This window comes from Bemisia tabaci, chromosome 7 (genome assembly GCF_918797505.1).
Source record: "Bemisia tabaci chromosome 7, PGI_BMITA_v3".
Classification (NCBI taxonomy): Eukaryota; Metazoa; Arthropoda; class Insecta; order Hemiptera; family Aleyrodidae; genus Bemisia; species Bemisia tabaci.
In genome coordinates, this window is record NC_092799.1 from 38998927 (window position 1) to 39225224 (window position 226298).

A 226298-nucleotide genomic window follows, 5' to 3' on the forward strand; every position below is an offset into this window, starting at 1 on the left:
GTCATCAGGCCTCGTGGACCCGACCCATCATCTAAGGGTTACATAGTCTCTAGGCGCCCTTTTCATGATTTGTCGATCAATTCACGCGTTTGTCAATCGATACAAGAGTTTTTCAAACCATACTCGGATTTTTCGATCGAATCTGCGTCGATTGAATTGATGTCGATTGAATTGATGTCGATCGATTCCTGTTGATCGAATTGACGCCGATCGATTAATGTCGTTCAGATTGTGACTCGTTTTCAATTAAATATCAACCGAATTTGTATCGAGTTCACGCTGTCGATTAGTTCACAATTTTATTTCTAGATCGATTCACATCGAACGGACGACACCCACGGCTTTTAGCAGAGCCAGAGTCTTCTTCGTCGACGATCACTGGCGAGCCGTGAATGATCGATTTTCGATATTTCTACCTATTAACATAGGGTAAAGAATCGATTAAGGTGTTCGTTGCGAACACCTTGTTTATCGATCGCTATAGTGGGAATCAATGGAGATGAATCGATATATCGCAAAGCAAGCCACGCCACTGGTCGACGATAGATTCCCTTTATACTATAAGCTCAATTACAAAACCCGCCTCATGGAGTCACACGCTGAATAAAGATTACAGAAATTGAACGTTTTTTGTAATCTTTGATCGGCCCATTCTCAAATTCCTCTCTCCGTTCCTTCTCTCATTCCGTTTGTTCCTTGCCAGAACCCGTATTCCCTGTCTATTCCAGATTTTATCTTTGCAATCGTGAAGATGTAATCTTTATTCCGTTTGTGACACTTGGGTCTAACATACGGAACCATCAGAATCGATTCAAATTGTCTTGACTCTCAGTATAAAGGGACTCTAGTCGACGACTGCGTGCACTTGGCCTGGCGGGAGCTTTCATTCACGTGAGGGCCCTCGGCCGGCCGGTGAATGGGACCAAGGGCTGAAGGGGGCGGGGGAGGGCAGGGGACGAGCTCCCATTGGCCGCGCTCGGCGGGAAACAAAGCAAGACTGGAGGAGGCGGCGACTCGGCGTCCGATTGTATAAAAGCCCGGCTGCGGGGATGCCGTTGGCATTTTCACTTAGTCGTAACGCGACGCCGCGCACACACGCATCTTCCGCACGGGCACACGACCACTTCCGCAAGTGACAAAAGCACGTGAGTAACTTTTACTTTTCTCCGCTGTCACGAGCGGGAAGGGGACGAGGGGCAGGCGTGGGAGGGAGGGACGGGCAACGAATCGTTTAGTTCGGGAAACGACCCTACATCGACAATTTCCAAAACGGACCATTTCAGTAATGAGTAAAATACTTAGGCGCACTGAAAAAAAAGTAGCTTGGATCAAGCATGCTAATTCTTGAATTTGCCGCCAAGAATTGTTTTTATCTTGCTTTAAGCTGACTTTTTCTTGATACAAGAAAATTAATGTTTGGGTTGGGCAAAAAGTAGCTTATTTTAACCAGAAAAATTCTTGATTTAAGAAGAAAGACTTCTTGGTGGCAAATTTAAGATTTTTTTTTTTCAATGCGATATGGACGTATCTATATAGTTTACAAATAAATTAAATCAAAAGGAACTGCGTGCATTGGATTTGTGCGTTTCATACTTGGATTGCATTCAGCAAAAAGAAACCAGCGCAATTACAGTGTTATTAAAATGTTGCTTTTTCATAATTATCTTAAAAATCTCTTAAAATAGCAAATATTTTTTGTATCCCAACGAAAAATTCTTAGTTTTAAAGGAGAATAAGTTTGTAAAGTTTGATGCTGTACGTATATTTAGTATTTTTAAAAGAGAGAGAAGTTGCACGATTTTGAAAATCCTGTAATCACGCTGGTTCCTTCTTGCTAAATGCGTCCACTTCCTTCTCTTCTTCTTCTCCTAACTTTTGAGTAGGGTCGAGATCTTGTTTGTCTAGTCTCTGATTTAATATTACTGATTACCTCCTTTTGATGTGATTTATTTGTGCACACTTCCTCTCAGTATTAAACGTGCAAATTAGGCCAAGATTAGCGCAAAAGTTCTTAAATTTATTAGATCAATATCTTGTCAATGTTGAGAGAGCTCAAAAAGGATGACAGTGATCCATTTTGGCAGCATGAAAGGAACATATTCATTGAGTAGGTATTATGTTAGTTTTTTTTTCGTTTAGTCACTGTTTGTATCAAAAGTATTGCCGTAATATTGATTTTATTTTTTTCCCACACTTTGCGGTACTCTTTTAATATTTTTTTTTTAAATTTCTGTCCATTCAAAATTTGAATACAAATATTTATTGAATATTGTGATCCAAATACTGATTTCAATATTTCCTTGAATGGATAAAACAAATCTTTATCAAGAAACTAATGCTTAAAAATGTTCTTTTAACATGCATTAAAATACCTACAAATTATTAGAAACTACGGATCACAATCAATTTTGTTAGATATTTCTTACTTTTCCCTTCAGAGTTGGCTCATTTTTGAACTGAACGGTTCAAATGAGGTGGTATGTTTTCAACCTTACGAATCTACACGCTACGTCGCAAAAAATGTTTGCCGCGCTTTATTTCTCAAAAGAACCACCAATCGAAAATGGATTTCTCGGGAATTCTTTGCATAAAGAAATAATATAATGTAATGAAAAATTTGATACAATGAATACTTCGCGGTCGTCAGTGAGTCTTTACCTCCTCAATTATATGACATTAGAAAGCTGCTAATTCATACTATGGAAGCATGACCACATGACTCTATATCCATACGCAATGATGTCTGAACATGTACTTCAGTTTTTTGATTTCTCAAATAAACAACTAATCTAGGATGAAATTTTCTGAAAATTTATGTGACGTATAAAAACCAATGAAAAATTTAACAGTAGGAAATTTGCCATTATTCGCCGTTGAATTCAAACAGAAAAAAGAAGGGAGAAAAATTGGGGAAACCCCGTGGGATTTCTTATTTGAAATTCATGTTTTTAGCATCAAAAATTTATCCCGAAACCGTTTATGTACGGTTGTCATTTCCAACATAAGGGCTAGAGAATCTACACGGTAAAAATTCCTAACTTTGGTAAACCAAGCTGTGTCGAACAGTGTTATTGTTGAATTAAGAGACCGAAATTAAAGTTCCTGTGCTAGGTTCACTCAGCAGCTTCCATTTGTGAATAAAATTCATTAATTTTTTAGAACCCTGTTGATACTTTATTTTTGTAGAGGTCATCAATACAATACATTACAATACAATACACATACTTGTACCAAACGTCTTGGAAAAAACACCCAAGAACTAACCCTATGAATCGCTAATTCCACTACTCCCAGAGTTCCTCACTGTATCGGAGAATAGTAACGAAGGCTTTCAACTGAAAATAGATTCTGTATGTAGGGTTCTTGGGTTGAAAGGGTCTGTAATTGGAATGGTCCGAGGGTCGGGACGGAGAAACGGGGCCGCTGGGTGCGCGAAAGGTAATCCAGGCTAATCAACTTATCTCAAATAATCGATCAATAATTTAATTGTCGGGCCATATCGAGCGGACTGTCAATATGTTTTCCGGCTTTGTGACGGAGGCCACGGATGCAGAAAGAAGATCCAAAGAGTCACGTCGCGTCGGCGTCTTTGATAAAGATGATTCAGTAGATGACGTTTTATACTCAATCGTTCGGCCAAGAAATTAGTCTAATGGGTTATTTTTCTTCATGAACGCCTTCTCTTTCGTCCCCTTCTCCGTATTTTTGTTTGATTTTCTTGCTCCTTTTTTTCAAAATGTTTGCGTACAAAAGCTGGTTGGAAATTATTGCACCGTATTTTGGGTAGAAATATTATTTTTATTGTTCTGCGTGTGAAAACTTCTTTGAAAACTTTATTTTTTTTACGGCGGCACCAGAGTCCATCACATTGTGAATTTTAATTTTGAACTTCTTCCTTCAACCATTTTGAATCGTCAAATGTTTTTAAAAGGAATGTCTGTCTGAGGAATGATTTTCAGGGCGATTTTCATTTTTTTTTTGAGGTTTTGTCGGTTTTTATGATTTCATGGAAAGGCCGTGGGCAAGATCTTTAGATCAAAAAAGATACACTAATTAAAGTTTTGCTAACTTTTGACGCTTCGAAAAAGAGTCGAGGAGAACTTTCGGAAAAAGGTCTTAATTTTTACGGGCTCTGACGCCGGAGAAAAGCGTTTTCAGAGCGGTTTTCACTGAACAAAAATGAATCCCAAAAAACAGCGCATTAAAACGGACCAACTGTACGAAAAACGGTCACACTGTTTATGTCGGGGGCAGTCAGATATCACCGGCAATTGCAAGCGGTATGCATGTCAACTATTCATATTGCAATAATGCGCATCGACAGAGTATAGGTTACATCGGTAAAGAACTTTAGAAGCACGTCCCCCGCCTGAAGTGCCTTCAAATTCGGTGATACTCTACGCCGTGTCGGTGAGTTAGTTTAGTTGCCTATCCGAACGAAACCTAAGTGATGTCACTATTTTCACCACGCGCACTCGCGATTGTGCTGTCTGGCACCAGGTACCATGCATTCAAGAAACAATGAACCTTTTTCTGGATTCTATGCATAATAAGAGTACTTTATATTTCTTGTTTCTTTCTTCTGAATATTTAAATTTTGTATTCGACACATACACATAGCAATATTACGATGATTGTTAATTTCAGGCGACATTTCATTTTTTTTTCACCAGGAGGTATATGAGAATTTGCACGCGGCATACATAAAGTTATTTAAAATTACCGATGAATAGTCTGAGTGTCTTCACTCTTCAATCCTTAAGACGGACTTTCACACCTCGAATTCTGTGGGAACGTGACTCACATCTCATAAATCCGAGAGGGAATTACGGCTAAATTGATTCATTAGTGCGACCAATTTTTTAGATAAAACTGAAAATTCAGTTTTACATTCTTGTTTCAACATTTTAAAGTGAGATCTTCCGTGCGTTTATCAACATGTTGCAATCAGAAATTTGACTTCGATCAAATGAATATTAAGATTTACCAAATTTTAAGAACATAAATTGATGCGATGATTGCAAATGCTAGTATGTAGTTCGATAGCTTCGCTTTTAAACATACATTCTCTCGGTCTAAACTTACACGCTCATGTGCGATTTCGACGGATCAAAAGTTCAGGAGACGGTGTAAACTGACAGCGAGTTTTCAGATCCACTTGCATCCCATTTCTATTATTCACCTCTGTTGCCTTTCCAATTTCCGTTATCCGCTTCGAGCTCCTTCCCAGTAAACGTGTCTGGCGAATTTGCCGGATTCGTGTGAAAATGCTCGAGCTGATCCTCCAGATTGTAGTGCTTTGTTCGAAGTCTCACATAAAAACTGCACTTTGCGATATGAAATTACACAGGAGGAGAAAAAAATAACACACAAGTTCAGTTTATAAGGACCGTGAAACACAAAGTAACCCAATCCTTCGGTTTATTCTGGAGTTTCCCAGTCACTCCATTGTTTTCAGCGCTACATTCACCGCAATCTGTGCCAAAATCAACACAAAATTAGGGTTGCTCTGTGTTTCACCTCCAATTTTAACGAAAGTAACAAGCGAACGCAAATCCTTTACCCAGTGCTGCTGGGACCGAGCAGCTTCTCCATTTTGTAAAAAAATAGCGGAAGATACAAAATAGCTCCCCCTTGTTACGAATATTTTTGGAAAAAACGCGCTTAAAAATCCCTGGCTAAACCAGAATTATAGCGATTTATTAATGACAGTTAAAAAGTATAGCTTTGAAAAAAATAAATAAATAAAAAATTCGGCATGAATTCTAATTCATCGTTCAGGGCATGAAATTGCTGAAACTTAATGCAATTTTTTAACTTCCTCTGACATACAAAACAAACTAGATCTTTTCAGAATTATAATCGAGAATACTAGAGTCCATTCAGTGGCTGTTTGTGCCCAAAGCCCCAATTGAGGGCTGAAATCCGAAAATACAACGGAAACCGGAAGCACTTGACAAAAACCAAAAACACGTCCCATTAAAATGTACTGTACAGTTAGGGGCTTTTAGACATCCTGCAGATAGACTTGTTTTACGTAATATAATGCCCACTTGGAGCACCATTGGAAGGAGCAGATCTTTCCACACGAGAAATTCAGGACAAATCCTCTGTCTACTCTAGACAGAGTCATGTTTTTTTACCGTTTCGTCGTCTGTTCATAACTCTTGTGTATCAAACACATTCCTTAAACTCAACATACCCCTCACACAGATAGGTTTTTTCTCAAATATTCCAAATACAGATACACTGGGGAAAAAATTCCGTTGGATCTAAAGTCCAGACTCCTAAAAAATTTGACAAGAAAATATACTCTTGATTCAACCGGATTTTTGCTTGAATCGAGATCGAAGCTTCTTAATTTAAGTGGCATTCCTTTTGATTCAAGCAAAAATCCAATTGAATCAAGAGTAGTATTTTTTTTTCAAATTTTTCAAAAGTCTGACTCTGATCCAAGAGACTTTTTTCCAGTGTATACTCATTTTGCACAAATGCGTTTCATTTGTCTGTCCCATAAACTTCATGATGTATTTATCGGTCGCTGTTTGTATGGGTGGCGTTGTGGGGTGAGTGGATTCGAGGAACTTGGAGTTGAAAACCCGGCACCGCACCAAGGAAGCGCCACGCTTGTTAATCAAGCGTTGGGAATTTGCAAGCACGCTTAACGCTTGATGACGGTTAGAATATATTCACTTCATTATTTTATTAGGGCGAATTAGACGTCGAGCGGAGCTTCCTGTTTTCAGGAGGTTTCCTTGGCTCCATCATGCCCCATTGCTCCGTCTTCAGAGCTCCACCACACAACGCGCACCCACTTCAGTTCTCGTCTGAGGAGTATTTATTCCAACTTTAATTTAAATGAAAGATCCGTGTATGCCCCCCCCCCCCAAAAAAAAAAAAAAAAAAACTACAAAAGGACGCATTCACGCTGAAAAAATAGTTCTGTTCACAGGGCTCCTGCACTTATTTTGTGACAGTCACAGAAACTTCCGGTATGAGGACAGAGTATCACAGAGAAAAATCAATGGTGCTGACGGCGGAACCTTTTATTCACAGGGCTCCTGCAGTTTTTGTTACTTTTACAGAATTTTTCTGTTGTGAGAACAGAACTTTGGTCGTGGGAACAGGGTACTCTGTTCTCATAACGGAAGCTTCTGTGACTGTTCCAAAAGAAGTGCAGGAGCCCTGTAAACAGAACTGTTTTTTTCAGTGAACTCTGTTCCCACGACCGAAGTTCTGTTCTCGCGACAGAAAACTTCTGTAAGTGTAACAAAGAAACTGCAGGACCCCTGTGAACAGAGGGTTTTGTCGTCAGCACCATCTATTTTTCTCTGTGTAATCCCGTTTCCCTGGAGGCTAATTTTAATAATCATGTGAATGTAGGGACATTTTCATTTCGACAGCGAATATTCCACTTATCGTCCTGCGGAAATTCCAGACTCAGGCATGGGCTAGGAGACCGAATTAGCGTTTGTATCGGTGCCTACACGACGGAGCGCACCGTCTGCCGCGAATTCGTCTGATATAGGTCAACCGGGCAGTATCAACCAGGTGCGTGATACGACAGGTTGTCAAACCGAATTAGATACGTGATATTTACAATTTAAATCAATTATAAAAATTACCGCACTTTTTATCCGACCCGCAACGACGGAGCTGGTTTGGAGCGGGAGGCACTTTTCGATTTCGGCGGATCGATTTCGAGTGCGAAAATGTTCCAAGCGGTTGATTCGCGAAAGAGAAATGGCACGAGTCAGCTTTGCCAAACATCGTCTTGAATTATTCGGATTCGGTCGATGCGTATATCATGTCGCATCGTTGTCTTTATCAAGGCCCGGTTCTGGCATCTCCGAGCAGAGTCCGCGTCAAATAAGTTTATGAAATTTTAGAGCGGACATCATACACATCTAAAAGTGTGATTTTGTACTGCAAAATTAACTTTGTACAAATAATAATTATAATTAAAAAAATTAGTGTGCGACTTAAGATCAATTGAATTGCATTATGCAAAAAGGAACCAGAGGCATTGAAATGATGGAAAGATGGTGCAACTTCATCCTTTGCAATAAGATTACTGAAATCATGAAAATTTCGAAAATTGAATTTTGTCTTAAATTTACAGTTTTTAGCAAGTAAAATAGAAACTGTTAAATCAGGTTTTTCCTCCAAGACAAAATAAGTTGCACAATCTTAGCAACATTGCAATGCTCCTGGTTCCTTTATCAAAATGCAATCCAATTTCATTTGAAAGTAATAATCCTGATACCATGGATAAATTCAACATTAAAAATCATCATAATAGTTACCAGTTTTGATGAATACTGAGGCCTATGGCCGACACTAAAATTTTACCAAAACTTTATGGGAAGACCCATACTTTTTTCCGTGTTCTCCAAAGAAAAAGCGTTATATTGACCTATACTGTCATGCTAAGGAAGAACGCCGAATGAACTTTCGGTAGTTGCCAAATTTCCTCCGATAAAAAATATACTTGTGGAAAGTTGTGTATATTATTCCAAAATGTTCAAATCTTGTAGATTAAATTGCGAACAAAATTGTCTGCAAACTTGAGAAAAAATATCCAGAATTTTCCTAATAAATTCGCTTTTTATTGAAGAAAATATGACAACGTCTGAAGGCTTATAATGCGTTTTTCCCTAACGCGGCAGTATAGAGCACGTTCCTGCAGTCAGACTATTTAGCCGTGGGACACCCTGTATACCTCATTGCATTCACTGGCGATTTTACCTGATGAGACCGTCTGTGTAAGTTCGCGGCGTTCACCAGTATGCTACATGGAGCTATTACGTCGTGTAAACCATAAGAGGAAAAGCGGCAACGTAAGAAAATATTAAACTGTTACGTCTTATTACGTTAGAGGACGACTACCTTACGAGTTTTACTTCTCGGACTTCTCTCATCAAAGGGTATTCGAATTCCTCCGAATTAAAATGACTTGGCTTCCTATTCTTTTTCAAGTTATGACATTTAAATACCAGGAGGGAAAAATGAGTGTAACAGTCGATCCTGCGGTCACGTGATAGAAGAAACTTTTCATTTCATGAAAGGTTTAGATGTCGGTTGTTTAAGTTCCTCTGTGAAGTTACCAAAAGAACATCCTTGTGACTCTCCAAATCATTAAATTGTATACACAGTTAATTCTGATTAAATCTATAGATTTCATAGCCTCAGTCTGAAATATGCAAGTTGGTTAAAGAGGGATTAAGGGTCGACTTTGTTTAAGATTACTCGGAAAAAGAGGTAGCGGTTGTTGGACGATATGAGCATTTCCAATTAATTGTGGCAGTACCCCAATAAATTAGGATACTGACCCAAATTTTGTGGTTATTCTTCAACTTGAGTTGTGGTAGTATCACAATAAATATGAAATGCCCATAAAATCCAGCAAATTGGGGTATAGTATCACAATTTTAGGGAAAAGCCCCTGACACTTTTTTCTTTGTTATTCCTTCATGATTGATCAGATAACCGTCTCGGTTTTTTGGAATGAAATTTGTAATGGTTGAAATGGGAGCTAAATCCAGATGAGGACTGAGGATCCGTAGAAGACTGAACAACCCATCTCACTCCCACTAAGGGTGTTTTACGAGACCGAAATCATGCATCTACCCACGGTTCTTATCGAATATCCCTGGTAAAAATTGGCGATAAGAGCTGCGTTTCAAAATACCATAGGAATTCTTATAGCCGGCTAGAGAAGGCTACAGAAAATCAGATAGCTGGCTGTAGAATGCGGAGAAAATCATACGGCCGGGCTATACGAAGCGATAAAAAATTATGCAGCCGGGCTATAGTTCCTATCGCCTGGCTTTACACTTTATCGCCTGGCTGTTGCTTTTTCGCCATCGATTATAAAAGGCTATAAGAGAAATTCGTGTGCTTTGGAAATCATTAAGTTTGATACGGAACCACCTTCATATTTACAAAACACACATTATATTTTCCTTTGATACATGTTTTTTTTCATCAATTAAAATGAGAGTAATCCATACAGGATGTGCAAACATTTCAAAATCATGAGTTGAATAACGCTGACGCCGCACTATGGTCCACAGACTGGATTTAACGGAACTTTATTCGAAAATGCACTGTACCGTTATAAAAGGTGTTGATTCTTATGTTTTTTGGGTCGCTGATTTCATTTTACATCTTAGTTTAACAAAATAGTAACATCCTGACCGAGAAACTTAACTTCAAATGTGATTTCTGGCGCTTTTAAGACTGAAGATTTTTTCCACCCTATTTTGACATGTATAAAAATAATAACAAAAGTGTCTCTCGGTCGTGATCAGATAATTTTCATGTATTTTTAGGCGGTAAATCCGAATATGACCTCCGTCTTGGTCCATCGCCCTTAAATTCTCCGGAAAAGCCGATTTTACCCAGAAAAATGGACATTTTTGGTGTTTTTGCGACCGTTGACCTGTGCAACATGTGGGTAAAATTTGTTCCAGGTACTAAATAGTACTATTTCGATGTATTTTGATCTACTGAGTCCGAAAATGACCTTTGTTTTTTCTTATCACCTCTCACTTTTCCGAAAAAGCGACTTTTTCCCGGGAAAATGAGCAAATTTGACGTATTTTTGTTATAATTGCAATTCATGTTGATAAATTATACTGGACCCGTGGTAAAGCGATTCTGTCATGTATATTAAGCTGCTAAATCCAAATAGGACATAGGTTTTGGTTTATCACCCTCCAGTTCTCCGATAATGCCGATTTTTCCGCGCCTTTTGAGTAAAACCTTTCCCGGACTCTTGTGTTAAAAATACGGTTTAAAATTGATTTCTATGTTTGATATATCGATTCTTATGTATTTTGACTTGCTAAAACCCGAATATGACATTAGATTTTTCCTATCACCCCTCATTATCCCGGAAAATTCAATTTTCCTCGGAGAACGAGCTTTTTCGGTATTTTTGCGCCAATTTTCCTATTCTATGGAGTTGTAGCGATTTTCCAAGTTCCTCTTTAGGTCTTCTCTGACGTCTTAAGAAACTTTCACCCGGAGTTCAATCTCAATTTGCCTCTTACAACCCCCCGTTTTCCTCAGAGTACGGAAAATCGTCGCAAAAATACCAAAAAAGCTCGTTCTCCGAGGAAAATTGAATTTTCCGGGATAATGAGGGGTGATAGGAAAAATCTAATGTCATATTCGGGTTTAGCAAGTCAAAATACATAAGAATCGATATATCAAACATAGAAATCAATTTTAAACCGTATTTTTAACACAAGAGTCCGGGAAAGGTTTTACTCAAAAGGCGCGGAAAAATCGGCATTATCGGAGAACTGGAGGGTGATAAACCAAAACCTATGTCCTATTTGGATTTAGCAGCTTAATATACATGACAGAATCGCTTTACCACGGGTCCAGTATAATTTATCAACATGAATTGCAATTATGACAAAAATACGTCAAATTTGCTCATTTTCCCGGGAAAAAGTCGCTTTTTCGGAAAAGTGAGAGGTGATAAGAAAAAACAAAGGTCATTTACGGACTCAGTAGATCATAATATGTCGGAATACTTTTATTTTGTACCTCGAAAAAATTTAACAGTCGCAAAAACGCCAAAAATGCATGGAATATTCCACATTTTGATGTACGGAGGTGCACTCCGAAAAAAATTGATTTCGACCGTTAGGGGCAAAAAGGTGCAATTTAAATTGGCATCATTTTAAACTTAAGGATATGTTGAACAAGATTTTTCAATCCGCAAAGCATTAACTAGAATTAAAAAAAAGTTAGAGCTTCCTAAAAATTACGAATTTCACTGATTTCTAGCATTTTTTGGCGTATGTTTGGAGCGTTCAAAAGCATACAAATTTCGGTTCAAAATAAATGAAACGGGGTGGAAAGGAAGTCCCTTGCCATCAGGTGGATCCATGTTGCCCAAAAATTTACATAGATGAGGCGTAACTCGGTAAAATAAACACCCTGTAACCCACCACCAAATGCGGCTCACAATCAGCTAATGAAGACCTGTCACGCGCTCTGTTGTTAGGGTCCGTCACAATCTTATAAATCATTATTAGTCGATGAAAACTTAGGTGACGATCCATGAGAGTATGTATTATAAAACTGTAGTGCCAAACTTTAATTTTTTCCACCCTCAAAATTTGACTAAAGTTCCGTTAAATAGGGTCTGTGGACCATAGTGCGCCGCCAGATTAAAAATTAGAGCCTAACACAAAGTGTGGCGCACAAGGTGACGCACTGGCACGTACAAACCTAACAGGGATACTTCACGCATTGCGCAACGCGTGAAGTATCCCTGTTAGGTTTGTAGGCGCCAATGCGTTTTTCGCGCTGGCTGCCCGCCTGCCACGGCGCTTGAAGCAACTATTTCACACCAGAGGTTTTGCACAGTATCATACGAAACTGAAGGCGCTCTAATATATTAGTAAAGGCAGGCATCCATCAAAAGTAAGGAGCTTTCCTCGCGAAATAAATCAAGATACTACGGCCCAAAAAGAGAGCAGTAGTCCAAAAACTTAAGTCCTAGCATCCGTAATTAGTAATGTTTAGCATACACTTTGTCGCCTGACTGTTGCTTAATCGCCATCGGCTATAAAAGGTTATAAGAAATTGTGTAGCCGGCTATAGAAGCTATTGGAAATCTTACAGCCGTCTGTAGGTCTATGGTATTTTGGAACACAGATTCTACTGCCAATTTTTACCAGGGATGCGTGGTCAAATACTTGACACAGGACGGTTTTTCGAGGTTCCAAATGACGATTTTTTTTTTTTTTTTTTTTTTTTTTTTTTTTTTTTGAATGATTATTTCCCAGTGTTAAAACCAGAGACTAGAATTTCGGGATTTTTAAGCTGAAATCATCAGGAAACGGCGGCAGTGACGATGCATGGAGCTGAAAAAAGTATCCATAAGAGGTTTATGCTAATTCATGCTTGACCTTGAAGAACAATCTATTTTACACCTACAGAGAGTTCCACAGGTATAATCAAAACAGCGCATCTAACCACGGTTTTTATTCAAGATGCGCGATGTTCTATTAAGCACAAGGTTGGGAAGGCGGAGAGGTTGAGTTTTATGTATAATCATTCCCTAATGTTTGATCTAAAGACTTAAAAATCGGGGTTTCAAGTTGTGATCGACACCAAATGAAGCTCGTGGCGATGCAGGGAACTGAGAAAAAAGGATCCGTGAATGGCTTATGCTAATTCGTCCACCTTACCTTGAAGAACAATCCATTTCACGCCTACGGAGAGTTCCACAGGTGATCAAAACAGAGCATCTCCCCACGATTTTTATCGGTGATGCGAGGTTCTCAATTTGACAAAAGACTGGGGGGCGGGGGGTTGACTCTGACGAAGATACGAGGCTGCAAATCCGGATTGGAACCGATCAAAGGGTGAGCAGGTGACGAGAGGGTAGAGCGAGGGGGTGGGGTTGGGGTTGGGGGACGGCCAACGGAGGGCGATTCGTGTCAAAGTGGGGTTAAATAGCCAAAGAGAGTTGCATAAGCAGCTGGACATTGAGTGGTTGATCGCGGTTGACCGGGATTGGATTTTCTCCGCCGCACCGTCGACAGGAGCCATTCGTTACGGGACTGTCACGCTGCCGTCATAAGAAAAAACGACCTATGGAAGTCGAACATTGCCCAATTTCTCTAGTACAATTGGTTCGGGACGTGCGAAAACCGCTGATGTCCGTTTTTTCAGTCTCGAGTTTTTTTGAGTTCTCAATACTTTCCGGAGATGGTTGCAACCACGAAAATGCGTTAAGGTGATTCGACGGACGCCATTGTTTGTGTCAGAGCAACGTGCGATATACCGCATCGATTCGCTGCATCATGTCAGCTACTTGTCATTTTTTTCGAATTTTGAGATCGCACTTCTGTTTTCATGAGAATGAAGAATTCATGTACCAAATTTGACAAAGAAATTCAACTTAATAAAGGCAGGGGTTTTTCAAAGGAAAACTATCGCATTCGAGTGCAGTTTCGATAACAGTATCATGCGAATGCGATATATTTCCTATAAAAATACCCTGCCTTTATTACGTTGAATTTCTTTGTCAAATTTGGTACATGAATTCTTTGGTCTCATGGCAACAGAAGTACGATCTCAAAATTCGAAAAAAACGACAAGCATCTGAAATTTAGGAAAGAATCCATGCGATCTATCGCACGTTGCTCGACACAAAAAATGGCGTACATCGAATCACCTTAAAACTCGGATTTCCTTAATCCCAAAACCTAGTCCTTTTATCAATTTTACGGTTTTGACAACTCTTTAAAAGTATTTTGGACTCCAAAAAAAACTTAAGATTGGAAAAATGGACATTAGCTGTTTTCTCACGTCTCGGTTCAATTGGTGTTCAAGCTCAATTTTTTATCAGTCGAGGAAACATGTTATTCTCAAATATCACGAGAGCTTGAGAGCTTTTATAATCCTAATAATACTACTGGATGCTAGCCCTAGCGATGAAATACGAATTTCATGGACAATTTTTGGATTGTTTAAATTGGATTGTAGAAATTAGAATTCCAAAGGACGTTATTTGCAATAGAAAATTCAGACAAAATGCAAAGATTTCAAAGAGAGACCAATTGATGAAATCATTTAATAAACGATCATCATTTTGCGCTAAGGCTTTCTTTTAAATTCATAAAACTACATCGTCAAATGATAGCATAAGATTTTGAACCTAAATCTAACAAGGATCAATTGGATGTTTGCCCATGCGTTTAACAAAAACACCTGGTTTGCTCGATAATTGGTCCTTGACGTATCTAATTTTAACATTTTATTGGAGGAAATTTGGCCGCATTCGGACGCTCATACGACGTTCTCCCTTAACTTGGCAGCATATTGGTGGTGAATGCCACGGATATATGTCCGCGATTTGGGGTTCCATGCGGAGTGGGTTGATCAAAAGCGCCACGAAGGGGTTTAGTATGACGTCATGTGTCCATGTCGGTGACGCTCTCGGCGATTAACGGGTTACTCGGCTTAGAGAGAGGTGAAGGTCCATTCTCGTTTGACCTAACCTAACAAAATTCATCTCGATGGCTACATATATTTTTTCATATCTGCGTTAACGAAGAGATCCATGCCACGGTCTCTCAATTTTTTTTTTTTTTTTTTTTTTTTTTTTTTTTTTTTTTTAAATATTTATTCAGTACGTCTTTACATTACATATGTCGCAGGCAATCAGCAATTCAATCAAATTGCAATTACAATGGCATCGATAGAGTAAAGGTTTCTTTAGCGAAGAAAGGCACGACCTCAGCTTGGAACACCTTCAAATCCAGCGATACTCTCCGCACTACCTGAGGGTTAGGTTAGTTGCTTAACCAACCCTTAAAAAGAGCAGTGGTGAGGCATGAATGATCGATTATCAATATTTCCCCACTTTAAGCTATGTCAAAGAATCGATTATGAAAGTGTTCGTTGTAAACACCTTGTTTATCGATCCTTTTCCATAGGTTTAAATGGCGGATCGATCGATAAATCGCAAAGTACGCCACAAGAGAGGCTGCCGAAGAGGATGCTTGACTGGGTGCCTCCCATGAGGAGATAAAGGTGGCTACAGGAGCTTTTAATAAAATGAGGGAGTGCTAACCCCCTGAAGGGCTGCGGGAGAACAGGACACTGTGGCGGTTAGGTATCGCAGAGCACCATAGAGCACTGTGAAAGCGGCTCTCGTGTGAGTCTCCGTAACAACAAAATGAAATTCTCTCTACCTTTGAAGCGGCCACAAAATTCGATTTACAGCATTGGTCCAATCACTCCTGTCCATATCCAAAATTTTCGACCTTCATTAAGAGACGGGTCGAAAATTTCGGAGTCACAGGTGGACGGATACAAGCATTGGCTGAAAGTAATCAAGCAACAGAATTAAGTCTTTGAATGTTCCTCCCGGATTGCAATCTTGTTAAGAGGGTCCGGAAAGCGACCGAAATCCTTTCGCGGAAATTCACTCCAAGACATTGCTCTTCTGCAGGACATGCTCGTTCACTTTGAGCAGAGAGAAGTGCGCATTTGAGGCATTCGGTCCAAACGTATCTTTAAGATACCCGCACATCAACAAGTGACTTGCAAGGAACTTACGACCGAGGCCAGCGCGCGGCGACCGCAATAACACCACCCCAAAATGAGGGGTGATCGTGGCGATAGATGACCGACGCGAGGGCTCGATATTTTGGACGACCCCCCCCCCCCCCAGCATAAGACCCCGCACTTCCGATGCTAATCACCATCGAGAGACCTCGCTTCCGGTTTCTTCCGCGACCAACGTCGCCAATTTTCGTAAATTTATCCAAAGCACTTGCAAGAAAAAGTCGAGGAATCTTCGCAAAAGGCAACATTGCTTCCGGCTCCTTAGATTCGACCCCCTCCCGAAATTCTCCGATTCTCTTTGCCACTAAATTACCATGAGCTTTCGCATCGACCTTCATTCGAAGCTAAAGTCTGAATTGTGTGGTTTGTAAAATATTAATTAATTTTACGCAATGTACATGCTCATTGCTCAGAGAGGCAAAATTTTTGCTTTAAAATTTCACGGAATCATTCAAAAATTGAGTCATGCGGGTATGGAATAACCGATGGCAGAATTTCAAATTTCAGAGAAATGCGGGATTAAAATTTAAAAAAAAAATAAATATCATGAACCTAACCTCAGATTCCATGACGAATTCTCGATTATTTGTTGAGAATCGCATACTTAGTCGCTGATACTTCTTTAATGAAACTTCAATGAAAACTTTAATGAAACTTTCTGAGTAAAAGGAAACATGGAATATCTCCCACCCCGCACCGCTGCCTACAGAAAAATATCCGAATGGTCATTCTGCGATTGACCTCTGCTTGCGCGGCGAATAATTAGCGTGTTACTCTTTGCAATTCTCAGAGAAATCATAAGTGGAATTTACCGGTGGGATTCCAGGGCAATTCCAAATCAAAGAGGTTTCGTGGAAAGATCCTTTCAAGTTCTAGGATGTAACTCACTTTTTGTTCACCATGGGGACGGCGTATCAGGGTATCGGAATGCGATTTGGTTGTGCGATTCCACCCACTCTCCCCACCCACTATGCCTACCCAGTATGGAATTCTTTCACAGGCTTGGATGAATTCATGGATGTCAGTGACGTTATGATTAAAAGCCAACATTGCCAATGTTACGGGACTAATTGAAAATCATCAACTTAGGTTTGAGTTTCTAAATTTTCATTTTTTCGTCACAGTTCGTCCTTGGGATTTATCAGACCGATTTCCAAGATTTTTGCATCAATCGACAGGAAACGAGCCCTGTGTAAGCCAGCTCTAGCGAAATTAACCAACAGAGACTCTCGAAAGGAGTCTTAGAAGGCGCCAAGTGCCCTCGGGGGCTGGGCCACGTAGCGGCCAAGGGTCGTAGCCCCCTGGTAGAATTATAAAATCTCAAGAATGAGTGTAATCCTGTCTTTTTATAATTTTAGTACATTTTGTTTGTTCAAAAATTACTTCAAGGAGGTCTGTTTAAACTTTTTTTCCACTTACAGCGAAAAGACATCGGTGTTATCTTATTATGATCTGATCTTTTTCAACCAGCCCCCATAATTTATTTATCGGGCTTTTACGGAGAACAAATTTTAATATTAATTTGTTGGTTTATTTTCTGTTTCATGTTAACACAACTTATTTTAATTGCTAAAAAAATAGATGAAAAGTTGAATATTGATACAATCAACGTATGACGCGCCATCGAATGTCCTGCGGAAACCCAGATGAAGAGCCGATTTTTCCCCCGAAAATGTCTCGATGTGCCTTAAAGGTCCAGTTACACGATCAAATTGAGCCATCAAATTGGGCCTCTTATTGGTCGCATCCTCACCTCAGGTCTTTTTTCATCAATCAGAGCTTCAGTTTGATGGCTCAATTTGATCGTTGTACTGAACCTTCACGCTGAGGGCAAATCCCGATGCAGTCGAGCGTTTCGAGATTACATATCGACGGTGAAACTACCGAACCACGTATCTCGTTTGCGGTGTTTAAAAATCTACGCTCACATTTTATTTTTTTGAAGTAGACCAAATCAATATCATTCCTTGAAATTTTCACCGCACAAAGAGGAAAAATCACAGAAATTTTAAAGACTGGACGTTAAGTAGTATTTCATTTAAAAAATAAAGTATGACAGGAAGTCTGCGACGTCGCAAACCGAGATACGTGGTTTGGTAGTTTCACCGTCGATATACGCCTTTACGTCCAAAAAGCGACGATAACATTGCATTTCGCAACAACTTTTTTCGGCTCCTCGGTAAAAGCACCTATCTGTGTAGGGAAAGAAGTGACACTTGCGTTGTTTCTGAGACGAACCAAAATTAGCCTCGTATCGAGTGAGGCATCACATCGGAAGGCATCGAAAATACGAGCCCATTAAGGCATAGCGCCGAATAACCCTGGCATTTTCGGACGAGGTTCTCGATGAAGCAGGGGGGTCAGGAGTGGGAAAGCGAATGGATCCCTCGGGGACCATCTCAATGAGCGGGGAAATTCATCTATTTAATTAAAACACAATGTAGACATATTTAAGACCGTGAAACGCGTTGTGAGGGTGGGCGGGTTGGGGTGTGTGTGGGGGAGTGGGAAGGGGGAGGGGGGGAGGCGCTGCCGCTGATCCTGGATTCTCCTCGGACGGCCGGTGCCGTCGCCGCAGCGCCGGCTGACGATAAATTTTGTTGCCGACCGTGTGTGCACGGCGCGTCTTGCTGCACTTAAACCAAATTAAAAGTGTGATCGCTGATTCCACACATCCGCCGCTCGCTCTGTGGATGCTAGCAGGCGGATTCGGGGACAAGTCGAAGGCTAGTGGTCAAGTAAAGTAACCCGTAACACTCAGGAGAACGTGTAGTGAAATCCGGTACCAAAGTTGGGTTCATACAGAGACAAGAGACCCTCCACTCGTAACTCGGCTATTGTGGAGGCGTTTACTTTCGGGACTTCATCAATTAACTGTTGACTTACCTACATGGTTGATGTTTAACAACGTGTTAGCATTTTCGTTTTGCAAGCAATAAGCCAAAACAAGTCGAAGTTTGGGGATAATTGTTTGACTCCTGACGTCAACCGAAGCTCATCATTCACCATGTTGGTAGGTCAACAGCCGAAAAAAGAGTGATGACTGTTGCTCCCTTATAATTGTCCATAAGGAAGCGTTGAATCCCCGAAAGTAAAAGCTTCCACCTGTTGCTAAGAGGCCAGTAAAGGGTCTCTTGTCTCTGAGTTCAAATCGGACAGGCAACTAAACTAGCTCATTGACAAAGCGTAGAGTATCACAAAAGTTCAAGGCGCTCTAAGCCGAGATCATGATTTTTAGAGCCACGGCCCGTCAAACCTATATTACGCCAATGATCATTTTGCGCTTTATCTAGAAATTACTTGAACTGCTTGGAAATTGCTGCCAGCAATTTCTAATTTCCTGCGACGTATCAATGACCCGCAACGAACAGCGGGCCAATCAGAAAGCTTAAAGAAGTTGGCAATGACAAGTTGGCCTCTTTGTAATTTAACAGCACAGCCACATCTCTCTTTACACGATCAAATTGAGGTCTTCGAAATGGGTAACCGGTGAACTTTCCTCCAATCGCTGGCCAATGAAAAGGCCTGAAAAATGCATCTTTTACCGATTTTGAAGACCGCATTTATTCATCCGTAATCGTCCACGGGTGTGTGGTGACCTTAAAATTAGTCTAAAAGGATCCAGAGTTTGGATACCGATGCCAATGCTTGAATGAATGTGGTGGTGAAATTTCATAGTGGAGGAATTTCGCAGCGGAGAGATGTCAGCGCGGTGAAAAGTCGCTACACCGCTTCTTTTATAAATTCCTCCCGCAAATTCCCTTGGTTGGAATTAGTCTGCTCAAAGTCTTGAAAAAGCCATCTTTTTTTCTGAACTTGGGCAAATATTATGTAGAATGACTCATGAAGAAAGGGTGCGTCTCATCAAAAATATCGAACCGTCAAGGTAAGGTGGGGTATCAGAGAAAGCTTTAGCTAATCACAGTGTAGCGACTTCTCACCGCGATGATTGGTCCACTATTCGTTTAGGGTCATCGATATGTCTCAGGATATTAGATTTTGCCGGCTAGCAGATATTAGATTTTGCAAGCAGTTCAAGTGGTGTCTAGATAAAGCGCAAAATGAGCATTGGCACAATGAAGGTTTGACGGGCCGTAGCTTTTAAAATTATGATCTCGGCTTGGAGCGCCTTCAACTTTTGTGATACTTTACGCTTTGTCAAGGAGTTAGTTTAGTTGCTTGTCCGATTTGAACCCAACTATGGTCACGGATTTCACTGCACACTTTCCGATGTGTGCTTATTGCTGCCAAGTTTCTACGGAGACAAAATGATTTATTCCAATTAAAGACAAAATAATCAGTACTCTAACCAATTCATTATGCTCTTCACCTTTCACGCGGTGAATCCTCCAATTCCAATGGGATATGAGAATTGGAACAATGACATGCAAAATTTAAGCAGGTGAACTTGTTAGGTTTAGTCAGTTCAGTCACGTGTTATCGTAAGTTTTTGAAAGTAATAGGTTTGGAAAATGTGGGCAAACAGCTGCTCAAAAGAAGGCGATATCATTGCCCCCGTATTTTATTGCATAGAGTCTTAACAGTTGTATTATTCAGAACTTTACCGGGAAAATAGTCTTTAGATGTGCAAGCTAATCTTCCCTAAGCTTGATTGGTATCTTATCTAAAATATAATTTTTTAGCTTTGCTCATAAGCATTATTTGAAGTAGTATTTGGATTTAAAATGCGCCAAGTTCAAAAGATATAAGATGTTTACTGAGAAAAGCAAATCGTTGAGAATTTACGGAAGCATTCATTCGTCAGTTTAAATCAAGAACAGCACAAAATGCGGTTTACAAATATGCATCAACAACTCAGAGAATTTATTCTTTGAATTAGCTCGGTTCTTCAAAATTATTATTTGGATTTAAACTTAACGGACGGGGCAAAGCGCCCTTTTGATTATGTAATTTTATTTTACTTTTTCACTCTATAAAATGTGGCGACTAAGTCCCATTCCTCCATGCTAAGGAAGAAAGTCGAATGAGCTTTCTGACGTTGTCAAATTTCCTTTGACAAATTCGAAGCAGAGCTCAGAGCACTAAGAGGGATATAAAAAACAAAAAAAAAAAAAAACAAAAAATAAAAAAACAAGGGAAAAAACAAATACAGGATATAATACAAAAAGGAGGATGTAATAATTGCACGCATTAAAATAGCGTGCGGTTGCTTTAGATCAAAATGTTGAGTGACGCTAAATGGGCCGCGCTAGTAGAAAGAAACCAAGCCAGATCAGCTATTGCCAAATGTAATTGGGCAATTTAATATTTTACATGAAATCGGTTGTGAGAATTTTTGTGCAAATTTCAGCGAATTGTCTACATAGCACGAAGCAAATTCCTGAAAATTTTCGATGGAATCCGCACCAAAACTTCTCATGTAAAGCATTAAATTGCCCACTTTCATTTGGCGCTAGCTGATGTGACTTGGTTCCTTTTCTGATGAATGCGGGCCAAATATTTGGACGGAGTTAAACAGAAAGGAACCAAGCCACATTGGGATCGAACCGAAAAAAAGAGGTTTAAAGTTTGGCTGTTGCATAAGACTCAATGTAAAAGATAAACTTCAAGTTCAATTTCTGCAAAATTTGCTCCAACAAAAACTTTGAATTTTTGGCGATAGATAGTAGAGCAGTGGTTGAGTTCAAAAACACTCATAACTCAATTTTTTCTAAGATGTGAGTTGGTTCCTTTCTGCTTAACTCAGTCCATTCGTCGAGAGTAATAATTTTGTGATTGAATTTTCTTTTTCTTTTCATAGGATATTATTGGCTTAAGATCGGCAATGCCGAGGCGATCGGCAAACCGTTCCATGCAAAATAATTTAAAAAACTTTTGAAGTCTTGGAACCTTGAATTGAAAGGATTCCTTCGGTATTCGTTAATTAATTTTTCATTACCGCTCATGAACCGACCCTTATAATAGCTAAAAAATATCACTCTGAGCCCTTTGTGCGTGCGATGAGCCAGCATGGCTCTGGGCCGGCTTGCTCTCACGCGGTGCAAACGGAAAAACTTTTTAACCGAACTTTATTCGCTTGTTTAATTTTTTTGTCGTTCCCCCTCCCCACCTCGTTTCCGTCCTATCCACACCGTCAGTCACGCTCAGAAAAAAAAGTTCGAAAATTTCTCCCTTATATGAGCAACTTCCACCCTGTTGATTATCGGTCACACTTGTGACGAATTAGAACTTGTCATGTTTCAACTCTCTGTCAAAATCGACGAAAGTCCGACCGCGTTGTGAAGTGGCTACAAAGCGTGAAACAAATGTGCATTCGCTTTTGTAGTTTCATCGCATTTTGTACTCTATAAAATGGAGGCTAAGTCGACTAAGTTCCATTCTCCCGTGCTAATGGGGAAACGCCGTATAAGCTTTCAGACATTGTCAAATTTCCTTGGACGATTAATCACGAGTTTTCGGGAATATTTGTGGATATTTTCCCTCGATTTTTCAGAGAATTTTGTTCGTAATTTAATCTAAAGTGTTCGAAAACTTCAAGAAAAAATAAAAATGGCTTCCCTCTAAATTGAACATATTCTGAGAGGAACTTTGGTAACATTCTAATACTCATAAAGCATATTTCATTGCTCGGCAACGTGAGGATGATGCGTTTAATGTGACTGTGGTATGTACAGTTCGGAATGCACATAAATGCATGGATAGTATTTTCAGCGTGAAAAATTAGTTAATAACTGAGTAAAACCAGTTACATAATTGTTTAACAAAGTTAGATTCCTTTCACATGAATGTGGCTATTGAACATTTTTAATATTTTTAACAAATTTTACTCTGATCCGGAATAAATGTAATAACACAGAAGTAGTTAATTTTCAATATGGTATTCAGTCCCTACTGTCTCTTCCGCTGATAAGATCCGTGCCACTAGGTGCATAAAAAATTTAGAATGTCATATGTCAAATAATTTAAAATTATTTCACGTGCAATCAAAAACCTCTCGAAAAAAAAAGGGTTTTCGGAAGAGTTCTATGCGGAGGGACTCAAACCAAGTCCGCATGAAGGAGAAGAAAAGATTAATTAAAAGAATAGTTTATTATTTGTAATATTATATTTCCTGTACATTATTAGTTTAGAATTTTTTACACATGTTTGCAGTGGCAATCTCGCAAGTTTACAGCACTGACTTCCTCCCATAATTGGACGTATTTCTATCAAACGGAACTATGTGCATTATGACGTGAGCCCTGTTCAGCATATATTCTTATGGGTCTTACGGCTCATGGCTCAAAGCACATAGTTCCGTTTGATAGAAATACGTTCAATTATACACCTGAAACAATCGATGGTTGGCTTGGCAGATCACCTATTCCATCGATTTTTTATGGTGGATTTAAATGGAAGAAGTGCATTGTTGCCAACCTGCGAGAATCACCATTGTTTCAAGGCGTCCTAAAATACATCGGCAATAGGTTGTTATTATTCGTGATTGATCAGTAATCAATAAGCGAGAACCTCTCGGGGCACGACGTCAATGAGGACGTCATCTTTATGGACGATGCCGAAACTCCGGGGATGGAAATCGTAAGCATCCATTTGCTTCGTGTGAGAGCGTGGTCTCACCTCGTACTTGTGCACCAGAGAACCAATCAGAGTCGACGCTAGCAGGAGACCAACATTGCTACCTGTTTGATATTGAACAAGAATTATATAACAAATCCATTTGAGAAAGACCCAACCCTGTATAGATCTCTCGCCTTGACTCCAACTAAATATTCCAATGCAAACTGCCTGAGCTGAACACTCTCTTCCCTCCTCAGTTTTGTACTGGTACTCATGGGAGTAAACAAAAAATATTTTTGACTGTAATTATAATTTTTGTAATTTCTTGGCTTTGATTTCCCCGCGAAGTGGTGTGAACGTAGCACCACTTCCCCATTTTATTACACAAAGTGTCTTGGCCACTTTTTAGTGTTTTTTTTCTCACAAATAAATTTTATTAAGATTTAATTGGGTGGAAATGATCGAATTGGACTTATCTTTACCGAGAGACTTGAAAATGACTTCCATTCGTACTTTGGTAAAATTCTAAGTATATGCCTGCTAAAAACGACCATTTCAGCAAGTGAAAAATGACACCATGTTTAGTAACGATACTTGGAAATTGGCAATTCTGTTTTTCATCCATTTAAATGTACGTAAAACAATTGATTTCTGGCAAGGCAGCTGCCCCCTCCCCCCTAATATCGATTTTTTTTTATACTTTAATTGAGCAAAAACATAGTATTGCCAACTTTCAAGAATTGCCCCTTGCCATGGTGACGCCAATGTGGTATCAACATTATATAAAAATGGTACCCTTCATGGTACCAATATGGTGATAAATTGGTCAAATTTTCTATGACCAATCTGTTATCATTATGGAACAAATTTTGAGACAAGTTGGTAGCATGTTGAATTTTTGATATCATGTTGCAGCAACATGATACCATGTTTCACTCACCAAAATGATACCGAAATGGCTCCAACACCATCATGGTTCAAAACGGAACGTGTTAATTACAACGTGATCTCAAAATGGTACTAACATGATCGTTTTTGCATCAAATACTGCTGGTCAGATGGCCCTCTTTGATCTTACCTGGACATTTTCGGGGTCCTTTTCCGAAGCCAAGAAAAGCATCAACCGATTTACTATCTCTATTTTCCGGGTTGAAGCGGTCCGGATCGAACTTGTCCGGATTCTCAAAGTATTCCGGATCGCGGTGGATGGAGTAAGAGTCGACAATAATAAGCTCGCCTTTCTTAAAATGGTAGTCGGTGCCGGCCGGCGTAAAGTCTTCCGTGCACTCTCTCGTTAGTGCTGATGTATTCGGGTACAAACGTGCCGTTTCTAGAATTGCACGAATATGAAATTAGTAAAAATAGAGAAAGGGAATATCCTGATCGTGAGTTTGATAAAATATGCAAGAAAATTCCCTTGGGAACGTGGCACAAAATAGTACACAATTATGGCATCGTTCTCTTTTAGGAATTATAAAAAGGGGTAGACGTTTTCACAGGTTTTCCCAAAAAGGTGCCAATTTAAACCCACCCCATAATTTTGAGAAATTGATTTTTCTTCTTTACGGCGCAGAACAGCATGAATTCATACAACGTTTTAGCATTATTTTTTTCATAAAATCGAAGAGGAAAGACGAACATTTCCACAGCCTTCTTTATTTCTGATGCCATCCCCTCCTAATCTTACAGCACACACTTTTATTTTCGCGGTAAAATTATAATACAATTTTCTTCGGATAATTCAAAGGGGGGGGGGGAGGATTGAAAATGAGCCCCAGTGAAAAAGCCAAGAAATATGCGTAAGCCTGTTGCAAAGAGATCGTCTTAAAGTTGTTGCACTCACCGCGTAGACATTGGTCGAGGAAGTGCAGATCCCGAGCAACCTCGTAAGTGACTTCTGTAGCGTTGTGTTTTTCCATGACCTCCTCCACCTCTTGTCTTATTCGCTTCTGATATTCCGGGTGGAGAGATAACAAGTGGATGGTAAAACTCACCAAACTGTCAACTGACGCCATGCCAGTACACAAACCACCCAGCAGAAAGGATAATCCAAGACCCATCATTTCATTTGTGATGTCCATCTCTAAAAATTTCAAAGGTTAGTTTTTGAAATTATAATCTCTCGAAATCTCTCGCAACCACTATCCTATCGATTTATCACGATTCACTCCTTGGAGAATCACGACGTAAATGATTCTCGATTTTAATGATTCTTTCTATTGACGATTCTCTTTATTTATCCTCAATTTTTGAGCTATGCAATTTTGACAATTTGTACGTTCCCATACCTGAATCCAGTTTCTCGTCTTGGTCTTGTTCTTTGAGCCTGATGAGTAGGTCGATAAGGTCATTTTTTATGCCACGGGTCTGACTTCTCTGCTTTATCTGCTTCTGGAGCAAACTCTTCAAAGTTTCAATGTGATTTTGAGTGATGAACTGAAACGACTCCAAAGCTGGTATTCCTTGGAGGTGCATCTGGGCAAATGCGCGCAGCAGTTTGTTCCATCCTGGCTCGACAAAATTCTTCACGAATTTAAATAGTTCTCCTTCCTTTTCATATGAGTTGTCGTCCGAATCGAGAAAGCTGTTGGAAATGCTGTCCAAGACAAATTTCATTGCCACCTGTCGAAAAACCAGAGCATGGCGTCTAGTACATTTTTCTCGAGGAAAACCATTATTTTATTATATAAGCTCTCTGACCTCCCAATTTTTCATTTTTTGTCACGTTTCGTTCTAGCGTTCTACCTAGCCGATATTCATGATTTTTGTGGCTATATTGACGGGTGATAGACCCTTGATATGTCCACTTTATTCATATTTTAAAAATACAATTTTTTTTACATTACATATTAAAGTCGTGAATTTTCTCGTTGAACAATGTAAATAATAATGTTCATTTTTTATTGTAGTTCGATCTAAAAACCTATCGGGCCGATTTTCATGATTTTTGCAACTATCGATAGGAGATGGTCCTTAGATGAGCCTGCTGTATTAAGATAAACTCACAGTGATCGGCGAAGCGGACTTCAGACGGTACAAAGCGCCCCCTGGGGGTATTGGGTTAAGGGGCGGCGAAGGATCGTACCCCTCCCCTTGTTATTATTACGCTCTACAAAGCTGATACATCTGTTTTTGCGAGACAAACTAGTTATCTTCGAAGTAAAAGAAATATCTGAATGCGAAAATGCAAACCTTTTTGATGTCGATAGGCCTCCCTTGGAGGCGCGCTGTCTCAACGTGGGTCGACATGTGGGCGATCTGGTTCCTGATCTTGGCGAATTCCTCACCACCAAACCTCGCCGTCGCAAACATGGGCGAAAGCGCGCTCCGCTGGGCTTTCCAGACGCTTTTGAAAGGCGATTGGCCCAACATGAGCTCTAAAATCTTATTGTTGTGGGGCGCCGCAAACCCAGTTTTGAATGCTTTGTCGAAGTTTTTCGCGAATATCTGGAAATAAATGAATCTATCATTCATCGTGTTTTGCGTGAAATTCTGCTGAGAAATTACGACAAGGTTTGGTGCTTAGTATCCTAGTGAACTTGCACCAACTTAATGTCAGTTTCACTCGACTTGTACATGCTTTTTTTGTGTCCAAGTGTAATTACTCTTTGGAGCTGAAGCTTTGAAGCTTATTTCTCTACCCTTTGTCACCAAGGTCCTTTTTATTTTGGATGATTTATTGCATCTCATTCTAAAACTACCGACTCACATCTTAACTTCTTCTGTCTAAATGCGTCTGATAGGAGTACTTGCGCAAGGAACGTATAGGCCATGTTAAGAACTCAGCGTGACCTTCAAAATTACATACATGTCCGTCCATATTCCCCCTATCCAGGACTCTATGTCACACTAACCTGCTTAATAAGTGCCGGTTTCCGAAGCAGAACGACAGGCATGGTGGCAACGAAGAAAGCGACGAGGTCTTTGTCTTTATTCTCCCGGTAGATGCGATCGAGGGGGACGACAGTTGCGGAGTTGCTCCCGACGCCCCAGAAGTACTTGTGCCCGATGAGGAAGCTCGGGCTCAGGAAAGGGATGTTCGACTTGCGCCACTGGGCCACGCGCCGCGAGTAGACCAGGTAGTTGATCACCAAGCACAGGGATCCCACCAGAAGGGGTGCGTACAGCAGGGGCGGCAGCGAAAAAAGGGTCTCTAAGTAATCCATCCTGTGATTTTTCGACTACTGCAATACCATCAACATATGCTCATTACGATATGATGATACAATTCGGAATTACAGACCACGACCCCCCCCCCCCCTTTATAAAGTATACTCATTATATTACTCATATTCTTTATACACAACTCTTAATTTTTAAACCGAAATAATTGTTTTTAATGAAAAGACAAAATTAAATTATTAAATTTAATCAATTCAGCTTTCTTTAAACTTTTTTCTTTTAATTCAATTTAAATGTAGAGACAAATACAATTAATTTAATAATATGTATTCTTTGCTGATTTACATGCTCAGCATTGAAATATTAGTAAACAGAGAAAAGTATGTTTGACTAACTATTCTTTATGACGTAATAATTTTAAAAAAAACATGCGATACATCCGTTAAAACCATAAAAAATATCAAAAAAAAAACTTCCACTTGACGACATGCCACCCCTTTTTACATACTCGCGGCAAAAGCATGTATCTCTTTCAAGTGCTTGACACAACGTATGCAAAGTTTTGAATATGTATTTATCACATGACGCAACCATCAAAATGTTAAAAATTACCCCTAGAAATAGGAAGAAGTTCAATAGTTTCATTACTTACCTGGAAATAGTTCAAATTTCCTAACAAACGTTGAAAATGAACTAAAAATTAGGAGGCTGAGTCTTGCAGACGTTCAGCCCAGGCAATGTAAGGAACTGTATAGAACCCTCTTATCTTCAGCGGAAAAGAAGCACGTGCCGTATGTATGCACTTTACAAAATTTAATTACCCACCATTCGTTGTTTTTCAATTTTCATTGTAACGTTGCAGATCCATTGTTCGCATCTTCCCATTGTGCTCGTTCAATGTTCGAAAGATTTCATCCGGACGATGGGTTGGGAGCAACATTGAAACTTTTAAAACATCTGGTAGTTTTGTGGTCGGAGCCTGATTAGTATTAATTGCAAGGAAAAGTGCGAAACGGGGGAGGGGGGGGTGTTTAGAGAATGGAAATACGATTGTACTTCAAAACAGGGCCAAAAGATAGAGCGTGAAAAGTTACGTAATTTTATTTTTTCGGAGACAACAGTAGTGAAAACTCCTCTCAAAAGTGATGAAGAGCGGAAGGGTTTCAAATACATTTTTCTGGGAAAATTCTGCTACTAATGTAAAACACATAGACGTTTTTTTATTTTCTACTAGGAGACTACGCCCCATGGCTGACAGGGATAAAACGGCATTTATTAAGATTACCCGGGATGAAATGGGTTAAACAACTGGGATGAAAAGAGAAAAATCGTGATGAAGTTTCATAAACTGGGATACGAATATCTCATCAAAACGATTTGGACTAGCATTTCCAATGCGGGACACATCCTGGTACATCATGAGACCCACCGAGAGCCGACCGACCGACCGCTCAGTGGGCCTCTCAAGAAGCGCTACGGGGAAAAAAGTGAATTTTTGGAAGTATCTGTAATTTTTAAACGCAACAACCCTTAATTAGAATACCCAAAATTGTATTTTGCACGGTTTGGACATAAAGTCCGATTCATTAACACCCAAATCTGGCTTTGGAACCATATTTTGGCGCGCGAAAATCGGTCGGCGCGCGTTGAGCGGAAACTTCAATCGCTCATAACTCCGGAACCGTTCGGTTCCCCAGCTTGCATGACCGCTCGTTGGATGCGGAAAAAGACAAACAAATTAAAAAACTGGTATTGGTTCAAATAAAAAATTGAGATCTTTGTGTATCTTTCGTTTAAAAGAAATTTTCCCGACTCAAACAGTGAAAAAAATCACATATGTTGTTTTGAAAATGTGATTTTCGGATTTTGACCATTAGAATCTTAAAGTATGCAATTTTAGACGATTTTTAGTCCAAACCGGACCTTAATATCATTATTCGTTCGAGAGATATCGAGGATCACAGGTTTTGACTTCCACCCCCCCCTAGCGCCCCCCCAAAATTTTTTGGGGGTCTGAAAATTTGGGAAAAGAAGGGCTCAAGTATGAGTAATTGATAGACGAAGTTCGAAAGAATTCTAGAGGAGGGGGGCAAAAAAAGCCGTTTTTGCATCAAGCTCTTTAATGTCGTAAATTTGGATGGTTTTTTCCTGTAACAGATGAATAATAAAAACGGAAATTTTGAAACACCGCAATGGGGATACTTGGTTTCGCACTTCAGCCGGTGCGATACGAACATCCATCAAGTTTAAATGGTTGCATCAAGTCCCTGTCTCCGCCGACCAACGCGTCTGTCGATCGAGTAAACTTCAGTTAGTGCGTAGGAACTCAAAACGCCTTCAATTCTTCAGTGCGATACAGACACCCAACAAGATTAAATAGATGCATCAAGTCCCTGTCACCGCACACCAACGCGTCCGTCGATCGAATTAACTTCAGTTAGTGCGTAGGAAGTCAAAACACCTTCAATCTTTTGAACGCAATACGGACATCCGTCGAGGTTGTATAGTTGTATCAAGGCGCCGTAGCAAACGCGTCCCATTTTTTATCGTCATAAGTTGAGAGAGGAAAGTCATGATGCCTTCAATTTTATACATACATATTTTTGGGCAAAATGAGAGACGACGTTTCTCTATTTGCGACGTAGCAGACTTCCTTAGAAATTTTATCTCTCTTTCGAGAAGCTGGTCAACATAAAACTTAAATTCTCCATGATTTTTCGTATTCGATAGCAGAAGATTTGTTTCAAAATTTAAAGTCGCAAATTTGGATTGTTTCTCATGGAAGAGATGAAATAAGAACGGAAATTTTGAAACACCGCAATGGAGATACGTGGTTTCGCACTTCAGTCGGTACGATACAGACACCCAACAAGATTAAATAGTTGCATCAAGTCCCTGTCACCGCACACCAACGCGTCCGTCGATCGAATTAACTTCAGTTAGTGCGTAGGAAGTCAAAACACCTTCAATCTTTTGAACGCAATACGGACATCCGTCGAGGTTGTATAGTTGTATCAAGGCGCCGTAGCAAACGCGTCCCGGTGAATCGTGTTTCTCGCTCTAAAATCAGTTCACTCGGGCCCAATGCGTAAAAGTGATGGACTCAAATGTACGATGCAACTTTTTCAAACCCCGAGTAGCTCTTATTGAAACGCCATCTGCTTTAATTGCGCTAATATTGCGTAAAGAGTGAGGATTCAGAAAGAAAGAAAGAAGAGCTAAGATTAATTAAAAAATATTTTATAATTTAAAATAATATATTTCCTGTAAATAATAAGTTTAACTAAAACTGTTTGAAGTGGCAGTCTCGCAAGTCAAAGTGCTGAATTCTACCTATAATTAAACATCCAATATAAAACAATCGATGATTGGCTCGGCAGATCACCTATTCCATTGATTTTTTATGGTGGATTTAAATGGAAGAAGTGCATTGTTGCCAACCTGCGAGAATCACCATTGTTTCAAGGCGTCCTAAAATACATCGGCGATAGGTTGTTATTATTCGTGATCGATCAGTAGTCAATAAGCGAGAATCTCTCGGGGCACGACGTCAACAAGGACGTCATCTTTATGAACGATGCCGAAACTCCGGGGATGGAAATCGTGAGCATCCATTTGCTTCGTGTGAGAGCGTGGTCTCACCTCGTGCTTGTGCACTAGAGAACCAATCAGAGTCGACGCTAGTAGGAGACCAACATTGCTACCTGTTTCATATTGAACAATAATTATAACAAATTCATTTTATTAGGATGTAATTGGGTGGAAATAAGGGAATAGGACGTATCTTTATCGAGAGACTTGAAAATGACTTCCATTCGTACTTTGCTGAAATTCTAAGCCGTACCTGCTAAAAACGACCATTTTGGGAAGTGAAAAATGGCACCATGTTTATAGTTACGATATTTGGAAATTAACAATTCTGCGTTTCATCCATTTAAATGTATATCGACGGTGAAACTACCAAACCACATATCTCGGTTTGCGACGTCGCAGACTTCCTGTCATACTTTATTTTTTAAATGAAAAACTATTTAACGTCCAGTCTTGAAAATTTCTGTGATTTTTCCTCTTCGCGCGGAGAAAATTCTGTGAAAATTTCAAAAAATGATATTGATTTGGTCTACTTCCAAAAAATAAAATGTGAGCGTAGATTTTTAAACACCGCAAACGAGATACGTGGTTTGGTAGTTTCACCGTCGATATGTAAAACAATTGATTTCTGGCAAGGCAGCTGCCCCCTCCCCCCTAATATCGATGTTTTTTTATACATTAATTGAGGAAAAACATAGTATTGCCAACTTCCAAGAATTGCCCCTGTCCATGGTGACGCCAGTGTGGTATCAACATTATATCAAAATGGTACCCTTCATGGTACCAATATGGTGATAAATTGGTCAAATTTTCTATGACCAATCTGTTATCAATATGGAACAAATTTTGAGACAAGTTGGTAGAATGTTGAATTTTTGATACCATGTTGCAGCAACATGATACCATGTTTCACTCACCAAAATGATACCGACATGGCTCCAACACCATCATGGCTCAAAATGGAACGTTAATTACAACGTGATCTCAAAATGGTACTAACATGATCGTTTTTGCATCAAATACGGCTGCTCCGATGGCCCTCTTTGATCTTACCTGGACATTTTCGGGGTCCTTTTCCGAAGCCAAGAAAAGCATCAACCGATTTACTATCTCTATTTTCCGGGTTGAAGCGGTCCGGATCGAACTTGTCCGGATTCTCAAAGTATTCCGGATCGCGGTGGATGGAGTAAGAGTCGACAATAATAAGCTCGCCTTTCTTAAAATGATAGTCGGTGCCGGCCGGCGTAAAGTCTTCCGTGCACTCTCTCGTTAGTGCTGATGTATTCGGGTACAAACGTGCCGTTTCTAGAATTGCACGAATATGAAATTAGTAAAAATAGAGAGAAAGGGAACATACTGATCGTGAGTTTGATAAAATATGCAAGAAAATTCCCGTGGAGTTTTGACGGACTAGATTTTTCTTTAAACATAATTTAAGTATCAAATCCCCAGGGTAAAAATAATTTTTGCGACGTGGCACAAAATAGTACACAATATTATGGCATCGTTCTTATTTAGGAATTATAAAAAGGAGTAGACGTTTTCACAGGTTTTCCCAAAAAGGTGCCAATTTAACCCCGCCCCATAGTTTTGAGAAATTGATTTTTCTTCTTTACGGCGCAGAACAGCATAAAATCACACAACGTCTTAGCATTATTTGTTTCATGAGGTCAAAGAGGAAAGACTAACATTCCCACATCCTTCTTTATTTTGGATGCTCCCGCCTCCTAATCTTACAGCAGAAAATTTTATTTTCGCGGCAAAATTATGGTAGAATTTTCTTCGGAGAATTCAAAGGGGGGGGGGATTGAAAACGAGCCCCAGTGAAAAAGCCGAGAAACGTGCGCAGGCCTGTTACAAAGAGATTGTCTGAAAGTTGTAGCAATGTAGCACTCACCGCGTAGACATTGCTGGAGGAAGTGAAGATCCCGAGCAACCTCGTAAGTGATTTCCGTGGTATTGTGTTCTTTCATGACCTCCTCCACTTCTTGTCTTATTCGCTCCTGATGTTCCGGGTGGAGGGATAACAAGTGCACGGTAAAACTTATCAAAATGTCAACTGTCCCCAAGCCTTTTAAACCACCCAGGAGGAAGGATAATCCAAGGCCCATCGTCTTATTTGTCATGTCCATCTCTAAAAATTTTAAGGCCTTGTTTTCTTAAAATATTATCTTAAAGAAAACACGGAGAAAAATGTTTGGGTGTCCCTTTCTCAGCCTCTCCTCAAATTTTTACAAGCTCCATAATTAGTCCTTACATCAGCTCAAAATTTCAAATTTACTAACATTTGAACGGGGTTTTACACACCAGAAAAGCGGCCAAATTGGTGGGATTTTTGCCTGCAAAATCTCATGCAAACCACATTGGACGAATCAGGTATGTCCGAAATCCACGCCTGACAGCACAATGCACGTAATTCTTTTTGTAAATTTCTTAATTTGTTGCGTCCTCCAACATTTTTTTAGATACTAGCAAAAAAGGGTTTGATCAGAGGAGATTTAAGAAAACTATACCTAAATGGGGGAAAAATACATACATTTTGTGAAATTCTCGAACATTCACGATTTTACATGTTCAAGTAAGGAAATTACCTTACAAGTATCATGGGTAATCGTAATAGCCAACGACGAGAGGAAACTGGCCCAAAGGCAGTGCATTTGAACATGCGTGATGGACTCCGTAAATTATGCGTTCAAAAATGGATTTTAGAATACCTGAAGCTCAGTGTAGTTAATGTTCGATTTGACCTCAAGTTAGGTTAAAACATACGTAAGTTAGAATAAAATTTTTTTGTGAAGGAAACCCATTTTCAATACTTCGAATTTTTTTAAAACATCAATCATACAGTTAATGACCTCAATGCCGCAATGATTTGTTATTGCACAGGGAGACCTAAATTGCCCGAAATATCTTGCAACCATGATCGTATCAATTTATCACGATTTACTCCCCGGAGCATCAAGACGCAGATGATTATCGATTTTAACGCTTCTTCTCTTTTGATGATTCTCTTTGTTTATCCTTAATGTTCGAGCTATGCAAATGTGACAATTTGAACGTCCCCATACCTGAATCCAGTTTTCCATTTTGGTCTTGTTCTTTGAGTCTGATGAGGAGGTCGATAAGGTCATTTCTTTGGTCACCAGTCTGACTTCTCTGCTTCATCTGCCTCTGAAGCAAAGTCTTCATATATTCAATGTGCTTTTGAGTGATGAACTGCAACGAATCCAAAGTTGGCATCCCTTGGAGGTGCATCTGAGCAAATACGCTCAGCAGTTTGTCCCACCCTGGCTCGATAAAATTCTTAACGAATTTACGAAATTCTCCCTCCTTTTCGTATGAGTTGTCGTTCAAATCGAGAAAGCTGTTGGAGATGCTGTCCAGGAAAAAGTTCATTGCCATCTGACAAATAACGAAAGCAGGGTCTTATGTACAGTTTTCTCGGGGAAAATCATAACTAGGTATACACATAAGCTCTCTGATCTCCTAATTGGGCGCTTCTGGGTACCAGATGCGCCCTTTCCAACCGTTCGACTCCCCCGATGTAACATGTACTATACTACATGCCCTTTTGCCTTATGGGTAATGACGCCATTCTGGTACACCCGGGAAAATTGGATTTTTTTCTGCATCTGGTATTCGTAAAAGTTTTCGTGAAATGTTTTGCTTTTAAGCATAACAATCTCGCACGGACGTATTACCTGGTTAAAGTATTTTAGGGCCTCCTTATGCTTTAAATACTTATATCCGAGGCGGTACTTTCAGATCGATTTGAAAATATTACGAACAGTCACGTGATCTCTTCATTTTAGTGACGTATTACTGTGCTACTTTGGGATCGGTTCATTTTCTTGGCGCAGCATCGACACGTCAGCTGTTTGCGGCATTGAGCGGAAGGTTTAAGGTTATGTCATGGACCAATGAGAATGAATAAGGACCCCCAACTCCAGTTAGCGGAGACATTAGCGCCCCTCCCCCCGCGACCCGCGCTTCCCCTCCCCACTGCTGAACTCCTCTTCACGCGGCCCCGCTCCCCTGCGACCTGCGCGCCCTACCTCGCGGCGTCGCGACGCCGCTGTCCGCTAGATCGCGTTGACGCACCAGCTTTAGAGGTTCCGCCGCTCTTTCCCGTCGTCTGATTTACAGTGCATCCTTTATGTTTCTATTCACCACCAACAGAAATTCATCACAAAGTGCTTGTGGAAAGTTTCAGAGCCTCGCGGTCGATCTGAAGTTTTGAAGGGATTTGCGGTTAAGGAATCTCACTTTAAATTCCATCTTCGTCAGTCTTCGGGTACATAATTTGGTAGTAATACAGGGTGATTCAGACCACCCGTACCAGGCCTTTTTCTCGGTTGGCATAGGTCGTACGAAGTCGGAGACCGCGGGGTTGAATAGGGAATTGACCCCAAGGAATCCGAATTTCGTGGTCCCGAAACCCCCCCACGCCCCCTTGGGGGGTAAAGGGGGGTCACGATGCTAAAAGTCACGGTTCCCGACCGAATAGCGGATAGATCGCATCAGAATTGAAAAGCACGGAAAATTTCACGTGGAATTGACCCCTAAAAATCCAAAATCGGACCATCCAAGGCCCAAAAATGACCCCCTAAAGATTAGAAAGCCAATTTTAAAAATCGGGGCTCCTTTCCGAATCGCAAATTGATTGCATCCAAATTGAGGAGCAGAACACATTTACATCTTAAAAAATTGTGACTTATTTTTGTGCGTTTGATGTTGCGATGTTTTGTGTGTTTTGTGTGTTTATGCAGGTTGCATACTCCAGCCCCTGAGGAATACGAAATATTTCACAGCCCTGTGAAATTCCATGAAACATTTCACTGAAATTTCCAATCCTTCATTTCTTTCTTAAGTTCCATGCCACCCTGCCCTTGATAAGTCTGCTCAATTCAAATATTGATTTTTTTTTTACATTCCGTGTTAAAGTTGTGGATCCTACCATTGAAAGATGTGAATAATAACATTCATTTTTTATAAAAATTCGTTCAAGAAATCTACTGAGCCGGTTTTCATGATTTTTGCGGCTATTGATAAGAGATTGCCACAGCCGGGAGATAGCAGCCCGCTCTAGTAAAGCCATCTCGAAACGGGCTTTAGAGAGCGCCGAGCTCCTTCTGATGTTGGACCACGTAGCGGCCAGGAGGCATTCCCCTCACTTTTTACTATGCTGTGCAAAGCTGATACATATGTTTTTGCGAGACGAGCTAGCTATGTTCGAAAAGGGGAGAAATGTGTAAATGCGATAGTGCAAACCTTTTTGATGTCGATAGGCTTCCCATGGAGGCGCGCTTTCTCAACGTGGGTCGACATGTGGGCGATCTGGTTCCTGATCTTGGCGAATTCCTCACCGTCAAACCTCGCCGTCGCAAACATGGGCGAAAGCGCGCTCCGCTGGGCTTTCCAGACGCTTTTGAAAGGAGATTGGCCCAACATGAGCTCTACAACCTTATTGTTGTGGGGCGCCGCAAACCCAGTTTTGAACGCTTCGTCGAAGTTTTTCGCAAATATCTGTGAAAAAAAAAATGAATCTATGTTTCATCATGTTTTGCATGAAATTCTGAAAAGAGATGACAACAAGGTTTGGTCCAGCATAACGAGCTTCACTCAATATGTGCATGCTCTTTTCTTGTCGAAATGCGTACTCTTTTAAGCCAAAGCTTGAAGCATTCATTTTCTACCCTTTGTCACTAAGGTCCTTCTTCTTGTGAATGGTTTTTATGTTTCTTTCTAAAACTATACTGATTCACATCTAGACTTCCTCTGTCTAAACGTGTCAGGAGTTACCTGGAGTACCTGCAGATGAAGAGTATAAAGTTTCAGAATTACAAACATGTCCATACTCTTCCTATCGAACGTAAACTAACCTGCTTGATAAGTGCCGGTTTCCGAAGCAGAACGACTGGCATGGTTGCGATGAAGAAAGCGACGAGGTCTTTGTCTTTATTCTCCCGGTAGATGCGATCGAGGGGGACGACAGTTGCGGAGTTGCTCCCGACGCCCCAGAAGTACTTGTGTCCGATGAGGAAGCTCGGGCTCAGGAAAGGGATGTTCGACTTGCGCCACTGGGCCACGCGCCGCGAGTAGACCAGGTAGTTGAACACCAAGCACAGGGATCCCACCAGAAGGGGTGTGTACAGCAGGGGCGGCAGCGAAAACAGGATCTCCAAGAAATCCATTCTGTGAGTTTTTGATGACTGGAACACCATGAAAACGCTAAAATTCGGAATTTCAGAACCCCCCCCCCCCCCTTGTAAAGTACTGATAACGCAAGTCTGAAGTTCCCCAAAAAATGTTAACTAACTTTCGTTCCATGAAATTATTAATTCTTAAACTGAAATATTTTTTTTGAGAAAAGAAAAAATTAAATTTTTAACTTTAAAAATTCAGCTTTCTATAAACTTTTTGTAACTCAATTTAAATGAAGCGACAAGTAAAACTAATCTTATAAAACCGTACTTCCTGCTCCATTGTAACGGGTAACTATGGACAATATCCAAAAAAACATGCACTTGACGACATGTCAGCCCCCTCTTTCAAATGCTTGACGGAATGTATGAAACGTTCTCTCCGTGCAGTCGTCGGATGACGAAACCATCAACATTTTAGAAATTAACTCTAAAAGTGGGAGAAAGTTTAACATTCTCATTACTTACCTCGGTATAAGGTTAATTTAGCCAAATTTGGAGAATAAACTAAAACTTAGGCGGCTCCTCTTGTGAAAATCCGGTCCAGCTTCCGTGTGGAACTCTATGTAAGCTCCTCATCCTTAGCGGAACTGGAGCACGTGTCGAAATATATGCGCTTCACAAATATCTTAGCTACTGTCTGTCCATTGTTTTTCGATTTTTATTTCATAAATCCAGATCCATTGTTCGTATCTTTCTATTGTGCTCGTTTAAAGTTTGAAAGATTTGATTTTCCGGACAATGGTTTGAAGTAACATTGAATACCATTAAAACGCTCATTTAGCATGTGATGCTGAAATTCGGAATTTTAGACCCTCTCCACACTCCTTATCAAGTATCCATAATGCAGGTCTGAAGTTTCCATTAAATTATCAACTTTACAAAATATTAGCTTCCTATAAACTTTTTTTGTTTTAATTGAATTTAATTGAAGAAACAAATACAATTAATTTAATAAGATATGTATTCATTGCTGATTTGCATATTCGGCGTTGAAATATTAGTAAATAGAGAAAAATTTGGTGGTTTAACTATTCTTTTTGACTAAAAAATTGAAAAAAAAAACATGCGATACATTCGTTAAAATTATCAACAATTCCCCAAAAAAACTTTCTCTTGACGACATGCCCCCCCAGCCCCCTTTTACATACTCGCGGCAAAACCCTGTGTCTCTTTCAAGTGCTTGACACAACGTATGAAAGGTTTTGTACATATATTTATCACACAACATAACCATCAACATCATGGTAAAAATTCACAAATAGGGGGAAGTTCAAAACTTGTATTACGTACCTCGGTATCAGTTTTACTTTCCTAACAAAATTTAAGAATGAACTAAATATTAGGTTAGAGGCTGAATCTTGCAAATGTTTAACCCAGCTTCCGTGTGGAACTTTATATAAGCCTCTTACTTTAGGCGGAAAAGACGTACGTGTCAGAATGTATGCATTTCACAAAATATAATTACTCACCGTTCATTGTTTTTCAATTTTCATTGTAACATTTAAGATCCATTTTTCGCATCTTCCTATTGTGCTCCAAATGTTTGAAAGATTTCGTCTTCCGGACAATGGTTTGGAAGCAACATTGAAACTTTCAAAATATATGGAAGCCTCGGCCTCGAGGTCAGAGCCTAGCTGATTGATAGCAAGCGAACATGCGGAGAGGGGGGGGGGTTAGAGAATGGAAGTACGCCTGGAACCTCTAAACAAGGCCTAACGTGAGAGTGGCAAAAGTTACGTAATTTATTTTTTCCATAACAGCAGAAGTGACAACTCCTCTCAAAAATGGTGAAGATAACAGCGGAAGGGTTTCAAATAAATTTTTCTGCAAATTCTGCAAAAATTCTGCTACCAATGTAAAACCCACAGACGTTATTTTCAACTAGGAGGCAACGCCTCATGCTTGATTGGGGTAAAACGGGATTTATCAAGATTCCCCGGAATAAAATAGATCGAAAAATCGGGATGAAAAGACAAAAATCGCGATAAAGTTTCATGAACTGGGATGCATTCATCGCATTAAATCAGGGTGAACTGGCATAAGTAAATCCAAACACATCCCGGTACATCATCAGGTAGAAATGCATGGAATATTTAAGTTTAGGACGTGGTAAATCGGTATGGAGAAGGATATAACGGAATAAATATGGATAGAACGCGGCCTGCTAAACTTGTTGAATGCCACACTTAAGAGAGGTTAATTCTTTCTTTCTTTAAAAAAAAAACAATAAAGTTGCATTTGACAGGTGTTTTTTGCACAAAGGCATGATAGAAGAAAAAACTTGAAATTTTTGGAGATGGGTTATTTCATAACTAAACTACTCTTTTAATCCTATTAATTGAATCTCGAATAACACGATAATGCAAATTCCGTGTGTTTAAATCGGTTCTCATGCTTGGGAAAATATTCCTTGAGGTTGAGCTCGCGATGGTAACGTAATTCGGAACCAGAGCAAAGGAGAGTTCACCTCCGAACAGATATCCTTTCTATACCGGGTGAACGCTGCAGGAGCCTTCTAATGAAAGATACAACAATATCAACCTCCGAGTGGCTTATATTACATATCAATCGAATTGAAGGTGACTCGTGATTCTCGCTGTAAAATCAGTTCATTCGGTCCCAATTCGTGAAAGTGATAGACTCAAATGCTCGATGCAATTTTTTCGAACCCCGAATGACTGTTACTGTAACGCCATCTGCTCAAATTGCGCTAATATCGCGTAAAGAGTGGGGATCCAGAAAGAAAGAAAGAAGAGAAAGGATCAATTAAAAGAATATTTTATTATTTATAATAATATACTTCTTGTCAATTAACAGTTTGGCTACTTTACGCAATGGCAATCTCGAAAGTTTACAAACCTGGCTTCCACCCTTAATAGTACACCTGCAACAATCGACGATTGGCTTGCTTATGATGGGTATAAAAGGAAGAAGTGCATTGTTGCCAGCTTGTTCTTATTCTTGATCAATAATCAGTGAGTGAGAACTTCTCGGGGCATGAGGTCAACGAGGACGTCATCGTTATGGACGATGGCGAAACTCCGGGGATGGAAATCGAAAGCATCCATTTGCTTCGTGTGAGAGCGTGGTCTCACCTCGTACTTTTGCACCAGAGAACCAATCAGAGTCGACGCAATCAAAAGACCAACGTTGTTACCTATTTGACATTAAACGAGAATTCAAAAATCGATTTTTTTTTAAAAAAAAAATATAACAAGAATTATTAATTATGTAAAGAATTGTTATGTAAGAATTGTTAATTATGAATTATGTAATTGTCCTAAAACCGATCGTGGTGGAAAGGAATCTGCATTACTATGTTTACGCTAACATTTATCAACATGGCATCAATATGATTTCAACATACTACCGAATTGGTCAAATTGCTGAACAGTGACAAACATGGTATCAACACAATTCCAAAATGGTACCGACTCAACATGATTGTTTTAAGCAGGGATGTATTTTTACATTTGAGTACTGCCGGTCAGATGGCCCTCAAGGATCTTACCTGGACATTTTCGGGGTCCTTTGCCGAAGCCAAGAAAAGCATCGATTGATTTGCTGTCCCTGTTTTTCGGGCTGAACCGGTCCGGGTCGAACACATCCGGGTTCTCGAAGTATTCTGGATCCCGATGGATTGAGTAAGGGTCGACAATAAAAAGCTCGCCTATCTTAAAATTGTAGTCGGTGCCAGCTGGCGAGAAGTCCTCGGTACAAACCCTCGTTAATGCTGAGGTAACCGGGTACAATCGTGCCGTTTCTGAAATCGCACATATTTGAAATTATTCAAAAAAAAGAAAGAAGAGAAAAAATAATTCAACGATGAGTTTGAATGAACTTATTATGTAAATACCTCCGAACTATTGACGATACACTGTACGAAATATTTATGTTCACGTAATACTTTCGGTTAATACAGGAAGTGAAAGAAAATCCAACCCAAACTTCGTGTTGATTTTGGCACACCGTGTTGTTTTTGTGAAGGTTGAATTTAGCGCAAAACACAACGCAGTTACCAGGAAACAGTAAGAACCGAGTGTAATTGTTATTTTTGTCTCGGAGTGACGCTCATTAAATTTTTGAACTCACCGTGTAGACACTGGTTGAGAAAGTGAAGATCGCGAACAACCTCGTATGTGAATTCTGTAGTTGCGTGATTTTTCATGACATCCTCCACCTCTCGTCTTATTCGCTCCTGATATATTGGGTTGAGGGACAAAAGGTGCATGGTAAAACTCACCATGTTGTCGACTGCTTTATTGCCCTTGATACCTCCCAGCAACAAAGAGAATCCGAGACTGGTCATTTCATTTGTGACGTCCATCTCTATAAATGTTCAATACTCTTTTTGAAAATGTACATGGTAAAAATGAACACTGAAAAACAATTGTGGTCGTCCATTTTCACAGTCTTCGCAGATTTTGCCATTCTCCGTTACTAGCTCTTGCATTAGCGCAAAATTTCAGCCAAATTTTAAACTTCAAACGGGTTGGTTGCACACAAGAAAAATAGTGAAGTAAGAGGCCTTTTTTCCCATGTGAAATTGCACGTTGATCACATTGAGCACACCAGGAATATCCGAAATCCACTCCATTGAAGTACAATTTGTCTGATTCGTTTCGTGTATTTTGAAATTTATCACATCCGCAGGCATTTTCTTTTGTCAACAGTGAAATAATGATCGATCAAAAAGAGGTGTGAGAAAATCAAACCCGAATATGATAATTATTTCGAAAATTGTGTTTAACTTTAGAATCGCACTGGTATAACGTGCTTCGATATGAAAAATTCTATTACAAGTCTCTCTGTGCAGTTTCAACAGCCAATAAATTGAAAATACTGGCCCTGGAGGAAATAAATTTGATAATGCGTAATGAACAGGGCCGGATTTACCTACTTGCCGCCCCTGGGCTGTATTTTGCCGCCCCCATCTCATTCGTTTTGAAACGTCAATCAAAACCGTCAAGTGAACGTGCCGGAGGGAGAGGGATGCATAAGATGCGTTTACTCGTGTTGGGTAAATTTTTCGCGGAAACCCTGTCAACACTACAAGCAACGATTCACGGAACTTGGCGCGAAAGTTAAGTTCCGTAAACCTTTCTCTGTGTGGACAGTGCCTTCCATTAATAAGAAATGAACGAAAAAATTATGAAAGAACAATCATAAATGTGGTTTAATAATTTTAACCTCCACCGCCGCGCCGTACTGATCGCACTTTGTTTGGTGCAATGTGTGAAGTATTCCTACACTCTTGTAGGCGCTATGCCTTTCACGCCGACCGCTGCTGAACGCACTGTGTTTGACGTAATGCGTGAAGTATTCATGCAGTCTTATAGGCGCTATGTGTTACACGGCGACCGCTGCTGAACGCACTGTGTTTGACGCAATGTGTGAAGTATTCATGCAGTCTTATAGGCGCTAATATGTGTTACATGCCGACCGCCGCGCCGAGGGCCTCTGCTTTTCATCTCAAGTCCTCGTCATCATTGCTCTCTGCGCCAGACCGCTCCAGGCCAAATTGCGTGTTTGGTTTTTCTCTCAACTAGACTAATGAAAGGGCAGTCAACCTTCTGACACAAAAATGTCACTAACAAATTTCAGATTCCAATGTTAGACCAAAACGGCCAAGAATGTTCATAAATGAGCGTTCTGGCCAAATCGTGTGTTTGGTTTCTCTCATAACTCGACTAATTGAAGGTGCTGTCTTTTATATCGCAGCAAAACGACAAAATTAGAACTTACGATACTCACAGGAAATGCAAGGTTTTGTCGCCTTTGCCCGTTTGCAATTTTATTTTTATACCTACATTTAAGAAAAAATTGCAAAATTTGCCGCCATGGGCCACGGCCCATGTGGCCACCCCCTTAATCCGGCCCTGGTAATGAACCGCGCAAAATTAGGCGTTAAAGAATAAATTTTAGATATTTCTGACGCGCGTAACATAATCTTCGTTCGATTTTACTCAACACATAAGATTTTGCGTGAAGAATTTTGGGGTACTTTGCGTGATATTAAAGTATTACTTTAATTTTTTTCGAATATTCACCCAATACATGTTCTCAGTGCCTCAAAAATGTTTAATTGCTAACATCAGTAGCTTGAAACCTCTGTAACCTTGGAAAATCCAGACCTCGATTATTTTACGCCATCCTTAAGCTATGAAAATTCAACATTAATTGGACGTTCTCATACCTGAATCCAATTTTCTATCTTGCTGTTGTTCTTTGAGCCTGATGAGGAGATTGATGAGGTCATTTTTATTGTCATTGTTCTTACTTCTCTGCTTCATCTGCCTCTGAAGCAAACTCCTCATGAATTCAATGTGCCTTTGAGTGATGAGTTTCAACGAATCCAGTTTTGGTATTCTTTGTAAGTGCATCTGGGCAAAAATGCCAAGTAGTTGGCTCCATCCTGGCTTAACGAAACTCTTAAGAAACTTAAGAAATTCACCTTCCTTTTCGTACGAGTTGACGTCCAAATCGAGAAAGCTTTTGCAAATTATGTCTTGCAAAAATTTCACTGCCACCTAGAAAGGAACGAAAGCAGGAAGTTGTGTACTATTCTCTCAGGAAAAATCATTACTATGAGTATGCTCCATGAGGCTGATGTATCTGTTTCTGCCTGATAAGCTTCAAGATCTGTTCTAAGCAATGGTTCCGTTTAAATGTGATTATGCAATATGCAAACCTCTTTAGTGTTGATAGGCTTCCCTTGGAGGCGCGTTTCTTCAACGTGGGCCGACATGTGGGCGATGTGGTGCCTGATCATGGCGAATCCCTCACCGCTAAACCTCGACGTCGCAAACAAGGGCGAAAGCGCGTTTCGGTGGGCTTTCCAGACGCTTTTGTTCGAGGATTGGCTCAACGTATGTGGTTCGATCTCATCTTTGCGGGATACTGCAAACCCAGTGTTGAACGCTTCGTCGAAATTTTTTGCGAATATCTGCAAAAATCAAAATATTTTCTCAACTTTTAGGAGCAAGCTCTGATAGAGGTGAGAGGCCACTATTGATTTATTACGTCATCCTCCAGTTCGGAATTTTAGAAATTCGTCCCTTCCTTCGTCCGGCAGATCGCCGCCAAAAATCCATTCCAATTCATCCAATCCAGTTTTGGATTGGGTACCACCTGGGAAGAGGCGACGGGGACGTCCCGTAAAGGATTGGCGGCAGGGCGTTGACGAAGAGATGTTGCGGTGTCAGTTGCCCGATAACCTCTGGGAAGACAGGCATATCGACGGTGAAAGTCGGCAATCACATAACTCGGTTTGCGACGTCGCAGACTTCCTGTCATACTTTATTTTTTAAATGGAAAACTACTCAACGGCAATTCTTTAAAACTGTCATGATTTTTCTTCTCAATGCGAAGAAAATTCTGCAAAAACTTCAAGAAATAATATCAATTTGTTCTCCTTTAAAAAAATGACGTAGAGGCGGAGATTTTCAGACACCGCAAACGAGTTATGTGATTGCCGACTTTCACCGTCGATATGTGGCGTTTGGGTGTCGTAGAACGCCAGAGTGCGTTGTAAAGCGACTTTATATATATCCCTTCCTTCGTCATACAAGCTCATACATTATTCCTATCTCCTCACAAAGTAATAGCACTTTTCTAAATGCTTCCCCCATTCACGTGAAAATAGGTCATTTTTGATGATGATTTTTTTCTTTCGAAATTACCAGAAACAGCTTAAGGGCATGCTAAGTGATTAGCAGCGAGCGATTTAGCTTGGTTCCTGGCTTCAAAACTCTAAACTCCGTCAACCATGAAGGTTGGCAGCTCTCCCAGCTAGATTTCCGTAAGTTGAGTTTAAGTATCAAAATTTGAATCACGGTCAGAGAGAACTCTTTAGTAACCCAAAAATGGTGGAGATCATTCTTATGCCGAGAGAGGCGACGCGACGTAGAGGGTGTTATGAGATACACACCAAATTCCATGCCGAAATTCTTTATAGTTTTCGAATATTCTCTTCCCACTTTTTCTAACTAAAGTTATTTTTTACGTGGACGATCCCATAGGGCTTTCTCAAAAACTCGTGATACAGATAGACCTCTTCTATTGAAATGCCAAATGCGTCCAACTAACCTGCTTGATAAGTGCCGGCTTTCGAAGCAGAACGACAGGCATGGTGGCGATGAAGAAAGCAACGAGGTCTTTGTCTTTATTCTCCCGGTAGATGCGATCGAGGGGGACGACAGTTGCGGAGTTGCTCCCGACGCCCCAGAAGTACTTGTGCCCGATGAGGAAGCTCGGGCTCAGGAAAGGGATGTTCGACTTGCGCCACTGGGCCACGCGCCGCGAGTAGACCAAGTAGTTCAACACCAAGCACAGGGATCCCACCAGAAGGGGTGCGTACAGCAAGGGCGGCAGCGAAAACAGGGCCTCTAAGAAATCCATCCTGTGATATTTCGACGACTGCAATACCATTAAAACGCTCATTTACCATATGATGCAAAAATTCGGAATTTCAGACTAATCCCTCCCCCTTGTAAAGTACTGATAACGAAAGTCTGAAGTTCCCTGAAAAATTTTAACTGCCTTTCGTTCCATAAAAATCTTAATTCTTAAACTGAAATGTTTTTTTTTTTTTAAAAAAAAGAAAAAATTAAATTTTTAACTTTAAAAAATATCAGCTTTCTATAAACTTTTAGTAACTCGATTTAAATGGAGCGGCAAGCAAAATTAATCGTATAAAACCGTACTTCCTGCTCCTTTGTAAAGGGTAACTATGGACAATATCCAAAAAAACATGCACTTGACGACATGTCAGTCCCCTCTTTCAAGTGCTTGACGGAACATATGAAACATTCTCTCCGTGTGGTCATCGAATGACGAAACCATCAACATTTTAGAAATTAACTCTGAAAGTAGGAGAAAGTTCAACATTCTCATTACTTACCTTGGTATAAGGTTAATTCAGCCAAATTTGGAGGATAAACTAAAAATTAGGTGGCTTCTCTTGTGAAAATCCGGCTCAGTTTCCGTGTGGAACTCTATGTAAGCTCCTCATCCTCAGCGGAACTCGAGCACTCGTTGAAATATATGCGCTTCACAAATTTTTTAGCAACTGTCTGTCCATTGTTTTTTGATTTTTATTTCATAAATCCAGATCCATTGTTCGTATCTTTCTATTGTGCTCGTTCAAAGTTTGAGTGATTGAATTTTCCAGACAATGGTTTAAAGTAACATTGAAAATGTTCAAACATAAAATGGCCTTGTGGTTAGAGCCTGGTTAGAATAATTGCAAGCGAAAGTATTGGCGGAGGGGGAATATTAAGAATATGGAAGTATGCGTGAACTTCTAAACAGAGCTAAACAAGAGTGCGGCATAAGTTACGTTATTTTATGTATTTTCATTAAGGGCGGAGGCGGAAACTCCTCTCAAAAGCATAGGCGGAACCAGAAATTTGGCAACACCGGATTTCCTCCGTTTAAACCTATGTTAAATAATCGATTCTTGGCGGAGCACCTGGCTCCTCCGGGAATCGATACAATTCCATAGGTTTAAATGGAGAAAAAACGATGTTGACAATTTACGGGATCCGCCAATGCTCAAAAGTAGTTTAATTAGATGACCAATGAAGGTTTAGCATTAAATTTTGCTGCAAACTTGGCGATAGTGGCACAACTCCTTTTCCCTCGCTCACACCATCTTTCACTTTGATCCGCTATTTTGGGGGTCCTAAAGGTCTCCATGAGCCTTAGTGGCCACATTCTCCTTATTGAAGTACTCTATCTAACCCCACTACTGCTTTCATAGGTAATATATTCGTCGTTCAATGCGCAAAAAATGTGAAAAACCAGTATTAAGTAAAAATATTTGTTTATTTATGTATAATAATACATATTTTTGATTAATTATAATTTTAGCTGTATTTTTAGGCTGAGGCAATCTCACAAGTAGGTAATAATGAGTTCCATGCATATAAGTGCACGTGAAACAATCAAAATTCAGCGGTCTTGCATAATGAATCGATTATTTATGATACACTTGAATGGCAGATATGCATTGACAACAACTTGCAATAATTTCCATTGGTTTAATAAGTCACAAAATGCAGTGACGATACGCTGCACCTATTCCTGATCAGTACTCAGTAAGCGAGAATCTCTCGAGGTATGACGTTAACGAGGACATCGTCTTTATGGACGATGGCGAAACTCCGAGGATGGAAATCGTCAGCATCCATTTGCTTCGTGTGAGAGTATGGTCTCACTTCGTACTTGTGCAACAGGGAGCCAATCAAAGTCGACGCTACCAGGAGAGCGACGTTGCTGCCTGTTGATATTAAAAAAATAATTCACAAATCAATTATCCAATAATATACTTGATTGAATGGAAAGAAGGAAACGGGACATACCTTCACCGAGAGACTTGAAAAACCATCGAAATAAAATAGTTTGGGTTTCCTACCAAATGAAAAACTTTAGAAAAAGAGAGAAAAATCCTTTGACGTTCATAAGAAGACCATAGATGCGGTTTTCCATGCACACTTTGAATGAAATTGAACCAATAGATTTTTAACTATGCTGCCGTGCTAAGGAAGAACGTCATATAAGCCTTCAGACGTTGTCAAGTTTCCTCCGCTAAAAATCGAATTTGCAGGAAAGCTTGCGAATTTTATTTTCTTAAATTTTCGGACAATTTCGTACGCAATTTAATCTAAAATATTAAAAAAGTGCAAGGAAAAATATGCCTGAATGTTGTCAAAAATATATGTTTTATCAAGGAAAATTGGGCAACTCTCGAATGTTCATACGGCGTTCTTCCTTGACACGGCAGTATGGCTGTACACAAATTTGGGGGACGCCGGACGGACGGACACACGTTTTTAAAATGTGATTATTTTGACTTCATGGACCTTAAAACGCCTAGAAATGATGAAATTTCCATTTTTTTTTCTTGGACGATGACAATACTTCCTCTACCCGCAAGGATATGCAGAAAGTAAAAACCGGGTATGCACCATTGGATGTTGCTAAGATTTATTAAGCTGTAATGCCGCATTAAGTATTGTCAGCCGAATGGACCTCGATGATCTTACCTGGACATTTTCGGGGTCCTTTACCGAAGCTTAGAAAAGCATCGACTGATTTACTATCTCTGTTTTTCGGGCTGAAGCGGTCCGGGTCGAACACATCCGGGTTCTCGAAGTATTCCGGATCTCGGTGGATGGAGTAAGGGTCGACAATAATAAGCTCGCCTTCCTTGAAAATGTAGTCGGTGCCGGCCGGCGTAAAGTCCTCCGTACACACTCGCGTTATTACTGAGGTATTTGGGTACAGGCGTGAAGTTTCTGAAATCGCACACATTTGAAATTAGTAAAAAAAGGAGAAAAATAGACGAATTATGAGTTTGCACGAAATCATGATGTAAATACCCCTGAACTTTTGAGGGAAACTGTGTGTTCTCTTAACTTTTTACTTGACTTGTTACTTTTCTTAACTTTTTAAAAAGAGTTCAATATTTGATTTATTTCCAGAGTGAAAATCACATACGCGTAAACCGACTTTTTTGTGTTGCTGTAGATTAATACAGGAGGTGAAACACACCAATCCAAACTTACGTTGACTTCAGTGCACTAAACATTAAATTTAGCGCAAAATGCAATGGAGATACCAAGCAACCGCAGGCACCGAACTTAACTGCTATTCTTTGTCTCAGCGTAGGCTTGGTACGAGGAAACGGTCATTAAGTTTTGGACTCACCGTGTAAACACTGGTTGAGGAAGTGAAGATCGCGAACAACCTCGTAGGTGAATTCTGTAGCGTTATGTTTTTCCATGGCCTCCTTCACCTCTTGTCTTATGCGCTCCTGATATTCCGGGTAGAGGGACAAAAGGTGGATGGTAAAACTCACCATATTGTCAACCGTTGCAACACTTTTACCTCCCAGCAGCAAGGACAAACCGAGGCTGATCATTTCATTCGTTACGTCCATCTCTATAAATTTTAAATAGCCGCTCTTGGAATTCATATGTTTGAAGAGGATACTAAGAAAAAGTTTGGCGCCCATTTTCTCAGTCTCCTAAAATGTTAACAAATTCCGTTGCTATCTCTTATGTTAGGACAAAACTATAGATTTTTACACTTTAAAAAGGTTTGTTACAAATTAGAAAAACATCCATTTTTACTTAGACTCTGCCGAGTGAACTCGCGCGAAAATCACATTGAACACAACAGGAATGTCATGAATTTACTTCTTAAAGCACAATGTATGCTAATCACAGAATCCTGTTTTGATGCTTAGTTCTTGTAGATTAGCTACAAAGAATAAGATCCATCCGAACAGCAGCTCTCTATGTTCAACATTAACCAAGATATGACGGTTTGAAAGATTCAGTTTATGACGTCATCCACCGCGGTAGTAACGCTCTTGGTTCCTTCCTCCTTACTTCCATCCGAGTCTCACGTTGAGTAAGCAGTGCAAATGTGGGCCTCCCTGACTGACGAAAGCAAGGTGGAAGAAACCAAAGGTGTTACTACCGCGGTGAATGATGTCATAAACCGGGATTTTCAAAGCTCGATATCTCGGTTATTATTGAACGTAGAGAGTTGTTATTTGAACAGATCTTCATATTTTCAACTAATCTGCAAGAATGAAGCATTAAAACACGATTCTGTGAGCAGCGCAACTAAACCACTCGCTAGATGGATTTTGTGAATATGTGAATTTATCCCGTCAGCGGACATTTTACATAATCAGAAGCAAAGCACGGTTTGCGTAGAAAGAAATGTATATGAAAATCAACCCTAAATCAGTTAAAACATCTCACAAATCTTGTGAACTTTCGAATTTTTACGATTTCAAATGTGTAGACAGTGAAGATGTTCTCGCAAGTACTTCTATGCAACGACTAGAGATACCTACTTTTGGACGCAATAAATTAATTGAAAAGGCGTGATGGACTACGCTGATTGAGTATGCGTTTAAATGCAGGTTTCACATCCTTCTGATGTACTCTGCTAATAGCGTTTGTTCGATTTTACTTACCGCACGAGGAGGTATACGCACTCGTAAGGTGAAGTAGACTCTTTTTAAAGTATTCCTATTAATTTTTGAACATTTATCATATCATATAATTATGTCCTCAGAGCCTCAAACATATTTTATTGCGAATATCAGAGGCTTGAAATGTCTGTAACCTTGGAACATCAAGACCTCGTCAATTTTTCATTTTACGTCATCCTGGAGCCAAAAGAGTTCGACAATAACTGGACGTTCCCATACCTGAATCCAGTTTTCCATCTTGGTCTTGTTCTTTGAGTCTGATGAGGAGGTCGATAAGGTCGTTTCTTTGGTCACCGGTCTGACTTCTCTGCTTTATCTGCTTCTGGAGCAAGCTCTTCATAGTTTCAATGTGCTTTTGAGTGATGAACTTCAACGACTCCAAAGTTGGTATTCTTTGGAGGTGCATCTGGGCAAATACGCCAAGCAGTTTGCCCCACCCTGGTTCAACCAAACTTTTAAGGAATTTACGAAACTCTCCTTCCTTTACATACGAGTTGTCATCCAAAGCAAGGAAGCTGTTGGAAATGATGTCCTGGAAAAACATCCCTGCCACCTGAAATGTAACGAGAGAAGGGTCTTGAGAATAGTTCTTCCAGGAAAAAGTATTACTATACTCTACAAAAAGCTGATACATACATTTTTCGAGATGAGCCACTCAAGTTCGAATTAAGGAAACTATTGAGGTGGGATAATGCAAACCTCTTTGATGTTGATGGGCTTTCCTTGAAGGCGTGCTTCCTCAACATGGGTCCACATAAGAGAGATCTGATTCCTGATCTTGGCGAATCTCTTACCGCTAAACCTTGTTGTCACGAACATGGGCGAAAGTGCATTTCGGTGGGTTTTCCAGACTTTTTTGTCAGGAGATTGGCTCAACATGTGGGGTGTGATTACATCGTTGTGGGATACCGCAAACCCCGTTTTGAACGCTTCGTCGAAGTTTCTCGCGAATATCTGAAAAATAATAATAATAATTTAAAAAAATTATCTCAATTTCTCGGAGAAAACTGTCATTAAGATGAGTAGCTGCTATTGGAATAGTAGACGGAGAAAAAAACTTCGTGCGTGGGACCCGAAGTTTAGGTTATATGAATCTATGAAGTTTTCGGATTGAGCATCCGAAAAACTTCGGTTCTCACATTCCCAAAAACATCTGAAGTACTTCAGATGTAAGAACTGAAGTTTCAGATGTGTGATCCGAACCTCGACAGCTAGATCTAAAGTGTTCAGATGCTCAATCTGAAAACTCCAGAGATCCATATGACCTCGGGTCCCACGCACGAGTTTTTTTCCTCCGTGTGTGTAATTTTTAAATTTAGATTTCAAAAACTAGGTTTATGCACATAGGGACCAAAGTCTAATACGCGCATCACTAATTTTTGCAACGACGGGTAGTACTAATTGTAGTAAGAAGTAATTCTGGATGACTTGAGTGCATGGGTTGGCTACTTTTTTGGGCCCTGGAGAGCTCCGTGACTTTCAAAATTACAGATTCGCCCATGCTCTCCCTATCCAGGTACTCCATTTCAAACTAACCTGCTTGATAAGTGCCGGTTTTCGAAGTAGAACCACAGGCAATGTTGCGATGAAGAAAGCGACGAGGTCTTTGTCTTTATTCTCCTGGTAGATGCGATCGAGGGGGACGACAGTTGCGGAGTTGCTCCCGACGCCCCAGAAGTACTTGTGCCCGATGAGGAAGCTCGGGCTCAGGAAAGGGATGTTCGACTTGCGCCACTGGGCCACGCGCCGCGAGTAGACCAGGTAGTTGAACACCAAGCACAGGGATCCCACCAGAAGGGGTGCGTACAGCAGGGCCGGCAAAAAGGACAGTACTCTAAGAAGTCCATCCTTTGATACTGCTACAGGGCTGGAAACTCGGATGGAAACTTTAGAGGAGCTGTATAGAATGAAAAAGGAAAGGGCAAAAGTGGGTAATCAAATGATGGGGAACGACGCTGGCGCTCTCAACTGGACTTGTCAAGCCATGAATATAATTACCGGAAAAAAATCCATTTATTAATTTGACGAGTCCTTTATTTTTAGTGATTTTTAGATTTTTAATATTTATATAGTTTATTGTGCTCGATACTGGATGGCCTGACAAACAGGGCTTTGCCCTAGTGGTTCGTGGAAGAAGAGAATTAGAAGAAGAAAGCAATTGAAATTTCTTAAATTTCCTTCATTTCGGTGGATATGCAATTTGAACTCCTGGGAGTTCAAATAGTTGCTGTAGGTCGAAACGAGCGTTCAGCCTTGCCACGCTAGCGCTGAACTAGCTGGAAAAACTTCCTGTGTCGCGCTCGAAAGATACGCAATTTGCGATTCTTTTGTGCAAATGCATTTTGCCAATTATACGAAAATGTAATTTTTGTGGTGTAATTAAAGCTTTAAAAAAGGGTTTGCAGGGTTTAAATTGTGTCTGTTTATTAGATGCTCTCCAGATACGCAATCCTGCATTGACTAAAAATGGACACTTTAGCTCCTGGTTCCTTTTTGCTTAAAGTCATCAATTTATCACACGACGCAACCAACATTTTAGAAAACGATTATGAAAATAGTAAAACGTTCAAAATCCTCATTACTTACCTCAATATTAGGTGAACTTAGCCAACAAAACTGAAGAATGAAAATAAAATCACGAGGCATAAATAAACACGCTCAGCCTAGTTTCCGCCGCATGCAACTTTTTATATGCCCCTTAGCTTCAGCAAAAAAGGAGCACTGGGATGCAGAAAGTTCTGGATGAGAAAAATCTGTGCTCTAACAATTTCAATAAGCTGTTTTGTAGTTTTCTATTCTTTAAATTTTAACAATACAGATCCATCGTTCACATTTGTCTGTTGCACTCTTCCAACTCTTGAAAGATTGAATCTTCCGGACAATGGTTCGGAAAAGTCATTGTTTGTAAATCAATTAGAGGCTTGCAGCCAAGGCCTTGGACGCAAACAAATCAACAAGCGGAAGGCGGGAAAAGAGACAAAATTAAAAAACAGGAGGGGCTCCTGGCATTCTAAGTAGAGCGAAACGATGATACGGAATGAGTTATGTAATTTTGCTTTTTTAATGAGAACAGAAGCGACAACTCTCCTGGAAGCATTTATTTTAAAAATTTTACATTTTCTTTCCATGAATGTGGTGAATAAATACATTAATATTTTCAGCATATTTTACTCTGATCTGGACACCAATGTTACTCGTAATAAATACAGAAGTCGTTCATTTTCAACTCTCAACTCTGCTGGTTTTATGTTATAGAGTAGGGCAAGATATATCGACAGTGTAAGTCGGCAATCACATATCTCGTTTCCGGTGTCTGAAAATCTCTGCCTCCATGTTATTTTTTAAAGCAGAACAAATTGACATCATCCCTCAAAGTAATCGCAGAATATTCTTCGCACAGAGAAGACAAATCACGGCATTTTTAAAGAATTGCCGTTAAGTAGTTTTCCATTTAAAAAATAAAATATAACAGGAAGTCTGCGAAGTTGCAAACCGAGTTATGTGATTGCCGACTTACAGTCGGATATATTATAGTGGGTAGCCCCCACTTCCCACTAACTCAATCACAGATAATATCAACATGACTAACAATAAGTGCACGAAAAATGTAAAATTCAAGCAGTAAGTTTAATAACAATAGTTTATCATGTATAATTATATATTTATTGTAAATTAATATTTTAGGGACATTTTTAGGCGAAGATAATCTCGCAAGTTTGTAATACCATATAAGTCCCATCCGTGCAAGTGCACTGAGACATTCGATGTTTCACGTGGCAGACCTTCCTTTTAACCTATTTTATCGAAAGCTTATGTTGCACTTGGAAGGATGAACTGCATTGTTACCAACTTCCAAAAATTGCCATTAGTTCAAGGCGTTCGGCAATAAGGTGCACTAATCACTATAGATCACTATAGATCACTATAGATAAGTAAGATCTTACTAAAGTTTTGGACTAAATAAAATAGAATTTGGTGAACCCAACCTAAAATTTAAATTTCACCAGAATAAAGAGTTAACAAAACAGAAAATACAAAGGCTTGAATAAAACAAACAAAAAACTCAAAAAGAAACAAAATTAGCTGAATCAAAAATACATAAAACCCACAATTTCCTAAAAGAACTATTAATAAATGACCTGAAATTATATCAGACATTAATCGAATTCTTAGCGACCAAGGCCGAATTAACCCTGTAGCCTCGTAGTGCACCCTATTGCACTGATTAGTAATCAGTAATCAGTGATCAGTGATCGGTGATCAGTGAGCGAGAACCTCTCGGGGCAAGACGTTTACGAGGACGTCATCTTTATGAACGATGGCGAAACTCCGGGGATGGAAATCGAAAGCATCCATTTGCTGCGTGTGAGAGTGTGGTCTCACCTCGTACTTGTGCACCAAAGAACCAATCAGAGTCGACGCAATCAGGAGACCAACGTTGTTACCTATTTGACATTAAACAAGAATTTACAAATCATACGCTGTAATTTAAAATCCCCCAGGCTCCCATAGGAACCTAGGCCAATTTTCAATGATTCCCATAGGGTTGTTTCGACAGGGGCTCATTTATGGACTGCTTGTTGGGAAATTATCTCTAAACTTTATCTTTATTTTCAACTTGAGAATTATTAATTTTAGACCCTTTGGATTCCCGTTTAATGAGAGAAGCAATTGCATAAACTTATAGACGATGATTGCGCTTACTAGTCTTTGCATTCCCACTCTTTTTGAAGACTCTTCCACAAAGACATCATAAACAAGACGAGACAACCAAGTTAGGCAAGAGGAGCCCGATTTTGGCATGGTAAACGAGGCTTGCTTGCAGAAACCATATGGGTGCTTCTTTCAGCGACTCTACCGTCGGCCTGCAAATCGAAATTACGCGCAGTTGACCCATTTTTAGTGGAATTTACGAATGCTCAATTTTAAACTACCCAAAAAGTGGCTCTTATTTTGGTTTTTGACTATTCAAATTAAAATAAGCAATCTCAATTGTGCAATGGATCCTGTCACGAGTGTCATTCTTAAGGGTATCTGAGTCTAGGCCATATTGAAAATATTTCCTTTTGATTTAAAAATACCTCCGCTCTATAATTCTCTCTCGCCCTTTGCTGAAAGTCCAAGTTTCTTCCTCCTTAAACGGATCCTGATGGTAAGTAAACCATGGTACCGACATGGTATTATTATGGTATCAATATGGTTTCAATATGTTACCTTTTACAAATTACAAAAACGGCTCTCAATGATCTTACCTGGACACTTTCGGGGTCCTTTGCCGAAGCCAAGAAAAGCATCGATAGATTTGGTGTCCCTGTTTTTCGGGCTGAAACGGTCCGGGTCGAACACATTCGGGTTCTCGAAGTATTCCGGATCTCGGTGGATAGAATACGTGTCGACGATAATACGCTCGCCTTTCTTGAAAGTGTAGTTGGTACCGGCCGGCGTGAAGTCGTCCGTGCAGACCCTAGTTAATGCTGAGGTATTCGGGAACAATCGTGTCGTTTCTGGAATCGCACAAATTTGAAATTATTCCATAAAAGAAAGAAGAGAAAAAATAATCAATGATGAATTTGAATGACATCATTAAGAAATTATCCGAACTTTGATCGGAACACTCAGAAAAATATCTGTATTCATGCAATACTTGCGGTTAATGCAGGAAGTGAAACACTGACCAACCCATATTTTGTGTTGACTTTAGTACACTTCGCGTTTAATATACCGCAAAATGCAATGGAGGTATCAGGCAACCGCAGGTACCAAACTTATTCGTAAGTGATATTGTTTGTCTCAGCGTCTAGGCTTGGTACAAGGAAAATATTATTAAGTTTTGAACTCACCATGTAAACACTGGTTGAGGAAGTGAAGATCGCGAACAACCTCGTAAGTAAATTCTGTAGTGTTGTGCTTTTTCATGACATCCTCCACTTCTTGTCTTATTCGCTCCTGGTAGTTCGGGTTGAGGGACAAAAGGTGCATGGTAAAACTCACCATGTTGTCGACTGTGTTAGTGCCCGCGCAACCTCCCAAGAGCAAGGACAACCCAAGACTTATCATTTCAACTGTGACTCCGGACTCTATAAATATTAAATACTTGTTTTTGAAATGGATATGGTCAAAGAAAATACCGAGAAAGAATTTTGGTGGTCCATTCATACGGTATCTCTTAAAGTCTCAATATGCTCCATTACTAGCTCCAACATTAAGGCAACATTTCAGCCATTTAAAAGTTAGATGGAATTTCTTCACACTAGAAGAACAGTCAATTAAATGGGATTTTTCATGTAAAATTGCACAAAAATCGCATCTAACACAATAAGAATGTATGGAATCGACGCCTTTAAGGACCATTTGTCTAATGCGTAGTACGAATTTTTGAATATTATACGCGGGCTTTTTTTTCAGCGGCAAAATAAGTTCTGACCAAAAAGAGATTTAAGACAACCAAACCTGAAAAAATACAACCTGAATGCGTACCTGATCCATGCATACCTGAATGCATACAAATAATTTGTGAGCCTTTAGAATCTTAAATTTTTTTTCTTCTTTCTATGTGACAAATTTTCTTACACTTCAACAAGGCCGGATTTACCTACTTGCCGCTGCCGCCCATGAGCCGCCTGTATTTCGCCGCCCCTTTTTCATTTGTTTTGAAACATCAATAAAACCATCAAGTGAACGTGCCGGAGGGGAGGGATGCATAAAACGCGTTTACTCGTGTTGGACACACTTTTTGGGAAAGCCCTGTCAACAATTCTAGCAAAAGTTCACGGAACTTTGCGCGAAAGTTAAGTTCCGTAAACCTATCTCTGTGTGGACAAGGCCCTCCATTTATAATAAAGGAACGAAAAAATAATGAAAAAACAAACAAATATGTGGTTTAATGATTTCAACTTCCGCCGCCTTGCCGCGCAGACTGCACTGTGTTTGGCGCGAAGAATTCCTACAGTCATGTCGGCGCTATGCGTTTCACGCCGACCGCTGCTGAACGCACTGTCTTTGACGCAGTGCGTGAAGTATTCATGCAGTCTTGTAGGCGCTATGCGTTTCACACTGACCGCACTGTGCTTTGCGCAATGCGTGAGGTATTCAAGCATTCTTGTAGGAGCTAGGCGTTTCACGCTGACCGCAGTGACCGCACTGTGGTTGATGCTATGCGTGAGGTATTCATGCAGTCTTGTAGGAGGTAATATGTGTTACATGCCGACTGCCGCGCCGAGCAGGGCTTCTCCATTTGATCTTGAGTCCTCGTCATCATTTCTCTCTAAGCCGTTCCAGGCCAAATTGCGTGTTTGGTTACTCTATTATAACTCGACCAATTAAAGGTGCTGTCCTGTATAACTGATAGACGACAAAATTAGAAATTACTATTCTCGCAGAAGATGAGAGATTTTGTCGCCTTTTCTCGTTTGTAATGTTTGTTCTAAATCCGATTTTTATTATACCTACATTTAAAAAAATTGCTAAATTTGCCGCCCCCTAGATTTGCCACCGTAGGCCGCGGCCCATGTGGCCACCCCCTAAATCCGGCCCTGGACCTCAATGCTTCGAAGATTTTTCATTCCGCACTTCAGTATCTTGAACTTTTTGTAACCTCGGAAAATCCAGACCTCGATGATTCCTTAATTTACGTCATCATTCAGCTAAGAGAGTTCGACAAAAGTTAAATGTTCCGATACCTGAATCCAGTTTCGCATCTCCGTCTTGTTCTTTGAGCCTGATGAGAAGGTCAATAAGGTCATTTTTATTGTCGCCAGTCTGATTTCTGAGCTTCATCTGCTTTTGAAGCAAACTCTTCATGGATTCAATATGCTTTTGAGTGATGAGCTTCAAAGACTCTAAAGTCGGTGTTCCCTGGAAGTGCATCTGAGTGAATACGCTCAGTAGCTTGTCCCATCCTGGGTCGACAAAACTCTTCAGGAACTTTCGAAGTTCACCTTCCTTTTCATACGAGTTGTAGTCCAAATCGAGGAAGCTGTTGGAAACGCTGCCCAGGACAAAGTTCATTGCAATCTGAAAAATTGCAAGAGCACGGCGTTAAGGTACCGTTCTCTCGGGAAAAAAGTGTAACTACAAGAAAAATCACTCTCTTATCTTAAATTTTTTATTTTTATCAAAGTCCGTCACTGTTCTACTGGGCCAATTTTCATGATTTGTGTGGCCTTATGGACGGGTGATAGTTTCTGGATGAGTCCACTCAATTCTGCTGTTGGATATACGATCCAGGTTTTTTTTTTGGCGCGTATACGTAGTATACCGCCTTTGCGATCGTTTCGAACCCTGCTCGATACAATAACCGAGTCCCTTAGTTCCTTACCGAAAAGTGACTACCGCGAACTTCTGAGATTTTCCAAAGCGTGTAAAAAGTTTATTTATCCGTCAATAATTATGATTTAAAGTTGTTTCTCATTCTGGGGCTCGCTAGTTTATGTGCAGCGAATACCAAGAGTCTACGTTAATTGGTTTTTTTAAAAAAAGCCTAAGAGTACGACGCGCTGATTTAAAATATGCATATATAAGCGGAAGCAAGCGAACTGATTCGAGGATGGCTGACCAGTTCGGCACTCGTTGAATGAGAATTTCACTCACTCCGTTTTGTTCAAAACGTTGCTTTGACATATCTCCACACCACTGTTATCCTTTTCAAAAGTTGGTACTCCTTGCTCTGATAGCCGGGGCCAGCAGGATAGTGGTAAGTGCAATCAGTGATGAGCCTCGAGACTCATTAGACCATTTGCTAAACGTGGCTCATACAGGAGTCCACTCAGCCCTCTCTTCCCCACGCTCCTGATCACTGCGTCGGCGTCACGAAGAACAATGGGCCTTGGGCCGCCTTGGGCCGCCTTGGGTCCCAACGCTAGGGTGGTCCAAACTGGACAACTTCGGAAAATGAACCGCGACTCACCCTAAATTTGTTCCTTACCATCCAAATATGATACCTGCCAAATATTTTCGTTCTCCAATAATATTAACACGTGCCGACCTGAGGCTGAAAATCTCCCAAAAAATTACATTGATTTAAATGGGGCGAAAATGGGCCGATCCGCGGTATTTCGTTTTTCGGCTGTAAAATGCGCCAAAATGCAAATAACTTGCTCTTAACTTACGAAGATACCTAGAGGCCTATTGTGAATGAAAAAATCACACATTCGACCCATTGGGAGGGGGGGAGGGGGTCACAGCGGAGCCGATTCATAGGCGCTGGGGCGCCGCGTAAAGCATCATGCGCTAGTGTATTACGCGCCGGGTAACTTCGGGAAATGGACCGAGTCGCTTCCTAAATTAGTTCCATTTGATCCAAAAACGACGCCGGCCACGTCTTATTTTACTCTCTGATAATCGTCTAGTTCATCGACGAAAGATTTTTCACGTTCTGAAAAGACATCTCGGCACTTATTCGCATTTCCTGCAAGTATCTCCATTGTTCATAAAGATCCTCCACTTTTTTAACACAACGAGAATTGTAATGCACTGGAATTCTCGCTTTGTTCCAGAAAATGATAACTTCCTGGACCGCCAGGTGTGCACTGTCGCGTAAACTTAACTGGACTTCTTGTAAATTGAAGAACAATACGTGTACAACTTGTTTCTTTGACGGGAGTTTACTCCCTTCAATTACGGGGGAGTAATTGCCGAGTGGATACACGTTTCGTTCTTTTCGCAAAGTTGGCTTTGAAAGAGCCATAGTTTCACAAACATATCATGAAAGCATCGATGATCAATCGGCGGACAGACTCTGACTGCCAAATGCACTCCGCTCCCAGAAAACATGAGATTTTCTGCAAAACTCAGTAGTTTTACCAGCAAACCATTGTTGCAATGTGCTTATCAGCTGGTCACTTGATTTGCTTTTCAAACTCTAGAAATAACGTCATTTAATTTGCAGTACGGCAATGCGTATCAGGGCAGCCCGAAAATGCGAGCGCGTTCCTCTCTTATCAGTTTGGCGCATGGCGAGCCTCGCGCAGGGCCGCGGGAACTAGGAATCGGCTCAGCTGTGACCCCCCCCCCCCTCCCAATGGGTCGAATGTGTGATTTTTTCATTCACAATAGGCCTCTAGGTATCTTCGTAAGTTAAGAGCAAGTTATTTGCATTTTGGCGCATTTTACAGCCGAAAAACGAAATACCGCGGATCGGCCCATTTTCGCCCCATTTAAATCAATGTAATTTTATGGGAGATTTTCAGCCTCAAGTCGGCACGTGTTAATATTATCGGAGAACGAAAATATTTGGCAGGTATCATATTTGGATGGTAAGGAACAAATTTAGGGTGAGTCGCGATTCATTGGGCCAAAAAAAAATTTCCCCCTGTTAACTTGGACCACCCTATCCCAACGCGGCCGATACCCGTACCCCAATTACTCACGCTTCATTAACCATTTCACCGTCACGTTAGGATTCATCCAATTTTCAAAAAAAAATTGTTTCGCGTGTATTTAGCAATTTTTTCCTTACTCTCCGTTAAAACACAAATAAAAAGAGACCTCATTCATAAAAATCGGCCGAATAGAAGAGAAGTTACAGTAATCGAAATCCGAAGAAATCAACAAAACCTCGACTTCTCGATACGAAAAATAAAATGAAGGGGAAAAAAAGAAAGTATAAATTACAATTAAATATAATTGACCTCAGAATTTGACAAGCAATTCATTTATATACCTAACGCTGAAAAAACTGGGAGAAATTACAAAAAATTCGCCTCTTGCAAGGGGCTTCTTTGTAAGAATTTTGACCTGAAGACAACGGTCGAATAACAGCAGTACTCCATACAATACACGGTGTGCCTGAACGAGTTAAACATTTTTATACGTCCAAATCGAAAAATCTTTATATTTTTAACTACAATGTCTCTTGAATCGTTTAAGCCAAAAAAAAAAAAAAAATTCCGTCGAGATTCTGGAACGTAAAGGCGCTTTAAAAGTATTCTGGGGCTATAATAGCTAAATCACCGGTAGTAAATTCCGTTATATTATTAAAAAGAAATTGACTCCATAGTTTAATTCCTTAGTTTCTTGAATACGATTATTTTAAGCACTTAAACATTTGGACCGAGTTTAACAGAAAGGAACCAAGCCACATCAGCTATTGCCAAATTTAAACGGGCAATTTAATTTTTTACATGAAAACGGTTGTGCGGATTTTCGTGCAAATTTCAGTGGATTTTCTCCACAGTGCAAGGCAAATTCCTTACAATTTTCAAAGGAATCCATACAAATGTTCTCTCGTAAAAAATTAAATAGCCCTCATAAATTTGGCAATAGCTGATGTGGCTTGGTTCCTTTCTGTTTAACGCGGTCCATTTATACCACCAAATTTAGCCATGGGGTGATTTCCTGAGAGCCGATAATATCACGAATTTCTCATAGAACCCTTCAACAGTGGCTTGCTTTTTTGGCAGCCGATTCGGCCATCGAACCGGAGTTTAAATGGAAGCTGATAATAACCCAAAGCTCTGAGAAAAATTTTGAGATGAGTATAAGAACGGTTTGTTGTAAGTAACGAGGAGAGGCGGGCAAAGCGGCTAAAATCCGATCTAATTTTTACAGTTTTTCTGTTGAATTAATGTTGCCGCGGGCTTCTGACTGTGTCCACACATAGTTTCTGTTCAGCATATCGATACATAAGTATTTACACACGTAGAATCTAATTTTCACGTCGGGGAGTCGACATATTTTGATTTTTTCGATTTTATACGGAAAATTGATGGTTTTTCGGGATTGAAATTATTATTGTTTCATGAAAAATAAATGCACCCAAAATGACTATAGCATATTGATTCTTACACATTTGCACTCACAAAATTGGTTGGTAAATTCAACGAGTGGGTGCATCGACCTGGTATATCAAGTTTCTGCAATTTTTTACGGCAAATCAGTAGATTTTCGGGATGTAGATTGCTTACTTTCAATTCATGAATGAATAAAGCAACGACATGGTTGAACTTCTTTGCATGGAAAGACGTTTAAAATAACAAAATCAAGACGTATTTAATGCAATTGCATTTATATCGAGTCAATTTCTTTTCAATAATATAACGGGATTTTTACTACCGGTGATTTGGGTATTTTAGCCCCAAAATACCTTTAAATCGACTTTATCTTCTAGGAGTTCGACAGAATTTTTCCTTTCTTCGCTTAAATTATTCCGTAGCACTTTTCTTCAAGAATCTGATAAGATTTTGCTTGAGGCAGATCAAAAAACTTAAATTCGATCGAATAGCTTTCTACTTTCACAATACACGGTCTCGTCAAGGTGCGTCTTTGACCTCGCAGTGTTGGATCGTGAATTCTCTTTTTATGCTGTTTGCCTATTTTGAAATCTCTGTAAATGAAAACTAAAGGGGTTGATATGTGCGAGTTAATGACGCGCCTTATCAACACATTGTGTTGGAGTTCACTGCTTGTTTTTTTTTACATTACGTGCTAAAGTCTGAAAAAAAAGTATTACTATGCTCTACGAAACTAAAGCAACTGTCTTTGCGAAATAAGGCAGTTAGGTTTGATGGAAGGGAATTATTTTAATGTGATTATACCAACCTCCTTGGTGTTGATAGGCTTTCCTTGGAGGCGCGCTTCCTCAACATGGGCCCACATGTGGGAGATGTGGTGCTTGATCATGGCGAATCTCTCACCGCTAAACCTCGACGTCGAAAACATGGGCGAAAGCGCGCTTCGGTGGGCTTTCCAGACGCTTTTGTTCGAAGATTGGCTCAACATATGCGGTTCAATCTCATCGTTATGGGATACCGCAATTCCAGTTTTGAATGCCTCGTCGAAATTTTTAGCGAATATCTGCAAAAAGGAAAAGATCTCTCGATTCCTCGGAAAGAAATTCGGTGTATATCTCAGCTCTGATGATCCAAAAATAATCACTGAAATTTTAAAGCTCTTAAAACAAATAAATTCAAAAATTTAAGATAAATTCCTGGCCTTTGGCATAATCAGCCAAGTTGCTGATCGTCGTAATAAAATAATTAACTAACTTACTCCGGAGTCTATACACCGCCCAAAGGACCCGTTCCGGGCCATCGATATGAATGGATAGTTAGATCCACACCTTTCCTGGTATTTCTCACCATCATGAAGGGCTTGTTCCACCTCTCATTCATATCACTTGGCCTCTTTATCGGACTCTAGAGCGAGATTTCCATGAATTTTCTCTCCGAGATGTTTTACAAGTTTCGTAAACTCTCTTGCTACTCCTTGTCACTAAGATACCTTTTCACGGGGACAGTTTCATGTCTCCTAAAAAACTCTTAAAGCATATAGAATTCTTCTGTTGAAATGCGTGTAACTATAACCTGCTTGATAAGTGCCGGTTTCCGAAGCAGAACGACAGGCATGGTGGCGATGAAGAAAGCGACGAGGTCTTTGTCTTTATTCTCCTGGTAGATGCGATCGAGGGGGACGACAGTTGCGGAGTTGCTCCCGACGCCCCAGAAGTACTTGTGCCCGATGAGGAAGCTCGGGCTCAGGAAAGGGATGTTCGACTTACGCCACTGGGCCACGCGCCGCGAGTAGACCAGGTAGTTGAACACCAAGCACAGGGATCCCACAAGAAGGGGCGCGTACAGCAGGGGCGGCAGCGAAATCAGGGTCTCTAAGAAATCCATCCTGTGATTTGTTTACTACTGCAACACCATGAAAATACTATCTTACTACATCATGCTAAAATTGGATCTCCTTTCACAGTTTGGAAAACAGCTTTTGGCTATCGATAGAATATAGTCCCTAGACGAGCCCACTCTATTTAGATTAACCCACGAGGGGTCCGCGAAGCGCCCTTGGGGGTTCAGCCGGCTAGCGGCCGGAAGGTGTACCCCCAAGCTGCCGAGGATAATTTTGGACCGGTTTGGAACTTGGGTCCGGTCCCTGAATCGGACTCTGTCCGTATACTGTCCGTATAAAATATACTGTATATATATATACCTTTTTTTAAATGATAATATTACTTCATTTTAAAAACATTATATTTTAAAACCTGGCAAATATTTGTAAAACCTTTTCCAAGCGATGGCATCGATATTGATCTCAATGAACCGTATTAGTGTTGAAAGGAACTATACAAAAATGAAAAAGAGAGAGAAAAAACCAAGGAGGACGCAATCTTTGGTTTTAACCCACTTTCACATCGATCTTTTACAATCAAGCACGTCCAATTTTGAGCGTTTGGTTGCGAATACACCACGCTGCAGCACAGTAAAAGCACAAAATATAAAAGAAAATTTAAAAAGCATTGGAAATCAAAAAATTAGACACGGAACCACCTTAATGTTTTCAAAACACACGTTATATTTTCCTTTCATACAATTTTTTTTTCATCAATCTAAATGAGAATAATCCGAGCAGAGAGTGGAAAAATTTCAAAATCATGAGTGGAAAAACGCTGACTCCGCGAGATTAAATACTAGAACCTAACACAGTGCGAGATGCGCCCTGGCGCCTACAAACCTAACGGGATACTTCACGCGTTGCGCAATGCGTGAAGTATCCCTGTTAGGTTTGTAGGCGCCTATGCCCATGTCACGCTGGTCGCCCGCCGCGCCGCGGAGTGCTACGGCGTTTCAAGCAACTATTTCGCGACATAGATGTTGCACAGTATCATACGAGATTGAAGGCGCTCCAACTTATCAAGAATGACAAGCTTCCTTTAAGGTTATAGAGCTTTCCTTGCAAAATAAATCAAGATACTACGTTATAAAAAGAAGGCGGTAATCTAAAAAACTTACTTAGTCCTAGCATCCGTATGTAATAACGTTTAGCATAATTTTTGAATTTCATTAGAGACAAATGTGACTCGATTTAGGCAGAAACATTCTTGACTATGCAGTCAAGAAGATTTTATTTTGAATCAAGAATAAAATAGCTGAATGAAAGCGGGGTTCTGCTTGATCTAAGTGACTTTTCTTTCTATTTAAGCATCCTTTTTTCTCTAAGGCATTTCTTCCAGGCATTATTTTCTTCATTAATTTATAAGGAAATCTTCTCGGGGGTAAATTTGAGCATATTTCTGCTTGAATCGAGTCTTGTTTCCCCTCTAATTAAGTTCAAAAATCGTGCTAAACGTTACTGGATCCAGATACTAGGACTTAGCAAGTTTTTCGACTACAGCTCTCTTTTTTTCGTCGTCACTGGATTTGATTTGCGAGGGAACTTTGTGCTTTTGAAAGATGCCATCGATCATGATACGTTAGGGTGCCTTCAATCTTGTATGATACTTTGCAACACCTTCATGGCGAAATAGTAGTTTGAAGCGCCGCGGCACGCCGGCGCCGTCGCGAAGTTATAGTACACAGGAAAAATCTATGAGCCTTTAGCTGAGGAAAATCAAAAGGTTCATCCGGTTCAGGTATAAGAAGATGGGATTTTCTTGAAAGATAAGTAAGTCCTACTGCACCAAAGAGGTGTATAGAGTTTTAATGAATTTTCCTTCATGGAATTGACGCCAAAATTCTCAATTATATACTTGTTTCCGTTTGGCCAACCATACAAACAAGAAACGAGCAAACCCTCATTCTTCCAAGGCATTATACATTTCATCCAAAAACGTATTGAGCAAATGTTGTTTGTATTTACATGTTGATCAATTAACTTTGGGTCTCAATAATTGGTACGTGGACCAAAACTCCCCTGCCGAAAAAACGCGTGGACTTAAACTACTGGGAAAAACAAGTGCCCGGAAAAAAATCGTTGATGAAATGTCCTATAACCCTAAATCAAAATCTCTTTTTGATTTAAATATTGCCAGTTTTTGCCGATTTATCATTCCTAAAACACTTACACTTTACACTACTTATCCACGTGCCACTCCAGGAACAGTCCATACAAAAATCATAGCTAAAACGTAATATTCTTACCCTCCTTGAAGATTCTGAAGAGATCAATGATGCGAGGCTTGGAGGACAAGGCGTATGAGTGCGATTTTCGCTATTTCAAGAGATACGTGATCCAAGTTTCAAAATTACATGGAGCCTTATGGCGGAAAGGAAGTTTGAATTCCCTTTTGAAGTTTTTTAGTTGTAAATTTATCAAAGAATATACTTTCCAACTAAATTTGGTTGAGTTCATGAGTATCTCAACTTTTTCAAAAACTGCACTTGCGCCTTGGCCTCCAAACCCCTTAGATGTACATTCAGTTTTCAAGTAACTTTCCCTCAACGGAGCCGTGTACTTTTATCACACGGCGCAACTAATGACACTTGAAAAATTGATTCTGAAAATAGTGAAAGGTTCACAATTTTCATTACTTACCTCAGTATATGGTGAACTTAGCCAACAAAATTGAAGAATGAACCAAAAATTAAGAGATTATATCTGTAGACGTTCAGCACAGCTTCTTATGCGTGGAACTTTTTGTATGCCCCTTATCTTCAAATAAAATTTCCTATTATTCATTTTCCTATTCTTTAAATGTTAACAATACAGATCCATTGTTCACATTTTCCTGGTGCGCACTTCCATTTCTTGAAAGATTGAATCTTCCGGACAATGGTTCGGAAGCGACATTATTTTTAAAACAAATAGATTCTTTAGACCAAGGTCGTGGACACAAACAAATCAACAAGCGTAAGCAGGGAATGGATGGAAACAAAATTCGAAAAAAAGGGGCCTTCTGCACTTTGAAATAAGGCGAAACGATGGCATGGCATAAGTCATGTAATTTTATTCTTTCAATAACAGTTGGAGTGACAACTCCCTCCGGAAAATTATTCTGAAAATTTTTAAATTTCTTTCACATACATAGAGCGAATAAATATTTTAATATTTTGAGCAAACTTTATTCTGATCCAGGTACTGATGTTAAAGCACACAAAAGTTGTTCATTTTCAACTAGGAGACTACGCCCCCTTACCGCTTCGCGGTCCAAACTCCCCCCCCCCCCCTCACCGATACAGTCAGGTGAGCTGATTGTGAGAGCGAGTGCGTTACGCGCAACTCTGCTGATTTTATGTCATAGAGTAGGAAAAGATGTATAGTGGATAGCCCTCGCCCTCACTACCGTGATCATAGATAATACCAACGCAACGAATAATAAGTGCACGAAAAATGTAAAACTCAAGCAGTAAGTTTAATAATATCAGCTTATCATTTATAATAACATATTTATTGTAAATTAATATTTTAGGTACATTTTTAGGCGGAGGCAATCTCACAAGTTTGTAATGCTGTCAGTTCTATTATCCATACAAATACACCTGAGGCATTCAATGTTTCACATGGCATGCCTTCTCATAAATATTTAATCGATAATTTACGATGCACTTGAATGGATGAACTGCATCGTTACCAACTTCCGAAAATTGCCATTGATTCATGCCGTTCGGCAATAGGGTGCACCAATCAGTGCTCAATGGGCGAGAACCTCTCGGGGCATGAGGTCCACGAGGACGTCATCTTTATGGACGATGGCGAAACTCCGGGGATGGAAGTCGTAAGCATCCATTTGCTTCGTGTGAGAGTGTGGTCTCACCTCGTACTTTTGCACCAGAGAGCCAATCAGAGTCGACGCTATCAGAAGACCAACGTTGTTACCTATTTAAAATTAAACGAGAATTCACAAATCATACTCCATGATGTAAAATCAGATCCCAGGCTCCCATGGGAACCTAGGCTAATGCCCAATGGTTTCCATGGGATCGTCTCAACAGGGGTTCCTCTATGAACTGCTTAATTATTTGGAAAATTTCTCTCGAGTTTATCCTTATTTTCAACGCGATGGTTATCACTTTTAGGCGTTTCGGATTTTCGTTAAATAAGAGAAGCAGTTGCATAAAATAAGGAAGAACTGATAGCGCTTACTAGGTTTTGCATTGCCAGCCTTATTTAGGACTTAACAAAGACAACGAACCCGATAGTAGCACGGGAAACGAGGTGTGATTACAGAAAATACACGGTCGCTTTATTTAGGAATTTTTGCAAATCCAAATAATGCGATGTGGACGCTTTTCTTCTCTAAATAATCACAACTTAATTTATGACTACCCAGAAACTGGCTTTGATTTTTTTACTGGACTTTTGAATTTAAAATAAGCTATCTCCATTATGCAATGAGCCCAGGCCCGGTCAAGCGTCTTATTCTAATGGATTTTTGAGTCCAGATCGAAATGGAAGTAGTTCGTTTTGATTTGTAAAACACGTCTAATCAATAATTCCCTTCCGTCCATTCCTGAAGCCTTTTCAATCTAAACCCAATCATTTTGGTAAGTGAACCATGTGCCATGATTACTTCAACATGGTTTTACAATGGTGGTAATTTCGTTTCAATATATTACCAAATCGCACAAATTGCCCACCAGGAACCAACGTGGCACCAACTTGTAACAGTGTTGAGATCAAGTTCGTGCCATATTGCTACCATGTTGATAACATTTCGTCGTGAACATGGTGCATTTGGTGCAATATTTCACTCTCCAACAAGATGCCAACATGGCCTCAACACGATATCAACATGGTTCCAACATGGATCGTTTTAAGCAGGGATACATTGCTGCATTGAACACCGCCGGCCGGTCAGATGGCCCTCAATGATCTTACCTGGACATTTTCGAGGTCCTTTGCCGAAGCCAAGAAAAGCATCGATTGATTTGCTGTCCCTGTTTTTCGGGCTGAAACGGTCTGGGTTAAATACATCCGGGTTCTCGAAGTATTCTGGATCCCGATGGATGGAGTAAGGGTCGACAACAATACGCTCGCCTTTCTTGAAATTATAGTCTGTGCCAGCTGGCGTGAAGTCCTCCGTACAGACCCTCGATAACGCTGAGGTATTAGGGTATAGGCGTGCCGTTTCTGGAATCGTGAACATTTGAAATTAGGAGAAGGAAGAATAAACTAATCATGCGTTTAAATGACCTTACATAAAAGTTGCTCCTACATTGCACTCTGACGTTCTGCGACATCCAACGCCTCGTGTCAAGCTTCCCAGAGGTTATCGGGCAATTGACATCGCAACATCTCTCACCTGTAGCCATCGATTCATGGGACGTTCCCGACTCCCGTCAACTTCTCCCAGGTGGCACCCAATCTAAATCTTAAGTTTGAATGAAGTATAAAAGAAATGCCTCCATAGTTTTGACCGAAAAAACGTTTCGATAAACATAAAATGAGATATGCTTCTACGTAGCACACCGTAACAAAGACAATGCGATAAAAATATGATATTTCACAATCATTTAGTAATCGCCAGGAATTGGCAAGCGGCATGCCTACTGCCTCATTAAATTTCATCAATTCGCATCAGCATGATAAAAGTTTAATGGGGAAAGGACTTCAAAACCTAATTTCGGCTTGCGCCTTCGATTTTCAATGATACTCACCTACTTCGCCGCGCAGTTAGTTTTAGGTACCGATCCGCAAACCGAGCCCAACTGGGGTCGCTGATTTTACTAAGCGCACTTATTTGTGTGCTGGCAGCATGATATTGAGAAGAAGAAAAAGTATACATATTTCAATTCCAAGCCTCATAATAAGTGCCTCCAATTTCGTCTCTTAATTTTTAAATTTTTCCATTCAGCACTCATAGATTGTAAATTCTCGGTGTTTGCTAATCGCGGGCGACTTATACAAAAAACAGAACGGGGGCAACAAAGCTATAACACGATTAAAGAATCCAAAATGTTTGAGGTGGGAGGTCAGCCATCTTTTGTTGAATAAGAAAATGAAATTAAAAATTCCTATGGAAAGGAAACCTAGTAGCTTCTTTCAAACAAATCGCTTTATATCAGCACCACAGTATCTTTCACAATAGATGTAATATGAAGATATTTTTATTTCTCTTGTTTGAAAGGTGCTTCAAGGTACTAGTTTTTTGTAGAGACTAGAATTTATTTTTATCGTTTTTCCCTTTTTTTCCACGCAATTGAGGATGGCTGGATGCCCAGACAAAACGATACGGCTTAATTAATTCCGTTTTAGCTTAGTTACCTTACAACCTTACTTATTTGTTTTTGTATATTTAATAATCATCCCGAGTGATTGATTTACTCTGGAATAAAAACTGACACCAGTGGCGTGGCGTAAATGATCGATTATCGATATTTCCCCATTTGAGGCTATGGTGAAGAATCGATTATTAAGGTGTTCGCTGCAAACACCCTGTTCATCGATCCTTTTCCTTAGGTTTAAATGATAGATCAATCGATATATCGCAAAGCACGCCACGCCACTGACTGATACGTATGCGAAAAGTTGGAACGAAAGGACGGTCATAAGGTTTTTGGACTCACCGCGTAGACACTGGTTGAGGAACTGAAGATCGCGAACAACCTCGTAAGTAAATTCTGTAGTGTTGTGCTTTTTCATGACCTCCTCCACCTCTTGTCTTATTCGCTCCTGATACTCCGGGTAGAGGGACAAAAGGTGCATGGTAAAACTCATCATGTTGTCGACTACAGCAGCGCCCAGATTACCTCCCAGCAGCAAGGACAATCCGAGACTGATCATTTCATTTGTGACGTCCATCTCTATAAATATTAACTACTTGTAATTAAAATGTATACATATGCTCAGAGAAAACACCGAGAAATAATTTCGGTCGTCCATTTACTTAGTGTCCTAAAAAGCTATTGAGCTTTGTTACATATCTCTTACATTCGGGCAAAAGCTCAGACTTTTTTTTATATTAATTGGACCATGTTATGCAGAAAGGAACCAAGCCACATCAGCTATGGATAAAGTTGATTGGAAAATTGGTTTACTTGTAAACGGTTAGGCAGATTTTTGTGCAAATTTCAATGAATTTTCTGCATATAATACGATGCAAAATCCTTAAAATTTTCAAAGGAATCTGCACAAATGTTCTCTTGTAGAAAACTAAATTCCCTGGTTTTTGGCAATACCTGATGTGCCTTGGTTTCTTTTTGCTACATGCGGTCCAACTGCGTTTGTTGCACACTAGAAACACAACCAAATAAGTGGATTTTTCCATGTATGGCAGTACCGCACGTGAGGCACATTGTACGATTGAAGAATGTCTGGAATTCATCTCTAAAATCACAATTTGCCAACTGCGTTTTCTGAATTTAAACTATGTGAATGAAATTTACATGTTCCAGATGCACTTAACGTAATTTTTTATTCGATTTTCCTTGCAGAACTAAGTTATGTTAAAAATTTCATGTGCAGTAAAGACCCGTTCCTAAAATTCTTCCTATTTTTTTCAAATATCAATCATACAACGAATAACTTTCATGTCTCCAATATTTGTAATTGCGGACCTCTATAACTCGAAACTTCTATAACTCGAAACCTCCGTAACCTTGAAACATCGGGACTTTAAGGACTCTGCAACTTTCGTCATCAACCTACAAAAGTTCGTTAATACACGGATTTCTCCATACCTGAGTCCGATTTCCTATCTTGGTCTTGTTCTTTGAGTCTGATGAGGAGATCGATGAGGTCATTTTCATTGCCACCGGTCTGCTTTCTCTGCTCCATCTGCTTCTGAAGCAAACTCCTCATTGATTCAATGTGCTTTGTAGTGACGATCTGCAACGATTCAAAATTTGAGACTCCTCGAAGGTACAGCAGAGCAAATACTTTCAGTAGGTGGCCCCACCCTGGCTCAGCAAAACTTTCATAGAGCTTATGAAGTTCACCCTTCTTTTCATACGAGTTGTCGTTCAAAGCAAGAAAGGTGTTGGAAATGATGTCCTGTACAAAGTTCATTGCCACCTGGAAAATAATGAAAGCAGAGCGCTGAGTACGAGTATAGTTCTCTCGGAAAAAATTATTATTATGCTCTCCAAATAGTGTTCGAGACTCACAGGTGCCAACTCGCCAAATGCGCCTAAAATAACGGCAACGGCGCCTAAAAAATGAAGGCTCTGCGCCAACGTGGCCCCTAAAAGTTGCCTCCTATAAATCTGGATTTTCACAGGAAGTCACATAAAGAAAGAAAAACAAATCTATTTGAATTGAAGAAACTCAGAATTTTTAGCGCTACAAGTGAAAGGTTGCTTTTTCTATTCTGCACGATTTCATTCTTAGTGCTTTTGTCTTTCCCAAGTTACAGCTACTTACTAGTTCTGTTACGAAAACATCTTGCGTCTACCTTTTCACTAAATGCGCCGTAATGTATAGGCAAAAAGTTGATTTTGCCCCTAAAAAATCTTCAATGGCGCCTAAAAATCGGGCTTGATGCGCCACATGGCTCCTAAAACTCAAAGGTGAGTTTCGAACACTGTACTACAAAGCTATAATACATCCGTATTTAAGAGGTAAGCTTAAGTTCCAAGTAAGAGAACCGTTAAAACTATGATTATATGCGAACCTCTCTGGTGTTGATAGGGTTTCCATGAAGGCGCGTCTCCTCAACATGCGCCGACATGTGGGCAATGTGGCTCCTGATCTTGGCGAATCCCTCACCGCTTAGCCTCGTCGTTGCGAACATGGGTGAGAGCGCGTTTCGATGTGCCTTCCAAAGACTTTTGTTTGGAGATTGGCTCAGCACGTGCGGTGTCCTTTCATCGTCTACCGCACACCCAGTTTCGAACGCTTCATCGAAGTTTTTCGCAAATACCTGGAAAATAAAAATAAAAAACCTCTCAATTTCTCGGAGTGAGTTATGACAGAGGTCAGAGTTGGCATTAGAAAATTACGTAGTTTTCAGATTTTGATTTCAAAAACTAAGCGTATGAATGCGAAAAAAAAAGATCATTACGTGCTTCAAAAATTTTCAAAACAGCCAGTTGTATTCATTGCAGTAATAAGTAATGCTTGATAATTTAAATTCGTAGAGGCCCTGATGAGCTCCGTGACTTCCAAAATTACAGATACGCCCATGCTACACTGAAAAAAAACTCCGGCCGCGGGAGCCGCAATGGACCACTAGACAAGGTACGAATTTCAGCACTCTGATATATGATCCGTAACCAAAATTTCACGTAGAGCACGATGCGCACAATGAAAATTATCGAAATCAACTCCTCACAACGATATTTAATGATTCTTGATGCGTGAATTCAAACCACCCGCTCATGAAAACTCAATGCTCTACGTGATTCACATCGCGCGCTAAACGTTATCATGACAGTCTCTGCGCGATGTAAAAATCTGGCAACCTCAATCTTGACGCTTTGGCTCAGCTATAGCAAATTGAATATAGTTCGAACAACACATGGTGGGAAATGAATATTGCTCGATTAAGAAACTTGCTGAGACCGTTGTCGTGCGCGATTTGACTCACGTAGAGCTTTGAGTTTCTTGTGAGCGGGCAGTTCAAATTCCTCGTAACCAATGTGAAATGAACAGGTTAATATCTTCGTTAGGAGTTGGTTTCAGTAATTTTCGTTGCGCGAATCGTGTTCTACGTGAAATTTTGGTTAAGAAACATGTACCGGAATGCTTAAATTCGTACCTTGTCTACTGATCCATTACGGGCTATATAGACATACCGTCCGTTCCGGGCTTAAAGGCCGAAAATTCCGGCTGCTGGAGGCGTAGCTTCGATTGCTCCGGGTTCAAAGGCCGAAGCTACGGCTCCAGCAGCCGGAATTTGCGGCCCGGAACGGACGGTATGTCTATATAGCCCGTTATTGCGGCTCCCACGGCCGGAGTTTTTTTTTTTTTTTTTTTTTTTTTTTTTTTTTTTTTTTCAGTGTAGGTACTTTATCTAAACTAACCTGCTTGATCAGTGCCGGTTTTCGAAGCAGAACGACAGGCATGAAGGCGGCGAAGAATGCCACGAGGTCTTTATCTTTATTCTCCCGGTAGATGCGATCGAGGGGGACGACAGTTGCGGAGTTGCTCCCGACGCCCCAGAAGTACTTGTGCCCGATGAGGAAGCTCGGGCTCAGGAAAGGGATGTTCGACTTGCGCCACAGGGCCACGCGCCGCGAGTAGACCAGGTAGTTGAACACCAAGCACAGGGACCCCACCAGAAGGGGTGCGTAAAGCAGGGCCGGCAGCGAAAACAGGGTCTCCAAAAGATGCATCTTGTAATTTTCAACAACTGCAACACCATGTTGCGTTCATCAACTACATCTAACTAAAATGGATTAGTTGCATGAGATATTCTGGCGAATCGCACGCTGAAAATGGGGAGCTGAATGTGGGAGTCATCGGTTCTTTGTTGAGTGTCGAGTGGTCAACCGATGAGGATCTGGGCTCAACAGTATTCAGTCCATAAGAACTATTTGAATAAACGCGATACAAATGTAAAAAAAAATGCATATTTTTGAAATTAAATCTGTTGAGCAACGATCGATGACTCCCATATTCAGTTCTGGCTTCCGAATCCAGCGTGTGATTCCGACTTCGCTGAATCGTGTTTTGATGGTTTTAACTTTTACATAAGTAAGAGTCATAGGATCTACCTCAACACCAAATTTCTACGCTCAATATTTGCAATGATGTCGTCAATTGAAAATCACGGCATATGACATTCCAAACCGCGGAAAAATTAATTGAATAAAACAAGAGAAAAGGAACCATGGTAAGCTCAACCAATTTGATCCTGGAAGCAGGGAAAAAGTTCATTCTCATTACTTACCTCCGTACGTTAAATTAGCCAACGATATTGAGGAATGAACTAAAAATTAAGAGGATAGTTTTTGCGGACATTCAGCCCAGCTTCCGCGTGGAACTTAATATAATCCCCTTATCGTCAGCGAAAAATTTGCACGGGGTACCTAACTATATGCGCTCCACAAATGGCAATTAGCTATTATTCATTGTTATCATATTTACGTTTCAACTATCCGGATCCATTGTTCACGTTACCTGTTTTGCTCTTCCAATTCTTGAACGATTGAATCCTCCGACAATGGTTCGGGAGTGACATTGAAATTTGTAAAATGAATAGAGGCTTGTATTGTCTTACTAAGGAAAAGCACCGTATAAACCTTCAGGCGATGATAAATTTCTTTTGATAAAACACGAATTTCCTGGTAAACTTATGAATATTTTTCTTCCAATTTTTGCAGATAGTGTTGTTTGCAATTTCATCTAAAGTTTTTAAAAATTACAAGGAAAAATATGCATAACTTTGCTCAAAAATTAACATTTCATACGGCATTCTTCTTTAGCACGGCAGTGTAGTCAATGTCATGGTTACAAGCAAATCGCAAAGCAGAGGGGCGGAAGGAGGTGCAAAATTAAAAAAGATTGGGCACGTGCATCTCTAAACAGGGTCAAAAGAGTGCGGCTTAAGTTATGTAATTTTATTTTTCAAAAACGACGGAAGTGACAACTGCTCTCAAAATATGTTGCGGATGGTAGCTAAGGGGTTAAAATGTGACAAAGTTTCTGCAAAATTAGCATTGGTGACATAGTGACCTACAAATGTTGACACTTTTTTTGTACCCACGATCTTTTTCTTGAGGAGAATTTTCCGCTTAAAAATATGACAGTCAATGAAAAGGCATGCATCGCTAACTTCTACGCCACATCGCAACACCAGCCAGATACGTCTATCCCACGCATTGGCGAAGCACATTAGAGTGGGAAAACTCCCTCATCAAATCCGGGTCCGATTCAAATTTCCAGACAGTTTCACCCAATTTCCAGCCTCTAGTCTCTAAACAAACGCCCGCAAAAAAGCTGAGCACGTGGTCGTTCGCGGTTTTTTTGCTCCCGGCCTTTTTGATTTTCTTTATCAAAATGGGTGCGGTTTTGCAGTGGTATTTGTGTTAAGTTACTCCAACTTTAAAAGTTCAATAGGGATTGCTCCGCTTTGACTCGTGAACCCTTTAAAGTCAAATAATTAATGCAATTAAGTGTTTGATAACCTTAAAAAAAATGTACTAACATTAAACTTTTTACAAAATCTCCAGTGCGTTTCCTTAGTTACCGCCAATCCTTCTTGCGTTTGATTGTTGTCCGCGAATAATGAAACGCGAAAGAAAGCAGAAACAAGCGGAACAGAGTACCTCCTCATCAGAGGAAACTCTGTCCAAACGAAAATGTGAAACGGGACCTACAACTCAGCTGACATCGTCTGAAAATCAACCTCCGCGTATCGCGCCTTCCACTACTGCCTTTCCTTTACTACCTCAAAAGCAGCACCACCAACACCTAACCTCACAACTCCATGTCCCTACTCCTGTTGATGCACCTATGTCGTATGCTGAAGCTTCGAGTGGCTCCCCTTCCTCCTCCTCCTCCTCCTCCACTACCCAACCAAAATCCTCAGGTACCTTCTCTGAAAACCCTCTCAACCCTTCTACCCAAAACCAACCGTCCAGTCTCCAATCGTCTAAACAACTCGCAATTATAATTCCCGCTCATAATGAACTCACTTTGGTTGATTATCTCGATGAGATATCAAAAATTATTCCACCAGCTGACATTTTATATGCCGCAAAAATTTCAAATAATCGCATGTGTTTCTACCTCTCATCTTTAGCTCTAGTAGATAAGATCGTCGAAACTAAAGAAATAAATACGAAAGTTGGATCCCTGTTAATTAGAAGACTTGTTAACCCGGCTTTTCGTCTGGTTCTTTCAAATGTATTGCCCAAAATTTCAGACACGTATCTTATATCGGGTTTGTCAGAATATGTCAATATTGTTTCTCCAGTACAGACTTTGTCCGCGGGATTAAAGAACCCAAAATATGCTCACATAAAATCCCTTCGACGGGAAGTCTATGTGGTAAAAAAACCAGATTCTCCTACTTTGCCTAAATCTTTCCTCATCCCTCATGAGGGGGAAGATGTTCGAATTTTCCTTTCCATAGAAGATTATAGATGTTTCAATTGCATGACTACTCAACACAAAACCAACGATTGCGTCCAAAACTCGGGTGATATGAAAAATGCGAAGAGTAGTAAAATTGCTGATAGACTAATTAAAGCTAAAACCCCTCCGAAGCCTGATTTAATGTTGGGTAATCAACCTAAGGCACCAAACCCTGTCCCTCCCCCGAATGACTCAGAGGTTATGGACTTTGCTGAATCGACCCCTCCCTTGCCTGCAGCCCAGAACTGTCAATCAGAGTCCCCCTTGACAGGTACAGCTGTGAGTTCCTCCTTAAATGTTCAGGACTTACATGATAAGAATACCCTATCAATTGAGGATTCTCCAAAGTGTATCGAACCTGCTGAAACAAGTGTTGCGGCAGCCTCCCCCCTTGATGATCACCTGCCTTCGAAAAAAGAGAAGAAAAAAGCTTTAAAATTGAAAAAAGAGTCAAATGAGATTTTAGAGGCTGTTAAAATATCCCTTGAAGAACAAGTTTTTCCTTTCACTGAAACTGAAGTCGTAACAATGTTATCGGAAACTAAAAATTCTAAGAAACCCATTGAAATAATCCAAACGCATACAAGTAATACAAGTGAGTTAGCCGACCTCTTAAAGCAAGTAAGTTCTAGGCTGTCCTCCAAAAATGTGAAAGCGAGAATAGATCGACTGGTGCGAACTTTAGATACTGAACTTAACTCATCTGATGATAGTGACAACTCTTTATCATCCTCCATTTCTTCAAAAATTTAGATGCATATATGGACTGCCCAATAATTCAATGGAACATTGATGGGTATTATTCCCATCATGAAGAATTAAAACAAATAATTTGTAAATTTCAACCCCTTGCAATTGCTTTACAAGAAACAAAGTTTAAAGCAAAAAATAACCCCTCTTTGAAACATTATTCTATCTTTAGAAAGGACTTCACTGAAGGCCTTGCAGCTAGTGGTGGTGTAGCACTTTTAGCAAAGACCAGTTACTCTCCGCGAACTGTCACACTCAATACTAATCTTCAATCAGTTGCTATTCTCTTAACAGTTGATGATCTAAATTTAACCATCTGTAGTTTGTATTTACCCCCTGACCAAAAAATTTCTGAACATGATTTGAAAAATATTGTTTCTCAGTTACCCCAACCTTTTATATTGTGTGGGGACTTCAATGCCCATAATCCATTGTGGGGTGGAACAAAAGTAAATTGTCGAGGACGTATTTTCTTTCTTTCTTTTTTTTAATTCAAAGAAATGTATCTTTGTCAATACGATAAAAATACACGAAAAAAAAAAACAATAATCTGAACCGTAGAACTCATCATCTTTCAAAAATGTTTAAAATGCCTAAATGTTTAATGTTAAATGTTTTAAATAAAAAAATATCTTGACCTTCGAAAAACTGCCTTCAAATCAAATATATTTTATTCTAATTTAAAAGAATGATTTTTAACCAATTTTTCCAGTAATCATTCGAAGGTTCGTGCGGCGTCTTTTCTTACCTCAACAGAGTCACAAGAAAGAGAAAACGTTGCCTTGCTACGGAAAACAGCCGTAAGTGCGTGTTTCATCGTGAGTCACAGTTAGAACATATCTTCATACACTTCGAGGCTCACAAGGGAATTCACTTACGGTTGTTTCCCGTTGCAGGGGAAAATATAGGGCTCGTGGACCGAGGAAACTTTCGAGAACAGGTTGCGTAGTTGCAGAGCGCATCCCTCTAGAGCTCCCGTAAAAGCGGGGCTTTTCGGATGGGATACGGCATCTGCGTTAGAGATGGGAAACCCTGCAACGTTCCAGACTCAAGTTGATAGATTTTTTTAGTGTTTTGTCGTGTTTTTCCGTCCGCTTGGTCGCTGACTTAATCGTGGCTGGTAGAATCGAGTAAATACGAATCCTGGAAAATATCAGCTCTGTGGTGCTTGTATTCCTTTCATCGAATTCAGCTTTCTGAGTAATCGTCATATAGAATCGAATGGACAGCATTTAGCGAAAGAAAATCGTGTGTTTCAAAGAAAAAGAGCCGTCCCTAAAAAAAAAATTCCTGTGAATCCGAACTAGTTAGGAGTATATTGAACCAGGTTTCGTTCGGTGCACACAACCGAATTATTCCGTCTGCTCAAACAAACCGTGTTCGGTCCGCTGACACGAACTAGAAGATTTTGTTATGGTTCAGTTCAGCGGACCGAACAGTTTGGTCGAGCGGACCAAATAATTCGGTTGTGTATGTAACGAACGAAACCTGATTCCATATGCTGCTAACTAATTCGGATTTACCGACCTTTTTTTTTTCTGTAATAGTCATACAAGTAGCAAAGTATCGATATTTTTTTGACGTGATAACAATCAAAATCAAATCTCAAGAGAAGAGAAGAAGAGGAATTTTAGACCGGTGAAAAATATGAAAAGTCGTAAAATAAGTTGAGAACACCAAAATTACCTCTTGATAGTGTATCAAAATGAGCTTGCTCAAGCGATACGATATGAGCGAGCTCATTTTGATACACTCGTGGGGGTTAAAGACACCCCCCCCCCCCAAAAAAAAAACCAAAATTACCATTTTATATTTACCCCAGTTATGAATTAAGCAGATGTTTAGGCTTAATGCTGTAAACGGCGAGCCCACTGCTCCATATTTTGACACTATGTCACGACCTTGGAGCTTGTGAAGAACTTAAGCGCCCCTTTGGAACTTCCCCCGCTAACAATAAGTCAATGAGACGAGTAAAGGGGACAAGCGAAGGGTGGAGGGGGGATGGGACTCGCGACTAATGACCTGAGAGCGTTGAAACTCTAAATCCATCGGTTTAACTAAGTTGTCTATGCATTGATGCCAAACTAATATTTTAAAGCTGAAAATAAACACCCCTTGATGCTTTTTTATACTTCCGTGCTGAGGAAAAACGCCGTACGAACATTCAAGAGTTGCCAAATTTCCTCCGATAAAATGTGTATTTTTAAGAAGATTTGTGAATATTTTTCCTTGAAATCTTCAGGAACCTTAGGTGAAATCGCGAACAAAATAATCCGAGATAATGGTTTGTAAGTCCGGCGAAATATTAGTTTGAAGCGCCGCGGCACGCCGGCGCCGTCGCGAAGTTATAGTACACAGGAAAAATCTATGAGCCTTTAGCTGAGGAAAATCAAAAGGTTCATCCGGTTCAGGTATAAGAAGATGGGATTTTCTTGAAAGATAAGTAAGTCCTACTGCACCAAAGAGGTGTATAGAGTTTTAATGAATTTTCCTTCATGGAATTGACGCCAAAATTCTCAATTATATACTTGTTTCCGTTTGGCCAACCATACAAACAAGAAACGAGCAAACCCTCATTCTTCCAAGGCATTATACATTTCATCCAAAAACGTATTGAGCAAATGTTGTTTGTATTTACATGTTGATCAATTAACTTTGGGTCTCAATAATTGGTACGTGGACCAAAACTCCCCTGCCGAAAAAACGCGTGGACTTAAACTACTGGGAAAAACAAGTGCCCGGAAAAAAATCGTTGATGAAATGTCCTATAACCCTAAATCAAAATCTCTTTTTGATTTAAATATTGCCAGTTTTTGCCGATTTATCATTCCTAAAACACTTACACTTTACACTACTTATCCACGTGCCACTCCAGGAACAGTCCATACAAAAATCATAGCTAAAACGTAATATTCTTACCCTCCTTGAAGATTCTGAAGAGATCAATGATGCGAGGCTTGGAGGACAAGGCGTATGAGTGCGATTTTCGCTATTTCAAGAGATACGTGATCCAAGTTTCAAAATTACATGGAGCCTTATGGCGGAAAGGAAGTTTGAATTCCCTTTTGAAGTTTTTTAGTTGTAAATTTGTCAAAGAATATACTTTCCAACTAAATTTGGTTGAGTTCATGAGTATCTCAACTTTTTCAAAAACTGCACTTGCGCCTTGGCCTCCAAACCCCTTAGATGTACATTCAGTTTTCAAGTAACTTTCCCTCAACGGAGCCGTGTACTTTTATCACACGGCGCAACTAATGACACTTGAAAAATTGATTCTGAAAATAGTGAAAGGTTCACAATTTTCATTACTTACCTCAGTATATGGTGAACTTAGCCAACAAAATTGAAGAATGAACCAAAAATTAAGAGATTATATCTGTAGACGTTCAGCACAGCTTCTTATGCGTGGAACTTTTTGTATGCCCCTTATCTTCAGATAAAATTTCCCATTATTCATTTTCCTATTCTTTAAATGTTAACAATACAGATCCATTGTTCACATTTTCCTGGTGCGCACTTCCATTTCTTGAAAGATTGAATCTTCCGGACAATGGTTCGGAAGCGACATTATTTTTAAAACAAATAGATTCTTTAGACCAAGGTCGTGGACACAAACAAATCAACAAGCGTAAGCAGGGAATGGATGGAAACCAACTTCGAAAAAAAGGGGCCTTCTGCACTTTGAAATAAGGCGAAACGATGGCATGGCATAAGTCATGTAATTTTATTCTTTCAATAACAGTTGGAGTGACAACTCCCTCCGGAAAATTATTCTGAAAATTTTTAAATTTCTTTCACATACATAGAGCGAATAAATATTTTAATATTTTGAGCAAACTTTATTCTGATCCAGGTACTGATGTTAAAGCACACAAAAGTTGTTCATTTTCAACTAGGAGACTACGCCCCCTTACCGCTTCGCGGTCCAAACTCCCCCCCCCCCCCCCTCACCGATACAGTCAGGTGAGCTGATTGTGAGAGCGAGTGCGTTACGCGCAACTCTGCTGATTTTATGTCATAGAGTAGGAAAAGATGTATAGTGGATAGCCCTCGCCCTCACTACCGTGATCATAGATAATACCAACGCAACGAATAATAAGTGCACGAAAAATGTAAAACTCAAGCAGTAAGTTTAATAATATCAGCTTATCATTTATAATAACATAGTTATTGTAAATTAATATTTTAGATACATTTTTAGGCGGAGGCAATCTCACAAGTTTGTAATGCTGTCAGTTCTATTATCCATGCAAATACACCTGAGGCATTCAATGTTTCACATGGCATGCCTTCTCATAAATATTTAATCGATAGTTTATGATGCATTTGAACGGATGAACTGCATTGTTACCAACTTCCGAAAATTGCCATTGATTCATGCCGTTCGGCAATAGGGTGCACCAATCAGTGCTCAATGGGCGAGAACCTCTCGGGGCATGAGGTCCACGAGGACGTCATCTTTATGGACGATGGCGAAACTCCGGGGATGGAAGTCGTAAGCATCCATTTGCTTCGTGTGAGAGTGTGGTCTCACCTCGTACTTTTGCACCAGAGAGCCAATCAGAGTCGACGCTATCAGAAGACCAACGTTGTTACCTATTTAAAATTAAACGAGAATTCACAAATCATACTCCATGATGTAAAATCAGATCCCAGGCTCCCATGGGAACCTAGGCTAATGCCCAATGGTTTCCATGGGATCGTCTCAACAGGGGTTCCTCTATGAACTGCTTAATTATTTGGAAAATTTCTCTCGAGTTTATCCTTATTTTCAACGCGATGGTTATCACTTTTAGGCGTTTCGGATTTTCGTTAAATAAGAGAAGCAGTTGCATAAAATAAGGAAGAACTGATAGCGCTTACTAGGTTTTGCATTGCCAGCCTTATTTAGGACTTAACAAAGACTACGAACTCGATGGTAGCACGGGAAACGAGGTGTGATTACAAGAAATACACGGTCGCATCATTTAGGAATTTTTGCAAATCCAAATAATGCGAAGTGAACACTTTTCTACTTTAAATAATCACAACTTAATGTAGAAATACTCAGACATTTAATTGGCTTTCATTTTTTACTGAACTTTTTAATTTAAAATAAGCTATCTCCATTATGCAATGAGCCCAGGCCCGGTCAAGCGTCTTATTCTAATGGATCTCAGAGTCCAGGTCGAAATGAAAGTATTCCGTTTTGATTGTAAAACACGTCTAATCAATAATTCCCTTCCATCCTTTTCTGAAGTATTTTCAATCTAAAACCGATCATTTTGGTAAGTGAACCATGTACCATGATTACGTCAACATGGTTTTACAATGGTGGTAATTTCGTTTCAATATATTACCAAATCGCACAAATTGCCCACCAGGAACCAACGTGGCACCAACTTGTAACAGTGTTGAGATCAAGTTCGTGCCATATTGCTACCATGTTGATAACATTTCGTCGTGAACATGGTGCATTTGGTGCAATATTTCACTCTCCAACAAGATGCCAACATGGCCTCAACACGATATCAACATGGTTCCAACATGGATCGTTTTAAGCAGGGATACATTGCTGCATTGAACACCGCCGGCCGGTCAGATGGCCCTCAATGATCTTACCTGGACATTTTCGAGGTCCTTTGCCGAAGCCAAGAAAAGCATCGATTGATTTGCTGTCCCTGTTTTTCGGGCTGAAACGGTCTGGGTTAAATACATCCGGGTTCTCGAAGTATTCTGGATCCCGATGGATGGAGTAAGGGTCGACAACAATACGCTCGCCTTTCTTGAAATTATAGTCTGTGCCAGCTGGCGTGAAGTCCTCCGTACAGACCCTCGATAACGCTGAGGTATTAGGGTATAGGCGTGCCGTTTCTGGAATCGTGAACATTTGAAATTAGGAGAAGGAAGAATAAACTAATCATGCGTTTAAATGACCTTACATAAAAGTTGCTCCTACATTGCACTCTGACGTTCTGCGACATCCAATCGCCTCGTGTCAAGCTTCCCAGAGGTTATCGGGCAATTGACATCGCAACATCTCTCACCTGTAGCCATCGATTCATGGGACGTTCCCGACTCCCCGTCAACTTCTCCCAGGTGGCACCCAATCTAAATCTTAAGTTTGAATGAAGTATAAAAGAAATGCCTCCATAGTTTTGACCGAAAAAAACGTTTCGATAAACATAAAATGAGATATGCTTCTACGTAGCACACCGTAACAAAGACAATGCGATAAAAATATGATATTTCACAATCATTTAGTAATCGCCAGGAATTGGCAAGCGGCATGCCTACTGCCTCATTAAATTTCATCAATTCGCATCAGCATGATAAAAGTTTAATGGGGAAAGGACTTCAAAACCTAATTTCGGCTTGCGCCTTCGATTTTCAATGATACTCACCACTTCGCCGCGCAGTTAGTTTTAGGTACCGATCCGCAAACCGAGCCCAACTGGGGTCGCTGATTTTACTAGGCGCACTTATTTGTGTGCTGGCAGCATGATATTGAGAAGAAGAAAAAGTATACATATTTCAATTCCAAGCCTCATAATAAGTGCCTCCAATTTCGTCTCTTAATTTTTAAATTTTTCCATTCAGCACTCATAGATTGTAAATTCTCGGTGTTTGCTAATCGCGGGCGACTTATACAAAAAACAGAACGGGGGCAACAAAGCTATAACACGATTAAAGAATCCAAAATGTTTGAGGTGGGAGGTCAGCCATCTTTTGTTGAATAAGAAAATGAAATTAAAAATTCCTATGGAAAGGAAACCTAGTAGCTTCTTTCAAACAAATCGCTTTATATCAGCACCACAGTATCTTTCACAATAGATGTAATATGAAGATATTTTTATTTCTCTTGTTTGAAAGGTGCTTCAAGGTACTAGTTTTTTGTAGAGACTAGAATTTATTTTTATCGTTTTTCCCTTTTTTTCCACGCAATTGAGGATGGCTGGATGCCCAGACAAAACGATACGGCTTAATTAATTCCGTTTTAGCTTAGTTACCTTACAACCTTACTTATTTGTTTTTGTATATTTAATAATCATCCCGAGTGATTGATTTACTCTGGAATAAAAACTGACACCAGTGGCGTGGCGTAAATGATCGATTATCGATATTTCCCCATTTGAGGCTATGGTGAAGAATCGATTATTAAGGTGTTCGCTGCAAACACCCTGTTCATCGATCCTTTTCCTTAGGTTTAAATGATAGATCAATCGATATATCGCAAAGCACGCCACGCCACTGACTGATACGTATGCGAAAAGTTGGAACGAAAGGACGGTCATAAGGTTTTTGGACTCACCGCGTAGACACTGGTTGAGGAACTGAAGATCGCGAACAACCTCGTAAGTAAATTCTGTAGTGTTGTGCTTTTTCATGACCTCCTCCACCTCTTGTCTTATTCGCTCCTGATACTCCGGGTAGAGGGACAAAAGGTGCATGGTAAAACTCATCATGTTGTCGACTACAGCAGCGCCCAGATTACCTCCCAGCAGCAAGGACAATCCGAGACTGATCATTTCATTTGTGACGTCCATCTCTATAAATATTAACTACTTGTAATTAAAATGTATACATATGCTCAGAGAAAACACCGAGAAATAATTTCGGTCGTCCATTTACTTAGTGTCCTAAAAAGCTATTGAGCTTTGTTACATATCTCTTACATTCGGGCAAAAGCTCAGACTTTTTTTTATATTAATTGGACCATGTTATGCTGAAAGGAACCAAGCCACATCAGCTATGGATAAAGTTGATTGGAAAATTGGTTTACTTGTAAACGGTTAGGCAGATTTTTGTGCAAATTTCAATGAATTTTCTGCATATAATACGATGCAAAATCCTTAAAATTTTCAAAGGAATCTGCACAAATGTTCTCTTGTAGAAAACTAAATTCCCTGGTTTTTGGCAATACCTGATGTGCCTTGGTTTCTTTTTGCTACATGCGGTCCAACTGCGTTTGTTGCACACTAGAAACACAACCAAATAAGTGGATTTTTCCATGTATGGCAGTACCGCACGTGAGGCACATTGTATGATTGAAGAATGTCTGGAATTCATCTCTAAAATCACAATTTGCCAACTGCGTTTTCTGAATTTAAACTATGTAAATGAAATTTACATGTTCCAGATGCTCTAACGTAATTTGTATTAGATTTTCCTTGCAGAACTAAGTTATGTTAAAAATTCTATTTGCAGTAAAGACCCATTTAAAATTCTTCCTATTTTTTTCAAATATCAATCATACAATGAATAACTTTCATGTCTCCAATATTTGTAATTGCAGACCTCTGTAACTCGAAACCTCTATGACTCGAAACCTCCATAACCTTGAAACATCGGGACCCTAAGGACTCTGCAACTTTCGCAATCAACTTACAAAAGTTCCTGAATACACGGATGTCTCCATACCTGAGTCCGATTTCCTATCTTGGTCTTGTTCTTTGAGCCTGATGAGGAGATCGATGAGGTCATTTTCATTGCCACCGCTCTGATTCCTCTGCTCCATCTGCTTCTGAAGCAAACTCCTCATTGATTCAATGTGCTTTGTAGTGACGATCTGCAAAGGTTCCAATTTCGAGATTCCTCGAAGGTACAGCTGAGCAAATACTTTCAGTAGGTTGTTCCACCCTGGCTCCGTAAAACTTTCAAGGAACTTACGAAGTTCACCCTTCTTTTCATACGAGTTGTCGTTCAAAGCAAGAAAGGTGTTGGAAATGATGTCCTGTACAAAGTTCATTGCCACCTGGAAAATAATGAAAGCAGAGCGCTGAGTATAGTTCCCTCGGAAAAAAGTATTACTATGCTCTACAAAGCTAATACATCCGTATTTAAAGGTAAGTTTAAGGTGATTCGATGGACGCCTTATTTTGTGTCAGAACCGCATGCGATATATCGCATCAATTGGTTCCATTTTTTCAGCTACTCGTCATTTTTCTCCAATTTTGAGATCGCAATTTTGTTGTCAGAAGACTAAGGCACTCACTTACCAATTTTAACAAAGAAATTCAACGTAATAAAGGCGTGGTATTTTTAGAGAGAAAACATCGCATTCGAGTGCAATTTCGATTTCAGTATCGAATGCGATGTTTTCTCTTTAAAAAAACTACGCCTTTATTACGTTGAATTTCTTTGTTAAAATTGGTAAGTGAGTGCTTCAGTCTCCTGACAACAGAATTGCGATCTCAAAGTTGGAAAAAAATGACCAGTAGCTGAAAAAATGGAACCAATTGATGCGATATATCGCATGCGGTTCTGACACAAAATATGGTGTCCATCAGATCACCTTAAGTCCCAAGTAAGAGAACCGCTAAACTATGATTATGCGAACCTCTTTGGTGCTGATAGGCTTTCCTTGAAGGCGCTTCTCCTCAACATGGGCCGACATGTGGGCAATGTGGCTCCTGATCTTGGCGAATCCCTCACCGCTAAGCCTCGTCGTTGCGAACATGGGCGATAGCGCGTTTCTATGAGCCTTCCAAAGACTTTTGTTTGGAGATTGGCTCAGCAAGTGCGGTGTACTTTCATCGTCTACCGCACACCCGGTTTCGAACGCTTCGTTGAAGTTTTTCGCGAATACCTGGAAAATGAAAATAAAAAACCTCTCAATTGGAGATGACAAGCACTGGAAAAAAAACACATTGGATCTAGAGTCCACACTCTTAAAAACATCGACAAGAAAAAGTACTCTTGATTCAATCAGAATCTAGCTAAAATCAAGAACCAAGCCTCTTCATGTAAGCGGATTTCGTTTTGATTCAAGCAAAAATCCGATTGAATCAAGAGTTTAAGATTCTAAAAAATTTAAAAAACTTTTAAGACAATTTTTGAACCACTCACTTGCATAAAATCTTCTTTTCACGGAAGCGGACGCGTTTCGGAGGTTACCTGCCCTCCATCATCGGCGCGACTGGTCAATTCCAATCAGCTGATTTCGGTCCCGGATTATTTCCCGTCCCTCCATCGTTGTCACATCTCGAGTGTATTGTTGTAAACAGTCTGTTATTTACTCCCGTTAGATCCGTATTAAAAATGTTGTTCTTATTTTGGTACATGTAAATACTTTCCCATATGTCTAGTTTATTTTTCTCAGTGACTTTTCTTAGCAGTTTCGGTTCAAACGATATTTCGTGTCCTTCTTCCCAGTAGTGTAGAGCTACTGCTGATTTCTCTGTTTGTCTATTTCTAACACATCTTTTATGTTCTTGGGCTCTTACTTTCAGTGAACGGCTGGTCTGTCCTATGTAGAATTTATTGCATTCTGTACAGTTAATTTGGTAAATACCTTTCTCCTCGTTGTCAGGTCTTCTGTTTTCAATCTTCCTGCTAAATTGTTGGGCAACATTGAACCTATTGGTGAAGCTTAGTTTTATGTTGAACTTCTCAAAAATCCTACGAAAAGCTGGGGCATATTTCGGATGGTATGAGAATTTCTTAAACCTCATCTCGGCTTTCTCTATATTTAGCTTTGATGTTTCCTTATTTAGGGTTCTCTGCTTCACTTTTTCATTCAATTTCTTGATTTCTCCTTTGTTAAAACTATTCTTTTCTGCTATCTCTAAAATTTTCTCTATTTCTATTTTGTAATCAGTTTCGTTCAAAGGAATGCTGTTTGTTCTGTGTAGCATGAAGTTGAAAGCTGCGAGTTTGTGTGGTCTGTGGTTGAACGCTCTGTTGTTGATATATGTTTCCGTGCTCGTAGGTTTCCGATATATTCCGAATTTGAGATTATCTTTGTCCCTATGTACGATTAGGTCTAAAAAGGGAAGTTTTTGTTCTTCTTCTACTTCAAGTGTGAATTGAATTTTCTCGTGGTATGAGTTAAGAATTGTAAGGGCTTCGTTAATATGGTGTTTTTTTAGTATCTCTAAGACATCATCTACGAACCGAGACCAATGTTGGAAAATTTTCGGGTATTCTTTAATAGCTCTGCATTCAAATTCACTCATGACCAGCTCAGCTGTCAACGAGGAGATCGGGTTGCCCATCATTAGGCCGTCTAATTGTTCGTAAAGTTCATTGTTGAAGTAAAATGCGTTTTGAGTTAGACATAAATTTACTAGTCCCGCATATTCTTTAATTTTCATCGAGCTTATTCCATTTTTGTGTAGCCAATTTCTTAAGGTGTCTAGTGCCAAGTTTACTGGTATGCTAGGGTATAAAGATTTTACGTCAAAGGAAACAATCCTGTCATCTATTTCCAGTTTTATATTCTTAAGTTTTTCTACTAACTCAATCGAATTCCTTACACTCTTCGATTCAAAAATTTCAAACAACTTGAATCTCTTGATTAACCATTTTGCCAATTTGTATGTGGTGGCTTCTCTACAGTTTACAATTGGTCTCATCTCTTTTCCCGGTTTATGGATTTTCGGGTAAGCATATAAATAAGGTAGCTCAGCTGTTGTGTTGGTTAACCATTTCTTCTCAGTTTCAGGGATTACACTTACTCTGTCCAGGTTATACTTGAGTTCCTTCTTATAAGCGCTCAGCGGATTCTTCTTTACTTTCTTAAAATTACCATTTTCTAGTAGTAAGTTGCAGCGTTGTATGTAATCAGTCTTCTCCATTATCACGGTGTTGTTCCCCTTATCTGATTTGGTGATATACAAGCCTTTCTTCTTCAGGTTACTAATCACTCGCCTCCTGTCGTTATGAACTTTTTTCTCTTTTTCTGACTGTTTGCCTATGCTCTCTAGGATGGGTATACATTTCTGGTGTATTAAGAACTTTTCATTTTCATTAAGACCTCTAGTTGCGTTGTCAATGTCAGCTATATATTCAGTTATTTCTGTGGGGTAGCTGTAACAACTTTTTAGTCCTTGTCCTAAAATTTCTAATTCTTTCCCTGTTAATTTTTGACGTGAAAGGTTAATGACGTTGTCTGGAATCAAGAGTGTTTTTTCTTGTCAATGTTTTCAAAAGTCTGGACTCTAGATTCAATGTGTTTTTTTTCCAATGAGCCGGCATTGGAAAATTACGTTGTTTTCAGATTTTGATTTCAAAAACTAAGCGTATGAATGCGAAAAAAAAAACGAGCATTACGTGCTTCAATAATTTTTAAAACAGCCACTTGTGTTAATTGCAGTAATAAGTAATTTTTGATATTTTAAATTCGTAGGGGCCCTGATGAGCTCCGTGACTTCCAAAATTTCAGATACGCCCATGCCAGGTACTCTACGTAAACTAACCTGCTTAATAAGTGCCGGTTTTCGAAGCAGAACGACCGGCATGGTGGTGACGAAGAAAGCGACGAGGTCTTTGTCTTTATTCTCCTGGTAGATGCGATCGAGGGGGACGACAGTTGCGGAGTTCCTCCCGACGCCCCAGAAGTACTTGTGCCCGATGAGGAAGCTCGGGGTCAGGAAAGGGATGTTCGACTTGCGCCACTGGGCCACGCGCCGCGAGTAGACCAGGTAGTTGAACACCAAGCACAGGGATCCCACAAGAAGGGGCGCGTACAGCAGGGGCGGCAGTGAAAACAGAGTCTCCAAAAGATGCATCTTGTAATTTTCAACAACTGCAACACCATGGTGCGTTCATTAACTACATCTAACTAAAATGGATCAGTTGCATGAGGTATTCTGGCGAATCGCACGCTGAAAATGGGGAGCTGAATGTGGGAGTCATCGGTTCTTTGTTGAGTGTCGAGTGGTCAACCGATGAGGATCTGGGCTCAACAGTATTCAGTCCATAAGAACTATTTGAATAAACGCGATACAAATGTAAAAAAAATTCATATTTTTGAAATTAAATCTGTTGAGCAACGATCGATGACTCCCATATTCAGTTCTGGCTTCCGAATCCAGCGTGTGATTCCGACTTCGCTGAATCGTGTTTTGATGGTTTTAACTTTTATATCTTAATATCTAATTTGAAAAATAGAATGAAATTGTGAATCAACCACTGTACTAATTGCGAGGGGCGTTGGTTCATTTGAAAGGTGTTGTTCTCAATGCTTCGGGAAAACTATAAATTATTTTCTGGGGTTCGTCCCCGATTTTTAAATCCCTAAAAACTCATAAATTGGATGAGGGGAAGTGGGGGTTTTTTGTTTTTTGTTTTTCGGAAAAGTTTTGTTGCTACGCATCTTACTTTACTGTTTGCTGTCTTTTTATCAGCTGTTTTCATTCAACAATCATCATTAAGTGAGGTTACTTCCAACACTCAACTGCCATCAACTTACATTTTTCTTTTCCCGCGTTTTTTTTTTTTTTTTTTTTTTTTTTTTTACGGTTTTTCATGATTGGTTCCATCTTTTTCCTAGAGTACCTGTATAGCGAGAGTATGGACAGATGTGAAACTCCGAAAATCCATCAGGCCTTCACCGATGCTTCTGCGAATAAAGTTAGGGCCCAGAAATGCAGCCAACCTATGAATTTCAATTATCCAGAACGATTTACTAATACTATTGTTCCGAACCGTCGTTTATTAAGCACGTGTTTGACTCAGTTTTTGCATAAATTTACTCAATTTCGCGGAAGAACGCTCATTTCTGTACATTCTTTGCCATCATGGTTAGAATTGGAATCTGCAGACTGGCAGTGAAATTTTGTGCGTTAGAAGTTGGTTAGAAGGGTGGCTGCACTTTTGGGCCCTAAGCCCTCCATGAAGCGATCTGTCCATACTCTCGCTATACAGGTACTCTACTTTTTCCTATTGCCAATTTTTCCTCATTAAGGCAATAACCTCCAAGTTTTTTTTCTCATTTCCGATCAGAACTTTTCACGCTGTTTCTTTTCAATGTGTATAAATATGTTTATTATTAATTTCCATTTTCATTTCATCCTTTTTCTTCTGATTTATTTTTTTTAATTTAAAAATTGAACTTTTCAGTTATGATTTTGTTAAAATAATAATAATTTTTACTAATTTTAATTTTAAATTTAACAGTTGTTATGAGTGAAATTTTCAATGACCGAGGCGGTCGTCCTCCAAAACGTGGTCGCGTTTTCCAGAATTCATCGCATGTTCGTTTAGTGAAGCAAGAACTTAACTCTGTTATTAGTATAGAAAATCAAAGTTTCATTTCTTCATTTCGGAAGTATAAAATTGATGATCAGAACTTTGATGAAAATTTTTTTACCAAATTTTCAGTCGGTTCAATGAATATAATTTGTCATCATTGTGATGCTCGCCATTTTCAGGGTGAAATGTCCAATGGTCATTTTAATAACTGCTGCCAAAATGGCTTAATTTCTTTACCGATTTGAAATCATTATTTTTATATTCTCCAAATTTCATAAAGCATATCAGAAATTATAATAGTGCTGTTGCTTTTGCCTCTTTCTCTGCAAATCGAATTGATATTCCGGGTGATGGACCTTACTGCTTTAAAGTTCAAGGATCCATGTATAGGTAAGTAAGTTTATTTAATATTTATTTTATTTTTTATTTTATTTTTTTCATCTTCTTTAAAATTAGTTTGAAAACAAATGGACTACATTTTGCAATTTGGACCTATAAATTCCGGCCCGGTTTAAAAACAACGTATGTACCATTAGTTCCCCTATGCACATAAGTGTTTTTTCAGATGAGCCAGAATTTATAGGTCCAAATTGCAAAATGCAGTCCAAATGTAAAACCTAAAAAATAATTTTGTATGAAGATTAAAACAAAATTTTAGTTTAAATTTTACTAAATAAAATTACAATTTTTGAAAACATTTGCTATATTTATTCTCTCAAAGAAATAATTAGACCCGATTCAAAGACAAAACAGAAAATTAAATGAAAATAAATAAAAAAAAAAAAAAAAACATGTGAAAGTGAAAAGTGTACAGGAAAAATAAGGGGCTGCGAAGCAGCCCCATAGGCCCCTAGTAAGTCTTTTATATAAGAATCATAGGATCTACCTCAGCACCAAATTTCTACGTTCAATATTTGTAATGATGTCGCCAATTGAAAATCACGGCATATGACATTACAAACCGCGGAAAAATTATTTGAATAGAACAAGAGAAAAGGAACCATGGTAAGCTCAACCAATTTGATCCTGGAAGTAGGGAAAAAGTTCAACATTCTCATTACTTACCTCCGTACGTTAACTTAGCCAACGATATTGTAGAATGAACTAAAAATTAAGAGGATAGTTTTTGCGGACATTCAGCCCAGCTTCCGCGTGGAACTTAATATAATCTCTTATCTTCAGCGAAAAAGTAGCACGGAAAATGAATTGTATGCGCTCGACAAATGGCAATTAGCTATTATTCATTGTTATCCTATTTACGTTTCAACTATCTGTATCCATTTTTCACGTTACCTGTTTTGCTCTTCCGATTCTTGAACGATTGAATCTTCCAACAATGGTTCGGGAGTGACATTGAAATCTGTAAAATGAATAGAGGCTTGTACTGCCTTGGTACGGAAAAACGCCATATGAACCTTCAAACATTTCCATATTTCTTTTGATAAAACATGAATTTCCTGGTAAACTTATGAATATTTTTCTTCCATCTTTTGCAGATAGTGTTGTTTGCAATTTTATCTAAAGTTCTTAAAAATTACAAAGAAAATTATGCATAACTTTGCTCAAAAATTAACATTTCATTGAAGGAAATTTGGCAACTCTCGGTTGTTCATACGGCATTCTTCTTTATCATGGCAGTGTAGTCAAGGTCATGGTTACTAACAAATCGCAAAGTAGAGGGGCGGGGAGAGGTGCAAAATTAAAGAAGAAAGGGCTAAACAGGGTCTAAAGAGTGGGGCTTAAGTTATGTAATTTTATTTTTTCAAAAACGACGGAAGTGACAACTCCTCTCAAAATATGTTGCAGGTGGTAGCTAAGGGGTTAAAATGTAACAAAGTTTCTGCAAAATTAGCATTGGTGACATCGTGACCTACAAATGTTGACACTTTGTCTGTACCCACGATCTTTCTCTTGAGGAGAATTTTCCGCTTAAAAATATGACAGTCAATGAAAAGGCATGCATCACTAACTTCTACGCCACATCGCAACACCAGCCAGATACGTCTATCCCACGCATTGGCGAGGCACATTAGAGTGGGAAAACTCCCTCATCAAATCCGGGTCCGATTCAAATTTCCAGACAGTTTCACCCAATTTCCAGCCTCTAGTCTCTAAACAAACGCCCGCAAAAAAGCTGAGCACGTGGTCGTTCGCGGTTACCAAAGAATAGCTCAAAATCTCGGATATCAAAAACAGCCAAGTCAAGGGGGCGGAAAAAGATCGGAACTTATTAAGATGTGAGTTCTTCCGTGCAAAAGAAAAACTCCACATCAACATGTAAACGTTGCCAAGTTTCTTTCGATAAGACATCCGAAAACATTATAAAATCCCAACGATAAATTTCTCGAGGCGAATACATTTTTTATTTATTGGGAGGAGGATTGTTTGGAGTGAGAGATTTTTTTAAATGCATATGAGTTTTTTTCTTCTTTTTTTCTTTCTTTCTTTCTTTCTTTCTTTTTTTTTAATTCAAAGAAATGTATCTTTGTCAATACGATAAAAATACACGAAAAAAAAAAACAATAATCTGAACCGTAGAACTCATCATCTTTCAAAAATGTTTAAAATGCCTAAATGTTTAATGTTAAATGTTTTAAATAAAAAAATATCTTGACCTTCGAAAAACTGCCTTCAAATCAAATATATTTTATTCTAATTTAAAAGAATGATTTTTAACCAATTTTTCCAGTAATCATTCGAAGGTTCGTGCGGCGTCTTTTCTTACCTCAACAGAGTCACAAGAAAGAGAAAACGTTGCCTTGCTACGGAAAACAGCCGTAAGTGCGTGTTTCATCGTGAGTCACAGTTAGAACATATCTTCATACACTTCGAGGCTCACAAGGGAATTCACTTACGGTTGTTTCCCGTTGCAGGGGAAAATATAGGGCTCGTGGACCGAGGAAACTTTCGAGAACAGGTTGCGTAGTTGCAGAGCGCATCCCTCTAGAGCTCCCGTAAAAGCGGGGCTTTTCGGATGGGATACGGCATCTGCGTTAGAGATGGGAAACCCTGCAACGTTCCAGACTCAAGTTGATAGATTTTTTTAGTGTTTTGTCGTGTTTTTCCGTCCGCTTGGTCGCTGACTTAATCGTGGCTGGTAGAATCGAGTAAATACGAATCCTGGAAAATATCAGCTCTGTGGTGCTTGTATTCCTTTCATCGAATTCAGCTTTCTGAGTAATCGTCATATAGAATCGAATGGACAGCATTTAGCGAAAGAAAATCGTGTGTTTCAAAGAAAAAGAGCCGTCCCTAAAAAAAAAATTCCTGTGAATCCGAACTAGTTAGGAGTATATTGAACCAGGTTTCGTTCGGTGCACACAACCGAATTATTCCGTCTGCTCAAACAAACCGTGTTCGGTCCGCTGACACGAACTAGAAGATTTTGTTATGGTTCAGTTCAGCGGACCGAACAGTTTGGTCGAGCGGACCAAATAATTCGGTTGTGTGTAACGAACGAAACCTGATTCCATATGCTGCTAACTAATTCGGATTTACCGACCTTTTTTTTTCTGTAATAGTCATACAAGTAGCAAAGTATCGATATTTTTTTGACGTGATAACAATCAAAATCAAATCTCAAGAGAAGAGAAGAAGAGGAATTTTAGACCGGTGAAAAATATGAAAAGTCGTAAAATAAGTTGAGAACACCAAAATTACCTGTTGATAGTGTATCAAAATGAGCTTGCTCAAGCGATACGATATGAGCGAGCTCATTTTGATACACTCGTGGGGGTTAAAGACACCCCCCCCCCCCAAAAAAAAAACCAAAATTACCATTTTATATTTACCCCAGTTATGAATTAAGCAGATGTTTAGGCTTAATGCTGTAAACGGCGAGCCCACTGCTCCATATTTTGACACTATGTCACGACCTTGGAGCTTGTGAAGAACTTAAGCGCCCCTTTGGAACTTCCCCCGCTAACAATAAGTCAATGAGACGAGTAAAGGGGACAAGCGAAGGGTGGAGGGGGGATGGAACTCGCGACTAATGACCTGAGAGCGTTGAAACTCTAAATCCATCGGTTTAACTAAGTTGTCTATGCATTGATGCCAAACTAATATTTTAAAGCTGAAAATAAACACCCCTTGATGCTTTTTTATACTTCCGTGCTGAGGAAAAATGCCGTATGAACATTCGAGAGTTGCCGAATTTTCTCCGATAAAATGTGTATTTTTAAGAAGATTTGTGAATATTTTTCCTTGAAATCTTCAGGAACTTTAGGTGAAATCGCGAACAAAATAATCTGAAAAACTGGAAGAAAAATAATCGTAAGCTTTCTCGAAAATGTGTATTTAATCAGAGGAAATTGGCGACGCCTGAAGGTTCATACGGCGTTTTTCTTTAGCACAGCAGTATAGGTACCTATCTAGTTCAGCGCAAAACGTTCTGATTAGCAGCATAGCATAGCATAGCATATAGCATAATAACATAAATTAAAATATTAACATAATTTTATACCATAGAGTAAGACTGTAGTCTTAAAATTATCTTCTTTGAACAACTCACAACTGCAATCCAACTTTTATGCATCAAAGAGTGAGGTTGAACGTCCCTTCCATCATACGACTCCGTATAATTTTGAACCTGTAAATACTTCGTTCCTGAATGATTTTTTGTTTGTTTATCTTTTCTCCTCAATCGAGTATTTTTTATATAATGGAAGAAAATTGCCGTCGGCTGTACATACTACTGCACGAAGCTCTCTACTAAATTGACGTCCGTAAACGACTCCGTAATGGCCGGAAGTATACGTGAACCGAGACTGCGTAATTAATTACTTTCCTCCCCCGGACCTGGGTACCCGATGTCTGCGTGGTCGAGGCCCGGGTTTCCGCGAAATTAAATTCTTCATCCGAACAGATTTAACGAAGCTGTTTGCAGAGGATTAAAAATCTTCCCGCGACAACATCTCGTCGTGGTGTGTGGAGGTGCGTACCGACAGGGTAGCCGGCTGAAAGCTGGGATTCGGTCTCAAAATATTGAAATGGGAGCACACTGACCGCCGAAACGCAACCCTGCTCTTCGACCAGTGGCCCCCATTCCAACTTCATTTGGACGTATTTCTACGAAACAGACCTATGTGCAAGTGGGAAATATGGGGTGTGCTCGTTAGTTCTCTTTGCGTAAGAGTGAATGAGAATAATAAAGCGCCAGTGACGTCAGCGGCAACGAACGAGACGCGCAACGACGGGGAGATCGTTGGAGGGAGTCTTTAACTCATGAGCCCTGTCCAGAACGCTCTCTTGCCATGCCTGCGGCTCATGAATCCCGCATTCAGTTGGCACATAGGTCTGTTTGATAGAATGTAAAATCCCGCTTTTCCAATTCTTCAAAAGGAATCACGTCCACTTTTACATTGCTTCTTATGCAGCTTCGACGAGCACACCCCATATTTCTCACCTCCACATAGGTCTGTTTGGTAGAAATACGTCCATTTGACTCCAGCCTCCTCCTAATTTGGCTCCTGACTCCTACGCTTCAACCCTTCTTTTTCGACTAGATTTGTTGTGAATGCATTGAAGAAACCTTTAAAGCATTGGAAGACCGCAAAGGAGATGACTCTGGATGATGCCCAAGAGATGACGAGGGAGGATGAATAAGTTCGGTTTTTTTTCTAATTTTTAACGACTGCCCGTTAGATTAAACTCACATTTTTGACAACTTTTCCAATTCTTATCAATTGTTCATTAATTATAATTAATGTTTATCAATTTAAATCAATTTACATCAATTTCATTCGTTTCATACGTGCCTGATACGGTAATAGCTGGCCGATCAGAGATTATACTCTTGTTAAATGAAGAGGAAGCAATAAAAAAGATATGCATTAGATTGGACTTCAATGTAAAAATTTGATTATAATTATCTCAGACTAGATAAAAAAAAGGATTTAGCTGAGTTCACCTACTTCACCAATTGAATGAAGTTTAAGTCAAATAAATGACATTGTATGATAAATGACAGTATTACACACTGTATTGCGTCAATGCCGCGATGCATTAGTCCTCAGTATTTTCCCCCAAAAATCGCATTTTTCACCCTTTTTTATCGCAGCTCAGTCTTTAGCCTCAGCTTCAGTGGCGTAGCGTGAATTGCGATGTATCGATTGTTATGCCATTTAAACCTATGGTAAAGAATCGATTATTAAGGTGTTCGCTGCGAACACCCAGTTTATCGATCCTTTTCATAGGTTTAAATGGCATAACAATCGATACATCACAAAGCACGCCACGCCACTGCTCAGCTTAATACTCCGAGCTTGACTTTTGACGATTATTTTATTTTACGCGTAAGATATGGCTAACTACCCTCTTGAGCTCATAGAATTTGCTGTATTATTTGATATCAACTTCGACGGGATAATTTGATTAATCAAAACGCCGACTTCAAGTGAACTTCACTTTATAGCTTCCTCATAATTCCGAGAAAAAAGAAGGGTAGCGGCAAGTCGCCCTGACACACACCAACGAGTTTTCACATCAAACAGAAAAGTTTTCTGTGCTCTGCATTCTATCATAATTCTAGCGCGTGGCCACCTAATCTGATAAACAATTTCCATTCTACTTCTTATGCGCTCGAAAAAACTTTCTAATAGATGTTAGTTTCCTCCGGGAAAACTCGAATGAACCATTACTGTCTCCATCTCTCCGATCCATGATTTTACTCCACTCTTTTGAGTTTCTATTCGCGTGATCTTTATCAATCTTTGTTCCCTCTCTCTTATTTCTTTTTAGCTTTGAACGCTCTGCGAGGAGCCACTACAGATTGAGCGCCTGCAGCTTCTTTTAAATGAACAATTTCAACAAACTTTTTATTTATCTACTTATTTCCATCTTTAAAAAATGGACTTTAATATTAGATTAAATTCGGAAAAAATCGTCAAAATTATCATAAAATTCACTAACTAGGAATCTGACTAATTGAATAAAACTCCACTCAAAATTTTCATTTTTCGGTATTACAAGGAAAACTGATCGCCAATAACGTATGCTTTACGAATATTCGAGAGAAAAAAAAAATGTTAATTTTCCATATTTTAAACTAAACTCGGGTTTAACATCGAGAACTCAAAGCGGAAAGATGGAACATGCGTTGAAACACATGCAACACAAAAACATTATGTTACATTCTTCTACCTTGAGTTCTCGATTTTGAATCGGAGTCAAATCGAAAACATGAAAAATTGATTTTATTTTTTTTCGCATATCCGTAAAGCTTCTCCAAAATAGTTGAAAAATGTAAGTACGACATTTTTGCGTGTGTCGGCAGCAATAACCAATAAGAGCGTTTATTTCCTTCCGCCCATCCAGCTGTATGAAAGCCGAAACTGGTCATAGGACATTTCTTCAACGATTTTTTGTCCCCGCACCTGTTTTTTCCCGTAATTTACGTCCGCGCGTTTTTTCGGCACGGGAGTTTTGGTCCACGTGCTAGTTGAGACCCAAAGTTAATTGGTCCACATGTAAATACAAACGACAATTGCTCACGACGTTTTTGGATGAAAATGTATAATGTCTTGGAAGTATGAGGGTTTTGTCTGTTTGGTCCAACGGAGAATAATATATAGTTGAGAGTTCTGGTAAAAATGGGGGAGCGTCAGTTCCATGAGACAAAATTCACAAAAACTCTCTACACCTCTTTGGTGTAACAGGACTTAATTATCTTTCAAGAAATTCCCACCTTGTTATACCTGAACCCGATAAACCTCTATATTTGCCTCAGCTAAAGGCTCTTAGATTTTTCCTGTGTACGATATATGTATCTTGATTTATTTTGCGAGGAAAGATCTGTACTTTTAAAGGATGCCTGTCATTCTTAATACGTTCAATTTCGTATAATACTGTGCAACACCTCTGTTGTGAAATAGTTGCTTTAGGCGCCGCCGCACGGCGGGCGGACGGTCAGCGCGGAACGGGCATTGGCGCCTACAAACCTAAGTGGATACTTCAAGCATTGTGCAATGCGTGAAGTATCCAGTTAGGTTTGTAGGCGCCAGTGACCCTCTCGCGCTGGCAGCCCGCCGCTCCGCTCTCATAGGCTTTAATATTTATACTCGCATAGTCAGCGTTTTTTAAACTCAGGATTTTGAAATGTTTGCACACTCTGCATTGATTATTCTCATTTAAATTGATGGGAAAAAAGTATGTGTCAATTTAGCAAAGGAGAATAATAATGTAATGTGTGCTTTTTAAATATTGGTGGTTCCGTGTCAAATTTAATGATTTCCAAAGCACTTTAAATTTTCCTTTTACATATTGTGCTGCAGCGAGGTGTACGCGCAACCAAACGCTCAAAATTTGACGAATTTCACTCTAATAGATCGATGTACAAATGGGTTAAAACTAAAAAAAAGATTGCGTGCTTCTTGGTTTTTTTCCTTCTTTTATTCATTTTTGCAGTTTCTGTCGGCACAACTGCGGCTTATTGAGATTAATGTCGCTTGGAAAAGGTTTTACAAATATTTTTCACGTTTAAAAAATATACATGTTTTCAAAATGAAGTAAGAATTTCGTAAAGAAATATTTAAAAAAATAAAAAAAAGTACCGATCCGCATATAAGGTATATTCTACATCGAATATTTAAGGATAGAAATAAAACCAAATATTCACCGATGACAATTTAAAAAGATGATTCAAAAGGAGAAAGTAGTAACATTTCATTTAGAAAATGAGCACCCATAACAATACCTCCTCCTCTCTCAATTTCTCATTTTCATATTGTCAATATAATTTTACATACCGACTAAAATATAACGCTTGAATCAAGTCACCGTTGCTTATTTTACGTGTGGGCGTAAACTACCGGACAAAAAATCGTTGACAAAATGTCCTGAAACCCAGATCAAGACACTTCGAACGAGGAGGGGGATGCGCGCCCCATACGCCTCCTCGAGTGCGAACGCGCATTGGCGCCTTCAAACCTAAGTGGATACTTCAAGCATTGTGCAATACGTGAAGTATCCACTTAGGTTTGTAGGGGCCATGGTGAGCCTCTCGCGCTGGCAGCGCGCCGCTCCGCTCTGTTAGGCTTTCATATTTATACTCGCACAGTCAGCGTTTTTTAACTCATGATTTTGAAATATTTGCACACTCTGCATTGATTATTCTGATTTAAATTGATGGGGAAAAATATGTATCAATTTATCAAAGGAGAATAATAGTATAATGTGTGTTTTTTTAAATATTGGTGGTTCCATGTCAAATTTAATGATTTCCAAAGCACTTCAATTTTTCCTTTTACATTTTGTGCTTATTTGACTCTAAAAGATCGATGTCCAAATGGGTTAAAACTAAAGATTACGTGCTTCTTGGTTTTTCCCCTCTTTTGTTCATTTTTGCAGTTTCTGTCGGCACAACTGCGGCTCATTGAGATTAATGTCGTTTGGAAAAGGTTTTAGAAATATTTGTCACGTTTTAAAAATATGTTTTCAAAATGAAGTAATAATTCCGTAAAGAAAAAATTAAAAAAAGAAAAAAAAGTACCTATACATATATAAGGTATATTGCACATCGAATATTTAAGGATAGAAATAAAACCATATATTCACCAATGACAATTTAAAAAGATGATTAAAAAGGAGAAAGTAATAACATTTCATTTAAAAAATGAGTTACCACAACAACCTTCCGTCTCTCTCAATTTTCTCATTTCATTATTGTCAATATAATTTTACATACGGACTAAAATATAACGCTTGGACCAAGTCACTGTTGCTTATTTTACGTGTGGGCGTAAACTACTGGACAAAAAAGGTGCGCGGACAAAAAATCATTGACAAAATGTCCTGAAACCCCGAAGCTTCGTGGACCAATCAGGAAGTGACACGGCCTTTCCGCATACTTAAACGAGATGTACAAATAACCACCCTCGCCCTGTAGGTACTCCGGTTTATGCATGGTTAAATTCAAATCGTGAGTGCTCCTATCTACTTTAATAGTATTAATACCAAGACCTCCGTGCAAAACCGCAATCAACTCGGCTGGAAATAAACTTAGCGGAGGTTGGAGAGACGAAGAGTCAGCGAAGGGGACTTGAAGCAATCGATAGAGTAACCGTAACAGCAATACAACAGTTAGTCGGTTAGTTTTGCAATCAACAAGTTGATAAACACCAGCATCTGCCTTCGTCCCACTGGAACCGAGTCATGTTGCCGTATCGCTACAGAATACAGAATTCACGGATATACTAGGCGTTAAAGTAAGGCGCTCACATTTTACGGTTGACTTTATATCCCACTAGAAATACCCCAAAGGGTCATGGCAAATGAAAAATTTAGTAAAATTTGTAAAACGAAAAAAACTCAGGTTATAAGAACCGAACTGGATCATATCGCCGTCCCTATGATCAATGGCGCGGCGTACTTTGCGATATATCGAATGATCTGCCATTTAAACCTATGGAAAAGGATCGATAAACAGGCTGTTCGCAGCGAACACCTTAATAATCGATTCTTTACCATGGGTTTAAATTACATATCAATCGATTCATCGCAATTCACGCCACGCCACTGCCTTTGATGTAAGGGCGCTTCTTGATTTTCGCATGAACCCCAGAATGCAGGGATTCATAGTCAATACTTTGAGACTAAACGAAATAATTCTACTCTCTTCGAAACTCTCCATTAGAACATAAAAGTTTACTGGTCCATCCCAGCCTGTCCCCTTCAACGCACTAATCATCCCTATTGTCGTAATCATAACATTTTTCTCATGCCATAAGTTTAAAAATTTAGTTTTTACTTGACGTTGAGTCTGGGTTCCAGTCTGAATCGCATGTAAGGCAAGTGAAAATATAAGCGAGAAACTCGGAGCCCCTTCATTTTTGTGTATATGCAATTTCAGCTACCCAGGAGTTGAAATAGTTGCATTACTTGTTCTCATCTTTCAGAAATGTTTACCTTAATCGTCCTTTGACTAGACATTTGTCCACCTTGCGTGTCTCCGTACCGCATACGACAGTATCGTATTTTAATGGTAGAACTTGGAGGGAAAGTGAGATCTGCCTTACGAAAGTATTTGGGCTTTCCGCTTGCTTTATGGTTCTTCTCCTAGTTCCTTGTTATCCTTCTCGTAAAACCACCTCTAGTTTTTTCTTAAGTTCGTTGCCTGCGCAGTCTCACCAGGTGTGTGAGCGGCAACGCTTATCTCCTTGACTGCTCCGTCACAGCGTTTCGCGATAATTGTTTCAACCGCAAGCATAGGGGGGGTCGGCACTACATGGATGCCTCGAGCGCGGGTAGGCAGTGCCTTCGGGGGTGGTTGTTGAATGTCGAGGTTGCTGCACAAGTTGTCTGGCGATAATCTTATCACCGGGAACCACTATTTGATGTGTGCTAATTTAAAAACGACGCATGTGCCGCAGGGATCCCTCTGCACTTACGCGGTGCTCGGCGGGAACCGCTCAATTACTGTCGGGTGTCGGGCCGTCTATCGTGATTGATCACCGCGGCTCCGTGTCCAAATTTATCTGGTGGGAGTTCGCACTTGTTTGCACTCGGCCCACCATCGCACGCCGCGTCGCACAGTGGATCGAGTCAATGGGGGAGGTAGTTCGGTGGGTACGATCAAAATCGACGATTTTTTTATTGGAAATTGCCACTTCGGGAAGTCATACTAGATGAAAAAATAAAAGTTTTTGTCCGTAGAACCACTTCCAAATCCGTGCAGGATCCAAGATGGCGGCCATTAAAGATGGCGGCCAAGCGCTTTTTTGGAGTGTCATATCTCTGTTGTTAATTGTCCGATTTTGATTTTCCTTTTTTTTAGAGTGAGAGCTAAAAGGGTCCAAGATATGAGTAAATTATAACAGATGCGACTTGGCCACCAATTTGTCCAAGATTTTACAAAACATTTTTTCCTTGAAAATTCTTAAAATTTCAAAGCAAAATGACTTTTAACTGAGCAGGAAAATTGATATTTTCTCCTCAGTAAAAGAGATGGGTCTTAATCTCGCGTTTAATTTGATACCATAACCATTTTTGTGCTACAAGTAGTTATCCCGCGAGAGCCATTTAAGGTCGGACAAAATTTGGAAACTTTAGAAGCTTGTAACTCCGTTCATACAAAACTTTGAGGTTCTAAAAGTGGTTCCATTGGTTCTCTCGTGAAATTTGTTTCTTCAAGCACTTCTTGGAATTTAAAATGTGACGAAATAAACATCAAAATGTGTAGTTTCAGTCAAAAATTTCATGTCGGACCTCCCTGATTGACTCGATCCACTGTGCGGCGCGTCGCGTCATCGCGTCAGGCCTCGTCTCTCATAGATCATATTTACAGTGACGTCACGACTAGTTCCCGCCAATAGAAATCCCACCCGGTTATATGCGTGATCGTCGAGCAAAGGAAAGAGCTTGTTGCAAAGGGTATCCCGGGTTAAGCATGTCAAAATGCCCTTGTGAACGGATTTTTATTTTAACCATTTTAAGTCATCAAGGGTGTCCTAAAACTTAGGTTTTGGGGAATTTTAGCCCCCCAACCCCCTCCGCCCCCCCTCAGACCCCAAAAAACCGCTTTTTGGGGCTATTTTTGACTATGCTAACGTCTTTTCCTTATAACTTTCGTAATTTTCGATGGAATTGAACCAAAATTTGTCAGAATCTACATCAATTAGCTTAGTTTTTGTAGGAAAAAATTCATTATCATCGGATAATATTTTAGCGTCTAAAAAAATTCGTAAAATTTTGAAAAAAAATCATTTTTTCCCTTTTTTCGCGCTAGGCGACGTATGGAAACGAGGACACAAACAAAAATTGTCTCTTTTCTTAAGTTATACATCCAATAAGATACAGAAAAAATTTCGTGCTGATCGGAGTGGTGCGCCATACTTAAAAACGCAATTTTCTAACCTCAAAACGGCCAAAATGCCACCATAGCCTCCTTTGATGACTAGGCGTGGAGAAATATGTAGAGAGAAACATCCGGTTTTATCGTCTCACCTCTTAAGTGATCCACTTAAGTACCTTGAGCCAAAATTTCGAGTTGATCAGAGTGGTGCGCAACACCCAAGCACGCAATTTTCTAACCTCAAAACGGTCAAATTGCCCATTTCGGCACCCATTATCACTCCGTGTCAAAAAAAAGAAGAGGGACATCCGGTTTTATCATCTCACCTCTTACGTAATCCACTTAAGTACGTTTAGCCAAAATTTCGAGTTGATCAGAGTGGTGCGCAACACCCAAGCACGCAATTTTCTAACGTCAAAACGGCCAAATTGCCCATTTCGGCTAATTTCGGCACCCATTATCACTCCGTGTCAAAAAATAAGAAGAGGGACATCCGATATTATTGTCCTACCTCATAAATTAGACACTTAAGTACATTTAGTCGAAATTTCGTGTCGATCAGAGTGGTGCGCAACACCCAAGCACGCAATTTTTTAACCTCAAAACGGCCAAATTGCCATTTCGGCTAATTTCGGCACCCATTATCACTCCGTGTCAAAAAATAAGAAGAGGGACATCCGATATTATTGTCCTACCTCTTAAGTAATCCACTTAAGTACGTTTAGCCAAAATTTCGTGTCGATCAGAGTGGTGCGCAACACCCAAGCACGCAATTTTCTAACGTCAAAACGGCCAAATTGCCGATTTCGGCTGATTTCGGCACCCATTATCACTCCGTGTCAAAAAATAAGAAGAGGGACATCCGATATTATTGTCCTACCTCATAAATTAGACACTTAAGTACATTTAGTCGAAATTTCGTGTCGATCAGAGTGGTGCGCAACACCCAAGCACGCAATTTTTTAACCTCAAAACGGCCAAATTGCCATTTCGGCTAATTTCGTAACCCATTATCACTCCGTGTCAAAAAATAAGAAGAGGGACATCCGATATTATTGTCCTACCTCATAAATTAGACACTTAAGTACATTTAGTCGAAATTTCGTGACGATCAGAGTACGAACACCCAGGACGTCGTTTCCTTGTTAATTTAGTTACTAGAATTTGCCAGTACTCAGTGCACTACTACGTATTATTGAAGTTTAGAGGAGGGAACGCTTCTACGTGGGGGATGAGCGAGCCTCCCTGCTATCATAAAATTCCTGGGAGTTCAGAGGTATCGCTGAGTGATCGGGTCTGCTACGCGGTAGGGTGCCAAAATGAACTTTGAAATGTGCATCATGCACTTTTCAAGCGGGCTCATCGCTGACATACAGTGATAATGAATGCCAAAATGGGAATTTCGAGAGGTTTCAGGTTAGAAAACGGCGCATTCCGGTGTCACGCACCACTCTGATTGACACGAAATTTCGACTAAATGTACTTAAGTGTCTAATTTATGAGGTCGGACAATAATATCGGATGTCCCTCTTCTTATTTTTTGACACGGAGTGATAATGGGTTACGAAATTAGCCGAAATGGCAATTTGGCCGTTTTGAGGTTAAAAAATTGCGTGCTTGGGTGTTGCGCACCACTCTCATCGACACGAAATTTCGACTAAATGTACTTAAGTGTCTAATTTATGAGGTCGGACATTAATATCGGATGTCCTTCTTCTTATTTTTTGACACGGAGTGATAATGGGTGCCGAAATCAGCCGAAATCGGCCATTTGGCGTTTTGACGTTAGAAAGTTGCGTGCTTGGGTGTTGCGCACCACTCTGATCGAAACGAAATTTTGGCTAAACGTACCTAAGTGGATTACTTAAGAGGTAGGACAATAATATTGGATGTCCCTCTTCTTATTTTTTGACACGGAGTGATAATGGGTGCCGAAATTAGCCGAAATGGCAATTTGGCCGTTTTGAAGTTAAAAAATTGCGTGCTTGGGTGTTGCGCACCACTCTGATCGACACGAAATTTCGACTAAATGTACTTAAGTGTCTAATTTATGAGGTAGGACAATAATATCGGATGTCCCTCTTCTTATTTTTTGACACGGAGTGATAATGGGTGCCGAAATTAGCCGAAATGGCAATTTGGCCGTTTTGACGTTAGAATATTGCGTGCTTGGGTGTTCCGCACCACTCTGATCAACTCGAAATTTTGGCTAAACGTACTAAAGTGGATTATGTAAGAGGTGAGATGATAAAACCGGATGTCCCTCTTCTTTTTTTTGACACGGAGTGATAATGGGTGCCGAAATGGGCAATTTGACCGTTTTGAGGTTAGAAAATTGCGTGCTTGGGTGTTGCGCACCACTCTGATCAACTCGAAATTTTGGCTCAAGGTACTTAAGTGGATCACTTAAGAGGTGAGACGATAAAACCGGATGTTTCTCTCTACATATTTCTCCACGCCTAGTCATCAAAGGAGGCTATGGTGGCATTTTGGCCGTTTTGAGGTTAGAAAATTGCGTTTTTAAGTATGGCGCACCACTCCGATCAGCACGAAATTTTTTCTGTATCTTATTGGATGTATAACTTAAGAAAAGAGACAATTTTTGTTTGTGTCCTCGTTTCCATACGTCGCCTAGCGCGAAAAAAGGGAAAAAATGATTTTTTTTCAAAATTTTACGAATTTTTTTAGACGCTAAAATATTATCCGATGATAATGAATTTTTTCCTACAAAAACTAAGCTAATTGATGTAGATTCTGACAAATTTTGGTTCAATTCCATCGAAAATTACGAAAGTTATAAGGAAAAGACGTTAGCATAGTCAAAAATAGCCCCAAAAAGCGGTTTTTTGGGGTCTGAGGGGGGGCGGAGGGGGTTGGGGGGCTAAAATTCCCCAAAACCTAAGTTTTAGGACACCCTTGATGACTTAAAATGGTTAAAATAAAAATCCGTTCACAAGGGCATTTTGACATGCTTAACCCGGGATACCCTTTCAGCAAGAGGAAAAAGAAGCTTTATTTCTTGTGGAAAATGGCTCAAAAATTACAATGATCGCATCGGAAAATTCGCAAATGTTTTTCGCACGAAGGAACGTAACTCTATTCCAATGTTGCAAAATTGACTCGAGCGATTCAATTTTTTACAAGATTGCACCTGTGCAATTTCTCCAAAATTTTTCTGAGTTTTGAGTGAGATCTGCAGATGAATCAGTGAATTTTTTCACTGTTAGGATTGCCCAAGATTCCCCTGGTAAAAATGGAATTGGCAAGGGGAAATTTACCAACATTGAAAAGTAATTACGTTCTTTTGTGAGGGGGCGACAAATTTTGATGCAATTTTCCGCCCTTTTTTGGCACAAAAATAAACATAACCACTCTTGGATTCTGATTTTTGGACGCAACTTGACAAACATTACGTTTTTAAAAATCCCTTCTCCCATAAGCTCAGGTTCTTTTCCTGTTGACTTTACAGCAGAGGCTGGTTCGAGCACCTTCTCATTTTATTTTTATTAATTATTTCCTTACTGCCAGTTCAAAGCGAGCGGGTGGAGAAGGGGCATCGGGACTTGGATTCCACAACATACGACAGGTGTCAAACTTCTGAGCTCGAGCCCAAACTTCAAAAAACTTTAGCCACTGCCCCAATTTTCTTCCTCTGAAACCTTAAGAATGCCCTTCATCCCTTATTTGAACCTCCTTGTGCCAAGAGGGATCATCCATTTTCTCTTGAGTCGTGATTTACGCTCACTTTCATTTTAATGGCGTCGTAACTCCAATTAATTAAATCTACCTTCATGTCAACGCGAAAAATCATTATATGCAGTACAGAATGGATATTGTCTTTATTCAGTTTTCTAGATGAAACGCGAGAATCACTCGTAGTTTGCTGATATTCATGAAATGAATTCGAGCATCCGTTTTTAGGTAGATTTCGAAGAAATATCTACCTATTGCAGACGGTACGACATCGTAATTTTCGGGAATTTTCGCTCAAAGAGCATCGATCCTGAAGCCCTGAGTTGAAAAATGTAGGTCATAAAAAAAGTACGATATATATATATACATATTTATATATATATAACTGGGATCTAACGAACCTTTGCGACCGTTTTTTTCCGGAACTATCCATACGATCAAAACGAAACTAAGCATGGTTCTTCACTGCTATGAGGTCTAGATCAAGTTTCCTTTTTCGTGAAAATCGATCCACCCCTTATCCGGAAAATCTCAAGTCCAAAAGGGGATGATTTTTCAAACTCGTCCGATCTTAGTCGGTGATACGTCAAAAAACTCGTCTCGTCGTGGCCTTTCAAAACAACCTATATTCATCTACCCTCTAAAACCACCCCTTATCCGGAAAATCTCAAGTCCACAGGGGGATGATTTTTCAAACTCGTCCGATCTTAGTCGGTGATACGTCAAAAAACTCGTCTCGTCATGGCCTTTAAAACAACCTATATTCACCTACCCTCTAAAACCACCCCTTATCCGGAAAATCTCAAGTCCACAGGGGGATGATTTTTCAAACTCGTCCGATCTTAGTCGGTGATACGTCAAAAAACTCGTCTCGTCGCGGCCTTCAAAACAACCTATCTTCACCTACCCTCTAAAACCACCCCTTATCCGGAAAATCTCAAGTCCAAAGGGGGATGATTTTTCAAACTCGTCCGATCTTAGTCGGTGATACGTCAAAAAACTCGTCTCGTCGTGGCCTTCAAAACAACCTATATTCACCTACCCTCTAAAACCACCCCTTATCCGGAAAATCTCAAGTCCAAAGGGGGATGATTTTTCAAACTCGTCCGATCTTAGTCGGTGATACGTCAAAAAACTCGTCTCATCGTGGCCTTCAAAACAACCTATCTTCACCTACCCTCTAAGACCACCCCTTATCCGAAAAATCTCAAGTTCGAGGGGGACGATTTTCCGACCTGTCAGGCTCATTAGGCGCAATTGTTTTCACAGAAACGATTAGTCGAAATCTACCTCTCGTTTCCACTGTGGCTGGAAAGCGTTTTTTTTTTAATGTGATCAGATTTGACGGAGAGCTATTAATAAAACCAATTCCTCCTCGACCAAAAACAAAGGACTTAAGGTTTATGGCTTTTTGCACATGACAAAAGGAATTATGCTCCCTCTAGATTTTTTAACGGCTCTCTCAATGTTTGCATACCTCCGTATTTGCGTGGGAGAAATGCATTATCATTGAAGCTCAGAACAAATACACTTTTCCATTATTTTTTGCATTATAGCGTATCGATTTGTTTCTTTCGCCGAGTTAGATTTATTAAAGAAAACCACTCTCTCTATTGATGAGTCATGAATTTGTTCAAAAAATCATTCAGGAGATTAGACACATTTTCGGTGGTATTGCACTTCCTCGACTTAGAGTAAGTAAAGAAGGGAATTCGTCTCAAACTTTCCGGAGGAAATTCATGAAAACGTCAGAACGATATCTACTAACGAAAGTATTGTAATTTGTATCATTTTAATTTATTCTGATATAATTCTGATGCGGACTAATTTTAATATAATTAGAGAAATCCTCGTTCACACGAAGTGAACACGTCAGGGAACTCTTTTTTGTTGAGAAAACTGCACCTATGGTCATATGAACTAAGCTCTGCAGTTGATAGTATCAAGTTATATCCTAATGTTTCAAATGTCAATTTGGATCCACCCATTTTTAGAGTTCTATAGACTTGACATATCTGATTTTACATTCGATTGCAATTGAATCATCATTAGTCCATTTCAAGGTCTCGCCTATTTACACTTTTGAAACTGAATGGCTACTAAAAATTTTTTCGTAACGATTCCCAGTGCTGCAGGTTGACCTAGATTGGAGAAATAACACGGATTTTTTTCCATCACGTGTCACCACTAACAACATTCGTGGATGCACTAAATTGCATACTATGAGTGTTTACGCTCTGAAGGTATCTGCCATTTCATACACTGCATGATTACAATTATACGGAGTAAATTTTGTGAAACGAGAACAAAACCTCTTGCTACGCTTTGTTTTTCAAGTAAGAAAGTTTTCAACGGCACTTCCTGAAAATACAAAAAATGAGCTGAAATACTGTCCTTATTTTACTAGGAACTGCTACTTTCCTCACTTACTAAAGGCAGTCACTCCGCCTAAAATAAACCTAAGGCCTCTTTATACGTTTTTCTTACTTCGAGCAAACGTATTCATATGTGTTCGCGACCAAGGAAATAGGTACATTTTAAAATCGGTCCTGCCGAGCATTCTTATATTTGAAAGGTGAGACACTTTATTTTACGTGTACGGGCAGTATATTTTTCATTGTGCGCGCATCAATAACTTGTCAGCGCCTCTATCAATGCCCTTTTTTGGAGCTGGAAGGACAAGTAAGTAATCACGATGATTGATAGTTAGAAAGAATAAAGTGGGGTGGTTAGTCAATCAGTTTTCGAAAAAATAATGAGAGTGCATTATCACAAGTCGTGTACTATGCGTTGAAAATATGAAGGAAAAGGATAGGGTGAAGGAGGAGGAAGTAGGATTTTCGAATCATCGAGTTGTTATTTTTTTTTTCTTTTTTTTTTCTTTTTTTTTTAAACAAGTTGCCGTGGACCATTTTAGGAGGGCACATGTGAACACCTCAGCATGAGAATAACTTCTCACCCAAAGATGAATTTTCGGCCACGGACTTTGGCCAAAATTTACTAGGAATATTTACATCAGCCTCACTGCAAGGAAGTAATACCGGCCCTTTTCCAATCATGCATCAAGTTTCTGCACTATGCTCATTCATTTCTGTATCCATTATTTTGATCTTTCATACGTCTAGAGCTCTTCATCTGCCTTATGAGAGAGCAGAGGAGCACGTAGTCTCATCTGCAAGTAAAATATGCAAAATGATCACTAAACTATCTGGAAAAGGTCTCATTTACGTAATCAGTACAAGGTTAGACTTTCCGGTTCAAAACCTAATTCAAAATTTACATGAGGGTATGATTGAAACTGTGATCATCACTCATCATTCTAGGTTGAAACATTCAATGCACGGAAGCGCAATTAAAAATATTATCATGTTTCCAAACGATTTGGACGAAATTCTAAGTTTTATTTTGGACTCATCGACGACATTCGATGAAATCGTAGACTTAACACCACGTAAGTTGAAAAAATTGAACCATTACTGTATCCAAAACGAATTGTTTGATTTTGGTTTCACAGCAGTCAACAAAACATGCGATTTCAGCTTGCACATCAATCGGACTGGGTTGGAAGGTACAATTCTCATAGCCGATCCTGTTGTAGAACATACCAAAGGCCTTTTTGCAAACAGTGTTTGGAACTCCATAAACTATATCACGTTCGTCTTGCCCACCATAAGAAAAGAAATAAATACCGTTGTCTCCGTTAATCTCCGTTTGGAGTTCCTCTTTAAATTTTTCTGGCGTTTTTTCAAAGGGCTCAAGACGGTTGTTTGCTTCGAGAATATATGCTTCAAGTATGACCCGTTCATGGATCTCATTTCACAAATAGACATCATCAATGAAAATTATTTCACTTTCGTTCCGGATTTAAGAGGAAAAGTTCTCCATGTCGGGTACGTTTTAAAGGAGGACGTATTCATGACTGGTATGGACATGAACCCTGCATCACACACGGTTATAGAGAACGCCGCCATGGACGTTGGAAAAAAATTACAATGTGAGATCATATTGTACGGCCGTTTTAAAGGAATGTTTAGAAACCACGAATCGATAGATTATTTTAAGAATGCACAATCAAACGATTTCGATATGCTCGTCTTCGATGGCAGCATATCTCCGCACGAAGACTTCTCCATGTTCGATTTCTCCGCCGCCATTCATTCCTTCTCTTACTGTTTCGCCACCCCGCGTAGCAGTTTCGTGCCGCAGTCATTTTTACCATTCATTTGCTTTTCACCGCAACCTGGGTAGTTATCATCCTGACAATCTTGTCACTATACGTAGCTTTCTATGCTTTCCATCGCTCGCAATTGATGCTGTTTGACGGACTTTACTCGGAAATAGAGCAACGTGCTTTCGCTAATACCCCTGTGTCGTTTTATGTTTATTCGTTCTTGGTGGTTGGGAGTCCATCGAGGCTACTATTGGGACGGGTAATCACCGGGAAGATGCTGTTTTTAATAGTTTCTCTTTTTGTCTTGGTCATCATCACTGTATATCAAAGTGAAATGACGAACTTGCTCGCAAAAGCAGTTCGGTACCCAGAGATAGATACATTAGAGGATCTGAAGGATTCAGATCTTATGATACAAACACCAGACCTTGAAGCTACTTTGGAACTTCTCCAGGACTATCCCTTCTACGATGCTATCAAGACCAAATTAAGCGAAGGGCCGTACTATTATCGACGCGTCTTGAATAATTACATTATAGAACAGATGGGAATTACGTCAAACTTCTTCGAGTTCATGGCTCAAAATATTTCTCAGGCAAAGTACCCATCAATAAGGAGATTTAATGATTTGAGATATAATTTTCAATCGATCGTAGCATCAAACGCCGTCGAGCTGGCGGTTTCTGATTTGTACTACAAGATCCGGGGTAATATCAAGATGGGAGATCCATTGCTGCCAGATAACTTCGCAGAATTTCACGTGATGAAAGAATGCATGCTCACTTACCCTTTGGCCTTCCAAGTTCAAAAGAATTCTTACGTGTCGGATTTTTTCATTGAAGAGATAAGAACATACGTTGAAAAAGGCCTAGTTCTGAAATTCTTGGATGATACGTGCTTTTACCCGGAGATGAAATGTGCATATTCTATGAATCATGTTACTGAGGACGGCCACCCTCCAGCATTCGCGTTCACTATCGAAAATGTGCAGCCAGCATTTGTTAGTCTCATTACAGGTTGGATTTTAAGCGGTGTCGTGTTTGCCGTAGAGCTCATGGTTGATATTTTGAACGAAATCGGCAATCCAAGGTTTGCCAGGTGGGCTGAAAAACTTGTTCGTCCGTCAAGTCTTTGGGTTTGATCATGTTTCTGTCACGGCAAAGGTGAAGAGAGGTCGAATTGATTTAAATATTATATCTCTGATTTGTTCCAGTTTTGGATGAAGAGAATTTGACTCTATTCACACAAATTGTCTTGGCGGGAAAATTGCGTGTGATTATAGCTTTTGGAGCATGTTCATCAACTCTTCGCATGCGATGAAAGCCTATTGTTTCAAAAATAACTTTAAAAGTCCTTTCCTTTTTTATTCTTTTTTTCAGTCCTGCGTTTTTTTCTTACAGCCTTGCTCTTTCGTTTTTTCTTCTTTTTTTTATTGCGTTATATTTCGTCATGATTTAATACAAGAAATGAGTTCACTGCGAAGATTAAGACTCATTCGGACTCAACCCTTTTTTTATTTCCTATAATTTTTAGGATATTTGAGGTTTTCTTTTGGATAATGTACACGTAGTGCTTATACCACTACAATTGCAGTAGTTTAAAACACATACAGAATGACTGCACTTTTTGTTAATATACTTACTTTTCATTTTTAATTTTTCACAAAGTAAAATTATGTAATGCAATCGGTAAAAATTAATTGAACTTATGCACCCAATGATGCACGTAATTTAAGTCCACAGTTCCATTGAACTGCTATCTGTAGTGTACTAATACACAGCCTCTCATGTAAATATTTAATCAATGGCAATAAATAAAATAAAAAGTAATCCGTACTTCATGACTTAGATAAGCATAAGCATGCATGGGATAAAATCAATTTATAAGATAAGTATCTTGTTCTTATCTTAACATGGAACCTCTCTGTAATCGAGTAATCATTTAAAATTAGTAGTGATAAGTTGTGCCAATAAGTTTCAAATATAAGGCCTCTCTCAATGAAGTCTCGTTTGAAAGATGACAGTGCGTTTTCACGCATCTCTGTGCTTATTGTTAGCGGACTTCTCTGTCTAGAGGTAGGACCAAATAAGAGTACATGACTGTGTAGTCTAAAAATTGTCATCTTCATAGGGAAAATGCGGTTGTGGCACCTTCTGTTCTATCAGAGATACAAAAGTTAAAGTAAGCAAAATTGCAGAAACTTTTTCATAAATTCAAAAATTCTATAATGGACTCAGTATGCCATGATACGCCATGATACGCAAACAATAAATTCTTCATTTCGGATTTTTGGGAGAAAAAATCGTAATTCGAATTTCGAAGTTCAAAAATTTTTAAAATTCTAGAATGGACTCAGTGTAAAATGGAACGCGCACGACAGTAAATTCTTCATTTTGAATTTTGGGGGGAAAAACAATGAAGCTTTCGAAGTTTCTTTCATCGAATTCTCGGTGACTATTCCGGGTTGCGGCCCCTGAAGGAGCGTTGAAATTTCATGGAAAATGGAGTGTTTCTTTTCCGCGAAATTTTATTCTACATCTTCTCTCAGTCTCTTCACTTGCTGCATTTATGAGCAGCCTCGGAGCGATGCAAAAGTCTTCGCAAATTTATCTCCTAAAAAAAAAAAATAAATAAAAAAGAAAAAATAAAAAAAATAAATAGGTACTTTTTGCTTAACTTACGAACGTTGAATGCAAATTAACTTTATTGAAAAAAGAAAATAACGTCATTAATTTGGGTGAACATGTGGCTGATTATATGAAGGAGGTATATTCCAGTATTTATGTTTAACATATTAACTCACGAGAGAATTTTCGCACATTTATCATCCAGTATTAAGTATTTTTTGATGATTAGTCTAAAACATTCAATACAACCATTAAAAATTAACTTCCATCGCCGGGTATCGAACTCCCGATCACCTATTGCCCGCACCTTATCAAAAAAATGGGGAGCCTCAGTCAACTAGGCTATCGCGGATCTGCGGCACCTATAGAAAAAATAGCATTTAAAAGACTCGGACGATGGGCGGGACTTATCACAAGAGTTGTCCTTGAGCGATTCGCGTCTTCGTAGCGCCTGAGATATGAAAGAAATGAGCTAAGCGCCTTTCTCTGTGAGACATTGTTTGCCTATGCTATCATGTGTCTCAAGGTTCATCTCAGAATGCATTTGCTATCGCGGCAGTAAGCTGAGGCGATATTTGTTTATCCATGAATTAAATCAATCAATCGAGCTCTGATTTTGACTTCTTTGTCCGTAAGGAGTCCTCCAGAACAATTTTCCACCTTGTACGATGGTTATTATTTCTTTACTTCTATTTTTCAAATTTGAGGTGGGATAATGGCGGCTTCTCAAGAGCAACGAGGTAGGCGATCTTTTGCACCAACGAACAGAAAACTGATGGCGAAAAATAACCAATCAGAACCTCCCAAAAAAAAGAATTTGCCTAAAAACGGAACTTCGTGGTTCTGCGCAGATTTACCAGTCAGACACGACATTTCAAGGTGGAAAAAAACTCGCTGAAAGCGAATTTTAGCAATCAACACAACTTGACGTAGAGACATGATTGGCTAAAAAATACAACGGTTTTTGATACATCGGAAAATCAACCAAAAATCGGAGACTGGGCGAAACGCTCAAGGTCGCAGAGGTATAGGGAATCCCATAGCGAAAGCAACGGAACGATTCTAATATCATGGGGAACTCCGTTCCCATGACAATAATAAATAAACATTTCAACATATGCGTTAATTTCTTGGAGGAAGTGTAACGGCTCGGACTGGGGTCCTGTGACGCTGTGACCTTCAAAAAAAATAAAAAAATGAAAAAAACAAATTAGGATTTCTTTTAGAGGAAGAGTAACGGCTGGGACTGGGGTCCTGTGACGCGGCACGTGAAGTTCTCCCGAAGCCAACGCCGCCGGCCACCGTATTGGCGGCTGATAAGCGTTGATAATAGACTAACCTCTCAATGGGGAGCCTAAGCCTCCGGGTTGACCCCGTTCACAATCACCTCCTCTCGAGAGTACGAATCCCAGCTCGAGAATGTAAATTTACTTTTCAAATTGAACGCGTAGCAGGTAAATCGCTGCGCAAGAGGGTGAGGGTGGATCTGAGCAGTTGCCAACTCGTGCACTAATATTCTCGTTTTTGTGAATCCTCAGCTTTAGAGCGACGGAGAATTTGTGGGTGACTAAAATTTTGTAAATTTCATGTTTAAGAAGAAACCGCTAACAATTAGTGAATTGAACATGAGCATATCCTTGCTTTCTAAAATGAGCAATTATTCGAGGAGGTATAGTTAGTTAGTTAGTTAGTTAGTTAGTTAGTTAGTTAGTTAGTTAATTAGTTAGTTAGTTAGTTAGTTAGATAGTTAGTTAGTTAGTTAGTTAGTTAGTTAGTTAGTTAATTTATTCAGCATCTTAGGCTATTAATAACTTTACAAAGAATATGAAAAATGGATGCATATACAAAAATTCAGATGTTTAAATTAAGGGAGGCAAAAAGTTTCAGTATTTTGGTTGTGACATTGGGTTCATCGCAGGTTTGCGGGTTTGTATTCCTTTTACCAGATTACCTAATCTGAAAAAGTACGTGCAATTAAATGGAAAATATTGCAAATGACCCACATGGCGGCAGCTTTTCTCACTTTTAAATCTAGTTTTCGACAATTTCTCACATCGGAAATAAATCATGAAAAATACCGCGAGTGCAGCGCGTTAAGCATTATTAGATGCAGCGATAAAATTTTAATGTGCAAATTCTCCGTTAATTTTACGTAAGATTGACGTATTTCACATATTAGCATATTGGTGGGCTCCTTTTAAAAAATCGAAGTTTGAAACTGTGCATCAAACATTTAGATTAGTTCGTGCCGAAAATAATCTTCCAAATTTATAGAGTTAATCACGATTACTGTAAGCTATGAGTGCAAATTTACTTAATGTACCCTTCTTACTCGTCAAAAATATCATTTTAGGTCAGGGACGTTCATGCATGGGATGCGGGTGGAAATTGCTCCCCAACATACTTTAAAATTTGATCTGTTGGGGTAAAATGGTAAATTTTGATCATTATCGGGCATTTTATGTTTGAAAAATAAACTCATACCACCGGAGAAATCCGGCAAATTTTGTCTCCCCCTCCTTTAGATTTGCTCAAATTACGACCTTACTTGCTGCTCGCTGCGCAAATGCAAGGGTTTATTCTGCCTCATATGGCACGCATGCCCTCAGGGCCGGCTGACTGGGTGTAAAAATTGACCAATGTCAAATGGGTAGGTTTTTCTTATTTCCGACTTTTCTGGCAGCTGTGTTCGTCGGCGCATCAATCTCAAGACGAATTGTTCAGAACCTTGCTCTCCGGTGGTAAATAAATCCCTTTGTCAAAGCGTTTCCCACCGATCAGATCAGATACTTCAAGTTTGAAACGCGGTTTTGCTGGCTCTTAACTTGAAACTTAAGTGGATTCCAGACAATATCTAGATCCATTGTGCTCCGTGTCATAGCACTTTAGATATATTCAACCAGAAACACCAACAATCTCTATTTTCTTTCTCTTCAAAAGAACAGAAGTTGTAATGGTGCCTTCTTGTCTCTCTCTCAAAATTTGCAATTTGACGACTCATACCCCCACGCACAGAAATAAATACTTATTTTAATTAAATTAAATATAATTATGAAATATAATAGTTAAATATAAATTTAATATAATTTTATTGTTCCCTTTAAGGACCCTTAGTATCTATGCAAAACTGTTTTGTCAAGAGAACTAGAACCTTGTCACCATCAAAAGACTCCATGTCACTGAAACAAGACTCATCGTCTCATAACAAGACACTTCAGGGTAGCTAACAAGAAAGCCCCGTGGATTTAATACAATGGCTAAAGTGCGAAACCACGTATCTCCATGGAGGTGTTTCAAAATCCCTGCTCCTATTCCATTTTTTCGAGGAGAAACAAGTCAACTATATAGCTTCAAAATTCTACAAAATATTCTACTGATAGAAAAGAAAAATTAAGAAATTTGTCAAGAAATTAAAACGACTGTTTTTTCCAAGGGAATAATATAGTACGACAGGAAGTCTTCAACGTCGCAAAAGTAGATACGTGGTTTCGAACTTTGACAATTGATATGAGAAGAGTCATTGCATCGGCAACATTGTAGCAAAGGCAATCGTCGCAAGGTGCAAATCTATCAGCACTAAATGTTTTAAATGTTTTCTGCCTTCGTAGATATAGTAGGAAATAATCCAAAGCTTTTGATGATTAATCGAATCTCCTCCTGATTATTCTTTACTTCTCGAAAAATTTCGACTTAAAAATTAAAGTCATAACGATTTTGAATTGGTCTAAATCTGGTGTGCGGAACATGAGGTTCGCTGTGAAGAAATGAATCATTCAATGTGTCTAATGTGTCAAAATTTTGCACATGACTCAAAAGTCAGTTAGCCTAAACAGTGAATACGAGGGAATGAGGCGAAGGCGTAGGTATGCTGAAAGGAACTATGTGTCAGCGAATTAAATAATAAGGAACTGTGTGAAAGGATTTGCACGTTCCGTAGTTTCCTTGGATTCATTTATTTGTACAAAGTTCCTGCAGCATAAATGCACGTTAAAGCACAATTAGCGGAACGAACGTATCCGCAGGAAATGGTTTTGGAATTTAATGAAGCCTTAAGTGGTTTTTGCTGCTTGTGCATGGCGTACTTCCTGCGTCGTCTAATTCCGTATGCGCCTCAATCTGTCACCCCTTTGACGTAAGGGAGTCTCTCATTTTTAACGTGAGACCTGTTTTTTATATAAATCCGTGAATTCTTGGGCTCATACAGAATGCCAGGGCGCCAAGGCAGGGCCGGATTTAGCTTTTTGCCGCCCCTGGGTAAGCTACATTTTTCCGCCCCTGGGTCTACAATATTTCGCCACTATTGTCAACAGTATCCCCTCCTCCCCCTCCCCCTCTCCGCACTCCCAACTTCCCACGCCATCTCATCTTGCCCCCCCCCCCCTCGTGCGCCGCCTGGGCGCGTGCGCGTAGCTGCTTCAAAATGCGCCGCGAATATATAAAATGGAATGGATGGATGAGACAAAAATAAAATGTGGAGACAAAGTTGAAGCTAGTGTAGCTCAATGAATTATTAGTTGCAATGTATTTTCGGAAGATCAGGTTAAAAAGTTTTTCTCCGGGTTTTCAGTTTAGCAAAGCTGTCAACCAGAGCATCAACGTCTAAATTGATTATCAAGTCTGCCTCGATGTTTAAAATTGCCATGTTGTTTAGTATCACTCCAACGAACGATCATCCTAGCGCTCAAGGCCGGACCTAAGGGGCGGCAGCTTTGCCGCTCCCGTCAAGCGTCAACTCCCTTCCTTCATACATTTTGCCACTCATCTTTTCACTTCGCTCCGTCTCTGTCTCCATTTTTTCCTTTTTTCTCGCTTTAACTTTCAATTAATCCAGTGCCAAAATTTGCCGCCCCTCAAAATTCGCCGCTATGGGCAAGTGCCCCAGTGCCCTATAGGTAAATCCGGCCCTGCGCCAAGCAACGAATTTAACAAACGCTAACAGCCCCTAACTATATTCTACCGAGCTACGAAGGAGCGCCGTGTGAGCCCTTGGATTTGCCAAATTACCTTAGGTAAAAAACACATTTTCATAAAGATTTATAATTACATTTATTCCTTTTTTCCTGGGAATTTTGATCGCGATTTAATCTACAGAATCTGGGAGTTCCAAGGAGAAAGATTCAGATCTTTCCTCAAAAATAAATATTTTATCGTAGGAATTTTGGCTACGCTTAAATAATACGTTTCCTCTGGACACAGCGGAATTGCACAAATCGACACTGGGATTACAAAACTGCGCACCTTATTTACGGTGTTTCAAAATCCGTGCTCATATTGTATTTCATCAAACGAGAACCAACCAACAATGTTTCTTAAAATTTTTTAGAACATATTTCACGAAGAGGAGGAAAACTAGTAAAGTTTTCAAAATATGCTGCCATTTTTTTTTTTTTTCAATTTAAGAAAAACTAAGTCCAGGAGTCCACAGCATCGCAATCCGAGATACACGCGTGTAGTTGCATCGTCGATCGACGGCCAAAGTACGAAGCCACGTATCTCATTTGCGGTATCCAGAATCTTCACTCCTATTATATTTTTTCAGATCGGAGGAAGCCAACTTTACAATTTGAAATTTTTATGGACTATTCTACCCATTGAGAAAAATATTAAAGAAGTTTTAGATGAATGGAGATGTTGCATGTGTGAGGAATTTGCGATTTAACCGTTGATTCCTATGTAAAAGTTCACGAGAAAAACTATGATGCCACTGGTTTTCTCTGAAATCAACTCCAAAGCTAAAAAAAAAGCTCTCCAGTTGAAGCCAAAATGGAGGGGATATTCCACGCTCTCCTGAGAGTCCACGTCTACATCAAGGCAAACTCTCCATGCAAAGATAGGGAGCAAATACATTGACAGGGCTGCCACTTTATTTGGGGACTCCAAGACTGAAAACACGGCAACCCTGCTAATGTATTTGCTCCCTATCTTTGCATGGAGAGTTTGTCTTGATATAGAGGTGGACTCTCAGGGTAGCGTGGGATATCCTCTCCGTTTTTGCCTCAACTTAAGAGCTTTTTTTTTAGCTTGGGAGATGCTTTCAGAGAAAGCCAGTGGCACCATCGTTTTTCTCGCAAACTTTAACATACGAATCATCAGGCAAATCGCAAATTCCTCACACATGCAACATCTCCATTTCGTTGACTAGTGCTTCCAGGAAACCATGAAGTTTGAAAGGAACACTGGAAAAAAAAGAATCTTAAATTTGCCGCCAAGAAGTATTTCTTCTTAAATCAAGAATTTTGCTGGTTAATATAAGCTACTTTTTTTCTTAACCCAAGCATTATTTTTCTTGAATCAAGAAAAAGTCAGCTTAAAGCAAGATAAAGAAAATTCTTGGCGGCGAATTCAAGAATTATCTTAGCTTAGTTAATTATCGTAGCTTGATGCAAGCTACTTTTTTTTCAGTGAAGTCTGCAACGTCGCAAACAAAGATACGCGGTTTCACACTTTTCCCATCGATGTGTCTTTCCCAAGACTCTGAATATAGTTACGCCGCGTCTGCTTCCGCTGGGTTCCATCCAATTAAACCACATCCGTCGGCGAAAATTTCTCCAAATGATTCCGAAGATAAATCTACCGGGAGGCCGGGAGGCGCGGATCGGGGTTGATTGGGGAAAGGATAAACGGAGCCACTTGTTTACGGATACCGCAAGTCGATTACCGTTAGACGCCTCTTGCGTAAAATACGAGAGGCGACGTTTCCCCGCGCCAATGACACGCGTCATAGCACCTCGCGCGCCTTCGTCTCAACGCGGGGCCGGGGAGCAAATCACCTTTGACGGCTCGCTCATTTCTCCCCGCTCATCAAAGGCTCCAAGAGCAAAGCCGCCAAATCTCCCAAAGAAAGGAAATCTAAAAATGAGTTGGACGTATTTTTATCAAAAAGACCTATGTGCAAGTGAGAAATATGGGGTGTGCTCGTTAGTTCTCTGGCCGTAAGAGTGAATGAGAATAATGAAGCGCCAGTGACGTCAGCGGCGAAGAAACCAACGCCGTTGCGGCTCGTTGGCTGCTTTAACTCATGAGCCCTGTTCACAACGCTCCCTTGCCATGCCCGCAGCCCATGAGTCTCGCATTCAGTTGGCACATAGGTCTGTTTGATAGAATGTAATATCCCGCTTTTCCAATTCTTCAAAAGGAATCACGCCCACTTTTACATTGCCTCTTATGCAGCTTCGACGAGCACACCCCATATTTCTCACCTCCACATAGGTCTGTTTAGTAGAAATACGTCCAGTTATTAGACTGATACAAGAGGTTACGTCCCTTGGGCACTACGTGGCCAAACCAAAGACAGGAAGACGGAGTGCTCGTATCTAAAAGCAAGGGGAAAAAGTGAAGCCTGGTTTAGCGCTGGGTGCTTGTGTGAGTGTGTTAATGAGCGCGGGAATCCTTGGCGGCAAACGTAAATTTAATTTGCACTTGTCCTCTTGATTTTTCCACATTTCTTCTTCTAAACGTGTTTTGAATGCCTAAAACGAATATAATAAAATACTTTGAACTGTGAATTTTTATAATACACCTATTTTGGCTCGGTAAAAAGCAAGTATCTCAGATAAAGTTAGTTTTTCTTTTGCTCATGGTGGTCCTGCCGGTTTAAACAGGCCGTCACAGTCCTAGATGACCGTTACTCCCAACTGAAATTAATCGATCGATGACGGACCAAAAATAACCGAAAGTTAAAAAAATATATGTGGGCAAGTGAATTTGGGCAAAAATCAACCTATTCAGTTTCCGCCTTACATTTGAATTTCAAACTTGTCCCGATTTCGCCGCCAATCCTCTAGCCAATAGTACAGATGGTTGAAAATTAGCTTCATTTTTAGCTTGTAGCGCTCCGTCTTTATGTCTTTGGGCCAAACCCACTATGGAATAGAGCAAGAAAAAGGATGCGCGTTGCTGACGGCGCGGAGATACAACTATTCGTGCTTGATGGATGTCCGTGTTGCGTCTGTAAACTTGAAGGCGCCATGGCGTGAAGCGTGAACGCGGAATGCTCCGCTCAATGCTGGCGACGAATTGTAACTCAGATTCGGGAGAAAAGTTTAAAAAGGAAGCCGGACTATATATCTATTCGATCTATGGCTGTGTTGCTGGCATAGTCCTTGACGCAGCTCTAAAAAAGACGGAGAGAAGCAACACAAGACGGAAATAGAGCAAAGAAAAGGATGTGCGTTGCTGACGGCGCAGATATACGACTATTCGTGCTTGATGGATGTCCGTGTTGCGTCTGCACACTTGAAGGCGCGATGGCGAGAAGCGTGAACGTGGAATGCTTCGCTCAATGCTGGCGACGAATTATCGCTCAGATTCCGGAGAGAAGTTAAAAATCTAGACTCGAATACGTCTGCAGTATCTTCGGCTGTAACGACACTCGATGTTTTCCTCTCTCTTTTTAATTCGACCCCTAATTCTTCTTTCAGGATGTGTTTGTAGACCGTATAATCAAAGTTCTCAAAAACCGGCCCCATACATGCCTTTAAGCACGTGTTTTTTGCAAGTCTCGGGCTACATAATTCTGAATGTGTGTGTTGAAATGCGACTGCGTGTAAAGCGTTTCGTCACTGGCATGCTCCGTCTCGAAATACCTACGTTAAATTATATTTCGCTTCCTCTGAAACGAGAGATTGAAACTACTTACTCTGTGCCGAGACAGCAATATCGCTTTGATCGATACAAGGAGGATTTTCAAACTGCTTCAGATCCTCGGTGGTAGCAAATCCACTGTATGAGATATTAGTGGGATTACACTTTATATCGACTCAGGACTCAGCGATTTAGACAGTTGCCGCTTCGATCACAAATAGCAGTGTAGAGATTTTTCCATAAAAATGGACTTACACTAAAGGGACGGGGGACGGAATCATCTTGCATTTCCGAAAAATTTAGTTTTGAAAACATAGAAGTCATTCAAACCCCTTTTCAGCTTCAGAGTCTCTTAGGTTTCTCATAGATCCGTCCCAACGAATCTGCCTGCAAAAATTTCAGAGCAAAAACATTCTATCTTTACATAAAACCAACGTCTTCGCAACTTAAAGCTCACTTTTCAATTGGACTGCATTTTGCAATTTGGAACTATAAATTCTGGCTCATCTGAAAACAAAACGCTTATTTGCACGGGAAACTAATGGCACATACGTTGTTTTTAAAACGGGCCAGAATTTATAGTTCTTAATTGCAAAATGGAGTCCAATTTGTGGTAGAGTATGGGTACTCACTCGAGCAGTAGTTGACTCAATATAAAGAGTTTGTACTTTGCGGTGGAACACCAATTCGATTTTCGTGAGAAATAAAACTGGCGACACCGTCTCTTGGTCCGAGCTCCAAACGCTCGATTGCGTTCATAAAAAAGAGCTAAGTAATCGTGCCTCAAAATAAAAGCAAGGCGAATCAGGTTGGCGCTACCCTCCTGTAAAAGAAATTATCAGATTTGTCACAGCGTGAGAGTTGAGTAAAGTTGTGGCCAATTGATAGTAAACTATATATTTTGGCCACATTTTGCAATTTGGATCTACGCGAAAGAAACAATTTAATGCTGAGCCCTAACTTTTTAGATCCATAAGGAGCCAGCTAAGACAGTAGTGCTGAGATCTACAGTCTATAGGGCTTGACCTTAAAGTTGTAGGGCTCAGCACTACTGCCTTATTAGCTGGCTCCATTTGATCTTAACAGTTTGGGCTCAGCAGTAAGTTGCTTTTGCCGTGTGCACTTTTTGGCTCCATTTTAGGAACATACACGTTTAAATACACGTAATTATGAAAGATCAGGCCGAGCGGATAATACATTATAACCCTTTATTGTATCGCATTGCATGAAAGCAACAAATGGTTTTCAGCTTTATTTCCATGTTGGAGTATTAAATTGAATCAAAGATGATTGAAGAAATGATTTTTGGGGAGCATTAAAAGTCTGATCTCCTGACTTGTAAAAAACTACAAAAATCGATTCCAACTGACTTTATTGTCGAAAAACTACTGTACAATGTCGATTTCTTCTCCAAAATCAACGATTAGCTCATGCAACAAGGGTTTAAAGATATAAGTACCCGTGGTTTTTAAAAAGCGATGACCGAAGTGCGAAACCGCGTATGTCTGCTTGCGACGTTGCACACTCCCTCTTATACTTAACATTTTCTTTGAAAAACTAGTCAATGAAATTTCTTGAAAAGTTTCTTAATTTTTTTGCTCGGTCAGCAGAATATTCTGTGTAAATTTTGAGCCATTAGGTTGGCTTGGTTCTCTTCGAAAAAAAAGGGCGGAAATTATGACACACCGCAACGGAGATCCGTGGTTTCGCACATTGGCCATCGATATGTTAGTCATGTTGCCTTGCAAATAACTGTCAACTTGTTGGTTTGAATTTTGTGTCGTCATATCCAGAACGCACTATTTAGCTGACGTATGAATTGGGGTTGTTCGATGCGGAAAGAGTGATCGAGTAGTTGGACGTAATTATGTTAAAAAGAACTTTGGCCGCAAGGTTTGCGTGCAACATAGTTCTTTTCAGCATTAATATGTCATATTGATCAACCCCAATCGGGATTTTACGTGGTATGTTATAATTGGAATACATTTTGTAATTGGATCGACTCATGCGAAAATGTCGGTTGTCCAATACATGGTTTCATAATTGCGGTGGTTTTTGTTGCCCAAAGACAATGATGGATAAGATTGATCTCTTTGGTAAACGTTTAATTATACTCAGGGGATTTTGTATAACATTTTTCCCTATTTCTAACATCCTAAACCAAAAACACACTAAATTCACTGAAACACTGAAACACTGTATTGGACATCTGAAACATTATATTGAGCATCGGACGTTTTCGCATACGCCGATTCAATACGCCAGCTCAATTTAGAAACATCGTACGTCCAATTAGTTTTCCTTTGGGCATAAGCGTTTTTACGGATGAGCCAGAAATTTAAGTCCCTGATTACAAAATGCAGTCTATTTGGATTGCATTTTGCAAAAAGGAACCAAGAGCATTGCAATGTTGCTGAAATTGTGCATCTTCTTTTGTCTTGGAAGAAAAACCTGATTATCCATTAACAGTTCCTATTTTATTCGCTAACAACTATAAATTTAAGACAAAAATTATTATGTAAATTTCATGTTTTTTCACGGTATTCAGTAATTTTATTGCAAAGGATGAAGTTGCACAATCTTAGCACCATTGCAATGCTTCTAGTTCCTTTTTGCAAAATGCAATCCATTTGTGATTATCATCGTCAAACTCATCAGCACATCGCATTGTAAAACCCCGCGTGTGCCGTGAGGTAGTTCGCAAAACCGTGCTTCCGGGGTCGTCTTTTAAACTGGGTGCCGAAACGGTGGAGCCTTATCTGGATGTGACATGTCGCGTGTTTGTTTGGCGCCATTTCATACTGCAAGTGTCAGAGTTATGGATTGCTCTGTCCGCGCCGCAGCTAGTTGCAAACAAACCGGCTTCCGAGCTATTTAGCAATCTGTCCTGTAGCTCTGTCACGCATTGTCGAGGAAATTCACAATCGCCATCTTTAGCAGGGGTCGTTCATGAAGTTCGGCTTTGTGAAACCCCCTCTCACCCCCCGGTACACAGGGTTGCATCCCCCTGGAAAATTATGTCATATTTTGCCAGATCCCTTTGTTCAAGTAAATTGAAATTTTTAGTCGATATTTTTACCGTTTAAGAGTCGTTTCTTACCGATTTTTGCGTGAAATCGCGCTATTTTAAACCCACCCTCCCTATAGATCCAGTGCCGATTTTGCAAGGTGGCAAAACTATTTTTCCTCCATTTAAATCCATTAAAGGATTTTAGGCAAGGCAAAGAATGGATAGTTTCACATACTTTAAAATGGAGGGAAAACTTTGTTGCCAACTTTGTCGCTACCTAACAACAAGGAACCCCACTGTTCAGAGCTGGACGTAAGCTGTATGGATGATTTTTTAGTGAAAACAAGGTGACTAACTTCAATGCTGGGGAATTAAAGCATACTCGCTTCCGAACAGAAGTATGTATGCAGTTTGAGTCGACGACAACGGCGCCTGGATGCAACTATTCGTGTCTAGTGGATGTCCGTATTGCATACCTAAACAATTGAAGGCGTTTTGCCTTCGCTTCCCTACAAGTTTCCTACAAGGCCCACTCATTGTTATGAAAGTTGATTCAGTGAAGAATAAGAGGGACCTGTTAAACTGCAATCTTATCCCCTGCAGGGGGTACGCCGCCTGACCGCTTCTCGGGCCAACCCCTCACAAAGCGCGGAAGTTGTGTGGTTACGTGCTTTTGGAGATTCTAAGGGCTGCATAGACGGCTAATTGGTCGAGGGCATCACGTGAGACGAGATCTTGCACTTGTGAGTTTAAAACTCACAAAGCGCGGAAGTTGTGTGGTTACGTGCTTATGGAGATTCTTAAGGCTGCATACATGGCTTTTCGATCAAACGCATCATGCGAATCGGAATCATTCATTTCTAAGTTTAAAACTCACGAAGCGCGGAATTCTTGCGGTTACGTGCTTTTGCAGATTCTAAGGGCTGCATAGACGGCTAATCCGTCGAACTTATCATGTGAGACGAAATCTTTCAAGTGTGAGTTTAAATCTCACAAAGCGCGGAAGGTGTGCGATTACGTGCATTTAGAGAATCTAATGGCGATATACACGGCTATTCGGTCGAACACATCATACGAGACGAGATTTTTCAGTTGTGAGTTTAAAACTCACAAAGCCCAGAAGTTGTGCGGTTACCTGCTTTTGGAGATTCGAAAGGCTACATACAAGGTTAATCCGTCGAATTTATCTTGGGAGACGAGATCCTTCAGTTCTAAATTTAAAACTCACAAAGCACATAAGTTGAGTGGTAACGTGCTTCTGGAGAGACCCACGGCTGCATACGCGGTTGTTCGGTCGAACGCATCATGCGAATCGAGATATTTCATTTCTAAATTTAAAACTCACAAAGCACAGAAGTTGTGTGTTAAGGTGCTTCTTGAGAGACCCACGGCTGCATACGCGGTTATTCGGTCGAACGCATCATGCGAATTGAGATCTTTCATTTCGCTTCACGCCTCCGGTGTTATACGCTACGCGTTATTCTCATGATTTTACATTACACATTGAGACTTAGGGATGATTCCGGCACTATCCGGGCAGATATGCAGCCGTGAGTTTGGTTTAGTTGGTGGGCTCGACCTCGGTCCCCGATCTCCCTAGCCAGCTCCTGATCAGAGCAATTTTCTAAATTAGAGCCTAAACCAACATATGATAGTTTACACGGGAAAAAAATTGCTGATTCAACAATTTAATTACTAAAAATAGCGAGTGCAATGTTTCAACGCAGATTTTACAACAAAGAAATGCTACTTTAACCACATTGTAAACTAATTTAACCACGGGGGTGGTTAAAGTAGCATTTTTTTGTTGTAAAATCTGCGTTGAAACATTGCACTCACCGTTATTAGCAATTAAATTGTTGAATCAGCAATTTTTTTTTCGGTGTAACCATCTAGACGAACATCTGGCCGAAACCCACCCCATGCTGGGGTGATACAGTGCGAAACGGATGGGAGTCGAAACCCCCGACTTTGTCTCAAACACAGCCGGTGGACAAGATGCTTAAATTTTCATAGCTTCGATAAGATTCGGCGCTTTTTCTCCCGGAAGAACTACAAAAAAAAAAAAAAAAAAAAAAAAAAAAAAAAAAAAAAAACCATTGAGATTTGTAAAAAAAATGAGCCCACCGTCTCGCAACCTATTCTGCAGGCTGATTATTGAAATTGATAGACAAAGCTATAGACAAAGAAGATTAAAATAGAATTGAGCTATTCTTTTTGTGGAAGCCCGGGTGGTTTCAGTTCATATAGGAGGCGAGTCTATAATAAACTAACTAATTGGAACCCTCAAGGGACTTGAGTTGGTCAATAATTTCCCCCTTAGTCTACGACAGCCACCCATTCCAACCAATAGGACCACTCCATTTTCCCTTTGCCTTCTTTGTCTATCGCTGTGTCTATTTGCGTCAATAATCAGCCCACAGTTTCGATTTCCAATAAAAACCCTCTCGAAGCCCCGCGGATAATCCGAACTGTGCGGATAATCACGGATGCTACTGATTTATTTTTATTTATTTGTTTTATACTATTTTTAACGCGGACACTTGAAAAATATATGTGATTCGGATAAAAATATCAGGTCCATAATGTACCAGTTATTCGAAGGTACTGAACCTATGTGGAGACGACGTCTTAAATACAATCTACGGATTTCATCTCACCGCGCGGAGGGGCTTAATGCTGTAAAAATGTCGCAAATATCGGCTCAAAGTGAGTTATTGAAATCCATTCTTCCACCGCTTAAATTGTCTCTTCCTCCCCCTTACCCGGAAGAGTATATGAACGCAGGAATCCTGGAATCCGTGGAAGCCGCAAAGCCTCGTTGTCAAATCTCGCGGAAAATCTGATTTTTAGCTCCAGCCGCGATGGAAACTGAATGTCTCGGCGTACGACAACCCGGGTGGTAGTGAGTGCGTTTCTAATCCAGCCGGATCGCTTTAAATCACGTAGCTCCATTTTCCGTGAGCCAGTTTTTTATTTTTCCCCGTTCCCCGAGCTGAAATTTTCCGTGTAGGTAATAATGCAATCGATTAACCTGCATGAGTGTTGGCTGTGGCACTTATTGAAGTGCAAGCCTCCGCATGCTAGCGTATCTGAGCCTGGATTTTCTCGAGGAACCTTCCATCCAGATTCAAGATTTCTGTCTTGCTTACGAGAGAACGTTGAAAAAACATCCACACTTGGGAAGTAACAAATATCAAACTGGGATATTCCCACGGCCAGAAATGGACTACCCACGGAAAAACGACGTGGGCGCTTTTCTCATAAAATTTTGGTAATACCCCATTTGTTGGATGATACGGACATTTATAATTAATTTTGGTGGTGGCGCAACTCAATGTGGGTGTAGTACCGCAAAATTTGGGTTAGAAACCTAATTTATTGAGGGTGCTAACACAATTTACTGGGGGCACTACCACACTTAATTGGAGGAGTCCTATCTGGGATTTTACCCCTACATCTTCTTTTCCGTGTCCGCTCGTCCCACGGAAAAAAAACGAGTTTGCGTCATAGATACAGGACGGCTAAGTCAGTTGTACTACATTCCACAGTATCGAACTAATATTTCTAACTCAATTTAGAAACAACGTATGTACATTGAAGCACCTTATTTACTTTACGGATGAGTTAAAAATAGGAGTTCTCTATTGCAAAATGTGGTCCAACTGGGGTTATCTAACTTTTTCGTAATCCATTTCTTGCGGTGTAAACCTCAGATGCATACCAGCTTAAGTTGCGGCCCTAATCTGGTAGATGTGGGAAGAGTTCGATAACGCCACTTGGTAGACATTTTGCAATAAGGAACTAACTACTGTCTCGGGCTCGTTTAAAAAGCAACGTATGTGCCATTAGCTTCCTTATGTAGGTACGTGCTTAAACAGGTGAATCAGAAAATGTGGCTCTTCATTGCGAAATAAAGTCAAAATGACATACACGTCTTGTGGCTCTGTTGCAAACCACTTTATCCGTGCTGTTCGTTCAAAATCACGCGTGTTTCAAATGGCAATGCAACAATTATTTGCCAATCTGGTGTTCCTGAACTATGGTCAGTTCTTTGATGTTTTATTGGTTGTATGAAACTTCACTTCCACGCCAGGGGAGGGAAGAAATAGGTCAATGGGTGAACTTAAAAACCGCGTATTTCGATTGAGGCGTTTCAGAATTTTCGCTTTTCCTTAAAAGGAGACAAGACTGCTGAATAAATTGAAATTTTTACAGAATTGATTCATGTTCATTTTCCCCCCAAAATTGTGTGTAAATCACAGCTACCTTGCAATGATACCAAAATGCGTTAAATCCTCCGTTCACTTATTCCTCCTTCTCTCCACCGTTCTCTTTTCTACCTTACGTTCATCTCTCCTCCCATGTCTCTGTCCTCTCTCTCTCTTTCCGCACGCTCCGTTTTTCCCTCGAAGCCCACAGGCAATTTTTATGAGCGTTTGGTATAAATAAATTTACCGGAAAATTTACACGCAAGAAATAGGTGTAAACCTAAGGAAATTACTGTGCACTATACCGTCGAGCCGCCCCAGATACAGCACAGAAAACGCCCGAGGAAACGCATACGTGAACCCACCCCCTCCCCTCATCCCCTTCACGCACACCCCCCGCCGGGCTTGGCTCCCCTCGAAATCCCCTTGAAGGAGTAAGAGTTAGCACCGTACATTGTATAATGCTTCCGTGGTATTGAAAAACGCCCCATAAACCTCCAGACGTTGCCGAATTTTTCCTGATAAAATATGAATTTACTACGATACTTGCATACATTTTTATTTGAAATTGTCAAATCATTGCGAGGCCATCAAATGAACCCACATTACCAAAGTCTACAAAAACTCAGAAAATATGTTTCACGAACATTTTGGTAAAAAAGAAAAAAAAGAGTGTGGAGCTGTTAAATCAAACAGAGTTACGGCATTTTGAATTTTGCAGTTTAAATACATGCAATTTTTCGAAAAATAAAACAATGCAATAATCTAATCCGCCCAATCCGCATGAGTGTACAGAATTGCCAGAAAAATGCAACTTTTCACCTTATTTGATTTAAGAATGAGCTTATAACTTTTTCTTTAGATTTATAATTAAAGTGAGTTTTCCGTCTAAATATGGAAATACGATTTTTCAACTCAAATATTCAACAAAAATCACCCTACTGATAATTTGACCTCTCTAGACTAAGGTCCATTCTTCCATGGACGGTCTTAATTTTATTACTTTAATCTACTACATCCATGAATTTCGAGAAAAAATATTTACCAGTTGCCTCAAAATTAGATCTATATCTAAGGAATTTTGGCAACATTGTGCCTATGCGACACTCCTTCATAGCACGGCAGAATGATTAACTAATGGATTCGTAGCCGCGGAAATAAAATAATTTGTTTCCCGATGCTCACAACTTAATTACGCAATGTCTTTCAAATGCCCGTTAAAAGCGTTTTGTGAAGGGGTTGCATATCCCTCAAATGAAAAGGCTCACACATGATGAGCACGTTTGAGAGGGCGTAAAATACAACGCGCTGAGAGATAACTTCTCATGCCACCCGAGCGTGGTTCGTACGCTGCTGGTTAGGGCTCATCTCAACTTACCGTACACTTCCTTTGGGCAGAGAAATGGGATTTTCAGAGAGGAATACTGTGCACATTTACTTGAAGCAAAAATGTTGAGTTCTAATGTTCTATTCCAATCTCAAGACTGTATGTAAAATACGGCAGTAACCAAAATTACCCTAACTGGCGTAACTATAACACATCGATGGCTGGAGTGCAAAACCACGTATTTCCGTTTGCGACGTTGCAGACTTCCTGTTATAATTTATTTTTTCTTAACAAAATTAGTCTACGTAAACTCATGAAAACCACTTGATTTTTATTCTCTGTCTGCAGAATCTTCTGTGTAAATTTTAAGCGGAAAAGTTGGCTTGATTCTTTTTGCAAAAATTAAAAAGGAGCAGAAATTATGAAACATCACGATGGAGATAGGTTGTTTCGCACTTTGACCATAGACAAAGTGACAAATTATTTTTTCTCTCATGAATGTGTTCATATATGTTAATTATTGAAAATGAAGGAATTCTCGTCTCATCACAAAGTGAATAAAAAAACTGGCCATTTTTTAGTCGTCGCGTTTTTATTTTTAAAATATTTCTGATTACTTAATTTGGGGTATAGTTGCAGCGAATCATTTTTAAACGAAAGCAGATGGGCGTACGTCAAAACTACGAATACAGTACATGGGATTTTGACAATTTTTACACAAAATTGACTTTTCACCATTGATAAATAATTTTGAATGTACTTATTTTTTACTGTTATTTCACGTGCACTTATTGAATTGTTCTAAATTTATTTTTCCCTCTCGGTTTTTCTGCTGTTTCATACTTTTGGGCGCAATTTCTAGAATGCGGACACTTCTCTCTTGAAATTATCTGAAATCTGGACTTTGCGCACCAGTTAGGCACCAATGAGCGGACTCATAAATTACGACTTAGGAAGCAACAGCTCTAATAATTTTCCGGGTTGTCTGAAGGAGTCAACTAGAGCGGAGGTTACCCCGAGCCCTCGCCCACCGTAAAAATTGCATTCTTCCCTCCCCCGCCGCCCCGCCGGGAAGAGCTAATTTTTAAATAAAAATACATCCCTCATTGTCTACGAGATAAATTGCTGTTTACCGGGGGCGCCGAGGGAGAAGAGGGGAGGGGCGGGACCAGAGGGGGTTCGAGTGGTGACAGATGAACCTCGTTGGGCCACCAGCTGGACTCGGCACTCAGCATTCATCAACTTCTGCCTTGTTTTACAAGTCAACTTTGTCCAGCCCTCTCCTTCGGCCCCTATGTTCATTACTCGACCATGCATTTACGAGTGCGTCTCGCTCAGCTTCCTCCAAATCCTGGTTTGTCAATTTTGGTTTTTCAACCGGTGAAGTTATATTTCGCGTAGTTCTTGAGCAAACTTCAGTATTGATCGCGCAGTTTGTAGCAGCTTTGAACATTTGATTAGCAAATATACCAAAACTTGCATGCAAGATTTTTAAATTTTTTCTTTTTTTCGAGAAGGAGTCCCAGTTCAATTTTCGTAATCTGTAGCATTTCTGCCCGGAAAATAATACACCTTGAAACAGTTCGCGAACTATCATGTTGATTGTAGACGCAGCTAGTACCTGTAAAGTGGACTTTTGTTCCTTCCTTTTTCTAGTAATGTTTGTTAATCTGCAAACAGGTGTGAAATACCACCTTCGTTAATCGTCAGATATAGTTGAACGTATTTCTGTCAAACGGAACTATGTGCATTAAGACATGAGCCCTGAGGCCCATAAAACTATACGCATAGCAGGGCTCACGTCATATTGCACTTAGTTCCGTTTGACAGAAATGCGTCCAATTCTAACTACGAATAGGTGAAAATTATGAAAGGATTTACATGTAACATAATTTTAAGATATTCGGTTTATTTTCAATTTTTGTGATGTAAAACTTTGAATGATTAATACTCCTTTCTTCAAACTGAAAGTTTATTTTCTAGACGCTACTTTTGGCCAGAATTCCTTCCTTTAAGCACCGAGGCCTGATTTTAACCCCCAATAAAATTACAACGCTGGTCCACATATTCGAATTGTACTAAAAATTGGAAATCATAAAGTATTCTACAGTAAAACTTGAGCTTGAATAAATATGTTGAAACAAAGGAGAGGTTTATTTTCGTCTGTAATTCAAACGTGACCAATACAGTCACGCTATATTCAATCGAATTTTAGCGTGCTTTAACATTAAAGGACGATCTAGACACTGTGACGCTGTGGTCTTGAGAAAGAATATCTGCATTCCTTCTCCTTGTAGGTCTTATGTAGTTATACTTGAATATAAATAATACAACAAAGCAAACGCAATAAATTGGGGAACCAATGCAGTGGCTGGAGAGCAAACAAAATGACTGGGACTTCTTGGGGGACAGTTGGGGGTCTACGACCAGGAAACAAGAAAAAAACAATAATTTAATAAACATCACAAACCTCCAGACTCTCATTTGTGATTATAAAAATGTTATGATCAATATATTTTTCTGATGAGGTCTGAGGGTTTTTTAATTATTATTAATTTTGCTGTATTTTTGTTGCCCGGTCGAAGAGGAGTTGAGAACACCCCGAAACATCCCAGGCTTTTTGTTTGTTTTCTAGCCGATGTTTTCCTTTTGATTGAGTTTAATTCGTTAAATTCTTCGGGCTATTGTGTATTTTTCTTATCTTTAATACATACTTCGAAACGAAGAAGAGGCCCACTTTCGTCTACAATTGAAAGTTGGTCCATAGCCGCGTTAGGCTCAATCGAATTTCAGTCAATGACAGCAATGTAGGAGACTTTAAACTCCATTGCCTCAATCCCACGCAGGAATATCCACATTCTTCATAGGTCTTAGTTCAGCCGGGAAATTTTGTTCCGTTAACGTAACATGGAATCCGGCGAAGTAGGTACATACATTTCAAAAAATACGGGCGAAGAAAGTCGAGAAGCTAATTTCACGCACCCGAGCATGAAATGAAGAAATGAGGGCGTTAATTCTGGCTCCAACGACGCCGGTTTTACGACAAAAAAGAAGAAAAAAATCCATCCTCAAAGCATGGACGTAAAACATTTGCCTTGAGTCGTTGCAGTACGCAATATCAAGATTTCATGACGCGAATCTTGCTACAATGCTACACCCTGATCGAGCCTAGAGGGCCACAATCATAGTCGTTCCTTAAGGTGATATTTCGGTGTTTGATATTTTAGGTTTCTATGTGATCTAGGGACGAAAGTTGCCACTACGTTGCGCGGCGCATGTGTTTATGAGAAGCAATAATTATTGTTACGTATAAGTTAATGCAAAAAACTGATCCATAGCGTGTGGCAGCATTAATACTGAGTCCAATGGCCAGCTTAGTGGCGGCTCTCGTCCCTGCATCACATAGAATCACCTTCAACGCATGATTTCCATAGGAAGCCCCAGTTGGTTTAAGTTGAAGTCAAGATAGGTTTGAGGATGCCCCCAAGATAGCATTATAAAAAGGACAATTTTTGCGAAGTAAAATTCAGTGGTAAAACTTTGGAATTGAGCCCTTTTAAAAATTTGCATGATTTACCTTTGCATTAAATATAAAAAAAAATGCAGAAAAAATTATTCTACGATTTTGACAAACTTCAAGGTAAAATTTACAAAACTTGCAGTTCATTTTCTCCTGCATTTTGTATTTTTGTAGTTGTAAAAGTACTTGTAATTTCTGTAAATATCTAGGACTCATTTTCCAAGTTATTCTGCTGAATTTTACTCACTACTTTTACCACTCCAAAAAATACAAAATACTGAACAAATGAATTACAAATCATGTGAATTTTAAGGTTTGCACCCACCCTAAGGAGCGCTTTGGCAACAGAGGAAGGGACCGGTCCACGTAAATTGACGGAGGCTGAGTTGATGGGTAAATCAAAAGGAACTGCAGGAGGGAAAAGATCCGGACGAGTTGGCGGAAAACCGCCAAGTTGAAGTAATTGAGTGAAGATTAATCCGCAATTGCAAGGCGTTAATCCGCAGAGGCAACTCCCGACCAGGGATGCCGCCTCTAGGAGTTCTCTCAAACTTTTTTTTCCATCATCGAGAGGTCATAAAATAAACGTTTTGATTTCTGAATCGGCAACTCTTCCCAATGAGCCCGCTTTCAGGTGCGGTCCTGGTTGCCAAATCAAAACAAAATTTATCAGAGGCAAAATAGTAGTCAAGACCTTGTATTCATTAGATGCCTATTAGCTTATGAATGTAAACTCTGCAACGCTATATCTTGAATCTGATATCAATCGTCAATTCCCACCCCTTAATAATCGGAACTGGTAAATGTTGAGCCTCGCTGCATAATTTCCTCTGCACTTTGGAATTTAGTGCATAATGAATTAATGAATGAAAAAAACTAGCATCCATCCTAATTGTTCGTTCAAGAAAATGGAAAATCTAGGCGTGACTGGCATGTGTACGGATTCTAAAAATGGAAATTTTGCAGCGCTGTATCGTCGAAACCAGCTTAGAACTTGAGCTGCAACTTTCAATACAAGCTTGTTTCATCTTAAGGTTTCATTTAAGCTCAATAAGAATGAAATCCCTAGATTGCCAAGAGAGGCTACTAGGGAGGAGTCTCTTTGAACAGATTTTTCATTCAAGTTTCGATTACAGTGTTTGGGGGTTGCGTTACCGCGAATATCCATGCCCAACCTACGAAAAATTGTCATCTAGGTATCGAGCTTTTAAATTGAATTTTGAGAAGGGAAGAGCTGTTTAAATAAAGATTTTGAGTACATCCCTTACCTTAAAATTATCAATACGACTTTTTTTGACAAAAAATTGACAATATATATATATGTCACAATTTTTCTTTTAATCGCATATCAAGTTCAAATGGTGGCAAGGGTGTTCTTGTATGTGTTTGTGTAAACCAGCGCCACTGGTTTTCTCTGAAATCAACTCTCAAGCTAAAAAAAGCTCTCAAAGTTCGGTCGTAATTGAGATGATATCTAACGCCACGTTTAGAGTCCAAGTGTATATGTAGTCAATTCATGCACAAATAGGGAGGAAATACATTAGCAGGGTTTCTATGTTTTCAGTTTTGGAGTCCCCAAACAAAGTGGCAACTCTATTAATGTACTTTCCCGCTATCTTTGCACGGAGAGTTTGACTAGATATAGAGGTGAGCTCTCAACTTTGCGTGGGATATCCCCTCCGCTACGACCAAACTTTGAGAGCTTTTTTTAAGCTTGGGAGTTGATTTCAGAGAAAACCAGTAGCATCATCGTGTATCTGTCAAAAATTACATAAAAAAAAGCACTTAAAACGCAAATCCCTGACATAGGCATGAACTCCATTCAAAGGTTTCCAGGAACACCGGTAGAAAGGAGGAATCTCATGACGGATCTTATGAGAGTTCACTACGTGACAACGCATCCATAAGCATCCCTTGGGTTTGAACTTTCGGAGGGGATGCAAACGTAGGAGAGCGATCAAATCTGAAAGGCGAGAGAAAGGAAGGAGCGGATCCGAGATTTGTGACAATGGTCGATAATTCTTTGATGTTTACATGCTTGCCTTTGAATCGAGTCATAAACTTCTCGTCGGTGAGGATTTATGGGGCATAATAGAATCTTCGCCTCCATTTCGCCAACTTTTTACAACTTTTCCCGTCGCCCGCTTGCACCCTCGCTCTCAGTGCATACACATTACGCCACGCGCGCCCCTTTGCCAAATGTTTGCAAAACCTCGCGTAACAATTTTCAAAAAGCATTGCCACATCCTAAAATTTGACTCATCTTTAATGCGTAATTTTTCTCACGTTGATAATGGTTTCATCTTGAGCGGAAAATTTGAATTCACTTTTTTTACAGTAAAATTTGGACGTTTATTTGTAACTCTCGAGTTAATTTTGGAAGTTTTGATATGTTCCACTTGCTGTGCGTAATTTTTCATGAGGAAACATATGTTACAGTGCTCAATTTGATACCTCGTCTAGTAGCTCATCTTGCCGAGCTAAGTAAAAATGCCGTATGAGCATTTGAATGTCACCAATAAAATATTTATTTTCGAGACAAGACTTGAAATCTTCTCTTGAAATTCTTAGATCCTTTAGATTTCATTGCACATCAAAATTTCTGAGAAATTGAAAGGAAAACATCCGCAAGTTATCTTAAAAATGTGTAATATTATTGACGGAATTTATGGCAAAGTTCAAGGGTTCATTCGACGTTTTTCATTAACCCGGTAGCATTTTTCGGCTCGGCTGGAATCTTCTTCTTCTTCTTCTTTTTCTTCTTTTTTCGTTGTTTGGAATTTTTCCTCACGTGAGGCGGCCTCTAAAAATGTGTTGACTAAACCCAATTCTCTAGGTTCGAATTATGTCCCTCTGCCCGCATCACAAGAGAGGAAGATCACGGAAAAAAGATTCAGGGGTCCCCCTAAAATTGAGGCACTAATTCAACTAGTTGGATGATATGGAAATTGCCAATCAAGTTTGGTAGTCCTGCAACATTTGAGTTAGTAACCATTTATTGGGCCACTACCACACTGGGAAAAAACATATTGGATCTAGAGTCCAGACTCTTAAATACATCCACAAGAAAAAATACTCTTGATTCAATCAGATTTAAGCTTAAATCAAGAACCAAGCCTCTTGATTTGAGCGGATTTCCTTTTGACTTAAGCTGAAATCTGATTGAATCAAGAGTCCTTTTTCTTGTCAATGTTTTCAAGAGTCTGGACTCTAGATCCAATGGTTTCCCCCCCCCCCCCCCCCCAGTGTACGAGCAATTTGAAATTTCCAAACTGGGACTTAATCCCTTCCTCTTTTTTCTGCGATTACGTAGACAAATCCCTCGGCTCGAATCTGGCAACGAAGGAGCGCATTAAATGGCCCTTTATGAGGGACGAGCCAGTGGCCGGAATAAAATTCCCATCGGAATGGCTCGCTGTGTCGGAAGTTGTCGGTGGAGCATCGGGCGAATTTTCGGGGGGCGAGCGGCGAGCACTTCAAAGGACGGCAAACAAAGGTTCCCGATCTCGCGGAAAACTTGGCGGATTTGATTGCTACGAGTCGCCCTCACCCATTTCCCGCGACCAGGAAATGGGCCAGAACCGCGAGGCGTCGGGCGTCCCTCACGCTCTCCGCTGTTTGCTCTTCGCTTTATCGTCGCCCCTCTCACTGGAGGGCGTATCTCAATTTTCACGTGACGCCTGTGCTCCGTATATCGCTATGCTTTCCAGGGCTCATGTGAAAATAGGGACACGCCCTCTCGTCAGAAGAGCGACGTTATCTCCGAGGAAGTGTTGAGTGAAATTATCCCCGTCCCATCCAGTCTTTTCGCGCTCAATTTCATGATGTTCCCATGTCCGCGGCTCCATCAGGCAGAAGTTTCGCAACGAGGGTTCCGACGATTGCATAGCGTTTAGCAATTTAGTTATGTCTACCTTAGACCTTTTTTTGAAAGAGCCCATTTGTTCAGAAGATAAATTTGGTCATATTGTCAAATTGAACAGACTGTCTCCTCTGGAGGAGTCATGGGGGCGGCACATACGAGATTTAGATATAGGTCTGCAAGTACATCCTGAAAAATAATCAGACATCAAATTGAAGGAAACTAGGAAAAAAAATCGAGTGCCAGCACAGCCAAAGATAGGAGGAACGTACTTGGGCTTCGTTTTATGTATAACAGTTCTCCCGAACCTGAGCTACACCTCCTTAGCAGTATAGAACGGAGCATTGCGCGTTCACGCCTCGCGCTAACGCGCCTTCAATTATGCAGATGCAACACGGACATCCATCAAGCACGAATAGTTAGTTCCCATGATTTACTTACTTGCTGTGTTGGTTCGGTTCGGCTAATTTATAGTGGTGCCTCAGGGGCTGCGTGAGCAACATAACGGAGGATAAGAGGGTATTGTTTTTACCCGCTTCTGCCGATTCTGAGGGACATTTCATCGGCAGCATAAAGTGGAGCATTGCGAGTTCACGCCTCGCCCATTAATTTAAATTAGCAAATTTAATTATAATTTTGAAAATTATTAGTTTTAATTTAACTTAAAATTTTAATGAAAAATAAATAGAATAAGATAAGATAATAAAAATAAAAATCTTAATAATCCAAATTTGATAAAATTGATAGTATATCATTTTACTCACCTACTTGCCTTCAATTTTGAAGATGCAACACGGACATCCATCAAGCACGAATAGTTAGTTGTATCTCTGCGCCGTCATGAACGCGTGACCGTTCCGTTGCTATATTTCCATTCTGTGTTAGTTCCGTTTGTCTTATTTGTAGTGGTGCCTCAAAGGCTACGTAAACAACACAGCTGGAGAGGAGTGAGACGTAATCTGGTCTCGTTTTTTTAACTTTTCTCCCGAATCCAAGCGAGTCAGCATCTGACCAAAAGTTAGGTCAACGCAGCGCCATTTTCAACCACCTGTGGTCCCTCTCTATATCCTCAGTGCAGAGTTTTCGATATAATTTGTCCCCGTGTGCAACTGACCTATTAAGAATGAACCGAATTTATAGAAACGCTCACGTATTGCTACGCAATCCACGCAACGCGGAAGTGGCGATCGGGACAACTTCCGCACTCTGACGAGTTAATTAGCAAACTTGCGGAACCGAACTTTATGAAACCTCATATCCGGAACGTAATTCGCACGGAGGTTACGCGTTTCTTGGTCAACGCGGTCTCGAGTTTAAGTCGCCACCACTCTCGGACGATAATCCTTTTTGAAGTGCTTGAGCCGGCATTGTCAGGGAGGATAACCTCACGGCAGCGGTGCGGCTCCCGTAATCACATTTGCGGCTCTTGAGGTGATAATTAGTCCAATAAAGCGTCGGCTCCGCGCGATGTGACTCTCATTCTGAGTCGGGCGTCTTCTGAATCCTAATCTAAAGCTCCCCCTAATGTTCCCTCTTTGATTCGTACGGTCGCAGTGACTCCTTACGAGCCTAATAGCCTTAATGCCTATCATCTACCGAGCAGCGTTAGACATTTTGAAGTGAAGTCGAAGTGCATTTCACTCTATAGTTAATGGGCCAACATTCCCGTGTTAAGTAAGAACGTCGTATGAGCCTTCAAACGTCGCCAAATTTCCTTCAATAAAATACGAATAGTATGGGAAATTTGTGGGAAATTTTTCTTCCAATTTTTCAGAGAATTTTATTCGTAATTGGATCTAAATTATGCGAAAATTTCATAAGAAAATACTCACAAATCTCCTCGTAAGTATGAACATTTAATTGAAGGAACTTTGGCAACTCTTGAATGTTCATACGGCATTTTTCCTTAGCACGGCAGAACAGCCAAGGTGCGAATTTAAGCATTCCAATGCATGTTTCCGTATCAAAAAGAGCGTGGTATATCTCCACTCTGAAAACTCTGATACGCTCCAATTAGAGAAGCGCTCAGCTATTTTCTATGAAGGCGCATTTTTAGGTCCCCTGAGGAAGATGCACACCGTTGAGATGAAAAAACTCGCTCACCAAAATTTCAAACATCAATTTTAAGAAAACTATCTACACCACCGCTAAAAAATTTAATTGTATAAAAATGATCATCGTCATCCGTGCTTTGACATCAGAAACATTGAATAAAGGTATCACAGATTAATCTACTCCAAATATAGAAGGATTGGAAGGCCCTTCTTCGCCATTTTATCGTCGAGCTGGTGCGCCATTTGAACGCATTATCACTAGTATACTAGAATTTTAGAGGCAGATTGAAATCAGCGCTCCCTATCGGCTGAGCGATTTAAATATGTATTCGCCTCCTATCGTTAAATCTATCGAAGTTTGCACGGTGTCCGACTTAAACTCACGTAATATTAGAAACGAGGGAAAATCTTACGTTCGAAACAAAATTTCAAAAGAAAAAACTGTCCTGTAGACCCATATACGCGCTCATGGTTAAGTTTAAACAAGTCTGAATTTGACGGTTATACATTCGACCTGACAACCTCTTTCAAAACAAATTCAGGTCTCCATGATAGCCACTTCAGCTGTTAAAGGTCAGCCTCATGAATTATCCGGGAGTGTCTCTTGAAGAAATCTATTTATTCCCTAATTCGGTGATTTCCAGCATTGGGACGAATGCTTCATCCCTTTCCGTCTACCGCGACCAATCTTAATCTTCCGGTTCGCTAACTTATGGTTTCAGCCAGAGAGGCATCGGGAAGAGGGCGTTCGGCTGAAAGTTTTCTTGGTGGGTCCGTAAATTTGATTTTTACTTGGGCAACTCTCGCTGTCATCCAAGGGCGCGAAAAGGTCGAACCGTTGCATCCGCTTAAGTGGTTTCCGGGTCGGTTTGCTGTTCGGCTGCTTATTTTTTCAGCGCCGAAGTTTTGATTCAATCGGAGCTTTCTGATCTGAGGGTCAAAAGCTTTGGCATGGTGAGAGGCTAGTTGTCAGATCTTACTTGTTACCGAAGCTGCTGCGTCAACCAAATTTTCGAAATTGAATTTTCTGAAAAATTCTCGTGTACTTAAAATTAGCTGAACGAGTCCGTAAAAAAACCCAGCAGAATTCACTCCATTTGCAAAAGAGCTGTTGAAAAGCTTTACGTGCGCAATAATAAATGTTATTCTCGGCAAGACAAAAGTATTTCCAGAAAATCCCGCGCGGAAGCTTTACTTGCCATTTTCTGTGTAAAATGGTAGGGTATTCTTTTGCAGTCTTTATTTTTTGTCGACTGGCAAGAATTGAGGTGGATTCATTGGAGGGGTGCATGGTCCCCTAAATTCCACTTGGTGCCGGTTTTCTTTTAAATGTTTTATCTTAGAGGAATAGATTTTGCTTGATGACATCCATTCCGAACAGAATTTTAAATCCACTGCATGACATGTTCGCTACAGAACTGATCGAAATAATTTTTTGTTGTTGACGTTTCAAATTGAATAATTTGTTTGCATAAACAGCTCAAAATTGCCTCTGAGGCATATTTAAATTTTTACAATTTTCCGGTAGAAGATCCCCTTAACTCCTCTTTCTTAGTCTGGAAGAGTTTTAAAGGATCCCCTTATAGATGTGCCTTAAACCATTACAAACATACTTGGATTCTTGTATGCCTTTAAGTATGTGTTCTGTGTTAGTATTTGCCTCTGTACTATGTGATCTTTATCAGTTTTATCGCAGATTGCGTGAAAAATTATATCATAGAGGAGTCTCTTTGTAGCTGTCTCGGTTTTAAAGGGTTGATCTAACCATATTGAAAAACATATATAAAATAAAAGAGCACAAGAGGAAGATGAGAATAAGAAGGTGTCACCTCAGCACTAGGTATCACAATGTCGGACAAAATTCCAGCTGTCGACCGACACTTTTAAAGAGGAAGCACAGAAACAAATAAAAGACAGCAAATCCCTTAAGGCATGCGCCCCCCAAAAAGGACATTCACATTCTTGGAAAACTCAAAACCTATATCTGCTTGGAAAAAACAATCCCATCCTCACGGCAGGGTTCCAAAGAATCCCCCTCCTCTAGCCGTGAGCGATGACATCATTCACGATAATATTCAATTAAAAAACTTAGCTTATCTGTGACCACCAATAGTTGACAAGCGAATGGGCTAAAAACTTATGTCTTTCAATTCTTGGCACGGGAAAGACTTGTATGGTTAATTTTCTCTGTCGAGGATTTAAATATTATAAGAGTGGAAACCATTGCCAGGCGTCACATAGCAGCTAGAGCCTCAGAAGCAGACTCTAGGTTTCTTTTTTTACGAGACTCAGGGGTCGAGACATTTTAATCTACGAGATGGCTCGCAGCACGGTTTGTAAATTGCTCGGAAAACAAAACAAGTTCACCGAAGATTCTAATAGAGACAATTCCTGCTTTTTCACAGTCATGCGACTACCTTGGATCAAAGTGCAGCCACTTATTGCACCATCTACGAATCAACGAGATTTTCACACGTGCACAGCGCATTTCCCCATTGTAGGAGTTTTTTTAGGTGACTGATATTGATTTACAGCGCTGAAAAAAATCGAGAGATGATTGATCTTCAGATGATTTCTACATTCTTTTAAAAAGTCTTAAAATTTAAAATAACTTGACGGTGGCATGTTGATGTAACAATAACAAAATACCGGAAAATAGCGTGCATTGACCTCGCAAGTACGGCCCTAGTGAATGCTACTTGTATTTTGCTTCCTCAAATTTATGGGGCAGAGCTTTTAAACTGTTTTTGAACTATTTATAATCATTTAAGCGCTCACTTAATTCATGAGTACGAAGTACATTCTGTTTTAATGCGTGGTATATAAACGGATTTTTAATGTCTGAAAGCTAAAATCGTCCGACTATCAAATCCCCAAATCATTTAGAATCACCTTAAGGCCTTGTCCACACGAGCGCGGTTCGCGGAACTTATTTCGAGGAACTTGTTCCCGGAACAAGTTTTAGCTGAGCTGAAAACTTATTCTTCCTAAACCCGGAACTCTCCCCGTACTCCAAGCTTCTACATATGTTTCTTTGGATGTGAATTTGTTTGTTTTTGTTTTTTACGTCCTTTACATGTCTTGACATTTATTTTTGTTACTTTGGCGGCCGTAACAATCTATTATTTTTCAATTATCGTATATAGTTTTATTGAAGTTCTGGTTTCAGTTTGGGCGAACTCGTGTGGACAGCATCCCTCCTTTCAAGGAACAAGTTCCGGGAACTGAGCAGTTCGTCGAATAAGTTCCTCGAACCACGCTCGTATGGACAGGGCGTAATTTAGCCGATCTTTTTCTAAAGTATCCAGTGCTAAGCCACCAGCCAGGCACCAATAGTGCGATCACGATTACGTGAACTGAATAGAACATCCAACTTACGGTTCATACAGCCGAATGTTTTTCTCAGTGTGTAGATACGGACCAGGAAGCACAGATCTCTGCGAGCGTGTAGAGCGTTCACAAGTGCTCCTGATCAGTGGACTAATTCACTGCGCTCCCTCAATCAAGTCAGGAATAAAACCCAGCCGAATATCCACATCGATCCACAAAGCTGGATAACCTGCTTAGTGAACTGTTAATGAACCTCAGCTTGTCACTCCTCTAACCTAAAGGCGTATCTCAATTCCACATGAGCCCCGGAGAATATGGCGTTAAATGGACTGCAAGGTTCATTGCGAAGTGTAGTTACGCCCTTATGTTTGGAGGGCGCCGAGCTGGACGGCAGCGCGCCGGTGCTTCGGAGACCTGCTTCATTTTCCACCTGGCGGAACTCGCGTCCATACGCATTGCCGCACCCCGGGATATTCCCGCCGATCCCCCCGATGAGCGGATGCTAGAAAAACTGATTTTATGGCGCAGTGTTGCAACGCTGCCGCCGCGAAAAGCCAGCACGAAGGACGGTCGCAGCCGGCCAGACGCTGCGACAACAACCTAACGACAACAGCGGTGCGAATTGTGACCGGGCACGCCGTTGTCGACTGGTGTTGAATACCTGTTGCGTTTTAAAAATGGGATGATTTTCTCGCAAATTGAAGAGGAATAGTGAAAATTTGACATGGTTTTTGGAGTGGTTCGCTAAGATTGTGAGGGGCGTTTCTTACTGTAAAAGAGCCTATGTGTCTTTCCTTGATGGACTTATTATCGAGAAATTTCACGTAAATTTTGGTCTTATTTTAATGACAAGGATTGCTTTCTCAGCCTTTTAGATTCGCCTTTCATGCGAGAAACAGTTTCACAATCTCAAAAACTTTTAATTGCGTTTGTCAAAATGTTGTCTATTTTCATACTTCTCTCAGGATAACAGCAAACGTCTAGCTTCAAATTTTTTGGAATACTTTTTAAAAATCAAGGAAAAATTATGTTCAATTTCAAAATTTTGAATGAATAAAATAAAGTATTGATAAATTATGACTTGAAGTCTTAGGCGTTACAATTAGATAGACGTGGTTTCCAAATTCAATTATCAATTGCCACTGGCCAGTTGATCACGAGTGTTCTCAATTGTGCCACTTGTGGTCTCAGAAAAATAAAATCGCGCAACAAGGCGAAGAGTGCCGTAAATGCGTTACCGCTCAGTGCGCCTTCCGGGTTTGGATTAGTAAACTATTTCGACGCTGCTGAGACTATTTTGCCTATTCGACGAATTGAAGGAGAATAAGGCTGTAGCGTAAAATGTAATGATTCTCCCTGCACGTTCGCACGTTGCGTTGTCCGACACTGCTGAGCGTGGCATTGAGGGGCGCTACACAGTACGCAAAATTCGACGAGTAAAATATGAGCAATCGTATATTCTAAATTCTCAATTTTCATTCGTCGATGTTGAAACGTAACGTAATGATTTTCACTCCTTAAGAATGTTTACAAATCAGGAATCATCCGGAAGGTAACACTGTGAGCATAAGCGAGCGGAGTACAGGTAAACGGGCGTGGGTTTAGTCTCCCCTCTCACAATTCCACTTTTCCTCTCTCTTTTTTCAAACCTTTGTGGTAGATGTATCGAGTTCTGCTTAATATTTCCAATTGAGGAAGTATTTCTTCTTAAATCAAGAATTTTTCTGGTTTTTAATATAAGCTACTTTTTTGCTCAACCCAAGCCTTATTTGTCTTGTATCAAGAAAAAGTCAGCTTAAAGCAAGATAAAAAAAAATTCTTGGCGGCAAATTCAAGAATCATCATGCTTGATCCAAACTACTTTTTTTTCCCAGTGTGTTGAAAAGTCTCTCAGATTTTCTTCTGACTAATGTGCCCCTCTGCCCCATTCCTCCCTCCACCCTCACACGAAATATTCTTAGATCTGTCAATATATAAAAGAGTAAAAAAAAGAACAGTGTGTTACACTACCGTGCAGTTTTTCAAAGAGAGTAGCACAATTACAATTAAAACAAATAAAAAGAAAATTACACCTCTTCAGCTCATTAGGAATGAATTAAGAATTTTAGACAAAAACAAGATAATTCAGGCTAAATATGAATTGGCGATACAAGCGATGATGACTTTAAGCGCACATTTATCCTCTTTCATTGCATGTGTGTGAAAGTTAAGCTTTATTCACATTTTCGCTTGGTAGAAACCTACCCGTCTACTGTCGAGAATGTTATTCCTCGTCAGTGTGGCCTCTCTAAGAAAACCCACCCCCTCCCTCCCCTCACTGAGCCCACTGGAGAGATTCCTCGCGTAAAATAAAACGCGAGAGCTGCTTTAACGGCCACACCATGCTGCTTGAAAACACTGTTGCAGCCAGATTAGGCGGCGAGTAACACAGTGCTGCCTGATTGTCGTGTACTATGGTGCAACTACGAAATCATGTGCAATGTGAATATCTCGATTGGTGACATTAGGGATCTCTAAAAATTGTGTCACGCACTAGAAAAAAGAGGAGGATCTGGTGCAACGTGATGGATGTCTGACTTGGGATGGGATGGACGGAGTCGAGAGAAGGACTGTGACAATACGTGACGTGAAACAAAAATCATTTTTGAGCGCCATTTTTTTTTAAAAATTTCTAAAAATAGCGACTAGAAAAGACCATTTTGTACACAGAAAAGAGAGGGGTATCCACCAAATCATTTTAAGAGAGGAACTCAGATTGAGTAACGTATGCGTGACAAGGTGGATGGGGGTTCGAAATTCCTAACTTTAGCATGACATAATTTACTAGAGACTAGTGCAGGCCCTCCACAAATTTTCTCACAATGGCTGAAACTCTTACTTTCGGGGCTCCACATTTTCTTCATTTTCCACTACTTCATTAACTAATTTTCCACGAATTCTCAATAAATAGCAACCACAATCAGTCTTATGAATTCATCGCGACTTTTCTTACATTTTTTGTTACACACATTCGGAAGGGGGTATGGGTCAACCAATTCAACATTACTTGGATCTCAGAGGGAGTTCAGCACCATGAAGGGAATGGGGTTAAGGGGATGTTACCAAACGACAAGTTAAGCGTTTTGTAATGTGAAGATGATCTCCATTGAACTCTTGCAACTATTGAGCCTGAAAGGTAGGTTCTTCGAGACGAAATTAATTCTTAAGTTACGAGGTGCTTAAGGAACGAGGGAGTCTTACATTTATCTTCAGCGAACGAAGTGGGTTAATTTTGCATCCAAATTGGGCAGCGCCGGAGTAGGGGTTCTGCCCGCAAGAGAGCGCCAAGAAGCAAAGCTGTAAAAGTGGTCGGTACCGGCAAAAAGGAAACTGCGAGGTATTTCTGTTATCTGTACATTGTGCCATAAAGGAGTGATGAGGCAGTAGGAGGGGGGCTTGAAGCTCCGTTGAAGTCAGCTTCGCCCGTATTCTGCACCGCCGGCGTTGCGGGATTTGTAACCTAACCTTGCACTTTGGGGGTCTTGAAATATTACATGGCACGTTTACGGACGATTATGGGGGTCTAGGTGTATTATTTTGCAATACGCGGGCGAAAGAGGAGGGTTGAACTCTATTGCTGCGTAGTGATGCGACTTTGAGAAATTTCATTCCTTTAGAACGAGGTTTTTTTAGGGGGCACGGGCATTTTTCATAAAATTTTGGAATTATCTCATGGAGTAGGAGAGGAGGGTCCAAGACCAATCTACACAGGTCAGTCATTCCCGAAGACGAGTTTTGGAACTCTACTGCGCAGTGACGTAGTATTGGGTGCCTGCAATGTATTTCTTATGGGAGCACTCACTGTGACGTATCATTGAGTGCCACCGAGTCATGGCCGGGCGGGGAAGTAGATTTTAACAAATGCGCAATGACTGACCTGTGTAGATTGGTCTTGGGAGGGTCCAAGAAACTTCCCAGCCTGATGCCAGTGGCATTATCTGCATATTTAGAAGGAAAACACTGCTTCCTCGTGGTAATTTCGAATTGATTATTATGTTTCTATTATTTTTACTTTTCAGCAGCTTTCTTCGTTCAATATTCACAGAGATATCGCGCTGAGAAAAATTCTGCTTGTGACGTCATCCGCACCGCGGAAATGACACTCTTGGTTTCTTTTACCTTAATTTCATCAATCAGCGAGACCACATTTTCACTGGTTGCTCAACGCGAAACTCGGATGATAACAAGGTGAAAGAAAGCAAGGGTGTCACTACAGCGGTGGATGACGTCATAAACCAAATTTTTCAGAGCGCGATATCTCTATTAATATTGAACGTAGGAAGTTGCTGTTTGGACGCATCTTACTCTTTTTTTCAGCGAATCTACAAGAATCAAGCATTAAAACACGATTCTATGCAAAGCGTAACTAGCCCATTGTCATTTACCACCGTGTCCCATCCGCTCCCCCTTTCCTCTTCCTGATCCGCCACTGCGAACAAAGTGGTTAGAGGAGTCGGGCTGGCAACCCGCTAACCTGCCCTCGCCGTTGAAGTGCAAAGAAACCTGGGTTATCTCACTCTGCAAACAACGTCAATGAGTTGATAAGTGCTTGATTAACGTTGCTCACACCGCTTAATAATATATATCCCGCACCCACTCGGTTTTAATCCTCCTGCCCTTTGTTGTGTAAAAGTGTCGCTAAATAGCCTCCCGTTCTTTCATTAGACTCACTCCTACTAGACTCAGCGCCTAACACGCCTCATATGCGCAATAGACTCATTAAGAAAAATTGGATCCATTGCAAACAAATAGAAATATTACCTTGACAGTTTAAAGATAAACTTTGTTGAAAAAAAAAGTATTGCCGCAAGACGATACTGATCTTGCTGTTAAGAAGTTGGTTCCGAATGGGTCGGCTGCGCTGGTCTCAGAATCGTATTTTGATGCTTGATTCTTGTGGATAAGCTAGTAATAATAAGATCTGACGAAACACCTACTTTCTGCGTTCAAAATAAATCGAGATATCGCGCTTTGAAAAATTCGGTTTATGACGTCATCCACCGCGGTAATGGCATCCTCGGTTTCCTCCACCATGTGGATGACGTCATAAACCGAATTATCAAAGCACGATATTTCGGCCAATATTGATCGTAAAAAGTTGATGTTTGAATTGATCAAATTATTTTTAGCTAATCTACAAGAATCAAGCATCAAAATATGATTCCGTGACTAGCGCAACTGACCCATTGACTTTCACTGTTGTAGCTTTACGAATATTATGATATTCATCCGCATAATTTACAAACTTCAATGTTTCCGGCGACAATAGAGTGCTGAGATACTGGACGGTGAGATACAACTATATCAACTCCTGAGTGGCTAAGATTGCATAACCTACTGAATTGAAGTATAATTGAGATTTTTCTCTTGTTTGTACGTTAATGTTGCTCTGTATCACCAAACCACGTGATACAAATATTTTGAATTCGTGGTGGCTCGAACGTAACCATGATAATGTAGAAAAATGTATGGTTTTCTCCTAAAATTCCACTCCGTTAGACCAAATTGTGACCGTCGTCACTGCTGTTGCACCACTTTATGTTTGGAGTGGCGTAGCTTAAAATTTGGACTTAAGCGTTGAAAGGGGTAGAAATTTGGACCTGAAAATTGTTGGATTAGTACGCATTTGCAAATTGGTCATCACTAAATTCAAAGAAGTGTCGAGGAGACCCTTAGCCCCAGACGTGTTGAATTGTATGAAAGATGTTCAGATGTTCTTTTAATTTAAACATTCATGAAATTTAATAGAATTAAGAAGAAATTCTGGATTTCCATAAAATGGAATTTTCTGGTATCGCGAGACACCGTCTATCACTGGTCTGCATTCCATTCCACGTTCTTTTTTCTGGAAAACTTCCATTTGAAATTTCTCAGGAACGCCTTATCGAGGTCTCAGCGGCGGCCTTTTGTGTGCTTCACCTTCGACTTCATCATAAAAAAAATATTCCTTTCTTTACGTAAATAATTGGAATTTGGCCTTGAAGGTAAACGTAACGGTTTCCAACACGAGGGGGTATTAAAAATGTATCTACGCCCGCGCGTAAAGGGTCTTTTAAACTTTTCTTCAGACGTTCACGAACCTTGACCGTTTGAGCAGGCGGTGGTGGGTAAGGCTTTTCAAGTAAATTTTATATTCTGGTGGGTTATGTGATGGCTTTTGCTGGTTTCCAAAACGAGCTAATACAGTAGACGCGTTCTTTAAATCGTACTGAAAACTCACATGTTTGCGCGAACATTCAATATTCAACGAGGAAGCGTTAAACTGGCAACCTTGGTAGTTTGTAGTAGATTGTTATATCGCGGAAGACTGTTCATTCCCTCCTTACTTGCGGGCATGTCTCTCTTCGATGGATAACCCTCGCAGCACGAACGGCCCAGGGAACTTTCATACACATTGAAAAGTGAACTAAGAGCCTGTGGTAGCTACGTGGCCGCCAACCACTGAAAAAACCACACGTAAAAAATCGTAGAACAACCATATTCAATCATTTTAAGAGATGAATAGATTCAAACCCCGATGGATGCAGCGGTGCACCCGAAAAAAGCGTATATTTATCTCTGATTGCAACGTTATCCACAACTTTTGTGTTTTATTCTTGATAAATGTTTTAAAATAGCTACACACAGTTTTCCTAAAAAATTTCCGCGAATTTACCTAAATGGTGTCAAATGAATTAAAGTATCGAAAATTTCGACGCAATATGTTAGTTCGTTCTATTTTCTTTTGATGTAACTAAAAAAAATCAAATATCATCCGAGTTTCTGAATCGTTCTTCAATGAGGATACATATTTTCCCTTATATTTCGGTAAAGACTGCAGCAGAAAGTTAAGAATGATGACACGTAGTCCTACAGCACTCCTGCACTCTTGTAGGCGCCAATATGCGTTTCACGCCGTAACTGACCGACTGATTTGCGTTTGGCGCAATGCGAGAAGTATTCATGCAGTCTTGTAGGCGCTAACGTCGACCGCGCTCTTTGGCGCAATGATGTGGAGTATTCCTGAAGTCTTGCAGGCGCTAATAAACGCTTAGCGCCGGCCGCACTGCGTTTGGCGCGATTATTCGAATTCGCGTTAGAATGATCGCCGCAACGAATAATAGAGCTTGAAGGGCCTATGTTGTGTTTTGACGCAGTAAGAGCATTCCAACGTTGCCTCGTTTCTCCCGATAAAATATCTTTTCCGAGGAAAGTTTCGAAATATTTTCATACCCGCGACCATTATTCAATCTTTTCACTTCATCTCTCATCAGAAGGTAAGACATCGATTACTTGTCAATTAATTAACCTGAACTAGCGTTAACATAAAAATCCGTTCATTTTCCAACTATTTCCTGTTTTGCCGAACTTCTACCTTAAATTAACTTCATTTTATAGTCGCGCATTCCTGTAGCAGATGTTAAGGTTTCATTTCTCGCAATCCTTGTGCCTTTTTCGCGAAATCCTCATATATTTTCTTATACATTTCGCGCAAATCCTGGATTACCACCACCAACGTCTAAATGAAGTAACTTATTTCATTTTATATTTTGCAACATCATAGAACAGTAAAATAAACATGCATGTAAAATAGCTACTGATTTCAAATTCACCTATCACAACAAGGTTACCCAGAGAAAGGAATTTTAAGATGTTAAAAGACAGCCTTCTCCTTCTATACCAAAATGTTCTCACCAATTTTATGAAATTTACCCATTAAAATAAACAAAACATTTTTATGCCACGTCTCATAATTACCTTTCAGTTAATTGTTGAAAATATATTAACATTAGGCCGCCTGCCACATCCCAGCTCCTAACATGTAAATTTTTTTAAAAATTAGAGAGACTTTTAAGTTTTTGTCGTTTCATGCATTTTGAATGGTATTGTTTTTAAATGACCCAACTATTCAGCCTCTACGTCCACACTGGGAGGTATCTTTTCACATTGAAGGCGCTTCTTACACATTGTCATTTTTTATTAAAGAATTAAATTGCATCATGTTGAAGTGAAGTGAAGTCATGTGATATGCTCCAATGCCTCAGGCAGAAATAATCTAAATAAGAACCTGCTAGAAAACATTAAAACCCATTTCTTAGGAGATATTAAATTAAGAAGTTAAGGTGATCGCTTCCAAAAATAATTATTTGAACTGGCCCAAATTAATGATTCACACCTTCCGTGCAGATATGCACTTGGACGTGCTGTGCATCTACCGTGTGCGTTCGATATGTAATCTTGATTCGTCATTGTTGCTACATTGTACATCAAAATTTGCATCACTTATATTAAATTTAGGAACAAATGCTGATTCTTAGCTCAATCCGACAGTCATGTTAGACCTTCGCCTTAAACCGATAAAGTGATCCCCGAGGGGACAACTCTCGATACTACGCCAGAAACTTATTCGAATCGATCAAGGATTCCCCAAAAATGATACATGAAATCTTATTCTGCGGAACAGAAGCTGAAAGAATCCAAGTATTATGCTTTAAATCCACTTTGGCCACAGAATCTTTCATCCTGCAGGAACAAAAGACAGAGCGACGTTAAATATTAATAAAACATGAAATATTAATAAGCCAGCCGCACGCTCTGATTTTGAATGGGAGCGACTTCGCGGTGAAAAGAAATGAGACGGGAATCTCCGAATATTGCTCTGCTCAGGAGAAACAACGTATGAAAATGCAAACGTTGTCATATTTTCACTGATTAAACCAACTTTTTTTATGGTTCATGCGTTTTTTTTATCAGAATTTCGAACAAAATTTATTCAAGTTCAGCGAACATTGTAAAACAATGTCTAAAAGGTAGTAGCTCTGAATGTATTGGTATTAGGAGTGTAGCCGAGTGCTAGAAATAAAAAACTAAATAAAATGTAAGTTTTTTACGTTTAATATTAGCATTGTTAATGTAACATTTTATTAACAAACTTTGTTAAGAAAGTTTGTTAATAAAATGTAAGTTTTTTTTAAAGAAAATTTTACACTATTTTTAGCAATCGGCTACACTCTTAATACCAAGAATTTATTCATTTTCTTAACTCTTTTTCTGAAATTTTAAATGAAAGTACCCATGACTTTATGCCATAAAAACTTAATGTTTTATCAGACAAAGTTTGGCAACATCCGAAGGCTCATACACCGTTTTTCCATAACATTTGGGAAGATTCAGAGCCCACGGCCCACCGAGGGACCGAGGGAAAGGCTCCTCATTCTTATTCACGCTCGTCTCATGGCGCACAATGGATCGAATCAATCAGAGAGGTCGGGCGTGGCATTTTTGGCAAAAACTGCACATTTCTATGTTAATTTCATTGTATTTTGAATTTTAAGAGGTGCTTTTGAAAGAAAATCGCACGAGGAAGCCAATAGAACCACTTTTAAAAACATCAAAGTCTTGTATGAACGGAGTTATAATCTTATAAAGTTTCCAAATCTTGTCCGACTTCTCCAATTGACTAGATCCACTGTGTGGCGTGGGATCCTAACCGATTCTTACTTCCGATTTTTGGTATTTTTCCGGGACCGGTTACGTCCAATTTCTAACGAATTACATTTCCGGGGATTCAATACGGAGGCAGATTATACGAATCCCACACCTCTCGAATGGGACTTTCATTTGCAGAGGCAACTTATCATAGCGACTCCGCTTCGAAAATCGGATTAAGCAAGAGTTAAGTTCGGAGGTCAATGATATTTTTCGCCTAATGATGATTGATGAGCAACTTGTTGAGGATAAAATACGCATGATTATCAGAAAGAGGCGGACAGGGATTCCCTTTTCCGGGTATGACTTGTTGAAAAAAAGTGATTGGTTCAAGAATGATGATCAGTGGTCACTTTGCGATGTATCGATTTATCTGCCATTTAACCTATGGAAAAGGATCGATAAACAAGGTGTTTGCAAAGAACACCTTGTTATCGATTCTTTACTGTAGCTTCAAATGGCGGAAACATTGATAATCAATCATTCATGCTTCGCCTATGGTGATGATTCTCGAATTTGACGTTAAGCGTTTTCTTTTTTATCTTGATTCAAGCTGAATTCCTCTGGGGAAATACAAATAAATACTTGAGATAAACAAGGAAGTAGCTTTAATTTACCATTCTTCATATAAGAGATAATATTCCTTGACGGCAAATGTTGGACTTTTTTTTCAGGGTTATCATCGAGTTTTTTTTTTTTCTTTCTTTTCAAATCCGTAAATTTTTCGTTAAAACTAATAAAATTATCATAAAACCCTCAAAAAACAAGTCCAATTTTGCATACTCCCTCTCCACATGCGTTGATATTGTTTAAATTGGAGGAAATTCAAGTATACTGAGTGCTATTTCTACTATTCAAAACTGCAAGAATGAGAAACTACGGAACAAGCTCATTATTAATTACATTCAGTCTGAGAAGCGAAATCGCTTTATTTGCTGTTCACCTTTAAAGCTGTTTACAAATAAATCATGCAACGACTAAATGCACAGTACATATAAAATGTCACAGTTCACTTTCCAACGGTTTTGCTAAGTTTTCTGGACAAAATGAATAAATCGTGACGATATCTCCATTGCTTTTGGGGAAAGTGCACTCGAGGCTGAAAAACCATTGACTTTCGGGAAACGCTTAATAGATAAATGAATAAAAGGCATCATAAAACTCCTGCAGTGGCATTTTCTGATTAAATATTTACCAAAAACAGGATTGCCGGTTTTTGGCTAATTCATTAAAGCCCCTATCTGCATAGGGGAACTAACGGCATATACGTTGCTTTCAAACTGAGCCAGAAATAGTAGTTCCATATCGCAAAATGCAGTCTAAATAACGTCAGTCTTTCTCACGGTACGCGGTGGTGCTCTGAAGGAGCTCTAAAGACTTATATTTAACTCAATTGAAAATAACCACAATAACAATCCTTACCCATCATAATGCACGGGAAAATACGACCCGTCTCTCTGGCCATAGCTCTTTTTATAATGCGCGGAAAGGTCACCTGTAATTATTACCTAACGAATTGTTTCTTTTCTTAGCGAATCCATCGATAATAAACCGGGGATTGTAAATATTAATGACGAAATGTGCTCTTGGCTGTCGAACTGAAAACCCACGTTAGAAAATGATCTGCATTATTCTTACCTTACACTACATCAAGGTATCCTTGTAATCACAATTAGTCGCTCGTAAAAATTAGTATAGGTTCTTATAAAAGTGCTTATTGACGTCCAAAACGTAGATTTGATGAGTGCTCAATGTTTATAAAGCCACGAAAGCTATTTCCGGTGTTTTTGATGTGTCCTCGTGCAAAGTATTCACTCGGACACAAAAAGTGGCACTGTTTGGTGAGAAATTTAGATTTTATTATGGGTTTCTTTTTGCAATGATATCGCTAAGATTGTCAGCATTCTAACAAGACAAGAAAGGAAACTAAAGTGTGGTCTGAACCGTGATTATCAATTTGGTAGAATAGTGCTGGGTCCACACTCTTTCATAGGGAAATCAGTCATAATTTCAAAAAAATTTAAATTAGAATAAAAAATAAAAATCCTAATAAGTATCACTGTGCGTGGTTACAAGCCATTTCGTCAACGATTTTTTGTCTGCGCACCTGTTTTTTTTCCAGTAATTTACGTCCAAGCGTTTTTTCGGCACGGAGGTTTTGGTCCACGTGCCACTTTAGATCCACAGTTAATTGGTCCACATGTAAATACAAACGACAATTGCTCACGAAGTTTTTGGATGAAAATGTAAAATGTCTTGGAAGAATGAAGGTTTGCTTGCTTTTTTTGTTTTTTTGTTTTGGTTGTTTGATCCAACGGAGAATAATTCATAATTGAGATTTTTGGTAAAAATGAGGGAGCGTCAATTCCATGAGACAAAATTCACTAAGACTCTCTACACCTCTTTGGTGTAACAGGACTTAATTGTCTTTCAAGAGATTCCCACCTTGTTATACCTGAACCGGATAAAACTCTATATTTGCCTCCGCTGAAGGCTCTTAGATTTTTCCTGTGTACGATAAGTATTTTGATTTATTTTGCGAGGAAAGATCTGTACTTTTAAAGGATGCCTGTCATGCTTAATACGTTCAATTTCGTAAAATACTGTGCAACACCTCTGTTGTGAAATGGTTGCTCCAAGCGCCGCCGCACGACGGGCGGGCGCCCGGGCGGTCAGCGCAAAACGCGCATTGGCGCCTACAAACCTAAGTGGATACTTCAAGCATTGTGCAATGCGTGAAGTATCCATTTAGGTTTGTAGGCGCCAGTTGTATGGCGTTCTTCATCAGCACATCAGCGATGCGATCCAGGTTTGATCCTGGCGATATGCATCTTATTCAAAACGCAATTACAAATTTTCACCCCCATAGATTTGGTCAGTGTAACTCAAAACTTTAATCAAAGTAACCCAATCAAAAAATATTAACCCCAAGCTTAGGTCAGTTTGTGTTCTACTTCCCATAATATATTAACACAAAATGTTGGTAACTTACTCTTACTATGCATGCATCTGAAGGAATCACCAAATCAAAGCCGTGCCCACTGGCCCATTTAACAGGGAGAGACACCCATTCAGCTCCATGCATTGTGTGCTTTGAGCAGAGTGCATAGCCCCAATTACTCCTAATGACAGTTCCCCGCACGTTCGAATTCGGACGCCGGCTATTAGAGGGCGCTTCAAACAGCCATTAACGCGCCGTCATCTTAGTGACACGGCAGCCAACTTGCCAGCAGGATAATCTGACTGCTAACGAGGAACTGCAGAGTTCCGACGGTCCATCGCTCCCCAGTTATAATTTTGAGTGGTAAGTTTGTTTGTCCTGAGACCGGAGATGCTTAATCCGCGTCTAACGTCCTCCCAAACTAGCTATCTCTACGATTTTGATGAGCAGTTTATGATAAGGCACTCCGACGGGTTAGTAAAATCAACATCCGTGTAGCTGCTGATATTTATGAATTTAGTGCGAGGCTCCCGGGGTAAGAGGTTGTTAACCAAGTTGTCAGAAACCCTAGTAAAAAAATGGGACGTCATAAGCAAAATTTGTGGGTTTACATTGAGTGTTTAAGAGAGAGATGAGACACAATAACCCGAATGCACACAACTATAAAAACACATCAAAATACAAAAAAAAATTGGGTTTACAAGGCTAAGGAGAAATAAAACAGAGTCTGCACTGATCCCTACCTCGGTCAGTTGCATGCTCATTTTCTTGTTTTAATTTTTACATTTTTTAGCTTTTGTTCCAGTTGAGAATGGGTATGTAATTCGCCCGAAACGTCCTGGTTTGTTTTACTTCTCCTTAGTCTTGTAAATCCATTTTTTTCGTATTTTAATGTGTTTTGTCATTGAGTGTTTAGAAGTCCTTTGCAACTCCATTGCGTGATGATTTTCAGTGAAAACTTTTGTCTCGCGGGAACTGGCGCTCCAACTAGTTTTTGGAAGTTTCGAAATTTTTTTAGGGCCCAAAATTACTCCTGATTTTCAGCGACAGCTTTGAAATCAAATTTATTGTAAAGAGGACACTTTTCTTCGGGATAAAAATTGGGACATTAAAATTCATAAAAATTCTCACGAGCAACAAGAGAAAGCGCAAGTTTTTTCGCGACTTAAAAAAATTTCGTGCCAAATCGTGGATCGCGGTCGGAAGTCTTTCTCGAATGGACCACTAGACAAGGTACGAATTTAAGCAATCTGATATCTTTTTCCTAACCAGAATTTTACGTAGGACACGATTCGCACAACAAAAATTACTGAAACCAACTCCTAACTACGATATTAACGTGTTTATGTCACATTGGTCACGAGGAATTTGAACTACCCGCTCACAAGAAACTGAAAGCTCTACGTGAATCAAATCGCGCACTACAACGGTTTCAGCAAGCCTCTCAATCGAGCAATGTTCATTTCCCACCATGTGTTGTTTAAACTATTAGCAATTTGCTAAAGCTGAGCCAAAGCGTCAAGATTGAGGTTGCCAGATTTATATATCGCAGAGACTGTCAACGTGAATCACGCAGACCATTGAGTTTTCATGAGCGGGTGATTTGAATTCCCTTATCAAGATTCATTAATTATCTTCGTAACGAGTTAATTTCGGTAATTTTTGCTGTGCGCATCGTGTTTTATGTGAAATTTTAGTTACAAAACATGTATCAGAATGCTGAAATTCGTACCTAGTCTAGTGGTCCATTATCGCAACCGCGAATTCTTCCCGCAAAATCGTGAACCGCAATCGTTCCCGATATTTCCGCGCGTAATTGCGCCTGCAAAAATTTTGAGAGGGGAGGGGGTTGCGGTTTTCCGAGCGGGACCCATACGATCCAACATTTCTTGCATACCGGTAAGGGTATGGGTAACGTGCCGAATCATAAGTGGAAATGTTTCGTTGAAATTCAACAAGTAAATATAAGCGCTTCTCTAAATCCTCTCTCCTCTCTCGCCCTACCCCCTCTCCTCCCCTCTCTCTCGGTTTTCTCTGCCTCTTCCTCTCCCTTTCAGAGGAGCGATGGAGGATAGAGCGAAAGTCATGCCTCTTCCATACGTTACCTTCACTGAAGTTCCTGTTTCATACTGAGAGAAAACGCAGTATTCGCATTCGAGTGTGGCCAAGTTTCCCCCTAAAAATGTGTATTTTAAAGACAAATTTTCCAGATTTTCTGTTAAAATATTCAAATACACGATATTTTATTACACAGACGAAATTCGTCGAAAAATTCGAAGAAAAAATGTATACGGTTACTAAGAAATTTGTATTTTAAGAGAAGAAATTCGGCAACATATAGGTGCTCTTACGGCGTTCTTCCTCGGCACGGAAGGACACCAACGCAACGCTGAACTTTAAAGATCCATTAACTCGCTCAAGACAAGTTCAGGATTGAGTTGGTCCTAATTATGGGGTACAAGTTTTAGGATGCTGTGACGTGAAAAGGGGGGGGGGGGAGGATTTGACTAAGGAAAGCAACTAATCAAGTGACCGACATAGTGGGTGTCCCAAGCGCGGTTTGTCTTTTCTCGTCGACTATGTCGCAAATTGGGGGTCGAATTTCCCCTTATTTAAGATTTTTACATTAGATCGACCCCAGCAGGATTCATTGGTGGCTAATAGTCGTAAGTCACAGAGGATAAAACTATCAAGCTGAGAACCATATTCTAGGGTCAACTGGACTACATTTGGACTACGTCTTGCAATTTGGAACTATAAATTCTAGCTCGATTTAAAAACAACGTATGTGCCATTAGTTTCCCTATGCACATAAGTGTTTTTCCAGAAGCGCCAGAATTTATAGCTCCAAATTGCAAAATGCAGTCAATTTTGCAATCATGAGCTATGAGTTTCAGCCCATCTGTAAAAATACTCATATTCATAGTGAAATGTATGGTACATACGTCGTTTCTAATCTGAGCCAGATATTATAGTTCCAAATTGCAAAATGCAATTCATATATAAATCAAATTACGGTGTGCGCCCCTTCTCATACTTAGCCCAAGTGCTACGAATCAGGTGCACAATGACCGCAAAGAAGTTCTGTAAAGTGTTTTTTTATGCTTACAACCAGGAGTCATAATTCTTTCGAAAATACTTATCGTATAATATTTTCCTCTCCCGATGGGAACGCCTATAAATCAGGCTCGAGTGCATTTAAACGATAGGTCTCACCCAATGGCGAGCCTTGACTTTTCCTTATTGGTAAACAAGAGTTTTATCAGACCATTTTCACGCCGATAGCTCAATCCCTGATTTATTGAAATTTCGCTTCCATTACTGGTGTTCACGTTTCTCGAAAGTGATTCCCTCATAAAATGATGGTACATAAAGCGGAGGAAATTCTTATCAATATAAAAAAATCGATAAAAAAATCATGTCAGTTTCATCTCGACCTTTGACTAACAGTCAAGCGTCACTTACCGTTAATTTCGAATATTCCGACTGCCAAATTGAAAGTAATAATCCTCATCGTCTATCGCAAAGAATGCTGAAAATACGAATTTAAATTCAAAATCTGGCAGCACTGGTTGAAAAATGAGGTGCCGAGGGCACTGCTGCACTCCCCTACAAGGCGAGAACCACGCCACTCGTATGGAACGACATATACTGATACGTGGTTTTTGCATGGCACAGCATTGCGGCGGATGGAGAGTCACAAGGGATCAGCTAGGTCGATAGATAGTTTCCTAGAATTCGCATTGTTTGCAGAATTTCAAAGGGTAAATTGTGAAATGTTGCAACGGCGATGGGCTTGAGATCAGGGAGCCGGGCCGCGGCGCGCGACCTTTTGGAAATAGACCATAAAACCGAAGCGTATTGGAGGTATTTGCTTTTCCTTTCAGACTGTGAAAAGCGACACTCGTAAAAGCGAACTTGCGTTCGCGCCAATCCGTAGAGACGCATTAAGTAGTGAAAAATGGGTATTTATCGGGCTCGCAAGCTTATTGCATACTTCTTTGCAAATCATCCGCCATGCTTTACGAGTGTTCGTATTTTGCCACGGCAGGGTGCTATGAAACGAAATGAACGTATGGGAGGTCGGGAATTCCCGTGAAATGTCTTGAAAAATTTCAGGAGGCTGTGAAATTTTTGAAAAATGAGCACTGAAAAAACCTGGCCGTGGAAGCCGTACGTATGGGCTGTATAGATGTACCGTCCGTGTTCCGGGCTCGGAAACCGAAAGTTCCGGGTGCCATACCCAGAAGTTTCCGTCTCTGAGCCCCAAACGGACGGTATGTCTATGTAGCCCGTAAATTTTTTTTCAGTGAGGCGCTGGGTGCAGAAATGGCATTTCTCAGTAGCGGTATTTTAGAATCTCCAGCGCTAATTCTTATTTAAGGGAGGAAACTATGAGGTGAATTTCTGAAATTTTACGTCCGCGCTGTAAAATCATAAATGATTTTCAGTAAAAGTTACAACAAATTACATAAATTTGCTTTATTTACAATGGATAAAACGTCAACGGAGATTTTGAGGCAATGAAACCAAGAAATGCCCTATCTGTGCCCAGCGCCTCAAATGGACGCATTTCTGTCAAACGGAACTATGTGCATTATGACGTGAGCCCTGTTATGCATGTATTCTTATGGGTCTCAGGGCTCATGTCTTAATGCACGTAGTTCCGTTTGATAGAAATACATCCAAATACAAAACATTCTTTTCCGAGGCACTGGGGCAGGGTGTGTAACTAGCACTCAAAATTTACTCAAGTTGCGTATCAGGTACTTCAAAAATTTAAAAAATTTGGGAGGAGATCCCCGGATCTCCCTTCCTTGGACGTTTGGATCTTGCTAGGGCTCGTGTTGGAGAAAGAGCATCATACACCACGTATTTTTTCTCCCAAGGTCTCCGGTTGTCCTAACCAGAAATCAGTATCAAAACCAAGAATCGGTATCCAAACCAAATATGTCAGTGTGCCATGGAGATCACTGAAAAAGAAGTATGTTGACATCTACTATAAGTCTACTTGATTTTTTACACAAAAATACTACTTAGTGAAAATAACCAGAATTATGGTAGTATTCGCCAGAACTTTGATGATGTTTACCACAATATGGTAAAGGCTACCACAGAGTAAATGGTAAATGCTGGTGTTAATTATTACCATACTTGTATCACTGTGTCAGAGTATGGTAAAATCTACAATATCTTTTTTCTAGTGGACTAACCGAAAACTTCGGTATGCCACAGGAACCTTATCCGATCCTTGCGACCGAAGTTTCCTTCCCCTTGTGCTTCATTTTTCTGTTTTGCTATACGACGTATACGACCATCCGCACCAATTCGAGGAGCAGCGAAGATTTATGAGAGGGAGTTAAGTGGAAAGGCGCGGAGCTTTAACGGCAGCTCTGTTTGCATGAATACTCTCGGCTGCACTAGGATGACGCGTCGCCGACGCCCACAACTCAACACCGGTGCCGAAACAACGTAAATCTATTCGCACATGAGCCCTGAGAAGCATTGAGACACGCGGATAACAGGGCTCACCTCGAATCCCAGCTATGCACTTATTTCAGGAAAACTGTCTTTTGGGCTTTCCTCCGCACGCTAATGCAAAACAGTTTGTATACATAGCGTTATCGTTGCATTTACGTTGTTACTGCTCTACATGACGGACCACACCGCGGTTAGAGCGAGTAATTAGGTGGCACCGATTAAGGTTGAAGTTCCCGCTTCCGCCCGCGTAAAAGATTTCATCTTCACTTGATCAAAGCGTCTTCAATTCGCCAACTTCGGCTTAGGTTGGAACGATGTGAACTACGTGTAATAGGCCTTTGCTCCGCACGATGGACTACCCAATTAAGCGATGCAAAAGAGCTTGATTTGAAGAAATATGGGGTCAATTTTGCCAGACTATATGATAAAATATGGATCTTTACACGGATTAAATGAATGAAAGTGCCGCTTTTTTCGGCACTATCTGGCAACTATGCACAGGGGGATTCAAGGTTCAACCGCCAAACTGCACTGTTACATGGGTCAAAATAAGACTTTTTTCCTCTACGAAATTTTTCCGTGCAGTACTTTTTTAGGGGACTGCCCCCTTAGTCTGAAGGGGGAAAATCTCCCCTCACTTAGTTAAGCCCTTCCTTCCGAAACAAATTCCTGACCATGCGCCTGCAAGTGATCCAGTAAAATTGAGTTTTCGTGAGAAACTGATGACCAACTTTTGATATAATAGGTTTGGTTGTGAGCTAAAAGTATACTCGTAAGAACCCTTTTACTAATTTGATTTAGTTTTAATTTTTTAATTTGGAAGTTATAAAATAGCGGATCTTGTATTTTTTTTTTATGGTCATCCTCCTTCACACAAAAACAATCTAACCCGCACTTACGAGTAACTATCAAGCAAGATTTTCCGACTTTCGTCCGTTGGTTCCTTATTAAAATCGTGTCAACGTAACTGAAACTCTATGCAGTCTGAGGTTTCCAGAGGACGAACTTAAAATAAAAAATCAACAACAATTTCAGGGAAAAGTTTATGAGTGACTGCCTACGAATGGTTTTTTTCCTCACAACTGATCGTAAGTTGCCCTTTGCAGGAAATAAAAGTTTCGATGCGTTGTGAGTGGGAGTAGTTTATCGGGAATGGAATGTCACATCAGAATGATTTGTTATCATCGCGATTTCGTATATCAAAGGGACGCATTTCTGCCAAATGGAACTATGTGCACAATAACGTGAGCTCTGATATGCATATATTCTGATGGGTCTCAGGGCTTATAACTAAATGCACATACTTCCGTTTGGAAGAAATACGTCCAAAAGGGATACGCCCCCGGCACACGGCACAAAACAGTTCGATCGCCCTACTCCTACTCGATTTGTTCTGTATTTTCAGAATAAATAACTGAGTAAAAATTAAAATAATCATAACAGGGTGAAACGTCACCAAAGATTCAAACTAAGAGGCAATTCAATATTTCTAACGTTGACCCAAATTTTATTCCTTGGGCAAAGTATAGAAGTAATTTGACCTACAGAAATTAGTAAATTTGACCTGATTTCATCCTGTTTAAAAATCTCTCTCTCCCTCTCTCTCTCCCCCCTCTCTCTCTCTCTCCCTCTCTCCCCCCCTCTCTCATATAGGCAGCCCCAAAAACTGCTTACATCAGAAATAAGTGATAAGCACTCTACTAAATGTTCGTTATAAACAATTTATAAATCACCATCGGTTATTAAAGAATGTGTAACTGCGCACGCGCTAGAGTGTAATGTAAGCGGCAATCTAATCGTGATCTTCCGCAATCAAGTCGAAGCAATACAGTTGAAGGCGCTCCGAGCAACTATTTCACCACGGAAGTATTGCACAGTATCAGACGAAAATGAAGGCGCACTAACGTTTGTAAATTGGCTGATATCGTTTAGCACTGTGTAGAGACTTACAAATGGACCACTAGACAGGGTACGAATCTAAGCAATCTGATACATGTTTCTTAACCAGAATTTCTCGTAGAATACGATTCGCACAACAAAAATTACTGAAACCATCTCCTAACGAAGATATTAACGTTTTTATTTCACATTGGTTACGAGGAATTTGAACTGCCCGCTCACAAGAAACTCAAAGCTCCAAGTGAGTCAAATCGCGCACTACAACGGTTTCAGCAAGCCTCTCAATCGAGCAATGTGCCTTTACCACCATGTATTGTTCAAACTATAAGCAATTTGCTATAGCTGAGCCAAAGCGTCAAGATTGAAGTTGCCAGATTCTATATCGCAGAGACTGTCATGATAATGTTGAGCACGAGCGATGTGAATCACGTAGAGCATTGAGTTTTCATGAGCGGGTGATTTGAATTCACTTATCAAGAATCATTAAATATCTTCGGAAGGAGTTGATTTCGGTAATTTTCGTTAGGCGCATCGTGTTTTACGTGAAATTTTATTTGAGAAACATGTATCAGAATGCTGAAATTCGTACCTTGTCTAGTGGTCCACTTCCACTTCAAAATCGCTGAAAATACACGATTTTTATATCGATGCGATCATAATATTCATAACCGTTAGTGACTTGAGATAGGCAAAAAGCTAAGATTTTCCTTCAATTTCGCGTGATACCACATACCTACATCGGAGTTCGAATAGTTGCTCGATTGATTTCCGCTTGTGGAAAGGAGAGGAATTACGCAAGTTTCATCTTAAAATTGCGATAAATACAACGAAAATCTTCGTTGTGTGCTGCGTGAAATTTTGGCTGAGTAACATGTATCAGCATTCTGAAATTCGTACCATGTCTAGTGGTCCATTAGAAGCGGAGATTTTGGGACACCACAACCAAGATACACATTTTTGCAGTTTCACGGTCGATGTGGAGCAGAACCATTGTTGCGTTGGCTGGATATCGACGGATCGGAACTACTGTCGTCTATCGGCTCTCGCTACCCCAAAACACGATTTTCATCCACTTAGGCGTGTGTCGCTTGCAGCCGACCGGATGCACGAACCGCCGCATCAAAGGCGGGAATGTTCGGATCGGCGGCATGCAATAGCGCGTGAATTTATGACTTTGACCACAGCTAACAGGATTATGAATCCGCCACGGCCTAAACAGAGCGTCGCATTAATCGACCCGTTTGAATTGTGTCTGTTGCAGATGTTCCATCACCCGAGCGCCACCGGTTTGTGTTTGCTTCGCTGAACCAGTTTTAATGCCACTCATATGAGGTTCGCGCCCGAATCCTGAACCCGCCCGAAACGCTCCTGAACTTGAATACCAGTCCATTTAACTCGTCTTCATGTAAGTCACCCGCCTCGATTTTACGCTTGAATGAACTGCGGTTAAACTTGGTGTGCTTGATTGGGATAGAGTGTATGATAACGCAACCTGGATCGAATTGCTGGTGAAGGTTGGACTGTTTTGACACATGCATTCGAAAGAAGATGAGACAAAGTTTGATCAGCAACGCATGACTAGAGTATCTGGGATGGAATGGACATTAATTTTATGGAGGCTGCAAACTAGATCGAAATGTGGGTTAAGGTAGGACTGTTTTGTCACAGTACTCAAAAGAAGATGAGACAAAGTTTGATCAGCAACGCATGACTAGAGTACCTGGGATGGAATGGACATGCAATTTTATGGAGGCTGCAAACTAGATCGAAATGTGGGTTAAAGTAGGACTGTTCTGACAAAGCACTTAAAAGAAGATGACACATGTTCCTTTTGTGCTAATATCTTTTCAAGGGTTGATCCGATGGAAAAATTCATAAGAACCTTTTTGAAGGGGTAAAATTTCACATCAGAAAACTGCCTAGTTCATAAATTACATTGTCTGATAACTGAGGGAATAAAAGCTAAACACGACTAAATATCGAAAATCGTTACCCCACTAAAATTCAAACTTGTCTGTTACGGCGACAAAACTATTCCAGTTATCGTGAAACCAACCATGTGACTCCATCGGATAACTGTACAAATGTTCTAAAACATAAATTCCACATTCTCCTCATATTATTATCTCGCTTCATGTGCGCTTTTGTGACCAGATCGTTTACTTAACCAGTCTACATGTTCAGCGCGCAATAGAAACTAGATTAAACAAATGAGCTCTTTCGCAACTGTGCGATAAACTAGTGCAAAAGTAAATCTCAAAATTCAGCCGCATGAGGTGCTCCTCCTGAAAAGTTTTTCACCCTCCGGGCAGACCGACCCGACCCGCGTGCTGCCGGGCTAAGAAAAAACGCTGTATGAACCATCAGGCGTTGCCAAATTTCCTTAGATAAAACACGAATTTCCTGGTAAACATATGAACATTTTCCCTCCTATTTTTCAGATAATTTTGTTTGCAATGTCACTTTAAGTCCCTGAAAATTTCAAGAAAAATATTCATTCCTTTCTTCAAAAATAAACATTTTATTGAAGGAAATTTGGCAACTCTCGAATGTCCATACGGCGTTCTTCCTTAGCATGGCAGCGTGATGGTGTTTCTCTAGAGTCGGTCTAAGCAGGTTTCCTCCATTTAAATGTATGTCAGTGAATGTCCAACATCAATGAATATCAAAATAGGCTGCTTCGTCTAAAATCAATTGTTTACGATGAAGCTTTTAGTAACAAAAACGGTGTCACCAACTTCCGACAGTCCCATTAAAGTCCTCGCAATAATGTTTTTATTTTGATTCACTCCAATTTCCTCAGTCTTTTTTTCTTACGGGTCAAGCGAGTGCCTTACATCATAGCATAACACCAATGCATTTTTTTCTCTAACCTTGTACTCCTTTTTGAGGTAATTTATTTATCAAAGCTTACTGCCTCCACGATTTGACAAATTCGTAAAGATCAACTAGTATTTACAACATTTCTGTATATTTTTTTATATCAAATTAGCATTTGTTACAAATATTCGGCGCAGCGTGAAAATCGCATATTGTAAATCCTTGCTTTTTCCTTTAGAATTTATTTCCTAAAAATGTTTAACTATCTTAACTATCCACTATAATTATTCTTAGAGACTGTTATGAGCCACTAAACACCAACTTAATTCACGCGAAAAGAATGTATGCGTCACTTATGTGTCTAATTGTAAGAGAGAAATTGCGTGAGAAACGAAAAATTTGCGTCCAAGTGCTGATTTAACCGACTCGACATTGTTTTTGGTATTTTTGTATGAACGGAAAGTTTGAATGTTCTAGTTTATGTAACCCACAACCACTGATATCTTACTTAATGTGACCGTGAACTATTTAACACATTTCACATGAAATTTTAATAAAATCAATATATCTTGAAGTGTTATAGTCCTTACTCTAACGAGTGATCCATTTAGTTAGGATGATCGATTTACTGGATACGACTATTCGTCCTCAGCGGTTGCCATTGTTGCATACGTATGAATTGAAGGCGCTCTGACTTTTCACATAAGCTTGCGGGTTCTCGCTGAAAGAATGAACCAATACAGTTGATGCACAGATGTGCTGAAGAGAGGGGTAGCGCTTTTTGGGCAGAGATAAGAGGAGATGGTGGAGTGTGGGAGGGGAACCAAATGCGTCAATAGTACGTTGGCAGACGTTTTAAGACCCATTTCGGACTTGTGGTGCATCGGAAAAGGGCTTAACGTGTCGCGGTGACACGACGCGCGGTCATTAAATGAATTTTGAAACTGAACGGCGCACAATGGATTGAGTCAATAGGTGAGGTCGAACAAAATTTTGAAACATTAAAAGCTCATAACTTCGTTTTTACAAAATTTCGAGGTCTTAAAAATGATTCCATTGGTTTTCTTATAAAATTTTCTGTAAAAATCACTCCTCAAAATTTAAAATTTGCACTGGAAAAAAACACATTGGATCTAGAGTCCAGACTCTTGAAAAGATTGACAAGAAAAAATACTCTTGATTCAATCGGATTTTTGCTTGAATCAAAACGAAATCCGCTTAAATTAAGAGGCTTGGTTCTTGACTTAAGCTAGATTCTGATTGAATCAAGAGTACTTTTTCTTGTCGATGTTTTTAAGAGTCTGGATTCTAGATCCAATGTGTTTTTTTCCAGTGTGACAAAATAAACATGGAAATTTGCAGTTTTAGTCACAAATTTCATGTCCGACCTCTCTGCTTGCCTCGATCCTCTGTGCGGTGTAGTAAACTCTGAAAGAGCGGAGCCGAGTTTTTATACGTTTAGATCCAAGTTAATGGAATCTGGCATACGCAAACATTTCCACCTAATCATAACGGAATCTCAAGGAAAAGACTCGGAATTCTCGCTTTTGGGCTGGTCTATATTTTGAATTAAGGAATCACTATGTCTGGCTCATCCATAAAGGTACAGATCTGCATTCTGCAAGCAGAACAATTGGTTATAGGCCATTTCGTCAACGATTTTTTGTCCACGCACCTGTTTTTTCCAGTAGTTTACGTTCACGCGTTTTTTCGGAAGGGGAGTTTTGGTCCACTTACCACTTGAGACCCAAAGTTAATTGGTCTACATGTAAATCCAAACGACAATTGCTTACGACGTTTTTGGATGATAATGTCTTGGAAGAATGAGGGTTTGCTCGTTTTTTTTTTTTGTTTTTTGTTTTATCTAGACTTATTTTGCAAGGAAAGCTCCGTACTCTTAAAGCATGCCTGTCATTCTTATTGTTGGTATGTTGGAGTGCCTTCAGTTTCGTGGAATACTGTACAACACCTCTACTGTGAAATATTGAGGCGCCGTGGCATGTGGCACGCTGCGGCGCGGCCAGCCAGCCAGCACGGAACGCGCATTGGCGCCTACAAACCTAAGAGATACCTCAAGCATTGCGCAATGCGTGAAGTATCTGCTTAGGTTTGTAGGCGCCAGTGCGCGTTTCGTGCTGGCAGCACGTCGCATCACTCCGCCCGCTTTATGCTAGGGCCTATTATTTAAACTCGCGGAGTCAGCGCTTTGCAACTCAGGATTTGTATATGTTTGCACACTCTGCATGGATTACTTTAATTTAAATTGATAAAAAAAATAAATTAAAAATAAAGTATCTTCCCCAACTTTTCCCGCGGACAGTCACGATCAAAGTCGACTTGGCAGCTTAGAAATCTCGATTTGTAAGACTAATCTGATCTATTTGCCTCCGTCTTCATCCATGCAAGTGACCACCATGCCCTGTTGCCAAAGACCGAAAAAACCTACCTATTGACTATTGGAACCTATTTATCATGAGAATTTTTGCTCAAAATTTGACAACTCTCACGACCACTACAATCGCCCGCTAATCGTGTTAATCGAGCTAAGCCGTTTTCGCACGCCGAGTAAATAGTCGCCTGTAAACAGCACCCTCCCCTCCTCACCCCTCCCATGTTTACAGAAGTATCGCGGGCAGTTCATCACAGCAAATATGGGCTTACGAATCGTAAATAGGCCGGGTGTTCCCATCCCGGTTCCCTGCTCTGCGGGACTGAATTCATCCCGGGGCGAGTGCGGTTTCAGTGGATTTTTCTGACCCGCGGTGAAGCTTCAGGCGCTGCACCCGCGTCGGGCAAGATTGCCAGGTTAGGCGATAAAATGTTGATATTTTATTTGGATTGGGATGGGGAAAAGTGTTGATGTTTCAGCACTATCTGACAACATTGTTTGGTGCTCCTCCAACCTCAATCGAGAGGTCGTTTCCATAGAACGCGTGGGTTTAGCCCACAGCGAGGCGTCATTTACACATTTAGTGAATGAAGGGTACATGGGCGGAGCTCAATAGGCTTGGCCCCCACAATTTCAAACGGTCTTGCGGTCTTTTTCTTTTTCTTCTTTTTCACTCTTTTTTTCTAGCTCCCGTACGGTTCACTTGATGACGTCTCATTAGGGGCCATGTACAAAAATTGTCTTGCTGTATTCGTTTTTTTAACCCCCTTTCCCCCCGTCGAGCACATGATATGCAACGTTAAACACCCGTCTTAGAAACTATGTCAAGTTTGTGGGCATATGTATCGAATAGACTCTTACTGACAAAAAATTGGCGCTCAACACTATTTCAACATTATCTTTCGCCTTGACCTCCCTTCTTCCATCGTCAGGTATATAGCTGGTCCTTCCAGAACCTAACTAGGTACCTAATGTCCTTCACGGACGGCCCAATAGGACGACTGCATGTCAAATAAACTGTACTGAGGCGCAATTGTTAGGCTAAGAATGTGAATAATTACACATTCTTTGAAATTCTTTAAACTCCTCTAACTTGAGATGAACAGAAAATTTTTAGAGTACATGGGAACTTCTGTTGTCACATTTAGCATTATACTTGTTATAATCTATTGTTTTACAGACGAAGGAACACATTTTCATTCCATGGCTGCAAAATCTACTTACACAACGCTTTAATTCACACAAAAAGAACAGCGCAATATCCGTCCCAAATGCTGATTTCTTTATGATAACGATAAAAATAGGTTTATTTTTCCTTTATTTTTGACTTATCGCAGCAGTGGTAGACCTAATTGATTTAGCTTTCGCCTCAAGTCAAAATTCAAGATTACCAACCTCACCATGGTGCCGTTTGCCGTTAACTTTACTCTTACCATAGTAGCTCCATTCCCCGCTCTGGGCACCAAAATCTCCCAAGAAACACTGTTCCCACTTTAATCCGGAGCATAAAAGCTTAAAGGCTGCTGTGAAGTTCAAGGTGAATTTTCACGCCTTGCGTGCCGGAGGTAAACTTTAATTTCCTTTCGCTAACAGATTTTTTCGTTGTTGTGTTGGCAGTTGAAGGAAATGCACAACTTGACGGTGGCAACAGCTCTGGGACTGGTGAGCCTGCTCTGGTTACTGGCACTGGTTGCCGGCGAAACCGCGCGTCAGCTGAGCAGTTCTACCAGCCCACTAAATCAAAACCAGGTAAATTCAATTGTTTCCCTTCATCGTTTCAGCGTCTCCCAAGCGACTCCTCCCCACCCACGCTCATCCCGTGTGAGCAGTAACTCCATCCTGGTGTGAGCTTCGGAGTGTGTAAGGGCACATGCTGACCATGGATCACACCCGGGTGGGGTTAATGTTTTCTTCCGCGACACGGCTGGCGTTTCTCGCCCCTCTTCGCGCCACGCACCGTAACCATCTCTTCCAATTAAGTTGAGACCCTCCTCGTCCCTGCATGCCGCGGGATATTCAATTTTGTCGGCTTCCGAGTATTGGGTCATTGTCAAACGCTTCGTCCTCTTACTGAAAAGTAGCTCTGGCATCTTCGGCTTCAAGGGAAAAAGGCCAACGTAAATCTGATCCCGCCGATAGAAAAATGTTGGACTTATGGACCGCAAATCGTCACCTCCCGGCCAAAGTATCACAAGCGCCATGCAATGTCTAAAAATTTCCGTCATTTTATTAATAACAGACAAATTGTTCAACGAATCCATCCGAAAATGTCATTGTATTTTCTATGTGCTGTCAATATAATTCAGTGAAATTTTTGAAACTGATTCAACCAACAATTTCTCTATTAAAAAGTGAAACGACGGTGGAAATTTTTCGAAAAAACGTCGCATGGCGCTTGTGACACTTCGACCGGAAGGTGTCGAAGTCTTGTGTTCGATATCGGCCATAATTCTCGGTTATAGGCACCGTATACTCGGTTCGTGCAACCGAGATTTCAGACCAAACATAATAATTCATATAAAAAACTCGGTTGCATGAACCGAACTTTACAGTCAATATTGAACAACATGCTTACGGCTCATAGGACCGAACCGCTTTTCTCAGTGAGTCCTTTGAATTGAGGGTTGGGTCACGCTTCAGCAGAACATAGGTAAAGGTATAGGTATAGGTTAAAGTGTTAAACCACGTATCTCCATTGCGATGTTTCAAAATACCCGCCTCTATTTTATTTTGTCGAAGAGAAACAAGACAACTTTATAGCTTGAAATTCGTACAGGATATTCTGGTTACATAGTAGAAAAAAAATTAAGAAGATTTTTGAGAAATTCCCGTTGAGTCCTTTTCCAAAGAATAAATAAAATACTACGGGAAGTCTGCAACGTCGTAAACGGAGGTACGTGGTTTTTCACTTTGGCCATCGATATAGCATTTAAACTTCTGACCTAACGTTTTAGAGTTAGACGTTTCAACATATTTTGAAAAAAAATTAGACACGTCTTAATTATATGTTCACATGTTTGAAGTGTTTAGTGAAATACTGTTGCAATATTTTCTCGAGATTTTAAAGATACCCATTGTCAAATTATATGAAGAATTTTAAAAACCTCTGAAAAAGTTCAATCATTCAAGATTTTCTTCTAATATTTCAAACATTTGCGAAGAATTAATTTATTTTTTACTAAGTAGGCCGAACAAAATTTTTAAAAATATCAGGCAAATATGGTTAAAATTATCTTAAAATTTACGTTATTTAGAAAAAAATATATATTTAAAATGTACCTATTTAATTCGGGCTATCTCTATGTGTCAATCCCGTTTTACGTAAAATTTTGATAAGGACATGCTCACTGTGCTGCTAAATTCCGCACCCTGTTTTGCGTCCATTGAAGAATTTAAGACCATGAATTCAAAAAATAATTTTTTGCCAATTTTTTTAAAAACATTATAGCAAACATAAATTATCGCTGTTTGCTCGATCTGTGCCCCACACAACCTCTCTTTTTCATCGTCATATGCCTCTCCGAAAAATTGAAATGCGTGATACAATTATATCAACTCCTGAGTAGGTCAAATTGCATACCCGTCGAATTGAAGGAAAACTCAGTTTCCCTGCAAGTCTCTGCTCATAATTTTTGAGAACCTTTTGTTAGAGCGATGAAATCCTTCATTGGAGAAGCTGGATTGGATATTTCCGTGGTAAGAGCTCAACTTTTCAATTTAAAGTATTTTAAGCTCAAGTTTTTTCTTATTTTACTCTAACACCTGGCGAGTTGACGAAGAGGGGAACATCTACCGTCGAGCGTCTATCAGAACGAACGTCCAGGACTGGAAGAAGATTGATCAGTTGTTGAAGTTTATGAAAAAAGACCTCTTTTTATGAAAGCTTTGTATCTGAATGTTTTAATATTCGAACAGTTGGAATGTAAGATTGCGAAGCATCATCAGGTTGCCAAGACTACGGATCCTCTTCCTCATGAGGGTATCACAGTATCACACCTGTTTGCTACCGCCCCTTAGTCCTCTCATGAAAAATTAGCTCTGGCTTTAATTTTTCATTAGAGCAAGAATCCTCATTCTTTCGCCGCTGGGTCTCCATTATTAGAGAAATACTTATTCGATGTTTTTGACGTCTTAAAACTTTTATCTAGTTCGTGGAAAAAAGCAAACAAAAGAAAACAAATTACTTTTAAAACAAATGATCCATAGAAGCTCTTTCACGTCTAAAAAACGATCCCTACAGAAATGTCGTTAATTATTTATTTTTATTCTACTGAAACAAATATGAGGATTATACATTTAAAATAACATTCTGTGATAAATTTAAAATAGAACCATTGAAAAAAATTATTGGAATCTATAGTTAGGGCGTATCAAAGTAAGAGGAGTGAAACGCGATAACCTCAAGAGAAATAAATTTTTAACTTAGTTCTGGGAATCTCACGGTAAAAAATTGCATTGCTCTGCGCATCTTCTCGAATCCCTGCAATGTCTAACTGTTAAGTATTCTGGAATGGAATTATATGCTGGAGTCTAGGTAGCGCTCAAAAACACTGAGTGATGCGAATGCACAGCGAAATCTATACTCCTTTCGGAGTGGCTTTACACAATTACGGAGCGGATTCCATTCTTTTGCGGAGTGTCATACGCTTTAATGGTGTTTACGGCTAATTTCACTTAGCATTCATATGTCTCGGGGTTATTGAGGGCTGGCTACATAGACTCTGGCGCCGAATCCACTTATTAATCTTTAACAGTGCGCCTGATCATGTTCGATTCTCTAAATCAAATTATTTCCATTTTAGTTGCCGATAATGGGTCAGTACGATTCTGCGACCAACGCGGTCGCAGATCGGTATTTTGATGCTTTATGCTCGTAGATTAACCAAAAATAACAAGATGTGTCCAACAGCAACTTTCTACGTTCAATATTAACCGAGATACCGCTCTTTGAAGAGTCGGGTTTTTGACGTCATCCACCGTGGCAGTGACATCCTTGGTTTCCTCCACCTCGCCCTCATCAGTCGGTGTGACGCACATTTACACTGGTTATTCAACGTGAAACTCTGATGAAACCAAGATGGAAGAAACGAAGGGTATCTCTACAGCGGTGGATGACATATAAAACCCGACTTTTCAAAGGGCGATATCTCGGTTGATATTGAACGTAAAAAGTTGCTGCTTGGACACATCGTGTTATTTTTAGCTAATCTACAAGAATCAAGTATTAAAACACGATTCTGTGACCAGCGCAACTGACCCATTTCCGATCATGGCAATACTCCGAAAGGGTGTGTAACTACCGAGAAAAGGGTATTCCCTTGAATATCTTCACTGCCCAGTGTACGTGCATCCCGAGGCACGTAACCTTATCATCATGGACCGTCGAAAATATCAATCGAGTGCAGTCAACTGCGCTTTTCGCACTCGGGCTGTAAATCACCGCAACCGCTCCCCAATCCGCCACCAACACCCTGCCAAACTCAAATGCAAATCATGAGTATTTAAATAACTATTAAGACCGCGACCGAATTGAAAACATGCAAAACACGTGTCATTAACATGATTCGCTCGCTCCAGTGCCGCCAACGTAGCCTCGTTGGCGGGAAATTCGAAACCGACCCGAACGAGGGTGTGAATATTTACCGTAAGGTTGGCAGCGCGGCAAGCTCTTCACGTCTTGGCGACTCACAAGGCGGAAACTTTTGAATAATAATCAGATTAAACTCGTCCGAGAAGTGAGCAACGCGTCGTGCGGGGAGGGGTGGGATTAGGGTGGGGCGGAGGGGGGGGGGAGGGCGACGGATGCGAGTAAATAGGGATGAAAATGTTGACTCAATCTCTTCATTGTCAGGTGTTGGCTCCGCGGCAGTTGTTGACGCCGCCGTTCGAATGATTAGCTGCTCTTTGAGCGAATTTCCTCCCCGAATTCCCCGAGTTGGTTCCCCGCTTTATCCCGAACTCTGAGCCGATATTCGGTGCTAATGAGGTGGGGGTTTGCCGCTATATTTTTCGCGAAGGAAACACATTCCAAAATTCGAATGAGCTATGAAAAGATATATTTGGACGTATTTCTGCCGAACGGAACTATGTGCATCACGACATGAGCCCTGAGACCCATGAGAATATATGCATAACAGGGCTCACGTCATAATGCACATAGTTCCGTTTGGCATAAATGCGTCCATTTAACCAAAATCAGCCTGATTGCGTTTCAAAAAGCCGAATTTTCTTTCTTTTTTATTTTTTGCAATAACCAGTGGCGCGGCGTGAATGATCGATTATCGATATTTCTCCATTTGAAGCTGCGGTAAAACATCGATTTATAAGGTGTTCGCTGTGATCACCCTGTTTATCGATCCTTTCTTATAGGTTTTAATGATAGATCAATCGATATATCATAAAACACGCCAGGCGGCGCCACTGGAAGGAATGACGGGAGATACTCATATCTGCGAATTTTCTTTGTGGTATAAGAAAAATGACACAAAATTTCAAATATTGCTCGAGTCTCGGTCAAACAAATGAAACATGAGAGGAAATTAGGAAATGTTGATTATGGCTAGGCTGTTTTGGGAAATACCATCCGATTTTACTGTTAATAGGTTTTTATCGCATTTTATTCCCTTTTTGCAACCTCCATTGGTGTGAAAAAGAGCTAGGATAATATTTGAAATACTAGGGATTATTTTTATGTGGATTTTTAATTCATGGTTTTCCCACCACCTTGAAAGAATTTTCCTTTATGTAGTATTGGTATCGCTGCACGAAAGTTTTACTTGGTGGTTAAAACGAAATACTTCTTAACCTTATCCTCCAAAGTGTTTAATTATTCGATAAACTTAATATCATTTCATTGGTTTTCCGGATCGCCAGCAAATTTTCTAATGTATCAGCTTCAAAAATTTGCTCTAGTCTTAAAAATTAGATGCAACATGTTCCAATACACTGTTGTATAATTTTTGAATTGTCAAGAGCGGAGTTTTTTTTAACATTACTAGAGGGCTACGCCCCCTGGCCGCTCCGCGGCCCAACCCCCTCTTGGATTCTGTTAATTAATGATGAAAATATCACATAATTTTTTTTTATATACATCATTGTTTGTAGGGGTTGATATGTGCGATTTAAGGACGCGCCTTATAAACACATTGTGTTGGAGTTCACTGCTTGTTTGAAGTTATATTCATAATAAAAAATGTTTTGTTCATAGTGACAAAATTAATTGTTTTGAAGATAATAAGTAAATATTTCATTCCTCAATTTTATCAGTAGAAAATAAACAAAGTTATTGCAGAACTTCTTGATACACAATGTTCATTGCTGTGTTTTTATTTTTTTTTGTCATCAAAATTAATGATTTTTATTTTTAAACCTTCTTTAGTCCTACATCTAGACAATGCTACATACAGTTGCCCGTGAGCGAACATTGGTCTTTATTTATCTATAAAAATTCCCACTCTGTCAAACGATTGCCCTTGGCTTTCACTAATAGTCATAGCAAATGCTAATCTAACGGGGAATTGTTTCCTATTCAAAACAAAAGGTAGGTTTGTTTCTTCTTTTGTGTCAAGTGTAATTTTTGGTAGTGCAACTATTTTTCCTTTATTTTCTCCTGTTAAAACTGAGCAATGCAAAATGCATTTGTTTATTTTTAAGACAATTAATCTTGTCCCATTGCACAATCCATCCTCGATACAAATGTTGCGTAGTAACATAACCACTGCTCCTTCTTTTAACTTTAAATTTTGACTTGGCATTCCTGAAGGGTTCAATGAAACATGCGATTATCGATACATGCGATTAACAGTTTGATGTATTTGATTTGTTTGATTGTGTTTCATGATGTGTTTGTTGTGTTTGATTGTGTTTCATGATGTGTTTGTTGTGTTTGATGTGTTTGATTGTGTTTTTTCTGTGTTCCATGATGTGTTTGTTGTGTTTCATGATGTGTTTGCTGTGTTTCATGATGTGTTTGTTGTGTTTGATGTGTTTGATGTGTTTGATTGTGATTCATGATGTGTTGGGGTGTTTCATGATGTGTTTGCTGTGTTTCATGATGTGTTTGCTGTGTTTCATGATGTGTTTGTTGTGTTTGAAGTGTTTCATGATGTGTTTGATGTGTTTGCTGTGTTTCATGATGCATTTGATTTATGTTTTATCCCGGTTTCTTAACATAGTTACATCCAGTTTTATCCATGACTATTGTGCTGTATAGGTAAAATTACCGCATATTATCCTGGTCATTATGAAGAAATCCCGTAAATCACCTTTGATCCCAGTGAATACTCCTTTAAATCAAACGATATATCGAATATCGATACATAAAGATCGATATCCTTCCTGTTATCCCGGTTTCTTAATATAGTTACATCCCGTTTTATCCATGACTATCCTGTATAGGTAATATTCTTCCCTTTTATCCCGGTTATTATGAAGAAATCCCGTTTTATCCCAGTCAATACTGCTTTAGAACAAACGATGTATCGAAGATCGATACACAAAGATCGATATTCGTCCTGTTATCCCGGTTTATTAATATAAGTACATCCCGTTTCTCCAGGACTATCCTGTATAGGTAATATTCCTCCCTTTTATCCTGGTTAATTAGAAGAAATCCATCCTATTTTTATACGTGTCTACCTATCATTAACTCCTTTAACGATAACGATTAACGATATATCGAATATCGACATATAAAGATCGATATCCTTCCTGTTATCCCGGTTTCTTAATATAGTTACATCCCGCTTTATCCATGACTATCCTGTATAGGTAAAATCCCTCCCTTTTATCCCGGTTATTATGAAGAAATCCAGTTTTATCTCAGTCAATACTGCTTTAGAACAAACGATGTATCGAAGATCGATACACAAAGATCGATATCCTTCCTGTTATCACGGTTTATTAATATAGGTACATCGCGCTTTTCCAGGACTATCCTGTATAGGTAATATTTCTCCCTTTTATCCTGGTTAATTAGAAGAAATCCATCCTATTTTATACGTGTCTACCTATCATTAACTCCTTTAACGATAACGATTAACGATATATCGAATATCGACATATAAAGATCGATATCCTTCCTGTTATCCCGGTTTCTTAATATAGTTACATCCCGCTTTATCCATGACTATCCTGTATAGGTAAAATCCCTCCCTTTTATCCCGGTTATTATGAAGAAATCCAGTTTTATCTCAGTCAATACTGCTTTAGAACAAACGATGTATCGAAGATCGATACACAAAGATCGATATCCGTCCTGTTATCCCGGTTTCTTAATATAGTTACATCCCGTTTTATCCAGGACTATACTGTTTATTAGGTAATATTCCTGCATTCTATCCCGGTCACTTTGAAGAAATCCCGTAAATCCCTTTTATCCCAGTCAATACTCCTTTAAATCAAACGATATATCGAATATCGATTTATAAAGATCGATATCCTTCCTGTTATCCCGGTTTCTTAATATAGTTACATCCCGTTTTATCCATGACTATCCTGTATAGGTAAAATCCCTCCCTTTTATCCCGGTTATTATGAAGAAATCCGTTTTATCCCAGTCAATACTGCTTTAGAACAAACGATGTATCGAAGATCGATACACAAAGATCGATATTCGTCCTGTTATCCCGGTTTATTAATATAGGTACATCCCGTTCTTCCAGGACTATCCTGTATAGGTAATATTCCTCCCTTTTATCCTGGTTATATAGAAGAAATACATCCCATTTTTATACGTGTCTACCTATCATTAATTCCTTTAACGATAACGATTAACGATATATCGAATATCGATATATAAAGATCGATATCCTTCCTGTTATCCCGGTTTCTTAATGTAGTTACATCCCGCTTTATCCATGACGATCCTGTATAGGTAAAATCCCTCCCTTTTATCCCGGTTATTATGAAGAAATCCCGTTTTATCCCAGTCAATACTGCTTTAGAACAAACGATGTATCGAATATCGATATATAAAGATCGATATTCTTCCTGTTATCCCGGTTTATTAATATAGGTACATCCCGTTTTTCCAAGACTATCCTGTATAGGTAATATTCCTCCTTTTTATCCTGGTTAATTAGAAGAAATACATCCCATTTTTATACGTGTCTACCTATCATTAATTCCTTTACGGAAGAATACATTTAAATTTCCCGGGGATTTTCAATGAAGTTTTCTGATTGGTTAATGAAAGACCAATGAGCATGCGAAATGACACGGACGTACACACAAAAAAGGCCTTATATTTTTTTACTATAGTAAGAAAACCACAGGGATAAAGAAATGATTACTTCCAAGCGCCTCGTTTCATAATTTGGGGCAACCCTCATCTTTTCCCAATGATGGTTGATGTATTGATGAATGAACCTGTCCATCAAACATTTTACGGATCTAATTGGTCAAAGTTTGTTAGTAAAAGTGAATGGATGTTGCAAACGTCAGTCATTAATCATCACTAACTGAAGATCGATTACATCGTGGAGTCTCAAAAGTACGCTTCACACTTTCGAAGTGCGGGGTGCAAGGTCTCCAAAATAATTTATCTTCAGAACCCTACCAAAGACCCCGCCCCCCTCAGAGAGTGATATGAACCCATTCCGACGGTGACCCATTCGGTGGATCATTACGACGATAAGCGGGCTGATCAAGGGTGATGGACCGTCAACATCATGACCAAGTAATACGTAAGTGACGGACCAAATTGACTTTCCTCTTGTTTAGCCATGGAGAGTTAAAAGCTCAGTTAGGAAATCTGCCGTGCTAAGGGAAAACTCCGTATGAGCTTTCAGACGTTGCCAAACGTCCTCTGATAAAAACCGATTTTACTGGAAAAATTCTGAATGTTATTTCCCAAAACTCTCAGACAATTGTGTACGCAATTTGATCTAAAGTATCTGAAAATTTCAAGGGAAAATATACTGAAATTGCGTCAAAAATACATGTTTTATCAAGGGAAATTTGGCAACTCTCGAATGTTCATACGGCGTTCTTCCTTAGCACGGCAGAAATCCCCTCCGTTAATCGGGCAGCATTAGAACTTTTCTTAATTATTTTATACGCATTAAAAGTTCCCGGCGTGACTTAATTGTTTCACACTCTCACCTTTCATGGGCCCGGATTCAACCTTTTCGGAAGCATGAATTAGGCCCCGTAAATCTCAGTGCCGCGAGCTTGGATTCTCCGCTTTGCAGCGTATTTTCGGGAAAATTAGCTACTGCAGGTGAGACCCGGAGTGCATAAATCTCTCCTGACTCCCACTTAACGTATTATAGTGAAGGGAAGATAAAAGATGGGGTTCAAATGTCTTTCTTCAATCTCTCTATTAAAGCACAGTTTCACGAGAGCTGAAAAAGTGTGCTGAAAAAGTTTACCGCTTTCCGAAAAATTCGATGGAAATTATCAATACAGATGAACCAAAAATAATCAACTGTAAAAATGGAAAGGTAATTCGATAGATGTTACATTTTGTGTCAGAACCACATGCGATATATCACATAGATTGGTTCCAATTTTTCAGCTACTCGTCATTTTTCTCAAATTTTGAGACCGCAATTCTGTTGTCAGGGGACTAAAGAATTCACTTACCAATTTTGACAAACGAATGCAACGTGGTAAAGGCGTGGTTTTTTAAGAGGAAGAATATTGCATTCAATACTGATATCGAAACTGCACTCAAATGCGATATTTTTCCTCTAAAAAATTCACGCCTTTATTACGTTGAATTTGTTCGTCAAAATTGGTAAGTGAATTCTTCAGTCCCCTGACAACAGAATTGCGATCTCAAAATTCCAGAAAAATGACGAGTAGCTGAAAAAATGAAACCAATCGATACGATATATCGCATGTTAACAACATGCGATATATCGTACAAAAGACAACGTCAATCGAATTACCTCAAAGGTGACTGCGGGTAAGGCAGGGCTGAGAAAAGGAAACTGGAGATTCTTGAATTTTTTTCTACTTTTAGTTCCATTTAGGATGTGCCTTTGAGCTCACTCCAATGTGGACATATTTAGAAATATGACTTAGGCACGGACAGGCTAATACACAAATAAGATCATCCCTTTTAATTGCGGCTGAGAAAAATCTCGTCCATAAGGAACCTTGAGAAGTTTTCGTTCCGCAATTCAAGTTCACATTTAAATGACCTTAAAATGAATTGTTACAATTATTTATGTGTCGATATTTCATGGGGTATCTAGGCCTTACGCCCCTCCCTCCCTCCACCAAAGTCCTACGATGTCAATCTAGCCTCTGGAAAATCTGGATATTGAGTATATATCCATAAAATCTTGAGTTTCGTTAGAACTTGCATTAGGATCCAAATCAGGTTCTAATAGCAAACCATCTTCGAAGTCGAATTTTTGAAAGTTCCGAAGATTAATAATATTCATTCGGAGTCGTACACTTGTGGTGAAATTACCAAACCACGTGTTTGGGTTCACAAAGTTGCGGATTTCCTATCGCATTTTGATTTTTTGAAGGATTATTGATAACCGTTGCTGTACGACATTTCGTGTGATTTTTTTTATCCTCTTATGAATATCCCCCAAAAATTCATTGCCAAAATGTAACGTAGGACATATGTTTAAAGAAGTAAGAAAAAAGGATTTGCAATCTTGAAATACTGCGATCGAGATTCGGGATTTCGCAGTTTCACGGTCGATAGACCCATCAAAAGGCAGCTCAAGAGGTGGCTTCCAGACGATGAACTCAAAAGGCAGGAGTAATATGCCCTTAAGAATCGTTCGACTTTAAAACCGAACAAATCCATTTCCTTATGAGCCCTGAGCTCCATTAGAATGCCTTTACTTGACAGCTCATCAGATTTAAGACACGTTCGGTTTGAAAATCGACCGATTAATTTGTAAAGGCGTAGCACCGATTCAAAAGGCTCGAGTGCAATCATAATCGGTCGCTCATTAATTGAACATCCCGCACACGAAAACAATGCATAGAGTACATATTGCAGTTCCACAGTCGAACCATTTGTTTACGAAAGGGCTCAAGCCCCAGAAACTCGTGAGCCATGAAGCCATCACGGACTAAAGGATATCAAGTCTCAATAGTTTTTGGAACATAAGCTCTTTTCTAAATAAACTAACCAATTTCCCCCGTGGTAACGCTGACAATCCTTGATGTCCCGCTCCATTCCAACGAACATAGATGTAACTCTTTTCGATCTTTGTTATGAATGTACCTATTTGCAATCTGGGATAATTTTGAGAATGGGCTTAAGTCCTTCCGCCCAAGAAGAAATGACATTCCGTCCCGACAAGCGAAAACCGCTTAACAACGATGGAAACTCTTCACAAGTCCGTTGTTTTTGCTTTAACCCAGGAACGGGTGATGTGCCGGGAGTAACAAGTGTTCGCTAATAGAGAGGGGACTTGAGACAATAAGGGTGGATTGGCGCGGCGGGGGGAGAGGACCCTGTAGGGGCTGGGGGCAGGGAGGAGGGAGAGCATTGTTTCTTCGCCGGCGAGTAATTGAAAGGTCAACCCCTCGTGATGACAAGGGAAATATCCCGCTCTGATTTCATGCCTACAGAGCTTTTGGCGCGATGCGGTGAGCTTGGGAACTTCCCGGGGTGCCGAACTTTCCTAGAAGACCGCGAAAAGTAGGAAACTCTGTTGCGAAATAATTCGCTCTCTGAGAATTAAGGACGTTCTGGGAATTACGTAAGGCACTTTTTTCGAGTTGTAGAACCTCCTTACTTCCTCGCGAAGCACTTGTAAGGTAACCTGAAGCCTCCCCCCCCCCCCCCCCTGAAAAGGACAAGACATTAGATCAACTTCCATCTCCTTTATTTCAGGATAAAACTGCGAAACAATTGTAGATAATGAAAATATTTGCGATTTTATTTATTTATTTTTTCGGAAGAAAGGATCGATTTTAAATAAAATAATTGGAGGCCTTGGAGGCACTCCCCCCTCCTCCTCCTGAGGCAAGAGACAGCTTCTTTCTCATCTTTTCTCTTTCTTTTTTTCATTTCCTTTTTTCTTTTCTACTTTTTCGTCATCTACTTTTTTATTTTTCTACTTCTCCTTCTTCCTGTCGTTTTCGTTTTTATTTTTTTTCTTTTTCTACAGTAACTTACCTCATTTTGTCTCTCTTACTTTTCCTATGTCTATTTTTTCTGTTTCTTTCCTTTAATCTATTTTCCTTTCCCCAGCTACTTCTCCCTCTTGCTGCGCTCCTTCTCCTTCTTCTTTCTCTTTTACCTAGTTTTTTAAAGTTTTGATACGAGGGCCAAAATCTGTACCATTAGCTCCACCCGATTCTCTTCCCGCTCTTCAGATGTTGCTCCGATATTTGGACTGTATTTTGTAATTTGGAAATACAATTTCTGGCTCAGTTTGGAAATAACGTTCATACAAACAGTTTCCTTGTGCACACAAGTGTTTTTACAGATGAGCTAGAAATTGTAGTTCCGTAATGCATAATATAGTCCATTTTGCTTCAGCCTTATAGTGACACCATCAACCCGAAATGACAAATCAACTAAAAAATAAATAGGAAAAAAAGGGCCATGAAACGGAGATAAAAAGTAAATAAAAATAATCCAAGGTTTTCATCGCGGCTTGGCTACTAATCTCACGTAGGTCTACTCTGCCGTGCTAAGGAAGAACGCCGTATGAAAATTCGAGTGTTGCCAAATTTCCTTCGATAAAATGCGTATTTTTTAGGAAAGTTACGAATATTTTCCCGTCAAATTTTCAGGGGCTCTAGGTGAAACTTCAAACAAAATTATCTGAAAAATTGCAGGGAAAACATTAATGAGTCTACCAGAAAATTCGAGTTTCATCAAAGGAAATTTGGCAACGCCTGAAGGTTCGTACGGCGTTTTTCCTTAGTGCGGCAGTATTCGCCTTTTTTACGAGGAGGAACAGTCTCCGAAAACCAATCACAGACGTCTTTACAGCCGCCCAACGCTCTCCTTCATGGATCACCGTGATTTACCACCTCATCTCGGTACGCTGTCTTATTAACCGCCGACGGTCCGGTCGTAACCTCTCCCTCATGACTGAGATTCCAAGACGTAACACTAAAAGCGCGTAACCGACACCAGCTAGACACTAGCGTTGCGCGGTTCTGTCCCGACGTGGAAATGTTCACACGCTTAGTCGGGCCACGTGATGGCCCGCGCTCAAGGTTGGAGCTTTTGAAGTTGAGGAGACCCGAGTTTGGGGCACCGCACCGCGGATGCTGGGCCTGGCGCAGTTGCCATTCATCAGCGATTAAACTCGAGTTTCAGCATCAACTATGGGAGTAATTCCAGTTTCGTGCATGATTTGACGGTGTTGGTCGAGTAGAGCCGCATACCGCCCACGGCATCTCCCCCCCCCCCCCCCTTATTCCGGACTAGGTTTCGCGAAAACTTTCGTGGAGCGTTGCCATATCAGACCTCAAAAAGTTGGATTCGTGTATCCGATATGGTAGCGGAAACCGCAAATAGTGGGCTGCTCTCATGGATGCTCCGTTGCCTGTTCTTGAGAGTCGTGTGGAGAGGTTAATGCTTTCTAGTTTGATTGGGATTGAGTTTTAATCGGGAATTAATTTGATCGTAAATATGACCGTACTCGGCACCGCAAACATGTATATTTGCTTCCCTAAAAAACGAAAATGCTCGATTTCTATGGATAAGGACCATTTATTAACGGGCGAGAACGAACCGAAAAACCTTTCATACATTAGTAATAGTATGTTGAGATTCCGTGAGCGACAGTATGGGGGGGGGGGGGGATAGGGCATTCTTACTCCAAGAAAGTAAAAACAGCCACTACGTTTTCAAAATGCCAGATTAATGGTGAACTAAGGGACAAGGTACAAATTTAAGCGTTTTAATTTAGGTTCAAAATTACACGTAGATAACGACTTGTTCAAGTAAAAAAACTCATGTTAACTCCAAACCAGATGATAACGTTAAAAATTAATTACAATGCTTGAATTTGCACTTTGTTTGGTTATCCATCATTCCAATGTAATTTAATGAAATATATCTAGTAAAAACATAATCTCACTTCTAAGTGTCATTCTTCGAGGACGTCACAGGGAAAATTTCTAGAACATGTCATCGAACTCTCCCTGTGTCGAATCATGATCTAAAAAAGCCACAGGCTATAGAATCCGAAAACAAATCCTGTTTGAGCTCTTCATTTTCGCACACAGGGATTTCATAAAAGTCCTTTGGGAGAGGCTTCTAATTTCATAGGTGCTTGAGGCTCTAACGCTAGTGAGCTTGCTTTGGCGCGAGCAAGACACAAAAATAAAATATAAGTATACCTTCGATTCTATTAGAGGTATTTCGGGACGGACAGTATTCAGATGATTCCTTTCAATAAAAATATTTTCGGCACTTTCACTCGCTCCGATGGTTCTCAAGATGGGTTTCGGTTTCCCTCCCTGTTTTCTGGGCGTCTGAGCAGAGCGCTTCCTTTCCCTTTCTTGTAATCCCACAGTCTCCAGGGACCGTGGTCGTTTCACTCTCTGCAGTGCTGCCGTGCTACGGAAAAACGCCGTAAGAGCCCTCAGGTGTTGCCAAATTTCATTACATAATACACGAATTTCCTAGTGAACTTATGAATATTTTTCCTCACATTCTTCGTATAATTTTGTTTGCAATTTCTCCTCATGTTCCTGAAAATATCAAGGAAAAATATTGGTATTTTTCCGCAAAAATTAACATTTTATGGGTGGAAATTTGACAACACCCGAATGTTCATACGGCGTTTCTCCTCAGCACGGCAGAATTCGTGACCCAACCGCTTTCCCCGAAAGCTGAGTTTTCTCTGCCGACTGGTATCTCTGGAATTATCCTGTATACTGCCTTGCTAAGGTGTCGTTTGAGCATTCGGAGGTTTCCAGATTTTCCTTGATAAAACGTTTATTTTTGAAGACATTTATGAGTATCTTTACTTGAAATTTTCGGAGACTTTAGATGAAACTGCTGATGTAAGAGTGTATTTCCGACTATTCCAATGTGTTTCCACCGTGATTTCAGAGCCATTTGCTTTAAGAAATGACATTGAAAACATTTTTCTTAAAGCGTCGTTTCTTGTCGACACAATTTGGTTTTTTAACGTTAAATCCGTGCGAATTCAATTCAACATCAGTGTTTTCTTAGTTAAAAAAGCGTCGTTTTACAATCGCTAGGTTTGAAATAAAAAAGATAACAAAACAGCCTTTCTTAAACTCGATAAAACTAACTTCAAGTAAAATCCGCACGGATTTAACTCAAGAAAAAAACAAATTTTGTCAACAAAAAACGACGCTTTCAGTCAAAATAATACCTCAATAAATTTTTTAAAGTAAACCATTCTTTTTGCTCTTGCTGAAGTTTGTAACAGGCCCATTCTGTGACTAGCACAACTCGTCGTTCCCCGCACGACGGAACGTAACTCCCTTCCAAGATTGCAAAATTGACTAAAACAAATCAATTTTTTACAAGATAATACCTGTGCCATTTTTCCCAAAATTTCTCTGATTATTGCATGAGATCAGAGGTAAAATCTGGGAAATTTTCAGTTATAAATGCCCAAGATTCTCCCGGTGAAAATACAAATTACGAGGAGAAATTTGGCAGCATCGGAATCTAGTTACGTTCTTTTGTGAGGAGAACGACGAACTGATCCTTCTCCATTTACCTTGAGACTCCTGTAAATTTTACAATCGTCGTGATTTCTGTTTCCAGGTGCAGGCGGCGTCGGACCCCGACTCGGAGGGGTTTGAGGAGCGGGAGGAGGAGAAGCGGGGGTGGCGGGATCTGCAGGGGGGCGGTTGGGGGAAGCGAGCGTGGGAGAACTTGAAGAGCGGCGGTTGGGGTAAGCGCTCAGGCTCCGGGGGTTGCTCGGATTCGGAGCAGCAGTCCCAGTGGAAGCGGGGATGGTCCGACCTCCAGCAGGCCGGCTGGGGCAAACGGGGCTGGTCCGATCTCCAGGGCAGCGGATGGGGCAAACGCGGCTGGAGCAACCTCCACCCCGGCTGGGGCAAGCGCGGCTGGCAGAATCTCCACTCCTCCGGCTGGGGCAAACGGGCCTGGCAGAATCTTCAGGTGAGCCAAACTTCCAACTTCCTGCTTGTTTAACGTTTTGGCCCAGGGTGAAACCAGACGGATTTAAGGAGAACCATCCGGCACTGAAAAAAAAACACATTGGATCTAGAGTCCAGACTCTTAAAAACATCGACAAGAAAAAAAAACTCTTGATTCAATCGGATTTTTACTAGAATTAAGAAGCAAGCCTCTTAATTTGAGCGGATTTCCTCTTGATTTGAGCGAAAATCTGATTGAATCAGGAGTATTTTTTCTTGGCGATGTTTTCAAGAGTCTGGACTCTAGATTCAATGTGTTATTTTTTTCCAGTGGGAGAAAAAGAAATGGACCAGCGGCGAAGCGTTAATGATCAAGTATCGATATTCCCCCATTTGAAGCTATGATGAAGAATCGATATTAGGGTGTTCGTTGAGAACGCTCTGTCTATCGATTCTTCTCCACGGGTTTAAAAGGCAGATAAATCGATGTATCGCAAAGCACGCCGCGCTACTGTAATGGACCTGGCTCTACCTTCCGCCGGTTGTGGTGGAGTGTGGAAACATATGTCGCCTATATAGCAAGAATGTGCTACAGGAAAAAGTGCTTAGAACAAGCGCCGACTGTGCCTAAGAACGGTTTAAAATGGTAGAGCAAAATCGCCATCCCCCACATGTGCTGAGATGCAAATTCTGGTGCGAAGAATTCTCAGCGTATTCTTAATATACCATGTTTGGTGTTGCTGAATTTCCTCTCATTTGTAATACAGGAAAATGAAGCTGGGGTACTTTTACAGCGATAGTGGACAATAAGCCCCATGGAGACCTTTATAATCCAAAAAAATGGTGGCACTTGTTGTCAGTTAGTTATAAAGTCGCAGTTGTTGTATTGTATACATGTGAATGGATCAATAAACGGTGAGAGGACTTCCTTAGGCATCTAAGACTACCTTCCTTTAAAGGTATTTACATAAAACTACCGAAAGCGTACAGGTCTGGACTCAGCTTCATTGGGCTGAGTTGTGAAGGGAAACCTTAAAGCGGCATGAGCCGAAGTTAGAAACTAATTTTCGATACTTTAAACGAGTTACGTGTGAAATTTCGATAAGGAGGCAAGCCTTGTAAAAGTTCCAACCTGCCCAGCGGTCCATCCACTTTACAGCAGTTCGTGGCGATGCGTGGACTAAAAAAGTATTTGGGCAAAATGAGACGGAATACTGGGAGGTCTGGCAAAACACCCTTCGAATGAGGAGGGTGTAAGGGGCCTCTCTTGAAAAATGCACAAAATTTTCAAGTCACGCTGTGCAATATTTTGCTATTTCCGGTTCTCAATTCAGTCTTTTATTCTACTTCTTAGTGTTTCTTTTGAACAAATTAGTGTTCCCCTGAAAGGGCTATTTCAAGTTAAAATCTCAAAATTCCGTAAAAAAATCACCATTAAAGTACAAAAACATTTTCTTGGAAAAAGTTTTAAAGCAACAGCCCCAAGTGCCTCAGCCATGCGTCGCAACAACTTAAGAGTATGAAGGATATACACTCAAAATTTTAAGCAGAAAGTTGCTCAGTTTTCTTGCAAAAAATAAAACATGACAAGAAATTAGACAACGTGTGCCGTCCTTAGGATTATTTGCACCAGTTTAATTAGACGAGGAGTTCATCTTCATCTTGTTGGAAGTAGATAAACGGCAAAGCAAGGAGGCCCACTTCAGTATTAGGAACAAGCGCGAGTGAGAAACCAAGTTATCCTTCAATTGAGTGGGTAGGCAATTTCACCTACTCAGAGGTTAAAATAGTTGTATCAAGTATTTGATCTGTAAAGTTACAGTGAGACATCTTATGATGAAATGCGGGGCGGGGGCTGTAGGGACCTCGGTCGAGAATTACAGCAATAAGAAGTGTTTCTTGCGGTAATTTAAGGAAATTTCTTATGATTTTACTTTTCTTTTCATGCACTATACACTTTTCGTTCATTGATTTCGGTCTTTGGATTTTTCAAAAGAAAGTAGGAAACTCTTGAAATTTAATTTTTATTTTTTTATTATATCAAAGCTGGAGTTGCCTTTTATATGATAAACTAAGCAAACGAAATTTTGAAAAAAGACCTATGTGCAACGCTTCCGAACTGGTAACAAATGTTACATGGAGACGAATGGTAAGTAGGAAATGAACGAAAGACGCAAGGATCAGGGAAAACTGAAAAAACCATACAAGACTCTAAATACCGAGACAAATATTTGTGTTCTTGTGTTATTCTTGGTTAATGCAGAGAGCAAAACACATACTAAAGCAAATTTTGCGTTGATTTTTGCACGGGTTTTGTTGAGAACAAGAGAATGACGAAAGATGACGGCAAACCCCAAAATTATCTGAAAACTCTGTTACTTTGTGTTTCACTTCCCACATTAACCGAACTTCTATGATATATTTTTTCTCTCAGTGTATAGGCCTAAACACGCTTACATTGTTTCATCCCTCGGTAGATTTTTCCGCTCTGCTGAATGCTGAATAAATCAATCCCAAGCGGGTATTCGATATCCGCTTTAATATATGACCAACAAATAATGTGCTCGATTTCCATCGGATTGTCATCGCATAATCTGATTCCGTTTTTGCCATCAATCCACGGTTACACCCTCGTCAGAATTCAACCGGTGTTCATCATCGAGTAACGAGATCAAATCTCCTATCAATTCCTTTTTTGTTGGATTCAGGCAAACTCCAGCGCTCAGCAAGAATGGAGAATTTGCAAGGGTCTGAAATTTGATGAATTTCCTGTTTAAGTGGAATCCTCTGAGTGAACTGAACACGAAGATACCCTTGATTCATAAATTGAGCAATTATTAGAGGAGATATGACAAAATAACCGATTCTGCTAAAATACATGTGTTTAAATGGGAAATGCCGCCAGATGACGTCACAAGGCGGCACATTTTCTCACTTTTAAATCAATTTTTCTCCAATTTCCCATGTCAGAAAAAAATTATGAAAAATATTGCGAACTCAGCTCATTAGGCACTTTCAGATGAAGCAATAAAAAAATTGCGTGCAAATTCTCCATTCAAACAGCCGTCAGATGTGGCGAGCCCTGAAACGGTTGAATCATTCAAGTCAATCCAAGCTGAAACAAAAATACTACTTTCCTCAAAGGAAGTTTTAAAACAACGAGTATCTACCAAAGAAGATGCTTGATTGGGTTCCTCCTGGGAGGAGACGAAGGGGACGCCCGGTGAGAGGGTGGCGACAGGGGGTGTTAAATGAGATGAGGGAGTGTTAACTCCCTGATGACCTGTGGGAAGATCGAGTTTTGTGGTAATTAGGCGTCGAAAAGCGCCAGAAAGCGGTAAAAAAGTGACTCATGTATGTGCGAGTATCTACCTGGAAGTAGGAAGAGTACGGACATGTCGGTAATTTTGGGGTTAGAACATGGAGCTTTTAGGTCCCTGAAGGGCTATGGATTCGAATTATCCGGAGTAATTTATTATTAGAATAATTGTTATGGCCCGTCATTTGTAAATCACGTCTTTGACTTAGTTTTCGCATACGTTTACTCATTTTTGCGGAAGATCACTCATTTATAAACTTTCTTGATCATCTTGGTTTGATATTAAGTCTGAAGATTGGCAGTGGCATATTTTTTGTTTTATGGTTGACTGCTCTTTTGGGTTATAAAAACTCCATATTTCGACATGTCCGTCCGCTCCCTGTATGGGTTCTCTATCTAGTAGCGACAAGGTGGTAAAATATTGCTAGGTCCACTCTTTTTTGCAAAGCACTTTTAAAAGCAAGCTAAAACATTTCAGAAATTTCAATCAGTGACTGAAATTGAAGCCCTGATGAGTCTAAAATTTTAGACTCTAATTGACATTTTTGAAATTTTCAGTTTCAGGGCATTCCGTCAACGATTTTTTGTCCGCACACCTGTTTCGTTCAGTAGTTTACGTCCACGCGTGCAATACGCAACAGTGACTTGGTCCAAGTGTCATATTTTAGTCCGTATGTAAAATTATATTGACAATAATGAAATGAGAAAATTGAGAGAGACGGAAGAGTTGTTGTGGTAACTCATTTTTAAATGAAATGTTATTTCCTTCTTTTGATCAATCTTTTTAAATTGTCATGGGTGAATATTTGGTTTTATTTCCATCCTTAAAATTTTCGATGAAAAATAAACCTTATGAATACTTTTTTTTATAATGAAAATATTACTTTATTTTAAAAACATTTACATTTATAAAACAAATATTTGTAAAACCCTTTCCAAGCGACGGCATCGATATTAAAGTCAATGAGCAGTAGTTGTGTCGAGAGAAACCATGCACAAATGAATAGAATAGGGAAAAAACCGAGAAGTACGCAGTCTTCGGTTTCAGCCCATTTGTACATCGATCTTTCAGAGTCAAATACGTCCTATTTTGAGCGTTTGGTTGCGCTCACACCACGCTGCAGCACAGTAAAAGCACAAAATATACAAGAAAATATTAATGTGCTTTGAATATCATTAAATACGACAAGGAAACACCTTAATATTTACAAACACACACACTAAATTTTCCTTTCATATATATATATTTTTTTTTATCAATTTAAATTAAAGTAATCCATGCAGAAGGTGCAAACATATAAAATTCATGAGTTGAAAAACGCTGACTCCGCGAGTTTAAATATTAGGCCCTAGCGGAGTGATGCGACGTGCTGCCAGCACGAAACGCGCACTGGCGCCTACAAACCTAAGCAGATACTTCACGCATTGCGCAATGCTTAAGGTATCCCTTAGGTTTGTAGGCGCCAATGCGCGTTCCGTGCTGGCTGGCTGGCCGCGCCGCGCCGCAGCGTGCCACGTGCCACGGCGCTTCACTATTTCACAATAGTGGTGTTGTACAGTATTATACGAAATTGAAGGCACTCCAGCATACCAACTATAAGATTGACAGGCATCCTTTAGGAGTACGGAACTTTCCTTGCAAAATAAGTCGAGATAAGAGAGATAAAAGAACATTCTTGAGTATGCGTGGCGAAATAGTAGCTCGAAGCGCTGCGGCAAACCAGTGCCGAAGCGAAGTTATCATGCACAGGAAAAATATGAGATCCCTTAGGTGAGGCAAATCAATAGGTTTTCCAGTTCAGGTATAAAAATATGGGAAAATATTATTGAAAGCTAATTAAGTCCTGTTGCACCAAAGAGGTGTAGAGAGTTTTAGGGAATTTTCTCTCATGGAAATGACGCTCCCTCATTTTTACCAAAAATCTCAATTATATATTTTTCTCCATTGGAGCAAACAAACAAAAAAAACAAAAACAAGCAAACCCTCATTCTTCCAAGACATTATCATCCAAAAACGTCAAAATTGTCGTCTGTATTTACATGTGGGCCAATTAGCTTTGGGTCTCAAGTGGTAAGTGGACCAAAACTCCCCTTCCGGAAAAACGCGTGAACGTAAACTACGGGAAAAAACAGGTGCGCGGACAAAAAATCGTTGACGAAATGTCCTACAACCGAAATTTTCTGGCTTTGCTTTCCCTGCAAAATAGTGTGAACTCAGCGCTATTTTTCCACCTTTGTTACATACTGTGACGGTCACATTTTTGGGTTTTTTTTTCCTGTAGACCATACGTTTTTCTAACAACTATTTTTTTATTAATACGTCCATTTTCCTAAATGCCATCCATAACCACACCTCTCCCCTCTCGTGCTTGGTTCAGCGGACGCGTGAAATGCATTGGCGTAGCGTGCTTTGCGATATATCGATTGTTATGCCATTTAAACCTATGGAAAAGGATCGATAATCAGGGTATTCGCAACGAACACCTGAATAATCGATTCTTTACCATGGGTTTAAATGGCAGAACAATCGATACATCGCAAAGCGCACTACGCCGCTGGTGAAATGATACCATGCAGTGCTGCATTTAGTGGCTCCCGTCCCGTAATTCGCCATTAAGTCGCACAATTGGACGTATTTATGCTAAAAGGAACTATGTCTCACGCAAACCATAAGCACATAGTTTCTTTTAGCATAAATACGTCCAATTGCGATGTACTGAAACTGATAAACGACAGAAGGCATTAAGTTCCGGCTCCCCGCTAATGCATCCACACGGCATGAAATTTGCTATGGAGTTAAATGGATATAAAACATGAAATATTTTGTAGATGTATACACCTCGAATCATTCCGCTCGAAATTTGTATGCATTTAATGGTTGCTCTGTTGGTCCTAGCGCAGACGTGCTCTTATTTATTTTGCGTATGACTTATAATTAAATTTTACTCTCCGCCCAAGAATCGAGAAAAATACAATTCGTTGCAAAAATTGGACTTTATGTTGCAATAAGAAAATATCTCAAGCTCACATAAAAATTGCTATCTGTACATGCAAACTAATGACACATATTGACAGTGAAACTACCAAACCATATACCTCGGTTTGCAGCGTTGCAGACTTCCTGTCATATTCTATTTTTTAAAAGTAAAACTACAAGGCCGCGCTGATCCGCCCCACACTACAGGAGGGTGGAGTGAGATGTCCGAGATTGTCTCCACAGATTGTGACGTCAAACAACAGCATATTTTCTAAATCCAGAAACTCTTTTTTGCTGTTGATCTTTGCAACACGTTTTGTGGGATGAATCAACAGCTCATACGATGTTGTGCCACAAAATCCTTGGTGAAATTACGCGACTTCTGATTTCGATTAAGGTGTCTGAAAACTTCCGATTCTGCTAGGTTTTTGCCAGAAAATACTGCTCGACTTTCAGGGCTGATATTTTCAGGGAATATTGTTGAAAGAACGGACATTGAAATAAAATTTGAATTATGCGCGTTAACGGTGTTTAGGCCCTTTTTTCATTAAATAAAGTGACAGACGGTTTGCAACGTCACAGAACGGGATGCAGGATTTTGGCAATTGCTCAATGGATATGGTAAACAGGATACTTTGCATCGCTGCATCGCCAAAATTGGCTTTGATTTGAAGCTATAAATCCTTACAGAGGATTTCCTTATAGTAAAATTTTATTTTAATCACATATCAATCAAATTCCCGAATACCCTCAAAAAGAGGCGGTTTTTTAAGGTTTATAGATTTCAGCTTTGTCGGTGATAGACGCAAGCACCGCTTCAGCGGAGGTTTGTAGAATGGCTTCAAAAGCATTTGAAAAAAATGTTGAAAAATATTCTTCGAAATTCAATGAAGGGCGACTGGTTTTCGCTTTTTGATGTTGTTGGTGCGTGTTGCATACCCAGCCCCTTTGTATTTTGAGGTTTTTAGATTTCAGCTAAATTATGTCGGTGAAAGAAGTAAGCACCGCTTCATATCAGCGTAGATTGGAAGTTTGTAGAATGACTTCAAAAGCATTTGAAACAAAATTCCGGGGCCGCCCCCTCGATCAATCGGTGGTTGATATTCAAAACTCGACCCGCATGGATAAGTTTCAAAACAAAGTTCAGACACAGAAAAAACCGCAGGAAAGGGGGAAAGAAATCGTAAGCTTTCAGCGCACGTATCCGAGAGGATTAAAAATTCAAACTTCCTCCGCTGTGATATCAATTTCTGAGTAGCGTTCGCTGTTGAGGGATTAGTCACACTAACTGTGCCTCCTGGTCCACCCAACTATTCCATCGCCATGAAAAAACGTAAAAACGTAAAGAGTAAACAGAAAAAAAGAATTAAAGTTGAGCGATTTGGATGGAACGGCGAACATCACGGAACATATCGCGGCGCTATGAACGGACAGATTTCACTCGCAATAAAACCCCAAAGCATTGTTGCCGCTCTGCAGATACATCTCCGATGTTTTTATTTTCTCAGGACCGAATCTCTCCCCCATGTTTGTGTTTATAATATCAACAACTTCTATGTCCGGGTTTCATTTTTCTATTGCCAAGACGAATCAACTCAAGACAGGTACTTTTTATTTTCTTTAGAGTGGATTAAGGTGGAAAATTAAATCTCATAAAAGTTCTTTTTTGGTGTAAAGTTTTCGTAAAATATCATAGAATTTTCAGGGGCTGGGTACGCAATCTGTATCGAATAACCGGGAATTCGACTAGAATCCTTGAAGTTCAACTAATCATAATTTTACATTCTAAGTATTTTCCAATTGCTTTTTTAAGGTCATGCCTGACGCTTTGCAAGATGGGGCGACTTTTAGAGATTTAAGAAGAAAAAAATCTTAAAAACCATATATTTTAAGTGATTTAGTGGCTACTTTATTCGGTATATTCTCGAAATGTTAAATAATCTAATATGCAGTTTGGGTCGATTTCATCTTGAACAAGGTGTAGATTTGGTGTTGGGTCCACACCATTTCGCGGGGAAAACGAAGCCAAGAAATTAAAAAAAAAATGTTGATTAGAGTCAACTTATTGACTCTAATGAGTACCAGTTTATAGAGTTTTTTACTCAAATCGAAATTTGTTTGGAATTTCTTAGCTTTGTAGTACCCAACCCAGTGCTATTTGAATTAATAAGGACGAAAACACACCATCTCGGAAAAATGAAAATAACCAAGACACGCTCAAACCTGCACAGTAGGTGAAGAAGTTACTTCAAGAAAAAGCTTTTTGCTGCTGAAAGACAAGTACTTATGGACACTTTAAAGGTCCAAGTTGGGCCAGATGCGCTAACTTCAATGATCTTTATGTTAATGAACTGTTTTCGAGTTACCGAGTTGGTGTGTTTTCGTTCTCACTGATTCATTTCTCCACCTTGTTGAAAACAGTTCTGGCCGTTTGTTACAAACACTAAGGTGTTTTTTCTCGTTTCATCCTGAATTATTACCAAACTTAAGCGCCCTTTTTTCTTTCTTTCTTCCTCTTTTTTTTCGGGCAAACGGGGGAGGGGGGACGCCCCCGTAGATCCGCTTATGATAGTAGTAACGATGCAAATGTTGTGTATCATATCCATAAAAAATGAACTTTTTGAGTAGGTTTGGCATCTGGGTGACAGTGGCAATGTTTCAGCTTCGGGTGGCTTCAATTCAATCCCAGGTTTAATTAACAAAAACCAATTTACCGAAAGCCAAGGCAGGTTGCGTCGAAGTCGCGCGTCGCGTCGTCTCGTTACGAATGGGGTCCAGCCAGGGACAGGGGGCGGGGGGGGGGGGTCGGGTTTGCGTAAACCGCGGAAGGGATATCCCCTAAACTCCGAACCAAAACCACCAGGAAGGGGAGAGACGCGTAACTTTCGTGAACAGGTTTCCATCAGAATTATGAAAACACTATTTTTGGTGTCGCACCAATGAGTAACCGTGCACTCTAATGACTCGAGACGAGGGACGAAAGTGCAGCGAAAGGGTATGACACCTGGGGAGGGGCTGCGGTCCATGAACCTGCACACTGAAAAAAAATTCTCGGCGTTTTTACCACGGTCCGTTGGTACCTTTACCATCTCATTTTTTTTACCGATTATTGGTAATTTTACAAAGACAGACTGGTGAGCTTTCCTAAAAACAGGTATTTTTACTGTTTTTTTCAGGTAAGAATACCATTTTTATTGGTAATCAATTCCCGGTAACTTCGCCATTTTATCTCGGTAATTCTACCACAGTCGATGAAAAATATTGGCTTTTTTACCAAGGTCCGGTAAAATTACCAATTCCATAAATGGTAATTTTACCAAGAAACAGACTGGGATCAAATAGAACCCTAAATTTTTGGTAAATTTCCCCTTTTCTGAGTAAATACACCGATATTTTTTTTTTCGGTGTACTTCTGAAATTGGGCCCGTTGCGCCATTCATGGATGAGTTTCGATGATATATGGTCATGTAGATCGGTCCAGATACCAAGTTTCTCGTCAAATACACAGAAAGAAAGCTGAACACAAGGGTTTGGTTGATATGGGAAGTAAAACACAAGATAACCCAAGCCTCCGCACGGAAAAAAATGGATTGCTGATTTAACAGTTAAATTGTTAAAAGATGTGTCCGACATGTTTCAAATGTACACTTTACATAGTGAAAAGCTAATTAAACCACGGGGGTAGTTAAATAATCATTTTTATATTGTAAAATTAACATTGACACATGTCGGACACTTCTTTGACTACAAAATTGTTGAATCAGCAATTTCGTGTTTTTCCGTGCGGTTGATTCCGGGGGTTTCCAGCCTCCTTGTCTTCGACGCTGAATTTACCGTAAATTGTACCAAAATCATCATGAAATTTGGTTGGTTTGTGTTTCACTTCCTGTGTCAACCGAAGGTAACACAAGAACACAAATAATTTCCTCGTTGTATTCATAGAGATATCGCCCTTCAAAAAACATAAAGTGTGACGTCGCCATGAAAATGTTACCGGTGCAAATGTTTGGAAGATTTCATTCGCGATCAGAGCTAAATCATCCGAAACTTTTAAGAGAAACTATTCAAAACTCTCCTCAAAAATGAAAATTTTATCGGAAGATATTCTGCAACTCTCGGATGTTCATACGGTGTTTTTCCCTAGTGCGGTCGAATTGGCGTTGCAGATCTCTGCTGAGGTTTTATTTTTTATAAGAACAATAATCATTTGATCTCCTAAAAATTTACTACTAATTTTCTTTGCTCATTAGAATTAAATTTACGCATTCAAGAGAGAATGTAATGAAGATAGTTTGGCTGGTTTCCTATCAAGAAAATAGAGGACCCTGCGCTCTGGCCGCAGTTCAACCCTCCATAAAGCGCCTCCCGCCTCAGACGTGATGCGTTACGCGTTAATTTAACACTTATACATTACAGAGAGTGACATTATGATCGAGAATTTCGTTGCAAAGAAAAGCGTTGCAATAACGGTGCGCATTTTCCGACTTTAGTCATTAAAACTGTCATAATGCGCATATACCGTCTCTGACCCCTTAATTTTGCAAAATTCCCCAATTTTTAATCCTACTCTGCTGCAGGAGACGATACAAACGATGAATGAGTGCATCCGTGCCAGCTTTCTCAGAAAATTATCTTATGGCACCCTTGAAAGTCTAGAGAATCCGAGTTTTCCCAAGGGGACATGACAACCCTGCCACCCCGTGTTTTTGTTATTTTTGCGACGCGAACTCATTTCCACGTTCCCGTAAAATTAAAGTTGGATCGGTCTATGCTAAAAAACTAACAATCCCATTTTCTGATGAGATCTGAGCTGCATAGGAGAACCTATATTCTAGGGCTCGTCAGATTATAGGCATGCCCGGTTTCAGGATCGACCAATTCAGTTGCGAGGAGGGCGGGTGAAGATTAGACCTTCCTATAATTCGTCACGTATCACATGGACCTACCTCGGGCTATGATGACCTTGTCCGGAGGGATGGAGTAGGAGCGGTGGGGGTGGCAAAAAAGGGACAGAGAGGGTAAAAAACACATACTGTGCTGCGCGTTTTTATGAAATGTTTCCAAACCACTTGACAGGCAGCATCTATATTTTGGTATCGGTACAAATGGAATGAACATGCGAAGCACACAGAAAAAAATCTAGTGTGCGAGGTTATTTCCGATTCAGTGGGTTGATGAATTCATGACAGTGGCAATGTAAAGGGAAATGTATCGATGGCTAGAGGCAAACTATGCATACATGCGATTGCAACAGTGGACATCTGCCTAAATTTTTTAAAAGGAAATCATACAGGAGGTTTTTTTTTAAATTTTCTGTAAATTTTTGCACTTATTCAAAATTATTTACAAGGAATTTCACGGGAAATATCCTGGTTGGTCTTCTTTAAAAAGAAAAATAAATAAAACATGATTTAAGATTATAAAACGTTATGACCAATGTGCGCCATCGTTGTAATAATTTAATTGCATTTAAAAGATGAGCTGAACATTTAGTTTAACTTTTTCATTCGAAAAGCAACTCCCAAAATTGCATTCTTGAAAAAATAAAATCTTAACCTCCAAATGAAATAATCCTTTCAAAGTTCTCAATGCAATTATGACTGGTTTACGCAGCGCTATCCAATACAGAACCGGGGCCATTCTTGAAAGTTGGTGACACCATTTTTCCTCCATTCATATCCACTAAAAATATCGATTTTAGGTGAGGCAAGCTGCCTTACGAAGAACCGATTGTTTAATGTAGATTTAAAGGGGAAAAAAATAATGTTGTGTTGTCAAACTATTGGAAATCGTGAAGTTCTTCCTCGGCTTGACAACTTTGGAATGAGTCAGAAGCTCTTGAATTGCGAAAAAAATATGTAAATAAGTTGCACGGGAGAGAAGCGCGCAATAACCAGAGCGTTTCTCGAGTTTACTCCTCAATTCAGCAAACAAATCTGCCGTCCTATAATGAAAAATAAAATTCAGAGCTAGTTTCGAAATAAAACGAGAATGAAATTCGTTAGGACCCCAGAGGATTTACGTTGTGCAGCATCAATCTAGGATTTTTTTTTCTTTTACAAAATAGTAACTTTTGTTTTCTGTAAGGTGGAGGAAAAAACTGAAACAAAAAAGAAGGTTATAATTTAGCAATCTGTCGGACCGATTCTCATGCTTTACCGATCATTGACAGGTACTAATCTTCAGATAAGTCAAATGGACTACATTTTTCAATTCGGAGTTACAATTTCTGGCTCCGTTTAGAAACAATGTATGTACCATTAGTTTCCTTTCGTACATAAGTGTTTTTACGATGAGCTGGTAATTTTCGTTCCCAATTGCAAAATGAAGTCCAACTACATTTTCAAATTGTGACCCAGCTCATTTTATTGCCTCGAAGTGGCGAGGGTACATTCTCTACTCTCTATTCTCATACTATTGCATGGTTTATATTTTTTCCCCCGTATCCTCACTATCAAGATAAATGGCGGTCCTTGAAAAAGAAACTGTTCATTTGAGTCGAAAAATTGGAATTTGAGATTTTGACAAGGAATGTTTCGCAATATCCGAAATAGGAAGTCACGAGTTGTTTTGTCAGACATGTTTGACTCTAATTTGAGATGGCTATTTTTGCAAACTATGATTTCGACCCGCCCTTATTTAAAAATTTTGGAAGTTTTTTTTTTCCTAATTGTTTGCAAAAAATTCTTTCTTCGGAAATTTTGTGAGTTTTTTTTAAACTAAGGCTGTCATTCCGTGTAGGCGATTTCATATCAATATCAAGGGTAGAAACTTCAAAAACGCGTAACTCATCAGTGGTGTATGGCAATCTCCGCCCCCATTTCATTCCATAAAAAGAGAACAAATCAACGACACTGCGAGAAATGTCCACGTAGAGAAAAAAAAATCAGGAAAATTTCCAAGATATTATGTTGAGTATTTTTCTACCAAAAAATGAAGGATGATAGGAAATTTGCAACGCCGCATACCGATAAGAAAGTACGAAAAGCAAGGAAGAAAAAGTTCCCAAAGCTAAACCAATATCTCATCGTTTGTCAGTTAAAAAATAGTAACTCCATTTTCTTAAGACCCCCAGCAAGCAGAGACTTCAATGGATGGCAGAGCTCATTTTACAAGAAACACTTTTGTCGATACAAATCAAAAAAATTTCAAAAACCGATAATACTTAAATGACTTACTTTATTCTTTACGCACGATGACCATTTCGGGCGAGCCGCCCATCTTCATCTTCTATTCGTGTTCATAGTGCCGATAAAGTGTTAGAAAAATTGTGCAGTATGCTACAACATAGTTAAAAGAAACAACTACGCTGCTATGTCCACATGTCAGCGAAGCGATGATTCTGCCCCAGATCTGCAGGATAGTCAAACTGCGACGGGCAAAAGGAGCGATCAGGGAATTATTGTGCCGCATCATTAAGTCACCCGACGAAGAACGTTAATTAGAGCTTATGGGGGCCGAATTAATGGGTAAATGTTATCATAAATCGACCTTAAGTGTCGGGCTAGAACATTCGGGTGAAGGCGTGGCCGTCCAAATGGGGGCGATCACCCTCGCTACTGTGTCGACGCGAATCCTACCAACTTATGCATTTTCTTAGGAAAGGGCCTACTTTAATGTAATGTTAAATCCTGATATAACACTCATCATGGAGGGAGAGAAAAATTATGGTTACCAACATCGACTTCGGTTCATAAAGCAGACCAAAGTTTTCGGCTCGGATGATCCAAGATTTCGGTCATGTCAACCTGCAAACCTTGGGTCGCTTATTGTTTGCTTATATGTATATTATTCTTGGGTTTTCAATTTTGAAATTAACTAATTTTATCGTCAGATCAACTCCTTGTGAGTTACAGGCCATAATCCGCCAAAAAAGCCAAGTTCAGACCTATTTTGCCAATTTTGGAAACGTTCCGGTCCGAATTTATCGGTACAAAATTGAAATTCGTATTCAGCGTCAAAAATTACATATGAATCACTGTGAACATTGCGGATTTTTGCAGGCTCTTTTCCTTATTTGCCTGGACATGGCGATCGCAACGCCCGACTGCAACTATTCGTGTTTAACGGATGTCCATGTTGCATACTCAAAAATTGAAGGCGTTTTGGCTCCGTTTCCTTACAAGTCAGTTCTAAGTCCAGTTCGCGACTGCAGCCTAGGTGCATTTCTATAAAGCCCGATCCATATGAACTACATCTTGCAATTCAGATCTATAATTTCTGTCTAATCGATAAAAACACTTGTAAGGATAGGGAAACTAATGCTACTTACATTGTTTCTAAAGTGAGACAGAATTTGCAGTTACTAAGGGCAAAATTTAATCGAAATGATTCTATGAAATGCGGATCTGAATCGTTGCTGTATCTGAAATGGAGAATTTGCGTGCAAATTTTTTATTGCTTCATCTGAAAGCGCTTAAAAGGCTGGTTTCAAAGTATTTTTTATAATTTTTTTCTAATATGGCAAATAGTATAAAAATCGATTTAAAAGTGAGAAAATGCACCGCCTATTGACGTCATCTGGCGGCATTTCCCATTTAAACGCATGTATTTTAGCAGATTAGATCATTTTGTCACACCTTCTCCAAAAATTATTCAATTCATGAACCAAGAGTATGCTCGTGTTCAGCTGTCCACTCTGTAGTTTCCACTGAAACACGAGATTCATCAAATTTCAGACACCTGCAAATTCTCTATACTTCAGATTCTACGAAAATTTTAAGGTTCTACGAAGACGGAGTCATTCTAATTTGTGCTTTTTTGAAACAGGGCTCGTGGGGCAAACGAGATTCGCCGCTGGACTCACAGGCACAAGACGACGAGCGGTTAGACGAAGACAAACGATCTTGGAACAGCCTCCACTCGACGTGGGGCAAGAGGAGCACTTCCGATTGGCGGAGCTTCGGAGGTGAGTCGTAAACGGTACGCCCCCAACTTTCTCTCCTTCTCTCTTTTCGCATCACTAAAATATGTACATACCACATTGGATATGCTCTTTTATTCATTTTCAGGTATGAGGGGTCGTCCGTAAATTACCTCGAGCAAAATTTCGGGAGTTCATACCTCCTACGCCCTCAACATACAGCCATGAAATGGATTGCATTTGGCAAAAAGGAATCAAGAGCATTCCGATGTTGCTGAGATTGTGTATCTTATATTCATTCAATGAAATTACTGAAATCATGCCAAAAATTAAATTTACAAAGGTGATTTTCGCCTTTAAGTTATAGTTTACTGGGAGTAAAGATAAAATTAGTTTAGATAATCCGTGTATATTTGCGAGGTAAACAAAGTTGCACAATCTTAGCGACATTGCAATGCTCTTGGTTCCGCTTTGCAAAATTCAATCCAAATATCCTCCTCAAAAAATTACATTCGGCTTCGCTAAATTCTTCCATTCTATTAATTTTTGCCATAGTTATCGAAACTTATTTTAAAAATTGGCGCTTCTCTCCGATTTAAACGTCGAGTCATGCAATGTTGAGGATCCTCCCACCTTATCCCCCTTAAAGCTCGAAGTAACTTAAGGACGGTTCTCAGTGTACATAATGCATTTTCTGGTGATAATTTGGCTTTGAAAATTGAACAGAAGTACTTTTATTACAAAGCTAAAGAATTTTCGGTAATGCTCGGGGTATTGTTTCAATTCAATCTGGGAAGGGCTAAAAATGCTTGGGCAAGGGTTTCAACAAATTTACATATTCAACAAACAAAACAAAAAAAAACCATTCATATACTCATAGAGCGGATGAACCATTAAATAAGAAAAAAACACTTTCAAGAAAGTACGAGTGCATAACATACGTCATTTTCTTGTTCCTCCCCGTTCTAGTCATTAACATGTTTTGTATAACGTGTTTTCACAATACGGATGAAATTTTGTAATCCCGGGTCCTCATAATTTCCTGTCATCGTCAAAAGTATCGTTTCGACGAAAACTTTAGGCGGTCAAAATTTGCAGAACAAGAGCTTTAAAAATCTCATTTTTCGAATTTTGAAAATTTGAGTTTAAAATTTAAGTTTCCCGTCAAAGAATATCACGTGGTACCAACTTTCCACAAAAATCGATCGAACAGGAGCCGCATTTCGTACAATTTGTAAGTCTCTACACAGTGCTAAACGATACCAGCCAATTTACAAACGTTAGTGCGCCTTCATTTCCGTCTGATACTGTGCAATACTTCCGTGGTGAAATAGTTGCTCGGGAGCGCCTTCAACTGAATTGCTTCGAGCTTCGACTTGATTGCGGAAGATCACGGTTATAGATTGCCGCTGACATTACACTCTAGCGCGTGCGCAGTTACACATTCTTCAATAACCGACGGTGATTTAAAAATTATTTATACCTCAAGTCGCGACGTTGCAAGTTTTTCACTGCCTATTTTGTGAGAGTAAACGAATGAGAACACTTTAAAATACAATTTGATGCTTTGACAACGCATCCATCACAACAAAGGCAACCCTCCTGTCTATTTATCTCCATATCAATTCCTCCAAGGAGCAGATTTTGAACGGAAATATTGAGGCGTCGGATGGAGGGTAGGCTGTGCGGATCTCGCGAGGTTCATAAAACCATTCCTTGAAAAATCCTCAGCCTACAAGCAGTTTAATCCTCTTTTCAGGAAGTAGCATCATTGCGGCTCGTGATTGCAGCTTTATTTTCTGCTGCCGATGCCGTGGATTCCGCTACTTTCCGTTCGGAAACGCGAGCTCAAAATTTAAGGCCTCTCGTGACTTTGAGGGAAGTGAAATTCATCAGTTCTCCCTGTATTCGGTACCTTTATCCTCATCGAAGTGCGCGTCTTGTCTCCGTGTTAGTGTTTGTAAGGGCCTATTAGGACTCGATCTCAAAGAATCAACTAACAGAAGCGGATTCTTAAATAAACAGTGGCGTGGCGTGCTTTGCGATATATGGATTGCTTTTCCATTTACACGTATTTGAAAGGGTCGATAAACAGGGTGTTCGCAGCGAACGCCTTAATAATCGATTCTTTACCGTAACTTCAAATGGCGAGATATCGATAATCGATCATTCACGCCATGCCACTGTAAGTACACCGAGAAAATGTAATTGTAACATGACATAGCGGAGATATATCCTACAGCGTAGAGTTTGAATATATAAAATAGACAGTAATCACGTTAAACTTCATAAAATATTTTTTAGACCACCATTGGGAAAATTTGTGACAATGTAGGGCTAAATGTGCTGCAAAGTGGACCAAAAAACTGAGATACTACAACATAGACGGGTAAATTTTGCATAATTTGGCACAAAGAACACCAAAAATGTCCAAAAATTGATCCTTTGGCGGTAATCCAAAGTTCCTAGCGCTGTTGCCAGGTATTATTTACTTCGAACTCCCATACAATCATGAATAATGCAAATTATCGCTTGAAACTTTTGCCTAATGTTCACGTAAATATTAAAAAGTGTTTAACGTCAAAAACTGAAAATCTATCTTATTTACCCCAACCAAAGTATCAAAGGTTGCAATAAATCGCATTTATATGATAACATTATTGCTATTGTACCGTAAAATATCGTTTGTCCATTCACCGATTGAAGAGGCTCCTCTGATGTAAAATGGTTATAAAATTGAGAGAAGTCGCTATTTTTTTGCGATGCAAATTTTCTACCTTTCTCGCGAATGAAACTTCCTATATTGATCTTTAAAATCTGCATTTTTCGATAAAAATATGTAAAAAAAATCGAAATTTTATAGTACAAGGAACTTCCAATTTCGTTGCATTTAATTGAAAAATTAAAACCGTATATTATAACCAATAATTTCGTAATACTGTGTTATCAAGGAAACCAGCTTTTTCGCTCCACTGAAAAGTTTGAATTTCCACCTTCTGACACACCTTGTCACACTGCGTCACATATATACACAGTCTATAACGCAGTGCAGAGTCTCTGAAAAGAAATAAACTTTTCTCTGGCTACCCTTTCTTCGGTCATGTTTGACGCATCACTGGAGTGGAAGTTTTTTCGAGTGTTTATCAATATCTCCGGTGCTAATAACCTCGTGGGTGGGGATCCTTCACCGGGCCGAACAACTCACTCTTCTTACCGACATAAAACACTCTCTCCGAGTGCTCGTCATCAACGATGACGTCAGTCCCAATAAACCGATACGCTGCGCGTGACTCACTGTCAGTGTCTCCTCCACGGCGCATATTATCTTCCATCCCTATCTTCCTTGAGCCGGGGTTTCAGGATTGTGGGAGGATACCCATGCCGTTCCCGTATCAATCCACCCAAATAAGGTTAATACATGAACACGATTTTGCAGTCTGGTTTTACAACACTTCCGAATTGCTGAAAAAATTCGCCTCCGTTATATTGTGTCTAATGGAGGGGTGTGTATAATTCCGCACCACTGCCTGGCACTAATGTTTGTGGGACACGAGCCCCTTGAAAGTCTGTTCAGTGCCCCATAAATAAGATATTCCAGACGAGACACCGATCGATTTCTGTTTTGACTAATGTGTGCATTTCGGCACGTGTCTCGAATGGAGTGCGGATCAAAGCCGCAAACTGATGAGCAATATTATCGTTCGAATGGGCATCGAGGCACGCGATTGGAATGTCGCCGTGCAGTGGATCGAGTCGATAGGAGAGGTCGGACACAATTTGGAAACTTTAAAACGCTCATAACTCCATTTAAAAAAAAAAACTTTGAGGTTCTGAAAAGGGTTCCATTGGTTCCCTGGTGAAATTTTCCTCTAAAAGGACTCCTTGAAATTTAAAATGTGACGAAATAAACATCAAATGTGCATGCAGTTTTAGTCCAAAATTTTATGTCCGACCTCTCTAATTGATTCGATTCACTGTGCGCCGTTTCCTTTAGAGGAATTCGCCTAATTTGCTTTGCTTCAAGAGAGAGAAGTAGGAGAATTTTTCGGCACTTCGACACCTCTTCTCGGTTGAAGCTCACTCTTTTCATTTGTGGGCTAGGTTAGTTGTATACGTAACGCGCGTTGAAGTAGGATGCTTGTATAATTCTGTTTTTGGTTGCATCTTCATAACTCTGGATCAGCGGGTTGATTATTTAACTTGGTTTCATTTTGACATTTCGACATTTGTCATTTCGACATTTCGTCAACGATTTTTTGTCCCTGCACCTGTTTTGTCCAGTCGTTTACGTCAACGCGGAAAATAAGATTTTTGTTGAGAGAAACTACACAAAAATGAATAAAAATTGGGACAAAACCAAGAAGCTTGCAATTATTAGTTTTAACCCGTACGTACATCGATTTTTTAGAGGCAAATACGTTTAATTTTAAGCGTTTGGTTGCGCGTACACACGCTGCACCACAGTAAAAGCACAAAATATAAAAGAAATAATTAAAAAAGCTTTGGGGATCATTAAATTTGACACGGAACCACCTTAATATTTACAAAACACATTTTATATTTTCCTTTAATACATATTTTCTTTCATCAATTTAGATGACGAAATTCCATGCAGAGCGTGCAAAAATTTCAAAATCATGAGCTGAAAAACGCCGACTCCGTGATTTTAAATAGTAGAGCCTACACTGAGCGGAGCGGTGTGCTAGTGCTACAGCGGCGGCGCAAAACGCGCACTAACGCCTACAAACCTAAGGGGATACTTCACGCATTGTGCAACGCTTGGAGTATCCCCTTAGGTTTGTAGGCGCCAACGCGCGTTGGGAATTGGCCAGCCGCCCGCCGCACTGCAGCGTGCCTTCGACTTCTTTGTTGATAGCTTTGTCCATCAAATTCAATGATCACTGCTTCGACATACTCGACTTTTTGGTCTCGGAATGTTTCCAGAACCATCCTCTATGCTCTGGTATCAATAGCCTAGGTTGAAATTTAGTGTAGACCGAATTCTCTCGACCAGCAGACGGTAAAAATTGGAACGCTTTAAGAAGAAAGGAACCAAGCCACATTCAATTATTGCCAAATTTAACTGGGCAATTTAATTTTTTCATAAAAACGGTTGTGTGGATTTTTGTACAAACTCGGTGAATTTTCTGCATTGTACGAAGCGAATTTTTCAAAATTTTCAAAGGAATCTACACAAACGTTCTCTTGTTGAAAATTAAATTGCCCGATTAAGTTTAGCAATATTTGATGTGGCTCTTTCTGCGTGGCCTTCCGTTGTGTGTTCTTTTCTGCGAAGCGCGGTCAAATTTTCAGTAGGATTATTATTGCCCCTTTTTTCAAATCTATTACAAGCAATCTATTCTGTGGAAGGCAACCAGACTCGATTAATTTCGATTGTTTTATATACATTTAAATGGACAAAACCCAGTGTTGCCAATTTGCGAGAATCGGCAACCAGGCCCAGGGGCATTATTCTACCCGTGGGAGCTGGCTCGATGTCCCCGGCGTCTGAAGAGCGCTACACTGCGGGCTCTTGTTATTATTTTGTGATTAACCATTTGGATTAATTCGATCCCGTAGCCTCCTTAATAGCTCATCAAGGCATTTGGCTTGCCTCCTTGTCATTGGGTTAGATTTTGCTCTTGTCGGTGTAACCCATAGTGGTCGACAAAGGATGTTTTTCACGATCAAAATGCGAGATCTGGGAAAATTCAAGTGAAATCGGTGAGTAAAACCGAGAGTTTGATAAACTCATGACGATCTATGAGTACTAAAACCAAGACACTTTGATATCCCAAGAGCGTCCGATAACGTAGTTAAACCGTATGTTTTGAAGCGATTCTTCGTTTTTCGGTACCCGAGTTAGATAATAGACTGCAAAAAAGATAGAAAAACAACGATAGCAAAATTAGATACGATTTATGGATGCTTGATAAAAAAATTGCAAAATTCGTACCTCCACTTGCAATGTTGCAGATTACGCCTGATGTTTTATTTTTTCAAAGAAAGTCCTACACAATTTTTTCCCTAGAATTTTCACCAAATGTCTTCAAATTGTGCAGTGTGTGTTAAAATTCCGAAAAGTAATGTACATTAATTGTCTTTTAAAAAAATAACAGCAAGCATTATAGACAATCAAAATTATGCACGTGTTTTGATCACCATCGATTAGGTTTAAATCACCCATTTTGAAATGAGTTTCGCTTCGTTGGAGCAATTTCATTTATTTTTATGGGTGCAGCTGCAGAGCTGCATTTTTAGTGGCCAAATTCAAAGCTTGTTCTCTTGCGAGGAAAAATTTTAATGCTTCTCAAAAAACTACAGTTTTTTAAGCGGAAATTCAATGTGTCGTGACTCTGGTTCTATGCGACAACTGCGAACTTCCCTTAAGCCAAAGTTTTCATAAACCACCCCTAAGAAACGGTCAATACCTCAGCTCAATCATCATGAACTCCGCAAGTAGCACAGGTTGCCTTGAATTACAATTACATGGCTATGCATCACTATTGCATCGATGTGTTGTGTATGTTGCATATCTACTAATTGAAGGGGCGCCTCTAATTGAAATGTACGGTAGTGGAGTTAAAATAAATTGCAATTTCTCTCCTCACTACAAATTGCCTATATCTTCTATCTCATCGTTTGAAATAGGCATTGATTGACCGAATGATTTGAAAATATTGCAACGTGATTTTTACATTTTCGTTTTGTAATGCTGAAGGCCCTATTCCCGTCAGAGATCAGATTTTCTACTTCCACCGAAGGCAATTTTTACTCCATAGGCTTCGGACAAAAAGTTCAATGCTTCCGAAGGAAGGAAGTACCCCCTGCGTCGTGGCCTATTCCTGGAAAAGGCAGCTGTCGGTTTTCCTTGTACATGGAACAGTAATTAGAGCAGACTGGGAACCCGCGAAAATAAATAATTATAGGCGCTGGACCGGCGTATTTAACGGAAACACGAAGTACTGTTAAGTTGCCAAATTTGGCGGAATTCGCCGATTTCGGACGGGACCTCAGGCGGGCGGTGGATCAAGCCGACACAATTCCGGGGTCGGATCTCCGCGGTGCGACCAAGAGTGGGTCACGCTGAGCGAGAAATATCAAAATAATCGGAGCTATTAAAAGGAGTCCGTTTGCCTTTCCCGAGGGCGGGGGGGGAGGGGAGGGGCCTTACCCCTTTTCGAGAGTGCTCCTCGAATCAATCGGGTTAGGAGGCGGCTAATGGAAAATATGTGTTTCCGTGTGAAATCGCCGCTAACGTCTCAATTTTGACCTCTCATTTTCACAGTTGGGCGAGATGTTTTCCGGCCACTTTCGCTCAGCTGTGGCTCAATTTTCCTATCGGTTCCGATGTTGTCGGTGACATGAATTATTGAGCGGCCGGGATTCTCTGCCGCGAGGAACATAGCGACGGTGGAAAAAGCGCGTATCTGCTTTGCGGTGTTTCAAAATCTCTGCTCCCTTTTTATTTTATATATAGAACGTCGCTTCTCTGACGTAAGGACGTATCTTGATTTTCGCATGAACCCTGGAAAGCATGGATTTATATGCGAAATAGGGCTCACATGGAAATGAAGATACGCCCTTACGTCAGAGGGACGACGAGAAGACAAACCAACACCATTGCTTGAAATTTTTGCAGGCTATTCTTCACACATTGAGGGAAAATTAGTGAGGTTTTCAAGAAATCACAATGATTATTTTTTCCTTGAAAGATAAATTATGACAGGAAACTTCTGGCATCGGAAACTGAAAAATGCGTTTTCGCAAAGTCATTTTCGATATGTCGTAGTAGACTGCTTCATCCTTAAGTTATCAAACGAACTTATTACACTCGTAGAGAGCTACACCGAAAAAAATAAAGAGATTTTAAATGGACTTTGTTTGTGAACCAACCATTTTTTAAGCTTTAGGGGTTCTTTATAATAGATTCTAATAGAATCTGAATTTTCACGACTTCGATGGACAGAAAATTTACAGTTTTTAAGTAGCTCAGTCTTTATTTTGTGACTTATAGGTATACCAAACACCAATAAAATAAATTATCTCCGGGATTTTAATCTATATATCGATGGCCAAAGTGCGAAACCAACATAGTCCCGTTTAGGCCCACTGTAGACCTATTCCTGGTCATGCTTTAATGAGTAATATTTTATTTATTTTTGGCGCGTATACGTAGTAATATATACCGCCTTTGCGATCGTTTCGACCCCCCCCCTCGATACAATAACCGAGTCCCCTAGTTCCTTACCGAAAAGTGACTACCGCGAACTTCTGAGATTTTCCAAAGCGTGTAAAAAGTTTACTAATCCGTCAATAATAATGATTAAAATTTGTTTCTCACTCTGGGGCTCGCTAGTTTATGTGTAATGAATACCAAGAGTCTACGTTTCTTGGTTTTTTTTTAAAAAAACCTTAGAATGGGGCGCGCTGATTTAAATATGCATATATAAGCGGAAGCAAGCGAACTGATTCGAGGATGGCTGACCAGTTCGGCACTCCTTGAATGAGAATTTCACTCACTCCGTTTTGTTCACAACGTTGCTTTGACATATCTCCACAACACTGTTATCCTTTTCAAAAGTTGGTACTCCTTGCTCTGATAGCCGGGGCCACCAGGATAGTGGTAAGTGCAATCTGTGATGAGGCCTCGAGACTCATTAGACCATTTGCTAAACGTGGCTCATACAGGAGTCCACTAAGCCCTCTCGTCCCCACGCTCCTGATCACTGCGTCGGCGTCACGAAGAACAATGGGCCTTGGGTCCCAACGCGGGCCGATACCCGTACCCCAATTACTCACGCTTCATTAACCATTTTCACCGTCACGCTAGGATTCATCCAATTTTCAAAAAAAATTGTTTCGCATGTATTTAGCAATTTTTTTTCCTTACTCTCCGTTAAAACACAAATAAAAAGAGACCTCATTCATAAAAATCGGCCGAATAGAAGAGAAGTTACAGTATCGAAATCCGAAGAAATCAACAAAACCTCGACTCCTCGATACGATAAAATAAAATGAAGGGGAAAAAAAGAAAGTATAAATTACAATTAAATATAATTGACCTCAAAATTTGACAAACAATTCATTTATATACCTAACGCTGAAAAAACTGGGAGAAATTACAAAAAATTTGCCTCTTGCAAGGGGCTTCTTTGTAAGAATTTTGACCTGAAGACAACGGTCGAATAACAGCAGTACTCCATAATACACGGTGTGCCTGAACGAGTTAAACATTTTTCATACGTCCAAATCGAAAAATCTTTATATTTTTAACTACAATGTTTCTTGAATCGTTTAAGCAAAAAAAAAAAAAAATTCCGTCGAGATTCTGGAACGCAAAGGCGCTTTAAAAGTATTCTGGGGCTATAATAGCTAAATCACCGGTAGTAAATTCGTTATATTATTAAAAAGAAATTGACTCCATAGTTTAATTCCTTAGTTTCTTGAATACGATTATTTTAAGCACTTAAACATTTATACCACCAATTTTAGCCATGGGGTGATTTCCTGAGAGCCGATAATTATCACGAATTTCTCATAGAACCCCTCAACAGTGGCTTGCTTTTTTGGCAGCCGATTCGGCCATCGAACCGGAGTTTAAATGGAAGCTGATAATAACCCAAAGCTCTGAGAAAAATTTGAGATGAGTATAAGAACGGTTTGTTGTAAGTAGCGAGGAGAGGCGGGCAAAGCGGCTAAAATCCTATCTAATTTTTACAGTTTTTCTGTTGAATTAATGTTGCCGCGGGCTTCTGACTGTCCACACATAGTTCTGTTCAGCATATCGATACATAAGTATTTACATTTTACATACGTAGAATCTAATTTTCACGTCGGGGAGTTGACATATTTTGATTTTTTTTCGATTTTATACGGAAAATTGATGGTTTTTCGGGATTGAAATTATTTATTGTTTCATGAAAAATAAATGCACCCAAAAATGACTATAGCATATTGATTCTTACACATTTGCACTCACAAAATTGGTTGGTAAATTCAACGAGTGGGTGCATCGACCTGGTATATCAAGTTTCTGCAATTTTTACGGCAAATCAGTAGATTTTCGGGATGTAGATTGCTTACTTTCAATTCATGAATGAATAAAGCAACGACATGGTTGAACTTCTTTGCATGGAAAGACGTTTAAAATAACAAAATCAAGACGTATTTAATGCAATTGCATTTATATCGAGTCAATTTCTTTTCAATAATATAACGGGATTTTTACTACCGGTGATTTGGGTATTTTAGCCCCAAAATACCTTTAAATCGACTTTATCTTCTAGGAGTTCGACAGAATTTTTCCTTTCTTCGCTTAAATTATTCCGTAGCACTTTTTTCAAGAATCTGATAAGATTTTGCTTGAGGCAGATCAAAAAACTTAAATTCGATCGAATAGCTTTCTACTTTCACAATACACGGTCTCGTCAAGGTGCGTCTTTGACCTCGCAGTGTTGGATCGTGAATTCTCTTTTTATGCTGTTTGCCTATTTTGAAATCTCTGTAAATGAAAACTAAAGGGGTTGATATGTGCGAGTTAATGACGCGCCTTATCAACACATTGTGTTGGAGTTCACTGCTTGTTTTTTTTTTATTTATTTTTTTTTTTTTGAGAACTAGTCACCGTAATTTTATGAAAACTTCCTTCAATTTTCTTCGCTATTGAAGAATATTCTATAAAAATTTCATACTATGAAATTGGCTTATTTATTATTCGAAAAAATAAAATAGGAGCGGAAATTTCGAAACACCACGATGAAGATACGTGGTTTTTCACTTTGGCCGTCGAGATCGTGTTACATTGTTACACTCTTCTATCGTGAAAATACAAACTGGAAGCTCTGCTCCTTCCATATGTACATATTTGTGATCGAGTTTGATTTCTTCATCAGATGAACTTTTACATATATACCTTGGAAGCATGTTGGAAGCGCTAAATTTTGCATTTGTGAAGTTATCGCGCCTTTTAGGCTCCGAGACTTTCGGAAGCATGATGTAACATAGCATGCTTGCAAACTGCTAAACATTAAACATTAGTATATGATTATGCTGCATTGTAAATACCATTCACATGGAAAATAGGTCGCGTCCGATAGGTCATCATCTACGACGGTGACATGTCAAAGAGGGGAACTCAGGTCACCAAAAAGTACACGAATATAAGAAATGTTGGTAGCACTAGATTCCTGATTTTCAGTATATCTAGCAATTAGTCTAAGATTTCTGCTACTGTTAATCGTGCATCTATTTACGTTTACTAGCCGACTTACGATTGCAGAGACTCGGTGAGAATTGGCTGGACAACTCCTCTTCGGTCGTGACACTGAGCGCAACTAATTTTTGAACAACTTATCGAATGTTACAATACAATATCGATGACTAAAGTCGAAAAATGCTCATCTCTGCCCACTAAAAGTTGCGAGTCTCTGCTCATGTTTTATTTTTATTTTTAAATAAATCATACCAAAACTTCTTCTTGAAATGATCTGAGAAATGTTTTGTTTTACTCAAAAATATTTCCAGAGTGTTTCCAGGAGATATTTTGGTTCGTTTTATTTAAAAAAAAGAAGAAGAACATAATTGGAGATTTCTACGAAACCTACGCATATTTCGGTTTTAGCCATCAAAGGGAAACAGGAGGTAAGTAAACGATGCATGATTTAATACGCGTGTGATTTTTTGACAGGGTCCTGGGGTAAAAGAGATCCAGCCTGGCACAATTTGAAAGGAGTGTGGGGTAAAAGATCTTTAGCTGACGACGCACTAATCAAATTTACGCCCAACATAGGTAAGTTGAAAAATGGGGGCAGTCTCTGATATTTACGACCTCTTCTCCAAAGACACCAACTATTTTCGATGATAGACTTGAATTTATTAATCAAGTTTTGGATGGACGAGATAAAATTACTCCAACCATAATGAGTATATGACTATTATTAACTCCACAGATTACTAAGCATCGCCCAAAATAGACCACTAATCGATAAGCTATAAAAGTCAGCTGATACAATGGACCAGAAATAAAATCCATCTCAACGCAATAAACTAGAATAGCTCAAGAACAAAAGCCACCAACAAGGAAAACTATCGACCTAACGAAAAAAGGTAAATGAATTGAAAGATAAATCATATCACACCTCGTGACACTTTGTTAGTTGAGCAGTACATGTGGCATCAGTAGGGTTTGATGAAACGCCTTCAGAATGTTGGGTATTCATCCCCACGACCATAACGTCGAATAAGCTGCATGCAGTCCTCGCACCTGTTTCCAATGAGAATCTTGAAGGCGCTCATGAATTTGAATTCAATAGTAACTGAGGGGCATGGGGCACAAGGCGCATAAAAGCAGTTTTTGGAACAATTGAAATATTAGTGATTTCAAGTAAAACTAATCTTAATGCATGTTCTGTAAAAAATTCTCTCCCAAACCAATTTTTAAGCATCAAAAAGTCAGTTTGAACTTTCTTTCCGCCATTAGGATCCATGTAACTTCGAAACATCTAACACGTATTTCTCGAAATAGCGAAAACTGCACTTTTAAGCGCCTTGTCCTCCAAGCCCCCAATTCATCTTCTTTCGATATAGTGGCTAGTTTAAAACAACTGCATGTGCAATCAACCAATTTTTTTTTCAAGAAAAAAATATACTGTATAGAACTTACAGGTTGTCAATTGAATATTTTTCACGTTCCCCAGATTTTTATCTATGTTAGGTTTTCTGCTGAAGTTACGGGTTGAACATAGAATGATTCATTTGATCTCATTATGTATGGTAAATTTTGCCTTTGTCACAATTATTTGCATCGATATTCAACATCTAAATAAGTATTCATGTCACCGATAAAACACCTTATGTACAAACATCAACTCACTTTTCCTCTATCATTTCATTCATTATAATTAAATACTAGACTGTACATAATTACCATCGTTTCCATTTCCGCTTTGCACGAGTTTTTCATTGCGAACCACTGAATAATAATTTTTAAATAATTTTCGTTGATTCAGTTTACTATTTTGAAATCTCCGTGTTCTAACGTGTATCGACGGTGTAACTACCGGACCACGTATCTCATTTGCGGTGTTCAAAAATCTCTGCTCCTATTTTAATTTTGAAAGAGAGCAACTAAACGTCATTCCTACAGTTTTCACTGAATTTTTTCTTCGGACTGAGAAGAAAAGCACAGAAGTATTCAAGAATTGACATTAAGTAGTTTCCCACTTACAAAATAAAGTATGACAGGAAGTCTAACGTCGTAAACGATGATATGTGGTCTAGTAGTTTCACCATCGTTTCAGAAGGTGCTCAACAAGTAAGCTGATACCTTCCTCATGACATTCACATGAATACACCAATTTTGTTGATCTTGACTCCAAAATTTTCTCTTAGGATTCGCTGCGTTCAAAAATAAAAACCGCAGAAAAAGTGGATAAAACACGTAAGAGCCTGGCTTTCTTTTGCGACGGGAATCTTACATAAAGTACTGAGTTGTAATTTAAATACGAGAGCTGGCGTCACTTTTAAGCATTTCCCAGGTCCCAAATTCCGTGACCCTCGTGTCACGCTGGGTCACTTTTTCGATATATAATCGATTGTTTCCGATACACGGGGACCCGGTCATCCAATGTATACAAAGATGATATGAATTACTACGAATTAAATTTAAAAATTTAAGGTTTCCTAGTCGCCGACGTAAATAGCCTGGTTGCTGATCGTCGTAAATTAAAATAACTAACTATTCTAAATCGCCATTTTGGATCGAAAATGTATCGAAAGGGTGGCCTAATCTTTGCGCACACCGGGTTCGGAACTCGTCGACCAAAACATGACCTCAGCTCACTTCATTATATTACGACTATATGTACTCTATGGCATCTTACCCATCGGATGGCTAAACTCTGAAAATCGTAGGTATCTCAAAATGCGACGTTGGAGATTTCCTACCGCATTTTACTTTTTGAAAGAGGAGCAACTCTTTAATTTTCGTTGTCATTTTTTGAAATTTTCTTTGATGAGCTCGGAGCCGTGTAATTCACTCAATGGCGAGTTAGGGGGTGAAAATAATAGAATAATATAAGGCAAAATTGTGAGATTACAGCATGAAATGAAGCTGAAATTAATTATTTCTTAGCTGATTCACTTTTTGGTATATAATACGATATTCTTATATGTTTACACAACACTAACTTAAGTATAAATACGTGTTTCGTTTTGTTTCAGGTTACGACGATGTCGCCAATGAATACAGCCTGGAAGATTAAGCACATCCTGGAAGAGAAAAAACAAATAAATAATTTATTACTCTGAAAAATTAGTTCTCTCAAACGATTTCATCAATTTGATAGGGCATATTTTAAGTTTCTTTTCAAAATTCACCCCGTTCCTCTCGCAAAAACTCTTAAAAATGTTAAAAATCCTCACTAACGGGCAAAAAAGCTCCAGCAATCATAAGGGTGGCAGCTGGGGTAAAATGCACATTACCCATGTTAGAAGAATATGGTTCCTTGACTAATATTTCTTCATATTTGAATATCATTACAGATTGTCAGTTGTTCCCAAGATAATGTTACATCTATCTTATGTGAGTGTTCTCTCTGATGTTCAAAGAATTACATTCCTGAGGCAACGTTGACTTTCTTCGGAGAGAGAGGTAGTGAGTCTTATCATTTTAAATCCTTTGATGAATCATGATTGTTAAATGTGAGATAAAATTATTTTATGGCCTAAAATCTTTACCAGGAGTTGTCATTGTGGACAGGAGATCTTAAAAACATCCAATATCATTGGGGGTCTTTTTAACACCAAAATTATTTTATTATCGATACTTCTTCGACCCTTTTCTTTTGAACCACGTACAATACTACAGCCACTAAACGTTAAATGTGATGGAGTCATGAATCGGGCTCTTAAGGTGAAATGGAAATGAAATGAAATATAACAACTCTTAAGCTTAAACGGGTTGATTCTGCATTATTGTAGGGTCATAGTAGACTGCAGGTTCTACTCAATTTACTATTCATGGTTGCAATTTTACAGTCTTGGTATCAAAAAGTCAGGTCCCGGTTACAACAATACTTCGGTCCTGATTACAATAGCATGGTTCCCGCGACTGAACTAGTTGTTACCACAACAAAAGTGAGTAGGACGTTCGCTTTCTCGATAAGTCTAACTCCATGAAATAGGCGGACTTTTCTGCACTTCCAAAAAGGGTGTCACACTAATTTTACTGGTGAAGTCGTCTTATTGACGTCACTGTGATGTCGCACTGTTTTATGAACCACATAGTAAATGTTATTATGACCCACTATTATAATTGCCAAAACTAATTCCTACATTGCACATGTAAGTTGTAGTTCTGTCTGCTCCAACCTTACAATTGGACGTTTCTCTGCCAAACGGAACTATGTGCATTGAGCCTTGAGACCCACAAGAATAAATCTGTAACAGGGATCGCGTCATAATGCAGATAGTTCTCTTTGGCAGAAATACGTCCAATTAGAATCATGCAGGGAAGATAGACACAGTTGGTTCTTGATTCAGGGTGAATTTCAACCCACAGTCTATTAAAATATCGATTAGAAAGATCAAACAAAAAAATGAAGTGATAATATTGTATTGTCAATAGTAATTAATTAATTCACCTGATACACAATTTTATGTGAGAACCAGCCACTGTCATAGAAATATTCGTGTACTGTGCGTCCGTATTCTGCATTTACCGCCGAGAATCTTAATATCTAAATTGAAAAATAGAATGAAATTGTGAATTAACCACTGTACTGGTTGCGAGGGGCGTTGGTTCATTTGAAAGGTGTTGTTCTCAATGCTTCGGGAAAACTATAAATTATTTTCTGGGGTTTGTCCCCGATTTTTAAATCCCTAAAAACTCATAAATTGGATGAGGGGAAGTAGGGGTTTTTTGTTTTTCGGAAAAGTTTTGTTGCTACGCATCTTACTTTACTATTTGCTGTCTTTTTATCAGCTGTTTTCATTCAACAATCATCATTAAATGATGTTACCTCCAACACTCAACTGCCATCAACTTACATGTTTCTTTTCCCGCGTTTTTTTTACTCTTTGTCATATTATCTCAATAACCTCCAATTTTTTTTTCTCATTTCCAATCAGAACGTTTCACGCTGTTAGTTATATTTCCTTTTCAATGTGTATTAATATGTTTATAACTAATTTCCATTTTCTTTTCATCCTTTTTCTTCTGATTTTTTTTTTCTTTAAATTAGTATATGAACTTCGTCAGTTATGATTTTTTTAAAAGAATAATAATTTTTAAACGTCTAATTTTAAACTGGAAAAAGGAAAAAAACTTCTGAAACAGAAAATACGGAAAACGGAAAGAAGAAAGAACAGGAACAAGGAGAAGAAGAATAAAAAGCGGAAGAATTGGATGAAGATAAAGATAGAACAGAAAATAAAGAAGAAAAAAAGGGAGCAGACAATGAAGAAGAAAAAGAAGAAAAAAAAGAAAAGAAAAAAAGGAGGAACGAAAAAGAGAAGAGTTGAAGGAAAAATTGGAAAATAGCAGGGCAGAAATCGAAAAAGAAGAAGCAACAATTAAAAGGAAAACAAAGTAAGGTATTTAGAAGATAAAAAAACCGATACTTAAAACTTAGTTTGAAAACAAAGGTAAAAGCTTAGAAAGAAGTTTGCATGAAGGTTTAAAAATAATTTTAATTTAAAATTTACAAAATAAACTTACAATTTTTGAAAAAAAAATGTTATATTTATTACTTCAAAGAAAAAATTAGGACCAATTCAAAGACAAACCAGAAAATTAAATGAAAGTAAATAAATAAAAAAAAAAGACATGTGAAAGGGAAAGGTGTACATGAAAAATAAGGGGCTGCGAAGCAGCCCAATAAGCCCCTAGTACAATTAAATTGAATTTGTAATATTCGACATCAACTCGTTTTCATTCGGAAAATTGATATCTATGAACCGAGAGACATGGAATATTTCATAGCTTTGAGCACTATTTTAATAATTACGGAGGGAAAACAAGGAATCAAAACCAGTTTCCTTGATTTTATTTTTGCGATATTACCTCTCTATTTTCTTTTTGTTAGCCCTTTTGATTTGAATTATTTGTTCATTTACTTTTTGAACAAGTGTTTACATTTCATTAATTCGCGCTTTTGAAAGAAAAATACGAATGAGAGATCTCGTTTGACAAGCATGATTTGTCAGAGGTTTTTTCAAGATTCTACCGAAATTTTGTGACAGTCAATTACATTTTATAAGGGCGTGAAAAATCAAGAGATATCCCACTCCTCAAAATGAACAGATGGATAATTTATTTTCGGCAATTTATATGTGTTTCCGTATCCGAGAAACATACTATTATTATTCCTTAAGTATAACTTTGATTGTTCGTTGACCCAGCATTACGATGTAATAAAATCTTATATGTTTGTTAAAAATTCTTCATTTTTAAAATAAATATTACATGAAAGTTTGGCTAGTAGAGTCTCTTTATTATTTTCCTTGTTGGAAAAGATCTTTCAAGACAATGTGAGACTGAGAAAGGACTTGCACTTGAAGCTTTACGCATATATGATTCATCATGCACAACTAAGTAGAATAGTTAGGACTACGTTGCGTATGCTGTAAATGATGCAACAACCCTGGGCGGAAATAGGGGTCGGTAGGGCCTAACCCCCCCCCCCTCCGAAATCTACTTTGCCCTCCCCGATAAAGAGCGACTGTGTTAAGTGGTGACGCATGTTTCATCTTAGAAATTGTAGTTGGATCAATTTTCGGTAAAAACAGCTCAAACTTGTACCTGAGACGGCTCAATTTTTTAAAATGTTCTGGGGAAGGCCCCTCGGACGCCCTTTAGAAATCTTTTGACTAGAGTCAATTCAGTGATTTTTCTTGCGCAAGAAGGGTTCTACGTGAAATTTTGAGGAGGAAATATATATCAGAATGCTTAAAGTACCTTGTCTCATAGTCCATTCAGAGAAAGAAACCAACTGTGCATTAAGCCTCTTATGAGGTTTTTCTAAGCAACGAAAAAGCAAACTTTTTGCCACGGAAAAAGTGGGCTCTTTTCTCTTAGACTTGATCCAAACGCAATGATCTCTTCCAATTTTCCTCGATGAATTATAATTGAACTAAGCGAAGTAAAATCAGCGCTGACATAAAACACGAGAGTTGCCAAAACACGTGGAGGCTTTGAAAGTTTGACTTTCCACGCATCGAGTCATTGCAAAGCCCAAGCATGTTTTCTCAGATTATTTTGCAATCGCACCATAACATCACTTGCCGATCCAAGTTTCGCCGTGCGCTCAAAACAAGAAAAACACCTGAAAATTTTTTAAAACTTGCTCAGCGGACAGGTAGCATAACGGTCAACTCTGCGTAGCGCGTTCTTTTTTTCAGCTGATCGTCCACATTTATTTGACTGATGGGCAAGAACAATTGGCCTAGGGGTCAAGACTATATGATTCGAAACTGAACAGGTGGTAATGTGCCTCTAAGAGTGTAATCATGACGAATTGAAGGAAAAAGTAGATAGAACCAAGTGCAGACGCTTTCATGGAAAGACGCACAAGTTCCAAGTCTATTCCTTCTACGCTATAGTGTTAGTGTCACGCTCAAAGAAATATTGGCCCTTCAGGTAAGGAACCAAATAGTCGCTTAGTATCTTTGGCATACAGTCATGTAGTTTATATTTTAACCCAAAAAATATTCTGAGAATACTCTCCAAGAAAGGAGACAATCATCTTCACAATGTTCTGAGAACATTTTTGGCCCAAATATTTTTGGCGCGAGTAATTTGTCAAAACCAGTACTGCCGTGGTATGGAAAAATGCTGTATGAACATTTGAGAGTTGCCAAATTTGCCCGGATAAAACATTACTTAATGGAGAAAGTTATGCATATTTTATCTTGAAATTTTCCAATATTTTAGATCGAATTGAGAGCAAAAGTGTTCGAAAAATGTGGAGAAATGTATAGCAAAGTGTCGAATGTGGAAATTCAACAATTTCTTTCTTACATTCGTTTTATGTTGAAGGAAATTTGACAACAGCGGCAGGCTCATACGGCATTCTTCCTTCAAACGGCAGAGTACAAGAGTGCTTTTTCATAATGGCTATTAATAAGAGAACAAAATGAAGAGACCGGTCAACGTAAAATTCTACGAGCTTTTCATGCATGCGCGTCAATCTTGTGAGGTTCTAATATACTTCGATTATTACCACGAACCTAATAAAACCAGGAAATTTAATGACTAATGATGAAACTTATCATTTTGTTGAAAGAAATGACCCGCCCAACAAGGAATACATGTCAAAGGCAGTATCTGATCTCTCCTTTCCATATGTTTTCTAATAAAATATTTATTTTAGAGAAAGCATAATTATGCATTTTTTTCTCTCAATATTTCGAATCATTGTGCTTGTCATTTTTCCTCATGAATCTAAAATTTTTCAAGAATACCTGGTTATTCGTAACTTTCCTCGAAGATGATGGTTTTAGTCAAAATAATTTTGGCAGCCCCATCAAAACGGTCCTATGGGAGATCATTGGGAACCCATTCGAAATTGAACTGGGTTCCCTTAGAAACCCTGAAGGAACCATCTGGGAACCCTGAGAGTTCCTATACTGTCGAGCGAAGGAAAGACGCCGTATGAACATTCGGAAGTTGCCAAATTTCCCTTGATAAAACCTGTACATTTGACAAAATTCAAGCATATTTTTCCTTGAAATTCTCAGATTTTTTAGATTAAATTGTGTACAAAATTGTCTGAAAATTTGAAAAAATAATATTCAAAATTTTTTCTGAAATTTCGGTTTTTATCGGAGGAAAGATGGCATCGCCTGAAGGCTCATACAGCGTTCTTCCGTAGCACGGCAGTCTAAGCCACTGGCTACACCTTGCGTTCCTGCTGGTCTCTTCATTCACCCCATATGGAGACCCGTTGGAATCTCATGGGCCCCACGGAGCTATTTTTTCAAGAAGATGTAAATGCTTACGCAGCGTGGAAAATGCAGGAATTGGCTAAACAGAACTGAGGGAACAAAAAAATGGACATATTTATGCTAAAAGAAAGTATAGACGTGTGGGGAATATGGGATGTGCTACGACCTTCAACTAACGAGTACATTCCTTATTTATCACCGTCTATCCTTCCTTTCAGTATAAAAAAACAAAATGAGCTATCATCGATTGAAAAGCCCGCTTTTTGTCTTGTCTTCTGGAGTCCAATTTTATGATTCATGAGTGAATTACTCTCAACTAAACCTTCTCTTTATCAATTGATTTTTTTCGGTAGGTTTGCAGCAAAATGAGACCGCGTTTATGGATGCTTGCCCTCACCATATTGCCATATTGCCAGGCGAAAGGAAGTCAATTATCTAACGAATGCTGTAAACTTCCAGAGGACCCGATGTGTCATGACCCGAGACTCGAGGTCTTCTACGAGTTCCAAGACCAATGGCCAACCGGGATCGCAATGACCCCCTGCGGTCGGAAGTTCGCATGCTATCCAGCTAGCATTGACCCCCTCAACACCAACGACGGATGCAACGGCAAGTACGCCGTGGCCGAACTCACCAAGTGTGAAGAGCTCCCTTACCCCAACTACTGCATGAACAACCCATACGGAGGTGTCATCAACTATTCGACTTGTCCACCAACAACAAAAGGCCTCCGGCATCACTTCATCAGCGTTCAAACGATAGTTTACATAAAGGAGTTAAATCTTCTCTTCTGTTTAGACGCCGCTCGTGCCAGGGATTGCAAACAGATTCTCTACCAATCATCTTCGGGCGGGACCAAGGTCGTTGTGATCGACCTATGCAACGACTGCGTCGCAAAAATGTATTATTTTGATGACAGTGTCGCAAAACCGACATCTTACTTCAGAGACCTGGCTGTGGACCCCAAGAAAAACGTAGCGTATATTGTGGATGGGTCGGAATCCACAATTGTCGTGTTGGACCTCTGCACCGGAAAGTCTTACGTTGCATTCAAAGGAGATCAAACCCTATTCAGTAATCCAGACGCATTGCCCGTCTTTTGGGGTCAACCATACTACAGCTTAGCCAGCAGTACACTCGGTAACACCACCGTGGGACCAATACCCTTAGCTGTATCCACCGTTTCTCTTTCCCCGGACGGAAAGCTGCTATACTATTCACCAGTCTTCGGCCGGTTCTTGTATTCTGTGTGTACGGAGTCTTTACTGTGCAACCTGCCGTCGACCGAAGTCGCAAAAACTGTGAGGAGCCATGGAGAGAAAGGAGTGTCCTTCGGGATACTTTGTGACCAGAGGGGCAGAGTTTGGTCCGGCTGTGCGGAAAATAACGGGATCACGGTCTTTAACCCTAGCTGCCCGTTCGCGAGAAATTTTCTTTACATCCGTGACCTGCGGTTGGGTGGATTATATTTGATAATTGAACCGGGAGACGGATATATTTATTGCGTAAGCAACTATATGTTCGGTCTGCCGTTGGTGTATCCGGGAACGGGCCCTCTGTTCGTAGACAGGAGGAGGAAGCCGTATGTGGTGTTCAGATTTAAGTCCCCCTGTGAGAGCCTTTGCCCGAGTTTTTGTGACCCGGCAACGCTGGGATTACAAGTATGTTCCTGTGGTTGTTGTAACTGAAATTGATGGGGCTTGAGGATTGACGCAAGTCCCCCCGACAGCCAACACCCGCCCGTCGAGGGCCCAGCGTGCTGCCAGCGCGATACGCGCACTGACGCCTACAAACCTAAAGGGCTACTTCACGCATTGCGCAATGCTTGAAGTATCCCCTTAGGTTTGTAGGCGTCAGTGCGCCGCGCCGCAGGGTGCCATAAACTTTCAAGAATCAGGGAATGGGATGGTGAATATCGAGTATATAAAATTTAAAAATTTTAAAAATTTACGAAAATTTGAAAACTTTTAAAACAAACTTTAAAATCACTCACTTGCATAAAATTGTTCAATTTTTGAAGCGAACGCGTTTCAGAGGTGTCCCCGACCTCCGTCCTCAGCGCGACTGGTCCCATCTATGAATATCGAATCGAGTATACTTTACTATACGGAACAAAGTATGCCCGAGATTCGACGTATTCTTAGAATCTACTTAACAACAGTTTTACTATTAATTGCAAAGGGTTAAGTTTTCGATAGTGGATTTAGTTATTTTTGATCTCATAGACGAGGTTGTAACTTCGAATTGGAGGTTGAATACTCATGGCTAAAGTTTTCATCCGTTCACCTTTGAACTTTTTCGTAGGAATGGGTCTAAATTATCTATGTTTTTTGGGTACCTGATATTTTTATACACCTGTATAATAAAAAACTACAAAAACCCTCAAAAACATTTTCGGGCAAAAAATCCGGTCGAGGAAATTGACGTGTTACATCTTATTAACCAAAAACATTCCCTTTCACCCCTCCAAGAAGGTTGATAAAACTAAGTAAGTAACTATGAGATGACAAAAACCTCTCTTAAATTCTCAGGGTCCACCAAGGCCACATATGTCCAAAAACTTACTCCTTATGGTTTAAAAAAAAGAAACAAAAAATAATCCCTCAACAATAAGAAAATTTTAAAAAAACCGATTTTGTGGTTCACAGATATGTACATAAATCCTTCGAATGAACTTGAAATCAAAAAATCGGTCGAGAAAATTTAAATGAATTTTCTCCTTCAATTATGAGTTCCGCAACAAGCACGACTCGCTTGAAGCTTTCCATACACGAGCCGCAAGAAACTAATTTCTTCTTTCTTACCTACTGAATGTGAGGAGAGCGGGAACATTTACTTTTTCCTTCATTTATACAGGATGCAACAAGCATGACTCTTGCGTTTGCAGAAACCCTTTCATTAAGGAGATCGCGAGAGCCTTTACCGCGTTCATTTCCAAAAGGGATTACTCCAGAATTTCACATTTTAATAATTTAAACGATTCATCTGTTCTTCTCTTCTCTCCTT

General features: G+C 39.7%; 8 protein-coding genes across 18 annotated transcripts; 2 read left to right on the plus strand and 6 right to left on the minus strand.

Moving 5' to 3' along the window:
• The first annotated feature begins 1001 nt into the window (after window positions 1–1001).
• Window positions 1002–220823, plus strand: Mip (Myoinhibiting peptide precursor). 5 transcript variants are annotated; one of them, XR_011900299.1, is made up of 7 exons: window positions 1002–1145; window positions 166206–166349; window positions 171771–171902; window positions 187849–188208; window positions 203252–203404; window positions 215035–215136; window positions 217569–217659. XR_011900299.1 is itself a non-coding variant. In XM_072302942.1 (7 exons), exons 3-7 carry the CDS (start codon window positions 171780–171782, stop codon window positions 217607–217609), a joined length of 765 nt encoding a protein of 254 aa, XP_072159043.1. In that variant the 5' UTR covers window positions 1002–1145; window positions 166206–166349; window positions 171771–171779; the 3' UTR covers window positions 217610–220823. The 5 variants fall into 5 exon arrangements, 4 of the variants coding, with proteins under 4 accessions (XP_072159043.1, XP_072159046.1, XP_072159045.1 ...); XM_072302942.1 differs by having other exon boundaries at window positions 203252–203390; window positions 217569–220823; XM_072302945.1 differs by lacking the exon at window positions 215035–215136 and having other exon boundaries at window positions 217569–220823.
• On the minus strand, window positions 23139–28546 carry LOC109044162 (cytochrome P450 6B7). Of its 2 annotated transcripts, none has more exons than XM_019061725.2 (7): window positions 28400–28546; window positions 27480–27809; window positions 26818–27072; window positions 25914–26247; window positions 25469–25708; window positions 24704–24955; window positions 23139–23747 (listed from the first exon to the last, which is right to left on the minus strand). In XM_019061725.2, exons 2-7 carry the CDS (start codon window positions 27789–27791, stop codon window positions 23563–23565), a joined length of 1578 nt encoding a protein of 525 aa, XP_018917270.2. In that variant the 5' UTR covers window positions 27792–27809; window positions 28400–28546; the 3' UTR covers window positions 23139–23562. The 2 variants fall into 2 exon arrangements, with proteins under 2 accessions (XP_018917270.2, XP_072159079.1); XM_072302978.1 differs by having other exon boundaries at window positions 27480–27792; window positions 28400–28538.
• On the minus strand, window positions 30972–39094 carry LOC109044163 (cytochrome P450 6k1). Of its 2 annotated transcripts, none has more exons than XM_019061726.2 (7): window positions 38835–39094; window positions 37221–37550; window positions 36610–36864; window positions 34407–34740; window positions 33236–33472; window positions 32392–32643; window positions 30972–31451 (listed from the first exon to the last, which is right to left on the minus strand). In XM_019061726.2, exons 2-7 carry the CDS (start codon window positions 37530–37532, stop codon window positions 31267–31269), a joined length of 1575 nt encoding a protein of 524 aa, XP_018917271.2. In that variant the 5' UTR covers window positions 37533–37550; window positions 38835–39094; the 3' UTR covers window positions 30972–31266. The 2 variants fall into 2 exon arrangements, with proteins under 2 accessions (XP_018917271.2, XP_072159082.1); XM_072302981.1 differs by lacking the exon at window positions 38835–39094 and adding an exon at window positions 38010–38413.
• On the minus strand, window positions 40307–47233 carry LOC140225162 (cytochrome P450 9b2-like). Its single transcript, XM_072302982.1, has 7 exons — window positions 46447–47233; window positions 45633–45962; window positions 44236–44490; window positions 43741–44074; window positions 41637–41873; window positions 41056–41307; window positions 40307–40701 (listed from the first exon to the last, which is right to left on the minus strand). The coding sequence occupies exons 2-7, from the start codon at window positions 45942–45944 to the stop codon at window positions 40517–40519; spliced, it is 1575 nt and encodes a 524-aa protein (XP_072159083.1). The 5' UTR covers window positions 45945–45962; window positions 46447–47233; the 3' UTR covers window positions 40307–40516.
• LOC109044164 (cytochrome P450 6k1) lies at window positions 47354–66951 on the minus strand. 4 transcript variants are annotated; one of them, XM_072302980.1, is made up of 7 exons: window positions 66811–66951; window positions 63861–64190; window positions 51259–51513; window positions 50779–51112; window positions 49257–49490; window positions 48593–48844; window positions 47354–47826 (listed from the first exon to the last, which is right to left on the minus strand). In XM_072302980.1, the coding sequence occupies exons 2-7, from the start codon at window positions 64170–64172 to the stop codon at window positions 47642–47644; spliced, it is 1572 nt and encodes a 523-aa protein (XP_072159081.1). In that variant the 5' UTR covers window positions 64173–64190; window positions 66811–66951; the 3' UTR covers window positions 47354–47641. The 4 variants fall into 4 exon arrangements, with proteins under 4 accessions (XP_072159081.1, XP_018917273.2, XP_018899928.2 ...); XM_019044383.2 differs by lacking the exons at window positions 47354–47826; window positions 48593–48844; window positions 49257–49490; window positions 50779–51112; window positions 51259–51513 and adding exons at window positions 54200–55004; window positions 55812–56063; window positions 56400–56636; window positions 58239–58572; window positions 63097–63351 and having other exon boundaries at window positions 66811–66950; XM_019044384.2 differs by lacking the exons at window positions 47354–47826; window positions 48593–48844; window positions 49257–49490; window positions 50779–51112; window positions 51259–51513 and adding exons at window positions 54200–55004; window positions 55812–56063; window positions 56400–56636; window positions 58239–58572; window positions 63097–63351 and having other exon boundaries at window positions 63861–64187; window positions 66811–66927.
• Window positions 67609–81426, minus strand: LOC109032313 (cytochrome P450 6B7). 2 transcript variants are annotated; one of them, XM_072302983.1, is made up of 7 exons: window positions 81299–81426; window positions 74178–74506; window positions 72827–73075; window positions 71895–72228; window positions 70782–71018; window positions 69094–69345; window positions 67609–68091 (listed from the first exon to the last, which is right to left on the minus strand). In XM_072302983.1, the coding sequence occupies exons 2-7, from the start codon at window positions 74487–74489 to the stop codon at window positions 67907–67909; spliced, it is 1569 nt and encodes a 522-aa protein (XP_072159084.1). In that variant the 5' UTR covers window positions 74490–74506; window positions 81299–81426; the 3' UTR covers window positions 67609–67906. The 2 variants fall into 2 exon arrangements, with proteins under 2 accessions (XP_072159084.1, XP_072159085.1); XM_072302984.1 differs by lacking the exon at window positions 81299–81426 and adding an exon at window positions 75047–75192.
• Window positions 82132–93171, minus strand: LOC140225163 (cytochrome P450 6B7-like). Its single transcript, XM_072302985.1, has 7 exons — window positions 93007–93171; window positions 90165–90493; window positions 87305–87553; window positions 86386–86719; window positions 85277–85513; window positions 83587–83838; window positions 82132–82581 (listed from the first exon to the last, which is right to left on the minus strand). Exons 2-7 carry the CDS (start codon window positions 90474–90476, stop codon window positions 82397–82399), a joined length of 1569 nt encoding a protein of 522 aa, XP_072159086.1. The 5' UTR covers window positions 90477–90493; window positions 93007–93171; the 3' UTR covers window positions 82132–82396.
• Window positions 220824–221681: 858 nt separating the features above from the next.
• Window positions 221682–225657, plus strand: LOC109032314 (uncharacterized). Its single transcript, XM_019044386.2, has 2 exons — window positions 221682–221985; window positions 223646–225657. The coding sequence occupies exon 2, from the start codon at window positions 223658–223660 to the stop codon at window positions 224978–224980; it is 1323 nt and encodes a 440-aa protein (XP_018899931.2). The 5' UTR covers window positions 221682–221985; window positions 223646–223657; the 3' UTR covers window positions 224981–225657.
• Window positions 225658–226298: the final 641 nt, after the last annotated feature.

Excerpts from the sequence above, each read along its gene's own strand:
- LOC109044162 (XM_019061725.2), bottom strand. The coding sequence starts at position 27,791 with ATGGATTACTTAGAGACCCTTTTTTCGCTGCCGCCCCTGCTGTACGCA. Across the intron at positions 27,073-27,479 it reads AACCGGCACTTATTAAGCAG|ATATTCGCGAAAAACTTCGA; the intron begins GTTAGTGTGACA and ends ATTTATTTCCAG. Across the intron at positions 26,248-26,817 it reads GGCCTATCGACATCAAAAAG|GTGGCAATGAAATTTGTCTT; the intron begins GTTTGCATTTTC and ends GTTTTTCGACAG.
- LOC109044163 (XM_019061726.2), bottom strand. The coding sequence starts at position 37,532 with ATGGATTTCTTGGAGATCCTGTTTTCGCTGCCGCCCCTGCTGTACACA. Across the intron at positions 36,865-37,220 it reads AACCGGCACTTATCAAGCAG|ATATTTGCGAAAAACTTCGA; the intron begins GTTAGTTTACGT and ends TTTTTTTCACAG. Across the intron at positions 31,452-32,391 it reads AGGACCCCGAAAATGTCCAG|GTAGCAATGTTGGTCTCCTA; the intron begins GTAAGATCAAAG and ends AATATGAAACAG.
- LOC140225162 (XM_072302982.1), bottom strand. The coding sequence starts at position 45,944 with ATGGATTTCTTAGAGGCCCTGTTTTCGCTGCCGCCCTTGCTGTACGCA. Across the intron at positions 44,491-45,632 it reads AGCCGGCACTTATCAAGCAG|ATATTCGCAAAAAATTTCGA; the intron begins GTTAGTTGGACG and ends TGATTTTTGCAG. Across the intron at positions 44,075-44,235 it reads AGCCTATCAACACTAAAGAG|GTGGCAGTGAAATTTTTGCA; the intron begins GTTTGCATATTG and ends GTTCCTTTCTAG.
- LOC109044164 (XM_019044383.2), bottom strand. The coding sequence starts at position 64,172 with ATGGATTTCTTAGAGACCCTGATTTCGCTGCCGCCCCTGCTGTACGCG. Across the intron at positions 58,573-63,096 it reads AGCCTATCAACACCAAGGAG|ATTGCAATGAACTTTGTCCT; the intron begins GTTGGTATAATC and ends GCAATTTTTCAG. Across the intron at positions 56,637-58,238 it reads AGATGCGAAACTGGATTCAG|AGTCCGGAGTCACAGTTGAA; the intron begins GTATCGGAACAT and ends TAATATTTATAG.
- LOC109032313 (XM_072302983.1), bottom strand. The coding sequence starts at position 74,489 with ATGCATCTTTTGGAGACCCTGTTTTCGCTGCCGGCCCTGCTTTACGCA. Across the intron at positions 73,076-74,177 it reads AACCGGCACTGATCAAGCAG|GTATTTGCGAAAAACTTCGA; the intron begins GTTAGTTTAGAT and ends TTTATTTTCCAG. Across the intron at positions 69,346-70,781 it reads CCTCAACCAGTGTCTACGCG|AAACGGCACGCCTATACCCT; the intron begins GTGAGTCCAAAA and ends TCACGATTCCAG.
- LOC140225163 (XM_072302985.1), bottom strand. The coding sequence starts at position 90,476 with ATGCATCTTTTGGAGACTCTGTTTTCACTGCCGCCCCTGCTGTACGCG. Across the intron at positions 86,720-87,304 it reads AGCCTATCAGCACCAAAGAG|GTGGCAATGAACTTTGTACA; the intron begins GTTCGCATAATC and ends ATTATTTTCCAG. Across the intron at positions 82,582-83,586 it reads AGGACCTCGAAAATGTCCAG|GTAACAACGTTGGTCTTCTG; the intron begins GTAAGATCATTG and ends AATTTTAAATAG.
- Mip (XM_072302942.1), top strand. The coding sequence starts at position 171,780 with ATGCACAACTTGACGGTGGCAACAGCTCTGGGACTGGTGAGCCTGCTC. Across the intron at positions 171,903-187,848 it reads GCCCACTAAATCAAAACCAG|GTGCAGGCGGCGTCGGACCC; the intron begins GTAAATTCAATT and ends TTCTGTTTCCAG. Across the intron at positions 215,137-217,568 it reads CAAATTTACGCCCAACATAG|GTTACGACGATGTCGCCAAT; the intron begins GTAAGTTGAAAA and ends GTTTTGTTTCAG.
- LOC109032314 (XM_019044386.2), top strand. The coding sequence starts at position 223,658 with ATGAGACCGCGTTTATGGATGCTTGCCCTCACCATATTGCCATATTGC.